This window comes from Lipophrys pholis, assembly GCF_963383615.2.
Source record: "Lipophrys pholis genome assembly, chromosome: 15".
Lineage (NCBI taxonomy): Eukaryota > Metazoa > Chordata > Actinopteri > Blenniiformes > Blenniidae > Lipophrys > Lipophrys pholis.
Window position 1 is genome coordinate 22941783 of NC_137642.1, and position 234709 is coordinate 23176491.

Sequence of the window (234709 nt, forward strand, 5' to 3'; positions counted from 1 at the left end):
TAGATGCTGCAGCTCTGATCTACTCCTTCACTGGCTGCTGCTTCACTGACAAACTCCTCCCATTCTTCTGTCCACATCTTAATGATGGTGGTAAAAACTCTGCACCTCTGATCATCTGTCCCGTCAATCAAACTGTCTGATCAGTTTTTATCATTAAACGTCACCAACAATGAATAAAGTGGTGAGAAAGTGACGGATTAACTGTGATTGATGGTGAACAATTCTATGATTTCATTGAGCAGCAGTTTGTATCTACAGAAAGGTTCTGACAGTTTGTACAACACAAGTAAAGATGTGATGAGAAGAGGAAACACTGAGCAGTCAGAGTCGGTATAAACCTGTTTCCTCTGTCTGATTCATGGCAGAGCACCTTCATGGTTGAAGCTCCATCAGGATCTTTTTCATGTGTTTCTAGAGCTTCATGAGCAGGAATCTTTCAGTCTGTGTGTCTTCAAGCTGCAGAGTCACATTGTTAGTTTTTCTCTCCAGCTTCGAGGTTTCTTAAAGGGGAAATTTAATCTTGAGATTTTACAATCAAATGTAACACAATCTGGTGGAAGAAGTACAACAGAGGATCCAAACAGAGAAAACTGTGCAAACTACGTCCTAATCATGGTCATTTATGATGATTGAGCCTGTACAACGTGCTGAATGTTGGAAATGTATTAACCGCTTGATATTATCTGTAATTGTTTATATATTAATGCAATATTTGTGTCTCACATAAACTTTAATAAAATGAAGTGGAAAAAAAACCCCAACTCAGATTCTGTCTTTCTAAATGAGTTTTGGTCACAAACAGCACGGTCCTTTTTATCTTGAGCTCAGACATCACATCACTTTTACCTGTGTACTTCTTGTACTTGTGTCTCACACTAAAGTATTTGTACTCACCAGTATTTGTAGCTGAGAAACTCCAGATGAACACAGTAGAGTGGAGCTCACTCACACACTCAGAGGTTTGTGTGGACTGCAGCTCATAACTGTACAAAGTTCAGCTGCTCTCCTTCTTCTTCTTGTCTTCTTGCTGCGACTGAACCAGAAGAGGAGCTTCGCCTCTTCAACACTCTCCTGATGGTTGATGTTATCCTGACATCTACTGGTCACAGAGAGGAACTACAATACTTCAATGATCGTCAACAGACACAAGTCGTTTCCGGGTTCCAGTTACAAAGTTGCAGCGAACAACACAACCTGAGATGTGATTCTCCTCGAGGCGTCTGTCTTTTACAGAATAATATTGACATTAAATGGAGTCAAAACCGTGTCAATAGTGTAATAAATGTTACAGTTAATTTGAGTGCGGCCTAATTTTCTTCTTCTTCTGCTTCCTCGTCCATAATGTTGCATTACCGCCACCTGCTGGTTCTTTTTTTAATCAATTTTTTATTATTTCATAATACAGCACCACAAAGTGAACACATACAGAACATAACATAACAAGACAAAACAAAACACGAACAAATAAATACATAATAAAAAATTATGATTATAAACATTGAACAGTTAAATAAAGAAATAAATAAAGAATAAATGAATTAATCAGTCAATAATAAGAACAATACCAAAAAGAAGAAGAAGAAGACCAAGCTCTCCAGCACCAACTCAATGTGATGAGCAGCCAACTTAAAGACTGCAAAGCACTGGAGGAGGACCGCAAAGCCAAAAAGGCAGAGACCAAAGCCCTGAGGTGAAATAACGAGGCTCTGCAGGAGAAGGCTCTAGACCTCCAGCTGAAACTCTCCACGCAACACGACTCGGAGGAAAAATACAAGCGTGAGCAGGAAAGGAGCCGAGCCTTAACGCAAGTCACAACCGACCTCCAGTGACAGGATCAGGAGTTGAAAGAAAAAATGAAAAATGACTTTCAGATGGAAAGTGACTTCTTAACACTGAAGGTGTAAAATTACCAGAAGTCGCAGCAAATCAAGAGTCTCCAGTTCCAAATGATGGACCTGAAAAGGCAGTATGAAGACGCATGTCTTTATCTCAAGAATAACAAAGACCTCAAAACTGTGTCAGATGTGAGCTACCAGGAAGCTGACCGAGAGCAAGAGTACGAGAAGATTACCAACGAGCTCAGGCAACTCTTGGCTTTGAGAGGCGAGTACCTTCAGGTGAAGACTTCCAAAGAGTGTGAAGTGTTATTTCGTTGCTTTTAGTGCAGTGTCTTCAGAACAAATACTCACTCTGAACATTGTTTTGTAAGTATCACAACCACCTCGGGTTATCTTAAGGCCAATGCTGATTTTGAGGCTTCATTTCAATAGTACTTGAATAGTACACTTGGAATCTCACCTCTAGGTATCATAAAAAAAATACTTGATAACATTAATAGGTGAAAACATTGTACTTTTAAATGACACCACACACCAAAATGAAACTTCACCTTGCCAATCCTGAAATTGAGAACATTTGGTCTCAAAAAGTATCTGATATTTGATATTCAAATATGCTATTGTCCAACTGTATACTTTAGTTTTACTGTAGTTAGACTTTTAGTAAAAGTGGTGGTGGAGGAAGAGGAGGACACACGTAACACTGAGGCAGTGAAAGTGAAAGTTAAAGTCAAACTGCAGTTCAGACGCGTCTCCGTGTTTCTGTGAGAAGAAATGTAACCTGAGTTCATCTGTACTTTCACAGACACCGACTCCAACACTGGTGAGTACAGCTGATCACTTTTATACTGACTCTCAGAAAACTGCATGAAGAAGGTGAACAAATGTCCTCTTTTGTACAGACATGTCCACTTTTCAAGTCCTTGTCAGGGAGTGTGACAAAAACTTATATTTAAGCTGTGAATACGATTTAACAAAGATGTACAAAATACAGTAAATGAACAATGATGATGTCGTTGATGATCAGTTAAAGAAATTAGATTGAATTTAAGAAATTCTTTTTCATCAAGGTTAAAGGACACCCTGAATATGATTGTTGTAAAATCAAACAAGTTTTAGAAATAAAACAAGAGCAACCAGAGATTTCTGACCTCCGCCAAGGGAAGACATGGACGCAGGAAAATGACACATATTCCACATCCAGATCAACTGCCTTTATTGATTTATGCACTTTGGTGATCCTGTGATTTCATTTCATAATTTGAAAAAGCACAAGATAAGACAATATATTGCGAAATGAAGATTTTCAATTGTAATGATTATATTGATCGGGATCACCACCAACATTTTTCTTTTTACTTCAGAAGAAGGCCATTACACTCATAAATCAAGCTGATCATTAAACTCCAACAAATCCTGTTTGTCATGTCAAAGACCCTAAAAATACATGATATTGTCAACCTTAATACACTACCATGTTTTTGTGTCGAATATACTTAATAGTCCTTCCAAATGTGTGAAATATACTTTGAAATTCAATTCTTCAAATCAGTAATGCTGAAAAGAAATTAGTTGTGGACGAGATGCCATGATGGGGCGCTGTTCCAAACCTGCAGACGGGACAACAGAATGACACAAGTGGTTATTCTGCTTTTGCAGGTCTTGTTCTTGGTGTGATCAGAGGTTTAGTTGGCTGCTGTGTGTGTGGCACACGACAACATTAAAGTTTCCTTTCTAACAGTTTAGGCCGTCAGCAGACTGAGTATGAAGTTACAAAATGACTTCCTTCGCTTCAGTTTGTAGAATTAGTCACACAAGCAAGACAGAGCCACTGCTCTAATAAAGTGTTGAACTGTGTTTTACTCTCTGTCTTTTGTCCTCAGTGTGTGAAGATGTCTGCTGCCAGCAATCTGCGCTCTGAAGATCAGTTTCTTTGTTCCATCTGTCTGAACGTGTTCACTGATCCAGTCAGCACACCATGTGGACACAACTTCTGCAACCAGTGCATCACTGAGCACTGGAACTCCAAGGTCATATGTGACTGTCCTCTGTGTAAAGAGGTTTTCTACAAGAGACCTCAGCTGAGGGTCAACACGTTCATCTCTGAGGTTGTTGCTCAGTTCAGACATGAAGCTGAACACAAAGCCAGCAGCAGCAGCAGCTCAGAGCAACAAGCTGCCAAACCAGGAGAAGTTCCCTGTGACGTCTGCAGTGGAACCAAAGGGAAGGCCCTCAAGTCCTGCCTGGTGTGCCTGGTCTCCTACTGTCAGACTCACCTGGAGCCTCATCTGACAGTGTCAGGCCTGAAGAAACATCAGCTGATGGAACCTGTGGAGAACCTGGAAGGCAGGATGTGTCCGAAGCACCAGAAACCTCTGGAGCTGTTCTGTAAGAGCGAGCAGACGTGTGTCTGCATGATGTGCGCTGTTTTAGAGCACAAGACTCACGAGTTTGTTCCTCTGAGTGAAGAATGTGAAGGAAAGAAGACGGAGCTGAGGAAGACTGAGGCTGAAATGCAGCAGATGATCCAGAAGAGAAGAGTGAAGATCAATGAGATTAGAGAGTGTCTGAAGAAGAGTAAAGCTGCTGCAGACAGAGAGAAAGCAGAAGGTGTTGAGGTGTTCACTGCTCTGATGCAGTGTGTTGAGAGAGATCTGAACCAGATGATGAAGAGGATGGAAGAGGAAGAGAAAGCCAGAGAGAAACGGGCTGACGGTCTCATCAAAGATCTGGAAGAGGAGATCAGTGAGCTGATGAAGAGGAGTTTAGAGGTGGAGCAGCTCTTACACTCTGAAGACCACCTCCACCTCCTCCAAGTCTTCTCCTCCCTGAAAGCTGCTCCACCCACCAAGGACTGGACGGAGGTCAGCGTCCGTCCATCATCATATGAGGGGACTGTGGTGAGAGCTGTGGCTCAGCTGGAGGAGACTCTCAGCAAAGAGATGAAGAAGAATCTGTTTGATCCTGAGCTGAAGAGGAAGCAGCAGTTTGCAGTGGGTGTGACTCTTGATCCTGATACAGCACATCCTAATCTCATCCTGTCTGATGATGGGAAACAAGTGAGTGACGGTGATGAGAGGAAGAAGCTTCCAGACAACCCAAAGAGATTTTCTTTTTGTGTGTGTGTTTTAGGAAAACAAAGTTTCTCTTCAGGTAAATTTTACTTTGAGGTTCAGGTTAAAGGAAAGACTGACTGGGATTTAGGAGTGAGCAAAGAATCAATCACCAGGAAGGGAAAGTTCACAGTGAGCCCTGATGAAGGTTTCTGGACAATACGGTTGAGAAATGGAAATGAGTACTCAGCTTATGAGAACTCTCCAGTGCGTCTCTCTCTGAGGTTTGTTCCTGAGAAGGTGGGGGTGTTTGTGGATTATGAGGAGGGTCTGGTCTCGTTCTATGATGTAGATGCTGCAGCTCTGATCTACTCCTTCACTGGCTGCTGCTTCACTGACAAACTCCTCCCATTCTTCTGTCCACATCTTAATGATGGTGGTAAAAACTCTGCACCTCTGATCATCTGTCCCGTCAATCAAACTGTCTGATCAGTTTTTATCATTAAACGTCACCAACAATGAATAAAGTGGTGAGAAAGTGACGGATTAACTGATTAATGTTGAACAATTCTATGATTTCATTGAGCAGCAGTTTGTATCTACAGAAAGGTTCTGACAGTTTGTACAACACAAGTAAAGATATGATGAGAAGAGGAAACACTGAGCAGTCAGAGTCGGTATAAACCTGTTTCCTCTGTCTGATTCATGGCAGAGCACCTTCATGGTTGAAGCTCCATCAGGATCTTTTTCATGTGTTTCTAGAGCTTCATGAGCAGGAATCTTTCAGTCTGTGTGTCTTCAAGCTGCAGAGTCACATTGTTAGTTTTTCTCTCCAGCTTCAAGGTTTCTTAAAGGGGAAATTTAATGTTGAGATTTTACAATCAAATGTAACACAATCTGGTGGAAGAAGTACAACAGAGGATCCAAACAGAGAAAACTGTGCAAACTACGTCCTAATCATGGTCATTTAGGATGATTGAGCCTGTACAACGTGCTGAATGTTGGAAATGTATTAACCGCTTGATATTATCTGTAATTGTTTATATATTAATGCAATATTTGTGTCTCACATAAACTTTAATAAAATGAAGTGGAAAAAACCCCAACTCAGATTCTGTCTTTCTAAATGAGTTTTGGTAACAAACAGCACGGTCCTTTTTATCTTGAGCTCAGACATCACATCTCTTTTACCTGTGTACTTCTTGTACTTGTGTCTCACACTAAAGTATTTGTACTCACCAGTATTTGTAGCTGAGAAACTCCAGATGAACACAGTAGAGTGGAGCTCACTCACACACTCAGAGGTTTGTGTGGACTGCAGCTCATAACTGTACAAAGTTCAGCTGCTCTCCTTCTTCTTGTTGTTCTTGTCTTCTTGCTGCGACTGAACCAGAAGAGGAGCTTCACCTCTTCAACACTCTCCTGATGGTTGATGTTATCCTGAAATCTACTGGTCACAGAGAGGAACTACAATACTTCAATGATCGTCAACAGACACAAGTCGTTTCCGGGTTCCAGTTACAAAGTTGCAGCAAACAACACAACCTGAGATGTGATTCTCCTCGAGGCGTCTGTCTTTTACAGAATAATATTGACGTTAAATGGAGTCAAAACCGTGTCAATAGTGTGATAAATGTTACCGTTAATTTGAGTGCGGCCTAACTTCCTTCTTCTTCTGCTTCCTCTTCCATAATGTTGCATTACCGCCACCTGCTGGTTCTTTTTTTTCATCAATTTTTGAAAAATGACTTTCAGATGGAAAGTGACTTCAAGATTCAAGATTCAAGATTCATTTTATTGTCATTCTACTTTTCAGTCCAACGAAATTACATCAAGCACAGATGGAAAGAAGAAGACAACATTGGGAGAGGGAGGAGAAAAAACACCTCAGCACATTTAGCATCCAGCATATTACAACTTAATACATGTCACAAGACAGAGCACATAGGATTCCACCGGGTGGGGTGGGTGGGAGGGAGGGTGTTTGCAGGAGAGAGGTTACCCCCAGTCGATCATGAGCCTCCCATTTGCTACGCAGCCAGTTTCCGGTGCGACCGCGAAGAGACCCCTCAACTGCTGGGGGGGGGGGGGGGCAGCGGAGGCGGGGACAGTTCTGAGTTATTCCTCCTTCCAGTCAGTCCGGCCTCTGATGATGTGAGACGACCTCGGATAAGTTCTGGTCAGAGATAGTTCCTCGGGGGGAAAGGGTGTGAAGATAAGGGCAAGGTGGGGGGCAGAGCCTTTGTTGCGTCTTTATCCTAGGAGAGAATGTAAACAACCTCTGGTTGTCATGGGAGTCCAATGAAGATTAGAGATGTTTTGAGGTCAGGGTGTCTTGTTTTGTAGCACCCTGGGTACAGTCTCTGGTCTCCAGCGAGTTTAAATCCAAATCTGTGGCCATTTCTTTATTTTAGCATCCCCTCAGGGCGCCCAGCTTCTCCAAGTTGGAATCCATTTCATGCAAACGTCCAGAAGTGGCATCCTGCCTGCTTCTGAGTTCGTTTATCGTATGAGTCTGAGTGTTCAGAGCCCTGTTCAGTCCTTCAGTGATCACTGACATCCTTCCCAATGCAGCTGCCAGCATTTTGTCAACTTTGCGATAGGTTAGGTAGCTGCTCGCTCCAATCAGCAGCATACCTAATATCATAAATCCAAATATGTAGACGTCATCCACGTCCTCCACGGAAAAAAATCGACAGGCACACTAACCTCCACGTCGACCAGGAGTCGAGAGTGTACCCGGCAAAATGAGTTCCGGCAGGACATGTGGGCTCTCCTATGCCCGCTTTTCCAGTGAAGAAGATTTTGTCGATTGCATTCAGAGACCAGCTGATCAAATCCATGGTTCGGTTTGGGTTCGGATAGAGATGAGAGAGAGGCTCTTATTAGATTTGACGAGAGACAGCACGGGACAGAGAGCAGCAGCAAGCAGGGAAGATAAGGGAGCGGAGAGGGAGAAAAATGCGACCGCATTTTTTTTTTTTTTTAATTGAAAAATACCAATTTTTAATCACAAAATACAATTCAATGATTTTTTTTTGCTTTTTCAACAACATGAGTGCACACGAACAGTCATATAAACAGTAAAACAAATAAATGATATTAGATTACAGATTTCTGTGCAACCAATGAACACCCCCACCCACCCCCACACCTTGGCTCAACAACACACATCCTATTGAATATTTTACCTATTTACACAATAACGGAAAGCTATAACAGGCACATACAGTTTGGGTATCAGCTGGGCAATACTTGTAAGTCTGTGAAATAGGAGATAAATGGTTGCCATTTTTGGAAAAATTTCCCCGTACTCCCACCCAACGTATATTTTATTTTTTCAAGCTTTAAAAAAAACATAACATCCTTGAGCCACTGGGAGACGGAAGGATACTTAGCAGATTTCCAGTGCAACAATAAGGAACGTCTTGCCAGTAAAGATGTAAAAGCTATTATGCCTTTTTGCATTGAATTAAGTGTAAGTGAAGGGTCAGGAATCCCAAACACCGCAATCAGCGGACAAGGTTGGAGATTTAACCCAAGCACAGCAGACAAAATAGAAAAATAACCTGCCCAGAAAGCCCTTAGGTCAGGACAAAGAAAAAACATGTGACTGAGGTGACAAGGAGAGCCATGGCATTTATCACACTTGTCTTCCACTTCTGAATACATTTCAGATATTTTAGACTTGGAGAAATGCACCCTGTGTAGCACCTTAAATTGGATAAGTCCAAGCCGAGCACAAGAGGTGGAAGATGTATCCTCTCTATTGCCTGTTGCCAGGATTCCTCCTGTATTTGTATTCCTAACTCTTTTTCCCATGTACCTTTAAGTTTGTCAGTAGAATGGTTGTTCAAATCCAAAATAATACTGTACAACTTTGAAATAATTCCTCTTTGATTAGGAACAAATGAAAGCATGGTTTCCCACTGGTGATCCGGAGGTAAAGAGGGGAAATCAGAAAAACATTTAGAAACAAAATTGCGGGCTTGAAAATAGCGAAACAGATGAATATTAGGTAGGGAGTAGCGAGATGATTGATTGACAAAACTATCAAAAATCCCATCAACATACAAATGTTTTAAATGTGTAACACCCTTATCATGCCACACTGTAAATGTCGGATCTGAAAGCGAAGGAGGAAATAAGTGATTGTTTTTTAGTGGACCAGAGGAAGATGTAGCTATAAATTTAAAGTGCCGCCTAAATTGATACCAGATCTTTAATGTATTAAGAACCACTTGGTTATCAGTGTATAGAGAGGGTTTTATAGGAAGCGAGGAATAAATTAAAGCGGGAATAGAAGAACCCCTACAGGAAGATAGTTCCAAATTACACCAGGAGAGACGGGGAGATTTTAACCAGTGGCAAAGTTTATAGATATGAGAAGCCCAATAATAGGCCAGAAAATTAGGTAGTGCCAGTCCTCCACTTAGTCTACATCTCTGCAGTAAAGTTCTACGAACCCTAGGTGGTTTCCCACCCCAAATAAAAGAACTAACTATCTTATCCAGTGAATTAAAAAAATGTATTGGCAGAAAAAGAGGAATTGACTGAAACAAAAATAACAATTTCGGCAAAATATTCATCTTCACCACATTAATCTTGCCGATTAATGAGAGGGGGAGGTTTCCCCATCTCTGAATATCAGATGTGATCTTTGAGATGAGGGGAGTGAAATTAGCTGAGAAAAGGCTAGATAGTGAACGGGTCACATTTATACCCAGATATTTAAACCCTGAAGAATTGAGTTGAAAAGGTAAGTCCGACTGTTGAAGAAGACATGCAGTAGAATTAATGGGAAAGCACTCACTTTTACTTAAATTCAATCTATAACCTGAGAAGGTGCAGAAGTTCTCCAGAATATCCCAAACAGCAGGGATTGAAAGCGTGGGATCAGTTACATATAATAATAAATCATCTGCATACAGTGATAATTTATGCTCAATTCCATTACGGATGATTCCTTTAAACAATGGGGAAGATCTTAATGAAATAGAGAGTGGCTCGATAGCGATGGCAAATAGCAAAGGAGACAAAGGACATCCTTGGCGACTTCCACGTTCAAGAGTAAAATAATCTGAATAGACATCGTTGGTATGAACACAGGCTTTGGGAGATGAATAAAGGAGACGAATCCAGGAAATAAATATATCCCCAAATCCAAATTTCTTCAAGACTGCAAACAAGTACTCCCACTCAACCCTATCAAACGCCTTTTCAGCATCCAAAGAGATCACCAATTCAGGAAATTCAGATGAATGTTTTGAGTAAATTATGTTGAAAAGTGTACGTGTATTGAAAAACAACTGACGTCCCTTAAAAAAACCATTCTGCTCCTCAGATATTATGTGAGGAAGCACATTCTCTAAACGGAATGCAATGACTTTAGCCAACACCTTAACGTCTACATTGAGCAGCGATAAAGGTCTGTAAGAGCCACAGGAGGTTGGATCCTTACTAGTCTTTAAAAGAAGAGCAATGGTAGCTTGTGTCATGGTTGGTGGTAATGAACCAATATCAAAGGATTCATTAAATACAGATAATAGAAGTGGAGCAAGTTTATCAATAAATTTTTTATAGAATTCAATAGGAAACCCGTCGGGGCCTGGGGCTTTGGATGACTGTATGGCTTTGATTGCTTTTAATATTTCCTCAAGGGAGAGTGGAGAGTCCAGTTGCTCAGTGATATGAGTATCAATGACAGGATTTAAAAGATTCACCAGAAATTTGTTCATTTTAGTTTTGTCTTTAGGGAATTCAGATTTATATAATGAAGCATAAAACGATTTACAAGTAGCATTGATTTCCATGGAATCTGTGATGGTATTACCATGTGAGTCCTTAATACTCGGAATCAAACGGGAGGCTGCCTGTCGCTGCAACTGGTGAGCTAGTAAACGACTGGCTTTGTCGCCATGTTCATAGTACGAGCTACGACTGCGTAACAACAAACGTTCAGCCTCTGTGGTTGAAATTCGATCAAATTCTGCTTGCAAATCAAAACGCTGCTTAAATAGTTCAGGAGAAGGGTTCAGAGAATACCTTAAATCCAGGTTACTAATTGCTGATGTGAGTTCATTAAGTCTAGTTTTAATCCTTTTGTTCAAAACAGCAGAGTAAGAAATAATTTGGCCTCTCAGGTAACATTTGAGTGTCTCCCATAACAACGAATATGAAGTTGATTCATTTCGGTTAAAAGACAAAAACTCATCAATAGAATTTGAAATGCGACTGCAAAATTCTTTATCAGACAAGAGAAGAGAATTAAATCTCCAATGTGGAAGGCTGCGTTTATGGGTAGACATTTGAATATCTAATAATAAAGGTGAATGGTCGGATATAACAATACCTAAATAATCAGAGGATTTAACACTTGAATTAAGCCTACTGTCAATAAAAAAATAATCAATCCTAGAATATGAATGATGAGCCTGAGAGAAAAAAGAAAATTTCCTACCAGAGGGATTACGAGATCTCCAAGGATCAACAAGACCATTCTGTTTTACAAAATCAGAAAACACTTTAGACATAGCAGATTGATTCCGATTGCGAGGATTTGACCGATCCAAGGTCGGGTCAAACACACAATTGAAATCTCCTCCAAGTATCAGCATATGGGTATTCATAAATGGGATATTACTCAACAATCTATTTGCAAATTCCACATCATCAAAGTTTGGGGCATAAACATTCACCAACAAAACCTTTTTCCCCATTAGGGTTCCATCAACTATAAGGTATCTGCCATTCCTATCAGCGATAACGTCAGTGGATGAAAACTGAACTCTTTTGTTAATTAAAATGGCGACTCCTCTCGCTTTTGAGTTAAAGTTGGAATGAAAAACCTGGCCTACCCATGGGCAATGTAGCCGACGGTGATCTTTAATGCGAAGATGGGTCTCTTGTAAAAATACAAAATCTGAGTGTAAACGTTTCAAATGTGTAAAAACCTTCGATCTCTTAACAGGATTGCCCATACCCTTGATATTCCAGCTGAAAAATCTAAGAGAGGTGCCTGACCCAACAGTGCTGTGATCTATGTTGCCGTTGACCATTTAAATAAATGAAAACAAAAATGTAAATAATCATGAAGAGCCAAGGTGGGGTGCCCTCCCCACAGTATACCCCTAAACACAAACACACCCAAAGTCCCCATATAACCACAGAACAAAGGGGACAGCAGTGTTTCCTGCAACATCCAAGAGTCGTCCACAAAAATATGGAACGACCCAGAGACTGAGCTGAGCTAACAAAAAAAATACAAAGAGAAAAAGGCTAAAGGTGGGAAACTCCCACCGACTTCAAAACTGTATAACAATATGCGCACAATAATTAAGTATTATAATAATATAAATAATAAATTATGGAAAGATTCAAATGAGAATAATATGAGAAAACAACAAAGATAAACTTAAATATATTTCCCCACATCACATATATGTAAGCAGCAAAGAACCCAAACACACACAGGCAAAAAAAACAAAATAAAAAGGTAAATAAATAATATAATTTAAAGACATGAGAACAGGCCATGTCATGTTCAGAAAAATGCAAATAGCATCAAATGAAACATGATACAAAATAGTATAACCTTCTTATTTAACAACAGTATATATATATATATATATATATATATATATATATATATATATATATATATATATTAAATAAAACTAAATAACAATGACACTAATTTAGTGAGTGCAGTAGAAAACAAAACAGATTAAATGCTGCTCAAACAAACTATTAAGGCAAGTGAGCCCATAATGTAGTTCAGCTACCAGAACTCACCCAGGAATACTTTTTTTAACATAGTCACTGGCTTCCTCCGCTGAGACGAAATCCTTCTCAACACCATTGTAAGTGATGCGGAGTCGCGCTGGATGAAAAAGACCATACCGAGCACCGTCAATGCCCCGGAGTTGACGTTTGACCTCGTTAAATGCAGCTCGAGCCCGAGCTATCCTAGCGGTGTGGTCAGGGAAGACGGAGATGGTCAGGTCTCCAGCTTTAATCCGCTGAAGTTCTCTGGCGCGGCGCAAAATGTCCACACAGTCACCATGATAATGGAACATGCACACAATGGCCCGCGGACGATCACCAGGCTTGGGTTTCGGCTGGAGGGTCCGGTGGGTACGATCCAATAGCGGCTCCTTATCCAGACCGAACGCTTCCTTCAGTAAGGCGGCTACAACAGTGGTGGTGCTGGTTTCGGGACCCTCCGGTACTCCTACAATCCTCACGTTGTTACGCCGTGATCTGGACTCCAAGTCCTCACATTTATTCTCCAGCTTGGCGACATTGGCTGTGAGGGACTTTATAGTGGACTTCATCTCGGTGATGTCATCGGAGCATTCAGTGAGTGCCTGCTCCATCCCGCCGACCGTCCCCTTGATCTCGGAGATGGCAGCATCGGTATCAGCCCTGTCTTTCGCCAGCTGTGTCTTCACCGCCTGCAGGTCGAGTTGAATGTTAGATAAAACATCCCCGAGAGCATCCTTAAGCTCTTTTTTAAATATATCGGCAATATCTTTCCTCAGCGAAGCCAGCAACTCAAGCTTGAGTGCCTCAGTGTCAGGCGAGCTTGGGGCGACCTCCGCAGGAACCAGCGGGTCCCGCGAGGACGTGGTCGGAGTGAGCTGAGCAGGCCGCAGCTGCGTCTGAGTAGTATTGCGGGTTTTCGAGTTCCTCCCAGTCATTTTACTCACTTCAGAGTTGAACCTCCAAACAAAAGGTGTGCCAAAGCAGAATAAAAATGAATATGTGACCAATAAGCGCAAAGGAATTACAATTTTTTAACGAAATCGGCAGGAGCCTCCAAACTCGCGTCCTACTCCTTTTAAGCCCCGCCTCGCTCCCCAGAAGAAGACTTCTTAACACTGAAGGTGTAAAATTACCAGAAGTCGCAGCAAATCAAGAGTCTCCAGTTCCAAATGATGGACCTGAAAAGGCAGTATGAAGACGCATGTCTTTATCTCAAGAATAACAAAGACCTCAAAACTGTGTCAGATGTGAGCTACCAGGAAGCTGACCGAGAGCAAGAGTACGAGAAGATTCCCAACGAGCTCAGGCAACTCTTGGCTTTGAGAGGCGAGTACCTTCAGGTGAAGACTTCTAAAGAGTGTGAAGTGTTATTTTGTTGCTTTTAGTGCAGTGTCTTCAGAACAAATACTCACTCTGAACATTGTTTTGTAAGTATCACAACCACCTCGGGTTATCTTAAGGCCAATGCTGATTTTGAGGCTTCATTTCAATAGTACTTGAACAGTACACTTGCAATCTCACCTCTAGGTATCATAAAAAAATACTTGATAACATTAATAGGTGAAAACATTGTACTTTTAAATGACACCACACACCAAAATGAAACTTCACCTTGCCAATCCTGAAATTGAGAACATTTAGTCTCAAACAGTTTCTGATATTTGATATTCAAATATGCTATTGTCCAACTGTATACTTTAGTTTTACTGTAGTTAGACTTTCAGTAAAAGTGGTGGTGGACGAAGAAGAGGACACACGTAACACTGAGGCAGTGAAAGTGAAAGTTAAAGTCAAACTGCAGTTCAGACGCGTCTCCGTGTTTCTGTGAGAAGAAATGTTACCTGAGTTCATCTGTACTTTCACAGACACCGACTCCAACACTGGTGAGTACAGCTGATCACTTTTATACTGACTCTCAGAAAACTGCATGAAGAAGGTGAACAAATGTCCTCTTTGTACAGACATGTCTACTTTTCAAGTCCTTGTCAGGGAGTGTGACAAAAACTTATATTTAAGCTGTGAATACGATTTAACAAAGATGTACAAAATACAGTAAATGAACAATGATGATGTCGTTGATGATCAGTTAAAGAAATTAGATTGAATTTGAGAAATTCTTTCAACAAAGTTTATTCTATCTGGTTTCTACAGCCTGGTAGACATTAAGTGTCACGTGATCGTTGCATTCATCAAGGTTAAAGGACACCCTGAATATGATTGTTGTAAAATCAAACAAGTTTTAGATATAAAACAAGAGCAACCAGAGATTTCTGACCTCCGCCAAGGGAAGACATGGACACAGGGAAATGACACATATTCCACATCCAGATCAACTGCCTTTATTGATTTATGCACTTTGGTGATCCTGTGATTTTATTTCATAATTTGAAAAAAACACAAGATAAGACAATATATTGCGAAATGAATATTTTCAATTGGAACGATTACGTTGATCGGGATCACCACCAACATTTAATGGTTCTTCCTTTGATCAAAATGCACCTGTACACTTATTTTCATGAAGATCTTCACAAAATTAGCTGAAAATATTGGCATCATGTGTGAAATCCGATCACTATTAGATCAAAATTCACTCAACCTATTATAAGACTCCCTCATGCTTCCATATCTGAGTTATTTTGTGGAAATATGGGCAAATAATTTTAAACAAAAAAACATTGATCCTCTTCCTGAGGGCTCACCACCCGCAGCAAAGGTTCTTAAGTGGTGCAATGTGATCTGGGTGACAGTGTCTGGGTGACTGTCACCCCCGCGACCCGGAAACGGATAAGCGGGAGAAAATGGATGGACTTTGATCCTATTTTTCTTTGGCCTTAGGAAGAAGGCCATTACACTCATAAATCAAGCTGATTATTAAACTCCAACAAATCCTGTTTGTAATGTCAAAGACCGTAAAAATACTTGATATTGTCCACCTTAATACACTCCCATATTTTTGTGTCAGTTAAAGAAATTAGATTGAATTTAAGAAATTCTTTCCACAAAGTTTATTCTATCTGGTTTCTACAGCCTGGTAAACATAAAATGTCACATGATCGTTGGTTTCATCAAGGTTAAAGGTCACCCTGAATATGATTGTTGTAAAATCAAACAAGTTTTCGATATAAAACAAGAGCAACTAGAGATTTCTGACCTCCGCCAAGGGAAGACATGGACACAGGGAAATGACACATATTCCACATCCAGATCAACTGCCTTCATTAATGTATGCACTTTGGTGATCCTGTGATTTCACTTCATAATTTGAAAAAAATACAAGATAAGACAATATATTGCGAAATGAAAATTTTCAATTGTAATGATTATATTGATCGGGATCACCACCAACATTTTTCTTTTTACTTCAGAAGAAGGCCATTACACTCATAAATCAAGATTATCATTAAACTCCAACAAATCCTGTTTGTCATGTCAAAGACCCTAAAAATACATGATATTGTCAACCTTAATACACTACCATATTTTTGTGTCGAATATACTTAATAGTCCTTCCAAATGTGTTAAATATACTTTGAAATTCAATTCTTCAAATCAGTAATGCTGAAAAGAAATTAGTTGTGGACGAGATGCCATGAGGGGGCGCTGTTCCAAACCTGCAGACGGGACAACAGAATGACACAAGTGGTTATTCTGCTTTTGCAGGTCTTGTTCTTGGTGTGATCAGAGGTTTAGTTGGCTGCTGTGTGTGTGGCACACGACAACATTAAAGTTTCCTTTCTAACAGTTTAGGCCGTCAGCAGACTGAGTATGAAGTTACAAAATGACTTCCTTCGCTTCAGTTTGTAGAATTAGTCACACAAGCAAGACAGAGCCACTGCCAAGTAGGATTAACAGCATTGTCTTTGAAAAATGTGGAAATAAAAACAAAGTTCAGTTAAAATGTCGGCAGTAACAGAATAAAAATGAAAACCTTCAGAATGTAAAAACTGTACGATAATTTAAAATAGTAAAACTGAACAATAATGTTTTACTCTCTGTCTTTTGTCCTCAGTGGGTGAAGATGTCTGCTACCAGCAATCTGCGCTCTGAAGATCAGTTTCTTTGCTCCATCTGTCTGGACGTGTTCACTGATCCAGTCACCACACCATGTGGACACAACTTCTGCAACCAGTGCATCACTGAGCACTGGAACTCCAAGGTCATATGTGACTGTCCTCTGTGTAAAGAGGTTTTCTACAAGAGACCTCAGCTGAGGGTCAACACGTTCATCTCTGAGGTTGTTGCTCAGTTCAGACATGAAGTTGAACACAAAGCCAGCAGCAGCAGCAGCTCAGAGCAACAAGCTGCCAAACCAGGAGAAGTTCCCTGTGACGTCTGCAGTGGAACCAAAGGGAAGGCCCTCAAGTCCTGCCTGGTGTGCCTGGTCTCCTACTGTCAGACTCACCTGGAGCCTCATCTGACAGTGTCAGGCCTGAAGAAACATCAGCTGATGGAGCCTGTGGAGAACCTGGAAGACAGGATGTGTCCGAAGCACCAGAAACCTCTGGAGCTGTTCTGTAAGAGCGAGCAGACGTGTGTCTGCATGATGTGCACTGTTTTAGAGCACAAGACTCACGAGTTTGTTCCTCTGAGTGAAGAATGTGAAGGAAAGAAGACGGAGCTGAGGAAGACTGAGGCTGAAATGCAGCAGATGATCCAGAAGAGAAGAGTGAAGATCAATGAGATCAGAGAGTGTCTGAAGAAGAGTAAAGCTGCTGCAGACAGAGAGAAAGCAGAAGGTGTTGAGGTGTTCACTGCTCTGATGCAGTGTGTTGAGAGAGATCTGAACCAGATGATGAAGAGGATGGAAGAGGAAGAGAAAGCCAGAGAGAAACGGGCTGAAGGTCTCATCAAAGATCTGGAAGAGGAGATCAGTGAGCTGATGAAGAGGAGCTCAGAGGTGGAGCAGCTCTTACACTTTGAAGACCACCTCCACCTCCTCCAAGGCTTCTCCTCCCTGAAAGCTGCTCCACCCACCAAGGACTGGACGGAGGTCAGCGTCCGTCCATCATCATATGAGGGGACTGTGGTGAGAGCTGTGGCTCAGCTGGAGGAGACTCTCAGCAAAGAGATGAAGAATCTGTTTGAGGCTGAGCTGAAGGGGCAGCAGCAGTTTGCAGTGGATGTGACTCTTGATCCTGATACAGCACATCCTAAACTCATCTTGTCTGATGATGGGAAACAAGTGAGTCATGGTGATGTGAGGAAGAAGCTTCCAGACAACACAGAAAGATTTTCTCGTTATATTATTGTTTTAGGAAAACAAAGTTTCTCTTCAGGTAAATTTTACTTTGAGGTTCAGGTTAAAGGAAAGACTGAATGGAATTTAGGAGTGAGCAAAGAGTCCATCAACAGGAAGGGAGAGATCACAGTGAGGCCTGATGAAGGTTTCTGGACAATACGGTTGAGAAATGGAAATGAGTACTCAGCTTATGAGAACTCTCCAGTGCGTCTCTCTCTGAGGTTTGTTCCTGAGAAGGTGGGGGTGTTTGTGGATTATGAGGAGGGTCTGGTCTCGTTCTATGATGTAGATGCTGCAGCTCTAATCTACTCCTTCACTGGCTGCTGCTTCACTGACAAACTCCTCCCATACTTCTGTCCATATCCTAATGATGGCGGTAAAAACTCTGCACCTCTGATCATCTGTCCCGTCAATCAAACTGTCTGATCAGTTTTTATCATTAAACGTCACCAACAATGAATAAAGTGGTGAGAAAGTGACGGATTAACTGTGATTGATGGTGAACAATTCTATGATTTCATTGAGCAGCAGTTTGTATCTACAGAAAGGTTCTGACAGTTTGTACAACACAAGTAAAGATGTGATGAGAAGAGGAAACACTGAGCAGTCAGAGTCGGTATAAACCTGTTTCCTCTGTCTGATTCATGGCAGAGCACCTTCATGGTTGAAGCTCCATCAGGATCTTTTTCATGTGTTTCTAGAGCTTCATGAGCAGGAATCTTTCAGTCTGTGTGTCTTCAAGCTGCAGAGTCACATTGTTAGTTTTTCTCTCCAGCTTCGAGGTTTCTTAAAGGGGAAATTTAATCTTGAGATTTTACAATCAAATGTAACACAATCTGGTGGAAGAAGTACAACAGAGGATCCAAACAGAGAAAACTGTGCAAACTACGTCCTAATCATGGTCATTTATGATGATTGAGCCTGTACAACGTGCTGAATGTTGGAAATGTATTAACCGCTTGATATTATCTGTAATTGTTTATATATTAATGCAATATTTGTGTATCACATAAACTTTAATAAAATGAAGTGGAAAAAAAAAACCAACTCAGATTCTGTCTTTCTAAATGAGTTTTGGTCACAAACAGCACGGTCCTTTTTATCTTGAGCTCAGACATCACATCACTTTTACCTGTGTACTTCTTGTACTTGTGTCTCACACTAAAGTATTTGTACTCACCAGTATTTGTAGCTGAGAAACTCCAGATGAACACAGTAGAGTGGAGCTCACTCACACACTCAGAGGTTTGTGTGGACTGCAGCTCATAACTGTACAAAGTTCAGCTGCGCTCCTTCTTCTTGTTGTTCTTGTCTTCTTGCTGCGACTGAACCAGAAGAGGAGCTTCACCTCTTCAACACTCTCCTGATGGTTGATGTTATCCTGACATCTACTGGTCACAGAGAGGAACTACAATACTTCAATGATCGTCAACAGACACAAGTCGTTTCCGGGTTCCAGTTACAAAGTTGCAGCAAACAACACAACCTGAGATGTGATTCTCCTCGAGGCGTCTGTCTTTTACAGAATAATATTGACATTAAATGGAGTCAAAACCGTGTCAATAGTGTAATAAATGTTACAGTTAATTTGAGTGCGGCCTAATTTTCTTCTTCTTCTGCTTCCTCGTCCATAATGTTGCATTACCGCCACCTGCTGGTTCTATTTTTTAATCAATTTTTTATTATTTCATAATACAGCACCACAAAGTGAACACATACAGAACATAACATAACAAGACAAAACAAAACACGAATCAATAAATACATAATAAACAATTATGATAATAAACATTGAACAGTTAAATAAAGAAATAAATAAAGAATAAATGAATTAATCAGTCAATAATAAGAACAATACCAAAAAGAAGAAGAAGAAGACCAAGCTCTCCAGCACCAACTCAATGTGATGAGCAGCCAACTTAAAGACTGCAAAGCACTGGAGGAGGACCGAAAAGCCATAAAGGCAGAGACCAAAGCCCTGAGGTGAAATAACGAGGCTCTGCAGGAGAAGGCTCTAGACCTCCAGCTGAAACTCTCCACGCAACACAACTTGGAGGAAAAATACAAGCGTGAGCAGGAAAGGAGCCGAGCCTGAACGCAAGTCACAACCGACCTCCAGTGACAGGATCAGGAGTTGAAAGAAAAATTGAAAAAGGACTTTCGGAAGGAAAGTGACTTCTTAACACTGAAGGTGTAAAATTACCAGAAGTCGCAGCAAATCAAGAGTCTCCAGTTCCAAATGATGGACCTGAAAAGGCAGTATGAAGACGCATGTCTTTATCTCAAGAATAACAAAGACGTCAAAACTGTGTCAGATGTGAGCAACCAGGAAGCTGACCGAGAGCAAGAGTACGAGAAGATTCCCAACGAGCTCAGGCAACTCTTGGCTTTGAGAGGCGAGTACCTTCAGGTGAAGACTTCCAAAGAGTGTGAAGTGTTATTTCGTTGCTTTTAGTGCAGTGTCTTCAGAACAAATACTCACTCTGAACATTGTTTTGTAAGTATCACAACCACCTCGGGTTATCTTAAGGCCAATGCTGATTTTGAGGCTTCATTTCAATAGTACTTGAATAGTACACTTGGAATCTCACCTCTAGGTATCATAAAAAAAATTCTTGATAGCATTAATAGGTGAAAACATTGTACTTTTAAATGACACCACACACCTAAATGAAACTTCACCTTGCCAATCCTGAAATTGAGAACATTTAGTCTCAAACAGTTTCTGATATTTGATATTCAAATATGCTATTGTCCAACTGTATACTTTAGTTTTACTGTAGTTAGACTTTCAGTAAAAGTGGTGGTGGAGGAAGAGGAGGACACACGTAACACTGAGGCAGTGAAAGTGAAAGTTAAAGTCAAACTGCAGTTCAGACGCGTCTCCGTGTTTCTGTGAGAAGAAATATAACCTGAGTTCATCTGTACTTTCACAGACACCGAGTCCAACACTGGTGAGTACAGCTGATCACTTTTATACTGACTCTCAGAAAACTGCATGAAGAAGGTGAATAAATGTCCTCTTTGTACAGACATGTCTACTTTTCAAGTCCTTGTCAGGGAGTGTGACAAAAACTCATATTTAAGCTGTGAATACGATTTAACAAAGATGTACAAAATACAGTAAATGAACAATGGTGATGTCGTTGATGATCAGTTAAAGGAATTAGATTGAATTTAAGAAACTCTTTCTACAAGGTTTATTCTATCTGGTTTCTACAGCCTGGTAGTACGGAAGAGTTTTAGGGCCACTGAAGAAAAAAAAAATTCGGAGGCTAAAAAAACCCTTTGTGGGTTCAGAAAAAGTCGAAAATCAAAGTCGAGTTTTTTTTTTTTTCACGGAGAGACCTCTATCCATCCCTCATCATTTGCCCGGAGATGTGACTTCACATTAAATCACTTAATTCTGACTATATCAGGTTGCTTACTGCTTATGGACGTGTGATTTTACACAGGATTTCCTGGATTAATAAGAACATTTAAATAAGCAGCCCGGGATCCGTGACTTTGTCCTTCGTATTTGACGAACTTCCACAACGGAACCAGGCAGCAGGCTGCTCTGTCTCTTCTGGTCCTGATACTGATGATAATTGCACCGCGTTTATGAGCGAGATTCTGTCCTGAAGCATCTTTTCATCACTTCATTAAACCGCCTGATATGCATTTTGAGGAAGCAGTGACACGCGCTGGCAAGTGGATGGACGGACTTTTTTTTTCCACCGTGAAAAAAACAAACTCGACTTTTTCTGAAGCGCACGAAGGTTTTGGGGTTTTTTTTAGCCTCCGAATTTTTATTTTTCTTCAGTGGCCCTAAAACTCTTCCGTATGGTAGACATTAAGTGTCACGTGGTCGTTGCGTGGTCGTTGCATTCATCAAGGATAAAGGTCACCCCAAATATGATTGTTGTAAAATCAAACACGTTTTAGATATAAAACAAGAGCAACCAGAGATTTCTGACCTCCGCCAAGGGAAGACATGGACACAGGGAAATGACACATATTCCACATCCAGATCAACTGCCTTTATTGATTTATGCACTTTGGTGATCCTGTGATTTTATTTCATAATTTGAAAAAAAACAGGATAAAACATTATATTGCAAATGAACATTTTCAATTGTAACGATTATGTTGATCGGGATCACCACCAACATTTAATGGTTCTTCCTATTCTCATGAAGATCAACACATTAGTTTATGAAATATCTTCTTAACAGACAGACAGACAAATAAACAGGTGATTTTATAAAATCCTCAGTGGAGGTAATAAAGGTATTGAAGGTTTAATCTGACAGGAACTAAAGTTCTAAACTTTCCACCCAGGTTGTGCAAAAGTCCATTTTATGTTGGGAGTATCAACAGGGTGAACAATGAATTGCAGCTTCAAATACAGTCTCACTCCACATTGTGTGATACCTACGTTTGTCTACAGCTAAAAAGAAACAAAGTCATTCAACAAAATTGCAGAGGAAAGTTCTCAAAATGTAACAAGGGTACGTTTCATCTGCCTAATCTTTACGATTGTAGGACAACTCGTCCATGGATGAGGTTTTTGTTTGAGAAAATTAATCCTGTACAATGTACTTTTACATATTGTTATGTCTAATTTCAGGTTCAAGCTGATTATTAAACTCCAACAAATCCTGTTTGTCATGTCAAAGACCCTAAAAATACATGATATTGTCCACCTTAATACACTACCATGTTTTTGTGACAAATCTACTTTAGTCCTTCCAAATGTGTTAAATATACTTTGAAATTCAATTCTTCAAATCAGTAATGCTGAAAAGAAATTAGTTGTGGACGAGATGCCATGAGGGGGCGCTGTTCCAAACCTGCAGACGGGACAACAGAATGACACAAGTGGTTATTCTGCTTTTGCAGGTCTTGTTCTTGATGTGATCAGAGGTTTAGTTGGCTGCTGTGTGTGTGGCACACGACAACATTAAAGTTTCCTTTCTAACAGTTTAGGCCGTCAGCAGACTGAGTATGAAGTTACAAAATGACTTCCTTCGCTTCAGTTTGTAGAATTAGTCACACAAGCAAGACAGAGCCACTGCCAAGTAGGATTAACAGCATTGTCTTTGAAAAATGTGGAAATAAAAACAAAGTTCAGTTAAAATGTGGGCAGTAACAGAATAAAAATGAAAACCTTCAGAATGTAAAAACTGTACGATGATTTAAAATAGTAAAACTGAACAATAATGTTTTACTCTCTGTCTTTCGTCCTCAGTGTGTGAAGATGTCTGCTGCCAGCAATCTGCGCTCTGAAGATCAGTTTCTTTGCTCCATCTGTCTGGACGTGTTCACTGATCCAGTCACCACACCATGTGGACACAACTTCTGCAACCAGTGCATCACTGAGCACTGGAACTCCAAGGTCATATGTGACTGTCCTCTGTGTCAAGAGGTTTTCTACAAGAGACCTCAGCTGAGGGTCAACACTTTGTTCTCTGAGGTTGTTGCTCAGTTCAGACATGAAGATGAACACAAAGCCAGCAGCAGCAGCAGCTCAGAGCAACAAGCTGCCAAACCAGGAGAAGTTCCCTGTGACGTCTGCAGTGGAACCAAAGTGAAGGCCCTCAAGTCCTGCCTGGTGTGCCTGGTCTCCTACTGTCAGACTCACCTGGAGCCTCATCTGACAGTGTCAGGCCTGAAGAAACATCAGCTGATGGAGCCTGTGGAGAACCTGGAAGACAGGATGTGTCCGAAGCACCAGAAACCTCTGGAGCTGTTCTGTAAGAGCGAGCAGACGTGTGTCTGCATGATGTGCACTGTTTTAGAGCACAAGACTCACGAGTTTGTTCCTCTGAGTGAAGAATGTGAAGGAAAGAAGACGGAGCTGAGGAAGACTGAGGCTGAAATGCAGCAGATGATCCAGAAGAGAAGAGTGAAGATCAATGAGATCAGAGAGTGTCTGAAGAAGAGTAAAGCTGCTGCAGACAGAGAGAAAGCAGAAGGTGTTGAGGTGTTCACTGCTCTGATGCAGTGTGTTGAGAGAGATCTGAACCAGATGATGAAGAGGATGGAAGAGGAAGAGAAAGCCAGAGAGAAACGGGCTGAAGGTCTCATCAAAGATCTGGAAGAGGAGATCAGTGAGCTGATGAAGAGGAGCTCAGAGGTGGAGCAGCTCTTACACTTTGAAGACCACCTCCACCTCCTCCAAGGCTTCTCCTCCCTGAAAGCTGCTCCACCCACCAAGGACTGGACGGAGGTCAGCGTCCGTCCATCATCATATGAGGGGACTGTGGTGAGAGCTGTGGCTCAGCTGGAGGAGACTCTCAGCAAAGAGATGAAGAATCTGTTTGAGGCTGAGCTGAAGAGGAAGCAGCAGTTTGCAGTGGATGTGACTCTTGATCCTGATACAGCACATCCTAATCTCATCTTGTCTGATGATGGGAAACAAGTGAGTCATGGTGATGTGAGGAAGAAGCTTCCAGACAACCCAGAAAGATTTTCTCTTTGTGTGTGTGTTTTAGGAAAACAAAGTTTCTCTTCAGGTAAATTTTACTTTGAGGTTCAGGTTAAAGGAAAGACTGACTGGGATTTAGGAGTGAGCAAAGAATCAATCACCAGGAAGGGAGAGATCACACTGAGCCCTGATGAAGGTTTCTGGACAATATGGTTGAGAAATGGAAATGAGTACTCAGCTCTTAAAGGGCCTCCAGTGCGTCTCTCTCTGAGGTTTGTTCCTGAGAAGGTGGGGGTGTTTGTGGATTATGAGGAGGGTCTGGTCTCGTTCTATGATGTAGATGCTGCAGCTCTGATCTACTCCTTCACTGGCTGCTGCTTCACTGACAAACTCCTCCCATTCTTCTGTCCACATCTTAATGATGGTGGTAAAAACTCTGCACCTCTGATCATCTGTCCCGTCAATCAAACTGTCTGATCAGTTTTTATCATTAAACGTCACCAACAATGAATAAAGTGGTGAGAAAGTGACGGATTAACTGTGATTGATGGTGAACAATTCTATGATTTCATTGAGCAGCAGTTTGTATCTACAGAAAGGTTCTGACAGTTTGTACAACACAAGTAAAGATGTGATGAGAAGAGGAAACACTGAGCAGTCAGAGTCGGTATAAACCTGTTTCCTCTGTCTGATTCATGGCAGAGCACCTTCATGGTTGAAGCTCCATCAGGATCTTTTTCATGTGTTTCTAGAGCTTCATGAGCAGGAATCTTTCAGTCTGTGTGTCTTCAAGCTGCAGAGTCACATTGTTAGTTTTTCTCTCCAGCTTCAAGGTTTCTTAAAGGGGAAATTTAATGTTGAGATTTTACAATCAAATGTAACACAATCTGGTGGAAGAAGTACAACAGAGGATCCAAACAGAGAAAACTGTGCAAACTACGTCCTAATCATGGTCATTTAGGATGATTGAGCCTGTAAAAAGTGCTGAATGTTGGAAACAATATTAGAAATGTATTAACCACTTGATATTATCTGTAATTGTTTATATATCCATGCAATATTTGTGTCTCACATACACTTTAATAAAATGAAGTGGAAAAAACCCCAACTCAGATTCTTTCTTTCTAAATGAGTTTTGGTAAAAAACAGCACGGCCCTTTTTATCTTGAGCTCAGACATCACATCACTTTTACCTGTGTACTTCTTGTACTTGTGTCTCACACTAAAGTATTTGTCCTCACCAGTATTTCTAGCTGAGAAACTCCAGATAAACACAGTAGAGTGGAGCTCACTCACACACTCAGAGGTTTGTGTGGACAGCAGCTCATAACTGTACAAAGTTCAGCTGCTCTTCTTCTTCTTCTTCTGGTTCTTCTTGTTCTCGTCTTCTTACTGCGACTGAACCAGAAGAGGAGCTTCACCTCTTCAACACTCTCTCCTGATGGTTGATGATATACTGACCTCTGCTGGTCACAAAGAGAAACTACAATACTTCAGTTTTTTTGAATGAACCTCTTTCCCTGACTCACAGTTCTAATGAAGATCACCGTCATTTCAAGTGGATGAAAAACTAAGAGATTCTTAGTTACTTATTGACTTACTCTATATCTCGAGAAAGGCTTTCAATACTTAAATCTCTGGGTTTTTCAAGTAGTTTTTTTTATTATGTTGCCTAATTTGTTTTACTTATAATAAATAGCTAAATGTCGATTGTATGTGTAATTTATTTGGAAATGTCTTTTTTTAATGAAGATTTGTATGCAAGTAAATTGCACCAGAGTGTAACTAACTATATGATGGTTAAGTGTCATGTGTGACATTTTATTGATAAAACGCATGGAAATGTATAACTTATAAGATGTTTGAACATTTCATTATATTTATGACAACACACGCCTCAATGTGATATCTGTAAAATATACAAAAAACAAAATAATTGATGAATCACTTCTTTTTTTTTTAAGTACTTTGATTCTCTTAGTGAAATGTCCTCTGTGCATTGAACCCGTCCTATTGAACTTAAACTGTAGATACGGTGGGCTGCTGCAGTGGGAACACAAGCTCCAGGAGGATATTTTATCATTTAAAGTCTGTGTGAAGCAGATTTATGTTTATTAAAAACCCAGTTTACAGAGCGATTGTCCAAACTGGGTCTGAATTTCTGTGCAGGTCAGAAACAAGATGAGGACGTGATCTGAGTAAACAATGTAAACAATGTTCTGCTGGTGGCCTTAATTCCAGTTCTCCTACACGATCAGGTGGAGATGGATGAATTTTATGTGGAAGGTGGAGGAGAAGCAGCTCCACCTGCCTCTGTAGCAATCGCTTCAGTTTGTGCTCCTCTTCCTCCTTTTGAAACGTGATGCCTCTGAAAGATGAAGGTTGTGGATCAGACACGGGCTTCTTATAGACGGGATGGATGGAGTTAAATTAGTCTTCGGTTGATGGTCTAATGTGTGAATGTTTGGGGGGGTGAAAAAAACATGGGAGGGAAATTCGTATTGACTCATTGTGAAAGCGCCGTAACAAAAACATCAGTATTACTTTCAGATTGAAGCAGTTAAAATGTAAATGACAGAGAAGGGTGCCTTAGCGAGAACTGCATATTGATGTAAATTAAAAAAAAAAGAAAACAACAGACCACCAGCATCTCGGTGCACCTTCATGTCTTAGTTAGGAGACTGTTGTTGGATTCCAGCCAGGTCATTTTCTCTCATTCTGACTTATTTTGAATATTTGACTCATCCGATTGTGTTTTTATTTTTCATGCCTTTTCTATTTCCTCATCTTTACCAAAGATAAAGTTCCTGCTGTACTTTCAGTGTTCATATTTTGTCGTCCGTCTCAGCGACTGCTCGACTCCATCTAAAAGCAGATGTTGGATTCAGAAGGACGTGTGCTGTGGTTTTCGTTATAGGTGATGTTTGTCCCAGATCTTGCATGTATGTTTGTCTTTACCTGGAATATTATCAGAATAAAATGTTTACCGTCGTGGAGTCTCTGCCGTGCTTACTTCTCTGCACTCGCACTGCCTGATGGCTGCATGTTTATCTGTGTTTCTGTGTGTGAAACAACATCCCACAAGATGAGTGACGGCTGGATTTCCTGCACTGTGACGCATCTCGTGGGTGATATACTGAGATATAATCACACCGTTTCCTTTTCTGGATATAAATACAAGTTTCAGGTTATTCCCATGATTTGAAGGTATTATTATGACTTTTCTCTCACATGCACGTGTTATTTCTCTCTGTGCCTTCTTTTCCCATGAGCATGCAGAAGCTTATTAACACCCTGACTGATATTTTTCTGGATGACTACTTTCAGATGGGGGATAAATACTACCTGTACCTGAAGTTACTTGATACAAATACTTTTTTTTTTGCCCTTTTCCTACTTGAATAGTACACTTGCAATCTCACCTCTAAGTAGCATAAAAAAAATACTTGATAGCATTAATAGGTGAAAACATTGTACTTTTAAATGACACCACACACCAAAATGAAACTTCACCTTGCCAATCCTGAAATTGAGAACATTTGGTCTCAAAAAGTATCTGATATTCAAATATGCTATTGTCCAATTGTATACTTTAGTTTTACTGTAGTTAGACTTTTAGTAAAAGTGGTGGTGGAGGAAGAGGAGGACACACGTAACACTGAGGCAGTGAAAGTGAAAGTTAAAGTCAAACTGCAGTTCAGACGCGTCTCCGTGTTTCTGTGAGAAGAAATGTAACCTGAGTTCATCTGTACTTTCACAGACACCGAGTCCAACACTGGTGAGTACAGCTGATCACTTTTATACTGACTCTCAGAAAACTGCATGAAGAAGGTGAACAAATGTCCTCTTTGTACAGACATGTCCACTTTTCAAGTCCTTGTCAGGGAGTGTGACAAAAACTCATATTTAAGCTGTGAATACGATTTAACAAAGATGTACAAAATACAGTAAATGAACAATGATGATGTCGTTGATGATCAGTTAAAGAAATTAGATTGAATTTAAGAAATTCTTTCCACAAAGTTTATTCTATCTGGTTTCTACAGCCTGGTAAACATAAAATGTCACATGATCGTTGGTTTCATCAAGGTTAAAGGTCACCCTGAATATGATTGTTGTAAAATCAAACAAGTTTTAGATATAAAACAAGAGCAACTAGAGATTTCTGACCTCCGCCAAGGGAAGACATGGACACAGGGAAATGACACATATTCCACATCCAGATCAACTGCCTTTATTAATGTATGCACTTTGGTGATCCTGTGATTTCACTTCATAATTTGAAAAAAATACAAGATAAGACAATATATTGCGAAATGAAGATTTTCAATTGTAACGATTACGTTGATCGGGATCACCACCAACATTTTTCTTTGGCCTTCAGAAGAAGGCCATTACACTCATAAATCAAGATTATCATTAAACTCCAACAAATCCTGTTTGTCATGTCAAAGACCCTAAAAATACATGATATTGTCCACCTTAATACACTCCCATGTTTTTGTGTCGAATATACTTAATAGTCCTTCCAAATGTGTTAAATATACTTTGAAATTCAATTCTTCAAATCAGTAATGCTGAAAAGAAATTAGTTGTGGACGAGATGCCATGAGGGGGCGCTGTTCCAAACCTGCAGACGGGACAACAGAATGACACAACTGGTTATTCTGCTTTTGCAGGTCTTGTTCTTGATGTGATCAGAGGTTTAGTTGGCTGCTGTGTGTGTGGCACACGACAACATTAAAGTTTCCTTTCTAACAGTTTAGGCCGTCAGCAGACTGAGTATGAAGTTACAAAATGACTTCCTTCGCTTCAGTTTGTAGAATTAGTCACACAAGCAAGACAGAGCCACTGCCAAGTAGGATTAACAGCATTGTCTTTGAAAAAGGTGGAAATAAAAACAAAGTTCAGTTAAAATGTCGGCAGTAACAGAATAAAAATGAAAACCTTCAGAATGTAAAAACTGTACGATGATTTAAAATAGTAAAACTGAACAATAATGTTTTACTCTCTGTCTTTTGTCCTCGGTGTGTGAAGATGTCTGCTGCCAGCAATCTGCGCTCTGAAGATCAGTTTCTTTGCTCCATCTGTCTGGACGTGTTCACTGATCCAGTCACCACACCATGTGGACACAACTTCTGCAACCAGTGCATCACTGAGCACTGGAACTCCAAGGTCATATGTGACTGTCCTCTGTGTAAAGAGGTTTTCTACAAGAGACCTCAGCTGAGGGTCAACACGTTCATCTCTGAGGTTGTTGCTCAGTTCAGACATGAAGCTGAACACAAAGCCAGCAGCAGCAGCAGCTCAGAGCAACAAGCTGCCAAACCAGGAGAAGTTCCCTGTGACGTCTGCAGTGGAACCAAAGTGAAGGCCCTCAAGTCCTGCCTGGTGTGCCTGGTCTCCTACTGTCAGACTCACCTGGAGCCTCATCTGACAGTGTCAGTCCTGAAGAAACATCAGCTGATGGAGCCTGTGGAGAACCTGGAAGGCAGGATGTGTCCGAAGCACCAGAAACCTCTGGAGCTGTTCTGTAAGAATGAGCAGACGTGTGTCTGCATGATGTGCACTGTTTTAGAGCACAAGACTCATGAGTTTGTTCCTCTGAGTGAAGAATATGAAGGAAAGAAGACGGAGCTGAGGAAGACTGAGGCTGAAATGCAGCAGATGATCCAGAAGAGAAGAGTGAAGATCAATGAGATCAGAGAGTGTCGGAAGAAGAGTAAAGCTGCTGCAGACAGAGAGAAAGCAGAAGGTGTTGAGGTGTTCACTGCTCTGATGCAGTGTGTTGAGAGAGTTCTGAACCAGATGATGAAGAGGATGGAAAAGGAAGAGAAAGCCAGAGAGAAACGGGCTGAAGGTCTCATCAAAGATCTGGAAGAGGAGATCAGTGAGCTGATGAAGAGGAGCTCAGAGGTGGAGCAGCTCTTACACTCTGAAGACCACCTCCACCTCCTCCAAGACTTCTCCTCCCTGAAAGCTGCTCCACCCACCAAGGACTGGACGGAGGTCAGCGTCCGTCCATCATCATATGAGGGGACTGTGGTGAGAGCTGTGGCTCAGCTGGAGGAGACTCTCAGCAAAGAGATGAAGAATCTGTTTGAGGCTGAGCTGAAGAGGAAGCAGCAGTTTGCAGTGGATGTGACTCTTGATCCTGATACAGCACATCCTAAACTCATCTTGTCTGATGATGGGAAACAAGTGAGTCATGGTGATGAGAGCAAGAAGCTTCCAGACAACCCAGAAAGATTTTATCGTTATATTATTGTTTTAGGAAAACAAAGTTTCTCTTCAGGTAAATTTTACTTTGAGGTTCAGGTTAAAGGAAAGACTAAATGGGATTTGGGAGTGAGCAAAGAATCAATCACCAGGAAGGGAAAGTTCACACTGAGCCCTGATGAAGGTTTCTGGACAATATGGTTGAGAAATGGAGATGAGTACTCAGCTCCTAAAAGGCCTCCAGTGCGTCTCTCTCTGAGGTTTGTTCCTGAGAAGGTGGGGGTGTTTGTGGATTATGAGGAGGGTCTGGTCTCGTTCTATGATGTAGATGCTGCAGCTCTGATCTACTCCTTCACTGGCTGCTGCTTCACTGACAAACTCCTCCCATACTTCAGTCCCTGTCTTAATGATGGTGGTAAAAACTCTGCACCTCTGATCATCTGTCCTGTCAATCAAACTGTCTGATCAGTTTTTATCATTAAACGTCACCAACAATGAATAAAGTGGTGAGAAAGTGACGGATTAACTGTGATTGATGTTGAACAATTCTATAATTTCATTGAGCTGCAGTTTGTATCTACAGAAAGGTTCTGACAGTTTGTACAACACAAGTAAAGATGTGATGAGAAGAGGAAACACTGAGCAGTCAGAGTCGGTATAAACCTGTTTCCTCTGTCTGATTCATGGCAGAACACCTTCATGGTTGAAGCTCCATCAGGATCTTTTTCATGTGTTTCTAGAGCTTCATGAGCAGGAATCTTTCAGTCTGTGTGTCTTCAAGCTGCAGAGTCACATTGTTAGTTTTTCTCTCCAGCTTCAAGGTTTCTTAAAGGGGAAATTTAATCTTGAGATTTTACAATCAAATGTAACACAATCTGGTGGAAGAAGTACAACAGAGGATCCAAACAGAGAAAACTGTGCAAACTACGTCCTAATCATGGTCATTTATGATGATTGAGCCTGTAAAAAGTGCTGATTGTTGGAAACAATATTAGAAATGTATTAACTGCTTGATATTATCTGTAATTGTTTATATATTAATGCAATATTTCTGTCTCACATAAACTTTAATAAAATGAAGTGAAAAAAAATCCCAACTCAGATTCTGTCTTTTATATGAGTTTTGGTAACAAACAGCACGGTCCTTTTTATCTTGAGCTCAGACATCACATCACTTTTACCTGTTTACCTCTTGTACTTGTGTCTCACACTAAAGTATTTGTCCTCACCAGTATTTCTAGCTGAGAAACTCCAGATGAACACAGTAGAGTGGAGCTCACTCACACACTCAGAGGTTTGTGTGGACTGCAGCTCATAACTGTACAAAGTTCAACTGCTCTCCTTCTTCTCCTTCTCGTTCTTCTGGTTCTTCTTGTTCTCGTCTTCTTACTGCGACTGAACCAGAAGAGGAGCTTCACCTCTTCAACACTCTCTCCTGGTGGTTGATATTATGCTGTCCTCTGCTGGTCACAGGGAGGAACTACAACACACTTCAAACAGTTTTTTGAATGAACCTCTTTCCCTGACTCACAGTTCTAATGAAGATCACCGTCATTTCAAGTGGATGAAAAACTAAGAGATTCCTGGTTACTTATTGACTTACTCTATATTTTTAGAAAGGCTTTCAATACTTAAATCTCTGGGTTTTTCAAGTAGTTTTTATTATGTTGCCTAATTTGTTTTACTCATAATAAATAGCTAAATGTCGATTGTATGTGTAATTTATTTGGAAATGTCTTTTTTTAATGAAGATTTGTATGCAAGTAAATTGCACCAGAGTGTAATTAACTATATGATGGTTAAGTGTCATGTGTCACATTTTATTGATAAAACGCATGAAAATGTATAACTTATAAGATGTTTGAACATTTCATTATATTTATGACAACACACGCGTCAATGTGATATCTGTAAAATATACAAAAAAATATATTGTTTAACGTCCAAACTGCAAAGGTTTGTGTTAAAGTTTAGGAAAAGTTCATTTGCAGGTTGTGTATTCTGCTGTTTAAAACTAGATGTTTAGACTGAAAGGAACATTTAAATTAAACCTTTTACAGTGTCAAGCCAGCCCCCACTTCAGATAACAGTCAAGCATGCCACTGCTCCACTGAGCTGTGTGCCCATACACGCTGGATTACCATAAGAACGTGCTCAAACAGATTTCAGAAAAAGTGACTTTCCAGTTAATGAGACAATATGTATCATACAAATTAATACTACTGCTTATAATAATAGGCAAAGCTAATAAATGACTGCATTAATAATACTTGAATAACCATTAGGAATCAAGTAACAATAAAACGTACTGGCCATGGAAGCAAAAAAACTGTTTCAATCAGTGGTGTTAATGTTACTATAATACAATAAACATATTCCCATTCTGATGACACCTTTCCAATTAAAAGCCCAATAAAACAGCATCTCTTGGCAATATTCTGATTAATATTAATTTCAATCCCTCTGTTGCCATAAACCCATGTGACATTTAAAAACAATACCCCTCTGAAAAAGCTCTTAAAGGATTCTTTCCCTCAAATTTCAGAGTGACAATAAAAAGGAAAATCACCGTTATCATAAACCCAATCCATGTCAGACTGATAGTAGACTACCTCAGCAAAAATTACTTGAAAATATGCTTGGATGTATAGCAGAACCACACGGGGTACTTCCAATGTGACGTAGAGGTTTCAAGTTGTGACGCTTAGATTAGTGAGCTGGACCAAATGTCAGTCGTTTATGGGGAAAACCCCTTAAAGATACTATGACAACAAGTGGGTCTCTATGAGGGAGATTCCATCAGATTGTTATTAATGTGGTCCAATGTCTGTTTGGGTCCCTTTCTCATCCACATCCAAAATTTGAGGAACAGTTGCTTTTTTTTATGATGTCAGAAAGCACATTGAGTGAAAAATATTTATTTGCGCCGTAACAATATCATAAAAAGTATTGAATCTTGTTTGTGAAATTGATAAAAGTCAAATGAATGCGGTCGACCACAGATTACTGTACCTTTGGAATGTATTGAATTACCATCAAATATTGATACTCAAGTAAAGTGTGACTATCTAAATGACAACTTTAGCTTATACACAGAACTCATGTTCCAATCTTCTAAATGTTGTCAATTATTTATCATATTCCTGGAGAATCTTCCCATAAATATGATTTCATATTTTTTCACTTATGCACCAATAACAGGAACTGTTGGGTGTCTTAGTATTGACTATTCAGGAAAAATCTGAAGCTGACAATATGAGAGGACATGCAAAGTTTTAAACAATCTCAGTAATAAATACAGGTTTGTATTTGCATCTTCTTATATGTGCCTTGGATTTCCAGTAAATGATGTCTGTCTCTCTGGAGCATCTGTGGTTGATTTCCTCTTAATTCTCACTTCCTCGTAATGTGTTGTTTTTTTCTGTTGTGCTTTTACTGTTTTCTGGAAGCAAGATAGTATCGAATAATTGATAAGGGTCAAACAGCAGACTGTGTATATTGATATTTTCAATACATTATTTTACAAGCCACTGTGCAGAGCGACTGTGCCACATTTTGTGGCAACAACAGCATATCAACACATCAAAACATCCTATTAACTTCATGATAGCTGGCATCTTGATTGTGAATATAAAAATGGGTGAACAGTCTGTGATGTAGTAAATCAAACAAAACCTCATAACTTGGGGATCTCTATTAAAGTTAAAAGCACCAATAATATTCATTATATTAATACTGAACAGTACTGAATAGCAGAGGCTATAATCAACAGCAGGTATTGAGTGATTCATTATTTTCATATAAAGGAAACAACGCCCTGAAAATTGCAAGTATCCTGGTAATATCAACAAATATTGTATCAATTACAAGTAACAGGTGGGAAAGTCCCATTTCCCTAAATAAGTTCTTCCACACACTGGAGCAATAACCCATAGAAGCCACTCACTTATGGACGGAGGCTTGTGAAGTCAAAATCATTGTTAAATGTTGCTTGCACCAACACACACAGAAAAGTGAATAGTTAATAACACAAACTAAGGTAGGCAATGTTTTGATTTATTTACTTTAATTTCAATTAGGTTTGTTCATTATGGAATGTATTGTTAGGAAATATTCTTTCTCATGTTGTCACGCAAAAAGCAGTTGTGTTGAGTGATGCCACAAAGCTCTGATGAAGCAAAAATGGCTAAATATTTAAACATGTCTTGACATCAAAACTACAAAAAATGCCTGAAGCATATGAAAATGTTGGAATGGTGTTAATTGATAAAAGTGGCCAAACGGGGCAAAAGCAACAACATCAGAAAAAAGAATGAAGAAAAGAGCTGCAATAGAATAACCAAAGTTTTTTTTTTTTAACATATACCACCATTAACCAAGATTTTTCTAAATATAACAAAACTACGTGATCGTGTATTAAAGCTGTGTTGTCCTATTTACCCATTTATGGAGTTTAAATGTACTTTATGTGGTGTAAAGTGGGGGGGAAATAGCTTTTAAGTGATAAAAATAAGACACTACGGACTTTACGTGTCTATTCATCTGACTCTGTCCCTGGCAACACGTGACGCGTCGTCAGAAGCAACCAATCGGATATTGAGGTTTGTAGACTCCAGTCAGTTCTCGTTCTCATTGGTCAGAAAGCTCGTGTGGGTTTTTCCACTGTCCCTTGCTTTCGGTTCCTTTTGTCTCCTATTACCAATAAAGGTTAAACTTCACTGGATTCGACAATAAACAAGAGGAAGGTCCTTCCAGCCTGAACTGATATATAAAAAAAGGTATTATTATCTGTTTTGATTTGTTCCTTGTTCCCACGCACCTGTTGACTCAGTTCTAAAAGCTGATCGTGAAGAGTGTGTTGATCAAGGTGTGTGTGTTGATCCAGGTGTGTGTGAAGATGTCAGCCCCTGAGACCCAGCGCCTTGTGAGAGCTGCCAGCCAGCAGACAACCGTGGACATGGAGACTCCGAGGTGAGATTTATTTATGTATTTATTTGTACAAGCGCAATAGATGTGTTATAATGGGAAATGGATCAACTCAGAAATGTGTGTGGAAGTCAGTCAACCATTTACTTAATGAAACTTCCGTGTGTGATGGTTAAAATTATGCAATTCAGCTGCGTGTGTTATTTTTATGCTTAAAAGGTAAAACTCATATTCCTATGTAGGCGTTAAAAATGATAAAAGTGCAATAAACTTCTTTGAAAGTAAAAAAAATGTTCATGTTCTGAAAGGGATTAAAATGTTGAGATTTATTCAGACACCCTTTTACATGCCTTTGTGAGGTGGCGCTGTAAAATTGTATGTCTGTGTGGAGAAACCACTTTAATAAATGGCACTAATACAGATCATGATTCAACTCAACAATTTCCTATATGAAAACGTCTAATAGCCTGGCTGGACTTTAAATAAGACACAATGGAAATCCATTTGAAACGTTCTCTTCGGGAAAAAGTTTTATTTTCAACACAAAGTTTTGGAATGTAATCATTGTTAATGTAGCCTGATCACTTCCAAATTCACAATATTTTTTTCAGTATGGATAATTGTTACTGTCAGTTTGTATGATCCTTTTAATGTGACTCTGAATTGTCTTCAGGTACAAATACTTTACTTTTTTACTATGTGTCAAAGTAGCCCTGATGTTTGGATATCAATATCCTACACAGTAATAAGATTTAAAAAAACTTAAGTTTTGAGGGTAGATATTGTCACCTCCATATCTAACAATCATTAGTATTGGATATGAATACTAATTAAATTAAAATACTAAAGAAGAAATATGTCTTTCCTCTGCTGATTTAGTGTAAAATGGATATGTTGGTTTCTTTGGATTTGGACTTTTTGCAAGTCAAAATGCCAGTACGGAGAAACCCAGGTATAACTTTTGTTTCCAGGGTCTGCTTGACTACAGCTGATGTCATCACTCACCAAATGTGCCTTCCAATATACCGTGACCACAGTTCCTGTTTGATGACATTATCTGCTCCAGAGCTTAGAGACTGTAGTGAAACGAATATTCACATTAAAGTGGAAAAAAAGAAGAAAATAAACACAAATCAAACATCATGGAAAGTGAATATCTCAATCGCTGGGTTTAGTCGAGTGACTTTTCTAGATAAACAAACTTTCTCAAACACAGTTGAATGTGTTAAAGTCAGTTATCGAGTTTAAAACAAACAAAAATCCACCTTTTCATGACTTCATGCTCAAAAGAAATGTTAAACTAGATGCATTTTCACTGCATTTCAGTGAAATATTGTCCAAATTGTACCTCCGTACTGTTATCCCACAAAAATAAATGATGTGCGAAAGATAATAGTGTCTTTACTGTAGCATCGAGCGCATGTTTGAAGATATCACATATAGTCACTTTTACTTCTTCCATGTGTATAGTTTGTGTGTTAAAGCATGTTTTATTTTTTTGCATTTGTCTGGTTCAGTGACTGAGAGCAAAATATGCAAAATAACTGAATAATTTGTAATATTAATTTACTTTAAAAAAGTAAAACCAAAGTCAATAATTGTATTTTTATTTGATTAAAATGTAAGAAATTGTACAGATCATTAGTAATAATAACAATGCATTTTAACGGCAACTTACATGACACCCAACGCACGCACGTACATTAAAAAAAACATTATAAAACTGAGTATAGAAAAACTGTTACAAAATATATGTCAAAACAAATGTATAGCTGGGCGTCATCTGCATAGTAATGAAGTCATACATTGCACCGATGGAGATAATATTGCCACGGGTGGGTGTTAGACAATGAAGAGGAAGGGACCGAGGATAGATCCCTGGGGAACCCCAGAAGATGTTGACAGGTTCTTTAATTTATTCCAGTTATTTTTGTTGCGTTAGTTGGAGACTCGGTGGTGGTAATTAGACACAGGTTGTATATGTAGAGGGCAAATGTCACAGGTAGAGGGAGGGCACACAGTTCTCACCAGACCAGCGAAGAGAAGAACCAACATATTAGTAGACAGAAATTGTTTCATGTCTTTGCGATGTTCGTCTATAAGTCCTTCTGTTTGTCTATCGGCGATTCTGGTGGATCAGTCAGTTCTAAGTGTTTTGTATGGTTCTATTGTTTCCAGCGCCCGCTCCTCCCGGGTGTACAAGGTGACCGGTCTGACCCTGCTGGCCTGCGTGCTGATCGTGGGCCAGGTAGCCATCACCTACTTTCTCGTCAGCCAGAGGAACGACATTAAATCTCTGCAGGAGAAGAACGACCAGATGAGGACGGACCTGACCAAGGCTCGATCCGGTGAGGGTCACAGCTTCACACACATAAAAAGAAAAAAAGAAAGAAAAAGACATCTTTAAAGTTCTACAACAAGGAAAATGTCAATATGTGGCGTTTAATTCCTGAATATTTTAAAACAGAGATGCTCAAACATGAAACTATTTTTAAAAACTTATGACGACATTATTTTTTATATCTAATAACTGATGGAGAATTGGTATGGATTCATGATGTTCGTTCTCACTCCTTTTAAGATATGTTCTGTAAATCAACATTTTCCTATTCTATTCAAAGGCAATACAGGTCAAATTAAACATTTAGTAGAGTGAACCAGGAAAGTAGGATTACTTTGCTCCCACACTGCTGAGCAGCTGAATTGTAAGAAAATCAATAGTTACAAGAAACGTCCTGATTTCTTTCCGTCCATGTCTGGAAATAAATCATTTTTCATACGCAGGACGGCAGGTCGGGAAGCACTGCACTTTCCCTTTTCTAATTTTCTTTCAGATTTTCAGGTTATTCCCATGATGTGAAGGTGTTTTTATGACCTTTCTCTGACACACACGTTTCTCTCTGTAGTTTCTGTTCCCAGGCTCATGCAGATGCCGGCACAAACCCTGACTGCCGTGTTCCAGGATGAGGTGAATACAAAAAAAAATAAAATAAAAAAAGTTTCTTTCCTGTACATTTACATTATATTTTGATAAAGATCTGTTGGGAACAATATAGTTCTTTAAAAAGGCAGACTTCAGAGTCACTTTCATAAAATACTTAGAGTACTTTCATCAGTGATTTTATGGTTTAGTTGCAGTGACTAGTAAATATATACGTATTTTTTTCTCATCGGTTTATATTGATTGTTTTGCAGGAGGCTTCCACTGGAAGTGCCCAGAAAGGTACGTCCTGTATATAATTACAATGTTCTGATATGTATATGGATTTACTCTGTGTATTTGTGAATCATTTTGATGCACCTCCTATTTCAGATTTGGGTAAATACATTAGGTCAAAATACAGATATTTGTGTAAAAAATACTTTTTTAACCAATTCTACTTCATTATGCAATTAAAAAGTAATAAACTACCCACACAATTGTTGTTTTAGTTCTATGTTGATACTCTGGCTTGTGTTGTTTTTACAGTCAGGCCCTTTTCTATGTGTTTATATTTAGTATTTAATCATAGTTCAAGAACATTAACATTAAGGAATTTCCCCCGAGTGTTAATTAGGTCCATTTTATTCTAATTGTTTGAAAAGATAACAGATCTCTCCGTTACAAATACAGCAAATGAAAATGTGTTTTTAACAAAATATTGATTACTTTCACTTATACATATATAATATATATATATATATAAAAAGTAATTCCCACGACTTCACACTCCTGCTCATCAGAACCTCTTGGAAAATAAAAAATACAGTTACGTGGGACAGAAACCTGGTGATTTAGCTCCTCTGCTCCTGCAGAACCTGCCCCCCGGACAACCTGCCAGCTGGAGAGTCAAGGCCTGAAGCCCCTGCGGGTGCCGGCTTTCCGCCCCGCCTGTGACCAGCTGGGCCTGTACCGGGCCCAGCAGTGCTTCGCCGGTGAATGCTGGTGTGTGTCGCGTACGACTGGGGAGCAGATCCCAGGATCCGTGGTGAACGGACAAGCCAGCTGCGGCTCCGCTGACAAGAAAACTGCTGATGGGAAGAAAAAGAACCTAAGTAAAGCAGCGATCTAAGTTTTATTTAACGAGAAATGATATGCTTTGCAGACTAAACAGTGCAAATACATTAGTTTTATCTTAATAAATGACATCATTTGGCTCAAATGTTTTCTCATTTGGTTTCAATTCTGGGACTTTCAACATGTTCCACACATTGATTTCACTACTTGCATTTAAAAAGTGGCTAAAGATCAAATATTTGTCTTTGTAGGCGTTATGGCCGCCATGCCTATCCTCGACACTGTGGAATAAGTGTGGTGAGTAAACATAATTACCGTTCCTCTGTCAGACTGTGAAAACATGCGGGTGCATAAAACTCATCAAAACACAATATATACCTTTATTTTCCCACAGTGTACTTTAAACATTATATTGGAGTTGTTATACATGAACTGAAATCTTTTTTTCTTTTTGGATTTGATTAAATTTGAGCTCATAAGTCACATGAAACATCTTTTTTTTTTTTTGCTGTGTTTTTAATATTCCTATGAATAACCCTATTCATACTCACATTAACTACCCCACACCTGGAGTGTTGAGCTGCCGCAGCAGTTGGAGGTCAAGGGGGGGGGGGGGTTCAAACCAGAAAAAAACCTCCTTTCACAGTACTGTGACCTGCAAATCTATGGTGGCCTGGAAGTGCAAAACACTCCAAAGCTTCAGAAAACACAACAAAATCAAGAGAACTGATGGAACGTCATTCTCATTTCCAGAGAGAGGCAGATTAGAGAGAAGTGTTGTCCCGCTCGGGGGAAATATGTTTTGCATCCTCGGACTCAAAGGCCCTGCTGAAATCGCCATTTCACGTTTTAGATTTTAACCATTTATAAACATTGAAAGTTGGTATTTGACCTCATTTGGAAACAGTGAACCTACAAATAACCAGATTTTTTTTTTTAACCCTCTCTTCTCTAGGGAACTGAAGCTGCCACGTCATCGGATCGGCTCTCAATTAAAAGTCACAACTTATACTCATTTTTTGCAAAAACAAATAACCACTTAAGCTGCTTGCTATTATCTCTTTTTGTTATGACTATATATCATGCATCTTTTGACTAATTACAGTATGTAATGGCTTTTAAAAGTAGATTTTAAGATATACAAAGTTACACAGTAAGCTCATTTTCGATGTTTGTTTGTCTAAAGGAGAGAAAATAATAATATTGTACTTGTAACATTTAGAATCTAATCAAAATTGAAAATTTTACTCTTTGCACATGCAGCCTTTGAATTTAGCATTTCTGTTATATTTTGACTTGTGAAAGAAATTTGGACACAACCAGGGTGTAATTGAGATCATTTCTCCCATTTTATTTTAAATAAACTGAGTAGTGACAGAGTGTTTGTGGTTCATTATTCAATCTGTCTCACAGTGGATGTTCAGTAAAGTCAAGTAGAATGTTTCCGCATCGCAAAGACAAATAATAACATAAAGCGCCATCAACTGACTTTGTTTTTGACAAAAACTATGATCCACAAAAAAAAAAAAAAAAACATGCAAAGGAAAAAAGATAAAAGAACTTCTTCTAAACTAAACCGAGGCGAAGCGAAACAAAGACGGACACACGACGATTGTCAACAGGCACAAGCAGTTTCTGGGCTCCAGTTACAAAATGGCAGCAAACAACAACACAACCTGAGACGTGATTCTCCTCGATGCTTCTGTCTTTTACAGCGAAAATATTGACGTTTAATGGAGGCAAAATCAAATCAATAGTGCAACAACTTTTACCATTAATTCGAGTGCAATTTAATTTCCTTACACAGAAATCTGTTCAGTTTCTATTTGTACACAATTGGTATAAATTCTTATCGTGGCAGATGGTTATTTGGGGACGTTTGCGGTTTTATTGAGTGAAATCTAACACGTCCTTTCAATCTTTGTTTCTGGAGTGTTCTGGTATTACTCTGTGCATTGAATAGTGTCCACCAGCAGACAAGTTAAAATCTCTCACTTGCAAAAAAGACAAAAATAACCTCAAAAGCATCCAAACACACGACGCAAACACCACATTGTACACGCCACTCTTACTTTGTAACAGCTTTAGATCCCTAAACGTCACACAGTGCAAAACATCATCTGGTTTCCAGCATTTGAAGGAAAAAAATAATTAAAATAAAAGGCCACCCAGTCCCATCGGGGAAAGGTAATTGCACACACAGCATGAGATGATAATGTGGAGTCCACACTAGAGGAGGCACTCTCAATGTAAAGTTGACAGAAAAATATTTAAAAAATCCCCCAAACCATTGGAAACTATATTCGATTTGGCATGCATTTTTATAATCAGACAGCTTCCTGTGTTCCCTCAGTAAAATACTTTCTCATCTTAAAGTTAGAAAAAAGACAGATCTATGTATAATATCTCTTTTGTACCTGGAGTTACATTTCTCAGCAAACTTTGACTCTTTTTTTTTATTTTTTATCCCCACTGCAGAAAGTGCATATTAGTTAAGGCTGTTTAACCGATTTCTGACCACTAGGGGGCAGGAGATAATCAAAGAAAACTATATTTTTCAAACTCAACTCTTGGTACACCTGTGAATATTGGTTGGTTTAATGAAGAGAGATTCATTTCTGAAAGTCTGGGCCAAATTTCACACTTAAAATTGAAATCAAACCGATTTAAAGCTCCAATCTATATTCCTCCTCCACAGGTTTGCTACTTTAGAAACTTCTGAGACGTTCATCCGCGTCGAACGTGAAAACTATCTGTTCCCATATGTATTGGCACCCTCTTCTTATAGGCGTCTGCCTTTCTCTTGTCTTCCTTATGTTTCTCCTGTCTTCTCATTTGGATCCAGTCAGGCTGCGCATGTAGTCTTTGACGGTGTTTTCCATGTTGGGAACTTTGTAGTTCTGTGCTGCATAAATCCCTGTGCATGTTCCCACTGCCACGCCCAGCAAGGCAGACGAGCGTAGCCTCGCCACGACGTATCCAGCCAGAAAACCCTTCAAGAAAGGAGAAGCCAGCAGGCTGCCACCCTGGAGAGAGAGGAGAGAGAGAGAGAGAGAGAGAGAGAGAGAGGAGAAGAAGAGATAGCAGATATGGTAATGATGATTTTGATGGGTTTAAATTTCCATCTGATCAAAATTACAGATGTCCCGCCCCCTCCCAAGATAAAACAATAGCTTTATCTGACAAAAGCATATTCACTGGTTCTTTGAGGAAAATTAGCAAAGTAAATAAATGCTTCAAAACATGAGTAGCTCACACAAGATGGAAGCCTGGAGACTCTTGGCTGTATTTATGTGTGTGGTGCTTACAGGAGGAACCCCAGCTTGTATTTCGTCCTCCATTCGCTTCTGGATGTCTTCAAGCTGGTCTTTCAGCTCCACCAGGTCCTTGAGGTGGTCCAGGGGATTCTACACACACAAATCAACACACAGATTAATTGGAGCGTACAAACAAGTAAAAAGAATGACCCCTTGAGCCGTCATTGGTGCACAGAATCAACAAGGTGCTGGAAAACGATCTTGAAGATGTGGAGACTGTAGAGGCTTTTGGAATAAACTGAACTCGTTGTCATGAACAACACATTTGAAAATGAATGAAAATTCAGGGCAGCCAGAGAAGTGTATACAGAATTGTGGCCAGTGAGTGTATTTAGAACTACAGGTTTTTTTTTCTTTGCAAACAACATCTGTTTTAAAGTAAGTGTCCTTAAAAACAAAAGGAATTTTCTAAATGGAGTGTCACAATAAACAGATCCTGACCGTTTCTGAACGTCTTAAACGGAGATTACGGGCTCTGAGTTATTATAGACAATACTCGTGTTATCTAAATGTTAATTAATGTATTTGAAAATGTCTCTTTTTATTTACGTAAGAAACTCTTGCCAGGGTGTACGTCACTAATACATACGATAGGTTGGCGTCATGTGTGACATTTTACAAGTAAAATAAATGAAAATACACAACAAGATTAATATAAGATGTTTTAGCATTTGATTATATTTATGACAACACGCGCTGTACAGGTTTTGTACATTTAAATCAAACTTTTAGACGCTACCTAGCTAGCACAGCTAGCATTTCGGCTTATTTTAACCCTCGTTAATTTAACGCAATGCTGTTGTTTATATCATCTGCATGACATCGGAGGCACTTTAAAGCACCACACAGACAAATCGTCGGGTAATTACAATTTCGGGTAATTAATCTGATTAAACGAAGGAAGCTAAATAGTTGAGCTAACCAGCGCGAGGAGACCACACTTCCTTAGCCTGCCTGCTAGGCTACCAGCTAACACTGCTAATAACTGTGTGTGGAATGAAGCTATGAGTTTTAAAACTGTCTTTCTGAAGCATAAAGTTGATTTAAACACGAGAAACTTTCAGACCGACCTTGTCGTTAGCCATAGTTTCCCCGTGTGTTGATGTCTCTCTTCTTCTGATTCTTCAGTTTTGCGTGAAAAGTGAAGCTTACTGCCCTCCAGTGGTCACACGCAGAATGTGCAGACTCAATTATTTATTACAATAATAGAATAGAATAGAATAGAATAGTTATATTGTCATTATATATCGAATTCAATGAAATTACAGATGCTGCTTCAAATTGTGGCCAAATTGTACAGGATTGCATATGTCCACGGACAAAATCTGGATATATGGAGTCAAATAAAAGGAGAATGCAATAAAATGAGATGCATACTGTTTAGATGAGTCAAAGTCTAGTTCAGTGGGAAAAAGTAAAACCAAATAGAACTTTCCATGCATGTTCACCATTTGATGTTTGGAAAAAGAGATTTAATTCATTTTGGACTTCTTTATCCTCAACTTTTTTTGTCACAATTTGGTTAACTGATAAGTATTTTTCATTGTTTTAAAGGTAATACAGTTAATCTACAACTTCTTTTCATCAGATGTTTTTAGAATCATAGATAACTTTAGATTCAGTACTGATGTTATTTAAAGTTGGCACATTTTTGTGGAAACACTTATGTATTTGTTTGCGTTTCGGGAGAACAACAACAACTGAGTTACTGTTCTTGTGCTGTACATGTTATTGTTTCATATCTATGTGCAGAGGGTTTCTCCTTGTTCGCATGGACACCGACAACAAAGGAAAGACAATATTCCATCTCGATGTTTGCTGAACTCAAGCAACTAATCAGAGAGATATGATTTACTAACATGTGACAGATATGTTGTAAGAAATCTGTGTGAGATATCGAAAAGTTGTGACGTGTGAATGTTGGATGAGAGTATTCCTCCAGATAAGCAAATACGGTACATTCCAAAATTAGTTAATTAGGTTGTCATTATGAGGGTCTTTTTGTTAGAGGATCAGTGGAAAACACACCGGACATGATACATTTTTCTTTCTTTTGAACAATTAAGCAAAGGAAAGCTGTTTGTGCCACATACCCAGCTCTTCTGCTCATCCCACATACGCATGTTCCCAATTATAAGATTTATTATTATGAATCTATCACTGTTTGTGTGTCATTTATCACACGTTTTATATTGGGGTTTGTTCTGCAGCCAAATATTGTCTCATCTTTTAGAAAAGATTCTCGTTTTGAATAGGGATGCACCAATACCGATACCAGTATCGGGTATCGGTTCGATACCACGACACCCAATACCGCTTTACGGCAGCGCGTGAGTTGTGCATTTAGACCTATGAGATGTTGTAGTTGAGACGGACACAGGGCATTGTAGTATGTGTGTGTGTGTTGAGTTATCCTGCAGTGGCCGCAGCTCGTGTATAACCGGTGTGAACATAAATAAAAGGTTAATTGGCTACTGGAGTCCGAATCCTTGTTATGTAGGAAGAGACACTGACGACATAACAGCGCGATTTACGGCACGTCGCTGCAAGGCACGGTGAGGAGCACATCACGGCGGGCAGTGAGGAGCGGTTAACTCCCCCGCCTCACACCCCGGTGTTAAGCAGGACATGGAACTCAGTTTCTGAAATAAACACTTGTTGTATTTATTTGCCAGTTAGTTTTATGTACAGCTTCGTGCTAGACCCGCTCGCTCTCTCCGGCACACTGGTCAAGCGAGCAGCGCGTCTGTTAAAGGGGCCGCGCACCGCAATGTTTACTTACAGTATAAGTGGCACTGTCATAAAAAACTAATAATTTTAAGTAAATTTAAGTACTCGGTATCGGTGAGTACTCATACAGTACCCCTTTTGGAAAAAAGTGGTATCGGTGCATCCCTGGTTTTGAACCTTTTATCTTCAGTTCTGTTGGTGAATTTCCCCTTTTTGGCAGCCTGAGATAACAGAGGAATCTGACAGGAGCCACTCTGTGTAATTAGCTCCTGCTGGTCTGTGGGGAAAAACACAAGATGGGGAGTTAAAAAAGAAAAGGACTGAATTGATCTTCACCTTTAAATTTGCACCAGTGGAACAGTTATAGGTGCAACAACATGACCTTACTGCTACTTTCTTCTCCTCCCACCTGTGGCCTCCTGAGTCTGTGGAAGAGAAGATGGTGAATGACTGATCCCGGAGTCACAGGAGGAGAGAAAGAGATCGAGAGAGCTTTAAAGAGTCAATAGATAACAGGACTTATTACCGTGTATAAAGTAATGGGAGTGGACTGCAACTGTGAATGAGGGCAATATGTGAGAGCCTCCGCTTTTGATTGAATTGAACAGATTGATCATCGCTCAGAATGTAAATGATTCACACTAAAGCAGTTTCTTCTGTTACTCTACAGGACGTGGGAAATTGTTAATCCTCACTTTTCATCCAGACAGAGAGTCTATTAACCTCTCCTTATTCTGGGTTCTTATCACAGGACCAACCGGATACGGCCCCGGGTATTTAACGGTCCGTTCGGGCTGCGATGAAGCAGTCTGCACACTCTCCTATGGACTGCAGGAGTTTTCAGAGCTGGAAGCAGCGATGGAGGTAAGGTGTCCCTCGCTGTCACTGCTGTTGATGGTTTAGGAAGTTATTGATTCTGGCTGAGGCATGTTTGGCTGACTAATCTTTGGACACCTCTGTGAAGGAAAGGTCATGGAAGGTTACAGTGCAATCATTACGGCGATGTGCTTTCGGGAAATGTGCATTCGAGTAGATTTATGTTCATGTGCTCAGCTCGACCTGAGAAACTGGATAACAAGCTACAGTAGATGTCATAGGGCCTGCATGAAATAAACTGCATGATCACAGTTTTTTTATATTAAAATGCGTCAGAGCAATAAATAACTGGGACTTTCATAACACTGAGAGTGAGGCTTTATCTATTATTCAACGGTTAGATATGAATATATACACGTAAATAATGAAAATGGTTTGTGTTATTACCCCCAAACGGAAACTGCGACGGTTGTTGGTGCAGATATAATTCAAAAGGTATAGGGAATTTAAAGCTGTGTTTAGCTATGGTTGTTAGACATACTAAAACTACTGGGAGTGAGCTGATTGAGCTCTTCGAGAGTCCCTCAAATGTGATATCATGCTTTGTGGACAGTAAGTTACTAAGATGGAGCTATTATAATCTCCATCAGCAGTGTATTGTGCAGTTTGAATGTACTCTTGGTACTGCACAATGAGATCATTTCAGACAAAACGAGTTTCCAGCTTGAATTTGCCAATGATTTCTTGGAAGAGAATGAATTTACTATAAAAAATAGAGGTTTATATCTTTGACTTATGGTCTCATAACACCTGTTTCCCGCCTCGGGAGCATTGTGGAGTGTGATGTTGGCTGTGTGTTGCTTGTGTGTTTGACTGGATGTTGTGTTGATTCAGGGAGGCAGTAGATTGCTTTTATACACCTCTGCAGCTGCATCAACCTTTATTTTTTCTCACATCATTAGTAACATCCACACATGAAAGGGTTTGAGCTGCAATTCGCACCAGAAAGCTTTAATTAAAATTGGCTTCATTGTTGGGTTTTGTGAAAATATAGACATTTCCGTCACTTGTTTCGAGCTTCTAGCAGCTTTGGCCCACGGGGCCTATGTTCGACACCCCCGATTTAAGTAATCCCTGACGTATTAAATGTCTGATTTGGAAAGAGAGTAAAGAACATTTGTTCCAGGGAACAAGAAAAAAAAAAGGAAGTTCCAAATACAAAATATTCACCAGAGCAAATTATTAATCTGATGACTAAGTGTTGTATTTCTTGCAGTACTGAAGCTACAATCTGTAGAAAACTGATGAGCTGAAGTGAGGAACGGTCTCAGCCATTGTTGACTGAATGTTATTGACGGCAATAAAACCTCAGAGAAATATCATGGGAAACTCAACCTATTCCCAAGAAAAAGGGTTGTTTAGAGTCTTCAATCCACCGTGGTATCTCTGAGAATTAACCTCGGCATGTACACTGGTCAATCACTTTGTGCACGTTGCATATTATCTGTTCTTGTTTCCTCTGCGTCTCCTCCGTGAGAGACAGGAAGGAGTGGGATGTTCTCGGTAAGAAGGGAGACGTCAATAGGAGATAAATGTTTTTTTTATTTTTGTTAATGATATGCAAATTCAGACAATCCTGCAGGAGTGGAGCGAATGGTTGACAGTCAGTTGCTACTGCAGGTACTGAGCAGATCCACCAAACACAGAGAAAGACAGAGTCCAGATCTTTGTATTGTGCTGGTTGCTGAGGGGAACAAGGTACATAATTATTGATTTTTTTTTTTTTGGTTCATCAAGTTTCCTGACCCTGGGAATTCCTTTGAGCACTTTAAACAAATGGGAAGTGATTCATCAATCAAAACACCTTTAACAAGTGTCTTTATGTTGTGATGGATTTCTTCATGGCTGGAACCCAAAAGCCTTTCAAGGAGGTTTCAGTGTTTCTGCGGGGCTGATTTGGCTTGGGCTCAGTTGAATTTCCTTCATTAACCTCGATGTTCAGTATTCAGCTGGCGTTTTCCACTGATAGCCCCTCGTACTCTCTGCTCGCGCAGAGAAATGTGACTGGAAAACAACAGGAGTGAGTAAGAGGGAGTGGGACTTGTTAGAGATGTGTTTCCTCATTATTTTGTGCATGACTCAGCTTTGTGGAGAGAAAAAAAAAAAAAACTACAGCAACTGAAAAAAATACATCATTTTCAAGTCTCACTGATCAGAAAAGAAAAGGCTGAGCAATATGTACCTCCAACACATGTTCAGAGATATTCTGCCTGACATTAAAGGGGAAGCCAACATATATTGATTTGATTGAGTGTAATTGATTTGTCATTCCCCGTTTCCCCCCTGAACTGCTTGTCAAATTTGATCCAGAGCTGTTAGAGAGCATGCCACCGTCAGGTTCCCCCACAGAGACGCAGAGTCAAGCGTTCCAAAGTCCATTCTTTTATTAAATGAAAACCCACAAAGTCAACTCAAACCACCCACACCAGACACCACTGCCCCTTTCAGGCTCTCGCCTGTGAGGCTGTGTGTTTACTCCCGCCTGTCACCCTCGTGTGTCTGGCGGCTTCTCCTTTATGGGCAGAGAGGTGAGGCAGCACACCTGATTCCTATCAGGGCTTAATCACCTCTCTGCCACAACGTATACATATATATATATATATATATATAACAGCTGTGTACACACACACACACACACACACACACACACACACACACACACACACACACACACACACACACACACACACACACACACACCCACACCCACACCCACGAGGCTCTAGCAGCATTGGAAGTGGTGACGGCTCCCCTCTGGTCCTCTCACATGAAGTTGATGAGGTGTCCCGTCCACACCATGTTGGTTTGAGCCGTCGTCCCATTGGTCAGGATTGTGATCCGGCTCTGCGGCTCAGGATCAAAGTCAATCTCACGAAGGGAGGGCTTCACACCGTCACCTTTCTCTCCCTCAGCAGTCCTTCGCTTTGCTCTGACCTCCTCCTCGTTGCTGAACTGGAGATTCAGACCCTGAAGTGTTCTGTGGAGCGCAGAGGTTTCCTCTTGTTCTGCGACTCTGTCTGCCGTCACAACTCTTTGTTTGTTCTCATCACTCTCACATTTCTGGAGCTCTTTGCTCAAATCTTCTATTTTGTGGCAGAGAAGAGAGTCAGACTCTTTGGAAGTCTTCACCTGAAGGTACTCGCCTCTCAAAGCCAAGAGTTACCTGAGCTCGTTGGTAATCTCGTACTCTTGCTCTAGGTCAGCTTCCTGGTAGCTCACATCTGTCACAGTTCTGAGGTCTTTGTTATTCTTGAGATAAAGACATGCGTCTTCACACGGCCTTTTCGGGTCCATCATTTGGAACTTTAGAACTTTTTCTTTCTTTCGTTTCAGCAGTGGGAATGGTATGGATTAGCTACAACCAGCAGATGGCGGTAGTGCAACTTCATGGATGACAACTGCCAATGAATTTGAATTTGAATTTTATTTCGGCAGTCTTCAGAAAAACAAAAACGGAACAAACAACTATCAATTGTCAAACTAATCAGCTGAAAGTGTGTAGGTTGGAGCAAAATCTCATACACACTTCCCCCATCACAAAATAAATAAACAAGGCTCTCTAGATAATGTCAGAAACCATAGTGCCCATCTGTTAATGATTGATTTTCTTTGGTTCAAAAGCATCAAATCTATCTATAAACATTTTTTTTTATATATATATTTTAAAGAACAGAGGTAATATTGAGATCGACCTGTAGTTGGTGAAAAAGTGTTCATCTCCATTTTTTGGAGTTTTCATCAGCTGGGGAAGTACTCCAGTTTCAAAGGACAAGTTAAATAGATAGACTAATTCCCGGTGCACTGATTCCATCAATCACACACTTGAAAGTTTACCTGTCTCTATCATCGACGTCTTTACTTGTTTTCTTAAAACTTTTGACGATGTCACAGATTTGCCTTTCTAACGCTGGTTTCAAAAACATTGTGTTGGGGTTTGAGTTGACGTAATCTGCTGCATCTATTGTCGTCCCTTCTAGATTTATTTCTTCTGCGGGTTTTGGGATTGAATCTATTTGCTATCTCCCCCTTTTCCTTAATTAAACTGTTTTCCATAAAGTATGGGCGGTTTTAATGTATTGTCGCTACTAATGTACTGTCGCTTTCCTGCTGCTGAACAGCTGCTCACTGTTATGCAAAGTCTTCAAAGCTTTTGAGTGCTTACACACAAGGTGTCTTGATGATAACGGCTGCATTTCTGCATTTTGCGTCATAATAAAATCAGGAAATATTGATGTTAATGCTGCCTAATGGACTCTGCAACATGCAGACTGAGCTCCACTGAAATCAGCACAGATCAGCACTTGAAAATGAAATTTAGCAGCTCCTTCATTTTAGAAAATCAAGTGCAACTTCTTTCTTTGTGTCAATATCAAGCAGCAGATGTATGTTGTGTCATTCTGTTGTAGACTGCAGGCATCGTGAAAGCAGTGGCTGGGAGTCAAGGCATGCAATTAAAATGGGTCGTATCCATTTCGGTGAGCTAAGGCGCGGTTGCTGTTGGCCTCTAATGATTTCAATGTTCAGCTGGAAGGTGCTTGTATGAAAATTACTCATATTGAGGGGACATAAATCTGTTCACACAAACCACACTGTGGGGACTAGCTTCTCTTTTGGGAACAAGAAACAAATCGCCTGGAGGTAAACTGTTAAGTTTGGTTCAATGATAGGTATGGATTAAGGAATTAGGATCAAGTTGTAATATGGGTTAGGGTTAATGGAAGTTGTTTTTCACACGTGCACGTGTACTTGCGAGATCTGGACCCTGAAAGCACATCTTCTGCAGTGTTTTGTCTGTTTTTGAGGGTCACGATGTATTTGACTGTCGTTCCAGATAAGTAAAGGCTATGCGAAGTCTATACACAGATGTGTGTGTGTTATGACACAAGTCCTCATGCGGTAAGGCCAAGGTTATGTAAATTGGCTATACTAGAATAAGTTAGTAAGGAAATGAATTGAAGTCACTATAAATCAATGATTCATGTCATCAAAGAAACAAAAACTGAAGTCCCAATGAGTTGTATAGTTATAACTGTATATAGCTATGCAGGGAATAGATGTATGTCAATGGAATCTCCCCCAAAAGCATAAAAAAAAACATATTTTCTTTGCACCTAAGAGTCTGTGACCACAGTACACTTCTGGGGTTCAACTTTTGGGATCCTGAACCAGAAAATACACACATTATGGGTTGTGAAATTCTAGGAGACAAAACTCCTACAGCATAACTCATGAATCTTTTAGTAAAATTGGGCTTTTAATAAATATAGTGAAGGCTAGCAATGCAGCAGGAAATTAGACCAGGTTCTGTGAAGAGGTAGAAACAGCACCGTGTGTGTATACAGCATATATGCGGTTAGCCCATATTCCAGGTTTAAGCCAATTACAATTTTTTAAGCTTAGTTGCTCTTCCATGGCACAGTGAAGCAAGCCAAGGTAAGGGAAGAGAGTTACTGCAGCCTCACTGCACCACTCCGCTCTGATGTGCCAAGGTGTGTGTGTGTGTGTGTGTGTGTGTGTGTCTGGGGTTGTGTTTTTAAATTTAATCACAGGAACACATCTGTAATGAATCACAGGAAAGAAAAAACTACTGAAATCAGACGTGAGACTGATTTGAGTGCAAGTGGAAAGAATGGCTGCTCCTGGGTTCACAGGAAGAAAACCTGAAAGGAAAGTGAGATGTATTGAACAGAGAATTACTATAGAAAACATGATTAAATAAGACTGAACTGCTGAAAGAAATGAAAAGGTTAAAGACTGAAAGGCCATCAGGTGAAAGGAGAGTTTAAAGAAAAAAAAAAGTGTTTGATGCCTGTAGGGGTGTGTCCATCAAGTTTTATTTGTGTTTTACAAAAGGGTCTCTCTTTCTTCGGTGACGCTGCATCACCACATGCCCCCACCCCCTCCACCCACCCCTTCCCCACAACTCTCTCTTTCTACCTCCTCCTCTTTGTCTCTCCACCCCTCCCTCTTCTCCTTTCCTCTCCCTCACACATGCACTCCCCACACTGGGAAAGCCTGAATCGGTGGAAGTCCCGGTCAGTGCTGCCGACACTCCCTGATGTGCAGAGAGCTCAGCCTAAGAGGTCGGCGCTGAGCTGAGGCGCCCAGTCTGGCATTGCTCAGCACATATTGAGGATCCCTGCTTGATCATGAGGAGGTGAAGCTCTGAGGTACGGAGGTACTGAGGAGGAAGAGGAGGAGGATTTGCTGAAGCCTGTGGATATTTGCCAGCAGAAGTGAAGACAGGGAAGCTCCTACAGAATGGTGACGGTGACAGTTATTTATTGATTGACTCAGGTTTTGTTTAAGTGACTGGAGGTGAGAAAGCTTCAATTGTTTAAAATATTTTTTTGACAATCAAGAGACAATTTTTTGGAGCCAAATGCTTGCAACAAGCTGATTTAAAACCAAAATGATAAATGCATTTAAATGCATGTATTGACTTTTTTTTTTTTTTTTAAACCAACCGATTAAGTGCAGTCGAGCAAAATGTCCACAAAGCATTTGATCAAAGGAGCATTTACCTTCAACTAATAAAGCGGAGCAAGATAATAATTTTGCTAAAAGTGAGAGAGACTTTGCACGATTCACCAAGCTGCCCATCCATGGATCTGCGGGGGCCCCGAGGGCCAATCATCGGCCCGGACCCCAGGGGTCAGGGGTTGGGCTTCGGGTTCTCGGCCAGCGGGATCACAGCCAGCTCGGTCATAACGGCGGTGCAACATCAGGACTACTCGGCCAGCGTCTGGCTTCGCAGGCGGGACAAACTGGAACATGTAAGTCGTGATCGGTGGAGCTGTGGCATGAGAAACGGGTGGAGGCGGAGAGGCTGCAAGTCGAAGAAAAGCCAACAGACGCAAATGTGTTTAAACAGAAAAAAAACATCAACACAATTATACCAAAACATGCTGTGTGAGACATTCTTTCCTAATCAATTCGGCACACTCCTACATACTGATCATGGTTTGGTTAAATAGGAGGAAAGTGAGGTTTGTTGGTCTGAGAATGTGTGTCTCTGGGTGTTTCAGGCTGAGATCAGGCTGACGGCTTCAGAGTGGCTCAAACTGTGATAACGTCTGACAGAAAATTGATTTTGGCGACTGCACATGTTGGTCTGTTTGGTCCAGGCTGCTGGAGACCAGGGATTCATTTGGAGTAAAATATCTGGCAGGAAATGTTGAGGCTTGTGGCCAAAAATCTCAAGAGATAATTTACTTTTCAGTAAATGAATTTGTACAAAACAAAAAAGAATGATTATAAGTTGTTACATCTTGAAGCAGTGGTTTTAGTGTGTGCAGCTGGCGCAACAATCCAGGGGTCAGGGGGATGCTTTTTCCATAAGTCATGGGAAATCATCTAATCTATGAGATATCGTTTAAACTATATGCACAATATTAGCACTATTTCATTTATCCCTGTCTTTTTGTTTTAGTTCAGTTTGGTGTTTATTTGAGTTGCCCACTAGTCGTGAATGACTGTGGAACAGTCGCAAACTGCTGATATATATATATATCCACCTCCTGCGGCCATGTTTAATGTGTCGATCATAAAGGATGTCAATAATTTATATTTATTTTGTTTGCCTAAACTTGTCGCATCTTGTCAATTTGAACACTTTCCGTAAATGAAGAAACTAATAAAAATAATACAATCAAATGACAAAAAATTGAGGTGTTCTTTCCTACATTTGACAACCATCCTGTTTACCTGAACCAACATCACAGAAATTACTTGCCACATTATCCCCTGACAAGTTCACCCTAATTTTATGTAACGCTCATGAATCTTAATCATCCTCTAAATGCAATTAAAACCAGAAGCCAATTCATGTACCTTGATATGTTATTTCTACAAAGCGTGATAATGAATGGGATATTTCTGGAAGCAAATGTGTACAGAAATTAAACCTTCAATTTGTTTCTTTTGGACAAAAAAAAGGGCCAAACACTAACATGTCATGTGAATCGCACGTGTGAAGTTTTATTTATTTTTTATTGCCCACGAATCAGCTGGTAACAATAATATTGTATGATGTAAACAACATTAGGAATTCTGCCATACAAACAACAAACTATTCTTACCATGAGGAAATGCCTGTGCAGAATGAGATCAGGTGTACTGGGATTCTTTTTTTTTTACTTCTTTCACCGGCAGCACAGAGCTTTTCCTCTTTGCGTTTGTGATATTTAACAGACGCTTTGGTTTTCTATTAGAAAGGAGTTGAAATTTCCTCGGGAGGCTTTCTGCTTGCAGGTAAACAGTATCAACATTCTGCAGAAGGCCTTTAGGTGTAGAGATTTAACGTCCAGGAAAGCAGTGAAAAAGGTGTGCGTTGAATATTTGATGCTGGAGGGGAAACGGCGCAACGTCCAGAGTGCTGCTGCTCAGTCTGTCTGCATAACCAACGAGGATGGTGATGAAGCAGCCCGTCGACTTTCTGCAGACCTGCACACACACAAACACACACGTAGCAGCATTGAACATATATCTCGCATACACTTACTGTGAGTGATTATATACAAACAACTGACTGCGCATTCAGACTCCAACAATATTTCAGACAACTCTGCAACAGTCGTTTGAGGACAAAAAGCATTATTTTTATTTTTTTTTTGCATTTTAACTCAGTCTCAGGATAAACAAAGACCCTCCCTCACTTCCTCCATGTAACGTTCAAAAGAAATCTGGACCACGCGTCGTTGAAATTATGCCATTTGCAATTAAGTCTGAGTGTTTTTCCAGGATTGTTTCTTTGGCAACATTTCAGGGAGTCGATTGCTTATTCAAGTCACAAAACAGCCCATTATTTAAGGGTGAAATTTCCTTCGGCAGATGCAGCGACTTTTAACAATAGAGCGTCTCTGCCGACAGTGATGATAAACAGCGAGTGAGTGGAAGGAGAATGAGACAAGAAGTGAGTCCGTCATGCACGCTGAACGCCACCGTCACAGCACTACGCTTCAAGTCACAAGTTCAACACTAACTTGTCAAGCTCTGTATTTGCCCAATCCATGTGAAGTAATGAGACTGGGGAAATCAAGAAATGCATGCAAAACCCGATCTCTACATCTAAAACTTTCACCATGTTCTCTCTTTTCACTGAATGCTGAATGACTGGTGAGTGACAACAGGCTGCAACGGTGGCCAATTTTGCACAAAGAAGTTACTTAAAGTCACTTTTATTTTTTGTCCGTCAGACTAGAGCTTGAATCCTTTTGGGTTTAGAAATGATGCGTGCAGGATTGCGTCACCGAGGAACGAGGCAATAGGTGATAATGAGCAATAGTGTCGGCTCTTTTTCCACACCCAGAGCTCACAGTGAGTGACGCTCATTCATTCAGCCATAATCTTCATTATGGATCCTTGCAAAGTGTTACTGAGATCTCCCATTATAAAAGAAAACTTGGCGATTGTTCAAGCAATTCTCTGACCATTAAAAATGTGGAGCCAAGTCCTTCAGAAATGCTGCAAAATTAGAACCAGGATCCCGCGCTGTGACTGTATATGCTCTAAAAACCCTCCAATCAGAATATATAGGAAGTGTCTCAGAATATTTTGGCACGCGAGTTCGATACAGTTGCCAGAAACGTACTTACTCAATGCACAAGCCACGTTGTCGTCTTCGTCCTTCCCCTCAGCAGACCCACAGGGGCCTGCTATCCTTCTGATGAGATTTGATTCTTACTGTATGTGGCTGCAGCTTATTCAATTTATTATCTTTATTATCTATTCAATGCTCTAAAAACAGAATTGCGGCACAGCGGTGGAGGATTTTATGTTTGTAATTAATTTTAAAAGCTTGAGTTTGTCTTAAGATCTGAAAATCCATTTTTTTTTTTTATCTAAATATTTGCAAAATGCAACGTAAGCCTGTTAGTGTTCAGTCTTCAAGCATCGTTAAGCTCAGTCTCAGAGCATCAACTCAACGTCACTAGCCAGCAGCCACGCTTGTGTCTTTTCTTTTACTCTCCTCTCCTTCCTGTTACCTGAGCTCCATTTCACTTCATGCACTGCGAGGTTTCTGTGGTTGCTTTCCTAAAACGACGCGAGTGCATTTAATGGACCATTAGGAGTCTTTACTTTATGGCTGAATGGATTTTATTCTTCTTCTTCTGTTTGCATTGTTCTGTATCGTGATGTCTCTAATGAGAGCTTAAATCTTACATGTGGTCTTCATATAGATGCATGCATGCTGCATAGGTAAAGCACCATTTAAAGTTGCTCTGAAGCCTCCCCGTGTGTTCACTGTATGCTCTTTGGGTGGTCGTATATGAGACAATGAATCAGCAGCTGACAGCCAGGCTGCATCAAATACAGTCAAAACTCCCGGAGGAGTTTCAAAGACTGGCAGCTCAAAGTAGAGCTGCCTGGCTCCCCTCTCTGATTGCATTTTCAGTTTCATGGTGACGGTGCTGATAAGTCGGCTCAAGTCTGAGGTAATACTAGTGAGTCAAAATTGGGCCCTCGAGGATTTCTCTCCTAGATACAAACTATAGTTATTTCTCTTTCTGCGATCAGTCTTATCAATATGGTTGGAATCAGGTGATGTGAAGACTGTGATTGGTGTTAATTGACGATTTATTTCAAAATAAGGTGTGAGAGGATAGTAGTTTATGTGGGGTTTAGGAATGGTTTGCCATGAATAGCAAGATAAGTTTTGATGGACGTGGAATCCAAACCGAAAAGTAGTTGATACAGAAAGAAGAAATAGTTTGTAAACCCTTTGACCTTCCTTCACTTTCTGCATGAATTAGGCATCAAAAGATTTGCATGTAAGTCTCAGATGTACATTTAAGCAAATGCCACAAAAATAATATCAACATTTCATGACTTTTCATAATAAAACGGATGCTGTTAAAAGAGAATCAACGAACCTTTGGGTGAATTATATGAGTTGCAGTTTCTACAACTTCATACCATCAAAAGAAATGATTTCTTGCTTTGGAAGAATTCATGCTTTTACAGCTGAGACACATGAGGTACAGCTGATGGGTTAACGCAAAGGGACACACTAATTAATATTGAGTATAAAGTCACCATTAGATTGTGGATGGAAGCTCGTGAATCTAAAGAATTCTAAATCTAAAGAGTTCTAACCACTGTCCACTGTGCCAGCTTAGTAAAATAAACTTAAACACATAAAAGTAGTTTTAAGACTGTATTCTATTGTATTCATGTCGACAACATGAATACAACAAAAGATGATGATAAAATGTTGATATATGTACAAACTAAAAATAGAAAGATGACAGAAAAGAGAGTATGGAAGCAAATCGTGTATCCTGTTAAAAAAGTATTATGAAGAATAAACATTTTTTCATTTATACTGTAACTACTTTTATTACTCACGTACATACACACATAATTTAATTGTTTTTAACCCATTTTCTCTTCCATATACTAGTTTTTACAGCAAAGTTAAGCCGGGGTAACATAAACATAAAATTGAAGGGAAACAAAAAGAACAAAGAAAAACTTCTGTCAGAGACTGAGAACTTTGCTATCATCTGCTTGGACAGATTAAATTATGTGGAAGTGAAAAGAACTGAATTAAAACCATGACGTCTTAACAGCCTGATAAAGGTACGGTAATCAGTTGCTGAGCTGAACAAGCAGATTTCTCTAAAGGAAAGAGTTGAAATGAAAATGCAAGTGTTGAAAACACCGACTTAAACAATATGACTCAAGGTTGTAGGTGTGTTTTTTTTTATTTATCATTATTCAAAGTAGTGTCATTCACCTCTCTCATGGAGGTTATTAAGATATAATTATTCTAAAGAAAATATATCCAGAATTGTTTTCTCAGTCCTGGATAATCTACACAATCGCTGACAGCAGTGTTTTTTAGTTTTTTTTAAATAAACTACAGTGATGTCAGGTATGAAAAGCCTTACAAAAACATCGTAAAGAGCTCAGTCACTCCGCTACCTTTTCTCCAGATGAGTTAAATGATTCACAACCTCCAGATTTAATCTCCACCCATCCCTCAGATAAAAGGTGATTATCCTGTGGAGCGAGCGGAGCGTCGTTAATACTGCTGTCGTCTGTGTGCATCACTCCTGCGGGCTGAATAAAGGGCTGCTGTTCATCCCAATTATGTGATCGCCTCAGATTCTCTCCTGTCTGTCAAAGCCGCTCAGACCTGACTGCTTCAGACGGAGACGGGACAGACTTCCTACCTCATGCTTCTGTAGCCGTGGAGCTTGAGATGCTTCATATAAGATTCAAAGCCGCTTCCTCTTAGTGGATGCCGAAAATGTCCCTTTCTGCTACTTTGACATGAAGCAATAAATACAACACTTTCTCAATTTCCTCTTCAAGGTTTCCAGTGCTTCTGTAAAGACGACGGCTGCGTAATGAGACGCGTTTCGGATCCGCTCATTGTGTGGTAGACGGAAGATAGCCCCCAAAAGGAATTAAATTGAAAGACGGCACACTTCAGTGGCTGCGGGGGCTGATTTACATGACACCATGTTACATGTTGGGATTATTTTCCTCCTCAAACAGAGAAGAGGACAAAAGGGAGACATGTCTTTATATCTGCACAGACTGTTAATTTGCGTGCAATCACACACTATAGTCGGTAGAAAATCTACTTAGCATGTTTATATGGAGATATCTTCCAGCACAAGCTTACAATCATCAATCATTTACTCTCGCTGAGTTCATTGCTGGGTACCAATTAAATTGAGGCTTGGGGTGTTTGGCTCTCCGTTTGACAGCTTGGCACAAGTTCAGCTTCACTTCACTGTTGCAGCCTAACTTTGTGTCCAGGCTTCTCTGCTTAATTAACGTTTTTCCTTCTTCCATCTGCTACAACTGTGAACAGAACACAGAATCTGCACATAGGTATTTAAATATCGTTGGTGCAGTCGTGTAATGGTGCCATTGTTTAGGCGCTTCTGCTCAAGTAGCCTTAGTTCTCATAAAACCTACTGATAGATGCGTTCGGGCCTAATTTGGCCTTTTGGTATTGAGGATACAGTAATGAGGCTCTCATAATGATCAAAGTTAATATTGTTCATATGTGTGTTTATGAATTTTGGTAGAAGATCTGGATTCATACAATACGGTGTCCTGAGCTGATTCACTAAAATGCTTTTGTCCTTCCACTTCACATTGGGAGGTCAGTTTTTGTGGCTATAAGCACTGTATATACGTATCCATGGATATAAAGAGAAACAACGGGCTCAGCACACAAACTGTAAAAACCCAACATCCATCAATCTCCTTTAACTGCTTCAACTTTAGATCACAGAGGGCTGGAGCCGATCCCAGCCGGAGAGGTCAGGGTCCAACCTGGACAGATCGACGGTCCATCACACACACACACACACACACACACACACACACACACACACACACACACACACACACACACACACACACACACACACACACACACACACACACACACACACACACACACACACACACACACACACACACACACACACACACACACACACACACACACACACACACACACACTCTCACATTTATATCTGTCCATAATTTAGAGACACAATTTAACCACAGAATGCATGTTTGTGGACTCAGCAACAGAGAAAACCACCAACATTTGTTTCAAGAACATGCAAACTTCACTTAGACGCTCCAAGTTAAGACTTTGACCTGATTTAAGACAATTCAGTATATTTTAAATTAATTCACTTTTCAACTTGTCTGGTTATACTTCAGATCAGATCTCTTTGGTCACCCCTGACTGGGCTGTGTGAGGTCAGCTCAACAAATAGAAAATGGTGGATGATTCTTGCTCTATAGCTGCTGGTCTATATATACTGTATACTGTAGGTTTACCCACATTTGCGGAGTTTGCTTGCATTAAAGAAGTCCTCCTTCACATGAATTGCCCAACACTTCCCAGAGTGTCAGAACAGCAGAGGACACTGTCACCTGATGTGACAAAAAAAAAAAAGTCCAACCAGAGAAAGTTCACTGTTGACAAAGACAGCAAAGTCTCTCCCAGTTCACACGTGACATGTTTGGTTCAGGTGAGCGTTGAATATAATGTAGTGAGACAATAAACACCACCAGTTTCTGCTCTAATTAAATGTCTCTCCAGGATGTGAGAGTTTGAAGCATGTTGGCTCTCACTTCCCTGTATGTTAGTTCTCAGTCTCTATCAGCTCACTAATTGGCTTTTTTTCTTTCTTTCCGGCATGATATCTCTGATTATAACATGTTAATTGTTCTTTCATGAACACACACATATAACCACGTGCTGTGAAGTTGTACCTATGATCATAAAATCAGGGGTTTCAAACATGTGGCTCGCGAATCACTGACCTTTAAATGAAGCAGCTGCTGTTTCTGGTTTATTTACTTGGGGCGGTTGTTTTAGTGGGAAGAGCAGTCTTTTTTTTTTTTTTTTTTTTTTGTCATTTTGAACTCGGAGCATTATCTCACACTGAGTTTGAATTTGCCTTTTGAAGCTTTGTGCATTTTAACCAGAAGAGACCCACCTTACCTTCTAAATATTTGTGCAGATTTGGACTTGAAACAATAAAAAATGTAGGGATTTGTTGCTTTTCTAGTTGCAAGAAAATTTCTGGAGAAAATGGTTTTGGAAATATGACTGTATTTTGCTTAAAAGATAAGATAAGATATCCCTTTATTCATCTCGCATGTGGAGAAATTTGCAGTGGTACAGCAGGATAGTACAGAGAAAGAAGCACACATAGCAGGAACTAAAAAAAGCAGATAGAAATACAATATAATAGAAAAATATACACACAGTGCCTATAAGTGTGGACATGTACAGAATATGGGGGTGGATGTATTTTACATAGTAAATACGTTCTTATAGATTATTATAGTTGTAGTTAGTTTAAAAAAGGGCTTTATTAAATCTATGGATTCTATTTCCATGTACTCATGCTAAAGCAAAAGGGAAACATTTATAGTTGTGCTTGTTCACAAATGATCTTACTGTCATTTTACTTTTCTGGCCTATCCTAGAGCAAAGCAGGATCTGTCACATAGTTGTATTTGCTGAAAAATTGTTGCAGGTGTTTAAAAAAAAAAAAAAGCAAAGAAAAGAGGGTTGCCAGGTGGGATAGAAAAAAAAAACAGCCAAACAGTCATTCAAAATAAGCTGGAACTCCTGCTCAATGCTGGAATTGAAAATATGCCAATTATAAAAACCCACTGAAATGCTACTAAAGTGGCTTCATCACCGCAACGTGTGAAACAGAATAACACCACAGTTATTAATTGGGCAGGTATTAAAAAACATTTAACCCCAAAAAACAGCTCATCCACCGATTGCAAAAATAACTCCTGCTTTAATCACATACAAGATATTACTCAGAATCTTGTAAAATTCAGATGTTCAGGTTGATTATTTTCTCCTTCTTTCATATTTATAGACATCAAACAATGTCTGAACAAAGTGACAGATTTTTAATGGACTTTATTGTGACATTCAACAGTGACAAGTAATTTCCTCTTCGCCGAATCATTCTTTTGTGTATTTCCCTCTTTACTTCACCCACTCACTGTGCATAATGTTTCTCTCTGTTGTTGTTGACACTGTTTCCATCTTCTCGGTGTCTACTCTTCATTGATTTCATTGATTTACTCTAACCCGAGGACGGACGAGTTTAATCATTGTGAAGGGAGCAAAACTTTCATCCTCACTTCCAGAAGACTCGCATCTCCAAGGACTTATGAGAAATAAGGAAACTCATTTCATGAAAAGGACTAATTGAATGTCTGTCATTTTGATCAATCAACATTCATGTCATCTTTCACTGTAATATTATTTTTAAATCTGGCTCAAATCTGCTTAAATTCACCCTTGTCCTAATTAATTAGATGTATCTATGTGCAGGAAAGTTTTTCCTATCTGCACCATCACTCCAATTAAAGTCTCCTTATCCCTGAGATCCTGCTGTAAAAGGCTTTATCAAAGAAACAGGCACAAATGGAGATAATACTAATAATTTGATAATCATATCAGAGAGCTGGGGCTGGTTGTTGGTGCTTATTCTTCAGGGTCTATTACATTTGAAATCTCAGAGAAGCTGAAACTGCTGTTCGGGCTTTAAACATGATGATATAAGTGTCAATTAAAATGTATTATTCCTCAGCATGTCGAGATTCAGTAAATCAGTGAACGTCCCCTCAGAATTAGGTTGTGTTTTTATCTGACATTGACAAATATTCATCCAAAGAAAAATACATCAGCAACCCAAGATGAGAGTCAAACCGTCGGTTTTGAATCCAGCTACTACATTTTATTGAAATATTTTTGGTTGAAGGTAAAAAAAAAAACGGAGTTTATATTACGAGGCGCGACTTACAGAGTCAGTCTGCTTTTATAAAGCTGATCATAAAAAGTCAGGGCAAAGAGGAGCCGCTTTGGAATTCTCTGGTGAATTCAGAAAATGACAAGCAATTACCAAGAAGTCAGTCCCAAGTGAATGTGTGGCTGAATCACAGTAAAGCTCATCTATTGCAGGAATATAACTACATGCAGACAAAGACATCTTAAATAAAAGAGAATGTAAAGTTAAAACGTTTTTTTTGTTTTGCTTATAAATCTAGTGAAACCACTATTTTCTTACACAAGTAACAAGATGATTGTATTCAAGCACAATTTTTTAGTAACTTGCCCAACCCATACTGTGCAGGAAAAGTGTAGAATTATGAGAAATGATTATTAATTATTAGAATAAATGTGGTGTTTTTTTGGTGGATGTTTTTATAAAAATTTGCTTCCAGAAAACAGCAGCTTGTCAAAAGAAAATAAGTGATGTTGAGCTGAATAAGGCAAAACACTGAAAAACTTTAATTAAAATTGAAATTGCACAGAAGAGCAGTTCAGTCTGTACAGATTTCAATCTGCACAGATAATATTAGAAGTAGTCATAATCTCACTCACTCCTCCTGAGCAGTTTTTTCAAAAAAAATGTACTCGATTACACGTCCTGAGCAGGGTCAGTATCTTTGTAGGACCAGCTGCAGGAGATCCGTTCATCTTCTACACCATTTAGTCCAACATGGGGTTTCTGATGTGCTCTAAATGATCAGTCTTGTTCCAGATGTTCCAGATGAGAGAGAAACTGCCTCGAGGTCAAGAAGAGGTGGGTCACTCTGATCTGAACCTTTTAATGAAGATTAAAAGAGAGTCAGGAGGCGGCTCAATAACAGCTGATTCACAACCAAAATATCACCATAAGGCACCTGGAACACAAGGACACCGTTACTGTAACAATGTGAAGTGAGTCTGGCTGCCCACCACCTGCCTGAGCAAGAGGCTGTGAAATGACCTGAACCACACAGCAAGCTGTCGGCGCAAAGAAAAGGTCAAGCGACGGGTCAAACTAGTCGTTTATTTTGTCGAGGAGTGTGCGAGTCAACAGAAAAACAAAAACAGCTCGTACAGGGAAAGACGAGACGGATCCCGCAGAACTGAAACGTCACGGCTGCTGGTGCGGAACCAGAAACTGACACAGCCTGAAAATATCCGGACGTCTTTTATCCAGTCGGAATCATTATATCCTCATATATTGTGTGTTTTTTTTTGAAGCATCGGCTTTTGTGAGCTTTGGATGTGTCCTTGCAATGGTTGAGATATTCTTTTTGAGGATTTTAATATAATGCATGAAACACAATGAACAAGCCCATAATATCATATTTTGAGTGGGTATTCTTTGCACTGATGTTTTCTGCTTCGTGATACTGCAGTGACAGTGCCCTCCAATGGTGCTGATGTTGTTTGCAGAGTGAAAATGACAAATCCGAAATGTGGCACGTGAAACAAACTGATTTATAAATACATTTAAATCCACACTGAGCAAGACTGGAATCACCTTTGGACTCGACTACATTTTCCATGTAACTGCAGCAGTGGTCGTTATTAAAGACACAAACCTAAGAGTGCAGCTTTGAATAGGAAACATTTTCTTTTCAATGATAAAAAACTGATTTTATAATTACTGCCAAATTGAAGAACAACACCAATTCTTGAGCTAGATTGAGATGTATTCTGAGTTTGAACAGCTGAGTTTTCATGCGACTGTGACTACTGTCATGTTCTTTTATCTGCAGCAATAAATTATTACATTTAGCTCATCCAAATAAGAAGAAAATCATTTTGTCAGTATGTTTCTGTTCAAAAACAAGAGAAACACCTGATTAAATGATAGATTAATTGATGATGTGTTCTTCTACTAATGAGCAAGTTCAACAGTCTTAAACTCTAAGTGTAATCCTTGTAGTCTCATCGATGCTCTGTGGAACTTGCCGGGTGCGTTAATGGTGTTTGTTTATGGGTCCTTATTGCTTTTGCAGTAAAGCCGTTTGAAGCTACGGGCAAGCGAGCTGCTGGTGGGTCATAAAAGACATAAAAACAATGCATTTGTAGGAGCTGAATCTCTTTAACTCCTGTCCTGTCACCACCGATGCAATTTGCGGAGAAATAAAGCTTCACATCCACATACTATACTCATTGTAATGCAAACCCCGTGGAACTGTTCAGTCACAGACCAGTTTGACTGTCACACATTTGACATGAACTTCAGTCATCTTGGAAAAGTTAAATCAATAATTCTAAATTCATCTAGTAATTAAAAAAAAAAGGTTTGTCTGAGAAAACCACACCATGTCCCCTTAATATTTGCTCAATTTCCTTACTTTGTTATTGTCATTCGTTTCATGTCAGATTCATTTACATTTTGAGTTTTCAGTAAAGCTAAAGTATTCCAATAAATAAGTGCTTTAGCTTCAAAACTAATACTTGAGTTTTTGCTTCATAAAATCAAACGGGCAAAATATATCACACAAAATAGAATACAAATCAGAAAATAGAGAATTTTTGCGTGAAAAACAGTACAACAAGACTTTAAAATAGAAGGACATATAATTTTTTTTTTTTTTTTTCAAAGCTGCTTTCAAACTAGTTTCTCTCTCTTTTCTGGGTGCAATCCCTTCCTGCTCAGTCCCTCTCACCTGTTCCTTCACACCTGATGCACGTTTGAGAGTTGTGAAGTGTGCTGGCGCCCTCTGCTGGCTCCTCAGTGTCAGTACAGGGCTGCAGGGCGTTGAGACTGTAACTGATCCGCTTCCACAGTCTTTGCATCTGCTCTGCATTTCAATGTGCTGCCTTTCATCCCATTGAATACCAGGAGGTGGAGGAGTTAACCTCTAAGAATTACTTTGTGTGAGTAACATCTCTGAACTCAAATACCATCATGCCTTGTTGATTTCTCTCTCATCTTGCCTTTCAGTCTCGGCTAACACAGCTGCAATTGTTTCACCAGGCTTGGTACCTGTTCTATATATTTATTTATTTATTTATTCCATGCTTTGCATCAGCATCCACAGGATTCACTGGGTTTCTGTGTCAACATCTGAGGAAAATACACAAGGGTGACTGTCATCAGCATAGGAAGTAATCAAACATCAGTAAGAACAAAAGACTGTCAGCAACGTAAGCGGAGACACTGAAAGATGGACAGGGGGGGAAAGAGAAAAGCAAGTCATGCCATCTATTTATCCCCCCCGTCTCGCTGTCTTTCTCTCTCTCTCTCTCTCTCTCTCTGTCTATATGGGAGAAACGTGAGCTTTCTATTAGAGGGAGAGGGTGGTGAGATAGGAAATGGGAGGGAGAGATGAAGAGAGGGAGGTGGACCAACATGCGATATGGCGAGATGAGAGGAGAGGAGGAAAGTGAGACCGAGAGGAAAAGGGAGGGAAGGAGGGAGGACAGGAAGCACAAAGGAGGAGAGATGATATAAAAAGTGTTAGGATAGATAGATAGATAGATAGATAGATAGATATTTGGTTTTCCTTTATACAGTACTAGTAGTAGGTGGAGCAGCGCACACACACACACACACACAATTTCATCTCAAACACGAACACACATTTGTGATGCGGAGTGGGGACACACTCCCCTCCCCTGTGATTCGAGAGAGAGAGAGAGAGAGAGAGAGAGAGAGAGAGAGAGAGAGAGAGAGAGAGAGAGAGAGAGAGAGAGAGAGAGAGAGAGAGAGAGAGAGAGAGAGAGAGAGAGAGAGAGAGAGAGAGAGAGAGAGAGAGAGAGAGGAGAGAGAGAGAGAGGAGAGAGAGAGAGAGAGAGAGAGGAGAGAGAGAGAGAGAGAGAGAGAGAGAGAGAGAGAGAGAGAGAGAGAGAGAGAGAGAGAGCTTATACAGACTTACACTTTTTCTGTCTCCCATCATACACACACAGAGACACACACATCTTTATACGCACACACACACACACACAACAAGAAGCTCACATGTGTTTCAGTGTGGACAAGAAACGGAGGGATGCATCATGAAGGTGAGCTGTACTTACTATATCTATCTATCTATCTATCTATCTATCTATCTATCTATCTATCTATCTATCTATCTATCTATCTATCTATCTATCTATCTATCTATCTATCTATCTATCTATCTATCTATCTATCTATCTATCTATCTATCTATCTATCTATCTATCTATCCTCAGTGTGTTCAGACTGTCGTTTGGCTTCAAGTGTTTCACACTCAAGAGGCTCGTTCAACTCCTGGTGTGCATGTTTGTGCATAAAGTGCAGTCTTGATGTCAGTGTTGTGCTGGAGGACAGCTGCTGTGCTCCTGGTGATAACTGGGCTTTTGTCCTCCTCGTACATGCAGGACATGATGGGTTTTTTTTTTTTTTTTTTTTTTATCTCCACACTCGTGTTTTTTCATAAGCAGTCGCTCAAATGTTATAAAACTGCCTTCCTTCAGGGCGCCTCGGAGTCGCTCAGCCTTGAGCACATATAGAAGAAAGTGCTGTTTTTGAATTGGTCGTGTGAATTCCTCATTCACCGGCTGCCACGTTTCTCTGATACTTTCATGCACTTGATAATCACAGGATAAAACCAAATTTGTGCTCACGCAGTTTGAAAGCTGCATGGCAGGTTGCCTTCCTTTTTTTTTTTTTTTTCCTTTTAACTTCCAGAACCTGTGAAGCGCATCTCTGATGCTGGGCAGAGGCAGCAGGCGGAGGCAGCTGCTTTGTTTGGCAATGGGAGGTAAATGGATTCAATGCTGGTTTTCACATATTCATAGCTTGAATCATTGCCTTTTCTATTTATTTCTCCGGGGAGAAATACAGACGTTAAGTTTACAAGGTGGATTGGCATAGCTGGCACATGTACAGCATGTAATAATGATGATAATGTAATTATGATTTAGTGAGACAACTATATCGCTCTGGATGCTACAATGGGAAAACACATGGTCACACCTGAGTCTGACAAGTTAATGGGTGTTAGTTTTTGTGTACATTGGATGTTGAGATCAGTCTGACTGTAGCACCAGATGTTGATAAAGTCGCATATCTTCTACATAAACACATTTCTTAACAACGCAAGGAAAAGAAAGAGGTGCTTGTGGACAATGAAGGAGTGATTAGAACTCTTTCTTACGGCAAAACGTATCCCTGCTTGAAGCCTTTGCTTATGCAGAGTTTGCATGTTCTTCCTGTCTATGCATGGATTTTCTCCAGATAGTCCAAAAATGTGAATTTCCTTCAACATAGTCTGCTGTCAACAGTTCCGCCCTGCAACTATAAGAAGAGAATATCTTTGTCAGCATTATGAACGGCTGAAACTTGAGTCCAACAAAATAATTTGACAGAATTTTGTGTGCAATTAATGACAATATGATAGGAACTGCTTTATTTACTAGTGTCGAGAGCAAATTCAAGGTATAACTCATTGGTGAGTAGATGAAAATCTGTTTGTTTAGAAAATAATTACAGTTGCATGAAGAACATCATAAATCAACAGATATTACCATAATCAGGTTTAAAAGTGGGTTTTTACACATATTGTTGGTTATGTAGGTGAAGTTCTAAGTGGCTGTTTTGCCAAGAGGAATGCTGTCGACTCTAAAATACTCAAAGCCTAAATTTCTTAAAAATGCATTTTTCCAGGAATGCAATATCAACAGAACTCTTTAATTCAAGTCAGTATTGGAGCTAAATGTTTCTCATTATTGTCGCTGTATTCAACAAGAATCCATTAATTTGTCTCGCTTGGTAAAAAAAATAAAATAAAAAAAAAGCTACATAATAACACGGTTTGTAAAAAAAAATACAGAAAATCTCTGATAATGGACTTATAATTTCAGAGCAGGGTAAATGATAACACTGATTACATTTTATAAAAGCTGCACAATTTGTTTGGTCTCACCCTGTTTTGAGCTGTTCGAGACAAAACCACTCATTAGCGCACAAATCATAGCCCAGTGTCATGCAGACATTATACATGTACTGCGTTTTAACCTTTTAAAACTGAGGCTTCTTCTCTACAATCCTGATGTCGTCATAATCTGTGGAGTCTCTGCTCTCATGTGCTGTACAGTTTGTGGCATAAAGTGGGTTGGCAAGATTACGCTACATAGATTTTTGGTATTTGGTAAATCATTGGGAGTGGGAGTTGTATTTGGAGCATGCAAAAATCTCCTTATAGCAGAGTTTCCCCTGTTCAATCTGAGGTGTAACACGCCTATATGTTATATCTTATACTGCGTTAGAGCCTCTCAATCGGGGGACTCTAGTTATTTTGAGATTGATGGGATTTTACCCGGCAATAACTAACTCTGAAGACACTTACATGAAGATTTCCTTCCACCATTACTCATTGTTTCTCTCGATCTGTGTCTCTGATTCCTCCCCTTCGTCTTCGTTTGCCTCTGTCTCGCGGTGCCATCAGTCTTTTAGCCCGGAGGCACACAGCACCGGCTGACAGGTGTGCTGCTGGGCCAGAATGAACTCGCCAAGTCTGACCTACTACGCCCAGACTCACTGCTCTCTGTTGGGGGGACGTGGTGATTTTGAAGGAGGGAGTTGAGGACGAGGGAATGGAAGAAGTGATTTGAGGTGAAGAGGAGAAGAAGTGAAAAAAAAAACAGGAGCTGCACAGGAAAGAGTTAGAGAGAGAGAGAGAGAATTTTGAACTCCTGCACACAGACAGCATCATTTTGCCAAATCCAAACACACACACACACACACACACACACACACACACACACACACACACACACACACACACACACACACACACACACACACACACACACACACACACACACACACACACACACACACACACACACACACACACACACACACACACGCACACACACACGCCCAGAAGCCATCAGGCCATGGTGCAAAGCCTCAGTGCACACTGGAGCCCAGAAACACCTGAAACGGTATCCATGGCAACCAAACTACTGGCTACTGTGCGTTAGTGGAAAACATTGGAACGAGACCAGCGAGCGTGTTCCGTGTGCGTGATATTTCTTCAAAGACGGGGTCACTCTGGCCGCAACTTGAAGGAGAGCGTCTGTGGTGAAGGTTAGGGCTTCAGTTAGCTGAACTGGAGGGTTAAATCACTCCCGCTGGCTGCGTTTTGACTGCAGAGGCTGCTGTGTTATGGCTCCGTCTGCCGTCTCCTCTTCAGCCTTTTTTCTGTTGCCACTCGGAGAGGAAAGAAAAGAAGAAGAAGTGGCGTACTCGGCTGACAAGCTGCACACTATTGATGAAAGGCTCCCAAAATATTTGAAATGTGATTACCAGTGAGTCATACGGCAACACATAAAGCACCAAACATTCAGTTTCCACCAATTCAGTTTTAACTATACAGCAGCAGTCAGGACATAGTCATCTCGCTGCACTTTACATTTAAATCAAATGGTGACAGTGGACATGGAAAAATTCAATTTTAATGAGAAGAAACCTCCAGTAGAACCAGACTCCGAGGTGGTGGGGAGCTGTATTTACTGTTAGGGGCCAAATATGACTGACAGACAGGATAATACGAGACAAGATAATACGAGAGTAGTGACAGAGAGAGACCCAAAGTTAATTACATGACATGAAAATGTAGACACGAGGGGAAAGAAGCTGAGTGCAATGAATAAGGTCTCTAATCAGCCTAAACCTACAGCAGCTTCAGTAAGAACGTGGTCTAAGGTGACCCGAGCCAACGCAAAGCATAAACCTAATCACAGGAAGGTTTTAAAACTGGTCTTTAAAGTAGAGCTTGTGTTTGTCAATGTGTTTGCCAGGGCCAAAAAATTCATTGTAGAGCCATCTATTGAAATTCTGAACAGAAGCTGGGCCTTGTAATGTGAGCTGACAATTCCGCACCATATGCCAACTTAGCATTATGAACCAGAAGCAGATTAATAGATATGAATTTCATTATATTGAAGACAATGGAGGACAACAATGTCTGTTTTGTGCAGTGATTTGAGCAGTGAAATTGCAATTGGATCTGCATTTTAAACTATAGAGATCAGTCTTATGTCGTATTTGTGCAGAAATATGATACGTTTTGGTTTTAGTGCAGTTAATTGTGTATAAAAAGTAATAATCTCCTGCTAATGTCCTAATTTGCCACTCATCTTATTGTCTAATCATTAAGCATTTTGTATAAATTGATACTATAATGTTCTATTTTACTCTCTTACATTGAAATAAATTCAATGACTTTATTAAAAAGTTGCATATTATTGTGGGTTCTCAGTGGATTCTGAAACCAGACATATTGAGAATCACTGCACTAAAGGACTCGTAGTAAATTTCTCCACAACTGTGATTGCTCTTCTTCCGTCCTTCTTCAACACTACTTTAGCCAATCCCAGCGAGACTGCGCACGCTCTTAATCACGCCTGCGGTCAATTTAAGGACACATGCTTCACTTTCACATGCATGTTTATAGGCTGCGGAAGGAAAATAGTATGTAAAAGTTGGATGGAGCCTAAATATGTGGTATGTTCGTTCTTTGCTACAATTCTATGACTGCATCTTTTACACTCAACAGACTGGTCATATTCAGAAGCAAATTGAATTTGCTTTAAACATTTTCTTTTTAACTGAACATATCTTTGACCATGTGTGTAGGAGAATAAATACTTGTGTAGTAGAGCGCAGAAGAGATTTACATGTCATCCGCTGGAAATGCAGATTTTCAAGGTGCATCAATGTAAAGGCTGACGTGGATATAGTGTTCGCTTCTGATCCTTCCGCCTGAGGACTGCCCTCTGGTTGCTTACTTGCTTGTCAGAAAACCGCCTTGGTTCACTTTATTTTTATCTCATAATTTCAGCTGGAAGAAAAATGGATTTAAACCCAGGAAGTAAGGAAAAGCGCAATGTGCAGTAGATGTCTATAGTCTGACAGTTTGTCACAGCTGTCCAAAGTTTGATATTTAGCTGATGTAACGCTCCAGCAGAGTGATTCGCAGCTGCATGATTTATTAGTTTTGTAGGCAAATATTTGGACCAAATGAACAGGAGAAATTGCCTGCAGTCATTCAGAAAGGGTTTTGTAACATTCATACCCAGAGGACTTTATTTTCAAAAGAAACTCGTACATAATTAACTGATCGTAATGCGTCTGCTATCTGTAAGTCGGGGCTGTGCAGGTCTGAGCTATACTGTATGAATGTACAACACAGGATGGAGCTACAACTGCAACCATAAGAAGCAAGAAAAGAATTAAGCAAACGATTAAAAAATGTTATGCACTGTATAATATAAACTGGCCATTCACTGGAGAGGAGTTTCATCCACACTCTTGTCTTGGAGTGATGTCTGAGAGCAGACCGCCTCGCTATCATCGCCACTCAAGCCCCTGGAGCAGTGACAGGAAGGCGCAGTCGACCAGCAAACATGATATCTTATACACTGCAGCGGCTGATGAGGCTCTTGGGTGATGTTAATGACAGTAAATCCACAGGAGCCTCTTCCCGCCAGCAGATATTAGCTGACGACCCGTTTCACAAAAAGGATCAGCAGCTTCGACACACGATCCGCCATAACATTACGACCAACTGACCAATATTGTAGATGTTCTTCCGTTGGCAAACTCCAATGCATTGTGTGTTCTCAAACTTTAGTCATTTACCTTCACCTCAAAAGTATGTTTTCCTTCCCTGGACCACGTTTGAGACTGGAGACACGTTGAGTTTTCAACTTTTCACAATAGTTTTTTTACCGAAGAGGATTGGGGCCACAAAATAATAAAACTGAAAAATTTAAATCATAATCAGCTTCCATAATTATTTTTTACCCCCTTCAATGAAGATCAAACAGAGGAGAATAATGAAGCCAGATTCCTTTGTTCAATTTTACATGTCCAGCTGAGCAAACAAACCCCGCTCTGTATAGGAGCTCTTGTCCTGAAATGACAACAAAACAAAACAAATATTCCCTCTATCAACAGAGTCACAACCTTTGTGTGCATGCGTTCGCGCAGGTGCTTGTGTTTGCTGGTTTGCATGTCGTACGTCTAAATAACACCTGGTGGTGTCGTGATGCATGCCATGAGCAACAGGCAGCTTTGACATACTGTATTTCTGGCTCCTGATTGGACGCTGTCTCTCTCATCTCTGCGTCTCTGTCTGTTGATAAACGCATTATTCATCATCGCGCTCTAACAAGAGTTTAACAAGGAAAAACAAATGACACATCTCAGTACATTACAAGATCTGAGCACAGAATGCACAGTCTGATTTACCGGAGCATTAATTATGGATGAGCCTGGTGGGGAGGGCAGAGGAGAGCTGGATAAATGGATGCACTGAACTGCATTAGTAAGTTGAGGATATAGTAAACATGCCTCCATAAATTCTTACAAAACAAAGTAAATACTAAAACAGACGCGGGCATCATAAAGGCCGGGGGCCTTATGTGACCCTTTGATCTACTGTTATTACTGGATTTATTACATCTAAAATGGTCACATTTTTCCACATTATTGGCCATTATCACATTGTTGTTTGTGTCTGGCAATCGATGCCTCACAAAATTCGTGTTTCACTGTGGAAAGAATGACGCTAAATGATAAAATGTATTTACTTATTTAATGAACTCAGAATTTAGTAATATGAAATTACATTTTGCAGATAAAGGCTGAGAAAGAAAAAGGGTACTATAGCTCATTAAAAAAACAAACAGCTTTTTAACAAGAGATGATTGTTATTGAGCAAATTCAAGTCAACTTATTTTTCGGCCCTCAATAGTAATTTACCACTCGCCTCTGTACTGAAGTGATTCCATTACTTTTTACAGAAGTAACTATATTCATGTTGTTACTGGTATCTGGTGATGTACCTAAGGACGAGTAACAAATATGAGTTAGGTGAAAATATTTAGCATGACAGGTGTGCATCTGTATGAATTTGCACATTTCTTGCCATTGTCTATATGATGGACGGGTTTGTCGTCAAACTAGTCCCATGTGTGTTTTTCCATTGCTGTAAATCGTGAATGTGCACAAAGCCAGGAGGCGTCTGTCCTTGATTCATGTGTCTCGTTGTGAATTGCTGAGTTCAACACGAGAGAGAAGACTTTTTCATTTTCTTCCTTCCATCGTGAGTCTGTGTCGGCGTCGCTCAGCATCAATTCTCATTAAGCTTCCTGTCACCGTCGAATTAAAAGCAACATTAATTTCAACACAATTAACCGAGGGAGACACAACATGCAGAGCGATGATCAATTTTCTAAAGCAATGTGCTCGAGAAAATAATCTATGGTAACCATTTCAAAGCGGCCATATTGACTTTTCATCGTGATGAAAACATTCAGCATGGTGGGTTTTTTTAATGAAGGAAATAGAACTTTTGACAGATCAGCGGAAGGAACAACAAGACGAACAATACAAGTCTTTTTCATTTTCTTTTCACTGTTTACTAATCACCTGCAGTGAATAGGCAACAATAGACTTAATGAACTACTTGCAGACAATACACTTTACCATCCCCTTCGGGAAATTTATCAGTAAACAAAACATAACATCACACTGTAATACAAACATTGCACAACACAAAAACTCTGCACCGACCCCAAGAGACTCCGCAAGAAAAACAAAACATGCACAATTCTTCAGCCTCAAGGTAATGCTTTGCATTGTGCACCGTAATGGAATGGAAAAATGAAAAGGCAGCGAAAAAAAGACACTATTAGACAATAAATAAATGGATGAGCATACGAGCGACCTACCCAGGCACTTTGTCCTGCCCATTGTTGGATGACACAGTCTCATAAATCTGCCTTGAATAAAGTGGGTACAGAAGATAAATGGACGGCTGAACTTAATAGCTGTGTGTTCGCTTTCAAAAAACATATATCTGGTACTAATGACTGAAAAAGAGTGAACTCTCCAATAGGTTATGACTGAGACTGATGTTCACAGGATCGAATCCCACAGCCGAGACAATACCACTGTTGGTGCTTGAGCGTGACCCTTGACACCCAGCAGTTCCCTGGGCGCCATCGCACCAAGGCATCCCGCCACTCCTAGTAATAATAATAATCTGGGTTTAATGTGAAGGAATCATCAAGAAGGCTCCAGACCTCATCAGTGGGGTGGAGGGAAGGGGGCAGGCACAGATCACACCCACCACTGCCATAGTGAAGTGTTCTTCTGCACATGCACAAGTGGATGGACAATAACAACTGCTTCAGGAGTGTCATGACTCCCATTCCATATTCTCCTGGGACTTGGCAGGTCTATAGTTGAGGAGTCACCCGTTATATCAATCCAACTGCCTCCTCTGTCAATACGAATGTCCATTTACTCGCCATTGTTAATGTCTTTAGCGTATTCCTCTTTGCAAGTATGTGTGTGGTTTCATTACAAAGACGAACAGCAGTGTCAGCTTGTGGCCTGACATGGTAACTACATTGTTTTCAGTATTTCTGCCGTGTAAACGGACCTCCTTTTTTGAAACGTTTCAATGTAATCAAAAAACTTATCTCAAAAGATGCGCTTTCGCTTGAAATGTAAATGGGGCCTAAGTTCTCTTGAGAAGTTCAATTGGAAAAGATTTTAGTGTTGAAGAATTTTATAGACACATTGATGGTTAGATATTACAGGATAAACCTCGTCAAATGATTACTTTAAAGTTGCCTCTTGAGACTCATATACAAGTTGTTCCACTTTGAAATGTCTCTTGAGAGTTCAAGTACTGTTTGAAAAGAATCATGACCTTAACTGTACCTGTACAGCGAGAACTTTTCACCATATAAACGGAAACTTTTTAATGGTCCCATCTGGATTTGTTGGAGCACAGCAGATAAGGTGCAGCAGATGAAGTTTTCGGAATGTAGCAGCATTATCAGTGCAAGAAAGTCCAGACTCAGTGATTTTAAAGTTAGGAGTCTGTTCTGGACTTGACTCTGCTGCTAAACTTCTTCTTTTTTTTTCCATGTGCTATCTCGTTACTGTGAGAATCAGGGTCCCTGGAGCCTGAATGGGAGGAAGAAGGCCAGAGGCACAAAAGGCTGACAGACTGTCAGGGACATACAGTCAATGAATCTCCTGTCATACTTTCTGCTTGAGGTAGAAATGTAGTGCCAATGGGGTGGGGGTGGGGGTGGGGGGGGGGGGGGGGGTGCTGCATGAAACAGTGACAGATAGCAACAGTAAAAGCTGTGCAATGATGAAAAAAGAACAGGAAGAACATACAAACCTTATGTCACTATTTACCAGAAGGTTTGAAACAGAAACACTGTTTCTGAACTAACAATAATTTATTCACGCTGCACCCCTGGTCAGCAATATATTATATTACATAGTGAAGACATAACCAAAATACAATGAGATTTCCAACCTATCATTTTTATTTCCTAAAGACTTGCCTCAACCTTGCATGCATCATCTACACCATCGGTCTGCAGCTCGGGAGCCACATGTGACGGTTCAGCTCCTCTGTCGTGGCTCCATGAAACCTTCAGAAAAATTCCATGTAAATAAACGTTTTGCTTGATTTTTTTATTTAATGTGCATACCACTTTATTAAAAAAAAAAAAAAAAGATCTAATCTCCAGACTTAAAACAGCTGGAATTACTAAAAATGGCCAAAATAGCTGAAGTTATTTAAAAGAAAAACAACTAAAATGGTTAAAATTGCTGTTATAGATAAAGCTGTTCTCACCATTAGGAAAGGCACAGTGGGCAAAAATGCCGAAATAATAAATAATGAATGCATCGCTAGTTTAAGTGTGTAAAACCATTTAGTTTTGAGATGCTGTGTTTTTTTTAATTATTAATTTCATATAAAATATCTGAATGTTTTGCAGTTCCTAGAAAAGAAAGTTTTGGTATAAATTTGCGCAAACAGTTCTTTTGGTCATAAAGGTTGCCGACCCAATGATTTATATGTACTAAGACACGGAGGCACACGTTCACACCTACAGGACAATTAGAGTAGCCACTTACTCCAGGAAAAATGTTTTTGCATTGTGGTGGTATAGAGCTCCATGTCAAGAGGTAGAGTGAAAGCCCCTTGCAAGGCAACTCTGCCATTAATGTGGAAAAGCGATTTGAGACTGCTGAAGCAGTGAGGACATGCTATATCATTACAATCTATTTACCATTTGCTCTTCATGGATTGGGCCTCCAATTACAGTGAGCAGGGCTACACACTGAGCAATCATCACCCTTAACCGCAGCCCATCCATTCATTCATCCACTCATCCATCCTCTATACCTGATTTGTCCAATTTAGGGTGGCTGGAGCCGATCCCGGGCGATATCCGGTGAAGGCAGGATTCAATCTAGATGGTCTATACCACAGGCCAATTTCAGAAAGAGGAAACAGACAGTAGAGACAGAAGGAAGGAGAAATCTGAAGAAAAAACCGAACCATGCACAGGGATAACATATAACGCCAATAAGCCCAGACTTGGCCTTCATGTAGTTGTATTGCGATGACAAAAGTCGGCACACACACTTTATTATGATCTGTTTGAGTTATTAAGTCATGTTAAAGTACCAATATTTTCAATTTCAACTTCTCCACTGGAATCAAACCGCGGATGTTCTCGGCGAGAGTGCTAGACCACTACAACACAGATTTGAAGTGCAAATTGACTAATACTCCAACACACACACACACACACACACACACACACACACACACACACACACACACACACACACACACACACACACACACACACACACACACACACACACACACACACACACACACACACACACAGTGTTCCTGTTAAGTGACACTTTGTCAAATAGCTGCCGCTTGCTAATTTATAGCTGTTACACTCACAAACAGAAACACATAAATCAGCGCTTGTTAAAAGATTTAAAAAAAAAGAAAGAAAGAAAGAAAGAAAAAGAAAGTGTTGTTTTCGCCAAAGAACCTGCTCTGTAAAAAGTTGGAACAAGTCACAGGTCTCTTCAAAAGGCCACGGTGAAGTTGTTGCCAAGTTGTGTTTTAGCTGCATTGCAGACATCGTTCCACAGCCCCTCGTGTGGAGCAGCAGTTCATCCCTTCGTCCCCAAGGTGATAACTTTATCACGCCAATAAAACAAACACACTTTGAATCCGGGAAAAAGACTCCAGTCCTGAATTCTGACGAATCCTCATTGGAGAGTCTTTATTGTGACTGTTCCCAAGCAAAACAGTCACTGGAATACACATACAGTACACATTCTCTTTTTAAAGTGTTTTAAAATGTCCTCATTTGGCCCCTCAGAAATCTAAATGAATTATACAAGAGGAGACGTGGAGCTGGGCTCTTATTGTGAATCAATTCATGACAGTCTCTCTCTCTCTCTCTCTCTCTCTCTCTCTCTGTCAGCCTGTCTTTGTTCCTCACTATTGTGGTAATTTAGCCGAGGCCTGTGACTTGTCGAGGGATCAAGTCCAAGCAGCTCTACTGGCAGAGCTTTAATGAAACACTTTTGGCTCTCAAAGCGTGTGTGTGTTTGTGTGTGTGTGTGTGTGTGTGTGTGTGTGTGTGTGTGTGTGTGTGTGTGTGTGTGTGTGTGTGTGTGTGTGTGTGTGTGTGTGTGTGTGTGTGTGTGTGTGTGTGTGTGTGTGTGTGTGTGTGTGTGTGTGTGAGGGTACTTAGTAAACCATCCCCTCTGTCTATATACACCGGCTGAGCCAGTGTAATTGAACATCCCGCTGATTCCACCACACTCACAGAGCCACACACACACCGGCGCTGAAGTGGTGTGACCAGTGGCTATTGGATACCCTCAATATCACAAATATGCAAAGTAGTGCAGCGGCAGGAAACGCCATAGGATGATTGGATGTGTGCAGAAAAATGTGCAAGTCTGCAAAAAAATCTACTTTTTAGTAATATGAGAACGTAGCTGAAGCTATAGTACTGCAGTCAACAAAAACTCGTCGCTATCTCATGTATCGCTACACCAGCAGGAGCTTAATGTAAGGGTGGTATTAATAATGGTCTCACAATATCAGGAGAAATTGCAAAGGAGAAGTGAAAGAAGATGGGAGGGGGAATTTCAATGTTGTCTGTTCAGTATTTCGTGTGTGTGATGGAAGGAAAAGGCCAACGCCACCTCGTCTGAATACTAGTATTATGAAGTTTTCTCTCAGGGAAACAGAAAATGATAAATGCATGTGCAAGTCTGTGTGTGTCGGAGTGAATAGGGTGGAAAGTGAGGAGACAAATAGTAGGAATGCAGCAACAGGAAACGCCACAAAACAACCAATTACCTTGGCCAAGATTTACACTGGAATAAAAACAGTTCAATAAAAAACAAGATCAATAAAAGTTGTTGTTGAATTGTGAGTTTGGAAAAGGCAGTCCAGTGGTTAAGTATGCAATACTTGAAGTCATTATTTCTAAAACAGCAAATGAGTATGATTTAAGCATTAGAACTACTTTTTGTACGTATGTTGGATTTGTTTGTTAATGTTGTCTTTCACAAATACGTGCAGAAATGAGATTAAAACATAGTGACCTCGATGTGTAGGTATTATGTGGTTTTGTAATCATAAGAGTACGAGGCCTCCAGAAAGAAACAGCAGAGTTTCTTTCATGCCAATGAAAAGGTCATGAAGGAAAGACGTTGTTTAGAGGATTGTAACTGAAGCCAAACGCTGCTAAGCACAAAAGGAGCATATAACAATGAACCATTTCCAGGTCTGATGGAGACTTTTGAGGTCTGCTATTTTGAGTACGAAACCCTGTTCATATTAATTGGGAGAGATGAAAGTAAGATTTGTTGAATTAAATAAGAAATATTAAGTGTTGAGGTGACAAATGAGAATGATAATCGTATGATTTAGACTAACATAGGACGCCCCGAGTCTGGACCCTGGTGGTGGTGCAGAGTGGCAGATGGCTGACGGAGGAGATGCTCTGTGGCTCTGTGGCTGACCGGAATGATAACATGTTGATGGGGAGGCGGCGTGTTGCACATCAGAGGCCGTAAAAGGCAGAGCGACAGAATACAATCAAGTATAAACTGCAAGGATCTGGACTGTTTGTCTGTGAATGTACAAGGAGTGAAAATAAAATTAGCATTGAGTTTAAACTGAAAGTATTGGGAAGCAGAAAAAAAGATAACGAAGGAGATCAGAATGTGAATGAACCAACCATCTTGAGCACAAGCTTCCTTCAGTATAACTGTTCTGGATGGAGTTCGCGATCCGCAATGTCCATGTTCACATTTCTCAGAATTTCTACAATAATTTCATAGCAGGAACAGATTTGAAGTTGCCATGTACACGCACAAAAAGAGAAATACAGCAGCTTGAAATAAACCAGATGAGAACTAGGAGGACACAGCAGATATGTTTTTACTGGACTCTCGGCTCTGCCCTTATAAACTCAGGCTCTTTTAAGGCGGCTCGCTTTGGCTTAAAGACAAGCCCATATACAAGCACTGATTAGTCTTCACTGTGTCTTAAATGAAAGGAGAGGATGAATACCATTACACCGATAGAAATCCTCTCAATCTTGTAATTCCTTCTTCTCTGGAGATTTAAGAATCAATACCTTTTTTTCCCCTCCGTCTTTTTCTTACAAGCTCTAACTTGTAATTTTCATGTTGCCTTTAGTTTTTTCAGATAAAAGTGTGAAGCTTTACCTTGATGTGTGAGTCTTCATTGAATCCAGCTCTTGGCACAGTGGTAAACGCTCTCGCCTCACAGCGAGAGGCTTTCTGTGTGGAGTTCGCATGTTCTCCCTGTGTGCTTGTGGGTTTCCCTCTCCGGTTTCCTCCCACGGTCGAAAAAAATGCATGTGAGGTTAATTGGTGGCCATAAATTTCTCCTGACGTGTCCAGGGTGTACGCACACACACACACACACACACACACACACGATACATAATGAAAGCTCATGTTGCCCTTTCTTCCTCTCAACTGCATGTAATATATATCGAACTTCCTTTTCTGGAGAAATAAAGATGCCTGCCAGAAACTTCCGTTGGCATCTGTCAGAACTATTTAATTTACAAAAGCCACACTCCAAATCCATAATGCTGCTGCCGCCTGCTGCCCGTGTTCCTCTCATATGAATGTTTGACGTCCATATTGTTACAACTTGAGCCATTCTTTAAAATCTTGATTTCTACCTCTTTGACTGTTGTCAACATTCGAGTCGCACACCAACTTTTGCAGTAAATACATGCTTTGCCATTTTGCCCCCCCCCCCCCCAAAAAAAAAAGAAAATTAGGGAAATGTGATGATAATAATTAATCGTGGTTTAAAATCTGTGGTCGAAAAGTGGGACAGTTTTGCAGGCAGATGTTTTCACGAATGTGCAACCACTGACAGCCTGAGATGATTTGGTGAAGGAATTCTACAACAACTGCACAGTGTGGCTGCTGCTCGGAGCTACGGCTGCTGACGACTGAGACAAAACAGCGGTAAATGTTCGGCACCAGTGCCTCACCGAAACATCCACTCACCTAGGTGGGACAGTGTTGCAGTGATTAACGCCGTTGTCTCACTGACCGGATAACTCTGGGTCTTCAATCAAACACAAGGATGAAACATTCATTGCGTTTTGGGTGTCTGTTCAGAACCACTGAAAACGCAACTTTATTGAAATTGGCCGCCAAAGTGGGACTTTAGGAAAATGCTCTTGACTCTGTATAAATGGGGGAAAACGTGACTTTTCTGAAATGCCGTTACTGTGCATGTGCCCCGGGGTTATAGTAAATAGTTCTTCTGCACATACACAACTACATGGGCAATAACAACAATGGTCCAGAGTGACACGACTCCCACTCTGGACACACACTAAAATAATCTCCGGGGACTTTTATAGTCGTCTGTCCATGTGAGTGTCCGTGTAATCGCCATTGCTAATGCTTATAGTGCATCGTTCTCTGCACGCAAGTGTGTGTGTGTGTGCTTCCTTTACAAAAACAACCAACAACATCCACTAATGACCCTTCATGCTAACTACATCGTTTGCAGCATTTCTGTGTAAACGGGCATCATTTGTAAGGTGATTTCTCTTCAACCGTCAACGGGGCTCGTTTGGCTGTAAGTATAAGTTCCTGTGTTGGTGATTGTGTCTTTCTGTGTCATCCCTGTGAAGGACTTGCACCCTGTCTGGTCTCTATTGCCCAATGTCAGCTTGGATCGGTTCCAAACACTGTGACCGAACAAGGATAAAGCAGCATAGAAGATCGATGGCCTCGGTTGTACTACAATTTGTGATTTTGATTGTGTTGATTTTTGTCAATTTGACATATATAAAGATAGATGTGAGCACTGAGAGGGCAATCAATGAGTCAAAAAAGCACCCATCACACTTATGTGCTGCCACTAAATCAGTCCAGATTGGTTGAGAAACACACACATATCCAGCTGGAGTCGGTAGAGGCGTTTTCACTACATCACAGAGACCAATCTGTTCTGGGCAGGACGGTGCATCAGTCACACAGCCCGTGGTGTTGTGCCTGTCTTCCCCATCATTTACACGGTATGACTGGTGCACTCTGATTAAAATCATAAATTACGGTTTTCAATGCTGCGTAAAACTTTTTCCCGGCCCGTGTATCTCAGCCCGCCTGCACTGACTATGTGACATACGGGATTAAGTTGGATGACAGATCATTTCAGTGGGATCCTGAACAATCCAATGTTAACTTTCAAACCCGGAGCAAGAATCCGGAGGAATGATCCCGGGATGAGGAGAGCGGATAGAGAGATGACACGAACAGATTTCAAGACTGCAGTGTGGCTCCCAGCTGGGCAGGGATTGATGACTGTTTTTTTTTAGTGTAGGTGTGCGACTGTCGGAGTAAATCTACGGGAGATTGGAGTTGCTGGGACAGTCGAGCTCCAGGTCGCTTGTTCCCACACTGCCTTGAGAAGTGATGGATAGCAGCCTTCTCCTGCCCTTAATTGACACAGAGGCAATTCAATTTAAAGCAGCTTTATTTATAAGGCTGATAAAGGTACAAGAACGTCACAGGAAAATTGGTTTCACACCAAAAGTCAGCGTGTTTATGAAGTCATTCATCACATAAATCAAATCTAGAGACACAAAGCAAACTGTGTGTGCTACCTTATTTGACTTATGAGCTGAGTTTAATGATTGAATCAGTCTTCACGTAGACCCATACGGTGCTAACAGCTCAGCTGATGGAAATACAACTACATGCAGGCGAACAGACGTGGCCTTTGTGAGTGGAGTTTGTACGCCGCTGTCTACTATATGTGCTATAGATTAGTAAACTGTTGTGGGTGTACGTTCAGATGTTCGTGTGTCTACTAGGTCTTGTAAATGTCTTTGTCCTCACTACACCCTAAACTGAATTCTTAGGTTGTAGTTTCAGCCTTTGTGGCAGGCTCATATTTGTGCTTTTCGGTCTGCGCTGGGTCTCCTGATGGATTAAGATTAAGTCGAGCTCATTTATTACAAACATTTTACAGCATGAGGTGGATGGGATGTGGTCTGACAATAGTGGACCTGCAAGTCCGGACTGTGGGTAACAAAAACCCTAGTGCAGACAAAGATTTATTACTGCAGAGGAGTAACATCTACTTGTAAAGATCCAGCAGGATGAGGGATTCAGCTGAGTTGGAGGTGAAGACAGAGACGTTAACATTCATATAGAATATATTATGCACGTTCACATTTTTATACACACATACTAATCTGTATATCTATGCACAAACAAATCCAATTATAAACCCACTCACATATTCATGCACATACAAATACACACACACACACACACACACACACACACACACACACACACACGCACACACACTTCTCTGGAGACATTGTATTAACTTCCATTCATCCCTTAACTCCTTAAATCAACACATGCATGGAGGAGTCAATTTTCTACTGTAATAATGATTATATAAGACTGTATTTTATATGAATGTGTGATCCCCATTTGTATTGCTGGAGGAATGTGTGTGTGTAGCAGTGAGGCTGCTCAACACTAGCCTGCATTTTAAAATGTACTTTAAATAAATAAGAGGATTGAAAACTGATATGTATTGTATGGACTTAAAAAGATACACATACTTACACTGAGGTGTAATTGTAACCCTTAATGGTCCTTTAGTGCAGACGCTACCTTAGGAGGCAGAAATCAACCTTTTTTTTTTTTCTGACAAAGTACATTGCTGCTAGTTTCTTTGTTCCCACAGAATTTATTTGAACATATTTTAATGCAATTTACATTTATCCGATACATAAAACTGAAATTAATGGTAATGTAACCCTGTGTCGAATTGAGGGAATAAATCATCAACTGTTTGCTTCGACATTTGCAACCCAAACAGTTTTATAAGGAAATAATAATGCATGCTGGTGTTCTGTTTGCGACATGTTCTGACGGCCACATTTGAACGCACATTAATTCACAGTGGGTTTGCAAGTTATGTATATAATAAATCAAATCTACAGATTTTATCTGAAGAATAGACAATCGTATTAATCCCCAGGGGGGAAATTCCTTAAAGCATTGCTCCACAGAGAAATTAATATTAATATAATATTAAAATCTCCTATAAGTATTGAGAATAATATATTTTAAAGGTTTTCTCTGCTCTTAGACACTTCGAGGTTGAAGCTCCAACTGCAGTTTCACCCGGCGAATAAATGCTCGTGTTTAATGTTAGCCGAGAACAGCAGCTGATTGTACTGTAATTATGTGTTATAGAGGCAAAGAGGGAATACATTACTGCGAGGCGAATGTCTTCACTCGGATTTATAACTACTGTTCCTGAGCTCATTAAACTGGATGCATATTAGCTTCATAACTCTGGGGGATCAGCAGGAAAGTTGTGTGACAAATCAACATGAAAAGTTTAGAGATTTGAATCTGGTAGATTGGAAGTGTCAAAAACATTTTAGTTCAGTGGCCACATATAGTGCAATTTCATCTTGAGTGGGCTGAACTGGTAAAATAGTGCCATGATAACCTTTTCAATTTAAACTTTAAAGTGTTTCTCTGTTGTGGCGTAGAGTATACGTGGTGAAAATATTAACAAAACCAAACAATTATAGAATTATGGAAACTTACTACAATCTCAACATGAAGCCAATTTTATTTATACCTTCTGGTGCACTATACAGTGAAATTCCCCAAAACGTTCTCTCGCTGTTGCATTATGCATGTTTTTACAAACTCACCCTGACATCATGGCCTTGAGGTGAGTTTGTTCGCAACAATGCAGCTGTGTTTCACGGCAGCATCACCAAAATAGAATTGTTTGACCAGTGAACTTACTATTCGACTCAGGTTTAGATGTAGTTGGTTAAAGGTTTACACTTACAATAGGATTGGACAATAAGGCTTTTCTGTGCAGAGTTTGAACTTTTCTAAGACATCATGGGTTTTCCTCAGCCTCTCCAGTTTTCTCCTGCAGTACAGAAAAAAAACGTGTTTTAGGTTAAATCCCGGTTTTCAAATTGATTTCAGTGGCTCAATTGGTCCAGTTTAGTAAAATACGAGCATAAAAACCTTAAATGTGAACTCAAAACTGTAAAAAAGTATCCAATGTCGGCTCTTCCTGTCATTGTGAAGCAGAATTCACCAAGCGTGGGATTGTTCACCCACTAATAGGGAACGTGGGCTGGGATTAGACCGTCGTGAGACAGGTTAGTTTTACCTTCTAGTTTCACCAGTTACTCTCTTGCTTTTAGCTTCTGTTTTTAATAACCTCAAAGGGAATTCTGATGCTCTGTTTATATATATTCCCCTCTTCTTGTTAAGCACCTTGAATTTGCTCGAGCATGATGACAGACTTTGAATCAGTTCGTATCTGGTGCGTAAAACTGAACTTCACTCCAACAGACACTTCAGAAGTAAAAGTATTTTTGAACTGTGTCCACACTAACATGTCTCATTCCCTCCTTTGCATTCCAGTTCCACACTTGGGTCAGTTGTGCTCACCTGTCTTAAAGACGGATTGCGTTGCTTTTTTTATCGATTGGCTCCAATGACATGCGTGTCGAGGCTGAAAGTGAAAAAGACAGAAGTTGGCATTAAACCAATGTCGGTTAATCAAAAGATTTTCAATACATGTGATCAGTTGAAGGCTGACACAGAGATAAATGAGGAAGCAGCAGTGCATGTTTATCTCTTTCTATTCCTTCATTTAATAAAAAGAAAGGATAATGGCTCCATTAGTGCTCAGCCATCAGAATGCATTTAAACTCTCACTTAGACAAAAAAAATCCCGTCATTCATTATTATGCTGCGTGAGCAGAAGGCCATCTGGCGTCTTGGATGCATCAGTGTTTTTTTTGGTTTTTTTGAATCACATCTGAGTTTGCAATATTATAAAGCGTCAAAATACCATGACAGAGAGCGTAATTTACATAAAGCCAAGCGGAGCAATAATGAAGGGACACGTGGCCTTAAACAGGAAAGAAAAAAAAAAACAAGACGTGGTTTTCATAACAAAAGCAAATGCAGCGTGTTTGAAAAATACATGAGTCATATGTTATGGCCTTCACCATCCCCACAACTCAGCTGTTGTTGCAACTGTGAATTGACAGAGCCAGACCTGCTGTTTCATCCTGCTTCTTTCAAAGCTAATGGACTTCTTCTTCTTCTGGCTTCTGCACAGACACACGAGTGGTATCGATCCTCTAAGTCTCAACAGAAAGGCCAATGAACATAGTTCTGAAAATGTCAAGCAGTATGAAATGTCATCAGTGGGACGGATCTGTCCCTTTTAACTCAGGGGACAGCAACACAAAGTTAGCTGGAAAGAGCAAATCCTGACAGTTTTGTGATATTAAAAAGGTCTTTGGTTGAAGAGAGGGATGTTTGTGATGTGCCAGTCGAGTTGTTTCTCTGTCTGTTCACAAGTCAAAACTTAAAAATTGAAGTTGCTTCCAAATGGTGAGCATGTTAGAAGTATATGTTTCAGAGCAATTCAGCACTATTTTAAGGCTGCTGACATTTATTCGTTTTTTTTTTAAATAGAAATAATTCATTTTAAGCTGCATCTAGACTGCAGTTTGTTCTGTCTGTTGAAGTGTCTGTAAATCTACATTCTGGGTAATTACCTGCACAGAAGAAAAAAGTTCAAACATGGAATCGTTGTGTGTATAAATCACATATATTTCATTCTCAAACTAATTTGTATGAAGCACAGTAATATTTATCATTAAGATAACTTAAAAAAATTTAAAAACTCCCCATTAATAGAATTATTGAAAAGTAACTTAGCTGTCAGCTGTTTCCAAAACTTTGGGTTGAGAAACAAAATGAGTTGTTTTTTTGGTCTCTGGGTCGTCTGAATGTAGAGTGAACTTGGTGACACCCTCCCTCTGTGAGTTTTGAGCCTGGTGACAGATCAGTTTACAGAACATTTGCTCCTGTGTGAAGAGTAGTCTTCATAGCAGTCAGCATAACATTTACAAATCAGATGTAAAGAAGGATTTCATAGACTTCATACGCCACATGACAAACTTTTTAGATTAACTGTTGAATTTAAATCATATGAAGGTATACAGGTTATTGTGTCTTTGTCCAGTGACGGACTGGTGTCTCATCCAGTCCTCTGTTTTTCATCAAGCCCTGAAAACTTCATCTATTAATCTTTTCCTCTGTTTTATCCAACGTAGAGTCGCTGCGTGCGGAAGCCAAGTCTACTTGACCCTTACATTTCTTACTTGAATAAATCAGTGTGAAACCGATGAACGGATGCTTTTCTTATTGAGACACCTGCGGCTGAGCAATTGAAGTGCAGTTACAATCTCACTGACATCTTTTTTTAATATATTTTCATTATAATCATGTAAGTTTTACAGGATGTTGTTTTTTTTAATTGACATATGAGATCATGTTATTGCATGTAATTCCTGTGGGTGGACATTATTGTTGCTGCATGTTGTTCAAACTATCTTAACTGTGTTTTCTGTGTAATTGCAGACTGATTCTGAGATGTTTAGCTCCGGGCTCTGCCGGGGCGACGCCATCTGTTTCAGGACTCCCTGTTATCCTTGTTAGTGTAGACAGCTTTTTGTGGCTGTTGCTGTTATTGTCTCCCTGCAGAATGAATGTGAGATCGAAGCTTCCCTGCTGTTATTGCACGATAGGGGAAAATGTTTTAAAAACAAATAAATAAAAAATGACGTGCACCAAAACAAAACTTCACTCCAGGACTGTCTGAGCTTTACACCTCCGAGGTTAAATAAATCCAAGCACCAAGAATTTCTGTAAACAGCTGCGTTTCCGCAGTCATTAACCCATTAGTGAAAAGATATATAAATGCACGGGACTTCACAGGGCTGTCAAACAGAGTGATAGTGGAAAATCTTCAAAGACTTGCAGCTCCGGCTCCAGCCATAACGAACCGAGCGTCAAGTAGCTGGTCGTCCCTTCCTTTCTCTGATTTGACCAGCGGTGTCAAGCTGAGCCGATTACTGCTTCGTTTAGATTGAGCAGAGATGGAAAAAGGGCCCTGGGCCATCCTGCTACCACCCTCATAATTCAAAGTTAACTTACATTTACTCTGGAGATTTCATTCTCACTTCTTCTTTGCATAGCATGACCGGTAGGAGTCTTTATAAACACCATCGCCCTGTGTGAAGGTGAGCTCTGTCATCATGAAGTCACTTCCTTGTAAAGCTGCTACTGTCAGGCTTCAGCCCTGCGTTCACTCAGGAGACCCCGGCAGACAGCCCAGGCTGAACTCAGGCTGTACCATCTCTCTGGAGAGGAGCACTCCATGTCACTCTCTATGAGGAGGAAGCAGCCGAGGCTCAGAGGTGACATGCAATGACAGCAAAAACAGTGCTGCAATCTTTTTTCTTTTTTTCTTTTCTTTAGAGGGGCCCAGGGAAATTGTTTCTCCTCTCTGTCTTTTTCTCATGTATCTCAGCTCAAATAAAAGTAATCCCTGCAAAGGCCAAGTTAACAGTGACTGCAGGGAGATTAGGAATAATCTACTCTTATGAACCAATAATCAAACATAAAACTTGGTGGTAATAAAAATGGTTTCACAGATGGGTGGTGCAAAACTTACTAAATGTTGTGAATAGTGCACCAATGATAAGCATTGAAATGAATCGTTGTGTCTTTGCTGCAGTGTGAAGTAAAATTTGTGCAAAAAGACATTTACAATCAAACCGAGCAAAGAGTATTGGTTTAGTTTTATTCAAGTTTAACAGACTAAGAATTACACTCAATGATCCAATATTAAATATTTTCTTCTCACACTCCTGTGTGACTCACTGATGGCTGTGTTAAAAAGATAAAGAGACCCTTTAACATCCGGCTCGGCCATATGACAGTATATTAATCACTTTTTCTTAAGCTGCAATAGTGACTGTTTCTTTTGTAAATGAAAAATGATATACAGTTACCAGTTTCCTGGTCTGGCTCAGGACTGTGAACAAAACCAGAAATGACACAAGATGTTTGAACTCCGAAAGATATTTGTTTTAAGTCAAATTAAAATCAAACAAACACAATTTGCACTGATTTAATGTGGTTGTTTGTGACATTAGCGTTGAGGTGCAAAAATCCCAACTAAAGGAAAACTATTTACCAAAACTGGAAAGGCTGCAGAGAAGCTGAGCGCCACAGGAAGTCTGTTTTTTTTTTTATAACTTCCTCTCTGGGGCATTTTGGCCCAGCTGGTCCAGATCTGGAGAGATTGAGTGTATGATAGGGTCCTCGGGTGAGTGGCTCTACTACACTCTCAGATCGAGCTGCATTGCTTCTAAACTGCTTCACAAAATGTTTGTTGAACTTCTTTTAATGGGACTCTTTTATATTTCTTCAGAACATTCTATCATACTCTTTTTAAACTCTTCATCCATTAAGGCATTATATCTGTAGAAAGTTATTTTTGAGTGTCAAAGCGAGGCATAATAAAACATGTTGGATAACCTCTGAGACGCCTAGCTGAAATAATTCCTTTGATTTTATAAAGATATATTATTTTCTTTATGTAACTGAAGACTACATCCATACAGAGGCATACTTAGAATATATCAGAGCTATAAGGGATCTGTGTGAAAACTTCAAGTAATTAAGTAAGTAAGAGGTGTTTTCCCACAGAAAGCTGAGGCTAAGCATTCCCCTTGGTAGTTTGGTCACAGTATGGTGACTCTTAACACTGGGGTCCCGACCCAAATGGGGGTCCCAAGATGATTACAGGGGGTCGCCAGATGATTGTAGAATAAAAGTCAAATATTAAATTAAGAAATAGCAAGAAATCAGGAAATATTAAATTACATAGCGAGGGGGCAGTTATATTTGTTTTCTGTTTCGTAATTTGCGCAGAATTTATTGAGTTGAATTGTTTCTTATTCAGAACCAATTCTCTAGTATACAAACACTCAGATAACTGGACAACGCCGTGGGCTGTCACACAAGGTACTTTTTGAAAAAGTGGAGTTACTTCAAATGTTCCTCCAAATAAAAAGTCACCGGTTACTCGAACTAGTTCATTTAAGCTCACAGTTATTTGCTTCACTTTAAGGGGGGTAGTGTAAATGCAGCCGAATGTCAATATTGCTTTTGCTTAATGTAACAGAACCATCTTCATTTAGCTTTTGAATTAACAACTATGCTTCTCTTCCAGTTGTGGGAAGAGTGGGAAAAAAATTTTTTTAATGCAAGAGCTAATCATAGGAAATGTAAAAGCATTATCAGCTTAGCCTGAGTGTCGCCTGTAGCTTCACAGGATTGACGTGCACTGACATGCTGCCACTTACGTCCTGTTGGACCTGCTGACTTTGCTTTAATGAGACTCAGACATGACTCCCTTTTCGACGTACATGATTGCTGAATAAAATAGTTCCACGGCAGAACAGCCAAAGATTATTTTATGCTGACTGAGTTCAATCATTGCTGTTGGCTCAAGGAATACCAATATAAGTATTTTTTACTATATTCTACTTTCCGGAACAGTATGATCATAATAATGCCCACAGTCGTGCATGTAAAGAGAGTAGGTGCACAGAAATTCATTGTTCACTGAAGACCACTCCACCTGTCACTCCCCTGTCAGTCTGTGTTTCTTTACATGTCCTTCACATCGGTGTACACTTCACTTAAGGGCAGAGAGTGACCAACATTAACGTCTCTCCTGTCTGCTGCTCAGTTTTTCATTTCGAGCTTCTGAAGCTGCAAAACATTTTTCCTGTCGTTGCCCTGAAAATTACTCAAAGTTAACGTCTTTAAACATCGCTTCAACATCCTTCTTTGGAAAGCTTGAATACATTTCCAGGACATCCTCGTTTCCCCACAGCCTCGAGTGAATCATGTTACCTTGATCACACGCTGTAAGAAAAGATTTGCGACTGAATCATACCGACTGAAAACAGTCAAGTTGAAATATTTGTAGAAACGACAAGTGATGCAGGTCATATGTTTCCAACCTTTATTGACTAGATAAGCAAAATAGTTGATGACGTCATCATCCATCCATCCATCCATCCATCCATCCATCCATCCATCCATCCATCCATCCATCCATCCATCCATCCATCCATCCATCCATCCATCCATAACAAGCCAAGCAGAGATTGTCAATCAAGAGGAACAACAAAAGATTCAAATAACAATAACGATAGAAGCTTGACCCCTCCATCTCCCCAAACCTTTCAAGCCTGACAGCAGATCCTGTGTCCACTCTCTTCTCACCTCCCAGCAAAAGGAAGCGTTTGAATCAGCCACCTTAGCTGGTTCCTTTCGGTGCATCGAGGTATCAGCTCTTTAAGTTACCCCACTACTGTTGCAGGGTTACTTTTATTATTTATTAGGTCTTTGGGGAAAAGCTGAATTTCCGAAATGTCAAGCTTTTTGTGGACGTAGAAGAAACATATATCCACTCCACGAGGGACGATATCCAGTTGTCACAAATATAGAACTTAAACTGAATGAGGACACACATATCACTGTTTTTACGTCTCCCCTTTTATTTGTACTTGTGATGAAGAATGAACACAACGGAAAGAGGGAGAACAGGCAGAGATAAGAGACAGAGGGGACAGGAAACAGACATAAACCCAGACAGTAAACGCTGTATGATAACAACCATAAATTTAAGAAATCTGGCTTACCTCACCACGGACAAAGCGGTAGAGAGAGAGACAGAGTGAGAGAGAAAGAGAGAGAGAGTATTTATTCGAAATGAACTGCATTCCCAGCATTTTGCTCAAAGCATAAAGACGCACGCACGCACGCACGCACGCACGCACGCACGCACGCACGCACGCACGCACACACACACATTAACATACATTCATTACTTAACTGTTCTTTTTCACACACGCTTTTTGTCTCTTTTTTTCCGTGTTTTCCTGCCTTTCAGGGACATTGCATTGACTTACATAAGCACAAACACTGCAAATTTGACCTAATCCTTATATTAATATGCTCATAAAAGATGCCTTCACCTTGGTAGAAGACTTCGATTCGGTAGAAAAAAACTAACAGAAAAAGGATGAAAGAAACCTGTAATGGGAGTGCGTTAACAGAATGTGGTCCTCTTTAATACAGCAATAACTAGATGGACACTGAAACACACACAGACATACACACACATGCTTCCTCAGCACTTTATTGGAGAGTATGACAGCACGCGCTCTGATGTTGCTCCCTTACTGTCAGTCATTCTGCACCTTCAGCATTCAAACCACAACGTAATGGACTGTACTTAAACAAACACAGACTCACAAAGGCATGAAAACACTAACCGCCTGTTCATGCATATTAATCTAAATCCTGCATAGTGTTGGTTTTATTGCTTTTTGTCTCATTTAAATGTTTCAGCTAATGACTTTTAATTAATATTATTTCCATTTTATTAACGCTGCTTCATGGTTGGGGGAGTTTGCAAAAAACAAACATGAACAGAATGATTTCCCTTTTGATTAAAACCTGCTGCCAAAATCTTCCAAGGCACAATTCAGGTCAGTAGTTCCTGCAAAAATTCGGTAAAATACATATACAAAACAATAAATAAATACTCTCTGCAGTGACCTCAGTAAAAAAGTAAATAAACAATCTGACATCAGTTTATTGTATTCACATGAGGACTGGGGCTGCAGGAAGGAGATAATAGAGTACAATTTTATTTCATAGGGGAAAGACAAGACATGATGTGACTAAAATTTACCAAGGCTCCCAAGACATAAACCAAATATATTCTTGTCTCCGGCACGCTGCTTCTTCGTACCCTTAATAAAAATGCAGACTGACTTTATTCCACTGAGCGATGTTGTAATTTGCTTGCATGTAAAGAGCTTTTGCATCTCTTCTATCAGGATGAATGTCTCTGCCAATCTTATCAAAATGATGTTAATGAAAGAGTCTCTCTAAAGAAGCCACTATGTTTTAAAACTGATGGAGCGACACCACAGCCTGAGATCCGGTGCAGATGTTCAGGACAGATAAAAAGACAATCGGAGTATATGACTGGGACACCATTTGTATTTGTCCAAGATTTAGTGCTGTGGGATGTGCAATAGATTTAATCCTTTGTGCCTTGTTTTCACTTCATATTTAGCCATTATTGATGTGTGGGTCGTGAAGGAAACCATTCTGGGAATGGGAACGATCGGAGCATGGAGCCAGATACTTTTTTCTTTTTTTTTTTTTAAATTAGATTTTTTTTGTTGTCATTATTCATCTACTATGTGATGTGCTGTGTCTGTGAGTTTGCTCCAAACAGGATGGGAAGGGGGACAGGTTACAGTGCAGATAGTGATCTATGAGGCTTTGTGCAAAAGGTTGTGACCTCAGAAATACAGAAGACAATCGATGAGGAATTGTTAAAAGTGGTGGATTGTGAGCTCTAAAAACTCTACCTGTTTGTTTTAAACATTTCCATTTATATTTTGTGTGATTCTCTGTGTTGTTTCACCATAAACAAACAAAAAAGAAAAAATATTGAACGTATAAATACAGATTGGAACCGTTTTTATATATATATATATATATATATATATATATATATATATATATATATTTGGAGCCACACAGCAAATAAACATCCTATTTCAGTTTTGTCACTGGCAAATCATTTTTATATACTTTTGAGTTACTTCGACTGATAGATTAGTTCAAACTAAATATTTGAGATTCCATCTCGGCACAAAAAGAAGTCACTCTTTTTACCGTCAACCGAACCCAAAATCTATTGTGATTCATTATGAAGGTTGTTAAAACAGCCGTGTTGAACTTTACAGTGTAATGCTCCCATTTTTGAATTCAGGCTCTGTTACACAGAGTGCATGCACCTTTCTTGTTTTGTTTCTTTTGTCATGAATTGATTCAAAACACTTGTGAGATTTCCCCAAGAGCTGATCTGAGGGGTTAAGATTGTGCCATATCATGAAGACTGTGTTGCTGCACTGTTCAGCAGTGAAAAACATGTGAATTACAAACATATGGAAGACGTCTGGCTCAGCGATGGCTTGTAGACACGTGGTTATTGAACCACTAGTGCGGCAGTATTGACGACTCAGCGTTTGATTATCACTCAGACCTGCGTCATCCTCAACTCTGCATGCAACAAAAGGCTTATCTGCCTTAATTTTCTTCTTCTTCTCTTTACATGTCCGGACCAACGTCTTTGTTCATGGTGGGAAACAGAGCTTCTTGTGAAACACTTTTGAACTCCACTCTTCGTTCATCAACACAGAATCTGCAGCGCCGCAGAGACTCATTAGACAAATTACACCTAGATATGGAGCTGGTGTTTAGTCTGAGTTTCTCTTTCTGTGTCGCTGATGTGAATTTCCCTTAACCTCCAAGCAACCACGGTCCAAGCTGTCGCCATCCCCCGGAAACATGAGAGGATAATTATGCCCCTGACGCCATTCTTGCAGGAGAAAGTCATTCTGCTTTTCTTTAACATCTCCTTGATTGTGCTCTGAAAGCTGCAGGGACCATAACGCTTTCTGCAATGTGTTTACCAACTCACACTATACAATGACACAGAAGCGCAGAATTAAAAGTGGGACAATAGAAAAAGACCAGCTCCAATCACTTCACTTTTGTTTTCCGTGTAGATGTGTGGAACGAGTCAATCCTTCACTGTGCAGTAAAGGACAGACCTAAATCAACTCCGAGGGCTAACGAAGAGCTGAAAGAGAAGGGCAGACAGAATCTGTTTAAAACGTCTCCCTCTGATGTGTGCATATAAACAGCCGGCTCGTCTGGTCCGGCCTTCACCTCTGTCTGCGCGTGTCTGTGTGCACGGTAACAGTCGTAGTGCGTGTGTGTTTGTTTTAGTGTGTGTGGGTTTGAGTGAGTCTGGCTCTGAGCCATCCACCTTGCACAGACCTTTTTAGATGGACTCAGGGGAGCTTTTGAAAACAGCCAGCGAGCAATTTAACTAAACCATGTTACTTATGAATCACTTTTTTTTTTTTTTTTTTTGCAAGTCACTCAAGGCCATCTTTGCTTCTGCTAAGATGAGTGGATTTTTTTATTTTTTTGCATACTTCTTTGAAATGAACTGTAAGTGTAAGCAGATAAAAAAAAAAACACACAAATCCCCCTAAAAACAATGATGAAAAAAACACTGCTTTATGTATTTTAGCTTGGAGACAGATCTGAGTGAAATTCAGACGTGAGGAGTTTTTGCATTGCAGATTAGACTTACACGGACAGATTGACGGCTTAGTTTAAATTTCAAACATTATGAAGGAAACACAGCCAATAGTGTTTTCTCAACAGGAGCCTAAAGTCTGAACGATCATGACGGATGGTGCTTTTATACATGGAGTGGGGTGACAACAAGGCACAGCTGACAACGATCAAGGTTAGCGATCAGGTGATATTTATGATACAGTGCAACGTTTCCTCCATAATACAAACCCTATAATTTGAAAATGCTGAATATATATATATTATGTAAGTGTGCGTGTTCGATGTGCCGTTAAAATTACTGGAGCATATTAAGATTGAGATTGCTGGATGACTGAAATGCAGCAGAACTAGGAAAAACGATTCAAGTTCTTCACCCGTAAAAGCAAATTTATGCAGAATCTCCCCGAATAAAAACAAATAAGCACTGGAAGGGATCATGAAGGTCTAGTAATTTTCTCTGTTTCAGTACTAGAATGAAATACTTTGGCTGTAGAACTTATTTTCCTTCTTTCCTTGACTTTTACATGTGAGAATGTCTTTATATATTTTCTAAACGGCTTCCTGTGTTGGAAAGTATTTCTTGTAACAGGAGCTGTATTGATCCGTAGCCGTGCTCTGGTGTTAGGTAACATCGTATGTGGTGCTCGCGGTCACATATTGGCCATTATGCACACACATGTGAATGCAGCTGCACCGTGCCTCGGTCTCCCGCAGGTCCACCTTCGCCCATAATAGCTTTTATTCCAGTATATATCGTCGGGCCGATGAGTGGCGGTTTTGATTTAACCTCTGTTTGCCCTGTGAGTGTGTGCTGAGTGTGAGTTTATGAATTGTACATGTCGGGAGGATTGTTTTTTTTTTTTTGTTTTTTTTTTTAATGTTAACCTTCATTTTTAAATCGGGGCTGTTTTCAGGTCAGTTCACTTTCACCTTCATGCGGCTGTAACCTTTAGAGACACCTCTTACAACCACGAGGAGCAGAGCGACGACACTCTGTTGTGACTTAAGAAACAATCAAATATGCGAGAGAAAACACTGTTTCCTTGTCAGACATCCCCTCAGACTCAGAGTGTGGAGCTGAATATCCCTGCCAGCGGTTCTCCATTGACTGGGCATTAGATTAATTCAATTCCCAAATGAGGATCTTTGTGCATGAATCTCTTTAGCTACAATAAACAGTGTAAACTAACTCAGGCTTGGTGTTGGTGTGGCTCACAGAGGTCGATGGCATACGATATAAGGTTTGTCGGTGAGAAAGATGAGTTTGGCTGACTGGGCTAATGATCCACTGAGTTCAAGGATAATTGGTTTTGGTTCCTCTGGCAGCTTTCAAAGTGATCGGGATACATCTGTTATTGTTTTACAAATAGACGGGGTATTTCCCAGATTCCTGGGATTCTCTGCTCTCGCTACCGCCACTTCCACCTATGTAATGCACAAGCCTCAATTCTCTAATCAACGCCGTTACATAATGTAGTTCATCATATAAAAATATTTCATATTAACACAACTGATCACATTTTCCTCAAAAGTCTTAAGACAATCTGCACAAAAATATCACTGCAAATGGATTGTCTCGTGCCAAGAATTTATTTTTGGTCGATTTCTTGACGTCTTTGTATTTTTCACAATACACAATATTATATTCAACAACTGTTAGGCTGTGTAGGCAATAAAAACCATGAATATTCTCCTTTATTTTAAATATTTGTATGCACCTCAGGTGTCTAAGCTTCATGAGCAAACACTTTTGTTACGTTCCACCAAATCTAATTCACATGGAGCCACAAAACATGTTGAAATGCACATAAAGCAGATAAAGTTTTGCCACATCTACAAAAATTTGTGTCTTAATTCATATTCTTAAGTTCCATTTTGAACATTTTTGACTTTTTTGCATTTTTTATTATTTTTATCATTTTAGTAGTTTGAGCTGTTTTAGAAGTTTAAACTAATTTACCCATTTGAGCTGTTCTGTCATTTTAACCATTTTAGCTTTTTTGGCTTTAATTTTTAACTAAGGGATAAGAATCAATATGAAAAAGGAGTCTGTTGCAACTGTTATTTATTGTTTTGCACAAAAGTTAAATGTGCCATTTGTCACATTGCACTTTTGTTTTTATATTTACTAGTTTTTAGTTTCCTTTTTATTCTGTAATGATTTCTTCATCATACTGGAAAAAGACACCCCCCATCCCAGATGTTTCCTGCTGTGAGCTGTATGTGAAAACTTTATTGTCCTTCTCTGTCAACTTTTCCTTTGACCTTATATTCTTCAGAGAAAAGCTCTTTCTCATGAATATGTTTCGTGAACACTGATCACGTGATGAAATGTCCCTCTTGGCTGTAAAGAAAGCCAGATGTTTCAGGACACTCAGATGTATTGGACATGCATAATCATGTAAGGAAGGGAAATGAGACAGGATGTGCATGAGAACATCAAATTGCCATTCTAATGTGATATTTTAAACATCATGATTAAAGGAGTAGAAGAAAGCAATGTTTTCAGTCACTGAAATTGATGGATAATGAAATGAGCAGGCCTGTGTAACTTTATCATAACACATTTCTGCCCGTTTTAGTCAAATGTAATACATTTTTAAGAGAAATACTAACGTTTTCAAATAGGATTTATTCAATACAACACCATCGCATGTAACATTTGCAACGGCTGCACGCTATCTGAGAGAGCACACACCAGCAAACATTGTTTATTGGTACCATCCCAGCTTTATTTGGATTTATCTGTGCTTTTTTTTCCAGCTGGTAAAATAGTGTGGGTTTTAGATGTTTCTGTAGAAACCCCAGATGGTCGGTCATCTCCGGATTCACGTCCTCTGAAAGCAGATGGACGGAGCATTAACAGCTGGGATTCACTGTCCTTCATTGTGGTTCTCTCAGCCATATGCGATCGTTCAAACTTAATGAAAGCGTGCTTCGTTAATGGATACAACATCCCGTCAAAGAGAAAATTGATCGTCTACAGCTTTGCTTCTTCTCTACAATTTTCCTTGACCTCCAGTCTTTTATTTCCTCTTGCTTGAACTTGCAAGGTCGAACAGAAACCTTCTGCATGTTTGTATTAAAGTCTCGTCTATCACGTTATGACCTGCTGAGCTGTGCATTAAATCAGTTCTGTCAGCCAGCCGGCTAATGGCGGCCGGGGTAGAGGAACTTTGGCCTTGTTTCTGTTGCTGAGATGAAGAGCACAAAAAAAAAAAAAAAAAAAAAAAAAGCACTTCGATAATCAATGTTGTTTTCCTTCTTTTTCTTGCAGTCTCAGCAGAAGTGCATCGTGATCTTCGCCTTGGTGTGCTGCTTTGCCGTGTTGATGGCGTTGATTTTCTCGGCTGTGGACATCTGGGGCGAAGACGAAGATGGGATCACAGAGGAGAACTGTAGCAGGAGCTGCAGGTGAGAGCTGGACAACCACCAAATAGATGAGACTTCAAGCGATATATACCTTCTCACCGAGCCACTGAGAATCATTCCTAGGCTCGTCTTAAGGATGTGCACGTAGTTGTAATATTGACAAATCAACACAGTGAGGGTCTGCCTGAAGCGAGCAGGCTGCCTCCGACTCATCTGAGTGTGCGTTTTTCTTTAATTAAAGAAAGATTTTTTTTCCCTCGATCAATATAGTATTTTTGCATCATTTATTTGGAGGAAGATGACTAACAAGCAGGATGTTATCATCCGCCAAGAGAAACTGTTATCATAACTAATAGTAACAATGGATTTCACTTAACTTCTGTGTAAAGTTGTGATTTTAAAGAAAGTAGACAGAAAGAGAGTTACAGTGAGCACACAGGGCTGAGCAAGCAACAGGACAAAAAGTCAGAAAACAAACTCAGGGTAAGAAAGTGTGCAGAAGAAAACAATCTATTACCTCAATCTTCATGTTTTAGAACTGGCTAAGGCTTGTCATTCTCAACCTATTTCATCTCATTCCGTTATGTTTTTTGTCGGAATTCACAAGTCTTAACTTTGACAGCCTCAGAAAAGCCTTGTGTGATCTTTGGTGCACCCACAACCCGGGTTGGGATCCAAAGCCAAGCTTTTCTCGTTCCGACCCACCAAAATACCAATCGCTGAGCTCTTTAAACAAGGGTCTATTGAAAAACAAGCCGAGATCTCAGAGCTGAGCAGCTTCTGGAGATGCCGTCTGAGTCTGAGAGCGGTATTGCTGATGTGTAAAGAGAAAGGAGAGAGACGGCTCCCGTTGAGTGAGCCAAACATCGATGGATGTAACACACCCTGACACCTTTATCCCGAGTCGGTTGTACGCTCACCTGCTGCCCTGAAATGCTTACCAAGCTTTTCTGAAAGTAGCTTAAAGCCGGAGCAAAGTTCTCACTGTCTTGTTGGAGTTTTAAGAGTTTGAAAGCCACAGTGTGGAGTCGTGGGTCGTTCGCAGTGAAACTGGCTGATGCAGCAGTCCTGTTCTCCAGCTGTTTTTTCTCCATTAGACTCTTATCGTCCAATTTAACATTCAGCCTTGAATTACTTCCCTCTTACTCCCTCTTTTTCCATGTGTCTGTGTCCATCTACTCTCTCCCTCCTCTTCCTCAAATCAACCACTGAACAACCTTTCAGAGAACTCTCTCAGACATGCCTCGCTTCCACGCAATCCCCTCAGTTTAAGATTCACCTCAGAAATGTGTGCTGTCACATTTCCAGGTGTGTATTTACAAGTCTTCGAAGGTTATGCATTATTTTCAACACATGTTTTAAATGTAGAATTGCTGATTTGATATAGCATTCTGCCCAATGCGAGTAGCTAATAGAAAAACAGATATATCACTGTGAGGCTGGCACGTTTATAAAGGAGGTGCACTGAGGCCTCTTCAATTCATCAAAGCAAATGCATGTAAAGCCCTTCTGAGTCACTGGCATTTTTTCATGTTGACTCTTTGAAAGGGATCCAGTGATTACTTTAAAAATTTAATACAACTTAAGATGGAAAACACAGCAAAGCAGCGTCACTTCTTTACATTCAGTAAAAAAACAAAAGTAAAGCCTCTTAGCTGCTGGAATAATGACTCAGCATCTTTTTGTTTGCAGCGTTGTAATTCAGACGCGTCAGCTGGACGTTTTGTTATGTAGATTTCTTTTTAATCTGTTCTTGTCTCCATAATAAATGATTTGTAGCTCTGTGACAGGAGACGTGAGATGTTTTCTTGCTAATGCACAGAAAAAAATACATTTTCTCTCTCCCACTGATTGTTCACATTCTGATAATTAACACTTCCATCTATGTTTGTAGTAAATCACGAGTCCTCACAGACTCACAACAGTTCTGTTTGTTGGAGTAACATGGCCCCAGTTTATCTCATCTGATCGCATCCAAATTGTAGCCTGATGCTTCCCTGATGCACACGTGTAATTACCTGGTGTCAGACGGCTGATAAGAAGGTTAGTATTGATTTACAGCCACTTTGGGGAAAGGCAGAAGTGATGCTTGGGGAAACCAGATGGGCACAAATCCCAAATATCACTGAGCTGCTGCCTGCTTCACGACACCATGCTTTATAGTATTTGTCAGAGAGATTTTAATCTAAAATAGATCATTGTAAAGCCATGCCACAGAAAACCTGAAGACAGTATTTAGCAAACCTAATGTGTAAGGAGCTTCACACAGGCTCTTATCAAAGTTGCAGCGGTAAGTTAATCATGTAAGTCACAATGACTTGCTGTTAAACTCTGCTTAACACTGTAAAACTGTCCATCCATCTTGTATACGGCTCTATTCAATTCAAGGTCCCCGGAGGGAACTGGAGCCGATCCCACAGGTTACACAGCAACTTGTAATCCTGAACGTTTTTAGGCAGCGAGACGAAACTGGGGAGAAAAACCTGTTTTCGGCGGAATCACCTCCCACGACACCACTGTGTGGCCTTATGATAAGACTGCATCTTGCCCAATCACATGTTGCCTCAAAAGCAGTTGTAGTCGCCTATAATTAGGTAAATCCATTTTTCTTTCAGTTGTTTTCATGGTTCCTTGAACTTAGATGCAACTTTCTCAATTGTGTAAAGGTGGTGGCAAAGAAAGATAACGTCACGGAACAAAATGCTTTCATCAGAATGATGGGAACACATCTTATATCTGTGATGCAAATATCTTCATTAAATAAACAATTCACACACAGACTCAGATAAAGCTGCCGTCGTCGCTCAAGTGCAACCTCATTTCAAAACTTCAAAAAATTCACTCAAAACAGATAAATTAAAAAATGTTTTACTGTCAGAATGAGGAGAGAAAATCAAGTTAACTTCAAAAAGTTAAAAAGTAGACTGCTGAGTCATCAGAATAGCTCATTTTCAACAGGAAAATTAAGATTTACAGTAACAGCTCCTCCACTGACAACACACCATCCCAAGTAGTTTTAAAAGGAATTAAATTTCTTTTCATTTTTTTTATTTTAAGATATTGCTGTTAATGGCTGTTGAGATCCATTGTACAATAAAAGGTAGACCTCTACTCTGCACCCTCACTGCTCAGCCCGTCCTAAACACAAACAACCACTGCTCGGTATATTCTTTAAAAACGGCCAGTTAAAGTAACTTATTAGCTCCTACAGTAGTACTCATGGCTGGTATGAACCAGTGTGACCCAAGTATTGGCAGTCCAAATGCATTTGCATTTGCATTAAGCACAGATGGTCATTTTCACATTAAATACATCCAAACAATGGAATGAAATTTACATCCTGGATGTGCTTCCAGTGCCAACAAGCTTAGTTGTACCTGATAAAAGTAAAATGAACAGCACGCAGGTGTAAGCTGCTGTGATCCCCATATTAATGTCCTAGTTGCCGTACACGCAGAGCTCAGAGCAGCTCATGATAGACTGGGTAATCTATATCAGATGTCAGGCTCAGTGATATATATATTTTTTTTTTGGTGTGTGTATGTGTGTGTTTGTATGTACTATCATTTTACTCCACGCCATCCCAAACCTCTGCATGCAATTGGCATTACCACATACATTTAGTTAAACTGTTTACCACACATTCCACGGCTGTGAGCGTTGTGTGACGGCGTGAGATCGGCTCTGCTTTGTGGAATAAAACATCGGACAGGAAAATGCCACTGTGAGAGAATAAATCTGAGACTCCCGACTGTGCTCACTTACAACACTGCGAAGATGGAAATCCATTGCCATGCAGAACATATTACATTCAAGCACAGTCTCTCGCTTTCTGTTTCAGTGCCTTGTACACACACACACACACACACACACACACACACACACACACACACACACACACACACACACACACACACACACACACACACACACACACACACACACAAACACACACACAGTGAAGTTTACAACACTTAGGTATTGGCTGCTGGATTTGAATCACACTCATGAGTGCACAGATGGGTTACAACGAAGGTAGCCAGCCATGGACAACACAGGCTGCATAAATCGATGAAGAAAAAAAACAAAAAACAACTGCTGCCTCCGTTCGTTCTCCACTTTTAATACCAAGGCCTGTTTGACTGTTCGAGCTGGTCAGAATCACCATTCATCATAGCTCACAGCTATTAGAGCGGACTGAGAGGATTCCTCTCAGAATGAGATTACCCCTCCTCTTCTTCGGTCTGTCCTCCATCCATCCTTGTTTTCCTTATTGTGAGGTGTTTACTGCAGCTGCCCCAGTTTTTTTTTTGCTGCCTATTCAGAACAAAGATTTTTGCTGTTCGCTGGTGAAAACATAAATCTCTATAATTTCATCCCCGCTTGCTATTTTGTTTTCTCTAAGCCTCTTCATTGAACTCACTCTCAGTGTTCAGTCCTCAATGACTGACAGGTGAACCGAAGTGAAAGCCTCCGGCCACATATCAACCAGCTGCACTTGTTATTATCCCGACCCCTGCCTCGCTAAACGAATGGATCGTGATTTCCTTGAGGAGAGGGCAGCATGTTATAATCACAGGGAAGGCACGTCCTCCAGTTTGACCCTTGGCAAGCTTTGAAAAATCTGACTTTGCATTAATTGTTCTAGCTGGTACTACTTTTTTTTTTTTTCTGACTGCGAGCTGGCAACCCTCCTCTCAATGTGTTGCTACTACATTATCACCTACAGCACTTGCTCCCACCAGTGCGCCCTTGAGTCGAGCACCTCCACGACCCCGAGCTGTCTCTCTTCATGTGCTCCAAAATGCTGAAATGTTAGCCAGGAGTGAGACAAAAGTCAAACACACAGAGAAACTGTGAGGTAACCGTACAAGCGTTAATTTACTCAAAACAACCGTTTGCTTTGGACTGTACTAATATGTACAATACAGTGGGAGTAAATCAGTCTGTCAAAACAGACCTAATGATGATTGTGAAATGCAAAATAAGAGATTTCTGAATAATTTGCTCACAAAAATTGTGTGATTAACTGATTTCTTAAAAAAGTATTTGATTGACAGTCCTAATTTTTAGCAATGAATTAGATTAGGCCCAGCTTTACTGTCACTGCATTGCAACACAAAGAAATTAAGTTCATTATCTAAATAGAGGTGCAGACAACACAAGATGGCACAATCTGATACTATAGGATAAGTACATGTGCCATATTTAGTTTTGAGATTTTTACAGTGTGTGTTTTTGACTGTCGGGACTTTTAACCGCTTTACATATTGAACCATTGTGTTTACCACAAACACTCCTTTCTCATCTGAGTGGGTGAATTCTCATGTACTAATATATCTGCTTTACACAACAATTCACCGCACCTCAAGGCTAAGCTCTTCATCCTTTCCGAAAACGGCCCCCTCTGCCCTTTATGTTCCTCCCCGAAAATCCAATTGAGCAAAATCGATGTCTGAGTCAGATGCAGAGGGATTGTAGTGGGCACTGGAGCTTGGTAATGGCCCAGTTCTGAGTGGCTGCAGCTTCATGTCTGCCACAGTTAATTCTGTCTGTTGACTGCAGCGGTAACGCTCCTGTCATTTTCAAGCAACCTGGTAAAATACAGACGAGGGAATCGCTGGGTTTCTAAATTGATGTGTATGTGACTGGAAAATGCAAAACCACACTCGCTGACATTATTTTTGGTTTGACAATAAAGAGAAATACCCTACTGTGTGCTGATGATTACATTAAAATGCCCCTTGTGATGGAGTAGTGTATGAGGAACTAATAGAAACACTGCAAAATGTGATATTCACCCCCATCGAGCTGTAATTCAATCTATGCTGCTGACCAGGAGTAATTATTCCACTTTTATCTGGGTAAAGTAGAGGCTGGGGGTCAACCAAAGGTGAATTCAAGGGTTATTATGTATAATTTTCTTGAAAAGTAGAAGTAAATCATGGTTGTTACAAGTGAATGTGTTTCAATTACTCCAAAATAGAATTCAACTGCCTCCACAGAAGGATTTATTGTGAGTCAGATAGGGAAAAATATATTTTCATGACGTTACAAATGCATCGTTTTGGGCATTTAAACAGTTTTAAATTCGATGGTTTCATTAACAGGCATATTGAAAGGGACAATCCAGTATCTTTACAAGGAAATAAGGAGTGGAGACCCCGGAGCTGCTGACAATGCTCCACATCAGCCTTCAATTATTCTCGGCCCCTGCCAGAGGCAACCTGTGCGAGATTTAATGGCGCTTGATAGAATCTGAGGGCATGTGTGGTCCTGAAATCTTGATTTTTCTCATTAAGCTAATGATCCAGAGCAGAAGTAAGAAGGATGCCATTAACCAATTTGTCACGTAGCAGCAGGAAACAGAGAGCATAACCTCGTTTCACTGGGCACCAGGTCCCCACAGTGATTCTTCCACTGCTGCAAACACATAATTGCTTTGTTAAAGTCCATAAAGCCCCATATTACTGGGCATTTCCCGTTTTTTTTTTATTAACAGGTGCCTTTGGTCAAGACTAATGATGGCTTTGTGGATTTTTTCTTCATTGTTTTTAAAGAAGGAAAGTTTTAAGCACACTTTCTAACTTTATTTTAAATTTTTTCCCACAGAGTGGTGCTTGTGGAGAACATCCCAGAGGACATCTCGTTCTCAGACAACAGCACATCCCACGTCCCTCTTTCACAAGGGCTGTACAACTTACTGGACCAGGCAATCCGGGTTGTGGAGATAGTTTCTCCACTGTGGCTCCTCAACTCCTCCGACTATGAATCCAGCTTCCAGCCGGCTGCCAAACAGGTAAAAGGGGAACAAGCCAACAGGGACTTAAGTCTGCAAAAGTTTTGACATTTTTCTGCCTGGAAAACTTAAACCAACTCTATCAAAACACTTTTTATTTTACAAGTGAATGTAATGTAAAAAATGAAGCCAGCTAAAATTATACAATGAAGTTCAGCAAATGTGACAGTTACAGGCTTTATATGAAGACTTTTTTTTAAAGTGCACATGAGCATTTTGTTGGGTATGAATCTTTAACAGCTGTTATCAACAACATCTTTTCATGTAGACAAACATTAGGATGTCCAGCATCAATAGAAACTTTCTGTTTTTTCTCTGATTGAGTGTAATTTCTAAAGGTAGTTAATGAGTTTTACTCTTCGTAGATATGAGTTGATAACACCTGCTTTGACCTGGAGCCACTTCTGGCTGTCATAAAAAGATATGTTCACCAGACTCGAATGACACTCATCTCTCAGCTAAAATTGATTTTAAAAAAGACCTAAAATGGCCAAAATTCTTAAATGCAGTGTTTAAAAAAAATCCGCCTTTATTGGCTAAAAATGGCAACAACAAAAAAAAGAAGCTATTAACTATGAGAAACAAGAAATAGATAAAACCTAATAAAAACTTACAAACGGTTAAAAATCTCATTAAATGTTTACCAGTCTAAATTCTACAAGTGAAAGTTCAATGCAATATATAATATATAACAGATAATATAATAACTTTATGTTCCTTTTTTTTTTATCATTTTAAACATGTTTTGAGGCTCCAGGTGTATTTTATGTGGTGAAAACTTTGTCATAAACGTTGCAGACAAAGGGACTAGAAACAAGTTAAATCCACTCGATTCCATTTTGAATTTTCTCACACTGTAGCCGTAGTATAACAAAGACACTAAAGAAAACGTTCCCATTGTGAAAGGCCACAGCTTGAAGCCATTATTTTCTGTATTTGAAGTCACGTCGCCTGTAAAAACAGAAACACTGAAATATGAATACTTGATCAGAACAAACACGCTTTGCAGTAGCTGTCTGTCGTACAGGGGGCTCTCTGGGAAATGGGACACAAAAATAGCACATAGATGACTTCTGCTGGTAATATTGTTAAAGGACAATCTAAGCGATCTAATCTGATGTGAGTGCGAGATGAGCTCGGTGTGACAGCAGTGGTTTGGTGGTGTTTTTCCCCCTCAGGGACGGGCTCTGCTGTCCCGGCTTCAGGGGCTGAAAGCGAGAGGAGTCCATCTGAAAATCTCCAGCGGGATGATTGACTCGGCTGAGCTCAGGACACTCGCCAAACACTGTGAGCTCTCACTCTTCCGCTTGTTTATATTGAAACATGCTGCGGCTTAGCTCCATCTCTTCAGTCTATACAAACCCCAGTTTTTTTGTGTCTTTTAATCTCTTCCCATCATTCCCTTCTTTTCAGTTTATTCTGCTTCTTCTTCTGTTGTGATCCTGTCTCTCCCTCCGGCCAAATCTGTCTTTATCCTTCTCCTCATCTCACATCTGACCTCCTTTATTCCCATTGTCCTTCCTCTCACTGCTTTTGGGTCTCGTACTAAATCGTCTTCTCTCACTCTTCATTTCCAGACGCCGAGGTGCACTCTGTGAACATGACAGCTCTTACCAAAGGTAACCTGCACTCCTCCTTCTGGGTCGTCGACAGGAGACATTTCTACATCGGAAGTGCCAGCATGGACTGGAGATCACTGGCCACAGTACGGTAGACCCACTGCCCTTCACAACATGCATCACGTTGCATCAAAATCTGCCAAAATCATTCAAATACAAATATACAATCTGGTTTGCTTTATTATTTTTTTTGCAGATTTGCAAAAGATCTAATAAATCCTGTTTCAACATTCTCAACACACCTGAAAAACTGTCATCAATCATGACCCGTCATGATGTCAAGTGAATATTTGGCATAAGTATACATGGATTTACAGTATTTATTAAAGGTGTGCCTGAGAGAGGATTCTCAAGGTTGTTGCAGAACAAGTTGGTCATCTTCTCAAGAACAACAACATCTAAATATCTGGCTATGGGTTCGGGCTTCTGCAGAATACATATGGCAATTCTCTGATTGTTCACATATGGTAGTCCTCGTTAGTTCAATTCCACACTTCAAATATTCCACTTAGCAAATTGGAACTGGAAAAAAAAATAAGATTTTTAGGAGTTTGCAAAAAGAGTAAGTCGATTTTATTAAATTTTCCCATGTTGCTAGTACATATATTGTATATCATGACGCTTTGCATGCCCATTTTTTTCCTGTCTCTTTCTGCACAATGTACCCCACACACTAGGTGTTATGATAAAGACATAATCAGTTATTCACGTCATAATGTTTCGGCTAATCAGTCTGTATTCTCAAGGGTGGATCAGGGAGTTTAATGGGGGCATGCAGTGGCATAGAAAAGTGTAAAGTCTCTCTTCAAAGCCGGGTATCATGATGGATCATTAAAGACTGAGCCTTTGTGTTAGTCACCATCATTTATCTGCAGACATGTGAAGGGCCTTGATTTAAAAAGATGAATTGCACACGTCTCAAAGTTGCCACGGCCTCTTCAGTCAGAATCAAAGGGAAGACACTGAAACTCAAGAAAAACAGGCTGTAGATTTTTTTTTATCATAGTGTGTTTTCTTAATTCAGTGAATATTTCTGAAAGCTGCAAGGCACAAAAAGCAATGAATCCAAAAGCTAGACGACTCAGAAATGTCTCTTTGTACACGAAATTGCTTACAAAAAGGAAGTAAAATGAGATGAGGAGAATAAAGGTCACAGTTGTGTGTTTTTGGAGGCTTGTAATTGGACGAGACTGGGGAACAATGTTGTTTGACTGAGGAAAGGTTTGTGTAGGCGCGATTGAACGATGAACGTGCTGGAAAGAGTCACGCAGGTTAAAATGAGCCAGGAAGGACGTTTGACAGAAATGATTGACGGCATGTTGTTGTGAATTTGCGGTCTCGCTGCTTACGAATGGTGTTGTTTGTTCTCCAGAGGAAGGAGCTGGGGGTGTTGGTGTACAACTGCAGCTGTCTGGCTCTGGATCTCCACAGAGTGTTCAGCCTCTACTGGGGCCTCCAGTATAAAGACTTCATCCCCTCCTTTTGGTCCAAGCGCATCTTCGCCCTCTTCAACAGGGACACGCCGCTGGAGCTCACCTTCAACAGCACCAAAGCCGAAGCCTACATCTCTGTGAGTGGTGATTTTCAGGACATATTCCAAGAAGATCTCAGAGAGCAGGTCACGAATTACTCCTCAAAAAGACTTCATGTGAAATCTGTTTTCCCACTGAATAAACCTACATGTACTCTACAAGACACGCTCAAGATAGAAATACAGATGAGGATCGTTTGTGTTCGTCTGATCCAGGAGTCTGATTCTTCACCTAATGTAATTTATGTCCAGCAAAATTAAAAGAACAGATGAGTAAACACAGAAATTTAATAATAAAAACTTGATAATAACTTACCCACCAGCCTTCCACTTTCAAAATAAAAGTCTTTCATAATGTTGTGAGCCCAGCAGCCACACCTTCTTCTAATATGAAATCCCAGCATCAGCCAAGACAAAGTTATTGAGCAGAAGATAGTCGGCAGCAGAGAAAGTCAGTGCACTTATGACATAGTTGAATATGATGCATGGAGTAGTTTCTGCAGTACTGAGACATTGAAAATGGAACATTTCCATTCAAGACACAGTTTGTTTTTGTATTATATTTTGAAATCTACAGGGAGTGTTAGAATCAATAATGGAATAACCTGCCAATAGTGTATTCGGATATTTGAGCCATTATCATAGGAACATTTTATCAATAATTCAATGAGTTAAAGTCAAATTAAACATCCTTTCAAAATGTTGTAACTTCAGTTAATAAAGTGATAATAGATAAATAGGGCGGCATTTCTTGGAAATAAACCTAACTCAAATTAATCATACATTATTGATCTGCTTGGGAAAATTCCTTTTTATCGTTTGCTTTATTACATTCGAAATGGCTAAAATTGTGATATTAATACATTATTAGTTGTCACGGGGAGCCACATTAAAGGGCCTGTAAAGGCACATCAGTTCAAAGGATTGTGCATTGTGGACTCTTGCTTGACCCGACATTATGATTGAGCATAAACTATAAAATAGAAATTAAATATTGTCTTGGACTTGGACAGATAGCTGTTTTATTTTCACTCTCACAGTTTCTTTACACAATGCAACTTCCATTAATACCTCAAGCCGGCCAGCCGACACTCCCTCAATGCTCTCGCCCTCTCTTCTCCTCTGCTGTCAGACCTCGCCAGATGTTTTCCTCCCTCGAGATCGAAGCAGTGATATGGAGGCCATTTCCAGAGTCATCCAGGAGGCCCGACATTTCATATACATCTCCATCACAGACTACTTGCCCCTCCTCGGCAGCAGCACCAAAAGGTCAGAGCTACTGTACTCAGGACTTGGCAGGCTTGTATCATCAAAACCTCGGCTGCCTCCCTTTGATTCCAGGCATTAAACTCTGTGTCCGCCGGGCTGCCTGCCCGTTCTCCTGAATGTGTGTGTGTGTCCGTGCCAAGGTATTGGTCTCGTATCGACGGGCTTATCAGGGAGGCTCTGATCTTGAGGAAGGTGCGGATCCGTCTGCTGATAAGTTGCTGGGAACAGACTCATCCACTTACCTTCAACTTCCTCTGGTCCCTGAGGAGTCTGTGCATGGAGCAGGCCAACTGCTCGCTGGAAGCCGTAAGTTCAAGGCCACTGTGCACTATTTTCAGCACAGATGTACTTTATCAATGCTCACTGCACCACTCTGTGTGTGTGTGTGTGTGTGTGTGTGTGTGTGTGTGTGTGTGTGTGTGTGTGTGTGTGTGTGTGTGTGTGTGTGTGTGTGTGTGTGTGTGTGTGTGTGTGTGTGTGTGTGTGTGTAGAAGTTCTTCAACCCCAGAGTGCAGAGAGACGGCAGCCTCCAGGGAATTAACCACAACAGGTTTATGGTTACAGATCGAGCCATTTATTTAGGTGAGCTCATCGATGAGACTTTATAACTGTGGCCTATAGGCTTCTATTGAAGATAGACCCGGTAAATAGTGATAAGCAGTGTAAGAAGTGTAGCGACTCAGGTTAATATGGCCTTGATTTACTTTGACTGTATTTCTGTATATCTTCCACTATAAAAAAAAAGAAATGATTGCGACACTATTTGATAACTACCAATTCCATAATGTTTATTATTATGCGTTTTGCACTATCTAAGCTGCTTAAAAGCCGAATAACTTACTGACTGTGCTCAATAAGAGAAGGAATTAATTTGTAATAACACAATGATAATTTAAAATATTTATTTCCACTCAGAGGCAGCGCCAACCCCCTTATTTTACCCATTGTGGGTGGCACGTCAAGTTTAGCCCTTGATACATCCCATATAAGACATTTGATGACAGAAATCAATGTGTTTAAAGGTTTTATTTTGTTTTATTTGACCTTAAAGCAAAGCTGACTGCACCTCACAGTTATAGCTTCTCTGGCATAATGGGTTTTTCTTTCTGTTCACTGGCAGGTAACCTTGACTGGGTGGGAAATGAGTTCACCTTCAACGCAGGAGCGGGCCTGGTAATCAGTCAGCCAGAGGGCGTCGAGGACAGGAACTCCACCGTAGTGGAGCAGCTCCAGGCTGCGTTTGACCGGGACTGGTTTTCCCGCTACACCCGCTCCCTGCAGGCTAATAAAATCCCTGTTTGCAACAAGCATCACATCAACCGGGTGGTTCCAGCCAAAGGTAGACATTTCAACAGCGGGCCGGTGCCCCTAGTAAAAGGTCATCAGGATAACGGACCCGCGCCACTGAGAAGCCATCACAAAGTCGACGGGCAGAAGGCCGACAAAACGAAGCAACAGGACGAAGCACTGGGCAGAATCAGTCGCCAAGGCTTGGCCATGGACGGGCACCAAGAGAGGGGGCGATTCAAAATGAGTCACTTTGAAAGCAGACACGTAGAAATCAGAGGTAGAAGCCACGACAATCCAGCAGATCTGCCGGGTCAGTCGGCTGAAAGCAGCGGCTGCAGGGAGCTCTCCAACACGTCCCTGTGACTGGGTCCGTCTGAAGATCGGCTCCTTTCCAGTGACATGGACTTCGATCACTGAGTCTTTGTAGCATTTTAATATTGCCATTTTGTAGAAAACAATTTAAGTGTTATCTGGTCTGCGGGACTTGATAATGGACCAAAAAAAAAAAAAAAATTATATGAAGGAAAGTAAATGTTTATCTGCAGTATCGCACTTTTGATGGATCCTTCAAAAAGGGAACCGGAACACTTAAAATTTTAAAGAAAAACATATTTATAATCCCGTACATCCTTGATACTTATTTAATCTTTTATCCGTCCTTGCTGAGTTCTCGCCAGCAATATGACATTGTATTGATTGCCTGAATATTGTGTGTCACTTACGCGGTCAGTGACAGTCATATTTTATCACCCTTTAAAAGGGGGAATTGCACCTGCATGCCATTGCAGAGACGGGGAGTCTGTGCAGCATGTCGAGCTTCAAAAGCTACATCTAACCCTGAGGTTTCCCTCAAACAGAGTGGGAGAGCTCCCGCACGGCAGCTTCAGCTGTCAGGGATCTTTTATAGCCTTTGTAGTTGTAGTAGTGGATACTTTAGCCTCTTGTAAAATAGTTTTATGTATCCTGAGAAAGTTATATTTAAACCTCCAGTAACTTCAGATATCTAAACCAAGCCGATGATTCACGTGTAGCGAGACTGAATCAGTGGAAAAGGACAACCCCATGTTTCCTTGCCAAATAATTAATTAAACTTGCTATTAGTCTTTTGATGGAAACAAGCTCATAACTCATCCTGAGCGCTGACCCAAAGTCAAGGAACTGGAGCACTAAATGGATTGATCACATCACGTCCACCGAGCTTTAACCTCAGTACCACCAGTACAGTGTGCGGCGGCACGATCCAGGACAAGATGCATTGCTCCACTGCGCGTAATAAGAAAATGTTTTATCACAGGGACGCCACGAGTGAATTAAATGACACACCTGTTGTGCTTTGGATTCCCATTTTCATCAGTCACGGCCTTAAAAAAAAAAAAGCTCCTTCTGTACACCGGTTGAACAGAAGAAACCGGATTTTATGTGCAACAGAGGCTCTTGACGTGATAAGATCCTCACAAATAACTGTTTCCATATACAGTCCAGGAGACAGAGGTGGAACCGAATGGAAATCCTTCCAAATGCAGTGTTGTTACTTATTGAACAAATACTGAAGGAGCATTTAGAAGAAGGGGCCAGTGGGTTTCTGCTGTCAGTCCAATCAATACACTGAATTTTTAACACAGCTCCACAGTTGCAGCAGTTTAACCTCAAGGACATGTTGGCCTATAATGTCAAGTCTGTGATGACTAATATATACATATTTATATATATATATATATATATTAGAGGCCAACATGTCTAATGTATAAAAACGAGAAGAAACATGTTTGAGATTGTTTGGCTCACAGCTTTAAAGTGAAAAGCAGCACATGTGTAATATATATATATATATATTATATATATTATATATATTAGAGGCCAACATGTCTAATGTATAAAAACGAGAAGAAACATGTTTGAGATTGTTTGGCTCACAGCTTTAAAGTGAAAAGCAGCACATGTGTAATCAGGACACACGTCTGAAAAACAAAATGTAATTAAAGCTGCAAACTCTAGTACAGAAAGATTAGCTACAAACGGAAAGATTAACAACACTCACGACTGCAGACAGAATTTTAATTGACAACTTTTCCAATAATTGCTTAATCTCTAAAAGTCCAGTTTCTCGTGCGTGAATATTTGTGCGTTTTCTTCGCTTTCTTAGTTCAAACTTCATATCTTTAGATTTTTGATTCTGGGTTAGGCTGAAAAGCCTTTTAATGATTTTCTGTCAGAAAATCCTACTTTTTGTCCTCTTATTTGCCAATAATCACAGTGAAGCCAAATGCTAGGGGAGCTCTTACTCTCCCACTCGTAGACAAGAAGGAGCCCTCATGAATAAATATGTTTTTGAGGGCTGATTTATGTTTTATTAACAGTTTTCCTTGACACATGCAAATCTAATTTTGACAACCTCAGATCATGCAAAGCCTCGGACAACAGTATTAAAGAAAAATAAAAGATTTATTTAAACTTGAAATGACAATAGAAAAGAGTTTCAATACAACAAAACTGTAGTTTTGGTGTAAATACCCAAAACGTGTAAAATATTCAAAGCCTATCTTTTTTATCTAAAGTTGAAATAACTATGGTTCATCCATGATGGAGGTTGCATATGTGGTCACGTGCAAAGCTTTATGCAGACTCGGGTCTGTTGTATCACATCCCTGCTTCATACACACTCCAGATCACACTCAAACGCGTCCCTTCACTTTAAAACTCTCTATCACGGATAACATCTGCCACCTAGAGGATGTCTTTAGAAATCACTCTTTAAAAAACAAAACAGAATCTTGATCAAGAAACCCTGCATTTTGTCTCATTAATCCATGTTAAACATGTACATTGCATAATCAAAGATATATATATATATATATATATATATATATATATATATATATATATATATATATATATATATATATATATATATATATATATATATATATAGGAATTGGGTTTTTAGCCTTTATTTCATTAAATCTGTTTTACTAATATCCTGTCACCACTAACAGGATTTGGTCTCTTAACAATAACTTCCAGGATGTTAATGATGTCTAGAAAAATCCAAAACTACAGGAGAGTAGAGAAATACATTTGTCATGCCAGACTTGAGGCACCAAATCACTCAGTAATATAGAATAACTGCTAGATTTATGTAGTTGAAGTTGTCTTAGAAAAAAAATGAGTGGGAGCACCCACTCGGTGCACATTTTTGTCCATAAAATCTAAGTAAATCCATTTATTTGAGAAGTAGAATACTTCATGAATTTATGAAATAAGAATAATGTCATTTGAAATCCCTGACATGGTTCAATCCAACTCTAATTCCCTTTCTTTATCAGAAATCAATCAATGATTGTATTTTTTGGGATCAAAATGTTTAATGACTGACAAAAGCTTTTAATTCATTCATAGAATATATATATTTTTTGTATTTATTGTGAGTTTAAGTGTATTTATCTGTAAAGCACTGCGTTGCTCCACTCCTCCACTGATCTGAAAGTTAAAGTCACAACTTTTCGCTGCTATTATCTCTGATTGTCACATGTTGGGCAGGAATGCTGCTAATGTGCCCTAAACTCTGGTGTTTGTGTACGATATTTGTTTACTGGTTTTTATCAAACTATTATGACCTTTAATGACAATTTTCAGATTCAGGCTCAGGTGTGGGAACCAGGACTGCACTTCATGTGTGGCTTATTTTCAGGAGAGATTATTATTTAAGCTCTGATACCAGAAGACAGATGCCAAGATTTAAAATCAGTTTACAATCTGCGACAGGACGTGAAACAGGGACATGTTGTATGTGCATTGTCTCAGAAAACTGAGCAACTTTCAGTGAAAACTGTGAAAGACACTATTTTTCTTGAGGACAAAGGGGTTAATGGAGTGTGGGGAAGGTGCAAGTTAAGGAGATTGAAGCACTTTCTCTGAGCGGTTGACTTTAAATACTCACTGTTGAAGCTTTTTGATGTCGCCTACCTTTATTCTGTTGGATTCTTCCAGCATGACTGCTGCTTGCATGCCTTTGCCTTTATGAACTGTGCACAGTAGCTATGAGCCTTTCCAGACATGATGCTGAAAATGAAATCTTGTATACCTTTAAAGATACAGAAGGAATGTATATTTATTGAATATCCTTGTTAATGCACAATACTGAAACATATGGTTACTCACTTTTTACTCTTAATAAAAAATATGTATCTCAGCTTGTCGTGTCATTGTCTTTCAATAGATGCAGCAATAGAAATTACTCTTAACAATAAAACTGAACCCAGAATTGCACCAAAACTTTTTTTTATTGGAACCTAGGATTTAAAATACAACCTCTCTCTACATCCAAACTGAGTCTTGTCCTTGACAGAAATGATTACACTTGGTTGTATTGTTCATTTATTCATTAAAGGAACCCATAGTGTAGGTTGATGATCTACAGCAACTCGTTTTCCCAAACGGCCACATAAAAAATGAAAACTACTACTGTAGGCAGAGACTTAAGTTGACTTGAGTTTCGCTCTGTAAAAATATTACTTGATTAAAGAGCAGTTTTTAAAAAAAATTAATTTATGGGCAATTGTTTGTGTTGTCTGTGTCAAATGTCCTTTTCTGGTCTTTGTGAGGAAATTATGATTGCAGTTTTCAAAATTCCAGGTTCAATAAATCAGTAAATTAAAAATAATCTGAAAAATCATGATCATTTCATATCATGATTTTGATGATTGATCACATTGCTGATCTGACTAATTCATCATCATAATTCATTTCTATCAACCTTTGCATGTACAACTTTCCAAATAAACAGCCCAGACCAACTCCCATACCCTCAAACTTAATCCTTTGTACTTTACGTCACATTGACAGGAGGCCAGATTCTCTATAGACGGATCACTGCCTCAGAAAATTAAAATCCAAGTTTCTACAGGAACATACTGTGTGAACATGATTTGGAAGTGACATATACATATTTTTTAACTGCATTTAGAAAACTAATTAACCTTAAGGTTAAAATATTACTACAAATTCTTCAAAATCCAATAGGAAATTAAATTTATGGGCACAGAAAACCAACAAAAAAAAATTATGCTTGGTCTTTAGTCGGGACCTGAAAACACAAACATATTGAATGCTTGATCTAAACCCAGTGAGTACAGTTAGAATAAAGACTTAAACATTGAACAACTAACTGACTTTAAAATCTTGAAGTTTTAAAATATATTTTAATCCCACAATTGGGTTGACATCTCCAAATTGTCAATAATTGTGTTGCGTTTTGTATTTTTGCTTATTGAGAAGTACTCATTTACAGGGTTAATCTCATTGATTGAGATTCATAAACATATTAAATTAAAAAAAATACTTTTTGTCCTCTACGGCACCCATACGCAAAGGCAGCGAGCGCTCTTGGGGCTCTTTCAGCAGTCACGCAGAGCTCGACGTAACACCGGCACCTGAACGCGCTACGAAGGAGTAGCGGGATGACGTAGGGGTTACCTTAGCAACCGATTAGGCGTCACCACTGTCGACTCTCAGTTTCATGACTGCGCATTTCTCCCCGGAGCGTCCATCCCGTCTGACCAGGAGAAGAATTGCGACCCCCGCGGGGCTCATGGGGACGCGTTGAGATGGAGGACGGTAGAGCAGATGTCTCTCCCCTCCAGTCCGCGTCGTAGCAGCGGAGACCCGAAGGCGAACATCGCTCGTGTTTGTGTGAGCGAGCGGAGCGCGAGCGGCCAACATGGCTGAGGATGACAGTGAGTGGGTGGTGGAGAGCATCGTGGGCTACCTGGGCAGTCCCGAGTGGGTCATCCCGGTCACTGATTTTATGGAGAACAAATGCACAGGTAAGAGACAAAACAAAAACAAAACATGGGTCCAGTTTCAGCCGGACGTGTGGAGTGTGTGAAGGTGTGCACCGTTAGCTCCTCGGCTAAGCTAAAGTTGCTAAACACTGCATGTTGTTGTTGTTGTTGTTGTTGAGGTAAGTTGTTGTATTATAAAGTCAATCAGTCTCACTAACCCTTTATTGTTATCAATATACTGCACATTGTTTTTCACTATTTTAAATTTTGCATTGTTTTTAAACATTTACACCCATTAAAATGTGTTAGTATTTGCTATATCTGGTGGAAATGCACCTTTATTGCAGATTAACTTTAAATGGCAAAGGACCTTATGATATTTGTCACATCAGAAAAGTTGAATTTCCATGGTATGTTCGGTTATAATGCTTCATTTTCCCGCAGTTTTTGATGACGAAGATGAAAATAAGTTATCCTACACAGAAATCCATCAGCAGTACAAGAACTTGGTGAGTACAGACATTTGTCTCAGTTATACATGCTAACTGAAAGCGGCACATGCTCCCAAAATGCAGTCTTTCCCTCGCAATGCTTTGTTTAGTTTTATTCATTTATTTATTTTTGTTGTTGCTGACTGGACCCATTTGCCTGCTGTGATCTGCTGGGTTTTTTTGCAGGTAGAGAAGCTGTTGGAGCATTACATGCAGGAGGTTGGCGTCAACGAGCAGCAGTTTCTGGATGCCTGCACGTCTCCTTTTGCCAAGTCCAAAACTCTGCAGGTATGTTAATCTCTGCCTCTCTTTGCACACTACTGTCAGCCTGCCAGCGCCTCCGAATGGAGAATTAGGACCTTTGTACATAACCCCACTCATTCCACGGCTTATCCCGTCAGCGTTTAACGTGACCGGCTTCTGTCTCTTCCAATATGAATTGACTGGATGCAGATCTGTGGTGTGACTCTGTCACCTGGACTCACAGTGGTGTAGCGTTCACAAGGGTTTGGTTTGAGTCTGGGCCCGGCTTTTCTGTGTCGAGTTTGCATGCTGTACCCGTGCATACCCTTTGTACAAATACGTAAGCGGTTAACGTGAAGATCAAAATGGAGAAACGGCATTACATAGATGAAATTTTCACAGTATTTTTAATTGTTACCAATCTAGTAGGAACATCACTTTGCATGATCACTTAGTACTCTGTGTAAATAAAATATAAAAAGAACATATGATCCTATTAGCGGTCATACTTTAGGTTAACTTATCACACAACTGACCATATTTGTTGACTCATGCATCTTTTTAGTTTCTCTTCCAAACTAACAATAGTAGATTTAAGATGTGAAACACTGCACTTCAACATCAGCACTGTATGTGTCGATCAATCTGTTTTTGAGATACATTGTACTGGAGGACATTAGTTGCTTAAGGGACACTAAAGCCAATTCAGAAAACTAGAAATTATGAAATCTGCGTCATGTTGGTCAGTTTCGCTCCACTTTGCAAGATATCGGTTTTCTCTGTTGGTCCCACAGTGGGAGAGATTCCAGATGTTGCAGCAGCTTTGAGGGAGGGTGAGGTGTGGAACAACATATGTTCATACTGCTTCGAAAGTGTTGAAGTATAGAATTATACTTTCAGGGTGGATATCTCATATAAATTGAGTGGCCTATGGAGGGTTGAGAAGTAGTTTTGCAGCCATGCTGGAGTCTGTTCAGTACTTGTAAAGCAGAATGTAACTTAAGTTGTACACCGTTGGTGATAAGTGACACTCACAATGAGACAAGGTGAATCATGAGGGAGGCAAAGCGAGAAGCTCAGCAGGATGACTGAGAGGCTCGTAACCTAGTTTCTCTCCGCTAAGCAGACCGTCCGTTTATTAAAGGTTGGTCTGAAAGACTTGCTTGGCATTAGCCTAGATAAAGAAGACCTCTGACTGGAGACAGGAGGCTAATGTCAACGATTAAGTGTAAGTAGCACTGTGTTTGTAGACTTGCTCTAATATCTGCAGGGGCTTGAGTTGAGTTGAGTGCTGACCAGGAAATACATCCTGTTCTGCTCCACCAAAGGCCAGTGGATGGCTCATGAGATGAAGTGTGAAAAGATTAAGATCTTAAACTGATTTGCTGGGCCAAGCAATGCACAATTCAACTTAAGAGAAGACGATCTGTCATGTTGTTTTATTGTCCATTTCTTCATAGCAGGCCCTTGCTTAAAAAGTATCTCTCGTTATTATATGCATGTCATTGCGAGTGTTTTTCTTTATTTTTCTTGTTCAGCCGGTGTTCCAGCCAGTTCTCGCGACCGATGATTTCCAGATGTTTCGCTCCCTGATGGTCCAGAAGAACATGGAGCTTCAGCTTCAGGCGCTCAGGGTCATCAAGGAAAGAAACGGTAAGCCAGACCAACACACCTACATCCACCCTGTACAACCAGCCTCTCTCACTCCTCAATACACAACCACCACCAGTTTAAGTGTTGGAAAGTCATGAAACCACCAAAAAAGGTTTTAATGAACCTTTTCTATAAATATAAAGGGTTCATTAAAAAGTATGTTGAGTGAATTTATTGGTTTACAGAAGAGGGATTTTGTGTGTGTAGGAGCTCTTCCAGATTGTCTCACTGATGGTGCCGATGTGATGACGGAGCTGCAGGAGCAAGAGATGAAAATCTTACAAGAGGTTCTCAAGTAAGTCACTTGTATCTTTCGATCTTTCTTTCTTATACACATATTCATAGATAGACGGTGCTCCCTTTAAAGGCCTTTGGCTCCTACAGACCGTGTCATTTCATCAATCTTAGACATTTATGAGCTGCCAGTCTGTGCGACCTGGATTTCGTAAGTCTGACCGTACGTCTCGCTTCACTCCATCTGAGGGGGCGATCCGCCACTACGTGCTTCAGTACGCAAGCAGAACAATGTTGTCTTTTACACTCGCCTTAAGGAAATGAGTAAACAAATCAAGAGTGAAAACCAGTCCCCAGAAAATATTAATTACTTTATATATTGTAAAAATATTAACAGAAGGTGTCAGCTAGGATATTATAACTTTAAAATCTTAATATATTTGTAGAATCAAATGGCTTTTATTGCTTGTATTTTCTTTTCAATTATTTTGGGATTCCCCCTCCCAAAAATAATCGTGCTGCTTTGCTGTTTGTGCCACTCTTTCTAACGCACCCGGGGTGGAGGAACAAGTTTTCATTACTTCAAGAAAGGGAATAAACAAAAATTTAATCATATAAGCTAAATAGAAAAACCATTTTCAGAATCCATCAGTTCAACAATGCAGCAACAAATGATGGAAGCAAGAAGATTTTAACCCAAAAGCTCAAAGAGTTTGTAACCTTCTGCACATTTCGGACTGTACAAAGTGTAGAAACACAGATGGTGTCTTTACATTTCACATTTTACGGAGCGCTCGTTTGGTGACGCTGCTCTCGTGGTTCTTTCTGTTGACGAGTACCGACACAAATCTATAAATCGTTTAGCCTGGCGACAGTGACTCCAGTGATTTTAGTCTTTCTTTCTATGTATCCATCGCCCTTATGCGCTCAGGCCTGCCGAAGCTCCTATCCCCGCTCTCTAATGGGATTTTGCTATTGACGGCCCGGCCATGTAGAACACACCACGCTAATGAGACCGCGGCTAAGCTCCTTAGGGTCCAGCTAATTCAGGTTGGAGGGATTGACACTCAACAAGCAATCGGAAAAAATAGCATTTTGATCCCCTTTGTCTTAAAGGTGCTCTGTGAGGGAGTAGAAAGAGTAGCCCACTTCTGCTCCCTCGCCGATCACCACTGGTTTTACTCAATCACACTTTGAGCAAAAATAAATAAATAAAAATCCGTCTGGCCAAACAATGTTTCCCCCTTTGTCTTCTGGGCTTCGTTTTGTGACTTTTATACTTGATTAAATGCTTTCTTTATGCAGGATTCCGCTCCACATAGCATGAGGAAGTCATGAGTCTGCAGTTGCATTGTATTGCATTTATCTGTAAACTGCAACATGTTCACTATGATTAGTTATTTGTTTTTCAATCCCGACACGGACTTTCGTTAAGTCCAGTGATGTTTTGTGTCTGTGTTAAACTGATCATATTTAACATCTGCTGAACACCTCAATACAAGTCTAAATGCACTGATTTCCAATCAGTTTTCACCCCCTTCTGTTAAGTTTTAGTCTCTGTTGATTTTGTTGTGAATGCTGTGTGGCTATCCTCACCGAGGCGAAGTATATTACATAAATCAAATTAAAGGATCTGCGGAGTGTTGTGTCCCAGTGACGGTGATACCTTTAGGAAACCAAGGGCAGAGCGTGTGAATCACATGGGAATCGCTGGTCCTATCCGAGTTTCTACTAATTTATCTGTCCTGTCTACCGACAGCTGAATGGACACTAGAACCTGCTTACCTGTAGATTATCAGGCTCTTATCTCACCTGAACTATTAAACATACTGTGAGTTCAACACAACACCTTGTTGCTGTGGTGTGTATATATACACACACACACACACATATATATATATATTTATCCTCTTTGCAGAAAGTCCAAAGAGGAGTACGATGAGGAAATGTCCAGGAAGCTGCTGTTTGAGGAGGAAGTTGGTTCCACGTCCAGCAGCTGCTCTGATAAGCCAATGATGGAAGGTGGTGAATCCCAGAATGCCACGTCTGCCCCGAGCCAACACAGCAACTCTGCCAAGGTGAGGCATCGCGAGCTGTAAGAGCTGTCCGCATGCCAGACTCGGCAAGCTTGTAAACACTGGCTTGAGTAAGTTTTGGCAAAGTTATGAAGCAATTGTAACATTGCTGCTTTAAACTTCTCATTGGGATATCTAAATTTAAATGTGGCAAAATGTACAACCCTATACTGCAGTGTTTGATAATGTAATAGCACGATAAGAAATGCACCGCTTGCCATCTTCTTTTTTAGTATAAATTTTTCAAATAAGTGTGATTTTAACTTGTTTTACTCTTTCAAACTCAATAAAAGGGCACATTTTAACTTTGAAGTTACAATAGAGAGATTCACTGATTCATCCTCCACCGGGTTGAAAATGTAGTACTTCTAAGAGAACCCTATAAAGGGTTAAAGGTACAATTTGCCAGCTTGTTTAGCTTCAAGCATGAATAAGTACTTGAAATTCTTCTTTGTGTATTAAACCTCAAGATCAAAATATGTGTAATCCCACTTTCTACCACAAGAGGATGTAGTGGGTCAATCTAACACGCAGCACCTTTAAAGGCCCCTGTATGACCTGACATCGTCTCAAATGTGATATTTATTTCATTTAAAGGCCAAAGCAGAGGGGAAAGGGGGTGCCAGTTGCACTAACGGTCACCACAGCCCACTAGTGAATGGAAACACTCCTACAGAAGTTAAACTGGTAACTAAACTGTAGAGGTAGTATCATTTTGATTAACTGTCAGTCCACAGGATGCATTGAAAGCACTGAATCTAACAGTAGCTAACGCCAAGGCAAAATTTTAAACTGAGGAAATGTTATTATTTTTGTGTTCCGTAACATTTTAAACCAGTGTATCAATGCATCCCGAGGACTCGTAGTGCCTTGTCAGTTACTTAGCCCAGATTGCAGCTTTGTAGTTCTGAAGCCTCAGTTGTTTATTTGCTCAAACAGTTGCAGTGTCTCCTGTATTTCACTCATCACCAATGATTAGGTAAGACACAGTGTCTTCGAATGTTGTGAAACCCATTTGTACTTGTGGGTCCTTTCCTCCAGGTCAGCCCGGAGAGTAAACCGGCGAACAAGACAGCTGCGACCGGAGCTGGAGACGAGAGAAGCGCAGCTAAGAAAGCCACAGCAGGTAACCGAGAGGTGGAGGAAGCAGTCAAGTCATTTCATTTTACCACTAAGTCTCCTTCAGATAATGACTTCTTTTGTGAACGAGGCCTGGCCAAGTGTTAAAAAATACATAAGTACTGTTAAAGACCAAATTAGAAGTCACAAAACTTGTCGTTACGTTATTGGCATTAAAAGGAAGCCTCGGCTCTGGCAAACACGAGTCGCAATAATTTGCCTTTCCTATAGATTAAAGAAAGATATTTGTAATGACTCGAACTTCCTATAGATTAAAGAAAGATATTTGTAATGACGCGAACTTTGTTTTAGATTGCAGCAGTAACGGCGTAGAGTCCAGAGTCCTTCCAGCGGTGAGAGCTCCGGTAAAGCCCGGCGAGCCGTCTCTCAGCGGCAGCTCTCAAGCCAAAGAGCAGAGCGGCGTCGGCAGTCAGACTCCTGCTGAGTCGTGGCTGGAGGAGGCGCACAGGGAGGCCGGCTTCTCGAAGCCCTACACTGTAAGTCTGCGTGCAGGGGAACACGTTTATGTTTGAGATCTCACGCTCTGCCAAGAGTGTGAACACAATCAGCCGCCGCTGCGCTTCCTCGGCTGACCTTCACCCCCTCTTCCTCCTCTTCCTCCTCTTCCCCGCAGGAGCTGTCAGCGTCCCAGCAGGAGCAGCTCCTGCAGAGGGCGGCGTACCTGCGCCAGCAGCGCGACAAGCTGCACGCTCTGAGGAAAGAGCAGCAGAAAACCAAGCAGACGACCAAACCGGAGGAGGCCCCCAGCAGCCCCACGCCAACCCCCACCAGCACCCCGGTAAGCCCCCCGCAGCCCCGCCGCCACTCACAAAGAGCTCAGGGTCTCTCATCTCACAGCTGGAGCTTCGCTGGCATCATACATAGGTCTGAAATACCAACTTCAAGGCTGCGTTCACACTTCTCACATCCGACATGCAGATCGGAATGAGTTCTGCAGATTTTTGAACTCGTTCATACATTTGGGAGACGGTCTCTGAGTGTCTGGCAGCCAGATGTCCCACCATAAAAATCCAACGTGCATTGAGTCGCTTTTCTCTTGTTCCTGCAAAAGTAATAATTGTAAAGTGATGAAATTCCCGGTGTCACTTTTGTAGTGTTCTCTGAATGTGTTAAACGATGAGACTGCATTACACTTCTCCGTCCATCTGAACTCCTCTAACCAGTTTGCAGGACTGATCCCAGCTCGAGGCAACATACACACTGGAGAGGACGCCAGAGAGACAGACAACCACATTCACACTCATGAACAACTTCCAGTCACCAGTTGACCTCACATGCATGTTTTTTGGACTGTGGGAAGAAAAAATGTGGGAAAAAACCCCATGACAAGATATGCTAAGTATATCTAATGAATCCTCTTTAGGCCAAATGACCCAATATATAGTAGGACTTCAAAGGCTTTCAAATAAATCTCATAATTTCTATCATCTGATTTTATTATATCTACATGTAATGGTGTTTTTTTTAAAAAAACCTGATTTAATCTTTGATCGGGCAAGTGTCCATATTTAGTAACTTAAGTCTTTCATTTCTGTAGCTTAAAACAAACTGACAGGGTTTCTAAAGAATGATGAGATATGAGAAAGTGTGAGAGTCAGGTAGATGAATGACACTTCTTCTTCTTCACATTTGTCATCATAACAAAAGCACTACTGTTTCCCTGCCGACACCATATTTGCTGATATACATACCAAAAGCCCACGAAACTAATGCAAGTTACACACATATCGTCCAGTTTCACGCTGATATTTAGGAAGGATTGATGCAAATAGCACATTACATTCTCAGATACCGGCACTAAACTTTAAAAGAACTTCAGGGTGATTTTCACATTAAAAGTGATTTTTAAGACATGACACTGACTGAGTAATTCTGTCCAACTGCTACAAAGGTGAATGAGCGATGATCATGTAAACAAATATAAATTTAAATATACTACAATACAAATCATTTCGGTAAGTGAACTCTGAGGGGTTAACTCAGCACTCTGCGCTGTACTTTCACATTTTAGATCCCAGCAGTTGTACAAGCGAGAGTTTCGATATCACACGTTGGCTCAAAATGTTTAAAGTGTCTCTGTGATCCTGAAACAAACTTCCATCTTTCCTTCTCAACTTTATACAACCTCAAACAGTCTTTCAGGAGTATTGATTGTATTGATTCACACGCTGTGTTCCAGCATCACACTTACTTTCCCAACACGTTTCTTCTGTGTTTATTTCTTCTCGAAAACCAACATTTTATTTAACCCGCTCCTGTTTTTTTTCTTTCTGTTTCATTTCCCCTCGCTGGTTTTCTGGTTGCATGCATGTCAGGAGGCAGTGAGGCAGTTACAGAGGAACGGGGTGTGTTCCCCCTCACCTCCTTCTGCTGCTCCTGTTGTTCCTCCTGCTCAGCACTCTGCTAACCCGCCCAAACAGAAGGTGATCAGCTGCCTCCCATAGCGTAGTGCTCCCCCTGTTGGCCACTGTTTGTATCAAACGAAGTGCAAAAGCATTGATACTTGAGACATCAGAATGGAATCGTGTACTAAAAGCTCATTAAATATTCTTTAGATTTTAGAGAAATGAGAGAGAAAGTCTGTTTGTTCAGCTGTGAGAGTGGGACTATAAAAGTTCTGTTCAGATGATTTTTTGTCGAGAACCACCTGAGAATTAGTAAAGAAATTAATCATATTACCACAGCTCTGGGAGAGAAAACTGATTTCTCTGTTGTAAGCATGACGCCATTGGTGTGCGTGTGTTCACTCCACATGGGAGTAGACGATTAAAAGGGGCAGTCGTGCAGGAAGAATCTTTTTAAAGTTTAGTGACAACGCGTCTTATTTGATTTACATGAGAAAACTTAAATTTATTCTGGGCTTGATTGCACAACTTTGGAAAACCCGATTATTTCACCTTTGCATGGTGCCACATTCGTAAGGAAGATGCGGTTTGTGGGATGAGCGTCAGTTGAAAAATGATGCCCAATTTTCTCTGCTAATGCTAAACCGCTTTTCTTTAGCTCTTCTTAGAGCGGAGAGGATGTTTACGGTTCTCCACATTCAGCATTCAAACATCGCTAATACGCCTTGTTTTCTTTATATTTAAATCATCAGATCCACCAAACATCAGTAAAGATCATCTGTTTGCCTTCACAGAAAAGATTTGTCCAATTTGTCGCCAATGTCAGTTACATATGTGGCACCAAAATCGGTTTATTAACATAACTTTTCGTTTTATAGCACGTGTGTCTTTTAGAGCATCAGCACGCGTGTTCAGTCGTGTTTCTCGCCACTTTTGTTCCATCTGTGCCCCCGGTGGGTGATTATTAACCTGCTCCGCTGTGTTTACTCAGGAAATATCAGCTGAGGAGAGAAAGAGGCTTCAGAAGAGAAAACACCTGGCGGACAAACTGAAAGAGGAAGTCATCAAGAAATAACTTCCTCCTCCAACTTGCAATATTCACACCGGCTTCCTTCGTTCTTTCTCCTCCCCACGAAACACGGGATCTTCCTTCTCCTGCCGTCTGTTCCATTGATGTCTACAGAGTTAAGCTGTGCTGCTGCTACACACACACACACACACACATACACACACACACACACACACGGCTTTAAGCTTTTCCCCCTAAGTTTTCTTGCTCTGTCCAAAGTCACTTTTTTTCTTTCAAACCAGTAACTTACTTTTAGAGTTCATTAGATCAGAATATAACTGTAGTGCCCTGAACACTTCCCAAATTAGGAGTAATGCAAGTTCTGTATCTAGTGGAGCAGTGAATGAATTTGATTGTTCCTCCTGTTTTTAGTCATTGTTATGCAAAGATATTTTTAAATGTGAAAAATGTGACTTTTTTTTTTTTTTTTTTTTTTTTAGGGGGGGGGGGTACATAATGCAGGTTTCATTATTAAAAGTCAGATTATCATCTTATATTTTTCTTTAACTGTTTATACTTTGCGGGCAGAAAATAGATTGCAGTGATGCAACACAACACCAGTTAGCCGGAATACTGAAATCCTGACTTTTGACCTTCTGCCAGTTAAACTGGGGTCGGTTGTTGTGTAGCGAGGACTGATTTTGGACACAGTGGGACTGTTTACTCCGCTCTCAGTAGTAATGATGGATCACGGCTGATCCGAGGGCGTCACAAGTGTTAATGATAGTGTGTGTGTGTGGGGGGTGGGGTGGGGGGCTTTTTACCCCACTGCTGGTGCACGGATCAGCAGCTCGAGGAAAACGCTGCAGAAGACGTGAAGATGAACGTCGGCTGTTCATATAAAGGGGCCAAGAAGACAGTTCGTCGCAGTATTTATCTTCACCGCAGCAATCATGATGCACCAGTTTCTATGTAATATTATCATGTATGCTGTTTAATAAATCGTTTTATAGAAACCAGCAAGACTCCACATTAAATGTAGAGATAGTTGCTTTTTTCTTTAAATCAAAAGACAGTAAAGTATTAATACTGTGTATCCCGTGTGGTGATCTTGTCAGATTCAAGCATGTGTGCACTCAACAGGCTTTTTTTTTTTTTTTTTTTTAAACATCAGCTACTTTAAGGTACAAAGTAATATGAAGAGTTACTTTGTTACAAATGTGAATGAGTTGAGTTGCAGTGTGGATCTTCTCCGGGTACCGCCCACAGTCCCAAGACTGCAGATGGAGCGTGTTCAGCCAGATCAGTATTTTAAGGAAAACAGCCTGCGGAATACTCGCGTCTCTTGCAGGCTGAAACATTGCTCAAGAGCGGGGGCGTCAAACTCATCTTAGTTCAGGAGCCGCGCAGTCCAATTTCATCTGAAGTGCGCAGAATTGCTGGAATACTGCCAAATTAACTTTTAAATCTCAACTTTTGTCGTAGTGCAGCGTACAGATGATGGAAATGTAACTTTTCAGAAAAGTAAAAATATATGACTAATAAGGAGTGCAATCTCAAGACAAAACTAATTTTACAGACACTTTGTAGTGCAAAATACAGTGAAATGTTCAAAAACTTTCTCCTATAGCTGTTGCATTTTGCATGTTTTTTTATAAACTCATCCCGACAGCACGAGTTTGATTAACATTAGCAGCTCCCTTTCAGTTCAGCGTCACCGATACCTCAGCTCAGGTATTAAGTGTTGTCTGCTACTCTTAAACCTGAAAAAATAAAATAAAAAAATCCAGCCTTTTAATTTTTCACAATTTTCTTTTCTGGCCCCGCGGGCCTTACGTTTGACACCCCTGCTCGAGACGTTTTGCTGCGGTAGCTCCTCAAATCAAAGTTCACAAATTCAATGTCAGGGTCACATTTAATTTCAAAACTTATCAAATAAATTCATACAAATGTTAGAGTGGATAGTGGTAGTAAATGCACTTAGTACAAATTCATCGGGGGAGGGACGTGGGGGGCAGAAACGGTCACCGATGAGAGGAAGAGACGATTCACCACTCGGGTTATTCAACTCCTGAAAAGCACGCTGGGCTTTTTTTTTTTTTCCTTCTCCTTTCCTAATCCTCCTCATCCGCCACCCGGTGTGCTTGTGTCGAGATCAGGAGAGGAGATGCACTGAAACGTGGAACTGGAGATGAACCCTTTGAATTGTTGGAAAATGTAGCAGAGCAGATGAGGTGGCTTTTCATATCCGATGCAACTTAAAACTGATTCAGTCGGGAGTGCGCTCAGTACTACTTGAAAGCACACCAACACCTCTCAGGTTCACCAGAAGTTTAAACTTCGGGCTGCCGAGCGCTTCAAGAGGCCACTGAATTCATTGAAAGCAAATTGGGTACAAAAGTCCAGACATCCTTCCAATTTTGGCTGCAAAAATTATTTTACTACAGGTTTAAATTTTTTTTTCTCAAAACCAGCATTTGTGACGTTTCTGCATTCTTTACACAGAAATAAACGTATTTGACTGACCCCACCTTTTTGTGCAACAACAACAAAAAACTAACTACACAGGCAGGTTGGTATCTCTCTTCACTTAAAAAAAAAAAAAAAAAAATCATATCAGGGCAAATGATTAAAAAGAAAAGAAACAAACATCTGTACAGTACTTTTTATCAAAGTCATGAAATACAGGTCTCCTGGCTAACGCAGTCCTGCGTGTGAAACGACGTGTGGTTTGTGTGTGCCTGGACTAAACGGACGCCATGGCTTTTGAAGGTTTTGAGTCCTGCTCCTCTAGATCGAAGCATCGTCCACCCCCGTCTCGTTTTCATCCCGAGGTCCTTCGGTCCGACGGGTCATTCCGTGGCAGGCCGGCGAGCACGCGGCTTCAGCCAGTCAAGCTTTCTATGACAACTATGACGGCTAGTCCCGCTAGCCTGACTGGCCTGCTGAACGGTTTGTACAATGGCTGGTTGTGTTCGGGCGTCCTCCAGAGCTCTTGGGGAAGAAGGTAGAGTTCAGATGGGGAACAGGTGAGAACAGCTTCCTCGCTACTGCTGCAACAGCGAACAAAAGTAACAAAAAAAAGAAAAAAGAACCAACTGGGAGCTGCCCCGGCACTGTGACTTTCCCCACAGCCTCTAGGATGAGAGTGAGGAGGAGATCTTCAGATGGTAAACAAGGAGGAGAAATCAAAAGGCGAGAGAAGGTGGATTGATCTTTCCAGAAAGAGAACGTCTCGCTCTTCTTCCGCGGAGGGAGGAAAGAGGAGATCAGGAGAGACGGAGGGAAGTGGGAGCTCATCTTGTCCCGTCTCCTCCGTGAGACCGACGGGCGGCGCCGGCAGGCCAAGGACCAGAGGAGAGGGCGGATGGGACGGACTCGCTGTCCGTCCGCGACCGAACAGAGGACACGTCATCCTTAAGAGCTGAGGCGAGGTCGCTTCCTGGGAGACTGCTCCTCCTCTTCGTCTTCCTCTTCTTCGTCCTCGTCATCGGGATAGTCCACTAAACCCACGAGGGCAGTCTGGGAGAGACAAAAACGACGTCCGTTATGAATCCAAACACACAAATATAAAAAAAGAATTGTGTGTTCATTTGAGTCACACTCACCTCCATCACAATATTTGCATGAAAATGAAATGAAAATTTGAAATAAATGCAATGTGGGATTTCTGTTGTGTTGAACTAGTAAATCACATTCAAAGCAATTATGGAATAAAACAAATTGAAATCTATGATGGCAGCTACACGCAATTGCTGAAGTCGTACAGATGTTATGCACCTTTAGGAAAACACTCAAGATGTGATCTTGATTTACCGATGAATAAAAGATAATGAGACCTTTGTTTCACTATCACAGTGTGCACGTACCCCCCCCACCCCCAAAACAGTGTCAAAACGTTCTCACGCTCCCACCTCGATGGTTACCTTGACTACGGGCGTGGCGGGCAGAGGGACTGTTTTAACGGAGGAAGCTGAGCTGTTGTTTGGAGTGACGGTGGGAGAGGTGGCGGGGATCGCGGCAGCCTTCCCGTTGTTGTTGGCACCGTTCGCTCCGTTGGCGGCTCCTGCGGGAACAGGCCGAGCGTGAAAAGGGCATGGTGTGTGTGTGTGTGGGGGGAAACGCTTCAGTGACGACGGCGACGACTACACTGCCGGTTCAAGCTTACCTTTTTTGGCTTCCATGTACTTGCCGTAGCTGTCAGGAAAATCGTCCTCCATCCTCTTCTCCACCGCCTCACTGTCGTCTTCATCATCTTCGTCGTTGAACCACTGCTCTTCGTCCTCGTCCAACGACCGCGCGTCCCTGCGATATCTACGGGAAGAGAAATGGAATTATGCAGCTCATGTTCCCACTGTACATTTTTAACCATCACATATTCTTTGTGATCTCATTTGTGTAGATTTTCATATATATGTGCAATAAAAAAATAAAAATAGTGACTTATAGTAAAGTACAGTCTAGTACCGGAGAACAGGTCAAATCGATTTAACTGCAGAAGAACTATAGTATAGTGTATGTACCCTCCGTGTCTCGTGACAAGAAGTTAAAAATCAGTGACATGTGTCAATACAATAATTATCACTCAGTGTTCACTCAGCAGTGTTCTCAGTCTAAACACTACAAAGAGGAAAATACAGCATGCAAAGTCAATATTGTCAAAATTACACACAATACTAAGCTTATCTTTTCCACCTGTAAAAAATATCAGTCACTCAATCATCTTGTAATTTGAAACCGTGAGTGGAGTGTGTGCACTGACCTGTTGAGTCTCTGACTCTGTCTGTCTTTCTCCTGCTCGTACCGCCCCTTCAGACCCTTGAACGTCTGGACGTACTCGATCGATTCGAGAGCCTTGTAGAAGTTGTCCACAATGTGAGCTATGAGAGATTTGACGTCCTCCTGAAAATAATAATAAAAGTCATGAAATTTGAACAAACAAACGTGCACGCACACACAAAACGAAGACGCTCTGTACGTTCACCCACCACTTTAATGAACTCAAAGAGCTCGATGATGGCTGAGTTGAGGAGGTTGTATCTGGTGCCGTTGTCCAGCAGGGCATTAATGACAGGCTCAAATAGGTTCCCTTTGATGATGTAGCGGTTGTAGTATTCATCTTTCAGACCGATGATTCGGCGCATGAAACGCAGGGCACCTTGAGGAAAAAAAACACCAAAAACTTTAGCTATCTATAGATGTCGTGCTTCATTTGCATCCAAATTGTAAAGACGAGACTTACAAAGAGCAAGGAAGGTGTGCTTGGAGTTCATGAGCACCAGCACTCTCCTGAGCAGGTCCTTGTTCATGATGTAGGTCTTGATGTGATATGTGTGGTGCTCCACGCAGAAGGTCAGGAGCTCCAGGATCAGAGCCAGAAGCTGCGCTGTCTGGAAGTTATCTACATAAACAACAACAAAAACACTGCATGTCAGTATAGAACAGATACACAACATCCCACAAACCAGTGCGGTTGCAAAGAGGAACACTAAACCAGAACGCCAAGCGAATAAGAAGTGAATTTCTGACTGTCCAGCGGTCGGCTGTTGTGCTCTCACCTGGACAGACTGGGTTGATTTTGGCGGAGCCTTCCTGCAGATCTGAACGACAAGAAAGAAAACAAAAGTCAAACTTTTGTCACCATATAGACTGAAATACTGTGGTTCAACTTCTCCAGCGTACCTTTCGAGTTCTTGTCGTGTGCAGTGTTGGCCAGCAGGGGGGCAGTCAGGACGTGCATGCAGTACTTATAGAAAAAACTCAGAAACTCTGTCTTCTCGGTTTTCTGGAAGAAAATGTACAACATGAGGCTATTATGTGGACTTATTGGACAAAAGGGAAATATTACCTCCAGCAGATGCCTTATAATGGTAACAAGGGAGGGAGGCTATGAAAAATGTGTCTGCCAATGAAGATTAACAGTAACTTAGTAAGATATAACTTTCCGCCTCATTCCTTTTTAGGCATCTATAACTATTGTTTGTGTGCAGCATAGAGGGTCTCGCTCCTCAGAGTGTAACACACACTAAAGCCACTTTAAATGCGTTGAGACAAGATTTCACAATTAAGTTAAAACCACAAAATGACTCCGCTTTAGTGATCCAGCACCGGTAATGAAGGAGAACGAGCCAAAAGGCTTAAGCGTGAAGAGGAACTGAGTACAAACACTCGAGCAGCGGGTAGAAAGACAAAGACGATCTGTTCTGCAAGAGAGCTTTCTTCGAGAAGGCTCACTGCTGATCGAAGAATTAAAAAGAATCTGTGCTCTTATTGAAAAATGGCATCAACTCAGAGGGTTTCTCTTACGTTGGTGGAAGCCAGCATGTTCTCAGGGTCGATGAGTGTCCTGAGAAGACCCATCAGCTGGACAGCTCCTCCTAACTCCGGGTCGGAGTCACAGATCATCTGCTTTATCACCACATTGATCAGCAAAACATCCTGAAACACAGAAGACGCTATCAACGCGATGCACTTTGAATACAGCGAGGAGCAGAAGTCAACGCTACTGCTCCACACGTGAAATGTGCAACATGACGTTTGGATGCTTACGTCGTCCGTCTGCTGTGGTTCCTGCATGACAAACTCTCGGACCATGGAGGGGCTGAATTCCACCAGGTAGGAGAAGATGTCGGTCGCTGCAGCTCTCACCTGCAGGTCATCCATGCCCTGAATCAGAGGAACACAAAGACGCCGTAACAACCTGTCCCACCGTTTCGCCAACAAGAGAGAATCACAACGGCAGGAAAACCAGAACGTACCATGACTATTTCAAGAGCCGGTAAAATGCCGAGATTGGCCAGGGTTTTGAAAAAAGCGTCCCTGTTTTGAGGCTGCAGCGTTTGTGAAAAAGCACAGAATTCTTTGACAAAGTTCACCTGAGAAGAGGTCGAGAGAAAGAAAGGAATCATAAAAGGGTTATTGAGCATTAAAACATTTAAAAGTGGTTGATGAAAAATATCACAACAGACTCGCTCAGTTTTTTTTCCCCCAACAGTTCAATATTCATCACTTTAAAAACTCCAATCAACACATCACCCATTAGAAATAGTAGATTTTACAGTACAAATGGTTCATGTAACAACACTAAGCATGTTTCACTCTCATGGCGATGACTTTTCATGCAGTCAGCTCGCCTGTTCTATAGATTGGTGTTTTTTTTTTTTGTTTTAATATCTGCCTCGGAGCCAGTTCACTTACCAGCTCTCTCCTTTTACTGTCCTCCGTGGCGTCATCTGTGAGCTGTGCAAAGACCTCCGTGAGGAACTTCTCGTCCTCCTGTGGCACAGTAAAACCAGGTTAAGGAAAAAAGATAACAGAGAAATAAAAAAAGGAAAGTATAGAATTAACTAAATGAGGAAGAGGAAACCTAATGGGCTGCTTGGACTCAAGTTTTGCTGCAACAGGAACCAGAGTGAAAAAATGTAAGATACAGGCGTGTCGAGTACAATCCAACACTCATGATTTACCTTCGGATCAGAAAAAGATTGCCAAGTATTACAATAAACAAATTAAGCTACGCAAATGAGTCTTTTCTTTTTTTAAAACATCAAAGTGAAACACGTATTCTAATTAACCACAGACAGAAGTAACCACCATTATTGAGAATGATGATAAACAGTGTTGGTGAAGGCTGAACTGCATAACAAACTTTTGTATTCAAACATTTAAATTCCTGACACATTGAGTCGCACCTCGAGTGTGGATTTGAGAAAATATGTTAATTATAATGAATAATCTTTAATCGAGAAACAGTCTGATGGCAGTTTACTTGTTCGATCCTTCTTACCTGTAACATACTGACAATCTCCACCTTATTGAAAAAGATGAACGAGGTGAGTGTGGACAGAAAGTTTTCTTCAAAGACCGACGGCGTGGGCAGGATGATGTCTTGGATGTACTGAACTCGGTACGTCTGGTGGATTTTCTGACGCAGCTCAGAGTCCGTGATGGGAATCACCTCCTTAAACTTTGCCGTCTTGGTCAGAAACTCTCTGTGCCGTTTTGGCTGAACCAAAGCCGGGTCGTACTCCAGGCAGCCGACCACATCCATGATACAGTCGTCAGAGAACATGACCTCGAACAGGGCCGCTTTATTAAGGAACAAGACTCCCCGGACAATCTCATAGAGGTGATGGAGGCCTTCCCTGTTGTCCAGGTCTTCACATACTCTGAACAGACCCAGTAGTTTCTTGATGTAGCCCTCACTCATCAGAGCCAGGGCCAGTTTTTCCCTCCGGATGGGCGACGACAGGACCGAGGTGACCAGGTCTGCGATTTCCTCTAGTCGACTCAGTTCACAAGGAGGGAGCTCCACCAGGTGGCTCGTCTCTGGGATCTCCTCGAAGCGCTCCTCCTCAGACTCATCGATGGGGTCCTGGGTGATGTCCAGAGCTGGGTCCTTTCCTTGAACCTGAATCAAATAGGGGAAAAAACAAGAAGAGAGAAAACACCAGTCAGCAGTCCTCATCTACATGGTAGAATCTACATAATTAAACATGACATTACCTGACAAATCTTCTCCCAGATCTCATCACATCCTGCCTTCTCCTGGAAACTGAGGGCAAGGTCATAGTTATCTGCCTCTGACCATACAATCAGTGTGTCCTGAAAGAGAGGAATAAAAACAAACTTTACCCAAAGGTAAGAGAGGATTTCACCATCATGACTCGCAAGCATTCAAACACCAAGGTCAGATATTCAGAATACACTTCGAAAGAAACGAATCAGACAGCACATGTTGGTGGACCTTATGCAAAACATTTCCTTAGAATGAATAATAACAGAAACTGATAATTCAACAGTTTAAGTTAAACACTACAACTTTATTGCTGTATTGTGCACACCAACTGCATTATCATATAACTGTAAGTAAAGATCTGATATGATCTGGCAATCGGGTTTTTTTTTTGGTCAATCTGACAAGATATTTCTACTTTCTGCACTCAATCACCACAATGACTATAATGCTATCCCTTCACAATCATGAACGTTTTAGTACATAAATGTCCAATGTGGCTATAAATGTGTATCCGATCAGTCTCATTGTCAGACATGCCTATATTTTTTAATCACAACAGATTCATTTCCACATATGGGTGATGACAACATGTTAACAGTGTGAAAAACAGATCTGTTCCTGTCCTATCCCGTTGATCTGGTTTCAAGTGCGACATTAAAATACAAAATGTGGACAATGAACTTTCCAGGAGAATTGGACTTGGAGGATTTGAAATATACCACCAACAGCAAACAAATTTTATTTAATTTTTTTCTCCAACTTTGGGAACCATACATGAACATCATTGCAGATGAAAACATTATACATATGTTATGATTACAAGCATCTGTGACATCATTATCTCACTTTTTATTTTACTTGAACTTGTTACTCTTTACCGAGTGACCTTGTCAAGATGGAATAATAGGTGGAGCAGGTGAATGTATGTGTATTTTCAAGTTTGTAAAAGGTATTATGTTATTACGGGTTGGCGGTGTCCGGGCCCCATGGCAGGGTGTCACTGCAGGCCTCCCCACAACAGTTCCAACCACACCAAGTGGACAAACTGTGCATGCACGTACGTACGCACACACACACACACACACACACACCATCAAGGAGATGTGCTGCTGATGTTGCTTGTTTTCTGCCATCATTTGTTCAACTGCCAAAATCATGTACTTCTGTATTTGTTGTTGCTCCTTTGTTAAATGTATGTACTTGCTCGAAAGTCATGTTAACAGCCAGTCAGTGCTGCTCAGGTTCGTTTAATCTAACAACAGTTGGAAAGTGTTTGGATCAGTGTGAGAACTGTAAATAGTATATATAGCATTAACAAGGGTATCATCTATTGTCTGTTTTGACACCGAAAGGCTCCCAATCACATGGCCTAAGCAGGAAAAATAAAAGTATTATGTTAATGCTGTTTATGATTGTTAGGGGAGGGGTAAAAAGAGAGACAATAAACATATTGTGAAAAAACAAGTAAGATTGAGAAGTGGATAAAGTTGGAGATTCACTCTAAAGAGATGGTTCATGAGCAAGCATTTATAAAGAATTAAGAAGAAAGACCCAATTATCACTTAGCCTGACTATACAAGCACATACACTTATACATTTTAACAGAATAACTTGGTTTCCAAATCCTTAAAGCTTTGTTTTAAACAGCTTTGATTATATAAACTTCGGCACATTTAGCTTCAGATCAATACATACCTGTTGTTTCTGATATGCTGTATTTGGGCTTATCTTCGATTCCAGCAATAAAGATCCTGAAAGAAACAAATACACCAATTCAGATAAGACCAAATATTTATAGATAATGATTCCATATGGATACTCAAATTATTACAATAAAAAGTGAAGTCTGAACAGCAGGAGAAACAGTTCAATGTGATCTGACCTCTCTAAGATGAACATCAGCGATAATTTTGAAGGTTTAATGATGCTGTTCCAGAAGTTTGTAGCTTTGTGAGCAGACTGACGGGCCCCGTGCTCCTGACATCACGTCGCCCGTTATAATGAGCCTGCTAACACCTGCTAACCCACACTCTGCTGGTTTTAGACGTGAGACAAATCAAATTATAATTTCTCCTACAGTCTGGATCTTTTAGCCCATTGCTGCTAGAATATGAGCAGAAATATAAAATTATACGCGAGGAGAAAGTAGTGAACTGAAGGTTAGATAAGTGTTAGCATGCTAATGTTAGCCCACGTAGCGTGAGGAAGAACTTACCGTCCGACTCGGCCCGGACTAGTAACGAGATTCCCTTTAGCCGTTCAACGAATGTCGACGAGACGTGTCCGGTACCCCGATCGTCCCACTGCCGGTCCTCATTCAGCGTGTACACTTTCACCCGCCGCCGAGTGTCCGACATGGCGAACGGAGTGGGAGCTAGCAGGCTAGCGGGCTGCTAACAGGCTCTCACCGTCTACTGTTTTCCTCGACCTGTTAACTTTGTTTTCTCCCGCATGTTACAAACCATGCGCGTCTGAGGCGAGTTCTAAAACGTATCGGCAGCTACTTTGAGGGCATAGTCCGCTCGGAGGCGTGAATGGATTACACAGAAGGGCCGAAGAGTTAAAGTGTAAAAACAACTCCTGCGCGGCCTCCGAGCTAACGTCCACACGCCGCCATCTTGTAATCCGATCTTGTGTTCTTTTTCTTCTTCGACGTCAATCAAGCGCAAAGTGCCGCGGGGGCTCCGCCTCCCGGCCAGAATCGCCCAATCAGCGCAGCACCTGGAGCTCACTGCGCCGCCTATTGGCCAAAAGCGTAACAGCAGCCACCTGCAAGTCGCAGACACAGGTGAGTCTTTCCTCTTACTTCATTTCTCTCAAATGTATTGTTGTTTAACGGAAACACGGTCTCTTCAACGAGAAACAACATTAACTTAAGTTTTAAATAGTTTTATTACAGCAACTTTCACACCACAGAGACAAAGAATAATAAATTACATATACTACTGCCATCTAAGTTGAACTCTGAAACCAGTAAACTGGTGGAATATCATACAGAAATAATTTACAGCTGCACATTTTTCCTTTAGTTTTTCTTCAATGAAGTGCCAGTTAATTCTGGTAAATGCTCACAATTTACATATTTCTTAAAAAAAAACCTGATGTGTACACACACACACAGATATGTGTGGAACAGCTGTGGTGGTCTCTTGCTTCAGGTATCTGTGTGTACACCTCGCCTAGGACCTCACCTGGAGCTGCAACACTTGCTCCCTTGTCAGGAGGGCCGATCAGCATCTCTACCTCCTCAGGATGCTCCTTCCTGAGCAGTTTCTACAGGTGTGATGTAATACCAGTTAATGTGGGACGTTTTCCATGTAGTTTATACACTTTAAAAATACTGAATCTTGGTACAATTTTGTGTGAAGTAATTACAACTTTTCTAGTTGGTTTAGAAAATAGGGGATTCTTTTTTTCTTCTTGTGTGAAGAAGGCGATACATGTCTCTTTGCCAGTGAGTTAAAATTGTTGTAAGTTTTCTATAAGATGCAGCATCAGAATATTGGGTAAGATCCATTTTTTATTGTTAATCTGTGCTTTCATTTTTTTTTTAAAGAAACACAAAAACGTCAGTAATCAATTTATTACAGTGACTTATATAATAAATCTTACACAACATGAACAGGATATAGAAAAAAAAAAAAAACCTCTCCCCTCCTTTTGTTTCTCTGGAGTTTGGTACTGACTGCATGACCGATGCAGCAGAAATCAAACATGGAAGTGTCTTTGCACACGAGGCAGCGTTACCACGGCCATGGATGTGATTCACTCAGCAAAACTAAAATAAATTGTTACATTTTTGATGCAGACGCATGAGAAAACATTAAATTTTTAGGAGTCAGGAGTCGGTGGTGGTTGTCTGGCTGTTGCCCAAACCCATGTGGATGCTCTGTTTCTCGCTCAGTGTCTTGACAACAGTGGCTACAGGAGACTGCAGCACCTTCCGGGAAAGCCTCATCCGGCCGTCTGTCGGGTCTCGTCCGAAATACTTCACCTGGGAGCAGAGCAGTATTTAGAGAGGAGCAGCAGACGCCCACTGACTGTCTGAGCTAACAAACACGTACCTGGATCTCCTGTCCTACATCTAAACCCAAAGCGCTGGGATGTTTGATCTGGAGGAGGAACAACACAAAACAGTGATTCCACAATCCTTCAGACACTCATAAAGTCAGACAAACTGTTTTAAAGGCAGATTTACTGACCCGTTTGTGGTCCAGCTGTGAGTTGTGCAGCAGGACTGCACTCATATTGGGATACAGTTTTACCATCACACCAATATCTCTAAAAAAACCCCAAGAAGAATGGCCCTTTAGTATGCATGCTATTAGGTTATGACATTTAATATTCACATTCAATTGTCTTCCCTCTTCTGTACTCAACAGCAACTGCAAATAAAGTATCTAATAAAATTGGCAGAAGCACCTTCATGGGTTTACTGGCTTCAACAGGTGGGCCACATACAGCCCGGCGGGCAACTGAAACTGTCAATTTAAACTGGGAAACCTTAATGTAGTATTACAAGAAATGGATGTAAAATATCATTTGGACACCTTTTTACAAGCTTTTAATGGTTTTCGATCTACTGCAAAGTCTTTTCTTCCAAATATCCATTCTGATAAATGATCAAATAGTGTTCATGAGTAAACGTAAATGTAAAATGCAGTGGTTTAGTTCACCTTATTTCTGTGATGGTGGCAGTGTAGACAGCGCCAAACTCCAGTTGCTGTTCTTGCTGCAAAACAAACACGTTAGACTTTCACATTTAGTACAAACCCACGCATAAATAGACAATATTTTCATGTTTGATTGTACAGCTATTTAAATGTTTTGAAGTCTAATAACATCCATTTGCAAATAGGTGACACATGACATTCTGTGATGAGGCTTAATAAAATTTTAATTTAAATGCAGTAATTACAGAAATGTCTTACTCACGAGCCAAATAGTGACAAAGTATCTGCACTATAACAATCTGTGGGAAGTGGGGCTCAGAAAGGTTTGATTTAAAACTGTGGGTAAAGAGTATATGAAGCTCAAATAAAACCAAAATGACTTTCCTCCTTATGTAAATATTATGAACTTGGTCGTGAGGACCGCTAAAGAGGTCAGTGGGCCGACAGTTGCCTGAATGAGGTTTGGACTCACGTCGTCTTTGCAGATCTCGTGAATAAACTGCTGCGCTTCATGCATGGCTCCCGGCGTTGGTGCGAACACAGAAAAAGTCTCCTCATCCACCTGACTTATCGTTACGCCTTAGACCAGAAAATGAAACGGGATGAAGAAGCAGGAAAATATTGCAGGTTTATTTATGTGGAAGTCTGGACTTCATTTTTTTCACTCAATACATTTGCTTGTTACCTGTCTGAGCCTGAAGCCTGCGGAGGTTGTATCCTCCCGGACCAACGAAGCGAGCTCGTCTTGACACTGGTACCCTCACCGTTTCTGACAACAGTGACAAGAAAACTTGAAGCTTTAACCAGTTTACTCTAACCCCTAAGGCCATTTACGAAATCTAGACAAGAAAATCTCGATCAGTTTCAGACTCCACATATAAAATATACTTTTAAATACACTTTTATTAAATAAAAAAAAAAGAAAACCTACCAACCACAGGTCCGTTCTCTTTCCTGCGCTCTCTGGGTTTGACGATACATTTGTTCATGATGCCCAAAATTTCCCTTTTTGCCGCTGAAATAAAAGAGTATCGAAACAGAATACATCAACATGATGACTCGATGTATTCATATTGATATTTATATGAAAGTAAATGTGAAGTTTTAACATTTGATGAGGCACCTGTGGCCTGTTGGATGGCCTCCATCACCACCTTCAGAGGTAACCCTGGTATCTTCACATCAGCCTGAAGTTTAGGAAAGAAAGAGACTGGAATTAAAACACAGATAGCGTTGATTTACTGTCACAATCTATAGAGTTGCCAGATATTCAAACCGCTTCAGGCTTTTACACGAAAACGTCCAAATAAATGTCTAATCTCCAGGAGTCATTTTGGTAGGAAGTTTTAATAGAAAGTCAGACTTTATAAAGGTTTTCACAGTGAAGCTTTTGTTGAGAAAAGCAGTTTAAAGTGTGAACTAGTAGGATTTTAAAAGTTATGTTAATTCTATAAACAGTCTGAAACATTTGTTATATTTCTGCATTACAATAATTTCAATTGTTGTCTTATTACCTATTTTCTTCTCCAATCATTGAGTTGTGAAACATGCTTCCATAAAGAATACAGATTGTTTTTATTAGGATTTTCCATTTAAAAAAAAAAAAATCCATGTAAATGTTAACATCTGGTTTCTTCTCAAATCTCATGCTTCAAAAAGTTTAAATGAAAACCTGATGGATTGACTCCAGTAAAGTCAAAAAGACGATATTAAACATGTCGTTACCTGTAAAGCAGTGATGCCTTTATTTGTTCCTGCTAACTTGAAGTCCATATCTCCCAAGTAATCCTCTATTCCCTGTTTAAAACAAGAACATCTCACAATACGGGTCTCTCTTTTTTTTCACAAATGAAAAAAACACACCACTTATCACCGATAGGAGAAAGTTACTACACACAGACCAGGATATCTGTTATTAATCTGTAGTCTTCTATCTCAGCGGGTTTGTCTGGGTTTGCTTTAGAGATGAGGCCAACAGCCACACCTGCAACAGCACCAGAGATGGGAACACCTGGAGACACGGACATGGACATGTGAGGGAAACCATAAACTTAAGAGCTCAACATCATCATCATCATCATCATTAATTAATTAACAGTTTGAGATTTCATGAAAAGCTATTGTAGCTGCATTTCAACTAAAAAGGAACTTTATTGCTTCATATCAGTGAAACATTCAATATTTTGCATTTGATCCAATATTTCGTCAACTTCCTTGTTTCGTGGTTTGTACAACTTGTATACAAAAGAGTGATTCCAGTTAAACAATGTAATTCGATTTGTGTATTTTCTCAAATTTCTGTCTCATCACAGTGAGGTCAGATTTTAAGCATCGAGATGTTGAAGCACTATTTCTGTACTGTTCATTTTTACAGGTTGTTTTTTTTGTGCTTATTGCATTATGCATCCTCAAATTGAAGACTAGTTACCTGCATCCATTAGAGCAAGACTGCCTCCACAAGCCGAAGCCATCGAGGAGGATCCTGAAAGAAGAGGAGGAGTGGAAAACATAAGATAAGATAAGATATCCCTTTATTTATCTCGCATGTGGAGAAATTTGCAGCATGATATGGACATGATATGGACGTCGTTTCCACAGTTAGAAACTGCATCACCTCACTCACCGTTTGACTCCAGCACCTCGGCTGTGACCCTGATAGTAAAAGGGAAGTCCTTAGGAATGACTGGTCTCAGAGCCTTCTCAGCCAGCGCTCCTGCCAACGCACAGAACAATTCACAAACGAGTCTTTACGACAGTGAGCATCGAACAAGCGGCGAGGACATGGGATGCAAACAAACCGTGTCCGAGCTCTCTCCGGTTGAAGCCGCCCGTCTTCCCAATCTCATTGGTGGCATACGGAGGGAACTGAAATGAAAAACATGATTAATTTTAAATTCAACTTCATAGAAGAAAGAAATTAAATCCCATGTACAATTAATGCAACTTCAAAAATCAGAAAACAGGATTTTTCTCACTTCATAATGCAGCATGAAGTTTTTGTCTTTGATTCCACTGCAGAAAGGAAACAAAAGATGAACATTTAAATAGTCTAATTTTAGTGATTTCTTTACATACTACTGCTTTAACTTGTATTTATCGTGTTGGTTAAATCATTATTTAAATGACTAAGGGAAACATAAAATAACAGGTACAGTGGCGGTGATTACTGTGCACTACTCAGTTTTTATTTTACCTGAGAGCTGTGGTGATAATATCTGCTTTCACACTGGACTCCAGGGAATCAAATGTGACGCTGCTCAGCACCTGCAGGACGCACACAACCAAAAGGCCCAGGCAGTGTAAGTTATTACAGTGTCATTGCTCCCTCCTGCTATCACATTCAGAATGAAAAGTGCAATATTTGACCTTTCTTAGCTGAAGAAAGACTAATCAATTTTTACAAAAATGAAGTTTAACTACTGAGTGCCATTTAAAGAAAAGATAGCGAAAGTCTGAATTCCTGACAGACCTGTGTCTGTCCTCGTTGAAACAGAGCTGAGCCATGGAGAGGCTTGAAAAGGTCGATGTCGCAAGAAATGCTCCTCAAAGCGGTCAACTCCCTCCCATCACACCTGAAAACACATGCAGGAGAAATCGTCCACCTTTTATTGCATTCAGCCAGAGAATTGACCAGGAGCGTTTACAGTCAGCACAGGTTGAGCTCACCTCCTGTACTCGTTGAGAATTAACCCGCGGAAGATTTCTTTACACACAGTGTTGAAGGACTCGATGATCTCAAAGGGCTCAGCTTGTGGGAATTTCTCTACAGAAGAGAGACATTATACGGTTTGAATTTGAGACGATAAGAAACAAGAGTGGGAAAAGCTGAAATCCTTTTAGTGGATCACCTTTTAGGTTCTCTTCAGCTTCCAGGCGAATTTTGTTGATTGCTTCGTCTCTTGAGATCTAAAATGGAGCATTTTGAGAGGAGACAGGAAGCAGTTGTAACCACATTCTGGTTGTCGAAGCTTGGGCACATCTTGTTGTATTGTGAAAAAGTATCTGGAGAAACTACTTTTGATAGAACACATCTCATAAACACGCAGTCTGGACAATGAAAAGCTCAATAACAAGCTGTCAGATTGAAACGTTTTTGCTTCAACACGTTACATTTGACAGCTGATTCTATTAAAATGAACCTTCATCATTCCACTCCTAGTGTTCAATCAATCCAAAAATCAATCCAGGCATTTTATTTTGCTGATACATCTCAATTAATCGTTACCAGACACATGAAGTAGTTTGTATCAAATGTCCTGAGCATCGATGTCTGAGATTTTGAAAGAAATCTGAAAAATGTCACAGACACCCCCCACTGGTATTCAACTCCTTTTACTGCTAGACTGACTGCATTTAATTGGATTTCATACCTACAGAAGAGTCAAAATATGTACAACTGGTGAGCGTAGCTGCTTCTTGAATCTTTTCACTCGTATCGTAGAAGTCCTGCGTGTCGCTCTAACAACTAGTCTGAGGACTCAAAGCTACTTTTGTCATTTCTGATTTTGAGTTTCTGATTTTCTGAAATATCATAAACAGTCTAGTAGTTTTGGTTAAAATAACGATGCATGCCAAAACCTCTCAGCAGTGACAGGATAGAAGTCAAAGTGTTGAGAAATGCTTTGCCAACACAAAGTTGAAAATGATGGCTGAAGAAGCAAAGAACAAGGAAGAGTCCTCAGGAATGTCAGGTCTTACCTTATCATGACTGTATTCAGTAAAAACTCCATAGATCCCCTCAGAAGCGACACTGTAACGGGAAGAAAAAGGGAAAATCTGAGATTTCTAACATTTATTACTCAGTTTTGAGGAATCGAGATTAAAACAATTTCTCATAAAGCAAACAGACAACTGTACAGGAAAACCACTGAAACCTAAAAGTTTCTCAGTTTTATTCAGATAATTTTACACAGACTCCTTATCATCTTTATTATCTGCTCTTTTCAGCACTACTAAACAGTAAAGTCTTTGATCTTACTTCCGAACATGCTCCACCATGTCATTCGGGACTGAGAACATCTTGGCGGGGACGCGCTTGGTGATGTTCTGCTCTCTGGCCAGCTGCTGGATGGCGAGGATGATCTGCTGCGTATGTTTGACGCCCACCTTTATCGCATGGCAGAAGTCCTGCTGCAGCACGTTCTCTGCCGACGCCTCGATCATCACTGACAGTCACATGAGGCAAGTGAGCCAAAGTTATGCCGAGACACAGGAAAGTGTCTAATGTCCTGCAATCCTGAAAACTACCAAGCTGAGCTTGTTTGGAGGTTTTAAATCTTTGTAACTGGGCTCACTTTTGCATACTCAGCTACTGATATCACGGACATGTTAAAAATGCAATAGATGAACAACCAATGTATGATAAATTAGAAATGATATCACATTAAGTCACTGACACACAATAAGGTCCTTTAGGTTGCATTCAGTGGTTTACTTTCAAGTGCACTAAAGCATCTTCCAAGATTAGAAAAAACTGATAAATAATGCTATAAATAAGGAAATCTTGAGACAATAAATAGTCAATGATAAAAGCAACATGTCAGAGCTTCTGAATATGATAAAATCTAAATGAACTGGATTTTGAAGTGAGAAATGGGACTACCCTTTATTGTCATTAACTATACTTGGACTTGCAGACTACTCAGTGTGATAACTAAAATTTGAAAATATTTTGTGAGCAAAATATATAAACAATTTCCTCAACTTACCCACTTGACTGCTGGGAGCCCCGGCCACGATCAGGTTCAGCGTGCTGGAAGCCATCTCCGCCCTCGTGGGGTTGACCAGCAACTCTCCATTAACCATTCCCACACGCACAGCACCTGAACCAGCCGCAGGCCGTTCAAACACAAGTCAGTGGCATCACACTAATTGAAAGTGTATAACCTAAACCAACAGACCGAGATGTGTTGAAGGTAAATCTGCTGTGTGTTCCTCACCGATGGGTCCATTCCAGGGGATGTCGGACAGAGCCAGAGCTGCAGAAGCTTTTATCAAAGAAAACACAGTTTTAGTTTAAGATCTTAAAAAATGGACTCTCTGTGGAACAGGGATGGCTCAAACATAACCTCACCTGCATTAATAGCCAACACAGCCGGATCATTAACGCCATCAACAGCCAGCAGGTTGCAAAGGATCTGCAGGACAAGAAAATGTACATGCAAACATTACTATTCCTATACAAAGAATAAAGAGAAAAGAATGTCAAACTGAACTGACCTGAGTGTCATAAAAGTAACCCGAGGGGAAAAGTGGTCGAATCGATCGATCTGAACAAAATACACGAGATTTAGTCACAGACATTCATGGTACAATGATTGTGTGTCAAAAGCCAAAGGAAGACGAAGAAGATTCTCATCGGCTGACCGATCAGTCTGCTGGTGAGGATCTCGTTGTCGGTGGTGCCCAGCTCTCGCCTCAGATAGTTGGTGGGGATTCGACCTGCAGCCGCTGCTTTCTGTCTGTAGTCCACCTGTTAATCAAAACCAGAAACATTTTCTTATTTCAGGTGACCGCTGAGGGCTTAGTCATCTATCAAATAAGAAAATGCAGACTGCATATGGATTCAGCCAAAGTGTTGAACGTACCACGAGGGGCATGAACTGGGACGGGGAGGGTTTGGTTTTGCTCACAGCGGTCACCATCACAGTCGTGTCCTCCATCTACATTTAATCACAGTGCAACATTTATATTCCTTAAACTCTCCTGCTCAGTAGAGAAGGATGAAATGACACAGATTTTGTGAGTGGAAATGACATTACAATGCATTAAAACCTATTAGTTTACTGGTTTATTACTCAAATGCATATTAACTCAAAAAATACATCAGTGAGTTTTACAGTATTATGCTTTTTTTCCCTAAACTTTCTATATTAATTCATACATTCGAAAACAAGAAATACCAAATATTTACAAATGACATAGCCCTTCGTGTTATTTAAAATAATGTTTTCATTCTCTGAAAACATTTGGAAGAATGAATGCAAAGACCAACGGAGAGTGAAAAAAAAAGCACTGAATTAACATTAGGTGAATATCTTTGAAAAAACAAAGAATAATGAAAAATGTGGATTAAAGGAGTACCTGCACTACAGCAGATCCATCAGCAAATCTAGCCAATCTCCCGGAGGAAATTTCAAGTTTCCTACAACAACAAAAAGAAAGCAAATACATCAAAACACCAACAGACTGCGTGGAGTACCCACTGTACACGGTGCCACGTCTACCACATGATATGATCCCTCATCCACAAACACGAGACATAAGTAACATTTTATATATTGATATCTATCTTAAGACTTTCGGTATGAGTTGAAGGAAGTGCTTAGGATGTGGTTATTTATGTGTGACTTCCCTCCTATCAAGCTCAGAGACAGACAGCAACACATCAACAATCACCATGCCACGTTCAATACCAATAAAATTATCTTTTTACCCTTCATTTTTATGCTGAGTGTAAACTTCAGCGGGTTGATTAAAAAAATCGAACCCTGTCTATATATGCCTCCATGATAAGAAAAGAACACCTTAAGAAACAATGCAGTACAGTAGAAAATACCATACGAATAAAAAGTTAAACAGGTTATTTGTGTTGAACTGAGAGCTTCGAAAAAGCACCAATAAATGTACAATTTTGTTTTTAAGTGCACATACAGAAGTGGCATCACACGCACGCAGCATCTCACACACATACAGTGCTAAAGAAACCATCCGTTTGGTCCCCAGTCAAAATCAGAGAAATGAGTGAAGTCAGCTCACTTGTCTCCGAGCCCCACTCGCACACTCCGCGGGTTTGTGTGCCTGCTGTAAACACTTTGGTGACATGAACGTACATGAAGGCGAACAGCCGAGCGGCTCAGCTCGAGTAGGAACCGCATTTTTTAACGAGTCACACACAAAACTCATAAAATGATATACTCTTGCCGTCTCTGCCGTCACAGCTCAAGTTTACATGAGGGCGCCGCCATGACAGTTCGTTACATTACGGAGTGACGTCATACTGCCGCGTCCTCTGATTGGACAGGCCGCGTTCCGTGTGTAACATCAGAAACGTCCGACCTACAGAAACAACTATAGTTCCGCTTTATGTGTTTTACAAGTTACATCTGGAATGTTTTGTTAGTTAGCAAAAAATAACCCTAAACAACTACAAAAACCTAAAACTACTTCTGAAGAAACCCCAATACAATTACAAAAAAACCCCAAAACAATTACAAAAAAGACCACAAAAATAACTACAAAAGACTAACAAACAACTACAAAAGCAGTTTCGAAATATGCATGTTGAAATGACGCCACTAGATGTCAGTCTTATAAACATAACGTTTACAAAAATTAACAAGACGCCGTTTTCAAATATGTGCATATCACTATATCCATTTATGTAATCTGTGAAACTAACAATATGCCACTGTTTTTCAATATAGCTATATGTACTTGAAATTGCATCTTCCAAGATCAATTGTAACTATCCAAAACATATTTAAAATATTTTTGCACAATATGACAGCCAATGTTATGATCACCTTGTAATATGACAAATTTTTATTTCTTATAAACAGCTCATGCAGTCTTCATGTAAGTCACAATGCCCCTGACATTCTGCTGCACATCAGAGAGTAACCATCAAATTTAGTTTACTGGCAGAGATTTCAGCAGTCACCCAGAGAGCCAGCTCTCTGACAGCAGGGCTGCTGCAGTTGTTATGGCAACAGATGAGTGTTAACAGCATCTCTAACACGCTCCAAATTACTTTCGCGTAAATGCACACGCACAGAAAGCAGCTAATTGCAGGGGAGAGTAGCAGGATCGTGCGCAAGGACTCAAATATTGAAACCCACACATTCACATTATTACCACTGTGTCTACGAGTATTATCTTGTTTCCATGGCTGCGGGAAACAATGACTTCTCATTAATATCAAGCAGAGCCACAGACTATCTGTGTGTAATGGGCCAGTCAGTGTCTTGTTGTGGACCACAATGATCTGCAGCAGCTCAGTGGATGTTGCTGTAATGCTGTGTTTTTGAAGATTTACTCTTTGATGAGATGATAATGTCTATTCACCAAAGTAGAGGTTGGTTGTCTGCTCAGTGTTCATCTGTATCTGAACAAACGTTTATTTATTAACCTGGGTCCTTAGTGACGTTAAAAAAAAAGATATCAGAACATTGTGACATTAAAATATACAACAAAACATACTTAGTGGTGATTTTCACGCTGGGATGTTTCATAAGGTAAAAATATAGCAGCCTCCTTTCACTCATCATACACATACAGAGTGTCCTAAGGATTTCCAGCAGGAGTGTAATTAGGATTTCCCCAGAAATCCACATCAAAAAATTTTCTTTAGAATGTTAACCAGATCACATTAACAGTTCCTGTGAACAAAACGAATTTGTGCCTGTGTATTGTAACTTCTTAGTTAACACCTTTTTTATAATAATAAGTAGTTTTGTTCTTCTCTATCAGCAAGAAGCCATTGTTGATGTCATTAATACGGACGTGTATAATGTTTGAAGGAACCATAACACTGGCAGCTCTTGGAGGCTTCAAGTGACAAAAAGTAATGCTTTTTGTCACAAGTGTGATATTTACATTATGGCACATGGCTTCGGTACCAACTCACAGTCTCTGAAATTTCAGAACAAAGGAGGAGAAGAAAAGCCTTTTTTATAAAGATGGCTGTCACATATCCATCCATCCATCCATCCATTGTATATTGCTTTATCCTATTGGGAATTTAGGGTCATCAATCAACCTTTTCCAATTTAGTAAAGGTGTAACATATCTGAAGCCAGAAAGACATCATCATAAAAGTTCCAAATGCAGAAAAATGGCATCTGTAAGTCAAAGTATACATTAGGCAAGATGAACCGTAATATTTGCAGATGATAATATAATCTATGGGAAGAGTAGAGTGAGCAAGTGGAAACGAATTTGGAGAGATGTGCAGTGGAGAGAAGAGTGACTGGGTTTTTAAATACAAGACAGAATATATGTGTGCAAATGAGAGGGAGGCAGGTGGAAAGGTGAAGGTGTAAGGAGGAATGTAGGGAGCAAAGGTGTACATAGGATCAAACATGAAGAGCAATGGACAGTGTGCAGGCAGGATGGAGCGAGTGAAGACAAGTGTCAAAGTCTCAGAGTTGATGTGTGACAAAAGGACAGCGGCAAGACAGAAAGCAAAGGTGTATGAGACCAGTTAGGGTTTCTGGTTTAGAAAGCTGTGCTGCGTAAAGGACAGCAGGCTGAGCTGTAGATGACAGAGATCAAGATGTTGAGATAGGGAGTGAGCAGGATGGACAGGATTAAAAATGAACAGAACAGAGGGACGCCTGAGGTTCATCATTCTACAAATAAATCCAGGTTGAGATAGTGTGTCAACATGTGCTGACCAGAGATAGGGAATATACTGGGAAAACGTATGTTAGAGATTTAGCAGGAGGAGAAGACAAAGGCCTCAGGGGAGATTCCTGGATAAAATGATGGAGGAACGTGGATGTGTTTAACATTGTGTATATATGATTGCAGATGATTTATCGTGACGAGCCCTGAAGGCAGCAGCCAAAGTATAAAGATTATACTATTGTAATCCAATTTCTTATCATTTCCTGAGGATTTTGCTTTTCTGGTGGTGCATAATTCAATTCAATTTTGAGAAATCTATACAGTGTTGCACAAAAACTAATTATTCCTGCTATAGATTAGCTGCAGATAGATCGCTCAATTATTCAGTGGATTGATTGATTTGTGAGAGAATTCCCATCCCATTTAAATCCACATTTTCTAAAGCCAAAATCAACACAGCTTGTTTTGTGCAATCAAAAGTCCAAATCTCTGAATGACTAAAAAAATCTATTTAAATGATTTACTCTTCACATTTCAGAAGCTGTACTCATGAGGTTGTAGGTATTTTGTCATCATAAAAGTTAGTATTGTACATTTACATACTATCAATAAAAAGAGGGATTTATTCTCTACTAAAAAACTCATGTTTATTTGGTTTTAGTGGTCAAAAGTTTGCAATTCTTAATCCATTAAACATGGGATCTCAGCTTTCCTAAATTGTGGCTCCCTGCTGTGCTGCTGATCTGAAAAGCCGTCAGATGGCAGAGGACTTTAAAGCCTTGAGGCCTTGAGGACTGCAAACAGACTAATAGTTTTTGGGCTCAGACCATTAATGCATGTCGTTAAGGCTCATCTCGGAGACATTAGACTCCACTGTGATCATGGTGGGTTAAATGATTGGAATAACACAGTGAAACATATTAAAACTAAATTCTGCCATTTGGTGGAGGAGCTGGAAGACAGTTACAGTGCATTCATGATTATATAATCATATTATGTCTCTATATCTCTCACGCAAAACATGATTTTAAGAGATGTATCAGCATATTGGAGCTGGTGAAGACTCTGATTTTATTGCCCTGTAGTGCTATGTGAAGAGGTTAAAGTCAATTTAGCTGGAGATTTCAGTGATCAACATTGATTTCCCAGAGCAGTCCTGCACGACGAGGGCAAACAGAGATGAAGTGGATTGTCAGAGTGACCTCCCCTGTTCGAACAGAGGTCAGAAATTCAAATAATTTTCTGATGATCTAGAGAAGAACAGGGGATGCTTCATGACAGGAAAACTGTTCCTTGACTTGATTTCTCACCACCAAGAAGTTATGATGATATTTCCACTATGTTGAAGCTTAAACGTATATCTGAAAAACTATGCATCTCTTGAGATGTATCAATAATGTCCAATTGATCTCCAAAACCCTGTTTTGCAGTGAGGAAATAACCACCACATGTTTCATGTCATGCTTACAAGGTTAAAAAAAAGGTATTCTTGAGGCAAAATACACATTTTGTAAGTAATTTATGGTTTTAAGCATGTGTTTAGTCCATCTCTCTTCTCTCCTGCTTTGTCCACATGGAATCAGGGTGGAAATGTGTTAAGCAAAGAACCCCAACCAGGAGATATCATCTCTTCTTTGACGACCTCGGGCCTCTTTCAAGTGGGACGTGGGTGGCAGCAGTGTTACGGGAGGCGACCACCTCAGCAGGCTCTTCTTAATGTGGAGGAGGAGCAGTTTTACTTTGAGCCTCTCCCGGATGGCCGTGCTTGTCAGTCGTGCTGATGAACATGACAAGAAAAACATCAAACCACATTCCTGATAATCCATCTTGACATGGTTCAGACGCAGGGGGAATTCAGCCCAATGAGACAGAAGTGCAGGCAAGAGAAATCCAATGACCTGGTGAGAAACAACAGACAAGGTCAGGAGAGGAGAGTTCGAGGGGAATCACAGCCCAGCATAAAGGTGAATCATAAATACACACAAGAAATGCCGGATCCTGGAATCAGAGATCCCTACACTGTGTATGACAGTCCCAAAACCTGGACTTAAACTGGGCTAATCACTACTCCATCACACTTATTTCAGTTCAGTGTACTCTTCCTTGATATGTTTGTTCTTGTCATTCCCACTAATCTCATACGTGTTAAACATGCACTTTTACTCATCATACATTTAGTTCTGACTTCTCTCTGTGGCCTAATGAGTGAATGTGAGACATTCAGTATTTCTTATCACTGATTTTCAACAGAGTGCTGACTAACGTCTCCATTTCAAAAAGCCTTAGTCATACTCCTTTACAAGGAAAGGTCATTCCAGGTTATGAGTAACTTCAAGAAAGAAAAGAATTCAGTCCGACCTAAGTCAGCCCACCCTGCGTTCAACACAGCTCCAAACCAACATGTTTGTGAGGGCTTGTAAATTCCTGTGAAATAACTAACAGGAAGCTGCAGTCATTTAAGAGAAAGTCTCAGTTGGTTGTACAGAGAGGGAACAGTGTGGCTTTTAGACATTTGATGTTTGGTGAGATTAGTAAGAGAAAAATGTTCATGTGCTTCCCCACTGTTTCTGCAGAGTCTGATCAGAGGAGGCGGTTGGTGTTTTCAAACCACTGTGTGCGAGCAATGCTGCTGCGGCTCTGAGTCACGAGGTGGAGGTGGAAGTCACTTTTGTGACAAGACTTCCTAAAAGCAGGATGAATAACACAGACTGTGATGAAACAGGAAGTAGCACACTGTTCAGTGTGAGGTTAATGAATCCCAACACTAATGCAAATTAACGCCACTCCATGATCACGAAACCCAATATCGTCTAAATCCTGTGCGGTAATTGAACAGAACATGATTGCGTCGAGGCTGCTGTGTGCGTAAAGCAGGCGCTGCACGACCCATGATGAGTTTTCATTATCTGCGTCAGAGTTTAATAGTCTGCTGAGGCAACTGGGTGGCACACGTGAGAGTGGAATGCCTCAGAAAAAGTCTAAAATTGATTTGAGAGGACTTGATGAGATGCTTCGGCACCATTTCCCCCATTTTGCACCATATTATCTAGATGGGATCACAGTAATTGAGCCAATTTTCTCAATCTCAATCAGCTCAATCAGAAACTTCCTGTAATTGTCTAAATATCTGTTTCCGACTGCTGGTTGAAAGTGAGCTGGTGTATTCAGCATCTAGATTCAGCCACATTTAAGAAAACTGTAACCACAGGAATTTAATCAATCAATGATCAAATGCTATTCATCATGCACTTTTCATACAGGTTGGTTCAAATTCAAATTTCTTGTTAAAGTACTGATACAGTGACAACAGTGGAAAACAAAAAAGAGAATGTTTGAAAAGAAGTCATTTAAAAGGTGATTATTATCATTCAAATCAATGGAAGAGGATTAGAAATACCTTCAGGAAAACAAAGTTGGATAAATTATACAAATGACAAAAACATGGCAACAGTGATAAAGAAAAACTGATCAAACAAAATATTTAATATGGAAATTAGATATTAATATGACAAATGAAAGGTACAATTGAGATTGGGATTGAAAATGAGAACGAACACAATCAATTGAAAAACATTTATGTTAAACCAAATGTTTTTTTATTTTAGATTAATTTGTCAAGAGGTCAATATCTTTTTATTCACTCATCCACTGAGGAGGGATTTATTAAGTCAAGGCGGAGTCAAAGAAACGTCATTGTTATATCAACAGAGGAGAATGAATGACATCCAGAACTGAGATCGCGTTGTGTGAGTTATTTAATTTATTGTTCATTTTCCTAGTTTAATGAAGTCGACTTCCAGTGTTCAAGGTTTACTTTGGCTGGCTGTGCTTCTCAGTAACTCACCTTTTGTTTCAGATGTGTCTGGTTCTGCCTCTGTGCTGCTCTGTGCTCTCGCCTCCCAGACACTCAGCATTATCTTCTACTTCTCGTCACTCCCAGCATGTATACATGTATATAGGGCCTTTCTTCATGGGTTTACCGGCCGATGTGGACTGACTCGGCTCAAATCCCCCCAATCCAACTTATTTTGGGAAAAACATTTCCAGCTGAACCTCTAACAAGAGCAACCGTTACTCAAAATGCAAATGAGGCCCTCCAGCTTATCCAACAGCGCTGCTGAATTGTGCTTATTGAAAGTTTGAGGCGAAGCCAGAAGACAATAATCCATTCAGTCTGAGCAGGTTCCTGAGAGGTGACCTAGGTCTCCAGCTCCCAAACCAGTGATGGTGTTTTAATTGGCTATCTGGCCACACGGACCTCCGCTCCCTATTCACACAGTGAGAGCCATTCATCAGTTGTTGATTATTTGTCTCCAACCACAGTAGTGAGTGACTGCAGCTCCAGGCTTATCTTTTAGTCATTAATGTGTTTGCTGATGCAGCCAAAAGTAATCCTGTGTTTTAAAAAAAAAAGAAGCTCTGTGCATTTCTTATGTTACACTCACCTCCATACAAATTCCTCACTGCACACAAGGAGTTTAATTTTCTTTTGAATTCCAATTCCAGTTTCCTCCTAATGTCCAAAGACATGAGCAGGAGGTTAATTGGTGACTTTTAAATAAGTGAGTATGTGTGTGACTCAGCTCCAATATGTGTGATTTTAGTTGGATAAAGATGGTTGACTGGATCAATGCCAATTCAACTTTAAAACTAGATCTGTTTGAGATGATAAGGCCTCGAATCACTGATTTAAACTTGAATAGACTAGCATTCATATCTTGACTAACACTGACTTACAAAATACAGTTTGAGTGAAAAAGATATATATATATATATATATGTGATTTTTTTTGTCATCTTTGTATTTGTTTGTGGTTGCATTTGCTTTTAAAATGCTATTTAAAGTTTAGTTCTGCTTTAACTCTCACATATGATCCAGCCTGACAGAGACATGGTGGCTCAGCTGGTTGAAATGCCTCTTATAAACAGAATATACTAAATCCTATCTGTGCCCGGATGATATTTCATATCTTAGCTTAATTCATATTCATTAAAGAATATTTCAACAAAAATATTGAGTTCTGGTTTGTCTTATCATGTTTTGTGAGACATCTGTTTGTTCCCATCCATCCATTTTCTGTGCTGGTATATTCAGTGTACTCCACTGAATCCGACCCCAGCTGTCCATGGGCTGCTATCTTCTGCGTCTCTCCTACCCTGGATTGTCCATCACAGGGCAAACACAGAAAAGGGTTCGGGAAATGACTGTGCTGAACGTCGTTTCCTGTACATCTTTTTACGTTACCCACCAGGTGTCAGTACTCACCCTGCTGCCTCTGAAGTGCTGCCTGCTGCTGAAGGCAGACAAAGGGAGTCACCTCTGTTTCTACCTGCAAGTCAATTAAACACTCGGGGAAATCCTCCCAAATTACAACCACAGAGGTGCAAAACACGCCCTTTCCCTTAAAATTATCATTAAAAAAAAATTAATAAATAAATGTTTCCATCAGTTATTTTTACCATCAGTGCACATGCTGGGAAACATGTTTTGTGAGAAACATAACTAAGGAAGACTGTGAGATACTCGAATGAGGAAGGGATGCTTTGGTCGATGTCCTACTTGTGTTTTTAGAGGAGGGGAGGCGGAGGGAGGGAGGGAGGCGGTGCTGCGCGTCCTCCAGTCATCATCTCGACTCCTCGGCTCAGTGCTGTGCGGCGTTTCGACGGAGGCGGACGCAGGAGGAGAAGCTGACATGAGTCCACCATGAACACCAAGATGATCGTTTCCCAACCAGGACCTTAAACCTCCGGATTTCCTTCTGCGGTGGATGTTTCATTATTTTATTTTTAATTTTTTGAACCAATCTCTCCTCCCAGCCTTTGGACCTCCTTGCGTCGGATCCTGTGCCAGTAACGGACCTTCTGCGTAAAACCATACCATACACAGGTCTCATGTAGTCCGCTTCTATTTCACAATTGTAGATAGTAATCTCAGCCGAAGGGCCTCTAAATTTGAAAATTACTACATCTGGGGGCATTTTGTGAAGCAAGAAAATGTGATTGTTTGCCCTTCCCAATGCGCCAGGCTCCGTCGTTGGCATTGGAAACAGCTGGGACGCGTCGAGAAGATTGTGGATTTTATTCTATTCGCCAGAAATGAGCGTCGATTTAATCGAATCATCTACATGAGTGGAGTCTAAACAAACACCTCCCAGGGAGTGCACATACACGTTATTTTCCACCATATCTGCTGAAATAAACTGCGCCTGGGACTATGGAAAACGAGGTTTTCACCCCGTTGCTGGAGCAGTTTATGCTCACGCCTCTGGTGTGCTGGGTAAGCCCCCCTCTTAATGGACCATTCATTGTGTTCTAGACGCACCAATTCATCATCCTTTATCATCCTAACGCATTTCTTTTGCATTGTGTCGTTTATTTCCAGGTGAAGACTGTGGGACAGCCGACAGTGACCGATGGATCGAAATTATCGGAATATATAGAATTAGTGGATGGGATTTACCTGAACGAGATTATGATTGAGATGTAAGTGATTTCACTTGTTATTCCCAACAGTGTGAGCATGCAAACATATGATCACACTCATAAATTGATGCCCATGGACCATTTTCAATAGTTGCGTGAATATTTGTGCAGCTTTCTCAGCGTGCAGGGTCGGTACATGAGGCTGAGGAGGGTCAAAACGATACTGGCCCTGGGGCTATTATGTGAGGTCATCCCCACATGAACAAATTAAGCAAGTGCAGCCTCCATCCACCACTTGAAAATTGTCTGTTGGAGTGAATGTAGGCTACACACAAAGAGATCTTACATTGGGGGCTGTGAGGGGGTCCACTGTTGGAAATCCGTGCAGACGGTCATTGTGAAGGGTTTCTGCTCCTGACTCAACATCTTTGGTGCATGGATGCCTCATGCTGCTCTGCCACAACTTCAGCCTTTTTTTTCTCCCCCAGTCACTCTCACCCTGTCATCTGCAGCAGAGTGGAAGACACCCCGCCCCTGGAAGCTGCAGTGCTCTCGTTTCATGCTGTGCTGTAGATTAAACTGGAAATAGAAACCCTAAACTAATGGTAGCTATACTCCCAACCTGGATGCAGATGGTGCAGCAGGCCCGGCAGAGATGTACATTTATTTGTTTTTATTCACTTCGGAGGGAAGCAGAAGCTTTGGCAGATCTTTTGATAGTGAGTGAGGTTGGATGCAGCATGAGGAAGGGGGAGGGGGGGGGGGGGAGGGGAGGAGGAGGAGGAGACACAGCGTGTGAAATATGTCTGTCTTTCCCGTTGCCTACTAATATATATAGCATGACAGGAGACAGCTTTCCATTCCTTTGTCTGGCTCAGGGCTGCTACTTCCCGCCAGCAGGACAATTTTTCATATTTTCCACTAATGCTACACTCTACACGGTCAGCATTCCGTGGGCTGCTCAGCTGCCGAGGGAGCATTCAAGCAAACCTGCTCCCACTGGAATTGATCTTCACTTCTCAAGAGATTATGTGGCGTATTTTCATGGGACATCCTCTCCTGTCAACTTGCATTAGTATCTCATATCTAAAGGAAGATTTTAGTGGAAAACAACGCAGATTTTTAGATCGGACTGTAGCTGTGCCACATGAAAAGGTATTTTAACAAGACTGTATGTTTTCCGTCTCTGGACGGTGCTCTATTCTTCCAATGTCCTTGATCAGTTTGTTAAGCTGCCTATCTAAAGGTTCAAACTAGTGCCTCTCATTCCCAGGCTTGTCCATCAGGCTTTAGGTATTGAAAACAACAGCGTTTAGGGAGGTCGTTTAAGTTTAAGCTTGAGAAAGTCGTCTATCCTCTTCCACACACCGTCTTTATAACCCACAGAAGATTTTCCCCCAGGGGACAACGTATAGTAGAAAGCAAATAGGTTATAAGGGGGAAGGGTATGAGGAGTGAGCGAGACTGTAAAATATTTCCTTTCATAAGGAACAAGTGGGCGACATGCAAAAGATAAATTAATGCCTCAGGTTGCGAGGCCACATGACAATTCCTCAAGTTCTTCATTTTAAATGTGTGATCAGGTACTCGTCAGACTTTCTGTCGGCAAATAAAAGCAACACATTTTTGTTTTCTGTTTAGTTCTGCAAAGAACAGCTAGCAGCACTGAGCTAAAATGAACTGTGACTGGCTGGCTTCGCGATCGCCTGACAGGATGTCGGGGATTGCCAGTCACAGCCAGTTCTGTGTGTTTATGTTTACGTGTGTGTGTGTGTGTGTGTGCACGAGAGCTTTCTGCAGGGCCTCTGTGTCTGCGTGGGAGTAAGTGTGTAACTGGCCGTTTTTTGTTTTTTTTTCCCTGTGCATTTGGTTTTGGACTGAGGCAGCTGTTGGTAGTCATCTCGTCCAGCCACACTCCCACACAAAAGGGCTACAGTGTTGGTCAGATCTTGTGTTGGCGAGGCTGTTCTTTATGTGCCTCTGCTGCTTTTCCAGCATGTGTGCACCTACTAAGAGACACATCAGGCTAAAATGGCTGAATGTGTCAGAAATACCTGGAATCACACAAGGACATGTGCTGTGTCGTCTTGCATTTTCCCATACATTTGTTAAAAATGAAACCTGAGTCCGTTCCGCATTGAAAAGTACAGCTGAACGAGGCCAGCGTGGGTGTTTAGAAATGCTCCCCTCTCTCATTAGAAGTAGCTTAAAACTACAGGTGAGTTTTTCCCCAGCTTCTTTGAATGCAGGTGATAATCAGTGCCGACTTTATATGTTACACACACAAAAAACACCCTCACTTAAGCATTTTGTTTTCCCCTCAGCTGCTCTGTTCTGACAGCTTGAAACACATTGTGGAGAGTTAGTTGGCTTTGCTTTGGTTTAAAAAAAAGTCTGCTTCTGTGCACAAGGAAAAAAAAAACTGTTCAGAACCAATTTTAGCCATTACATTTAAAATATTGCTTCAAAAGTGTTATAGGTGGCAATATAACGTTGCTAGAAAGTTGAGCATACTCGGTTGAAACACTCCTAAACACAATGATTATAATGGCTTTCTATTAAAATGGTTCACATCATCTTTCAGTACAGCTCAAGAAACTTGAGCTTTATACTATTTTTACTGGTATATCTGCTGTTGGAGCCTGTGGTGCTGCAGTGTGAATGTCTCCATTCGGCACTTGAAGTGGGAGATGTGGCAGACCGGCTGGCAGCAGTTGTCATCAGGACAGGACGGGGAGAGACGAGAAACCCTGGGATTATCCAACGGTTTGCTGACAGACACCCAGATGGCACCGTGTCCCCACACCCTCCCCCTGCCCTCCTGTGACTGACATCACCCAGCCAATTAGATCGCCGCCGTCGCGCCGTCAAACCAATTCGTTTTCCCGCTCGGCGAGGAGGCGCCAATTAAATTTGCTGTCAGAGTGACAACTGTCCAGTCGAATCTTCCTCTTTTTCCTGCCAGTTCTGCAGACCCGTGCTCGTTCGTTGGCCTGTTCGGTCAACCGAGAGTCAGTCAGTCAGGTCTCTGCAGGCTGCTGCATCACAGTTATGCGTTACAGATTGACAACAAAAGGAATAGCAAAGGACAGTTGACGCAAAGCAGCCTCACGACATGTTTCAGGTTGGCTGGTGTCTTATTTCCAGATACTTATTGTGCATTTCTACCAGTGCAGAGTTGTGCAACACAACAAAAAGTGACTTTGAAAGTGCATTTTAGCTGAAATCAGTTTAGACTGGTAACACATGTTCTGCAGGTTAACTCTCACATGACCAGTTTGGATTGTATGACATGAAATTGGCACCTTTTTTAAGATGGCTTCAAGTTTCAATATATTTTTTATTAATTTTTTTTTTTTTTTAATTCTACCACATTGGTTTTGGCGATACTGAAAACCCCATTTTACAAATGTGTGACAGGCTGGATTTATCCAGTAGTTTAATAATTTCTAGATCTCGTGAACAGGAGTTTTGGTTGCGAGACGTTTGCATGACTAATCTTCTCTGTGGTGACAGGACAAGGATAGAAACTCTAACATTTTGGTTTACCTGAATATCATGACTCTTCCTATATGGCTGCACACATCAGCATGAGAATATGAAGAAAACTATCACTTAACATTTTTTATTGCATCTACCTCCTTTTTGTCATTGACACTTGCCAAAATCTTCTTTTAAAAGGCAATATTTGTATTAGATAAAATTTATCCCCAGGCAGTAAAAGTAAACTTTATAAAGTTTCAAACGGTAAATGAAGGAGATTCTCCTTTTTATTTCTCTATTGGACCTGAATACTGTTTGTATTGTTATATTACCCAAGTTAAATCTGTATATTGGCCTGAGTGTTTTTGTGGAAGAGTTTCAGTTTGTTAGTCGACATTAGTGAACAGTGTGTTGGTTTAAAGCCCAGGACTGTTGGGGAATTCACTCCTTTGTTGATTCTCATATGCTTCATTCAAGTCTATTAATTTTTATGCAGCCATATGGGTTCTATATTGGACTTCATAAGCCTTTGTGGCTCTGTAGAATATTCGGAGGTTGGAGGACCATCTGGTAGTTTTATTATTGCTGATGGAGTCCAGAAATGGCCACATACAAAGAAACACATGACTCTGCTTGATTCTGCTTTTTCTCTGATTATTTTCAGTTGTTTTTAAACTGCTTCTGAGCTCCTGTGTGTTTGAAGGGTTTGGTTGACAGCCCAGCGGAAAATGGTTTGATGTAGAAATGAAATATTTAACACCTTAATGCACAGAGTGGCTCTTAACAAATATCATTTCGTGGGCCTCTTGTCAGTCTAATGAACTGTAAAACATGCATTACACTGAAGAAAAAAAAGCATGAGAAATCATTAATGTATTTTTAAATGTAATATAGAGGAAACCAAGTAATGTGCATTTGCCCATTTCACTATTGATAATCGGAAATAAAAAAAAACTGCCTGAAGTTGACAGAATGTGCAGGTTAGGTGATGAAAATGAGACATTTGTGACTGAAGTTTGTAATTTATCAAGGTAATTTTTCTTATTTCTACACAAACAAATTATTATTTTTTTTTCTGTCAGCTGCTGTTTTTATCATTTCCTTTCTCCTACTGTTAGTGCACCTCTTCTTCCTTGATTCTTCCTCCCGCTGGTCTCTTCAACATCTCTGCGCCTTGTTTACCTTTTGACTCACCTTTCCTGCACACCCCCCCTCTCTAGTTTTCTTTTGAGCAGCATGTCAAAGCCTTTGTTGGCGTTCTCTGGGGCTACTTACAGCAGACATATTTGAGATTCCAGTTGGAGCAGAGAAAAGGAGGCAGGCCTGTCTTCTTCTGCCGGAGCGTCAGTCTGTTTGGTTCTCCCGCTGCTCCTGCTGAAGCTTTCTACATCAAAGTGTGAAGTCGGACATTAATCCCTCAACTCTAATAATCACTCTTGTGTCACGCTCGTCTCTGCGGGTCTGTCTGGCGGGAGGATGCGGCTCATGCGAGACAGGAAGCGGCAGCTGTGACCTTGACAGGACCAAACTTTAACGAGGCTGTAGTAATGTGAGGCTCTCGAATCCTTGGAAACAAGAGAATGTTAATGTCCGCTTCAGGACTTCAGAATCACATGTGCTCCTTGTGTCTTAACTCTACAGTTTCATATAATGTGGAAGTGGTTCTTGATTTTTAGAGGGCTCTTGTGTAGGAAATCACTATGTGCATTACCCACCCTTGGCAGATTGAGCTAAATATGCATTTTGATTGGATGCAATATTAGGAAACCCCAAAAATGCAGATGTGTCACGAGACATTTTACCGGAAGAGATAAGAAGAGAATCTGAAATTCTCCATTCAGTCATTTTGCACAGATGTAAAGATAATTGAACAGTTGGTCCAAACACTAAAGATGAAAACAAATCATATGTTTTTTTACAGACCTTTATCACCCAGAGGTCACATGCCCGTGCAGTGGTTTGTGTGCTCTCTGTGTGCATGCAGTGGTTTTCTCTTGCTTCCCACCACAATTCGGAGGCATGCATTGCATATCAGGTCAAGTGTTGACCCTGTGATGTCTCTGCTCTTCCTTTCAGTCAGTTTCTTGCAACCTTAGCTTGAATTAAACAGCTATAGAAGAGGAATGTCTCCTTATCCAATTTCTCTGCATCAAATTTGATTGGAGACACATGATGCAGGACAATCTGCTTCCAGTTCCTGAACTAATTTGCTGGTAATTCAAACTCTGCACTTCCTCCATCTCTATCTGTTGCACATTTCTTGGCCCTGAGAGGCTTTGAGGCTGTAATCCCTTCTGTTCCCTGGAAGACATTTGCTGTGAAACATCCGCAGGATATATTGAGTTTCATTACCTGCAGCTTAACATGGAGAACTAACAGTGAAGAGGGTCCAGCATTTTCTGTTCCAGAGAGGAACTCTGAGCAGAGTAGGGCATGTTTATTAGGATTTATGTAATTCTGGTGATGATTTGAGATGCTGAATTAAAAGTACTCAGCCAGTCTGGCAGGATTGAGTTCAGCTGCAGTCTTTTTGGAATGGGAAGAGGCACCCTGGAAACACAGAGACAAAAAAAAAGTCAGTGAAAAGCAAATACGATTAAAAGAGGGTGATGAAATCCACATACCAGTTGTCACTTCATCACTGGAGAAACCAGTGAGGAATGGGAAAAGAGAACCCAATTCATTGGGTCTCCAACAAGATCTCACCAACAGAAATGGTTTTTTTTTTGTATCCAGTTACTGAATGATTCCATAAATAGAAGCTCAACAGTGTGAATTATAATGTTCTGAAGTGAACCTCTCATAGTTAATGGATTAGACATGGCCCTCCTCCTCATCATTTGCAACCTATGAGCTAAATTCTCAGAAAGAATAAATCACTGGTTTGAGTGGTGATAAGAAGAACGCAATTTTAACCTCATATTATTTCACATACTCTTAATTAATACATTTTAGAATGAAACATAAAGGTGATTGGCCTTTCCACTGAACTCTATTTCTATTGAAACTCCTGTTAGCTTCTCGCTCTGTTCACTCTCCTCTTTTACAAGCTCTCATTTACAAAAGGTTCAGTTTAACTACAGTTGATGGGGAAAGCATTTACACAGCGAGGGCATTTTTCCTCGTATTTGTCTCTGTTGTAAATACTTGCACACATGATAAATATTGTGTGGCAGAAAAGCTACATTCCTTCTGAGCAAAGTCAACTGGTTCTTCGTGCAAAACAAAAGCCACTTTATAACAATATGGGACCTGTCCAGTGGGGTTTCTACCTCCTCTACATCACCAGAAGACTCCCAATCCTGAAATATTTCCCAAAACAGTCACAAAAGACAGACGCTTTATCCAAATATAAAATTGTTTATAAATTGAGAACGAGAATCATTCTTTGGATGATACTGAATGGACTGTTATTGTTCTGTTAAAATCAGCCAGCTTGAACTAATCAAACCTCATAACTGAGCATTTGTCACTAAATTGCATTGCCACTGGCATTTTGGCAAAACATTCATTCATTTTCTTCCACTTATCCGTTTCCGGGTCGCGGGGGTGACAGTCTGAGCACCATCACCCAGATCACAATGCACCGATTAAGAACCTTCCTGCAGGTGGTGAGCCCACGGGAAGGTGACGCCCGGCGTGGGACACGAACCCACTACCCCTGAGATTGTGAGTCTCATGCTCTACCAACTGAGCTAGCCGAGGGATTTTGGCAAAATATTTGCAGGATAAGATTTTAGCTTTTCATCCTGTTTAATCTCTTTGTAAAAATGTCAGGAGAATTTTCCTAGTAAGAAAACCTCAGGGAGACAGAATACACAGGAATCAGACAGAGAGCGATTTGAGAAAGTTTAAAACAATTTTATTCCATTATTCTTGCAAGAAGAGACAAAGTCACAGTACAACCTTTGCATGAGTCTGCCTAAGCCTGAAGTCAGACAGCGCCTTAAAGGCTGGAATTGTTTTGAGACTGCATTGAAGGACACCAAAAGTAGCACAGAGCACAAAGTGCTGACACAGGTCATCCTTGAACACAGACTGCAAAATTACACATTCTTTAAGAGACAAAACAAGATTTCCATAACAAAAAAATATAAATAAAAAAAAAAAGTCATACCTTGAGTTTTAGGTCAAATAAAGTCGCTTCAAGCCCTTTTTATAATAATGACGGCTGCAACATGCATGCAAAAGCTGCAGCACAAATACAGAAACATGAGTGAGGGAGCAGCAGCAGAAGTGCGAGACGCAAGTGAACCAGATAAATATGACAGTCCTCATGTACTTGTCTCAAAGAAGTCATGTTCCTACATGTGTACTTGCCATCAGCAAAAAAAAACCCGGTCCACTGGAGCAAGTCCGCTGCATTTGTTTTTTGGGGAATTTTTCATTCATATGGTGGCTTATCCAGTGTTGGGGCTTTTGCATTGTTGAAAACCACAAACAAAAGCACGTGGGTCAAAATTGAGTTTTAAAATCCCTCCATTTTCTTCCACCACGGCCCTCATTTTGTAATAGCAAACAAGCATACATTTTTGTATTGCAATGAGCCATGGAAGCAGTTTTTTGCCTGTACTACACAGCATTCAACACTCTGGTATTTCCCAGTGCATAATTTTAAATTCCTGCTGCAGCTCATAACCCTTCTATGTGGTTTCATGCTCCCCACCCCCACCCTCCCCCTCCCCTCACACGGAGGCACGAGTCCTCACTCCCCTACTGTGTTTGGACAGTCGGGCTCATGATCTCCATCTCCAACACGTGGCTGAATGCGGCCTGTGTTTTCTCTTTGTGTGTGTGCATTCACACCACTCTGTGTGCGCATGGGCGTGTGCCTGGCTGCCCATGCTGACTGTAATGCAGCCTGTCATATATAGGTTAACACTACTCCCTAACCTACCCAGCCAATCAACGCTGTGGGATGAGAGGAGAAGGCCCAGTGGCCCCGGGCTCTGCACAAGGGCTGCAGCTCCCATCGACGGCGCAGCAGCAGCAGCAGCAGCAGCAGCGATGGAGCGGCTTATTGACGGGCCGTCTGGCTGACTCGCCGGCTAGTTGTCTGCCTTGCTGGCGGTTGAGCTGGCTTTGCTTGTCTTTCCTTAATCTATTTTGTCTATTTAAAGTCTTAAGTTTACTGTATCAGCAGGAACGGACGGGGAGGAGGCAATAAGTTGGATGTTTCACCCCCGTAGCTGCGTTAAGTCGCTGTATTTATTCGCCTGCTGATCCGTGGGGGTGTCGGTCTGTCCTGTGTTTCACAATAGATGGAACTAATGGAACGAATGGCAGTGCAGTGGGCGCCATGTTCTCTATGATGATGATTGCGTGAATGGACGACACTTTTTTTTTTTTTTCCCCTCGCTGTTTTGCTCTCATCCTGCTTCTCTCACACACCTCATTTACCACATCGCCCTCCTCGCCTTGACAGGATTACTGCCCGCGCTGTGCTTTTTAATTAATGGGTTAAATAGACCCCCTACTATGGGCCTTGAAAGGGTGTGTGTGTGTGAGTAGGGGGGAGATGGGCAGGTCACATGACTGCTCATTTAGACCGGTTTTAAAAAGAGCCTTGTGTCCTTCTGATTAGCATAATTGTGTGTGTGTGTGTGTGTGTGTGTGTGTGTGTGTTAGTGTGTGTGTGTGCGCAATCTCGAGCAGAGGCTGATCAAAAGGCTAATTAACACATCCACGCTGCAGACGCTTGACTTTGGACATGGGATTTTGTATTTCAAACCAGGACGTTTTGTCCGTTTTGTGCTCATTGCATCAAATATTTCTTTTGATTTCAGAAATTTCGGGGTTCCCGAAACTATCAGTTTTATAACAAGAGTCTTTTTAATGATCAGATTGTGTAATGGTTATTAGCAGGGTGGTTTTTCTGTGATGGTGGAGGATTTTAGGCTGTTTAAGTGCAGGCATTTTCTGAATTACCTAATAAATCATCAGAAATAAACACATTTTGATGGTGATTTTTTTGTTTTCATAATTTCCTCTTTCTTTAGCATTATCAAACTGCAACTGAGGAGTTGGGGAAACACTGATATTAATTTTCCAGCAAATCTCTGACCAAATGGCTAATTAAGAATGATTAACAGATTATTGTGGAAACTAATCAAAGAACGGGAGGCTTGTATGGTTGAAGTATGTTTGTTTAATTAAGTTTATTGATCAATCAGTGGTGTTTGGGGAGAAAAGAAAATCTATTTATTTTCATGGAGGATGAAGGCGTGGAACATTCACCCAGATGCTGTAAACTAATTATCGTGTGGTTGTGACCCTTTTTCAGAACAAAATTAAACAATTTTACAATTTTCTTAAATTTGAAATACTGCAACCAGATGCTTATGTAGAAATCATGCAACAGCAGCGGTGAGGGATAAAAATGACATTCAGGAAAAAATCCCCCGTCACCGCAAGCCACGACCTTAACTGGAGGAAAACTCCATTCCTGCACTTCAACGCAGATAATAATAAAAAATGTTTTTCCTTTTGTGGCGTGTCAGGATTTATCTCCTGTCGATGAGCAGACGCAGACAAGAGGGCAGATGCAGTCGTGCACGCACATGCATGACTACACATGTGCCACACACTGCATGCATGCGCGCATACATTCATAAGCAGCCTGGACCCTCGTCCCCCCTCCCCCCCCCCCCCCCCCCCCCCCCCCTTCTCAGGTCTTTTGACCCTAATATATAGGTCATGCTTTGAAGTCTGCAAGTGAATGTGATGGGGGGGGGGGGACCGATCTCAATCATTGTTGATTTAAAAGGCTCAAAAATTGTCGAATACATGAGGAGTGTTGTTTTCCTTAGACAAACATCATGAATTATTAATTTACAGAGGACAGGAGCAATAAAAAAAATTTTTTCTTGTTGACGCATGGAAATTAAATGACTGGCAATGTGAGCTGAAGAAACAAGCCTGTAAACAAGCTCGGTTTTGGGAAAATATGCTGAACAGTGGACACCAATGACCTGTTTAAATGTAATTTTTTTTTTTGCTTTGTTAGATATTCACAGTCAGTTAAAATACAACAAAAGTTTATAAAATATTATTTGCATTCTGTCAGTTTACACGACAATGGCGTTTGGAGTCTGTGAAAACTGAAATTTTGAAAACTACTTCCAAATGTTTTTCAAATGCCTCGGTCTCGGTCTCCATGTAAACAAGGAAACTGCTTCTGCTCTGAAACATGGAGTCCTGTAGATGTGCACTATGGTTGCAGTAAATTTCAGTTTTTGCACAAGTACGAGTAGAACGTTGAAGGATGTTTGACAACCCTGGTTTGAAAAAGTGAAAAAAGAAAAGGTTTTCTAGCTGAGACATGTAATTTCTATCATGGTGAAATTACGGTACGATCTTCAAACCAGTGCAGCTGAGTTGTGTGAAAACTCGAGTCCTTTGTAGCCCTAAAGCCAAATCTAACAGCCTAGAACTATTCAAAAAAAGAATAATTAAGTAAGCGAGTAAGTTTTCGCTATCTCAAAACGTTCCTGTACTACTCCTGAAGATCAGCCTCTGGGTTACTCCTTTGTTACTGCCGTGGATATTTGAGTCGAGGAAATTGGAATTTCCCTCAGGGGATCAGAGGGTAGTACATTAAGTTCACAGGTCTGGCTGAATCTCATACAGTTTGACATTCAACTCACTATTTCAACAAGCTTTTTATCAAATATTGCTCGTGCTGTTGAATAACTGCCGTAGACATCTCAAAAGGAAGTGTTAGGTGTTGGTCTTAAGTGTTTTAAGAGCTATGATTGTGACGGATTGCCGTCATCTCACACATTTCAAACAAAAGCAGTCCTTCAGTACGATTTTCTTGTCCGTCAGCTAAGTGGAGCAGATTTAAGATGACTTGTGATGTAGTATTTCCACAGATAAAACATTTGTCCTCGTTGTACAATATAGACGAGTGGTTGAGTCGGTGGTAGCGGTAAACGTGAGGAATGTGTGAGATCCACTAAAACGTGTTGACACCTGTGATAAGTTCAGTTGTCACGCATGCTCCTCACGACCTTCCCCAGGCAAAACTCAGTCAGAAAAACACACAAACATCTAAATTCTGAAAGTAAATAAAAGGGCTTCTTTGATCCAGACAGAAGCGAAGGGATGAGGGTTGTGGGTAAAAGTTGGGATGTGTCACCTCATTTAAGCGTGAACTTTAAAAGTAGTCCGTCTATAGACTGAAAGAGGGGTGTTTGCTTTGAAATTCTACAATAAACATACTCAAATTCAGTCCAACAGGAGGTTATACACTGTTGATGTCATGCGCAAATTATCAGAAGGGTATCCATGCAAATGTGCCTCAGGGTGTTATGTGTAGCCACTGTAAAGTCAGAATAGGTAGTATTGCAACAGTGGTGCTCAATAGTGTGTGGACAATCTTTCACTGAAATCCAGTGATAAGAATGAGCAATTTTTAGTTTTTTTTTGGACTACAAATGGCAAAGTATGTGTCTCTAGTCTGTTCATTGACTTTGTTTACATTTTATCACATTTAAATGTGCACGTATGGTACTGCCTTGGCGGTTGGAAATGGGATTTTGTATTTCCAAGCATTTTGATGAAAAATGAAATGATCTTGCATACCAAATTTGGAACAGTGGAAAAAAAAAAATAAAAATTGGGACTTTATTCTTGTTTGACTATTTCCTGATGTGTTCTGCGTAATGTTTAATACATAACGTTTTGAAGTATTGTCTGTGAAATTGTTGAGGCTCTGTAATCTAAGGTGTCAAATAAATGAAATTAAATTTGGGTTCAACTCGATTGCACAGTGTTTCCTGTGGTTTTCAACTTTGTATCCTTGCGGTCTTTGAGCGTGGCTCCTTTTAACACGATCATGGCACTCCACCTACTCACACAAGAGTTCACCGTCGCTGTGCTGCTAATGGTTTTAGCAGAACGCTCATGCGTTACCAAACATATTGCAATATAATGTTAAAATGAAGCTGACTGTGGATGTTTCAAACGCACCTTCAAGAAGGTTAGGAAAGCTTCACCTTTGCTACCAGGCAGACGTTCTTAAATATTCCATTTGTGTTTTTTGCAGAAATCCTAAGGCCACGGTGCAGAGGACCAACAAAAAAGTGAACAATGATCCAACACTGCGAATCCAGAACCTTTCAATCCTCATCAGGCAGATCAAAGACTACTATCAGGTAAGATTTATCTGAACTTCTATAGAGGAAGTGGATCAATTATGGGTCGAATCATGTGAGTGTACTCTCTGTTCCCAGGGGTTTTCCATTAACACAGTCTTGCCAGACTGTGATACTCGACTTTTACACGACATGCACGCAGAATAAAATACATTCACGGGAGCGCACGAAGCTGAAGGTGCTATAAGCGGTGTTTTATGTGCAGAAATGTGTTATTTGCTGTCATGACACAAGTGCGAAGCAAGATGCACTAAAATTGGAGATGTGAAGAATGTGAAACATGTGGTTGCTTTGAAGACATGTTCTAAATACTTGGATAAATATCTGGTATTTACTTTTTGCTGTGTTTATTTTATTATCCATAAAACCTGCTGGTGTACTGCAGATATTCAGATTGAAGGTTAAACTACTGAAATCCATCCATCTTTTATACTGCTTTATCCGTCTTCGGGTTGCAGGATGCCGGAGCCAATCACAGGGAAAACAGACAGTCGGACACATTTACAGATACAAGCAATTATTTAAAAAAAAAAAAAAAAAAGACGTGGCGAAAACTCGCGTACATACGGGAATAACAATAACATGACCTCCTCCAGGCCAACCTGAACTTAAACCAGTGGTATTATTCCTATCACTACACGATTTCCATAATTTCCTTAATATATAAAAGAGAGATAAAGACGTTACTTCACTTAAAGATGAAAGCGATATGAATAATTTGTAGTGAAGTAATATCTCGCGTTGAGTCAGTTTACTGCACTTTATCAGCGCCTCAGACCCTGATATGTCTCTTTCTTTCTCGGAACAGTTAATCATCTGAACAAAAAGGAAATATTTGAAGAGTCTTATTCAGCTGAAGAGCAAAAGAAACTTTCAGGATTAGAGAAGACATGAAGGAATCTGTGGTTCCAAGATATATGTTTACCTTTATCATGCAAAAAAAAATAAAAAATCCATACACAAATTTGTTAAACAAAATAAAAGCACGGGCTTCAACTGCACAAAACAGTTTTAAGGCTGAGTATTCTTGTTCTGCATGCTTGTTAAAGCACTGAAAATTATTCATTAATTTAATATTTTTACATGATTTGTTTTTTCCCCTTTTCAGGTATTTACTATGGATTTACTTATTTTCTTTCACAACATCACCAATTCAGATTCCTTGCATGTTAAAACTTACCCAGCTCTCATGTGCAGATACAATTCTGCAAATGGGAAGATAAATAGTGGATTTCTGTGTTTCGGGCTTCTTTTTTTTGTAGCTAGCCCTACTCGAGGTTGTTGGCCAGATACTTACTATAATCCATCTCTTATCTCTGTGTCCGAGTGCAAATGTTTGTTTTTTTTCCACTCATCACATGCAGTCCGACAAATTCAGATGTGAAGGTGCAGCAATATTAACTTTAATTTTTGATTACTAGATTTTAGATGTTGGGAGTGCACATGTTGAACTGACCCCTGAAATCCCCAGGAAGTAGTGGGAGGAGATGATACGTAGTCATCCTAACTTCTCTGCATTAACCGTCAGGTGTTTGTGTGAGGCACTTTTTTAAGCTTTTTTGAAATGTAAACCCCGCATCACAAATTTAGAAACACTGCCAGGCTGCTGTTTCAGTTGTGCTGCTCTTTGGTTCAAATGTCATTTCCTCCCATTGTGCTCGTCGTCTGTCGGTTTGGAAACTTGCAACCTTGGCGAATTTAAGCCGCCGGAATACAAAATGATTCATGACACTGCTTCTAAGGAGTCCTCATCGTATTTAAGATGAGCGTGACCCAGCATGCTGCTGTGACAGAGCGGCGGGTTCAGGAATGTTTTCAAGGACATGGAGCGCTGATACAGACACAGATTTCCCACAGTCAGGAATGTTTTATTCAGTTACAGAAAATCCTGAAAATAAGGACAAATTAATTGTACGGCTCCCTTATTTGATACTTTAAACTCATTGTTGATTATGTACACAACAGAATGGCAACACAGAAATTAAGTATGATTCCTTTCAGGCAAGATGAATATGAAATAATAATAAAAACACATGACATCAAATGGTAGAGGCAACATTTTGAAGCCTTTGAAACGAATATCTCATGTCTGCGGATCAAATCGAGCATCTTGCTTTTGAATAAGACCCCCGGTATAAAACAATCCCACTTTTTCGGGCATATTTCTAGGATAAATAATGGTGCCCATTTTTATTCTTATTTCCATATTTAAAACAGATTGAGAAGTAAAGCGTGTGCATTTATTACTTATCCCGCCAGTCATCATTCAATAGTAACTTGCTTTCTATAAATTTCTTATATGATCTACATATTAACTTTATTATAATAATCCTCATTGGATCATAATAAAGGATATTTAATTTGTGCACGCTTTAGTTAAAGAGCTCAAATTAGATCGAAGTCGTCCTGATTGTTGTTAAGATCTCCTCAGTCATCTGATTTAAACAATCGGCCTATTGTGTACCCTTCACAGATGTAAGCCTTCAAAAGCTGCACTAAGGCCGCCCCGATTGACCATCACAATAATCTGTCACTGAGACTGCGGGTAGGTTAATGGCCGCTGGGGGTTAAGCACCGATGATGAGATGATGGGAAAGGTTAAAGACTTTAAAGTGTTGGGCGACTCGGTTAGCAGCCAGATTTATCTCGTATTGTTCATTTGCTGGACTAGAGTTTGTCAATTAAAAGGTCCCTCCTATCACAGTACACACATCTAACTTTATCCGGCTTGTTTGCACCATTAAGTGGATTATTAATCTTTCTTTTTTTTCTCCTCTCTCAAACCCTTTCAGTTTAGTAGATTTTAATGTATTTAAGTGTATTTACACTAAAGTTTTCTTTCCCTTTTGTGAAAGCTCTTGTCAGTTAAAGGCGATGAATCAGCTGGGTGAGAATTAGCTCCAGTATTAGTGGACTAATAAATGACAGCGGGGGTGGGGGGGGTTGAAGATAAACCCCAAATGTAATAAACTGGTTGTTTGAGGTGCACGCTGCTCAGTAATCTGTGTGGCTGAAGCTTTGGATGGCCATTTCAAGCTTTGTAGGTTCACTGTGTTTGATTAATCTTGCCTGTTTGTCCCTGTGCCACTCTGCTGACCTCCCAGCCACACAGTTGTTCAGTCACTTGTGGCTCAGACACACAGAGACCACCTACAGCTTTAAATCCCTCATGTTCCCCTGTTGTTCTCGCTGGCTGCCTGAATGCCCCCATGATGGCCTTTTAGGGACTTAACCAGTCTCTGAAAGGTCTCTGGGAAGATGTGTGTATTATGTGCCTGTTTAAAAGGGTATTTCTGCTAATGTTTGCACAAAAACCATGATACTAAGTGTAGTTTTTGAAATCTTTTTTTTAATCTAAAGTAGGTCTGTCAGAGCAATTTTAGTCCCCGGTTTACACGTTTCAAGTAAAATCGCATATTTTTTTGCGTTTTTGTTTCATAAAAGAAAATTTACACAGCAACGTTTTGAAACATTTACATGCAAATTCTGGATTGTGTTTTACCAGCATGATGAACTGGTGACCTTTCCGGGGTTTACCCTGCGTCGGCCGGGATTGACTCCAAACCCTCCAACCAGCAGTCTGGATGAAGCCTGTACTATTTAAAATGCTGTAAACCAGATGTTCCTCAGGAAAATGTATTTATCTGCTTTTGTTGTGGTTTTCTTTTCTCGTGGTTCCTTCCTGCATTACAGGTTTCACATTTCTAGGGACATATGGATCATTCAGTTCTCAGGCTAATGAATTTAACAGCTTTTCAATTTACTGAGCGGCCCAGCACTCAGACATGGGACCTGCAGTGGGTAGAAAAATAACCTTGTGCAGTGAGTTGCTTCCTGTGATTCAATAAATTGATCTGACTCTTTGAACTCAATCTTTTAGTTAAATTAATTGTGTCACTGTGGCGGTAGATCACAGTGTGATACAGCTCTCTAAGTGAGGTTAATCTCTGCAGATGTTGAGTGAGCATCGGAGCATAGGAAGAGAACGAAAGCTACATGAGCTCGGCGTGTCGTCTCCTCGGTCTCGGCTTCATATTTCATGTCTGGGAGGAAGGAGGACTTTATTAGATTTGCGCTGTTGCTGACTCGACAAAGGAGTTCTGCTCTCGGGAGTAAACTAATTCATTAAACTTGTTGAACCATCAAAGACAGACACGTGTGGACCTTCTTCTGCCTCTGAATCGGATTGCGAAACCGTTTCTAAAGTAATTTGAAAAAAAACTTAGTAATAATGGATTTAGTTCCTCTGGGTGTCTTCTGGTGAAGTAGTTTGTGTTTGAGGATGATGTCTAGACAGGTTTGAGAACAATCTGGTAAAAAGATCAAGTCTGTGTGAATTTTGGTTGTTATACAGACGTTTGCATAATGATTGCGGCAACATATTTTCTACCAGCTTTCGATTTGGTTCATATTTGTTGGGTTTGGATTATGAACGTATCCCGGTTGCGCCGTCATTTCTGCACAGAGGAGTCCTCTGAATGTGGTCGGTCCAAATATACGCCAGGCCTCTCTTTAATTTAGCAGCCTCGGTTTGGCATCGTTAAACAGGATGTAATGTGGAGCCGCAGCCAGCTCAACTGAATTCTTTGTGCTTTTAGTAGCTTCTCTCAAGGCTCCCTGAGTTAATCCTTTGACCCTGTTTTATGAAGATCAGAGTCAGAGAGCATCTGGTGTCACTCGGTGTCTAAACCATTTATTCAAACTGATCTTTTTTTTTTTTTATCTCCACTTAAGAAAACATGAATTCCAGTCGTAGCAGTGATCAGCAGTGGAGTTGAATACACGTTTGGGTTGATTTGCTTTCGTAATGTGGAACATTTTTCTCTGCTGCCGTCCTTCAAGCTTCATTCTGGGAAATAAGAGCACCTCTGTGCTCGCTCTGCTTTGGTTTGGGGTGTGGCGTGAACGCTGGGAGCTCTATTTGAAGGGTAACAGAGACCACCATTCATCCTTGGTGCACTCAGCCCCAAAGCTCAGCCTGGTTAAAGTTCACACTTATGTTCAAAATGTCATCTTTTACCTGTTTGATTTGTCATCTTTTTTTTATACGTCTCTATGCGTCACACCTCAAATACTAAGATTAAAAACCTTTTTTTCCCCCTCTCTGGCTATGTAAAATCAAAACTTTTTGGAGGATGAGCCCCTCTCAAAGATCTTAAACCACACTACATTCCTCCACCTTTCATGGTAGGCGACTGTGTGCGTGATGCTGAAATCATCTTCCCACATTAATCTAATCTGACCTGACAGCCTTCAAAACTCTGTCATTGTTCGTAAAATTTCCACAGTGAGTGTAAATGTTTGCTTAACGTGAGTTTTTGCACAAACTCACCACCGCGCTCGTGCATTTATGAAATCACTCTGGCTGCCATAGAAACTAGTTTTTGTAATTATGGAACTCGTAGACGTACAAAGAAAATCTTTCTTTGAACTGCTTTTGCCTCCAGACAAACTTTTTTTTTTTCTTTTTTCTACTCAAATGTGGTGAAAATGAAGCGTAATGTCCCTGCTACTCCGTTCAGTGTCATTCATGACCAAATTATTTTAGTAGGGCATGTGGCTTGCAGCTGCAGGCAAAATACAGTATGTGTTGTCATGCAGACTCGCATGCTGTAAATATCCTCATCATGATTTCCGTTCATCAGCTTTTCTTTTTACACAATCTCACAGGTAGCGTTCAGTCAGGCACCCCTGCAAGAAATATAATTCAATCACACTGATCTATCTGGCTCAAGCTGTGAAACAAACCTTAAGCTTTTATGTCTTTTTTTCATTCTTCTGCAGTTTTAAGTTAAGACTGCAGACATGCTTCAAAAAAATCCCCAAAAGATATCACAATTGGTTGCCATTTAAAATCCTGACTGTCCTTATAAAGGTTAATGTGCTGCTTTTATTCCTCTTCTGTCACGGCTGACGGGCACCATATATATACTGTATTTCATAACAATAACACCTAGACCATTTATGGTATCTAAAAAAATCAAAAACTACCAGAAAACGGAATTCGAATGCTTGATTATTATTATTATTAATTATTTTGATTTAAAAATTATTTTCCCTACTTTTAGTCTTGAAATTCTCAAAATGTTTAAATATCTTCTTATGTCTGCAGATATCTTAATTTTGCTATAACGCTTCACTGTATAACCAATGAATATCCACATTTATGAGGCTGGAATTTGAACCTCAAAGCTAATAATTTTTCACATTTATGCTTATTAGAAAAACAACAAGCTGATTGAAGAAACTCCCAACAATGCATCATCTTAGAGTGAAATGAACTGAATGCAAAGAGAGTCTGATTCTCCTCTGAACAAAGTAATTCACTGTATTTCTGTAGCTCTGAAAACAACGAGCCAGAAATTATTCTAAATGCCACTCGAGTGTCACTCACAGCCGTCGGCTCTGTGATGAGCTGCTTACTGTAAATGAGTCTGGTAAAAAAGATAGATTTGTACACAAACATCAGCACGACAACTGAATTTTTTAAGCCGTCGAAGTCGAGCCCGGTTCTCTTTTACACCCTGAACGTCTTCTCTATCACCTCCTATAATCACAGCCCTGAGTGGGAGCTGAACCTCGGCTCACTGAAATAGTATGTGTGCCAACATGTCTGTAAAACATTACTTCATGTGAGAGAAGGGGGGTGCGAATTCAAAGGGGAAATCTCTGGCAGTTGTGATGTAGAGTAGGTTCCCATATGCTTGAAGGGAGCTATTTTTAGGAGTCAGCAGAGGGAAGCTGGAAGTTCTTCTTTTCCATCAGAGAACCAGCGCAGGGGCTGTGGTGATGTGTGTGTGTGTGGGGGGGGGGTCTGTACGAGTCTGCGGTTAAAGGCAACATTAAATTAAAATGGATTATGTAAATTGCTTTGAAGGTGTTCACACTGTATTCTTTTACATTTAAAAGAGACAAAATGGCAATTAAGGGGGGATTTTTTTAATGGTCAAGCTGTCTAGTGTTTACCAGTTTGTGGGTTTCTGTAATGTTGCCGTGATTATTGTCGTTATGAGCTGCCGAAACTGCCATGATAAATTATGACGGTTTCCTGCGCACATGTAAGGATTTCCACCAGAGCAACGATTTAAAGGCGCCATACACGCTGCAAAAACAATACAATTTTGACTTTTAAGTCTTTATTCGCCTCCTAAATTATCTAACCAAAAAGCCCTTTCTTAACATACTTTGAAATTGCAGCTGAAGAATCACAAGTGAAAAAAAGTTAATCTATTGGGGCTCTCTACATGGCCTTTTTTTTTTTTTTTACAGCAACACATTTACGTTAGATGGTTATTCCAGCTGTTTTACAAGTTTATGGCTACAGAGCAAATTCAATCTAATTACAAAGAGTAGATTGGAGTTTAGCTTCATTTGAGTGTCGTCATTACGATAATGGCCTCATCCTAAATGGGATGTAACGTGTGTGAACTTTCGGTGTGAAGCGAAGACCCTCCCCGCGGCTCAAGGCCTGGAAGGTGGAGGTTTTGTTCTTCCCGTCAGCCCACCTGCCCTCCACCTTTAGAGACGAGCAGCGGGATCGTCTCGCCGGCTCGTCCTGCCTCGGGGCTCGGCTGTAAAAAGCACTCAGGCCGATAGATAAGAGCGAAGAACAAAAGAGAACGCGGTGCTAATGTCTCGTTCACTCCTCCTTCTCATGTAAGCCATGATCTGTCCATCTGGACACCAGCAGACCCTGACTGCTGGGTTTTATTACCCCCTACAACTGTTGAGCTTTTACCAGGTTAAAATGTCAGTTTAACACTTAAATCAATAATATGTCACTTCCTTTTTTCAAAGATTGAATTTACATCCAGCCTAAATCCAGTGAGGTTTTCATTGTTATTGAAAATCTAAAGAATCCCAACTTGATGAGTAAAAAGATTTGAAGGGATTTGTTGATGTGATAATATCAAACCAGTTTCAATTCTCTTGTTCTTCCTCTTTTACTTTCAGTTGTATCTGTTTATGAAGCCATATATCAGTTGCTTGTCGTCACCTGTCATTCACAGGTAATCACCGTATGCGATTATTGTTTTCATCTCACTTGATGTTCGAGTGTTGCTTTGGTTTTTCAGCTGCACTGTGCTGAACATCCTCTTTTGTGTGCTTACGGGTCCATCAGAGCAGCAAGAAAAGCTTTCAGTGCATTGATTTGGTTCAAGGGGATGTAGCGAGATCTGCCGTTAAGTAGTTTCTCTGGCTTTGTGTGTGTTTGTGTTGGCTGTGAGAGAAAGCAGAAGCATGCTCCTTCCCATTGTTGGCGATAATAACTTTTTTTTTTTTTTTTCCCAAGTTCATAATCTCTGCAGGTTTTTCAGCGGGGGAGAAGTCCGCAGAGGGCGTGTGCATGCCTGTGTGTGGCTGTGTCTGTGAGTGTGTGGCTGTGTCTGTGAGTGTGTGGCTGTGGCTGTGTCTGTGAGTGTGTGGCTGTGGCTGTGTCTGTGAGTGTGTGCGTGGCCATGTGTGAACTTTTGCAGTAGCATGTGCATCGGGCTCTCTAGCATAGGGATGAATAAACCCATCTTCTCGTTTCCATGGTAACAGCTCGGGTCTGCAGCATTGGTGTGACACACGCACGTAACACAATTAGCCCCCTGTTAAAGCTGTTGGTGTGTGTGTGTGTGTGTGTGTGTGTGTGGTGTTTTTCTATACTAGCGTGGACTTAAAATCTTATCGCACACTGCCACATGGGAATGTGCATCACTGTGGAGCGACGTTGTGGTTCTCATCGTGGAAATCCTACAATTTCTATTTGAAGATGTGGAAGTTGATGTAATGTCCCCATAATGTGTAAAAACCATGCTTGGTCTAAATACTATGAGAACTGCTAAAACGAGGTGAAAACGACTGAAAAAGCAAGAAATATTTCCAAAACATCGAGCAGTAATAAAACATGTGTGCCACCTAGAATACGGTTTAGTTATATTCCGAAACTATAAATACAAGCTGATCTTCTATTTAAAGGGTTAATATGTTATGTGTCTCTAAACAAATTTCAGAACTTGGTAAAAACGGCTCTTTTTGGCCATTGTAAAGGTTGCAGACCTGTGTTGTGCTAGATATTTGATGTATATGTGCTGGACTGCATTGTAATGAAAGGTGTATATTGTTAACACAGTAGACAAATTATACAGAGGCTTCACTTCTTGCGAGGTGTTTGATGTGCACATGCATTTTAGGTTCATCAGTAATTAATATTGCCAATAGACATCCAGACACAATTTGTCATAATGTGTGTTTTAACCTTAAAACCTCTGAAATGAATCTGATTAATCAAGCCCTGATTTTCACACTCCAGAAATAAAAGAATGCTGTTATTTCTGATGCACATTCACGCATGATGATATTAACGAGCTAATTCACTCTCGCTGCATTCACGGCTCTCATCTTGTGAAGGCATTTGCAGCCCTGCGTGTGCATTTGTAGTCAGTGCATCAGCAGAACAGAATCACTAATGTCAGCAGACGTAGACTCGCCCCCACTTAACCTAAAGCTATAGCGTGGGATGCTTTAGTGTTTTCTATTCAATCTAGGAAGAAATGTTTTTCTCTGCATAGAGGTGACTCTGCAGATCAACGCTTCGCAAAGTGAACGTAATCGTATCGCTTGCATACGTTTATAAATTGTTTCCTGCACGGTGCAGACAAGATGTATTGAATCCCTTTGTGTGGAGAGGAAGTGTGAACAGGACTACCTCATTCTATCGGTCTGTCTAAACGTCTCTTCGGGATGGAGCAGAAGCTGTGAATTCTGCAGGAATCAATAATACAGCAATAAAGTGTGAGGAAGGGGGGGCGGGGGGGGGAAACGGAAAGATGAGAGGAGAGGAGGAGGCAGTTCAGCTCTGCGTGCCCAGAGTGAAAAGTGCAGAAATCAAAGCTTGCATCCCTTTCTTTTTCCTCCACTCCTCGTTCTATTCGTCCATTTTTCTCTTTCTTCCAGCATCACTCACCACCTTGGTGCCTGCTGATTGGCGTTTTTTTGAAATTTGAAATCACTGGCTGGTGCACTGCCCCAGTGTGTGAAATGGAAATTATTATATATACGAGAGAGCGAGAAGGAGAGAGAGACTGTCATCTTCACTAAGCCAAGGACGTTTCTGCTGCCACAGCGACTGTGCAGCAGTGGAAGCTGTGAGTGTGTGTGTGTTGCGTGTGCGTTTCTGGCAGTGTTGGCGGCACATCGCCGTGACACGCTCGGCGTGGCGGCTGCTCTCTCTCCTGCAGTGTCTTATCATGTTTAATGTATGAGAGCTAAGCCTTTGCCAGCTAATCCAAGACGCGTATTAGGCGACTCTATTTTGGTTTATGAGCCTCGGGCAAAATCCTTCACCACATTCATCAAAAATGTGGTTTATTGGCAAAGCAACTCTTTCTAGGTTTTATTTTGTGGAATACAATTGCATTTGTTTTGCTTCATAGGTTATATTAATGTATCAGTGATCACATTTTCACTTTTTTTTTTTTTTTTTTTTTTTATACCTTTAGTTGTTCTGCACAGATAACATTTATCAGACAATATTGGTTAGTATTAATTAGTTATTGGATATAGACACTGACACATTCCTACTTCATTAAAGTGGAAGTACTATAGTTGGTTTTACAGGACAATGTCCTACAGTGTACTTTACACAAGAATAGTCTTATCACTGTTGCTTCAGGAAGTCAAAGTTATTCCAGAATAAATTTTCTTGGATAGACAGAGTGTATAGTGGAAAATTGAAAATATGCAAATACCTGGCGAATCCGGACGGCGTTCATAATTTTACCTCCTTATCTGCCTCGAGCATAAATCTGCTGACTGCAGCACTGAAATCCCTGTCGCTTGTAGCAAAACTGTCAGAAGATCTTTGACTTTCATTGGTCCAAAATTGTGACAAAACTAGTCTACGCACCTCTTTCACTGTGAGACATAATGCTACGGCTGTACCGTATATCTCTAATTCATGTGCACTATGTATTCGCCAACAAATGACTGAATTCTGATAAATGTGTCGATGCACTCTACATTCATGATCTGCAAATTGAATATAATGTCATTCTGAATATGAAAGAAGTGTGTTTAATCTCGATCGATTAACAAATATCATCCAATCGATTAATCAAACGGTTTTTAATGTAAATAATTCATACTTGGCTAGCATAAGGCAGAAACGGCAAGAACAAAATCTTATTTCCGAAATGATGGTGAGAACCGCAAACACGTGTGATCGAAAAGAGAAAGAACACTAGTGATAACAAATCTCACAACAGAGACATTACCATCTACTTAAATCTTAATTTAATCATTTTAGTGTTTTCATTTAACAGTTGTTTAAACAGAAACCGATAAAAGTTTTCCATTTTCACTTAAACATTGACGCGTAAACCGGGCCCGAGTTATTATATGTACTACAAATTGTTTTATCGTAATACTCAACAACATTAAACATTTTGCAAGTTCACCCGATGTTGTGCAACTCCATTTTAACCTTATAATCTATGACCGGTTTCTACCGCTGCCTTTCATTTCGGATGACCATATCTGTAGTAGAACCTTAAAGCTCAGAAAGGTGTTTTTTTTTTTCTTGAAAACCTGAGCTGAGAGCCTGGCAGATCAAAGCAACGGTCGCAGGACAATTGCCTCTCGAGTCAGGAAGAGAAGTCGAGGAAGGAAAACTGGCAGTGAATGGGCACAATGCCGCTGTAAACACATGACTCCGCAGAGTGGAGATCAATTGTAAACTCTGCATCTGAAAGAGAGGAAGTCAGTAGAAGTGAATCATTGTTTGAGTCTAAGAAGAGTGCCTGAACCTCGACGTGCGTCACGCACCGAGGCCACGTTGTTACTGTAACTTTGCAGCTGGGTTCAGGAATGAATGATTCATACTGAGTAATTTGAACCCATAACGATGAACTGAGTCATTACAGTGTGTTTGGATGGTGTGAAAGGAGCCACGGCCTGACGCTTACTCAGCTAACACATGACAAGCAGACAGGTGGGAGCCGGAGGGAGTGGCGGTCAGCGGTTTGACAAGTGGTCATGTATAAAGTAGAAGTCTTGAAGCTGTCTCATTCCAGCATAAACTCAAGTTGACGTGTAACTGTCAACAATTACAGGAATCTTCTTTCTCTCAGTACTCCAGAAGTCGAGACTCCACAGTAGACCACACAAACCTTCACAAGAGGTCACTACAATGTCCTTTCAAGGTGGTTGATTATGGTGTGTTGCCCCCTTTCTTTTTTTTTTGTTTAAGCGGCTGTCATGAGTTGTGTGTGGCGAATTGGCTGTCAGGCGCACCAAATGTTTCTGTGGAGACGCCAACTGTGGCCGACGAGTCTGTCTGATGCTTGTTGAGTCAATCTGTCTCAAGCTTCAGACATCGGGGCTCTTTGGCCCTTCCAGTTCATGCTGTCTATCACTCACCATGCATCAGGATCAAATATACCATTACCATATTTGTTTGTTCTTTATGGGGAATGATATGGTAGACAATTCTTATTTAATTTTTTTTTTAATTAATCTGCATCTACAGGACTGACACTATCTGAATTTAAATAAATACATTTTTATTCACGTCTGAAACCTTCCCTTGTATTAAATGGATTTTTTTTTTTTTAAATGTATACATCTTTTTTAATATATATATTTTTTCCATATTATATTTTCACGGGTAAATTCGCCAGTGAAGCTCAGCAAAAAATGTCCCAAGTCAAATCAACTCACTGCATTATTAGCTATCCAAACATAGTTAATAAAAAATTCAAAGAGCTTCAAAGCTTTATTTATATGGACTATATCATTGCAATAATGGTTTCTTGCTTGAACATGTATTTCAAAACATCAGCTGAAATCTTAAAAAGTTTCATTCAGTTGTATTTTAACACAGTGGTGGGACCCCGTCCTGGGATCCAGGAATGTCTGCGGGCTCCACAGGTCACATGTACAAGATCATACACAGATAATTTACATAGTTTTCTTAGAAATTGCTCTTTATAATGTTTTTTTTCTTTTTTAAGACGTGACCATAGAGCACCATCATGCTCCCCGCACGCTCCACACACCAGCAGAGGTAGAAAGATGACAAGCAGAGCAGATAAGGTCACTGATCTTATCACCCCAGAGGGGAAACCATGGCAACCACACTCCTGACATGCTAACCATGACCACGACCTCCACTTTGACCTTCACCCCAGGTCAAACGCCCCTCTCTGCATGGGTCTGTAGGTCAGAGGATTGCAGATCATTAGTGGTATGGAGGGTATCTGAAAGTCAGGGAGGTGAAAGCATGGGGGTATTTAAAGCTCAAACACTCTGATAACACAGTGTCTGTCTCTCTGTCTCCGTTATCTGCTCAAAATCCTAACCCTAATCCTCCCAGCAAAGGTCCACATGGCTGCAGGCACAAGTCACATATGATGGAGGAGACAAAGCTGAATTCTGCAAATCAAACAAATTATATATCATAGTCCACACATTTGCATCTGTACTCGTCTATCTTCATAGTTTAGTGGGGGTGGGATTTCCTGGGGGTTTGCAGAGAATTTCATGGAGACGTACCTGCTGGAAAAACATGTGGAGATCAGGGGGATACCTTTTCCAGGCATATTTTCTACATCTACGAAATAATGGTAAAACTATGGATTATTTTATGAAGACACAAATTTCTATAACTTTATTCCCTAATTTACCCCACATTTAATAATTGTAATGGACAATAACAGAGTTATATAATAAGCTATTGTACAGACCATGAGAAAGAATAACCAAAGTGTTCAAATTGGAGCTACCTAACTTATTACACATAGTTCCCAAACACTATTACAGATAAAGTCTTATAAAGGTAAAAACATCAGGAAGTTTGACATTGAACCCAATAGGGGTCGGGCGAGACATAAAAACCAACACTACACAGTCCATCCTTGTGATTCTTAACTATTACGTTTTGTTAAACTACTTAAACTACACACAGAAACATATGCATAAATCAGTGTTGTAGTCGTGTAGCACTAGCAGCAGTGCATCTTTCTTTTCTAATCCTTCAGCCTTTGCTGAGGTTGACTGGCTTGTCGGAAAATCACCCTCGGTATCGGTTTGTTTGTCAGATCTTTAAAAGTGCATGAACTCAGTCCAGATGTGTTTTTTTTTTAATGACGCCCAGCAGCCGGTGGCACATTTCCTGCCCTCCCCTTAAACCTCCACGATGAGGTAATGCAATATGTATGGGGCAGATGGTTATGGCAGGAGGGGGCGCATCTCCAAACCCACTTACTTCTTTATATAATCCTCTTTGTCGTGACTTCAGCACTAACCTGTGTCAAGTTGTTAAATCCGTCGGGTAAAATTAGTTCGGCCTACTTCGCTGCTTTCAGGTAAACATGAAATATTCAAGTGAGTTGACCTTCGTGTCCTTTCCTCTTAAAGGAGGCAGACTTGGATTTCACAACATTAAAAGTTGCTTTGTTCTGCTTTAAAGGTTAAGATTATGAGAGATATTTTGTCTGACGTCGTGCGGCATGTACAGAATGTAGGAGATGTTGCAAAAATGGAAATTCCCCCCCAAAAATGTACATGTGCAAAGGTTAAACAGCATAATTGGAAAACATTAATTCAAGCTTATGAGGGATATTTTAGTCTCTGCTCACAAGCTGGTCATTTTATATAATTTAACCAAAACATCGATTCCTCCCGTTCCTGCCCGCTGTGTGCTGGTTTGTATACGTGTGTGTGTGAGGGCTGTCTCACGGTTTCATTTTGGTTTTCATGATTGACATGTGAATAGCAGGGGGGGCCCTGCAGCAAAACCCAGAACAGCAATTCAACCCACAAACACCACTGTCACTTACATCACCTCACACACATGCACACACACAGAATGACCACTGACACACATCCACCATCGCGCTCTTACTACCATCTGTTGTGGAAACCGTTCAGTTTTTACACTTCACCCACTCTTTCACACAAAATAATTCTGTCATCAGCTGCCAATATGTGTGAAAAAAATTGTGCTTTTAATTGCCTATGGGCTTAAAATACTGGCATGTTTTGCTGTCTATGAGCAAAAATATACTGGGTTCTATTGCAGCCTATAGGCTGCAAGTGGCTACTGTCTTTTGAGCTGCTGTTTTTAATGGCCTATTTCCTGCAAAGAAAATAAAATGCAGATCTAAGCAGCGTATCAGCTACAAAATGCTTGTGCTTTTAGGGACTTATAAAATACTTCTGTCATGGGCGGCTACAGGCCACGAGATACAGGCGCCATTAACCAACCTAAGAAATGTTGGTGTCATTTCTGCCCATAGGCTACAAAATACTGGTGTCTTTAGTAGCTTTTACACTACAAAATACATGTGTTTTGAACAGGTAGTACTGTTAAAAATACCATTGCCTCCAGTAGTTTTTGAGCTGCATAATAGGGATGTCTTTAGCAGCTTCCAGGCTACAAAATGCTGGTGTGTTTTTCAGCCTGTAGGCTATAAAAACTAATGTCTTTTGCACATTGAAGCTACAAATTACAGTTGGCAGGTTAAAGGACACAAAATATCGGTGGCTTGAGTAACAAATGACCAGTGCTTATGCCTGCCAATAGGACACTTTTTATTGTTTATCAGTGCATCATGCATTTATTCCTGAATGAAGCTCTTTTGAACTGGTATAAATGTTGTGAAAGATGACATCACATGTATGATTAGTTCAAACCATGGCCAGATACTCATGCACACAAACATTTGACACTAAGGTAAGCTGGTTGCCGATCACTCATGCTGTTGCATCTGTATTCAACCCTTAAGATCTCCCTTCCTCACCACTTTCTTTCCTTTGTCTCCCTCAGGAGAGCCTCCAGCAGCTGGTGATGATGCCTTTACCGAATGTGCTCGTGCTCGGTCGTAATCCGCTGTCTGGTGAGTGTCTCGGTTCTGAAACAATACATTCAAAGCTCTAAAAGGACTTAGTTAATTGCTGTTCAGGTTTTAATTCGACTGCTCGCAGGCATTTCGTTAGCTGAGTGACTTGAGCTGCAAGTGTGGAGACGGTCACAAAGAGGACACACTGTTTTGTGGAGCTTTTGTCACTTCTTCACTGTGCAGCCACAAACCCGTTTTTTAATTATCCGGTGCTTTGATGCTTCGTGTGGGGCTCTCTGACTGTAGATCCATGGTTTCTTTGTTTCTCCATGTGATGAGCTGTTTATTTAATCACTCCAGCCATTAAAAACGGGACATGGTGGGAGAAATTTTTACTGTTGTTGTGGTGTGAAAACAGACATATTATTGGTTCAATCTCAAGCTTCTCATGTCGTTTGTCAGAGCGAACTTATCCCATTTAAAGCCTCCTGCTCACCACAGGGATGTTGCCACAGGCCCAATTTGCACAGCTCTATTACCCGAAGTGCTAAATGCATTTAAGCATTTTGCGACAGAGGTTTGACCTGCTGATCCCAGCTGTGTTATTCGATACGTCCGAGCCAACCAGTAGAAACAGCAAGTGTGTGGATGTCATGAAAATATTTCTTAGCAGCTTGACCCGACCGGCCCCGAGTGCTACTCGATATTCCTGGCTGACCTTGATGAAACCACTGGAGAGAAAATAACAAATTATCACTAAATAAATAGTGGTGGAGATGAAAGGCTTTTCCAGAGTAGTGTGGAGGAATATGTTAACTTCACTTTAGCAACTGGTAATTGTGGATGTATTAATTCACCATAGGCATGGGAAGTGCTATGTTCAAGTGTTATGTGGGCCAAACTGCTCCTTTCTCATTTACAAGCCTCAAAAAACAGCTTTCTATGTAGTTTACTGTCTACTAAATTGTCTATGTAGTTCATTAGGCAGTGTTTTTAGTGTTGCCACTAAAAAAACTTAGAGAAATGGGCACATTGGTTGAAAACATCAGATTTCTGTAGAAATCTAAATACTTTTTTACTATACTCTGAGAATGTGTGTTGAGTTTATGGATCCTAATAGGTCATCCATTTTCATAGAATTATATTTTAAAGATGGCAGGCTGTTAAGTAGCTAAATTAAACTAAATATGCTCCCAAGAAGCATCACCTGGCAGAAAACAAATTTCAACCAGTTGTCAAATCTTGAGCAAACCTTTTGAAACATTGTTGGATTGACTCCGTGTGCAGCTTCTTGAAGTGATTGATTCCAGCCTGCTTGAATGTAAATAATATATGCACCTTTTGTAAGTAGTTGCAATGCCATGTACAGTACTCTCTGTTCTCCCTCTGCGGCCTTCCTAACATGCTGACCACAGCCATTTCTGTTGTTTATTGACTGCTCATCGCTTGTCTACGTCTCCTTTTGCCCAGAAAATACACTTCTTTTTTCTTTTCTTTTTTTTTTTTTAATGCTGATCATCTGCAGTCTGTTTCATAACTCTTAAACAGCTTTTCTTTTCTGGCTGCTAATCAGCTTTTTGAGAAGCCAAGAGGGATTCTTACATCGACGGTTCTCCCAAAAGAAAGTTGAGTGTTTTCACAGCGGTACATGTTTGGGGATCTGCTGCGTGCGCACGGTGCTTTGAAAACCGTCCAGATCTGCAGCGTTAAGGTCGACTCGGTGCCGACAAGAGAAGATGGAAGCATCAGACTGCATTCCTCAAGGTTTTTGTGCCCTTTACCCCCGAGCTTGTCGGATGATCATTCAGCAAGTCAGATCAGACCAGCGGTGGCTGCTGCGGAGTCTGGCTCTGCAGCTCAGCGGCTGCCAGCTAAAAGTCATTGGACATGTGGCTTTTATTACGCTCTCATTAGGGGGCAGGGGGACGCCGCTTCGTGCGTGTGTGTGTGTGTGTGTATGCATGTTTGTTCGGCGGATGGGGGAGGGTTGTCTTCACAAGAGTGAACAGTGGGAATGAACTGTAGTACCCCCCAGGCTCTGATTTACCCTCGACTGCCTTGCGTTTAAACAGACACACACACACTTGTGCATGCAAGTAGTGTTTGTTTCATATGGTTGCATGCACATGCAGAGAGAGTAGCTTCTTTGTTTGGTCTGTCTCGGAGTTAAAAGTGATGATTTAGTCTTTGTTTCCTGCAAACTTGCTCCTCAAAGGGAGCGTACTCAAAATATGCTTCATCTGAACCTTTTTTAGCATCATTATTACAAAGACATATTTTGCAACTGCTGCATACATACACACACAAAAACAATAAAAATACACTTGCCAAAAATACAACGCATCCTCTTTCCTCACCGCTCCTGCTGGAGGAGGAAAATCCCACACAGCTGACAGCAGCAGAGTCTCGCATACAAAAATACGCTTTGTAAATAAACACAAGCATATGAATAATGGAGCCCAAAAAAAGATGACCCAATTAGAAACATGATGTCGATAATGGGCCGCTCTGTGGGAAAGAAATGTTTTTGACAGTAGCAACAACAGGATAGACAACTGTTGGGAATGACAGCTGACAGGCAGCATGAAGTGTGATGGGCTTAAAAAGCTGTGTGTGTGTGTGTGTGTGTGGGAGAGCGTGTGTAGTTCAGGAAAAAGTCAAGGGCTAAGCTACTTTAGATTGCAGTGTTGCACTTCTGGGATTTGTTGTTTGCTGACACTAGTTTGGGGCTACCGATGTGTTGCTAAAAACAAGACTATTTGCTGTCATTCAAAGTGTGACCCATATGAAGAAAATTACACATTAAAAGGCACCATATATTGCAAATGAGGATAATCCCGCCGCACAAAGGAAATGTATCGTCACTGCATCTGAAAATGAAATGCAGAAGTTGCAAAAAAAAATCTAATAAATCCCATCCATCCACACAGAATACAAACGGAATTGATTTGTTTATCAAGACCGATAGCGCACAGACTCGGTATGAAATTAAAAAAAATGCCATATATGTGATATTTGATCATATATATTTACACTAGTCCAGTGAAGGTACTTCATAGCAGAGGGCTGCAACATGGTGTTAGTGTGTTGTGTTTTGTGTGAAGACGATGATGCTGATGCTCTCTGTCATGCTGATGTCAGGTCCAACACGTGTCTCCATAAAGCACAAATTCCCCAGAATAATCTGAGCCCCGTACTCTGGATTGAATCCACCGTGGCACGCTGTCAAAGCAATGTCCGATTGCTTGTACCGGTTTTATCGTGGACATGCTTCGGTGTCAGGGGTTTTTCTTTTCTATTCACTGCTGGTGGAGATTGCACATGCATACACACACAGTTGTGGTCACATCCTTAAAGTCGTGCTAACAATGGCAGTGCAGGAAGAGGGCTTCGTCACTGTCTGTCTGACCTCACTTTTCCGGGAAAAGAGGATGAAAACGGGTGAAAGAGGGAGGTGGAAGATGATTTGTAACAATGTCGAAGGAAGGAAGGATGGGTGGGTGTGTTGCAGAGAGAATAAAAAGATGGAGTGTATAAAAAATGGTCGTGGAGGGATGATGGGAGCTGCAGAGAGAAGGGCTGCACCTCCTCGAAGCCTCGTCTCTGCTTCTGCTGCTGGAGGGAGATTTCTTTTCTATTTTCAACCTCGCCTCTTTGCCTTCCTCGCTCTGTCTGGCTGATTTCTCTATTTCCACTCGCCGGCTCGTGTTTGTGTTGCCGTGTTTCCCTCCCTTTTGTCTCTCTTCCTTCATCCTCCCCTCTCAACGTCTCTCCCTCTTGTTCTCCTTATCCAGCCGTATGAATTATTTATCCAATGCGCTCCCTTATCTTTTCCCATGTTGCTTCAGTGGATTTGCTGAGAACAGGTTTCTATGGCTCTAACAGAGTATTGTTAAGCCCTGCAGCTCCAAGTTTCATCTGCTGTCACACTTCTACACTGCGTTGCTCTACATTTCATTTTTTTTCAGGAGGTGCAGACCATGAATCAATGCTTTTATTTCTTCTCCTAGACCGACAAATCTTAAATTTTACTCGTGGATCAGTGGCTTAGCACATCATCAGAGCAAATTCCTGAAATCCCTTTAATTCTGACAGTTTCATGGCCCCCATCTTGATACACGGCGGTGGGGCTGCTGCTGCGAGCTACAGCTACGAACCACCAATAGAAAGATTACTACTACTACTACTACTACTACTACTACTACCTAGTTCTGTAGCTAACATCACCTAACCTGAGACTGAGTCAAAACAGGATCAAGAAAATACTTTAATTGGGCCAAAACTGAATTCGACCAAAACCAGAGCATCCCGAGATCAAGACTTTTAAAAGACTGATACCTAAAGACCATGAAAACGTGTTCTGAAGACCAGTCTGTAGTACTGCCGCACAAATACCAAGCTTTTTTTCTGAACATTAATTATACTAGAACAATAGATCAATTCTTGGTTAGCTTCATTAATTTATCTCCTTAAGGCAACAGTAGTGTACATAGATGACATTCATTCAAAACACCGTTCATTTAACTCACGATGCTCTGAAGGCATGTAGTGATCCAAAAACCTAACATACTTTCTTAAATGTAAACTGAAATTAAAGTTGGTTTTATAAATATTGTGATTGTTGGTGTTAAGTTTATTTATCTGTTCATAATACAGCTGGATTTCCATCATACAGCTCAAATGTTTAAACGTCCGCTCATCATAAATCAACCATGCAATCATACGCATCTGTAAAGTTTGAGTAATGTAACTAGCTTCAGTTTTAGGTTATGATCAGAGAATAAACACAATCTTGCAGCATTTATTGACTCTAATCACCTGAATTATACCAATATTGTTCTTCCACAGTCACACAATGCCACCGCCAGCCTCTGAATCTGTTGGTTCATGATATTAGCCAAGTATATTTACACAAAGATTGAGTATCCACTGTCTTGTGTGTAATATTAGTTTCTAATGAAGCCGATGATGATTGAAGCTGTCACTTTATGGCCACACGGAGGTCTCTGCAACTCAAAAGCAAACTGCCGTGTGTGCTTTTATTGATTGAAGAGAAATGAGAGGAGAAGAATCGATTGGATTGTGGAAAAATAGATGGATGGACCCTGTCAAAGGGGACATAGATTCAGCATATTGAGGCACGCAGAAGAATAATAATCATCTTTATTGTCTCTAGAGTACCCTTATTCAATCATTTGATTCTTACTGGCACCAACTTCACATCAAATGTTTTTTTCTTTATTTTTGAGAAGATATTATATATATATATATATATATATATATATATATATAAAAAAGTAGAGTCGAGGCTAAGACAAATGTATCTAGCTATATTCTAGCAAAACATAATTTAAAATCCCAAATATTCTAAGTCTAACCTTAATGCCTGTGACGAATGATCATATTAAAAATAATCAAAATCAAGAAGTTAATGTCATCATGTACTTTCTATAAAGGCAAAACCACAAACATAATGGGTGAATGAAAGCTACTGATTCATAAAGACTTTAAATTAAAGTATGGCTGCTTGATATCAGGTGATATAATTTAATCTAATAAGGGCTTTAAGATATTCTCCCATAACATAACTGATCTTGCTTTGCCTGTAATCCACACCAGCTGTGGCAGGGCTATGTATATGTGTGTGTGTGTCGGGCTTTGTTTATATATTTTTGTCTTTTTCCATCACATGTGTGTCCACAGTTCTTACCAGCAGCATCTTAGAAGTTTTTTTTATTTTTTCATTTTTCTGCTCATTCCCAACACGTGTAAACGGTTTTTTGTTGTTATTGTTGTTGTTGTTCAGGTTTTCCTCACTTTCCTCTCTGTCCTCCCACCGTCACGACTTTGCACCTCCACCTTTCACTGGAGGTTCAGACTCACCACCTCGGCTCATTTATAATCTTAAATCAAACAAGAATCTAAAGGCACAGATGAAAACTGTCACTCTGTCAGGCACTCTCATTCAAAAAGACAAAAGATACAATGACTCGGATAAACACTGAGTCACTGAAACACACACACACACACACACACACACACACACACACACACACACACACACACACACACACACACACACACACACACACACACACACCTGGTCTGCTGTTGTTCGGCCTTGAAAGCCCCCAGATGAGCTCAGGCCTGTTGAGCAGGGAAGCAGCTGTTTGTGGGATTCAGCATTTTCTGACAATGTGTCCTGACATGCGGAGGACGCTCATCCTGCCAGCCCACCAAACACAGTGGGAAAACATCGTGGCGCCGTAACCAGAGCGAGGTTTTTTTTTTATATAATGTTAGGAAACCGGAATGACTTGGGAATTCAGCTAATTGAAATTAAATGTGGGTTAAGATAATGAAATCACTCCTGCCTTTAGAAAAAGCTTAGTAGCAGTAAGTGCAAACAATTAGCTGGATTTTTCAACATTGGCTTTACTCTGTTAAACCTCCGATCAGTGCAGCTCTGAGCTGAGTGAGATTTTAATGCATTTCAGATGGTGATATAAAAAAAAAAAATGTTGTGAAGTTCAGAAATAGCGGGCGAAATCACATCTATATATAGCTTCATAGATCTTCATAATGGAGTGTGCATAGCACATGTTTCTTCTGCTATCAACACATTATCAATCAATAAAGTCAACTCTATTTGGACTCATTTAAAAGATGTATTGCTATCTTGAAGTGTAATTATTTGTTCTGCTCACTTTCACCTTTCAGAACAAGGTCTCGAGGAGATGAAGAAGATGTTGCTGCTGCTTCTTGGCTGTGCCGTCCAGGTAAGAGTTAACCCCACGTTAAATCAGCCTTGGAAGATTTTGTGGTTTTGTGGACGCGGGTGTCTATACCAGTGCATCAATTCGTCTCACTCATTATTTCTAACAGTTTCCAAAGCCACAAATCAAATTATGTATTCAGTTCAGCCTCCCGACTTATTACCACCACTTGGTTCCATGAGTTGACTGCGTTATCTCTCCTCGTTCAATACGATGTTTTCTCTCACCAACACATCCTTATATCTCACTTTGTGGTTTTGGTGTTTGTGTGGTAAATTAGATAAATGTAAGGAGATGTGAGAGACGTTTTCCTTGCATGCGCTTTACAACTGCATATGAATCATGCAGTTAAGGTGAGCTCGCGTCTGTTGTGAATTATTCTCTAATCTTTGGTGGGAATAATATCTCTGCCCCGTCCCGATAAGACTTGGATGCAGCTTCCTGTATCAGATCAGCATCTGCTTTGTGTTGGTCTACTAACCTCCTCTTGAACCCCCCCCGACCAGCAAAAAAAAGTCACTGTGTTCTCCTTTCCATCGATGATTTACAGTCTCAACGGCATTCTCCTCTTCTGTTTACAGTGTGAGAAGAAGGAAGAGTACATTGAGCGTATCCAGACTCTGGACTTTGACACCAAAGCTGCCATCGCCTCACACATCCAAGAGGTGAACAAAACTGGAAGGAATTAGATGTTTGACTTCTTTGACCTCACTGGTTGTGGATGTAAATATGTAAATACAGTTTCACTGCTTCAGTTATTATTCGAAGTGACAAATCTCCTGAATCTGCATGTAAAGTTGGAAGTAAATTTCGCTTAACATGTTAGTACATTCAGATTAGTAACATTCAATTTCTGCTTGATATTCTGCATGCACATAGTTCAACAGGACTTTATTCTCTGAACTACCCACAATCATGTTTATATAGATAGAACAATCACACATTTTTCTTCTATTTTAAAGTATATTAGTATAAAAGTCATGCACTGTCCATAAATTGCAAGTTAAAGTCTCTTACCTTGTTATTTTGCCAATCTGTGACACATTTCGACCTCCATCGAGGATATTGTGACAACAGAAACCTCTTAAGAGCGTTTAACAGATCATAAAATCCACTTTTATAGGACAATTTACTTTACTTGGAATTTTATTGTTTGTTTCTAAGCAAAAATGCCCAACTCTTTCAAATAATGCCAATATTAATAGTGAGAACAACAACAATAAATACAGTCGTTTTTAGTCCTGAAGCTTTCTGTGTTGAATTGGTGTCCTGGGCTGGTATGTAGTCAATCATCTGTATGACGGGGAAAGTTTTGCTGTTTTCAGGTGACTCATAATCAGGAGAACGTGGTGGACCTGCAGTGGTTGGAAAGTGGAGAAATGCCCGCCGAGGACCTGGACGGCCTCTCCAGAAACCTGGCGTTCCACCTCAAGCGACTGGTGGATGAAAGAGATACCCAGCTGGAGGTAACGGCATGTTTACAGTGTACATGTACAATAAACAGGCCAATTAGGAAAGTGTGGTGTATTTGTAAAAATCTCTTCCATTCTGTTACTAGAAGGGTTATGTGGAAAGTTCTCTCATTTTTTTTTTGCTGCTACCACAAAAGAGAAGCCTCGGGAAGGAAGGGTTGAAACTGTTAACCATCTCATTGATGGAGGGTGTGTGTGTGTGTGTGTGCGTGTGTTTTTTTAACTTAAACTGCATGCGTCATTAAGCAAGTTTCCAAGCCATGGGGTGCAGATCTCCATGACTGATACAGCTGATTTGTGTGTGTGTGTGCGTGTGTCAGGTTTTAATGACCTCCAGATTATCACTGTGTAGTCCAGCCGCTCTCAATTAAAATCCCATTTCCTGTCATGGGCACTGGATCAAAATAGGCTGTGTGTGTGTGTGTGAGGGAGGGGGGACTTTGTGTACAATTTATCCTAATGCCTGTGTACCAGTGAGTTCTATTGGTGGACTCCGCTCCCGGCTCTTCTTCAGATCCGGTCTCACCTCCAGCTCTTTGTGTTCAGACTATCGTGGAGCTGACCCAGGAGCGGGACTCTGTGCAGCTCTCTCCTCTGGGCCCGTGTGCCAGCCAGTCTCCCGGTGACTCCCCCAGTATGAGGAGGACCGAGAGCCGACAGCACCTCTCCGTGGAGCTGGCCGATGCCAAGGCCAAAATCAGACGCCTTCGGCAGGAACTGTGAGTGTCTTCTCAGATCGACCAGCGAAACTGGACGATAAGCCAAAAACAAAACCACACAACACTACGGGTTGTTTTTTTTGTTTTTTTAATATTTCTGACAGTTTTATAAAAATAACTTATTTTCCTAGTAAAAACAAGTGAAAAGTAGCTGCTGTATACACCACCGGAATATACACATTACATAAAGCCAATAGAGCTCTTAAATAGGTAGATAAACATTTCCATAAGTTTATTTTATGTTGATTAACGACACATATTTCCCGATATAACGGAGTTATTTTTCATCTGCCTGATCCATCTAGATATTTAACTTTGTCTGTATAGAAATGGCCTGTTTTGGCAGTTTTGTGCTTGAAATAAGACCAAAAATCTCATCAATTATGTTTTCTAATTCATCTAACAAGATATTTTGACTAAAATCTAGACCCATATACTCCATAGCAGTTTTGCAAGCAGGAGTGAATCAGTTTTATTTAGTTGCATTTCACGAAACACCACCGTAGAAATTTATCCCAAAAATATTAAAACCTGTTTTAAGTTACCTGCAAGTTAATTTGCATTCTTTACCAAATTTTGCAGACCCACTATTAATTTGCAAGTGTGGTTTTAAAAAAACTGAGGTCGCAGTGTAAACACATCTGGCGCCTCGGTTTTGAGAGTTGGACTGAGTTGTAGGTTCAAATCCTGTTGAAGACATCCGAGTCTTGAGATTGAGATACATCATCGCACTTAATCATTTTGTACATTTTTCTGCAGTGTGGGAAAAGATGAAAACACAGCACGGCAGAAACATTTCATAAAAGGAGGCAGACTAAGAGTAAATATTGTTTGATGTGATGAAAGTTGGAGAAACAATGAGGGGAGAAATTTTTTTTTCCAAATTTTACCCCCAAAGACTTCTAAAGGTATTTATTTTATCTGGAAAAGGTTTTATTTGTTGTCTGTGGGGACTTTCTTGGTGAACGCTTCAACCGTCATCCCCATGTTTTCCTCTCGTGGGAGGACAATGATCTGCGTGAGGCCGGACTGAAAGCCAATTACGACTCTTGAACAATCGCTTGTGTAACTCGGAGTAGATTTAAGCTCGGTGGCATGAAAAGGGTGGAAGGCGTCTCACTGCGAGTGACCCCAAACTAATTAATTGTGGTTGTTGTGTTGAAAAGGTCGACACATCAGTCAGAGCCGATATCTCCCCTCTGCTTCTCTGATCTACATCTTGACCATTTTTCAAAGAAAGCTATAGAAGATGAGGAAAATGACTTATTTTGTTTGTTGGTTGCCACGGTGTTGTTTACGTGTTGCTGCGGCATCTGTGACAGAGAGTGATTGTCATGTGATGAGCAGGACGCGGGACAAACTGGCCTTCAGGTCACTTGATTGTTTCATTTCTGTCCCTGCTTACGTTACAGATACTGTGTCTGCATGCAAATGTGGATCTGTGTCACTACTGTGTGGTCTTATGTGTTTCTGAAGCGGAGGGGGGTGGTAGCCAGGGGGTATATGGTTCACATACCCCCCCCCCCCCCCCGACACCCCTACACACACCCCTACACACACCCCCACAGTGGTTTGTTTGTTAATGTTTGAGTGGAAGTTTCTGCCGCTTGGCTTTTCACTCCTGTTTGTTCCACATTCGGCTTTGTCTTTAAAACCTAAAATTTTGAGCTGCTTTCAGTTTTGCTCCTCTTAAACTTTTTCCTAATAGTTTGAATGATGTTGTATGAATAGAAAATATCAATTTCGACGGTTATGGAAACTTTAAAGGAGCAGAAGAGAACTAAAACATGGACATAAAACATTTTGTTGTGTTATAAGGCCAGAGTTTAAAAATGATCCACAAAAGCAAACACCAATATGCCCCTTATGTGCACAAAGCCTCTCTGGGTTTGTTGTCAAGCAGCTGTTACTCATTTAATGCCTGTAAATCATTATAGTAACCACTGATGCGTCTAACTAACTCAATGAAATGAGAAGCAGAAATGCCCTGGAAAAAAAATATTACTTCCACGGGAAACGCGAGTCTGATAACGTCCTTAGAAAGTCACAAAGTCACTCTTCATTGAAATGTGTTTACAAAGAAACTCGACAACACTGCAGCCGTTGAATCAGCTGCCCCCCCCTCTGTAAAATCCCCCCACGGTGCAAACAAGAAGCTGAGCTTCATTTTAATATGTTGTGAAAAGACAGAATCACAGAGAACCCCATAGGCTTGATGACTTGTAGAAAGACAAATGCAACAGTCCCTTATGATTTATCGAACAGTCCTCCATAGTATCAAATAATCTGTCGTCTACCAGATTATTTCCCTGGAGGATGAAGGGTACGGCCTGCGTATGATGATATAAACAAGAAGGTTTCTACACATGCAACCCCAAAAACCAGAAAGCATTTCATATATTTATTTAGTTTCATTAGAAACAAATGAAATTGTTCCTACCTTTTTTCATTTTATCGTTCAGTATCGGTATACGTCATCAAAAACACAATATCGCAAAATATTTCAATATTTTTGGGGACATTTCACTGTATTTTGCCCCCAGAAGGTTTCATTAAAATTGGCTTTCTGTTGAGATTCTAGCCATTTCTGGGACTAATTGTGAAACATTTCTCAAAAACGTAGTTATACTGGGTGCCACAACAAAGAAAAACTTTAAAATTTAAATTTAGAGGTTTTTATCACACTATGGCCCACCGTCTGGCCCACTCAAGATGAAATTGGGCTGTATGTGACCCCTTAACTAAAATGTGTTTGATATCCCTGATCTAGAAGTTCAAATTATCACAAATGAAATGTAAAAAATATATATATTTTTGTTTTCAGATTGGAATATTTGTACAAAATAAATACAAAACAATGGACTTTTCAGTGATGTTCATAGTTTTTGAAATGCACCAATAATTCAAGACCTTCAAAAGCTTCCAAACTTCTCACTTCTATATGAATTGAGTCAATTTTTCCCATCTGAAAGTTAGAAATCTTCCATTTCCTGGGTTCTCATGAATGCACCTTCAGTCTGCCACTCCTGCAGTCTCTCTCACAACTATCACAGATTTCTTTTTTTTTCCACAGCAGCTGTGGAATCAGACATATTTGGGCCTGAGCTATACAACTTTCCAATTCCCCCCCGAAAAAAAACAACCACTTACTTGGTTGAATGCTCTGGTTTTAAAAGATTTTTTCATTTGATGAGCTCACAACAGCTTTTGGGCATTTAAACTGCTTGTTTTAGGGAACTAATGCTCCGCCATGTTGATAACATCAGGAATTGTTGTTTCTCAGCTTTTCAGACATACCAGATAATACACACAAATCTCTTCCTGCACAGATGCGCTGCATTTTTAAAGCATTCATGTAAGCGTCCCAGCCAGCTGCAGCCATACTGCGAGCCCAAACCTAATCTGCCATGCTGGGAATGACAGGTGTTTGTGATTTGTGAGGAGGAGAAGGAGCAATGAAACACAAACCGTTGGAGGAACGTTCTGTCTGAATACTGACTGTCTGAGAGAGGAATGAGGAAATGAATCAGATAGCGCACAAAAAAGCCCGGCTACAATCGTGGAGGGATGCCTTTCCTCATTGAGATGCACGCAGAGCCTCCAGAGAGCTGCAATCAAATAGGCCATCAGATGTTCAGTGGAGCAGTTTCATGCAAATACATGCAAACACACAAGCAGCATCCCAGGAATGCAGTGGTTTTCTTTCAAAGCACTGAGACACATTTCCCTTGTCTGTAGCATCACACACACACACACACACACACACACACACACACACACACACACACACACACACACACACACACACACACACACACACACACACACACACACACACACACACACACACACACACAGCTAATGTCACACTGCCCGAGCATGCCATTATTTATTAAGATGAACTCACTACCTAAAGCAGAATAGTAACTCTAATACTACCAGATGTGTCACTTGATTTCATTTTTTTTTTATTTGTCTCTCCTTCCGTCTGTCTTGTTTCTGCAGAGTAAAAACCAGGACGAGCAATTAGTTTGAGCCTCAGGGGACATTTGTACATTCTAACCCCTGCCGTAGTCACGGGGTGCTGTCTCATATTCAGCTGTTTGTGACAGTTTGCTTTTGTGTGTAATGCCCAACTGAATGAGTTGGTTTATCTGCAGACAAATCCAGGCCAAGACACAGTCAAGATACTGTGTCCTGACCAGCAGAGCTCATACACAGAACGCATACAAACGCCTATTTTTACTTAACTGGGTTAGTAGGTTCACTGATGTTTTTATAACAATGTGTGGCTTGTTGAAGTTTCCAACTTGTCCCAAAAAAAAAAAAAAGTCATCATATGATTTATTATTGTGTCAGTGCCCTTTGGAAAAAAGAAATACGTCAGCTTAGACTGATGATAGTTGGATGGGATAATTGTTTTGAAAATCATTTATTGCTTGAACTGTGCAATATAACTTGTCCTAGAAATGAAAAACGGCTATAATCTACTCATGGATGTCAACATTTTGACATAGCCTGCAAACTAACAAACAAATTCTGGAAAATGTTTACTGTTTTTTGTGGAAGGAGTGATGAAGTGATCAAACTGGAAGCTTTGAAATGGAAACAGCCCTACAGCAATGTCCTTGTTGATACTCTGATAGACACGCTGGCACGCATCCCTCAAAAAAAAAAAAAAAAAAAAGATTTTCAGAGTCGACCGTCATGTTGATCACTCACGCAGAGTCACAGAAAATAATTTTCTTGTTGTTAATTGATGCAAATGAATCGGGAGGGTTTAAATATTCTCTGAATGATACTACTTTCATTGATTCAGATTGTAGGAAAGATGAATAACTGAATCACGTGGAAAAAAATTTATAAGTCTTCCCAAATTTAGATGTGTGAATATGACTGTCATCTGTTTGTGTGTCACTCTGTGTTTTTTAAAATACCACCAAAATGTCTTTGTATTATTTTTTTATTCATGGTTTGTATCTGTATATCTGTGTCATACCTCATACAAAAGCTTGATGTGTAAGGGTAACTTAAGTTTTTTAAGATTAATCATAGTTATTAAGCTTCTGATTACTTTCTAACAATTCTATTTCCTGAACTGGTTTGGCAAAACTGTCTTGATCACAACCTCCGATCCTGAACTGGATTTTAATATGTGTTCTTCATCATTTCAGTGTTAATAAAAGGGTGACTGCACGCTGGCCACTACTTTTCAAACGATGATTTTGGAAACTTGGCGCATCAGTTTGCACATCTTGCCTGAGGTGCACTCTGCACACGTACACAAGTGGTAGAAAAGAGTTTTCAGAGAGTCATATGAACCCATGAGAGTTAATTTGCACCGTTAAATCCCCATAAAGTCTTGCCTCCGGGCTGTCATGGATTTGACCCATTTAGAATAGTTTTCTTAACCCACTGAAAAATACCCTACAATTCAGACTGTCACAGTCCTGAAGGCCCAGACCGCCTCCATCCTACATTTAAGTGTCTTCCATTCTCTAACTCTTTTCTCCTTTTTCCAGGGAGGAGAAGAGTGAACAGCTTCTGGACACCAGACAGGAGCTGGAGAACATGGAGGTGGAGCTGAAGAGGCTCCAACAGGAGGTAAAGTCACCAGTCAACAAACAAGCCCTCACTTAACTTCATCTCCGCCCTCCACCTGCTCCCCCACCCCGCCTCACTCTACGCGCTTTGTTTTTGCAGCGCTGCCCGGCTTTAGTCAGCTCGCCGGTGACTTAGCTCATTAGGGGCTAATAGAGCTATCTTTAGTCCTGCAGCAGCCTCACATGGCTTTTGATTTGGAGTAGGTTGCAATCTGGCCGGTGAACTACTGTACACCAGGTGCATGAGTTCAGGGTTGTAGGACGTTCTTAATGTGTTACTGTGTGTGTGTGCGTGTGTGTGTGTGGATGCGTGCTTGTGATAACTGATAGTGAGGAGCATTTGTTCTGTCCTTTATCTATGAATGACTAACAACTTACGTCAGGTGTTGCATAAAAGAGATAATCTACTAGCCACACAAGTTAAAGCATGCAGTGAACACTGACACATATAAAGACTATATATATATACTGTATATATATATATTTATACTACATATAAAGATATCTGTATATAAAACTTTTTTATTTAATAGATATTAATAATGTCCTGTCTGTGTCTCTAATGTCTTTCAGAGCTACCAGCTGCTCTCAGATGCCCGGTCGGCTCGGGCCTACCGTGACGAGCTGGACGCGCTCCGAGAAAAAGCCATCCGCGTGGACAAACTGGAGAGTGAGCTGACCCGCTACAAGGAGAGGCTTCACGACATCGAGTTTTACAAGGCCAGAGTTGAGGTACACGCCTGAAAACTGTCAGGATGATCACCTTTCAGCACAGTTGAATCAAGTCGTTATTTCTGTGCTGGTCTTAATATCAGTATAGACTATTCACTCGGAGGGCTGCACAAGGGTCATATCTCTCTCGCATCATAGCGAGAACGTCCCCCAGGTTGGGCTTCTGAGTTTGCATGTTCTCTCTGTGCATGCATGGTTGCTTGGATTTCTCCGGGTACTCTGGTTACCTCACACTGCCCATAAACATGTATTTGAAGTCAATTGGCCACTTTAAATTGCACGAATGTGTGAATGCGAGTGTGTTTGCTCTGTGATGGACTTGCGATGTGTCCAGAGTGAACCCTCAGCCATAAGGATGACTGGATAGTCGCTCTGATTACCAGAAACATCCCAGTAGCAGTGTGAATACCAATATACAGCACAAGAAGGGTCTTGTCATGTAGTAAATATTGACATAATTGAATGACTGTGCATATAGCTAAATATATTTTCTTCACACAACCCAAACTATCGATGTAATATAACTAAAGTGAAAACATCGATTAGTATTAAAAGGTTAGAGCAATTGTATGGATACATTTGTAGCCTTATATAAATTAGACGTGTAATTCGAAAGTGAAAAGTTCATTGTGAAATTTATGAATCGATGAAATGAAATTTTTTTTTTTCTGTAGCAGAAGGCATTTTATAAAAAGTTCATGAAGTTTTGAAGACATTTCTTTGCTCATCGGAAAAGTTCATCGCTTCTGAAGAACTTAAAAACCCCAAAAGTCCAGTTCAAGGCAATAATTCAACATATCTTGATATAGAACACCAACAGTCTTTACAGACTCAACGTTTGATTTGTTGTTTAACTGTAGGAACTAAAGGAGGACAACCAGATTCTACTGGAGACTAAAACCATGCTGGAGGAGCAGCTGGACACAACCCGGACCCGATCTGACAAACTGCACCTTCTGGAGAAGGAGAACCTGCAGCTCAAATCCAAGATGCATGACCTGGAGATGGTAGGGTGGCGCAGGCAGTGCAGAAAATAAATAAATAAATCAAGGCGTTTCATTTTCATTTATCTTGACATACACACACACTTCGTTCTTGCGGGTCTCTCCAGGAGCGAGACTCGGACCGTAAGCGTATGGAGGAGCTTCTGGAGGAGAACCTTGTGCTTGAGATGGCCCAGAAACAGAGCATGGATGAGTCTCTGCACCTTGGCTGGGAACTGGAGCAGCTGTCCAAGACACCAGAGTTGACTGAAGGTAAGAATAAGAGGAGAATTCATGTAAGGAGTGAAAGGAAAACAAGGTGACAGGGGTTTTTAGCCTCAGACGGCCGACACATGAAGCTGTGGTGGTCGTCTCCTGACCTGTAAACCTGCTGCACGTGTCACACTCCACTGAGTTTTCTTTGCACTTAGTTAAGACCTGTAATTAATATTCAGTGGCTTCTGAAAGATAAGCCGTTTGTTTGGGCTGTAAAGGCCGTTAAGAGGTTTAACCAGCCAGGGATCTGGATAAACACGTTGGGTGGGGGTGTGTTTGTTAAATTGGCACCTGGAAAGCTTTAAAGTAAAGCTGCAGAGCACTGTGCATCAGTTTTTAAAGGTTTGTTCCAACGCCACCTGTAACGATTGCTGCCTTGTAGTGATCAGTGTTTTTTTTTTTTTCTTAAATTGATCAATTTGAACAGTTTGCTAAAACATTGATATGAAATGCCACCATTTGTTTGACTCAGCCCCTCAGAAGTCTCTGGGCGAGGAGGTGAACGAGCTGACCTCAAGCCGCCTGTTGAAACTGGAGAAAGACAACCAGACGCTGCTGAAGACGGTGGAGGAGCTCCGAGGAGCTGCTGGTCAGGATGTGGTGGCAAAACTGGCCAAAGTCAACCAGGAAAACCAAAAACTAAACCAGAAAGTAAGCAATGGAATATGTGTTGGAGTAATTAATTGTCAGTGTTAAGTTCTACTAGAATTTGTTAATGCATGGTGGTGTAGTGGCCTCACAGCAAGAATGTCTCAGTACAAATATGCGACTGGATAATAATTTGTGTGGTATATTAGACTGGTAACGACAGGTAAATACCGGAAATATTTTACCTTGCTGACATGTTTCTGCTTCATCATACATCATACCTGTCATTACAAAATAGTCTATAATATACATTTGAATGACAAAATGAGCAATTCAGCGATTTTTGTGGCATTTGCATGATCTCACTGTCCAACAATGTGCATTTCAGTCTTACTGTGTCACACAGTTCAGGTTCAAAGTCAGCTTTGATAATATCCAAGCCCCTATGTCCAAAAAGAATTTTGATATAGTGGTTGAGAAGATGGAAGAATGCTGAAATTCAAAGAAGGAATTATTCTTGCTTTTATTTTTTGATTTATTAAAGTCATTAAACCACATCTGGAATAATTTCAGTTTGCAAGTGTAAATCAGACATGGGCAGCTGGTGGTTCGTTGGCGCCATGTGGTCATCTTCTCCACCTTTGAAGCCAGCAAACTTATAGGTTATGGGAAATGTAACCACATGGATCAGCAGAATTTGAATTTTCACATTTGTCCTTCCTATAATTGCAAAATGGAACCAGTTTTCCCCCAGAATCAACCACGTTTAGCATCCCTGATATGAATGCTAGAGAAAGTTTTCTGTAGTAACAGCTAAATGTGTTTGATTTCAGTGGGTTAGTGTATCACAATCCAGTTTTATTATGGTTGAAAACTTAATAATCTTCCGTTTCCGTCCTCTCAGATTTGTAGCCCCTCATCAGCCTCGCCGCCACCAAGATTAGCATGTTATCCCATCACTCCTCTGTAATATATCACCCCAACTCTTGGCTTGTTTAGACCTTTTCATACAATGACAGTGAGGAATAAAAGGAGGGAGAGAAGGAATATAGAGGGGTGGATCAGCGGATGAAAGCAGAGCTGTAAATCCAGGCAGCCCCACATTGCCTTTTCTCTTCCCGTATGTGACACCCCAACGCCCCTCGCCAAGAGAAGACTCTCGGCTATTTTCAGAAGCATAAGCCTCTCTCTTTGCCCTCTGAATAAAAAGCCATGAAACTGGTCTCATCTCTCACAAAGAGAAAATCCAGAGAGAGAATTTATTTCTGAGTGATTTGAGGTTTGGAGCCAAAAACACATTAAAATGTGAATGTAGCCGCTGAGAGACTCCAACCACGGAGATAGTTTCATTCTTTCTGTGTGTGTGTGTGTTTGTGTGTGTGTGTGTGTGTGTTGTGACAGAATGAGGTGACATTTTCTTTGTTTGTGTTGGGAATTATTAAGCCCACCAGTTTCACCAGAGAGAGGGTTTTTCTATCCAGCATATTCATGTGTGATATTCAGTGGATTATTGATTTAACAGTGGGAAAAACAACCTTTCACTAAACAGTGAGCCATCATATTGTTTCACAATGAATTTCTTACATATACACTTTCTCTAACTTTAACTCTGGTCAAACTTTTGTTGAATTAGCTTTATTTAATTGTTTTGTAGTAGCCTGGTTGTGTTTTCCTCTCAGAATTTAACCTTTTCATTTAAGGCTGCACCGTCAGGAAAAATATATATATCGGGAACGTTCCGGTTTCCATTCTTAAAATTAAAACTTAATGTTTGTTTGCAGTTGGAGCAGCTGGAGGGTGAGGTGACGGCAGAGAGGGAGTCGCTCCGCAGTGCTGAATCGCTCAGTACCGACCTGATGAAGGAGAAAGCTTTACTGGAGAAGACTCTGGAAACTCTCAGAGAAAACTCGGAAAGACAAGTACGAACACTCGCATAAAGCTACGAGGGTGTACTGTCAGCTTTTTCCTGATTTGGTTTATAGGAGGCTGTCACTTTAAGAAAATGCCTGTAAGATGATTTAATTATGTTGCAGCCAGTGATAAAGTTAATTTTATTTTGTCTTTTGTTTGAACTTATTGGTTCTGTTGTTCTCTTACTATAGTTTTTAGCTTGCATGATGTACAGGCTGCAGTTTACCTCTCTGGTCTGTGTTCAGTGGTTTGGATGCCATTCAACAATAACATGCATCTCAAAGCTTAAATATATAGAAAACCTGGTGTGACCTACTACTCACTATCCTGATAATCTGACCAGTGAAAGTACCAGCGGTTATTGGTGGGGTTCATCTCCCTGTGAAAAGACTTTTTTTTTTGATTTTTTTATTTCCGTTTAGTCCTTTTTTGTTCGGAATGTCTTAATTTGTCATAAATTTTTAATTGATCCTCCACTTTGGAGTTCTTTCCTCATTGAGTTAAAACAAAAAAAGAAAATGCCATACTATGAAAGTGATTATCAATAATCTTCAAAACCTGATTCGTTTTCATCAACTCATACATACTGATACTGAAAAATCATTAAGAAAAATTAAAATTTTGATTATATTAACTGACATAAATCTGTCTTTCCTCTTAAATTATACTTGTTCCTCGTCATATCATTAGAGATGGTTGGTAGTTTTTCCATTTTGTATCCACACCATGTCTTCTTAGAAAGCAATTGTAAAACTACTCTAACGTTTGAGACAAACAAACCTTTTTTTTTTTTTTTTTTTTAATGAAGCTGCTTCCGCCACAAAACCATCAATGACTCTTCTGGAAGCTCAGACAAAATGACACAACTAAGCCATTTAATTTACTGCGTTTTCTTTACGGAGAACGATCTTTGTGCAATTGATTTCCATTTGGCTCCAAAAACCTCTTCACTGGAGCGCCCACTAATGTTTTATTGACTACAGATTCTTGTAGCTACGATTCAGTCACTCGCTGGTGTGTCTGCAGGGGATTTTATTTATAGCTTCTACAACTCAATGTGACACCTTTGATTAGTTTAACCATGTGATTTGTAAAAGACGGCTTTGATGAGCTGCAGTGGTAGAAACCCAACGCTCGCAGATTACTGTGGGAAACTCCATCCGCTTGATTGTAAACTCAATGAGATGTTGCTAATGCGACAATCAAAACATGTAGTGCACAATACAATCCAGCTTTGTTTAGTCCTCTTGAGAGTTTCCATGTGTCAAAACGAAATAACAACCAGACGATTAGTCTTTACTATCTTTTACGCTCATCCGTAAACAAAGACGTTCTGTAGAGTGACTCGTGTGAGATTAAACCTCTGATGTTGGCTCTCCATCCAGCTGAAGGGTCTGGAGCAGGAGAACAAGCACCTGGGTCAGACCGTGTCGTCCCTGCGTCAGCGCTGCCAGGTGGGCGCCGAAGCCCGGGTCAAGGACGTGGAGAAGGAGAACCGAGTTCTGCACGAGTCCATCTGCGAGACCGCCGCCAAGCTCAACAAGATGGAGTTTGAAAGGAAGCAGCTGCGTGAGTGACTTGTCGATAATCCGTTCTCCTGGTTTGTGGCACTCACTGTGTATATACTTGATGAACTTCTCTAATTATGTAATTATTGGTACTGGTAAATGGAGGTCATGGAAATTATACATTATAAAGAAATAATATAGTGACACGATTACTTTTGACAGTAAACAGCTTTCTATAACATTTAAAAAATACTGCTCTTAATAATGACTGGTTACCTCAAAGAAACTATAGTAATTGTATTATTTGATTTCTAACTATATATATTGGACTAAGGATGTTGGAGATTGAGTTTCCACGGAGAAGAAGATGATGATTCATGGACATAGTGAAGATGTTTAGTGTAACAGAGGAAGCAGGAGATCCACTTTAGAAATCCCTGAGGGGAGCAGCTGAAAGACTTGGACTTAAATGTGGTTAAAAAAAGAAACTGGGTCACCTATAAAAGGTTGAATATTTTTATAAAGTGTGTATTTACTCAGGTTAGTTTCATTGGTTGGCCCAGAGAGCAGCCGCTGTGTGACATAATCGTACCTCATGAATTATAATCCGACTATTCATCCATCTCCTAGGCAGCATCATTTGAATAGCATATTTAAGCAAAAAAGGCAGTTCACATGAAACCGGTATGAACAGCAACAAATACAGAAAAAAAAAAAGCAGGAATAAACCCTTATCTATTCAGAAATGAGGAAAACATGCTTGAAATTCAGTATTTTTTCTCAGTTGTTCATTTTTTGGGTATCTGAGCTGAAAAAAAAAAAGATTTGAATGTCAGTGGCTCTTTCACGTTTTGTCTTTTTCACATAAAGGAATTCTTTGGCTGTGCGTCTCGGTTCAATTACAGTTGTTGACCTCAGTTTAAGTGCTACAAGCTCCACACAAAACATTACACTTACTAAAGGGAGTGAATAGGTTTTCTTTGGAATAGTTCACTTTGTATTGTGGCTTAACGTTCCTAAAATAGGAAATGCGACATTTCAAGGTTCACTCAGTGTAGAAAAATATCACCACAGCTATTATTGCTGTTACACGTTCAATTCTCTATATTTTATATTTGAAATTTTACTGTAATTATGAGACACATGTTTTGGAAATATACCTAAAACACAAAGGACACAGACTGCAACTGAACCAAAGACGGTTGGAAAAAAAAAAACCACATACACACTTCAAACAGTTTTTCCATGGGCACAACAATCGTTTTGTGCTTGTTTGAATATTTCTTGATGTGTGTGTTCATTTTTTCGAATGCAGGTAAGGAGCTGGAGGTGATGAAGGAGAAAGGAGAGCGATCAGAAGAGCTGGAGATCCACATGAAGAAGCTGGAACGAGACAACGAGAGTCTGCAGAAGAAAGTTGCCAGTTTGGGGATCACCTGTGAAAAGGTTTCTTGTCCTTTTCTGTTCTGATATCTTTCCTTAAGCCTTGTTTGTGTTTCCTTCTCTTTCGTATGGCATTGTTGGTATTTCTCCAAATAGCTGATCCAAATGCACTAAAAAAGAAAATCACCCATTGTTTTAAAATTATTTTATTTATTAACCTGGCATATTTAATTGATTTGAATAAAATACTTGGAATCAAATGGATAATATGACTTGCATAGATGTTTTTATCATTTTTTATTTTAGATATAGAAACCTATTTCCTCCAAATGTTGGCCTGAAGTTGGCGCCGCTGATTACTGAGTGATTTGAGCAATAATCACTGATGTGTACTCAGGTGTCGTCTCTGGAGAAGGAGAACTCTGATCTGGAGGCGGAGGGCCGTCGTCTGAAAAAGAAGCTGGACGCCCTGAAGAACATGGCCTTCCAGCTGGAGGCTCTGGAGAAGGAGAACTCCCAGCTGGAGCAGGAGAACCTGGAGGTCCGGCGCTCGGCCGAGAGCCTCCGGTCGGCCGGGGCGAAGGCCGCTCAGCTGGAGGCCGAGAACCGGGAGCTGGAGAGCGAGCGGAGCCAGATGAAGCGTAGCCTGGAACTGCTGAAAGCCTCCTCCAAGAAGACCGAGAGATTAGAGGTGAGAGAGAAAAGCTGTTTCGTGCATTCTGTAGTTTCTAATCAGCACTATTGACTATATAATTATATCAGAAGCTGCACGACTAGTTTGCAGATTATTTAAATTTTCTAATCTGCACTTTTTTTTTTCTTCCCCAGGTGAGCTACCAGGGCCTCGACACCGAGAACCAGCGTCTGCAGAAGGCTTTGGAGAACAGCAGCAAGAAGATCCAGCAGCTGGAGGTGGAGCTGCAGGAGGTGGAAACCGAAAATCAAAACCTGCAGAGAAACCTGGAGGAGCTCAAGATCTCCAGTAAACGGCTGGAGCAGCTGGAGCAGGAGGTAATTTTCAAGTTCACTTTTCACCGCATGTATTCAAGTCATTCGAAGTTAAATCTCTTCACGTTGTGTTTTACGTGTCTGTTTCACCTCAGAACAAGTCTCTGGAGCAGGAAAGCTCCCAGCTGGAGAAAGACAAGAAGCTCCTGGAGAAGGAAAACAAGCGTCTGAGGCAGCAAGCTGAGATCCGAGACTCGAAACTCGACGACAGCAACCAGAGGATCTCGTCTCTGGAGAAGGAGAACCGGACCATGGGCAAGGAGATGATCTTCTTCAGGGACTCGTGCACGAGGGTCAAAGACCTGGAGAGAGAAAACAAGGAGTTGGTCAAACAAGGCAGCATTGATAAGAAGACCCTGATTACCCTCCGAGAGGTGGGCAGGCCCATCGGATCCATCCGTCCATAAATCTGAAAGAAAATTTCCCTGACTTAGATTTGTTGTACGTGAATCTCAAAAATGTGTATTTGTTTTAGGAGCTCGTGAGTGAGAAACTTCGCACGCAGCAGATGAATAACGACCTGGAGAAACTGACCCACGAGCTGGAGAAGATCGGACTGAACAAAGAGCGGCTCCTGCATGACGAGGGTTCGGCTGACAGGTACAATTAAACACACGGGAGACGTAGCTTACTCAGATTTTAAATGAGATGAAATTAGTGTTGAAAAAATATTTATTTGAATCACAATGAATGTGATGCATTCAAATTGAAATTTTAATGTTCTAAAATGAGGCCATAATTGTAGCCAGTGGGAGAGTTTCAGGCTCTTCATGCATCAAGGGGGTCAAACATACAGCCCATCAGCTCAAACTAGCCTGCAGAGGGTCGATCTGGCCCTATAGAAGATGAACAGACTGTGGCTCCTTAACTAAAATGAGTTTAATGCCCCTCATATGGAGAATTAACAAAGCTTTCACTTTCAAATAAAAAGCATGTGTCATGTATTGCATATGGACCACTCATAATAATGATATCTCAATGTGAAAATACAGAGGGTAATACACACCTCCTCCTCCTCCTCCTCGCACTCGGCTCTGAAAAGCTTCAACAATCTTCACAGAATCATTAGAAGTGATCACTGCAACTAGGACATAAATCAGGTCTGTGGCCTATTTTAGAGTAGGTGCAGCGGTTTAAATTAATCTGTTGCTAAAAGTCCCTGTTGGAACATTTCTCAGCCACTGTCCTCCCATCTGCGACATCATTTGTCAAGAAGTCAGTTGGCCCTCTCTGTGTTACATTCATGTATTTCTGTAATGTTGACTGCACACACAGCTGACCAAACCATCATCTTTAGGTTTAAGCTCCTGGAAACCAAACTGGAGTCGACTCTGAAATCGTCTTTGGAGATTAAAGAGGAGAAAATCGCTGCGCTCGAGGCCAGACTGCAGGAGTCCTCCAACCTCAACCAGCAGCTTCGACAGGAGCTGAAGACGGTATGAAGAGAAATAACCGATATCATAATTAGGTTTTCAAATTCATGAATAATAAATGAAGTTTGAGATGTGTTGTGTTAATCGCCGTGGAGCTGTGAAACATAAAAGAAAAACCTGGTATGAAAACATCCTGCTGACCTCTCCAACAACCACATCAACCTGGCAGCTCTTCCCAGAATCTCCCTCCTGCCACTGAAAAACACCAGAAACACTGAGGGGTTCTCAAGGCCGCTGCATTATTTATCCAACCACTCTTCCACTTCTATCAGCAGTTTATCTATTCATGAGGCGGCAGGAGTCTGTGAGAGAGGTGGAGTGGAGGATGTCTGCCTCTCTTTAGGGAGGTTGTTGTGTTTTGAACCTACTAAAACATCCAATCCAAAGTTGAAACATTGAGGGGGGGGGGGGACTGAGCCATAAACTGTGGAGTTTTGGCTGTGAGGGTGTAGTGGATCCTGCCTGCAGCCACCGCACGGTTCTCCAGTCAAACCTGGAGCCTTAGCGCACCGTCAGTCATCAAACTGGACATAGATTTGACATGTCCGTCTCTGTCAGGTGAAGAAAAACTACGAGGCGCTACGTCAGAGAGAGGAGGAGGAGAGGATGGTGCAGAGCTCACCTCCTCGAGGAGGGGAGGACCCTCAGGCTGCCAGCAAATGGGAGAAAGAGAGCCATGAAGCCACCCGGGAACTCCTGAAAGTCAAAGACAGGCTCATTGAGGTGGAGAGAAACGTAAGTCAATGCAGCCTCAGGGCTTTCGGAAGTTTCCTCTACAGATTCTGAGCAAACACTTCAAGGATGTGTATTTATGTCCTCTTGAATATGCGTGTGTTTTCTTCCCCAGAATGCCACGCTGCAGGCTGAGAAGGTGGCCCTGAAGAGTCAGCTCAAACAGCTGGAAACCCAAAGCTCCAACCTGCAGGCTCAGATCGTGGCCGTGCAGAGACAAACCGCCTCCTTACAGGAGAACAACACCACCCTGCAGACACAGAACGCCAAGCTGCAGGTAAATCCCAACACTGAGTCCACGACACAATCTGTGAGGAGAACAGAATATCGTCGTGACAGCGGCACGATTTTCAATAAAAGATCACAATGTGACTTTACTATGTTCACGTTGAACGTGCAAAGAAGAAAGATTGCCAGACTTTATAACACGAGCCGAAAATTTACATATAAGCATTGTAGAGTTCATTGATTACTTCACGATGGAGCCAAAGTTATGGAAAGAGACCTTCTTTATAATATGGTATGATCTTCATTCGCAGATTAAGATGTTCCTTGATTAAATACACAGGAGAATCACAATTGTTTCATGTCAATGTAAAGAATCAACTCGCAAAATGCCTGTTTGCAGGTCTTATGTTTGCCCTAATAAACAAGGTTTTATGAAAGGGATTAAAGCATCAAGATTATGTCAGTCTATTTAACAAAAAATGTAAAACTGGTCAAAACTACACACGTGGTTCTACAGTCTCTCTATTGCCCTGCTGTGTTTGTACAGTTGCCTGCCAGACTGCTTAGCTCCCTGGTCAGGATTTAGACTTGTCCTCCTTGTTTGGCGGCGGTTCAAACCCTTCTTATGGGTGGCGGGATTTACACTGACTGGACAGTCGCTGCTCACTCTCTGTGTGACCGTGTCTGTATGTTTGCTCACTGTGTGAAGTGGGTTATGGGCATGTGAGGACACACACGCAGACAGGTGTGCTGGAGGTAAACAGAAAAAGCTGAAGGCGCCTGGACACAAAGTGTGTGTATGCAAGTAAATAAATGTCCTGTTTGTAGATGAATTTGAGAGGAAGAGACAGCTGTGACCATAAAAGACACATACTGCCCGTTGAAGTTGTGTACAAAGAGATTATAACAAGGTATAATAGTGGATGGATGGATGTACATTGCCCCCCAAAGGCCAACAAGCTCCACCTGATGTATCTCCTGGTTTAGGTGGAGCACTCCACCCTGAGCTCTCGGAGTGCGGCGCTCATGGCTCAGAACGCCCAGCTGCAGAGCCAGCAGAGCAGCGTGGAGGGCGAGCGTGAGGGCGCCCTGAAGGACAAGGAGGAGCTGAGGTCCACCTACGAGCTGCTGCTCCGCGACCACGAGAAGCTGGCGGCGCTGCACGAGAGGCAGGCGACTGAGTTCGAGGCCCTGATCGGGAAGCACGGCGGCCTGAAGACCTCCCACAAGAGTCTGGAGCAGCAGCACCGGGACCTGGAGGACAAGTGAGGCGTCGCGCCGAAATGCATGCACAGTTCGAGACCCGATGCTCTGACCTTCATGGGGTGTAACTGTGGTTTTGCACGCAGGTATAAGCAGCTGCTGCAGAGGAAGGGCGAACTGGAGGAGCTGGAGAAAAATCTGAAGGAGCAGCAGGAGAAGATGGCACTGGAGAACCAGACCCACGTCGCTACAGCCGATCAGTGCAAGCTGCTGAAGGAGGAAAACGATAGGTCAGGCCACCATACACGTGTATTCTTTCATCTTTAGCCAGCTTATCATGAGGACATCTGCATTTAGTCTTCCATCATTTAATGAAGTGATACCTGCTCTTTCTATAGATGTAGAAAAGTCCTGTATCTGAGTATCGAGGAGTGTCTTTGTCGTCTCTGCAGACTGAACACGACACATCGTCAGCTTCTGAGGGACAACGAGAACCTCCAGCTGGACCATAAAACCATAAAGACCCAGTTGAACAGCGCCAAGCTGGATCAGACCAAGCTGGAGGCCGAGTTCTCCAAACTGAAGGAGCAGTACCAGCAGCTGGACATCACCTCCACCAAACTCACCAACCAGTGTGAGGTCCGTGGAAATGTCACAACTCATTCTGGAACAGGCACCGAGCTGCTAAGAAAATATAGCTTTGTAGACACTTTTGACCATTTTTTGATCCAAATGTTATGTAATATGAAGATTTACATGATAAAAGATTCTGTTCATATTTTGGTCAATTTGCAAATATTTTAGTAGTTGAATACCTCTAAAATTGCTTAAGACCAGAAAACTCGAAGCTTTTTAGCTAATTTCTTCTTTTAAAATACATTAAGGTTTTTTTTTTTTTTTAGCTGTTTTTGTTTTTTAATCAGCTACGTTTTTTTTATATTTAGAATCAAGTCTTTCACATATTCGTATTACATATGGAGCAATTGTTTGACCTGTTCTTAGCCTTTCTTCTCTCCTTTGTCCTCTTCTCTTCTTTTCTTCTATTCTCTTCTTGATCTTTTTTAATGTAGACAAATCTTCACAAGCCAGCTGTGTTTAGTCTGCTTTAACACCTTTAATTTAGAATATCTGTTCCTAATCCCAGTTTTTCGAGCTTATCTTTCATATCTGTGTCTATGTGTGCGTGTGTTTGTGTGTGTTAGCTGTTGAGCCAGCTGAAAGGAAACCTGGAGGAGGAGAACCGTCACCTGCTGGACCAGATCCAGACCCTGATGCTGCAGAACCGGACCCTGCTGGAGCAGACCATGGAGAGCAAGGACCTGTTCCACGTAGAACAAAGACAATACATGTAACCTCCTCCTCAGATTTATTCACGTTTATTCATTTATAAGTATATATATGCTTTAATAGTATTTTCATGCAAACGTGTATGAATTCGTTGCATCTATTCCTTTCTCCACCGCTCAGAGATAAGCTGAATGAGCTGAGGAGACAGAAGGAGAAGCTGGAGGAGAAGATCATGGATCAGTACAAGTTCTACGACCCTTCACCTCCACGCAGGTATGAAGATAAATTAATCTTGTCATGTTGGCCAAAAAGATAATCAACAGCAACAAAGATTAAAGCGTCATGTCTCAGAAGTGGACAAATTCAGTTTGCTTGTGGTGTTATCTCTGAGATGGGAAAACATTACCGCCTCAGGAAGGAAGGCATAAAATATTTATGGTGTGCAGAGCATTAAACAGCCGTGTACTGCAAGATTTCTTCCTCGAGTTTCATCTCGGGGACTATTTACAAACTGGAATGAAGCCTTTCAGGAAAGTAAACAAATGAGGAAGCTGAAATAAATTATAGCTTTCATACTTTTTAAAAAAAAAATTTTAATATCTGTATCCATTTCCTAAACCTCAGTTCGTTTAATGGCTTCTTTGTTTGTCCCGATCTTTCTCTGGTCTCTTTCTAGGCGTGGCAACTGGATCACATTGAAGATGAAGAAGCTGATCAAGCCAAAGAGTCGAGAGAGGATGCGATCTCTCACGCTGACTCCGTCTCGCTCGGAGTCTGGTGACGGCTTTCTGATATTTCCCGTGGACAGCCAGGACAGCTCCTCCGTGGGCTCCGGCTCCAACTCTCTGGACGACACGCTGACGCACAAGAGGAGCAGCAGTGAGTACAAAACCAAAATGCCACATGAGTGAACGTTACAGCTGACACTGACTCGCTCCTTGTTCCCAGAAAGGCAGAAACACGCCGCTTAGTGTGTGTGAATGTGTGGGTTTGTATGCCTGAGTGGTTAAAAGGGTCTTTTTCCTGCCCTAACTGCTCCTGTGCTTCTTTATCTCTTCTCTCGGCAAAGGGAGGAGAGGGCAGCAGTCCAATGCCCCCGGGCAGGGCTCCTCCAATGGTATGCCGCGGACGGGGTGGGAGGGCGGGGTTTATGAACCGACCGTGGCGTCTCTCAGGGCATGCTTTCGTGAGTCCATTGTCCGTGTCACTCAGCTGTGGTAGAAGTTATGGCGAAGCTGCACAGCATCACAAGGTCGACTCTCCATCTCAGGTCTGTTGGGAAAAAATCTCAAATCTCCCAAACATTTAAACACAAAAAAAAAAAAAACATAATCAAAATAAAATGTCATTATTTATTTCAATAATTCTAAATTCGCAAGATATAAACTGAAATGTTTCAAGCATTTTTACATATTTTTTGTGATAATTATGGCATTGACTTAAAATTATATCTACATTAGATTTTCATCACTTCATCAATGTGTATTTAAGGTGCACAATATCAAAATGTCACAGTTTTACTTAAATTATGGAAAAATAACTTTTCCGTTTATCCTAACTTCTTTAGATCAGACTATACTTGCATTACTTGCAAGCAGGAATATGTTGTTCTCTGATTTAGTCTTCAAAAATGTATCTTGAATATACAAATCCTAAAAAAAATGGTGTGCGTCGGTAAAATTTGAGCTATATTTTTCTAAAAAGCCTTTATAATAAACTCGTTTGCAATCTGTTAATTGACATCTCACTTTGAATTTTAACAAATTTGTACTAATATTTATCACTTAACATCCGCCATGTTTTTAGTTAGATAAAACGTAATAAAGTGTGCAGTAAGACATCATAAAAAAAAAAAAAGGGAACAAGGTAAAGTTTGTGGTCTTTTCTGAAACCTGTGTATGACATCCCTGGTCTAGATGTATGGAGTTAAATATGAACTTTTTAAGAAGCAATTGTAACTCGTTTGGAAGTGATGTACAGGTTGTACATTGAATTAAGTGCATCTCATGTGGCTCAAATATCGGAAAACACTGAAGTTGAAGTTAGTCCCTTCTTCCAACGTGTCGAAGTCTCATTGGCTCTGAGTAAATGGACTCGTTAAACCTTCTGATCTGTGCAGTTCACCTGTAAATAGAACAGAAACGCCCTCTATCATAGCATCGTAGCTATTAAAAGGTGCAATGACTTCGGCGCTCATTTCCAGGTCGGTCACTAGCAGTCGCACTAGTTGTGGAGAGTTTTTTTTTTTTTTTTTTCTTTTTCCCCTCAAAATATTTATATAGGTTTGTTTATATCAAGACAGCTGTATTTCAAAACCTTTCAGAAAACTTTATGTAACTTTACATGTATTAAATTATTATAAAAGAAGAAATGTTAGCGGTCAACAAAAATGTATTAGAATAAATTCTTTATTAATAAAGTTTTTCATTTTAGTTTTCAGACAATAAGTTTTGACGTTTACCCTGAAGCTTTAAACTTTCCCCCTTTTCACTCTCCTGATTGCACCCTTTAATACTCCCCGTCGTCTCTCTCTCATCTAGTTGTTGTGACTTTGTGTCGTCGTTGTGTAATGCTTCCGAATCAGTCCGTAACGTAGCGTCAGAATCATTAACGCAGGGATGTTTGTCTGACTGTCTTTGGCCGTGTGGTGGAAGAATGTGTGGAGGTGCGTATCTGTCTTTACGTGACGTCACGTGTTTTTGTGTGTAAAAAATCTGCCCTCAAGTACATTCAGGTTTAAAAGTGAAGCCAGTTGGAGGCTTTGCAGTCCATTCAAATAGGACTTGAGTGTTTTATTTTTTGTTTTTGTAGATTTGATGTGCCGAGCAGGCTTTGCACTGATTTGAACTACCTTTCTTAAAAATCCTGTGTTGCCTTGACTTGTTTGTGGTCTAGTTGAGTGTCCACGGGCTCAGCTGTCTCTGCATCTCTCCCCTGGTTTTGTCTGTGACAATGTTAACAACATCCCCTCTGTTCTGCCCTCTTTTTTTTTTTTTTTTTTCCCCTCCCTCTTGGTTTTTTCTTTCCCTCCGCCTCTCTTGGGCTGGTTCTGCCACCCTCTCTCCCCTCCTGTCCGCCTCTCTGTCCGACTGCCTGTCTTTGGCTGCGCTCTGGCAGCTATTAAAAGGTTGCCTTTCATGAGGAACAGATCCAAGGACAAAGACAAAGACAAGGCCATCTACCGGCGCTCCATGTGTAAGACCTCCGCTAGCCGCCACGATAGACTTCCTCCGCCTCCCCTCCCTCTTTATTTGTCACGCTAGGAGAAACAGAAAAAGGAGCGGCCACTGATGCCGAGACGGCTGCAGTGCGGGGTGGTGACGGTGCGACCACTCGGGTTTCAAACACGGATGCTGTAATCATTATTGTGGACGGAGCGCTTGAAAGTGTGCCGAGACGTTCACTCAATAATCCAGCTTTAGATTCGTCACCGTTACCCCTTCTGCCACGTCTGGTCACATCAGTGGCTCGTCCTTATGATTTTGTCCTAGTAATCGATTCGCCAACCCCCCTCCCATACCCCCGTCACCATCCAGCCGCCTTCACAGTCTCCTGTAGAGGAACTTCTCGGAGCTTCTTTTCTTTTTTGTTTTACCTTGTAGTGTCACTTAGTTCTCACAGATGAATGAGTAACACAACATCACTAACTACCTCAAAGCCAAGATGTACGATAACAACAGATGCACTTCTCAAAACTGATACGACAGGAGAAATTTCCTTCCTCTGTGGAAGCGTCTCTTACAGTGTCACACAGTTTGAGTTTCATCTTCGCTGTGGGAATCGGGAACTTTACCGGGCAGCTTTGTCGTGTGCTTTGTGGTTTGATTTTGTTTGTGTAAACCAGAATGAAAGGCTCTAAAATGTGGGGATGTGTGTGTATGAAAGGGTGTGTCAGCGGGAAAGCTGTTGGGTTTGCCTTTCATGCGCCTGCGATGTGTTTGCTCCCATCTATGATTACAGCATGACCGAAACAAAACACACCGACCGCCTGATTGACACTCACCATGAAGGAGCTGAAATGGAGCCTTTGTTCTCTGTCTCTGTCTCTCTCTCTCTGTCTCTCTCTCCTCACCCATCTCCGTCTCTCTATGTCGGCGTGCTGCATTTCAGATCTTATTTTGCTGACATGGACCTTCTTGCGCCGATGTGTCGTGTGCATTTTGCCCGCTGCTGCCCAGAGCAGCTCTGCATGCCTTCATGCGTCTGTATCTTCACATAGGGCCCCTTAAATGAAGTGCATGAGGAAGGTCAGGGGTCTCGGCTAGCATCTGGATAAAACAAGCCACAGTGAACCAGGACGATTAACCATGCAGCTGCCATCTTTATGCACTTTGTTTTTTTTGTATTCTGTACGCATGCATGTTTGCAAATCGTATAAGATCGCATCCGAAAAACAGTTTTTGATACCTTCACAGACTTCACAAACACCATAATTCATAGAACTTATTAAAATATACTCTTGCAGTCATTAGAACAAAGTTATTTTGCACACTTTTGAACGGAATAGGAATGCATAATGGCAGAAAAAAAAAGAAAAAGTTAACTTTCATGGACTTCAATTCTTGTTCTAATTTCCTTCCTTTGGTCCGTCCACTCAGCCATGAACGACCTGCTGCAGACTATGGCCGTGGCGGGGGGTCCCGGGGCTCAGTGGGCAGGCAGCACAGAGAATCTCGATGGGCCTGAAGCTGGGGATGGCGGCGGGACGGGCAGCGGCAGGCGCAGTGGGCAGCGCATGAAGGAGCTCGCCTTTTCCACCAATGCCATTGATTGTGCCGCCCTCACCTTGCCCTCTGCGGGACACAGCAGAGCAAAGCACCGCCTCCAGGCCAAAGGTCAGGAAGCCGCCACAGATTTTAAGAAGCTCAGAATCTATTTAGCTTTATTTAGTCACTTTCCCCATTATTTCTACAGAAATTGCCTCCTGTGAGGACGTTGCTGGTTCTTCAGACGATCCTAAAATTCAAGGTAAGTCTTGAAGCAACACTGGATTTGAAGTTCAGATGTTTGTCAAATAAAAAGGGAAGCGTTGGATTGTCTGGAATCCGAAGGCTCCGTCATCATGCAGGGAGTGAAAGACAGACAGAACAGACCCAAAAGAAAAGCAGGTCATGGTCTTAACGGTCCCACTGATAATCTTTGGGCTGCCTTCCTGCTCTTTGATTAAGCCTGATCTACAATCGGTGAAGCACTTTCAGTTGAGAGCACAAGATGGGCAGGGTGAGATCAGCCACTACTGAAAGTAGGATTGAGTCTAATTCGGGCGTTAGGACGTTATCCAGGGCAGTTAATCTGCAGCCAGGCGCCTCTTCATCAGTTCTGCACTGCTCTAATGAAGATGACCCAGTTGCTTAAAAGCCACCAAACTACTGACACACATTCCTAACACTTCGGCGAGGTCCACATTTGCATTTACATCGGTCATTCACCCTTTCACACTTTATCACCCCCATGTGGAAATTCCTTTTGGCGAGGTGCTGCTGCAGAAGCGATCTGAAATGTTGCATTTTGTATATCATAAAAAAGTAACCCAGGTGAACGTTACGTTGCAAACACATTTGAAACTGTGCTGCAAACATTAAACTGCATGCGGGATAAAAACACAGCGCAAACCATTTTAGCAATGTCAATAAGAAATGATTAAAGGAAATTTGAAGAGCATTGAAATACAGCAGCAATACACTGCTCAGGTCTGCAGCAGACAAGATCTACTCTGATGTCATTATCATTAGAAGTTTGCAATTCATGTGTTTATTAGCCATTAATTCACATATGTACTTGTATTAAGTGTCTTCAAAATACATCCTTAAATACTTTTGAAGTTAATTGAAGTCAGTGATCAGTTTACATTTTGTTCTCTATCGTTGTCTGTGCAGCAAGAGTCGACTGATTAATTTCCTGCTGGCTGTTAACTTCCCAGAATGCACCTTTTATTACGATCCACTATTGTGAGGATCGATTCCCAGTTAATGCTTTTAATGGCAGCAGAATGCAGTTGCACAGACTCAACGTTACTCTTGATGTATCAGTCATTAGGTTTTTGTTGTTGTAATGCATCATTGATTTCTTTTTAAGCTCTTTCCTTTGTGTTTTTTTTTTTTAAAGATATGTTGAATTTGATTTACATTGTGAGCGTCGGTAATGAGCTCTGTGATGTCCCCTCAGACGTGTCTCCATTTGCACGAGTCACATTATGTGTGTATGTGTGTCTTATCAGGCCTGCAGGTGTATAGCAGTGCTCTGGCTTTGTGCCCTCCTGCCGAGCAGAGCACTATGTGCAGAGTGCCCTGTAGCATCTGTAGTGAGTGACTATTAGATCACCCTGGGCCACAAATGGCTTGTTTTCCTCGACATTAATACCCACTCCGATACTGATCGGTAATGGTAGTATTCAGCTTCTGATTTGGTGTGACCCCTGAATGGATCCAACACGGGACAGAGCTCGATAACCCCATCAGCACTCCTTTTCCTGTCTTTGTCCTCATTCTGTCCCTCGGTTTTGCTGTGGACGCCTCCCTTCTCTTTTCCCATCACGAAACTCACTCGCTTCTAAAGCCACCCACCACTTTTCCCCTCTAAAGTGCACCACTCTTTATAGTCGGGTGCTCCTGTCCTGTCCTCTCTGTGGGAACTTTCTTTGTTTGCCGAATGGGCATATTGTGGCTGCAGCCTGGCATTGTGCCGCCCTCTCTGTCCGTCAGCATGGCGTGTGCCATCTGCTGCCCCAGCAGGAGATGCGCTGTCAGACCGTTGGTGTGTGCCTTCATGGACTCTTCGTCTTTAGTACATGTCGTGTATAAACCCTAACTGTATGTTTGTGTGTGTGTGTGTATATTCCCTCTTGTCCCCCTACCCAGCCTCCAGACCCTCCAGTCTCCATAGCAACCGGACCACCAGTAGCAATAGTAACAATAACTCCCACCTAACGTCCCCTCTGGAGGGCAAAGGTACGCTCCTCCTCTCTGTCCACTAACTGTCCTCCTGCTGTCTTTATTTCTTTCATTTTAATACTTACCTCATCGTAGGCTCTTTAATTTTGATCAAACATGTTTATCATGATTTTGAGAGGGTTTTTGGAATCTGATAATCACGGCTCATGCATCAACAATTCAATATTGATAAATCATTACATCTTGAACATCGAGCTCAAATATTACTGCACAGCTTGTATAGACATGATCACGTCTATTTTATTAACTAGATTTTTATTCATTCATCGATGATGGATGGACCATGTTATAATCAATGTTGTGTTCATACTTGGTGTTCCCACTGAAGGTAAAAAAGAAAAGTCACACATTTATCCATTTTGCACTGCAATCAGAAAAAGAAATTGGAAGACAAACACAGCAAGTTTTAATATAATTTCTGTTATAGACGTCCTCAGTGAGTCAAGTATACTCATTGACTACTGTGGTCCATTTTTTTTCTTGATGAGAATTTGCAAATCCTTAATGAATTAAGCACACAAGAGTTAGGATCAGCTGTGAGACCGTAGCCTCACTTCATGCATTTGGTCCAAATCTTTCCTTAAGAGCTCAGTTTTCCATTAAAATAATTGTTAAAAGCACCTAAATTTGTCGCGACTCACCTCAGCAGCAGGTTAATGTAAACAGACGAGTCGTCCCACAAGTTTGTTTTCACCAAACCTGCCAAGCGCGAACACATCCTGAACAGGTGATCAGTTGTCAAACACATTTATCTTATCAAGTTGTGCAGCAAATGTGGAAGAAAAGAAAAATGAAAAAAATCACCCCTGATGACTGCATTCTTCTCCGCTTGCAGGTACGGTGAATGGCAGCCTCAGCCGGCCTCACAGTGAAAGCAGTGGCGAGTTCAGCCTGAGTCTGGACCAGGAGATGTGGTCCAGCAGCGGCAGCAGCCCCGTCCAGCAGCCCACATCCTCGAGATCCTCCCACCAAAGTCCCCTGCAGCTGCGCAGGTCCCTCGACCCGTCCAGCGCCGCAGGCAGCCCGGCGCCGACACAGATCAGGAAGATGGGGTCGCCGGGCAGCGAGGTGCTCTCCCTGAAGCAGTTCCTGGATGAGGGCATCGACCCTGCAGAGGTGAGGCTTGTCAAACAGTCACGCGGAGGTGTTTCTAGGTGGAGATGAATTTTCAGCCAAGTTAAGCTTCTTTTTTTGCAGATTTCTTGTTTTGAATCAAATTTGATTCAACATTTGGCTTTGTTTTATGGTTATTTCTCCACCACAGCACACATATAGCATATTAATCTTGGAAGCTTTTGTAATTTGGCACCAGCCTCGTAATGTAAATGTAGCGTGTGGAAGTAATATCTAGTCTTTATCAGTAAGTATTAACAGATTTTGTGATTTTTTTTTTTTTCTTTTTTTTTTCTCACTTGATAATGTGTGTTTTATAGTCTGGAAGTCAGGAGAACCTCACTGTAGACTCGCCTCGCCTCCCCGCCGCCTCCGAGCATCCTCAGAAGGAACGCACAAAGGCACGGGGCATCTTGCGCTCGTCCAGCAGCAGGGCGGCACCAGTCAGCGCCGACCGGCCGCCAAGATCCTCAGGACAACCGGGCCGCCCCACCCTGCGCAAGGCCGAGAGCACTCGCGTTAGAGGCTCCGCCCCCCTCCGCTCCAGCCTGTCCTCGCAGACCAAAGCCACGTCCGTGTCCGAGCGGCTGGACTCCGCCTCCTCCACACTGCCGCGGGCCAGCAGCGTCATCTCCACCGCTGAGGGCACCAACCGCCGCACCAGCATCCATGACCTGCTGTCCAAGGACAACCGGCAGCCCGTTTCCGTTGACGGTGCCCCTGCTGTCGCTGCCGCCAAGGCTGGAGTTCGCTCCCAGCCTTCACCCAGTGAGTACCACCCCAACCTAAAGGGACCCCTTACCGACACCACCACCACCCCCCTGCCCAAGTCACTCAGTTTACCTTGCCATAGCTTGGAGGACCCCGACCTCTCCACCCTCGAGTCTTTCCTCGGCCCCTCTTTCACTGTCGAGTCGGTGTTTATGGACTCCATCTTTAGCGAGTCGGCCGGCAAAAACCTGCCCTTCCTGTCCTTTAACCCCACCCTAGTCAGCAACATCAGCGGGCCCCCTGTCACGAATAAGACGCACCCAGCACCCGCGGTCCAGAACCACATCTCCACCCAAAGCCAGAGCCCTCTCGGTCAGTCAAACGGCCAGAAGCGATCCAGCTCAGACAGCGTGAACAGCGAGGTTGTTGAACCCAATGTGAAGGATTCTGAGCTGAGCCCAGAGGACAACCAGTCCCTGTGGTACGAGTACGGGTGTGTCTGAGTGACAGGGAGGCTTTCTGATTTCAATACTAGACTTGGGGAGACTCATGGGATCTGCATGTATTTATCTCAACCGTCTTCTCTCCATTGTGGTTCTTTCGTTTGTTTCCCGTGGTGCAATTTGGTGACATTTTTGGTTTCCTTATTGAAAAGCTTTTTCAATCCTCTTTTTTTTTTTTTTTTTTTTTTTTTTTTCTTCATCAGTTTAATTTTCTAACCTATCATGATTATCTGCTGAGGGCTGTTTATGCATCACACACAGGGATATTGCTGTGTTACTTTGCAGTGGGATCTTTTTAAAGGCTGAGTCACAGTAGCGGTCGACTCTAAAATGTCAAAATTAGGAATAAAAAGTATTGTGACTCTCTAACAGTTTATTCTCACCAAAGTCTCACAGTGTGTCAGATAATAGATTCAGTTCACCTCTTTGTTTTTGTGTTTTTGGTGTTTTTAATTGACTATATCCACTAAACTGCATGGCTTTGTTGTGTTCCAGTCTGACCTGAAACGCCTCATTTTGGTTGCTGTGATCAAAATGGTTCTTGCATTTTTCGTGTTTCTTTTGATGTGTTTTGTTTTGTACATTTGATTTCTTTTTTTTTTTCTGTATTTTCTTTTATATCAAATGGAGCATTTGCTCCTTGAGTGGGGTGTTATTGATGGATCTAAACTGACCTTCTCTGGGCTGGTGAGAAAAAGATGAAGCTTCATTCTCAAAATAACCAGAGAAATGTTTTGTTTCTGTTGTATTTGGGTAAGTGAAAGTTGACGAGTGCGTGGGGGGGGGAATATGGCCGTTGTTACATTTAGGCCATTTCTGAAGGTTATGGTGATACGGAGTGAGTATTGTACGTTAGAAACTGTTTTGGGAGTGAAGCTTGTATCATTACTGTTGCAGAGGCATATTGGGGCCACACCAAAGAAAAAATGCAGTTTGGGGGGAAAAAGAGTTGACATTGAAATGACATTTTCTTCCATTTCATTCTTAAACTTACAATTTAAGCGATAAAGTTCAAGTCTCATCAAGGAATTATAGAGATTTTAGACTTCATTCTCAAAATTTTTATTGACATGTTGAACTTCATTTGTGAAATTTCCAGTTGAGTCCCAACGTTTTGACTTCTGCCTGTATGTTTTTCGTTGCTGTGGCGTTAACATGCTGTTGTCTCTTTCCTTTCTATGACGTGCCACAGCTTGACGATGGTTTAATTTGTATTCTAAAGCGATAAGATCTTGTACAGACCATTGCAATCATTAAGTTATAGTCGACGGCGAGCACTACCTACTGTGCCAATACTAGTAGAAGCGTCTGCATAGAGATATTAATTTATTTTTGCTTTTGTACTAGCTGCTGTTTTAAAGTCGACTCCTTGTATTTATCTTGACCCTCAGCGTAACGCAGGTTTGAAATGAAGCTGTTGTCGCTCTGCAGATGTAACACAAACGTTGCCTTTGTCCTACAGATGTGGAGGGCAGAAAGTCAAAAAGCAGGAGCGGGGAGCCGCAGCAAAACTGCTAAACCCTGCTCCCCCATCCTCGTCTGTCTACTACCATGCAGTGTGCGCGTGGTGAGTGAGCTCTGCTCGAGCATAGGGCGGGGGGGTCAGTCTTGTCTCCATGGGAACCTAAAACGTGGTGTAACAGATGTCGTCCATCCTGCTGTGCACTTGCCTCCCCTGCTTATTTAAGCTGTTCCCTCCTCCTCACTGTCCTGCCCCCCCCCCCCCCCCCACTGTCTCTGTGGCTCACAGACCCCGATCGGACCACCGCTCTGCATGGCATATGGGCCGTTTATGATGAACGCTTTTTTCTTTTTTTTTAATCCAACTCCCTGAAGAGGAGTCCCTTCATTGTGCCGACACCGTTATGTAATGGTGGCTGCTTAAGAATATTGGTCCTCTGCTGTTTTCAGGCTGCTTCTCATTGCCGCATGGTGTTGCTGTAGCGCTGACATGTCTCCTTCATGCATGTAGACCCAGGCTGGCTGCTTCCCTCTGTTTCCTCCTCACATCATTGTTCCTGCCGATATCATTTCTGACTTGTAACCTTCTTCTTTCTGTTCTTTTTATTATCTCTTCTCTTGTCTTTCTTTATTCCTCTGACTTTCCACTCTCCTTTGCTTGCTGGGGACAGAGAGAAAGGTGGCCTTGGAGCTGTGTGTCTGAAGCCTAGTAGAGTTACTCTACTGAGACCGTCAACAGTGAGAAACGATTGTATGTCCCATGTATTTCTACCCCCCCCCCCCCCTTTTTTTTTTTTGGGTGAAACCCAGGACACTTCATTAGAGAAACGTGGCTTCCTTCTCTGTTTTGTTTTTCTTCCTTGAATCAAGGAAACAAAATGAGAAATGTTGTAGTGAGTTTTTTTTGTTTTGTTTTTTCATTAAGACTTCTGTGGCAGAACACACTGCCATGTGATCCTTCTTCATTGTGGTGGACAGATGTGCACTAGTCTCTACTGACTTAAGATTCAAGTGCCAATGTTCACACAACAGCCAAAAGGGCAATCCTAAAGCAGACTGATGACTCCGTTTGGGATCTTCTGCACATCCTGTAAGTCAGACAGACCCTCCTCGTGCTCAGTGTCATCAACAGTGAGCCGTGCAAACGGGCAAAAAAACGCACAAGCAGAGAAGCCATTAAAGCATGTCCGCACACAACATCCCCGGCGTCAGACTGAGGAATCACAATTTGCATGGAGCAATCAATCAGCCAATCGCCCCACTTCCTTTGTCCAGAAGGACGGTGTTGAGTGGGACCTGCAACTTTCCGGGATGCCAAATGGACATTGGACAGGAAGCCATGACTGCTCTCTGATTGGCGTCTGTTGCCTGCCAGTCGGGAGCGTGTGATCTGAGAGAGAAACTGATTGTTTGAGCGTTTCAGGTCACCTATAAGACAGTTGGCAGCCATGACGGATCAAACCATACACGCCATTCAATATATGCTTCAGCTTTCATAGTCGACCAGTGCATTTGTCCCGTTGTATCCCTCTAGTAATGCATTAAAAGCACACATACTGTATTATCTACTTTCTGACGAGGCACTAAAGTTTTCCTACAGTTTCTGAATCTGACTGGAGTATAGGTGACCTGTGACCTGCCTGATTTTTACTGAGCGTGTGCAGATTTCTGTTGTGTTGAACATGACGGTGGTGATGAGACCTAGTGTTTTCTTCCTTTTCCACTTTTACATGAATTCATTTGATGTAATTAAAATTCATCAAGCCCACCCTCTGATGTTTTTGTCCTTTTTTTATTTACACGTTGTTTTTTTTACTTCACCACTCTATGAGCACCGCTGCATTAAAATGAGATTATAATTCAATATTTGTGATAAGTATATTGTAAATGATGCAACAAATTAAGATAAATGGACCAATGATTGGCTTTAGTCTTGTTTGAACTTCAGAAATTGTCTTGTGATTTCTGCAAAATGAAATGGCCGAGGTCACATGCCTGACATGGAGGTAAAACATGAGCTGTTCAAACAAGGATGGAAGCTGTTTATTGGAGGTTCCCATCAGTGGTAAAAGCTGAACTGTTTTATGGTGACTGAGGTCGTTCGTTTCAGAAGGTGTCGATGAGGACAATCAAATCATCCTTTGTAAAGTTACATGTTCACAATTGCTTCCCAGTCAAATACAGTTCACATGAAAAGGATTTTTCACAGAGGAGCGGCAGGAGTATCTCTGCGTCGAAAAGCGCAGATTTTAACCAGAGTTTGAATGTTCTCCTCCTACATGCATGTTGTTTTCTTTCAGGTAAGTTTCCTCCCACAGTCCAAAAACATGTTTTAACTTATGTGATTCTAAATCCCCTGTTTGTGTGTGGGAGTCTGTGTCTCAGTGTGTGCACTGTGATGGACAAGTAAACAAATCAGCAACTGGCAGCAGACAAACCGAGCACATTGTTCTTTTCACTGTAAAGTTTACTTCGCACTCGTTCCAGCTCGCACTGACAATTGAGGTCCTGCTGCCCTCTCGTGGTCCACGTGTACTACTACATGTGCATATGGAGAAAGCGCTTTACTTCCATATGGATGTTTTTTCTGCGGAGCCCCGGAGTATGCCAGTTTTTGAAAGTAACATGTTTACAATTTTTCATATCTTGCAAACACTAGATTTGTAAGTAGAATATAGAATGATGTATAAAACCAACCAGGCTGGTTTTGCGGCGTTAGATAAGTGATTGAGTGTTTTGAGTTTTTTTCATATTAAAGTAGTAATTGATGAAAAAAAAATAAACTGTAAACCCAATCTCAGAGACACAGAGGACTCTCTCCATAGTGAGTCCCTGAGCATGACCTTTGACCCCCACCAGCACCTCAGAGCACCATAATGGGGCTGCACCACATTCTAGAAATATCATTGGTCAATGCAGAAACAAAAGCATTTCCCCAAGTGGATTAAAACAATATTAGTATAAAATGAAAAGATAAGATATAAATCAAAGTTCAGCAAATGTGAAGATATCAGTTCAGTATTGGTGAGATCAAAGATCTTTTTTTTTTTTTAATTGTTTCAAAGGATTGATCAGTGTTTTGTAACCCAGAAGGGAGTGACTCTCGATGAGGACCGGTTTAGAAAGTTTTTGTTTGTGTTTTAAAAAAAATTGGCCATGTGTGATGACAAAAAAATAAATAGAAATTAAAATTTGTCTGTTTAGGTTTTTTTTATACCAGTTCAATAATAAATATGTGTTAAAAACAAGGTGGTGGTACGGGTTCAATGTCTTGCCCAAGGACACTTTGGCATGTAAGCAGGCAGAGATGGGAATTGAACCTGTAACCTTCTGATTTAGGGATGACTGCTCTACAAATCAAGCTATGCGACCCCTACAAACAGTTCTCCTATTTTGCCATAATATGTGTATTATAAACAGGTTCTATTTTGATCTTTACTTTGTTTATCTTCTTTGAACCAAATTGCAATTTACAGAATATATATATATATATATATATATATATATATATATATATATATATATATATATACATATATCACAGTAACATTTAACATCTTCTGTTGGCAGTAACGTGCATTGAAAACCAGACTTGAGTTGGCAGGACATTGCGTGTCCAGACCATCAATGTTGACACCAATGACAGTTCTCTGAAGTGGTAGTACAGACGGCTTTTATTTTGAAAATTTAAACACATTAACCATGGCAGGACCAGATGACACACAAAACCCTCTACACTGGTTGCCAACTTACAACTATTAAAGGAGTCATATCACACAACTTTTCAAAACTTTCACACGATTCCAATTGGTCCAAAAACAGTGTAGTCAAAGTTTTTTGCCCCAAATCCAGCCTCTCCTTGATTTTCAGCCAATTGAATATTCTATCATTCCAGCAGCATTCAGAATCTGCTGGGTTTCAGCAGCTGGACTGGCTCCGCCCACATGCCCATCTGGGGAAGAGGAGGAAGTACTTCCACTCCTGGTGCCATGCAGTATTGTCTACATTCTATCTGTCCCTACTTCACTGAGAAACACAGTTCAACCAAACCAGTTTGAACCACAACGCGAGCCAGAATTAGAAGCTCCTGAAGAAGTTCTGACTCTGCTGCTGCAGCAGGACGTTTCACAATGTTAGTAAAACATATTGTGTGTCTGAATATGTTAATTAGCTGCACTGAAAATTTTCTTTAAAAAGAAATGTGCTGAATTAACAGCAAATAAATGACTATTCAGACCAGCCTGAGTGACTGTGCACTTATCTATATGCATGCCACACTGAGATCGGATCATTTAATTATCCTCTTCTAATGATCATAATTAGTATCCTGAGCCACTATTGAATCATAGAAATAAATAAAAAGATCACCTCACAGTTACTAAGCCCATACACACACCTAAGACTCAGCAAAGCCTACATTTGACCTACAGTCTCTATCAGCACAACTTTACAGACATGAACAATAACTCACAATAAACACACACAAAAAACAAAACCAAAAAAAAACTGGCCTCAGCTGTAGCAAACAAACCAGCCTGGCGCTTCGTAAAGTAATAGAAAAGCATATAAATCTGAATATCTTACTAACAGTCCGCACATTTGCAGTAGAGTCACGGATAGTTGGTACAAATCCACTCCATATTAGAAGTTTTGCAGCGACTCCAGCATTGTACTGGCCGATGTTATGAAAACACTCCTCCGTGAAGTGCTGGGAGCCACATACAAAACTTTCTGACTCGCTCTTTGGAGCACACACTTAAGAAAGAAATTAAACAAGCCAGAGAAAGAGACGACAGACTTCCTTCACTTCTGGAGTGTCATTCCCAGGTGTTACTGTAAGAAAACCATTAGAAAGGGAATTTTGCATGATATGGAACTAAGCACTCCCATCATGCATTGCAGCGATCGGCTCTGTAACACTACAATATGTTTCGGCTAGCAAGTGTTAATCTAACAAAATCAAGAAACTTAAACAATTATTCAAAAGCAGTCTCCAGACGCTCCCAACAAGGTATGGCTCATGACATGTTTATGTTGGAAACGCAGAAACTGAAAATGAAAACAACTCTTGGCGGCTGAGCTGAAACCACCATCGCGATGCTTCTGCTCGCCAAAATTTAAATGAAAGTACAAACAAGGGTGTGTCCTTCACAGTAAGACAGTGCAGGAGGGAGTGACTTGTGCAACCTCTCTGCCGTACCAGGAAATAGCGGCGTTAAGTCATTTGGGCTATGAAAAGCACAAAATGCTGACACTTTCAAACCTATATGTACTGTAATCTACCGGAAATTGAGAAATAAAGTCTAATTGTATTATAATTAGAACAAATAATCCCCAAATATTTATATTTCATTCCAGCCTTGGGTCTGCACTGCCTCTGCTGCCTCCCCTGACTGCACATCACTGTCTGTTAGGCGATAGACACCCATCACTAAATTCTATCAAATTCAATCAGCATTTTCTTACTGCCGAACACAACTAAGTCATTTCAGGGCTCTTTTACAAAGAACATCCAACAATTTCACATGACCAAGCATAACCGACAATAGAAAGCAAAAAATACAAAACTATACACTCCTTAGAAAAATAACTCCAAGTCAACCACGCTTCTGTCAAATCAACCCGTCCACCTAGGAAGCAACGCCGCTTGTGACTAAGTTTCACCTGCTTATAATACACAAAAAGCACATCGAAACCTAGGCAAAATATGTTTTTTGAACTGTGGGATGACACCGGAGAACCCGGAGGAAACCCACACATATACGGGGGAAAACATGCAAACGCCACACAGAAAGGCCCTTCCTGTATTTGACCCCAGACCATTTCACTGTGAAGAGCTGCAGACGGGCAGACTTGGGGAACCAGTGTAAAAATAAAAGGCTCAGAAAAGACAACATCTTCACAAGGGCCTGAAAAGCTTGTTTCCCAGAGCTGAGAAAAACCTTGTAACGGCTTTAGGTTTGCACGTTACATATTTCTTGACTGTGGTCGTAATCAGGTAGTCAGACGACGTGTCACCCATCAACATGGTACCCAACACTATAGCTGGACTCCTAAACTTGTCACGAAGGACCCTGTAAATGTCCCTTTCAAGATTTTTGAACTTCTCATTTGGTATGTCCAAGTCCTTCACTTCAGTCCAGATTTTTTCAAAAAGTCGATTGAGAATTTTAGTCAAGCTTTCCTCTAAGCAAATTGTGTTGGCTTTTCTGAATACACGAGCAACCAGCAACTCAAGAAATTCGAACACACACGAGGCTGAGGGTTCTGGCGTCTTGTCCGGTATGTTTGTCTTGTCCGTCTTGTCTGTTATGTTTGTCTTGTTCGTCTTGTCTGTCTTCTCCGTCTTGTTCGTCTTGACCGTGATGTCTGTCTTGTTGGTCTGGTTTGTCTTGTCCGTCTTGTCTGTCTTGTTCGTCTTGCCCGTGATGTCTGTCTTGTTGGTCTGGTTTGTCTTGTCCGTCTTGTCTGTCTTGTTCGTCTTGCCCGTGATGTCTGTCTTGTTCATCTTGTTTGTCTTGTCTGTCTTGTTCGTCTTGCCCGTCTTGTCCGTGATGTCTGTCTTGTCCATCTGCTCTTTGTTCTTTTTGTCTCGAGATTTCTTAGCAAAAGATACTAACATATTAACTGCAGCGACAATCATTGCTGCATTAACATTGGGAATGGGAAAGCGCCGTACGCGTTTAGGCTTTCTCCTATCATTTTCTTCACAGGTTTTGGAATCCATTATGAATCGCATCACCTCTCTGGCAATTAAACCCGCCAAAACTCCACAGATGTCAAAGTCCACATTTGACAGAATGCCCAGGACCTCTGCAATGGTCTTAGGGATGATGTCACCAAGTGTCGATGACAAGGCATGCTCGTTGACAGTAACTCCCTTGCTGATGGTTCTCAGAACCACCTTCAATATGTCCTTTATCATAAAAAACAGCAGGTCTGCTACAGCTCTTTTAGTAGCTTCATCAGGTATTCCCAATATTAACATTTCCCATTGTCTCATCGTGAGCTTTTCAAAGAAAAAGTCAACTTTGGGCCGAATGGTCTCCACTGTCAACTGTTCCTTCAGTGATTTAAATGTTTCATCCGTCATGATTTCGCTGGCAAGAGTGAGTAACGATCCAAGTTGTGTTTGACTTTTGACCAATAAAATCCTACAAGGCTATCGAAGATATAAAGTAAGCGTAGTTCTCACAATGTTTTGCACTAAAGGCTGATGAAGGTGAAGGGTGCTGCACTCTTCCAGTTCTGTGATACTCTGTGATGTCATCACACGTCATGCTTTGATCTCTCATGATGAAAGCCACTGTGCTGTCAAAGTGTCAGTGGTTGTCACGGTAACTGATGATGACATGGCTTTGAAAGAGGCCTTCAGAACAATTTCTGCCGAGCAGCTGTCGCCGTGTGCTGTGTGATGCTTTGGCTTTCAGGTGAAATTTATGGAAAAGATAAGAAGTTGTTCCAGTGACATTGTTTCATGAATTGTACCGGTGATTTCCTCATCTCAAACAATTTATTGAAACAAAAGCCAACATTGCTGAGTATATCACAACTAAAAATGTCAATGTCTCAATGACTTGCCATGTAAACTGGGCTTGGTTGGGCCGGGTTCCTCTTACAGTGTTGTGTGCTGTGGTGTGAATACATCAAGGACCTTTTAAAATGACTTTTCTGTGTTTCCGGCTGATATAATGCTCAAATATGATGATAGTTTAATGGTTGGTGATTTGGTTATTCATGTGTCATCTTGATAATGCCTTGGTAAAGGAGTTTTATGTGGCGCTAGATCCAGGCCAAAAGGTTTGTTCATTGGAAAAAAAAAAAATGATTGAAAAAAATTATTTTTAAATTGAAGGTTTGATCTTTAATTTTTAAAAAAAATTAAAAATACTGTATTCAAATTACAAATAAGCGTATGAAAAGTTTTTTCACCTTACATATAATTTTGATTCAGCTCTGGAATTCTTTTGACAAAAATCCTTTATTTTCATTTTTCTTCAGTTGCAGGTTTAATGTTTTCAGATTAGGATCTTATTATTTTCACATTCAAATCCTGTTTTCAAGTTTCAATTTTCTTTTCACTTTCAAAACTTTCTGATCGTATTTCTTCAGCTTCAAACTTACTTTGGATCATAGAGTTTCAGCAAAATAGACAAAACTCCTCAAATATAATTTTGTAAATTCATGATCATCCGAGATATTTGATATTCCCTTCCTGAATATTGTGGGTTCAATTACATAAAAAATAAATAAATCTAGATAATCTATTTGACAGTTTGTATGATTACTGTCATATTGTCACTGTTATAAGAAACAAAACTAACTCTATATCTATATGAAAAAATAAATAAATCCAACACTTGACATTTTTGAATGTATGATTTTTATTAACTGTATGGTCATGCAAAAATCCAGCATCCAAATGAAACTCAGGAGTATAGACATACGTAGCCCCTTTTCACCGTAAGGTTACAATGCAATAAATTCACTTTCATAGGGCAACATACAAAGCTAAGGCTTTTTCTAATCTTTTATGCATTTGAATGCAAGATAACGTCATTTGATTTTGATATCTCAGACAGCCATTTCATAACCTCGAGGATGCAAATAACATAGATTTCCATTTCTTTATCAAGTAAACAGTGAAAAATTACCAGAAAGTAGACATGCATATTTCTTCCGTTTGCAAAACTGCATATATAGTGTTGCTGTTAAAGATTGTGGTTTTTAAATTCCGTTTTCCACCTCGGTTTGAAACATTTCAAGGATCTGTCCGCCCATCCCCCGATTCAGTCAAGTACAGTTTCAACAAACATTGCCAAAGTATTTGAACTGAAGAATTTTTGTCATGCACTTTTGAGAATCGCGCTTTTCAAACAAAAATATTAATTTGGCAAAACAACAAACAATCACAATACCTAACTGTGGTTTATCATCACTGATGGTTTATGGTCAGTTAATATTTGGTCACGTTTAATATTTACAAAAGTCAATACCCTGTATCATTATAATGCGATCAAAGAAACGTGTGTGATAAATTGTGGCGTAAGTGCTTTTATCATTTCAATGTTGATCAATAAATGCTGCTGACTATAAGATTATGGGGTTAAAATCTATTTTTAAAGGTAAGTACTAAATTGCAATAAAGTCACAAGTATTTATACACTGATTTAGTTGAAGTTTTATTTGAAACCACTGCTTCATTTTCGTCTACAGGCTGGTAATGATAACAATGAGATGATTATTATTATTATTTTGAGCTCATACTTTAGCCCAGGGTATTAAGTTAAAACAAAATAGAACCTGCACATCAAATGTGTGAGGAGCAAATATGTTACTGCTGAATAACATAAAACAAGAAAAAAAGGTGTGTTCACAGCAACATCAGATTTTTGTTTAGCAGAAGCGTAGGTATAATTGATATGAGGTCACAAATAAGTGCCGTAGAGAGCCAAACGCTCCATTACCCTGGAACTGAACGAGGAGCAGCCGTGAAGAATGTTACTGAAGTTTCAGCTTCACAAATACTCTCTGTTCAAATACTCTGGCAAACTGGATCCTGCTTCAGATGAGTTCCTCTGCTTTTCAAAGTATAACTGCATTTTACTTTTTCAGTTTGAACATTCCCATGACTGTGTGGAAACACACATACTCACAAGCATGTACCCACACACACACACACACACACACACACACACACACACACACACACACACACACACACACACACACACACACACACACACACACACAGAATAAAAGAAAAAAACATTTTGTCAGACACCCGGGCCAAAGAGCACAGCACAAACAGAACTACCAAGAACCATAAAAAACATCACAGAGTTTCAGTTTGGGTTTCACAACGAGTAGTCAGGGGTGTGTAGGGGAGGGCACAGTTTTCATGGCGGCGGACACAGGAGGACGTAATCTCACGTACAAGTCACAACGCTTTTTGATTTATGTAAAGTCTGCTCGACCGTGTCTGTACATGGACGGGACGTGTGGGTGCTGCAGTGGGGCGGCCGCCAGCATCAGCCTAAATAAGTGCATGAATCACTACGGGGCAGCGGAGCACAGAAGACCGGACAGACGGCAAAGCCTCACTCTTCTGCTGGTGCAAAAAGCCACGCACAAAGGTTTCACCATACAGTGGGAAGGAAAAAGAAGAAGAAGAAGAAGAAATAAAACAGTGCTGCAAACTTGATAACCACTGATAAACAAGATATGTTTAGTCCTCTTTAAAGGGAAAATCTTTCACCTCATGTGCTTGTGTGACGATATTGTGAATTGACATGTGACAAGCAACGGGAGTTTATAGGTTTTTGTCCCAAGATGTCAGTGTGTAGAAATATGTGTGTGAAGAGATTGTGGCGGTCTCAGCCTAACTTCAACCCAAGACAGTTTTGTTGTGTTTTTTTGGGGCGAGTTTTTTATTTATTTTTTTAATTTCTGGCAAAAAACAAAACAAAAAAAAAAACAATCATGAAATATCAACATCAAAACACTAACAACTATAACATTTACAACAGAAATTGACAAAAGGGACCCAATCCATTGATTGCCTTTTGCAAAGGTCCCAGAGCCCTGTAGGTGGCGTAGCCCTCTTCCTTTCATGCCTTTTCAGTATCCAAATTCCCTGCTGCATTCCCTTTAACATGCTTATTTTTTTTATTTATATATGTATATATATATAGCCAGGACTCCACAAAGAAGTACAGCAAGGCAAAACGGACAACGTACAAACTCCAAGAACACACAGAGAACAGGAGACAGACGTCAGGGTGACATTGTAATCATCATCATCGTCAACGTCATAGAGCTACAGAGACAGCGGTGGGCATTGTGCAGCGAAGGTCACAACATATATGGAGAGTAAGACTCAGGAATGGCAGAAGTAGAGGGACAGAGGTAGGGTGGGACGGAAGGAATTTGGCAAGCGTAACCTGAAGTTGCAGAAAGATTCACTTCCTCGGCAGGGCGAACACAACAGCATCGAGTCTTAAGTGTCCGTGCAAAAACAGTACAGGCCTTTAGATAGATCGAAAAGAATCATGCTTCATGTCAAAACACACCAAAAAAACAAACAAACCAAAAAAACCCCAGCATAAACTAAGAAAACAAGAGATGGCGTGAGAGTGTCCGTGCTTTCAGTTTAGGTAGTTCAGAGGACGGGACTGTTAGCTGTTTGGCTTCACCCGCTGCAGGTCAGACAGACGGAGAAGCCTTCTGCAACTTCAGGATGAGCTGTCCAGAGCTCCAGAAGCTTCCACCTCAAAGGCTGGAGCGCAGGGCCTCACCTGTGTGTGCATGCATGTTTGTGTGTGACTCTGCTTGTTTGTATTTACACCTCAAGACCTCAAAGCAGAAAAAAAAAAAAAAGAAAAAAAGAGGAAAAAAAAACCCCACTCACTCTCATGCCTCACTCCCCTTCTTACACCCCCTCAACATTACCCATTTTCACCTATATAATAAATATTTCTTGTACACAGTTGTATTAAATAAAATCCCATGTTTGGTTAAAAATTACTTTTCAATTAAAAAAAAAAATTTAATCCTTCAAATGTCATCTCATTCGGGAGATATATGAAAACCCTTGAAACA

The 234709-nt window shown here is 40.8% G+C and overlaps 12 protein-coding genes across 18 annotated transcripts in view; 9 read left to right on the forward strand and 3 right to left on the reverse strand.

The window, feature by feature from the left end:
* LOC308120681 (E3 ubiquitin-protein ligase TRIM21-like) overlaps positions 1-747 on the forward strand; it is a 4505-nt gene extending 3758 nt beyond the window's left edge. The window contains exon 2 of the mRNA XM_080481440.1: positions 1-747. This exon is cut by the window's left edge and continues 1516 nt beyond it. Within this exon, the coding sequence (XP_080337566.1) occupies positions 1-140 (140 nt within the window). The 3' untranslated portion in view covers positions 141-747.
* Positions 748-2580: 1833 nt separating this feature from the next.
* LOC308120680 (E3 ubiquitin-protein ligase TRIM21-like) lies at positions 2581-5978 on the forward strand. The gene is made up of 2 exons (XM_080481439.1): positions 2581-2661; positions 3722-5978. Exon 2 carries the CDS (start codon positions 3731-3733, stop codon positions 5378-5380), a length of 1650 nt encoding a protein of 549 aa, XP_080337565.1. The 5' UTR covers positions 2581-2661; positions 3722-3730; the 3' UTR covers positions 5381-5978.
* Positions 5979-14416: 8438 nt separating this feature from the next.
* On the forward strand, positions 14417-18927 carry LOC308120684 (E3 ubiquitin-protein ligase TRIM21-like). The gene is made up of 2 exons (XM_080481443.1): positions 14417-14541; positions 16671-18927. Exon 2 carries the CDS (start codon positions 16680-16682, stop codon positions 18324-18326), a length of 1647 nt encoding a protein of 548 aa, XP_080337569.1. The 5' UTR covers positions 14417-14541; positions 16671-16679; the 3' UTR covers positions 18327-18927.
* Positions 18928-20736: 1809 nt separating this feature from the next.
* Positions 20737-25418, forward strand: LOC308120683 (E3 ubiquitin-protein ligase TRIM21-like). The gene is made up of 2 exons (XM_080481442.1): positions 20737-20854; positions 23134-25418. The coding sequence occupies exon 2, from the start codon at positions 23143-23145 to the stop codon at positions 24787-24789; it is 1647 nt and encodes a 548-aa protein (XP_080337568.1). The 5' UTR covers positions 20737-20854; positions 23134-23142; the 3' UTR covers positions 24790-25418.
* A 2575-nt stretch (positions 25419-27993) lies between these two features.
* On the forward strand, positions 27994-31614 carry LOC308120682 (E3 ubiquitin-protein ligase TRIM21-like). The gene is made up of 2 exons (XM_080481441.1): positions 27994-28090; positions 29350-31614. Exon 2 carries the CDS (start codon positions 29350-29352, stop codon positions 30994-30996), a length of 1647 nt encoding a protein of 548 aa, XP_080337567.1. The 5' UTR covers positions 27994-28090; the 3' UTR covers positions 30997-31614.
* Positions 31615-34471: 2857 nt separating this feature from the next.
* Positions 34472-40834, forward strand: LOC308121240 (uncharacterized protein). The gene is made up of 8 exons (XM_080482383.1): positions 34472-35309; positions 35417-35502; positions 37636-37805; positions 38364-38425; positions 38653-38680; positions 39253-39492; positions 39706-39751; positions 40410-40834. The coding sequence occupies exons 2-7, from the start codon at positions 35429-35431 to the stop codon at positions 39744-39746; spliced, it is 615 nt and encodes a 204-aa protein (XP_080338509.1). The 5' UTR covers positions 34472-35309; positions 35417-35428; the 3' UTR covers positions 39747-39751; positions 40410-40834.
* On the reverse strand, positions 40486-43905 carry LOC308121241 (SLC35A4 upstream microprotein-like). The gene is made up of 3 exons (XM_080482384.1): positions 43842-43905; positions 42763-42861; positions 40486-42480 (listed from the first exon to the last, which is right to left on the reverse strand). Exons 1-3 carry the CDS (start codon positions 43854-43856, stop codon positions 42286-42288), a joined length of 309 nt encoding a protein of 102 aa, XP_080338510.1. The 5' UTR covers positions 43857-43905; the 3' UTR covers positions 40486-42285.
* Positions 43906-66486: 22581 nt separating this feature from the next.
* LOC308120394 (inactive phospholipase D5-like) lies at positions 66487-111716 on the forward strand. The gene is made up of 10 exons (XM_080480998.1): positions 66487-66694; positions 98524-98660; positions 105231-105417; positions 106596-106704; positions 106995-107122; positions 108409-108606; positions 109700-109836; positions 109977-110142; positions 110328-110418; positions 110957-111716. The coding sequence occupies exons 1-10, from the start codon at positions 66689-66691 to the stop codon at positions 111487-111489; spliced, it is 1692 nt and encodes a 563-aa protein (XP_080337124.1). The 5' UTR covers positions 66487-66688; the 3' UTR covers positions 111490-111716.
* Positions 111717-116612: 4896 nt separating this feature from the next.
* cfap36 (cilia and flagella associated protein 36) lies at positions 116613-127117 on the forward strand. 3 transcript variants are annotated; one of them, XM_080481282.1, is made up of 12 exons: positions 116620-116948; positions 117351-117415; positions 117584-117685; positions 119179-119293; positions 119501-119588; positions 121446-121605; positions 122200-122289; positions 122644-122728; positions 123034-123218; positions 123356-123520; positions 125058-125165; positions 126079-127117. In XM_080481282.1, exons 1-12 carry the CDS (start codon positions 116843-116845, stop codon positions 126160-126162), a joined length of 1353 nt encoding a protein of 450 aa, XP_080337408.1. In that variant the 5' UTR covers positions 116620-116842; the 3' UTR covers positions 126163-127117. The 3 variants fall into 3 exon arrangements, with proteins under 3 accessions (XP_080337410.1, XP_080337408.1, XP_080337409.1); XM_080481283.1 differs by lacking the exon at positions 122200-122289 and having other exon boundaries at positions 116726-116948; XM_080481284.1 differs by lacking the exons at positions 122200-122289; positions 125058-125165 and having other exon boundaries at positions 116613-116948; positions 126079-127114.
* A 1026-nt stretch (positions 127118-128143) lies between these two features.
* On the reverse strand, positions 128144-137253 carry ppp4r3b (protein phosphatase 4, regulatory subunit 3B). 3 transcript variants are annotated; one of them, XR_013936025.1, is made up of 16 exons: positions 136830-137253; positions 136310-136365; positions 134602-134700; positions 133883-134506; positions 133294-133371; positions 132855-132971; positions 132646-132762; positions 132403-132534; positions 131779-131881; positions 131655-131696; positions 131339-131497; positions 131085-131254; positions 130859-130998; positions 130265-130410; positions 129705-130162; positions 128144-129618 (listed from the first exon to the last, which is right to left on the reverse strand). XR_013936025.1 is itself a non-coding variant. In XM_080481279.1 (16 exons), exons 1-16 carry the CDS (start codon positions 136969-136971, stop codon positions 129514-129516), a joined length of 2370 nt encoding a protein of 789 aa, XP_080337405.1. In that variant the 5' UTR covers positions 136972-137253; the 3' UTR covers positions 128144-129513. The 3 variants fall into 3 exon arrangements, 2 of the variants coding, with proteins under 2 accessions (XP_080337405.1, XP_080337404.1); XM_080481279.1 differs by having other exon boundaries at positions 130023-130162; XM_080481278.1 differs by having other exon boundaries at positions 130011-130162.
* Positions 137254-138182: 929 nt separating this feature from the next.
* Positions 138183-147299, reverse strand: pnpt1 (polyribonucleotide nucleotidyltransferase 1). 3 transcript variants are annotated; one of them, XM_080481235.1, is made up of 28 exons: positions 147046-147299; positions 146371-146431; positions 145875-145949; positions 145654-145759; positions 145507-145556; positions 145361-145424; positions 145227-145274; positions 144996-145109; positions 144266-144452; positions 143986-144037; positions 143136-143193; positions 142954-143050; positions 142757-142859; positions 142481-142551; positions 142263-142299; positions 142086-142152; positions 141911-142000; positions 141716-141769; positions 141189-141298; positions 141013-141084; positions 140411-140474; positions 140219-140302; positions 139973-140056; positions 139760-139866; positions 139291-139346; positions 138817-138895; positions 138679-138726; positions 138183-138608 (listed from the first exon to the last, which is right to left on the reverse strand). In XM_080481235.1, the coding sequence occupies exons 1-28, from the start codon at positions 147162-147164 to the stop codon at positions 138453-138455; spliced, it is 2313 nt and encodes a 770-aa protein (XP_080337361.1). In that variant the 5' UTR covers positions 147165-147299; the 3' UTR covers positions 138183-138452. The 3 variants fall into 3 exon arrangements, with proteins under 3 accessions (XP_080337361.1, XP_080337362.1, XP_080337363.1); XM_080481236.1 differs by having other exon boundaries at positions 146981-147272; XM_080481237.1 differs by having other exon boundaries at positions 147211-147270.
* Positions 147300-155281: 7982 nt separating this feature from the next.
* Positions 155282-221647, forward strand: ccdc88ab (coiled-coil domain containing 88Ab; the record flags this gene model as incomplete). Its single annotated transcript, XM_080481369.1, has 35 exons — positions 155282-155914; positions 156020-156120; positions 168593-168701; positions 184516-184585; positions 191249-191307; positions 191886-191969; positions 192630-192770; positions 193323-193495; positions 199018-199099; positions 199672-199830; positions 200691-200837; positions 200942-201086; positions 201562-201740; positions 203459-203596; positions 204974-205157; positions 206412-206542; positions 206877-207170; positions 207308-207490; positions 207583-207861; positions 207963-208087; positions 208785-208923; positions 209479-209655; positions 209768-209929; positions 210868-211145; positions 211230-211373; positions 211536-211722; positions 212286-212431; positions 212551-212643; positions 213047-213249; positions 215488-215565; positions 216969-217205; positions 217285-217338; positions 219228-219317; positions 220156-220436; positions 220754-221647. The coding sequence occupies exons 1-35, from the start codon at positions 155852-155854 to the stop codon at positions 221645-221647; spliced, it is 6009 nt and encodes a 2002-aa protein (XP_080337495.1). The 5' UTR covers positions 155282-155851.
* Between the last annotated feature and the right edge of the window lie 13062 nt (positions 221648-234709).

Excerpts from the sequence above, each read along its gene's own strand:
- LOC308120680 (XM_080481439.1), top strand. The coding sequence starts at position 3,731 with ATGTCTGCTGCCAGCAATCTGCGCTCTGAAGATCAGTTTCTTTGTTCC.
- LOC308120684 (XM_080481443.1), top strand. The coding sequence starts at position 16,680 with ATGTCTGCTACCAGCAATCTGCGCTCTGAAGATCAGTTTCTTTGCTCC.
- LOC308120683 (XM_080481442.1), top strand. The coding sequence starts at position 23,143 with ATGTCTGCTGCCAGCAATCTGCGCTCTGAAGATCAGTTTCTTTGCTCC.
- LOC308120682 (XM_080481441.1), top strand. The coding sequence starts at position 29,350 with ATGTCTGCTGCCAGCAATCTGCGCTCTGAAGATCAGTTTCTTTGCTCC.
- LOC308121240 (XM_080482383.1), top strand. The coding sequence starts at position 35,429 with ATGTCAGCCCCTGAGACCCAGCGCCTTGTGAGAGCTGCCAGCCAGCAG. Across the intron at positions 38,681-39,252 it reads CACTGGAAGTGCCCAGAAAG|AACCTGCCCCCCGGACAACC; the intron begins GTACGTCCTGTA and ends CTGCTCCTGCAG. Across the intron at positions 39,493-39,705 it reads TGGGAAGAAAAAGAACCTAA|GCGTTATGGCCGCCATGCCT; the intron begins GTAAAGCAGCGA and ends TTGTCTTTGTAG.
- LOC308121241 (XM_080482384.1), bottom strand. Across the intron at positions 42,481-42,762 it reads TACAAGCTGGGGTTCCTCCT|GGTGGCAGCCTGCTGGCTTC; the intron begins GTAAGCACCACA and ends CTCTCTCTCCAG.
- LOC308120394 (XM_080480998.1), top strand. Across the intron at positions 108,607-109,699 it reads AAGCCGAAGCCTACATCTCT|ACCTCGCCAGATGTTTTCCT; the intron begins GTGAGTGGTGAT and ends CTCTGCTGTCAG. Across the intron at positions 110,143-110,327 it reads CCAACTGCTCGCTGGAAGCC|AAGTTCTTCAACCCCAGAGT; the intron begins GTAAGTTCAAGG and ends GTGTGTGTGTAG.
- cfap36 (XM_080481282.1), top strand. The coding sequence starts at position 116,843 with ATGGCTGAGGATGACAGTGAGTGGGTGGTGGAGAGCATCGTGGGCTAC. Across the intron at positions 121,606-122,199 it reads AACACAGCAACTCTGCCAAG|GCCAAAGCAGAGGGGAAAGG; the intron begins GTGAGGCATCGC and ends TTTCATTTAAAG. Across the intron at positions 125,166-126,078 it reads CTAACCCGCCCAAACAGAAG|GAAATATCAGCTGAGGAGAG; the intron begins GTGATCAGCTGC and ends GTGTTTACTCAG.
- ppp4r3b (XM_080481278.1), bottom strand. The coding sequence starts at position 136,971 with ATGTCGGACACTCGGCGGCGGGTGAAAGTGTACACGCTGAATGAGGAC. Across the intron at positions 134,507-134,601 it reads TCTGGGAGAAGATTTGTCAG|GTTCAAGGAAAGGACCCAGC; the intron begins GTAATGTCATGT and ends TATTTGATTCAG. Across the intron at positions 131,255-131,338 it reads GCACACCTTCCTTGCTCTTT|GTGCCCTGCGTTTCATGCGC; the intron begins GTAAGTCTCGTC and ends TTTTTCCTCAAG.
- pnpt1 (XM_080481235.1), bottom strand. The coding sequence starts at position 147,164 with ATGCGGTTCCTACTCGAGCTGAGCCGCTCGGCTGTTCGCCTTCATGTA. Across the intron at positions 140,475-141,012 it reads AAGGCATCACTGCTTTACAG|GCTGATGTGAAGATACCAGG; the intron begins GTAACGACATGT and ends CCTAAACTTCAG. Across the intron at positions 138,727-138,816 it reads CACAGCTGGACCACAAACGG|ATCAAACATCCCAGCGCTTT; the intron begins GTCAGTAAATCT and ends TTCCTCCTCCAG.